Source organism: Plecotus auritus, assembly GCF_963455305.1.
Source record: "Plecotus auritus genome assembly, chromosome: 8".
Lineage (NCBI taxonomy): Eukaryota > Metazoa > Chordata > Mammalia > Chiroptera > Vespertilionidae > Plecotus > Plecotus auritus.
Window position 1 is genome coordinate 88,839,810 of NC_137782.1, and position 288,358 is coordinate 89,128,167.

The 288,358-nt window shown below is 47.2% G+C and overlaps 2 protein-coding genes and 2 pseudogenes across 7 annotated transcripts; all 4 read right to left on the bottom strand.

The window, feature by feature from the left end:
- Nucleotides 1–4,604: 4,604 nt before the first annotated feature.
- Nucleotides 4,605–5,244, bottom strand: LOC308256609 (peptidyl-prolyl cis-trans isomerase A-like; annotated as a pseudogene). Its single transcript has 2 exons — nucleotides 4,767–5,244; nucleotides 4,605–4,609 (listed from the first exon to the last, which is right to left on the bottom strand). The product of its transcript is annotated as a peptidyl-prolyl cis-trans isomerase A-like (transcript).
- A 24,780-nt stretch (nucleotides 5,245–30,024) lies between these two features.
- ATP9A (ATPase phospholipid transporting 9A (putative)) lies at nucleotides 30,025–180,873 on the bottom strand. 2 transcript variants are annotated; one of them, XM_080685178.1, is made up of 28 exons: nucleotides 180,792–180,873; nucleotides 147,868–148,012; nucleotides 145,459–145,572; nucleotides 125,505–125,613; nucleotides 111,577–111,635; nucleotides 110,093–110,144; nucleotides 108,292–108,386; nucleotides 106,605–106,685; nucleotides 104,770–104,845; nucleotides 94,987–95,063; nucleotides 93,331–93,491; nucleotides 89,917–90,059; nucleotides 88,856–88,968; nucleotides 80,155–80,367; nucleotides 61,086–61,247; nucleotides 53,716–53,808; nucleotides 52,575–52,658; nucleotides 51,085–51,255; nucleotides 49,582–49,680; nucleotides 47,501–47,590; nucleotides 47,280–47,424; nucleotides 45,801–45,865; nucleotides 43,293–43,448; nucleotides 40,146–40,210; nucleotides 38,726–38,834; nucleotides 37,961–38,018; nucleotides 35,848–36,051; nucleotides 30,025–34,510 (listed from the first exon to the last, which is right to left on the bottom strand). In XM_080685178.1, the coding sequence occupies exons 1-28, from the start codon at nucleotides 180,833–180,835 to the stop codon at nucleotides 34,374–34,376; spliced, it is 3,120 nt and encodes a 1,039-aa protein (XP_080541304.1). In that variant the 5' UTR covers nucleotides 180,836–180,873; the 3' UTR covers nucleotides 30,025–34,373. The 2 variants fall into 2 exon arrangements, with proteins under 2 accessions (XP_080541304.1, XP_080541303.1); XM_080685177.1 differs by lacking the exon at nucleotides 180,792–180,873 and adding an exon at nucleotides 180,161–180,522.
- A 14,437-nt stretch (nucleotides 180,874–195,310) lies between these two features.
- On the bottom strand, nucleotides 195,311–211,651 carry SALL4 (spalt like transcription factor 4; the record flags this gene model as incomplete). Of its 3 annotated transcripts, none has more annotated exons than XM_080685180.1 (4): nucleotides 195,311–197,296; nucleotides 198,911–199,188; nucleotides 201,297–202,307; nucleotides 211,522–211,651. In XM_080685180.1, 4 exons carry the CDS (start codon nucleotides 211,649–211,651, stop codon nucleotides 196,880–196,882), a joined length of 1,836 nt encoding a protein of 611 aa, XP_080541306.1. In that variant the 3' UTR covers nucleotides 195,311–196,879. The 3 variants fall into 3 exon arrangements, with proteins under 3 accessions (XP_080541306.1, XP_080541305.1, XP_080541307.1); XM_080685179.1 differs by having other exon boundaries at nucleotides 199,977–202,307; XM_080685181.1 differs by lacking the exon at nucleotides 201,297–202,307.
- A 35,651-nt stretch (nucleotides 211,652–247,302) lies between these two features.
- Nucleotides 247,303–247,830, bottom strand: LOC308256062 (ferritin heavy chain-like; annotated as a pseudogene). The gene has a single exon. The product of its transcript is annotated as a ferritin heavy chain-like (transcript).
- Between the last annotated feature and the right edge of the window lie 40,528 nt (nucleotides 247,831–288,358).

The following is a 288,358-nucleotide window of genomic DNA, read 5'->3' on the forward strand; positions in this document are numbered from 1 at the left end:
CGCCTCGCTAGCCCACTGCAGCTTTTAATAAATCATGCCTGGGCTCCCAAGCCCCCCAGCTTCCAAGTGGGCGCCTCCCAGTAAAAGCCGCCTAGGGCTCACACCAACACCCCAGGTGTCCTGAGCCCCTGGACATTGACCCAGGGGCCCTTCCCTGTCCCTCCGGGCCTCCAGCAGCCCAGATTTTTTGTATTTGGGGATGGTGAGGGGAGGAGGAGGAGGAGGGGGAGGAGGAGGAGGAGGAGGAGGAGGAGGAGGAGGAGGAGGAGGAGGAGGGGGAGGGGGAGGGGACGAGGGGAAAAAAATAAATAACCGTGCCTTGTGTCAACTCTGTCCAACTCCAAGATTTTTTTTTCAAAGAGTGTATTTTTAGATTCATTTAGAAAACCCAAGGTTTCCAGTGATGCTCAGAGGCTCCAGCAATAATGAAATGGCCAAAGAGACGCCGAAACCAGGCAACCCATGTGTTTACACATGCTCTGAATAAACAGGAAAATAAAGGGACAGGATGTCGTGAACTTTGCGCGGTCTCCAGAATTCGGGTGGGATGCCACACGGGGCTCCCATCAAGCTGCTCCCATCAAGGGGCCACAGTGCCAGGAAGGCCGGTGAGAAGAGGGCGAGAAACTGGGCTGTCAGGATGCTCTTTCTAAACTCAGCCTAGAGCTGCCTCTCGGTCTGCCTGCGGGGTGGGAAAGTCGGGGCCCAGAGATAAGGCCAGCTTTGAAGATATTCCTGCGAGCTCTGATGAAACTCTGGGTAGCACCAAAGCTGGTGACTCATCAGGACCCCACGCACCCACACACTTTCTTACCGAGAGACTTGAACTTTAGAGGCGCGGTTCCATCCGTGGGGCCACCCTGTATCCCACGCCTAGGCCCACAGTGGCCACGCTGGGCTCTCATGCATGACACCTCCGGCTGAAAATGCTGTCCCACAAAGAGCTACAGGGAAAAGCCCCACCCACCTCACCTTGAAGCCTGTCTCAACCAACAGGACAGCTTACCTACACTCCTCCCCCCAAGAGCAGCCCTATCTGCCCACCTACTGTACCATGAGCCTTGTACCTTGAATTCCTTGCAGCCACCTGCAAGCAGATAAACCTTCTCCCTAACTGTCTAAAAGGGAAACTGAGGCTCATAGAGGGCAGATGGCTTGCCTGTGGCAAATACTGGGATGCAGCCTGTGAGGCTGTGGAAGAGTTTTCTTTTAGGGAGCCTGTTGAGGGACCCCCATTTCCTGTGGACTCTGTACATCATCTGAGGCAAGGGGGCCAATTCTGGTTTGCCTGGGATTGAGGAGGTTCCCGGGCTGCGGGACTTCCAGTTTTAAAATGGGAAATTCTTGGGCACGCTGGGACATGTAGGCCACCCAAGGCATGAATGAAACTTCCTTGTATTGCTGCAAGTCTGCAGACCATCGTCTTCTGAAGACAATCTCTCTACTTAGCAATACTATGAAGAGCAGCCCCTAACTTAGCAGCTACTATATGCCAGGCTCTGAGCTAGGATCATCGATAAATTCCTGCTGTTGACCCTGAAGAGTAATACACTAACAGTAAGAGGGGTTAGCTCTGTGCTGCCTGATATGGTAGCCACTAGCTCAGCCGTGGGCAAACTACGGCCCGCGGGCCGGATCCGGCCCATTCAGCTGTTCTATCCGGCCCACGGAGCTGAAAGAGCAGAGGGTTCTCTTGCTCTCCCCTCCGCTCCTTCACCAGCAGCAGTATTAACATGGCAACGTCAGGAAACACAGCCGCAGCTCCTTCTTCTGAGTGGGCGGATATAAATTCAGTAGAAGGAACAACCTCTCAATCTTCCAGAGGGTCCTTGTAATGCCCGCGGACGCGTCCCCCGACATCACCCTGGGAATGTGTAGACACATTATCGTGGTGATGTAGGGAGACACACCCCTGGAGAGCACAGTATCAGAGCATTAGCTAAAAAGGAGACCAACAATACTGTTCCCACTGAAGTTGATGTTTTAAAGACCAAAAACCTTTCAACCCAGTCTACATTGCCATCTACATCTACATCCCGGGCATAATTTGGAAGTTGCACTAAAGGAAATGTTTAATTTACTGTTTACACATTTTGTTATTTTCTATTTGTTTTAGTTTTAAATTATTTTATTATATTTAAGTTTAATTTGAAAGGCTTTTGTACCTTTCCTTTGTTAGGCAATTTTATTTTGCCTTTGCCATCTTCAATATAAGGTATGTTATTGTGCTATGATTCCTCCATTTTTTGAAGTTTCAAATTATAATAATTAGTGTTTACATTCTTCTTGTTAAAATGTTTGAAATGAATAAAACTATTGAAATAAAAAAAAAGACCGTACCCTTTTATGTAATGATGTTTACTTTGAATTTATATTAGTTCACACAAACATTCCATCCATGCTTTTGTTCCGGCCCTCCGGTCCAGTTTAAGAACCCATTGTGGCCCTTGAGTCAAAAAGTTTGCCCACCCCTGCACTAGCCACATGTGGCTACTAAAATTTAAAGTCATTAACAATTAAGTAAAATATAAAAGTCAGTTCTTTGGTTGCACAAGCCTCATTTCACCTGTGGCTAGGGGCCACGGAGTTAGACGGCTCAGAATAGAACATTCCCATCACTGTAGGAAGTTCTATCAGCAGCACTGAGTTAGGGCACCTGCAAGGTAGGGTAAAAGTACAGGCTCTAGAATCAGATCTTTCGTTCTGCCCTAGAGTCATTTACCCACTCTGTAAAATGGGTACACCATCAATGCCTTCCATAGAGTTTGATGTAAGGATGTGATGCTAAGAACAGTCAGGCATATAATAAATGCTAAAATGTATATTAAAATTTAAAAAGCTTTCCACACACACTCAAGGAGTGAGTAGTGACTAAACCAGGATTAAGAGTGTTTGGCCCTGCAGTCCATGCCCTTTGCCTCCAAGCCTCCTTTTATTTAACAGTTGCTACATCCAGGGCATGAAGCAGGTTCTTTCCACCATCTAGTTCATTTCACATCCCGCCCCCCGCCCTACACACACACACACACACACACACACACACACACACACAGGGCTCCATGCTGTGAGCCCTGTTTACAGATGAGCAAACTGAGGCTCTGTAGGTTGATGTCCACACAACCATCCCAGCTTGAACCTAACTTTGTTGGGCAAAAAGGCCCATGTCTTTGGCACTGCGGCCCCTGCCTCCCAGAGGCCTCCCTGGGAGCCGAGGTCTTGGAGGCCAGAATGGAGGCAGGAAATGAGCATGCTGGGCCCTCCTCTGCCAGACTCATTATCAGGGATAATTTTAGACTTGGTCCCACCCAGGCTCAGGCCTAGGAGGCCAGTCGCGATCTCCGCAGGTGCCGGCTGCCTGGAGGGGGCTGCCTTTTGGAAGTCGGTAGAATCAGCATTAAGCCACATTTTTATAGAGCCCACTCTTTGTCACCGTTAAGCATTTTTCCCTTTTAAAGCGCATTAATGCTACAAGGACTGGATCCAGGGGAGTCACAGCTGAGTCACCTAATTTGCCCTTATGGACTGCAGCTTTCGGCTTCTTAGTTTAGCTGTTCTTCGGTGCCTCAGACAATTTCTTTCCTCTCCCAGTGCCAGGGCAAGAAATATTTTGTCCTTTTGAACTGAACCACCCACTGTTTTTCACTTCTCTAGAGCACTCTCCCTTTTCTTAAGGGATGCTCCAAGGGGGGTGGGTGGGGAGCTTTTGCCCACTCAATTATCCACGAAAAGTCCCAGAAATAGAGGCTCTTAGCTGGGTGGGAACGGGCCAGTATCAGAGGAAAAAGAGCAATAGGAGCTGAATCAAAGCAAATAGAAGGCGTCCAGGTGGCCCTGGGGAGAAAGGCCTGGGGAGACTGCACGCCATCTGGGCTGCAGGAGACCTTGAATCACTGGGGAAGCCTTTTATTAGAATCTCTCCCCTCTGACAGCCTCTTAAATAAGAAACACAGGTATTTCTGCTGAGGCACCACTTACTGCTCCTGCGCGTACAACTGATTCAACACCAGGAATATTCTAAAGGACTTGGGCAGCTCTGATGAGGCACCTTGCTGGTCCTCCCGCTGCATTTATAACCCAGGTGTCATCTCCACCTGTCAGTCACCTTGACCGTCAGCCCTTTCCTGGCTGAAAGGTAGACAGCAGCTGAAAACGTTCTGGACTTCCATGTGTCTAAAGGCAGAAAGTGAGACAGACGCAGGTGTGTAAGAAGCAGAAATGTGAGATTGACAGGTATGCCTCAGAGATTTGCAGGTTCAGATCCAGACCACCACAATTAAATGAGTATTGCAATGAAGTGAGTCATAATCTTTTTGCTGGTACAGGGTCTTGCCTTTAATTTTTTAAAAGTGCAACATCTGCCCAGCCTCTGTGGCTCAGTGGTTGAGCATCGACCCATGAACCAAGAGGTCACCGGTTAGAGTCCTGGTCAGGGCACATGCTCCAGTTGTGATCCCCAGTAGGGGGCGTGCAGGAGGCAATCAGTCAATGATGTTTCTTCCTTCCTTCTTTCCTTTCTTTCTTTTCTTTTCTTTTCTTTTTTTTTTTTTTGACAGACAACTGTTTAGTTTTTATTTCATAATCATACACTTAACTCTGCAATCCAGCTAGACTGGGAAGGGGCAAGGAAATTATGGAACCCAATGAACTGGCAAGAGCACTAAGATTATAGAACATTCCAAGCAAATTGGGGTGAAGGGGTGCTCTCCTGAGCTGCAGAAGGAATGGTCTGGTGGTGAAGATAAAACACAAGTCAAATTTATGTCCACAGTCAGCAGTGGTGATCTTCTTGCTGGTCTTGCCATTCCTGGACCCAAAGCGCTCCATGGCCGTCACGATATGCATGCCTTCTGTCACCTGCCGAAGGCCACATGCTTACCACCCACCCACTCAGGCTGTGCAGCACAGATGAGAAACTGGGGACCGTTTGTGCTGGTCCAGCATTTGCCATGGACAGACACCAGGACCTGTATGTTTCAGGATGAAGTTCTCATCCTCAAATTTCTCCCCATGGATGGACTTGCCGCTGGTGCCATTATAGCGTGTGAAGTGACCATCCTGGCACATAAATCCCGGGATAATTCTGTGAAAGCAGGAACCTTTGTAACCAAATCCTTTCTCCCCGGTGCTCAGAGCACGGAAGTTTTCTGCTGTCTTTGGAACTTTGTCTGCAAACAACTCGAAGGAGATGCAGCCCGAGAGCTCGCTGTCAACAGCGATGTCGAAGAACACAGTGGGGTTCACCATAGCTGGTCACAGGTGGCTCTGGGGCGGCGGCGTCTGCAAAGCCAATGAAGTTTCTTTCTTATGGATGTTTCTATCTCTCTATCCCTCCCCCTTCCTCTCTCTCTCTAAAAATCAATAAAAAATATATTTTTTAAAAATATATAAATAAATAAAGCAAGCAACAGCTGTGGAGCACAAAAAAGCAAAGTGCAATAGAAGGAGGTTTGCCTGTACTGATCCAACCATCACAGTGAGCACTTACCGAGCATGGGCGTGTGGCAGACATGAACGCACTGAATCCTCGCAACAACCCTATGATTATCACTTTGCAGAGAAGGAAACTGTAGCACAGACAGGTATGCAGCTTGCCCCAGGTTGCACAGCCAGTAAGTGGCAGAACTGGGAACTGAGCCCCAGCCACCTGGCTCTAGAGCCTTACCCACTAGGCTACACTGCCTTGCATGTGTCCTCTCAATTGCCCTGAGAAGCTCCCCCATCAAATATCTATTCATGTACTGGCTTATTTCATGCACCTGGCTCTGGCTGAGTGGCAAGAATGGGGTGGGGACACTAGAAGAGATGGAAGGGCCTTGCTTCTACTTGGTAGACAAGGCCACCATGCCGAGTGAGTGGCAGTGAATGACAGCAGCAGCAGGAACTGTCCCCCTGGACCACAATCCTGGGGGACACCACAGAGGGTGGTCAGGGGTCTGGTGAGCTTTGACTCTATTCTCCCAGCTCCCTCAGCCAGGAACCATTCTTGACTCTGTCCTCCCCTCCCACTGCCACATTTTCCCTCCTAAAAATCTCTTGACTCCATCCCTCTCTTCCTCCCTGTATGACCAGCCTCGCCAGGGCACCCCCACATTTCCCTCCTGGGGACTCCACACTTCCTCCTCGCTGCTCTCTCAGCTTCTCTCCTACGCACCCCAAATAAGTCCACTCTGTCCTTCATGGTCTTTCCTAAACTTTAAAATCTAACAGGGACATCCAATCATGTCATTCCCTCTGCTTAAAACCCTCCACTGGGATAAAGTCCACATTCCCATATGTGGCCTACAAAGACCTATCAAATCTAACCTGCCCCTCCCAGCCTCATCGCTCACCTCTTACACCCTTGAACTCCATGTTCCTGCCCTCTAGAAATACTCAGAGCCTCCAAATTCTGTGTCCTTCCTCAGTGCTGGGCCTTCCCCCAGGCTGCTTTCTCTCTCCTCCCATCCCCTCTCTTCTCCCTTGACTTGGCTGATTCCACTGGCTCTGTTGGATAATGCATCTCTGATGAAGTCTCAGCTTCCCCATCTGTAAAATGGACTTACGCCTATCTCTTGGGGAGACATGAGGATCAGATGACGTTGTGACCAATAAAACACTATGCAGTGCTTGGAATACAGTAAGCACTCAATAATGGTACCAAAAATGACGATCAGCTTGCCTCTACATACAGATATTATGCAAGTACCCAGATCAACAAAAGATACGACTTCAGAGGTTTCCCATCCCTCTTAGATAAAATGCAAACACCATGGTTGTGAGGGTCCCAGTGGTGCCTGCCCACTTGTGAAGTCCCCTCCCATTCCGTGCAACACCAGCATATTGTCTAAACGTGTGACTTCTGAGGCTGCTTCCTTGCTTTCTTGGATCACTCGCTTCGGGGGCAGCCAGCCGCCATGTTGTGAGGATGCTCAAGCAGCCCTTTGGAGGGGTCCACATGGGAAGGAACGGAGGCTTCCAGCCAAGTCTTCAGATAATGCAGCCACATCACCCAATTAAGGGGCTTCTGACCCACAGAAACGGTGATGAAGACACACTGTTCCTTTAGGACACTACGTTTGCAGGGACAACCGATAATACAGTGGCTCCAAGACCCAGCCTTGCCCACCTGTCCAACCTCATCTCCCTCCCTCTCCCGTTTGCTCTCCCACTCCAGCCTCACTACCCTTCCTCATCCTGGTCCCACCTCATGGCCTGTGAGCTTCTTTCCTTCCCTTTTGTACCACAATCTCTCATGATTGGCTTCTTTCATCCCCCTGACCTCAGTTTAAGTGCCATCTTCAGAAAGTGTTCTTGAATGACCCTCATCTCCCAAACATGCTTCTCTGCCCTAAACCTGGACCTCACCCTGCAAATCTCTGTGCATTTCTGTGTGACATGTAACACCACAAATAAATTATAGGTGCATTGAGTATTATATGTCTCCCCTGCCTCGCAGCTAAAATCTAAACGCTACGGGGGGGGGGGGGGTAACGTGGTTTTATTCACTCTGTGTCCTCAGCACCTAGAATGACACCTGGCATATGGTTGGACCTCAAAAAGGTTTATTGGGCGAATAACAGGCCATGAAATTGTCTCATCTGCTTATTTACTTGGTTCTGACTCATCTCCCCACTAGACTAGGAAAATGGGGCATGCCTGTCTTACCCGGGGTTTGGAATGAGGTCTGGAACTGGTGGGTTCTCCGTAAATAATCCTATCGAATGTCAACTGAGTGCTGACTGCGTGAGAGGCTCTCTCCCAAGCCCTCCGCATGTACTAACGCATTGTATCCTCACAGCAACTCTGTGGGGTGAAGATGACTATTACCCCCATTTTGCAGGTGAGGAAACTGAGGCACAGATTGGGACCTGAGTAAGTGGCAGACAGAGTGGGAACTGGGACAGTGGCGCCTGGCTCCAGAGCCAAGTCCTAGGTCCTCCCAGCGCTTGCTCCACACACGGCAGGCAGGCAGCGCCGTGCGGCCACCTCCTCAGCTGGCTGACCAGGACCCTCACCCCGTCACGCAGCCGAGGAGGCGGATGAGATGCCCAGCTGGGGTTGGCCGGAGAGAAGGAGCAGGCGGTGGCTGGGCAGCTGAAGAGGCTTTCCCCATTTCCAAGGGACGGAAAGGCTCACCTCATCGGGAAAGAACTCCCAGTTCCGTGGTCGTGGCAGGGAGCGAGGTGTCTCCCCAGCCTGGTTCATGTCGAAATACATTGTCTTGCTTTTAATAGCCTCCTCCATCAGCTCTTGGAGCTTCTCATGACTGTCTGTTCCCAAAATAATACCCGGCACTGCTTTTTCCAACTCAGAAGTGCTGAATCTCGCTACCTCCCAATCAGTGCTGGCGGCCACCAAGCCCTAGTAATCCCAGGGTCCCCCCAGCCGGAATGTGACCCAACAGGGAGGTTTCCAAGGCATTTGGAGAGAACCCCCGACCTTCCTTGCCAGCTGATCGGACTGCTGACAGCAAGTTTCCAGAGAGCCTTGCCTGTGCTGCCCCCGCCTGCGGAGCGGGGATGTGACCTAGGCCAGCGGCAGCCCTCGGAATGCCCCGGGCCCTCCGAGACTGGGAAGATTTTCCTAGAAGCTGGAGTGCTGACGTGGAGCGAGAGGGAATTGGCGTTTGGCTCTCAACGCTGCAATCGGCTGGGCTTGCCTTCCTCCTTCTGTGTGCAGAAGGAAAGGAAAGGGGGTGGGGGGGGGGGGCGGCGAGGAGAGGTTTATCTCCTTTGCATTCTTCTGAGAGCTAAGCTCAAAACATTCAGGCTTTCATTTGTTTAAAAAAAATATCTGGGTTGCATATAACTAGAATTTTTCTCCTCGTATTTTAAAAATCAATTGGGCTATCTTGTTGCTTTGTTTATTCATTCAACAAACACTGCCAAGTACTGCAATATTCTAGGCCTGGGATGCAGCCGTGAGTAATAAAGATGATACACTGCCCTTGCTGAAGTATGCGCCGAGAAAAACAACGTGGAGCAAGGAGATAGGAAGGACCGGGGGAAGAGCCGGGTTTAGCTGGTGGTCAGGGAAGGCTTCCCTGAAGAGGTGGCACTGAGCCGCACTGAATGAGGTCTGAGAACTGGCTATGCAGACAGCAGGGGGAACATATTGAAAACAGAGGGAACAGCATGTGCAAAGGCCCTGAGGAAGTATCCTCTATGGTAGTGAGCCCGCTGTCACTGGAAATATTCATTCCTTTATGCATTAGACAAGTTTTCTGGGCACCTGCCGTGCGGGCCTGAACTTGCTGCTGGGCGTCCAGTGGGGGAACAAGACAGACAGTGCATGTCTTCAGGGAGCTTTCCATCCAGGGGGGCAGGAGAGGTCAGCAAACATTACCAAGCAGGGTTCCTGGGCTGCAATGGGAGACGCTTAGGAGCCACGAAACACATGGGAAGGCAATGGAGCCTGGTCCTGGGGGTGGGATGGGCCTTTGGGCACAGTGTCATCTAAACAGCATCAATAATAATAGTTGCTAAAATGCCTTGAGTGTTTATGCATTGCCCTGTTACAAGTGTTGGACATGTATTCATTCAACAATCCTCGTCACCTTTCAAAGAAGTTCAAATATTCTCCCTTTACAGAGATAACAAAAGAGGTTCGTGACTTGTTCTAGGACACCTGATAGAAGAGCCTGGGATCCAACCCTTAAAGAGACAGGACATACTCCCTACTTTTCCCGTCTCTCCTTCCCTTCTGACGTGTTGGTTGGACCACAAGCAGCCACTTTGGGCCATGAGGTTAATGAAGACAAAGCTGCCGGATAAAAGGAGCTCAGGTCCCTAAGGATCATGGGGCCTCCATATCAACCCTTGACCTCCCGCCCAGGTCTTTGGTAAGAGAAGAATAAATAGCTAACCTGTTTAAGTTATTGTTATTTAGGAATCTTTAGTACAACAGCTAAACCTGTGTCCTAACCAATATGGATTTTATTTTAAAAGTATGAAGACCTCAGGTGCAGGGACATTGAGTAGCATGATCAGATATGTACTTGAGAAAGATGGCCAGCCATGGGTGGGGTTAAGGTTTCGGGCTGCAGAGCCAGCTGGCCTGGACACAACTCCCAGGTCCGCCTCTCCTAATTGCGTGATTGTAAGCCAGCTCCTTAACATCTCTGCGTCTCGGTTTCCTCACCTGCAAATGAGAGTAATATTGACCGATGGGAGAGCTGTTTTGAGGAGTTAGCACATGTCAGAGCTTAAAATAGCACCTGGCACATATTAGGGAGCTTCAGGCTCAAGGAAGAACTGCTGTGGGGGATACCTCACTGAGCATTTGTTCCTGATGGAGAGCACTTTGGAAGCTCCCTCTCCCAATAGTCTCTGGCAGGTACCTGGGAGCACAGAGAGAGGCCTTCATTTGCCATCAGAGGAAATGGCCCCTGAGGGGAAAGCTCACTGGGCCCCGGGGCTGTATCTAGAGTGGGGTGTAGACCAGGCCACGCTGCAGAAAGCCACCTCAGCACCATCCAGCCCAGGAAGCCGAGCCTGGGAGCCCCGTGTGGCAACAGGGCAGGCCCTGCTCCGCGGTCCTTTCCCCCAGCGGGCTCCCTGGAAGATAAGAAACTCAGCTTCCGGAGGATATGCTCTGAGCCTTCCTGCGGGCTCCTCTGGGCTTGTCAAAATATTTCTTTGTGGAGCCATCCCTGTTTTTCCATTAATAAAAGTATTTTTGGACTCCTGGCAACAATGAGTGAGTGTTACAAAAGAGGTCTGCCTTCCAAGGGAAACAGAGCTCCTCCCCGCCCTGGGCCCTGCGCAGGGAGCCTTCGTTCTCCTTCTGGGGCTCCCTGAGCTCTGAGTCCCAATTGGGGTCATGGGGAGCAGGCTCTGGGTGTCCACCTCTGCTAGGGGGACATGAGAGAGGGCAGTGCCACTGCTGTTTAGGATCCCTGGCCTTTCCTAGTACAAGACATGCCATATCCATCTCGCCCTCTAGTCGGTCAGTCGGTTGGTCAACACATATCTGGTGAGGACCTGCTTGGGCCCAGCACCACGCAGACAGAAAAGACCATCTTTGGCCTAGAGCCGTGGTCTGCAAACTGCGGCTCACGAGCCACATGCGGCTCTTTGGCCCCTTGAGTGTGGCTCTTCCACAAAATACCACGGCCTGGGCGAGTCTATTTTGAAGAAGGGGCGTTAGAAGAAGTTTAAGTTTAAAAAATTTGGCTCTCAAAAGAAATTTCAGTTGTTGTACTGTTGATATTTGGCTCTGCTGACTAATGAGTTTGCCGACCACTGGTCTAGAGGAGCTCAGGCTTCGCAGGGCGACAGACATGGAAGCAGGTAGTCCCACAGGGGCCATGGGAGATGTCTTCCTGGGGACAGGGAGGACAGACAGAGCGGAGAGGGGTGCACCTGGCACAGTGATGAAGGCTGTGGGCTCTGGGCCCTAGTTCAGCTCCACCACCTACTGCCCAAGGGACCTTGCAGCAAGTGACTCAACCCTTCAGGGAGTCAGTTTCCTCATCTGCAAAATGGGGACACAATGGAAGTCAACATGAGGAACAGGCTTGGAAGAGAACACAATACAGTGCAGAAGTGTTAACTATTAAAAGTTTTTAAAACAATAGATACTTGTTCCTCCCCACACGGGCCTCTCCTCGGGGCCACTTGAGCACCCTCGAGGCATGGCGCTGGCTTCCCTTGGAGTGAGTGAGTGAAGAGAAAGACCCAGGCAGAACCAGAGGCTGTGACTGGTCACGGAAGTCACTGCTATGACTTCTATCACTTCCTTTCAGAAGACTCCCCAAGTCCAGTCTACATTCAAGGGCAAAGGAATTTGGGTCCCACCTTTGCCTTTTGAAGGGCAGTGTGTCAGAGAACTCACAAATACAGTTTAAAATCACGAGTGACCAAATGGGCTCTCTGAGCAGACCAGAAGGGCCTCAGACCAGCTTCCCCAGACCAAAGGAGAGCAGGCAGGAGTCCACTTACACGAAATGCTGAACAGTCCAAACCCACCTGGCAGACAGCAATGAGACCAATCGGCTGTGTGAGGATGGGAGGTCAAGTGCAAAAGGCAGTGGAGAGGTTCTGTGTTTTGATTGGGCTGGTGGTCAAAACTGACTGAGCTGTGCACTTCAAATGTGCATTTCATTATATGTAAATTATAATGTAGCAAAGTTGACTTTAAAAAATTCCAGCTTGCTGACTCAGGGTACTCACTGTTCCTACAACTTTTTTGGTTTAGGTCAGGGGTTGACAAACTATTACCAAATCTGACCCATTACCTGTTTTTATGAATAAAGCTTTATTGGAACACAGCCATGCACATTTGTTTATGGAGTGTCTAAGGTTATTTTCATGATAAAATGACAGTGGTACAATTGAGTTGCAATAGAGGCCATACGGCCTGCAAAGCTGAGCAGATCTACTACATGGCCCTTTATAAAGTTTGTTGATCCCAGCTCTAGAGGAAAACTAAGAGCTTCATACTACTGTGACTCATTTTCAGGGCCAATGGGCCCAAATTCTCTCTCTCTTTTTTTTTTTACCCCAAAACTGCTGCAGCCCCCAATCACATGTACGCAAGGCAGTTTCTCCCAGCAGCAGGCCGATGCAGGAAGATCCCAGTCCTCTGGACGGTTCCTTGCTCTGCCCCATTTGGAATCATTTGACACTTTTTTAGAATGCCTTCTGCAGCCCACCCTTTAGTGCCTGGAAGCCTGAGCTGGTGAACAAGAAGAGGGCCCTCAATGGAACCCGGCCCCACGGAACAGGAGTTGGTGGAATTTCTGTCACTTGCAACATCTCCTATCCCACCCACGTGCTTCCTAAATCTGGAAATGCTGTCCCAGTTGCTGAGGGCAGCCACCTTGCTGCCATGAAGAAAGACAAGGGCAAACCAAGGGACATGCAGAGAAGTGGAGCCAGCGCTTTGATTATGCCATTCCTGAAACCCACCTTGCCCTCGAAGCATGTGATAATGAGATGATACCCTTCCTTAAGGTTTTAGCCAGTTTGAGTCCATTTTGCATGACATGCAGCCAAAAGTGTCCCAAGTGACACACTCTGTTTTCTTACGTGTAACACAGAGATGATGCCACTCCAACGGCAGCTGTGAGGACTAGAGACCAGCTATGCAGATTCCAGCCCAGAGCGAGCAGACCCAGCGGGGGCTGCGCAGATGGTTCCCTTCCTTTCTCTGACTTTTCTTCCCTCCCCCATGGCCCCATGGCTGGGGGCCATGTCATCTTCCGTCGTGCCAGGTCTGATGGAACCCTCCATGTGGGGTGGTCACGGGTCCCTCAGATGAAATCAAGAGCGACACTGGGAGGGCAGTCCAGGGGACAGCAGAGCTGGGACTTCCCCCAGCCCCAGGGTAGTGAGGAGGCCCACACACGCCTCCCCGACCCTGTCTAGCTGTTTGGAGGAGCTCCATCCCGGTTTACAGCTGGCTCACGTGCCGACGAGGTGGCGTGCTTGTGGTGAGTTGCTGTGAACGGATAGAAACTGTGGTGCCTAGAAGCAGATTCTGAAAGCAGTTTCGCTTCAGAATCTTCTTTCCTTGCCACCTGATAAGCATCTTGACGCGCCATGGCGGTAGAGCAGTAAAATGGGTGATCGCGAGAGAATGATCGCGAGACATTGATTCCCAGTCCCCAATGCAGCTTCACATCGTGTTTGTCATAAATCTGTGTGTCCGCTCTTCCAGACACTATCATCACATGGTAGCTCTGCTCCCTGCCCTCCCATGGACATGCCATGCAAACACGTGAAACCTGTTCCTCTACCGAATATAGGAATGAAGGAACACGTGGCCACACACTGAAAACCCGAGTAGACGAGCGAGGTGAGCATCTTGAGCAAGGACCCATGAGCATGACTCAGCTGAATGCTCTTTGCTACCAAGTACCACTGGTATTCCTGGGGCGGGACCACCGACGGCGCCAGAGACCAGGCTCTCCAAAGACCAGTGACCCTGAGGGTCTCAGGATTGAATGAGAAATGTTATCCTGCACTTCAGAAGCCATTGGGGAAAGTGCAACCTGCACTTCTTAATCCCTTCCCCATTTCCACAAAACAGTCACAGGGATGCAAAGTACCGCGTAGGAAAAATAGCCAATAATTGGCAATAACTGTGTGTGGTGCCAGGGGGTGCTGGAAATCCTATGATTATTTAACCACTGTGCTGTACACCTGAAACTCATCCTACCTAATAAAAGAGTAATATGCAAATTGACCATCACTCCAACACACAAGATGGCTGCCCCCATGTGGTCAAAGATGGCTGCCCCCATGTGGACACAAGATGGCCACCACAAGATGGCCAGCAGGGGAAGGCAGTTGGGAGGGACCAGGCCTGCAAGGGAGGGCAGTTGGGGGTGATCAAGCCTGTAGGGGAGGGCAGTTAGGGGTGACCAGGCCTGCAGGGGAGGGCAGTTAGGGGCAAACAGGCTGGCAGGGGAGCAGTTAGGCATCAATCAGGCTGGCAGGGGAGTGGTTAGGGGGTGATCAGGCTGGCAGGCAGAAGCAGTTAGGGGCAATCAGGAAGGCAGGCAGGCGAGCAGTTGGGAGCCAGCAGTCCTGGATTGTGAGAGGGATGTCCGACTGCCCGTTTAGACCTGATCCTACCGGGATCGGGCCTAAACGGGCAGTCGGACATCCCTCGAGGGGTCCCAGATTGGAGAGGGTGCAGGCTGGGCTGAGGGACACACCCCACCCCCGTGCACGAATTTCATGCACCGGGCCTCTAGTACAAAATAATACTGAATATAAACTGTAATTGAAGTAAAAATATTTTTAAATAAAAATAACATTTTAAAAATGCAATTGGTGTTGTCACAAATATGTTATACATTGAAATAATAAAATGTCTCTGGCCCTAGCTGGTTTGGCTCAGTGGATAGAGCATTGGCCTGTGGACTGAAAGGTCACGGGTTTGATTCAGGTCAAGGGCACGTGCCCGGTTGTGGGCTCGATCCCCCTGGCCTGCCTCCCTGCACAGACCAGCCCATGGCCGACAGTAGGAATTTGCAGTCACTCCATCGCCCTCCTCTGGACTGGGACTTCTCCCATTAGCAAGGACACCACCATGGTGGAGACCCACTGCCAACCCCCCATTTGGAAATTGCTCTATAGCAAAGGCATCATTCCAGCAGGCAGGAGACTAAGTCCTCCTTTTACAAATGAGTAAACTGAGGCTCAGAGGCCTGATCACTCACGCAGGGTCGCACAGCTAGTAAGCGCTGGAGTGTGTTTAAGACCAAGGCCAGGTTCTAGGAACCCCACTTCCAAGCAGGAGGGACGAGGGCAGTAGCTGCTCCCGGGGATCCTTCAGAGGAAGCCCTGTCCCACCCGGAGCCTGGGAGGTGGGAGTCGCTGCGGCTGGGAGCAGCAGAAAGCCCAGCAGGCCCTGTCCCTGCGGGGTTGCAAGGGCCTGGCATCGGGAAAGGGGAAGGACATGGGCCGAGTTGTCCCCAGCCAGTCGGGGACCAGAGGAAGCCAGTGGGGCGTGGGGGGCAAGGGCGCCTTCTCAGACACCAGCCTCCGTGGCCTTCCCAGGCTCCTCTCCTCCAGGGCTCCTCACTTTCAACTTCGGTTCTTTTTTTTCCCCTCCTCCTTCTCTCTCTGTTGTTACCACTTACAAAAATAAATAAATAAAACAAACCAACAAAGCAAACATCTGGAAAGCTTTGTGGAAAATGGACCCACCCTCCCCAGAGTCAGAGCGCAGACGCCCATGGGATTCGCAACTGGCCCCCAAATGCTCTCTGAGGAGAGACACCGGCCCCTCTGTTCTCCTCCCAAAGCCCTGTCTTCGCCTGGGGTCACGTCCTTCCACATTCACCACCACCTCTGGGGGTGGCTCCCGCTCACAGCCCTGACTGAGGGAGTGCCCGGCAGGCTCCTGGGCTCCCTGCCTTACACCCAGCATATTCCCATCCCACCCCATCAATTTCCCTGCTGCTGGATCTCCTTTCCACCCTGGCAGCCCCTGCCCCGTCTCAGACAGACGTCCCATTCCTCCTGACCCACCACAAGACTCTTCCCCCAACCCTACCCACCTCTTCTTCCACTCCAACCAGCCCTCTCCCTCTACCACTGCCAAAGGATCTTCCCAAAGCACAGCTCGGTGGTAGGATCACTGCCCTGCTCAACAGCCTGCGGTGGCCCCCACAGCCTCCTGAAACCAACGCCAGCCTGCCGTGGTGGTGAACCTCGCCTTGGATGTCTGCTGTTTGGGTTTCCAGCACCTTTTCTCTTCCTTTGCTAACTCCACTCTCGGTTTTCTTAGGGAGCGGGGAGGCTGCCCTCATCCCAGGGCCAGCAGGAGATTGTGTGGCCCAGACTGGGCAGATGCATGTGCTACCTTCTCCTGAACACAGGAGTCACAGGAGTTGGTCAGGGTTGGCCACATGAGCCAGGTCTGGCTGGATGTATATCTCCCTCTCTCTCTCTCAGATAGGAGCTGCTTATGGCTATGGCTCTCTTCCCACCACAAGGGAGAGCAAACTCGGGAAAGCAGAGCTGTGAGGTCAAGAAATCAGTGGTCTCTAAAGAATCTTTAAGCCGCTGGATACAGCTGTGCCTGAAGCCAATCACACCCACTCACTACATCCCTCTATGTTTTAGGTCTGAACTGGTTTGACGTGAGTTTCTGTCTCTGACAACGCAACAGTATGGTTCCGACTTCCTCTTCTGCTGTCCTCCACGTTTCCTGCACGTCTGTGCCTCTAGGAAGTGGCCTCTTGAACAGTTAGCAGAACACATTCCCAATCCAGCCCGTGCCTTTAGTCCTGCTGTTCCCTTGACCTAGAACGCCCCCTTCACCTCACTGCCTACCAAAATGCAGCTTCTCCAAGGTGCTTCTCCAGCAGGTCTCCTTCCGTGAGAATGCCATAATTGTCATTGCCTTGCTTCCTGTCCCTCAGGTTCATTTATGCATCTCCTATCCCTTCTCAGAGACAAGGATGCACTCAATAAGGAGGCATCCTTATTGGCTCCTTCTAAGCCAGTGGTTCTCAACCTTTCTAATGCCGTGACCCTTTAATACAGTTCCTCATGTTGTGGTGACCCCCAACCATAAAATTATTTTCGTTGCTACTTCATAACTGTAATTTTGCTACTGTTAATGAATCGTAATGTAAATATCTGTGTTTTCTGATGGTCTTAGGCTCTACAGCAGTGGTTCTCAACCCGTGGGTCGCGAGTATTAAGGAAGGTCTTTCTGGGAGTCACAGTGGAGATGAGACTGAAGGACGGGTGGGTCTTAGCTCGATGTCTCGACCCACGGGTTGAGTACCGCTAGCAGGGTTGCCTAAGACCATCGGAAAGCACAGATATTTACATTATGATTCATTAACAGTAGCACATTAGAAAGGTTGAGAACCACTGTTCTAAGCGCAGAGTGTGACACAGAACCAGAGCTCAGTAAAGTAGTTCTGCCTTGCTGTCCACCTGGACAAGCACCCCAGGACACACTCACCTGAAGCCTTGATGTTGTGACAGTTGAGCCTGCCAGGCATCCATTACTCCATCTTTCCATATCAGCACCCTGCTTTTTCTTTGGGGAATCACTCCATCTCCATTCTCATTCTTGTGGCTTACACAGAGTTCACCCCACCTCTCAATAGTACGGGACCCAGAGCCAGCCAATCAGGGCTTCCCACACTCCCACCACAGTGACTGCCTCCGCGCCGGACATGTGGTCCACCAGGAGATTCAACAAGAAGCAGACATAAAGCACAGCAGAGCCTGGAGGTAGGGGCAGGGGCCTGGTAGCGTTTCCTCCCTGATCCAGCCCTGCCGGCAGCCAGCACACTCTGCACTTTTTAGGTAGATGAGCCAGTAAATTCCCACCTCTTCGGGCTTCTGTCACTTACAATCATGAGTCTCGGCTGATACAACTCCAAGTCTTTTTCTGTCTTGTTAAGCCTAACCCAGAGCACAAGTGGTCCATAAGTATGTACTCGTCATTAGCTGAGTGCAGGGCATGCTCTCTGCCCTCTCCCTCATTCCACATTCCCAACTGTTCATCGAGCTAAGACCCACCCGTCCTTCAGTCTCATCTCCACTGTGACTCCCAGAAAGACCTTCCTTAATACTCCAGGAAAAAACTGGGCCTCCGCTGGGCTTCATAAAGCCCCAGACATTCCCTTCATGGCACTTCTCACAGTTGGCGATTGCCTAATTGTTGGTGAAACTAATTATTCTACATCCGTCTCCCCCCAAAACTACAAACTCCACCAAGTCAGACATTGTCTCATTTGCCACTGAATTCTCAGGGCTCAGCACGGAGCCTGGCACACGGTTGGGGCTCAGCAAATGGCCACTGGATTACTAAACGCTTCGGCACCACTCAGAGACCAATGAAAAGAGTATGGCCCCAAGGTTCCCAACGTGAGCAAAGTGGTGGAACCACATCTCCGATGAGCACCTTGTCCCTTGAGGCAGACTTCAGGGAGAGCCAGCCTGCGGAGGCTGGAGGAGCAATTGCCTTTTGTGTGTCCAAGTCCACGGGGGTCTCAGCATCAGCACTCCATCAGAAAGCCCAACACAATTTGCGATTCATTACTGGAGACCTAGCCACGCCCTGAAGCAAACGTCAAATTTCACACATTTAATGAACTCCATACTTGAAATATGTGGCCTGTAAAATCTGATTTACACTGCTGTTAAAATCCTTGGTGCCTAAAAAGGAATGTGAAAAGTATGTATTTGTGCTTAAAGAGGGGGCTTTTTTTTTTTTAGACGTTAATTCACTCCAAGGCTTATAAATGTTCCCTAAAGCATTATTTCAATTGCAATATTTCTTTCAGCACCTCAAATTTAGTTACCAGCTTTTGAGAAAAGTGGCTGTGTTCGGTCACACACCAGGGGAGGGTGCCGCCGTGGAACTGTCCGCTCTCGGGCAGGTAAGCGGAGCTGACAGCCGGGCTCGGACAGCCCCCCGCAGGCAGCGTGGAGGACCTGGCTCTAATGAAAACCTGCCTTAAGTCAACAACGTGCAGCCACGGTGCCTGGCAAGATGAATTTTTTTTTTCAGTTCAGCCACAACTCTCATTCATTGGATGCTCCCACCTGGTGCTTTTTTCCTCCCCGGGTTCACAGATGGCTTTCGTCTTAGGAAGGTTTGGTATCTGGGGAGACTGAGCTCCTAGGGGGGTGACAGACGTCCTCCCTCTGAGGTGCTCCCTGGACCTTCTAGAAAGGGCTGAGGCTTTTGGTAGCTGGATCAGCCCATGAGGAACTCTCTTAATTCCCGAGAGAATCTTGGGATTGAAAAGGTCACCTCGCCCTAACCGGTTTGGCTCAGTGGATAGAGTGTCAGCCTACGGACTCAAGGGTCCAGGTTCGATTCCGGTCAAGGGCATGTACCTTGGTTGCAGGCACATACCCAGTAAGGGGTGTGCAGGAGGCAGCTGATCGATGTTTCTCTCTCATCGATGTTTCTAACTCTCTAACCTTCTTTCTTCCTCACTGTAAAAAATCAATAAAATATACTTTAAAAAAAGAAAGAAAGAAAAGAAAAGGACACCTCGACCCCATGTTTAAGCCTTACTGGCTCCGAGAAGTCTGTCCGACAGAGTCTACGATTTTTGAGAGAAAGCCTGGCAGACCACTCTGGAGTCAGCCAACTGCCAGCCCCTCTCCCTGGCTTCAGGCAGAGCATGGGTCAGATCTGATTGGTCGTTATCTATTCCCCTCCTCAGTGATTGGTTTAGGAATGGGTGTGTGCCCCAGTACTGGCCAATGAGGTATCAGAGAGAGTTCCTGGAGAAGTTTTCAAAGCTGATGGAAAGAGATGGCCTGGAGAAGAGCCTGTCCGGGTTTTTCTGAAGCTCCACCGGAGATTCTGAGTCGCCCTGGTGTGGAGCTCAGAGCCTTCATCTGACAGAGTAGGACCTGAAGCTGGAGAGGTGGTGCCTGGAGCAAGGAGCCCAGCGGTGAAGCCAACATCACTACGGTAGTGGACAAGTGTTATTCTTTGACCACCAAGCATCCATTCAACCTTCCTTCTTGGGAACACAAACACCATCTCTTTAGAGATTTACCTCTAAAATATCCTGACGTGTGACCCCAACTGGGCTCATGCGATTCTTCCCCCAGGACACTGACTCTCCAGTGATGCAAGGTAGCGCGGAGGGGGAGAGTGGGGGATGATACAGCTGGAGGTGATAAAACAAACTACGGGGACCTCACTGGAGGTGGACTGGCTCCTGCTAAGTGCATCCCCAGCGGGTCCTGGTTCTTGTCGGGCCCAAGCTGAAGTTCTAGTCTGTGAGCCACTCCGATCCTGGCAATAAATTCCCTTTCCCTCTTCCTTGGCTGAACCTCGCCAAGAAAAGTTGTGTGCAGCCCCAGAGCTGTAACTGAGCAGAATAGCACCCTGCCAGGCACTTCCTATATGTCACCACATTTCTCTGTCTCCAAGATTTATCAATTAGGGTCTGGCGCTCGCACTCACACACACACACACAGCCATATTCCCACTTCACAGATGAGAAGCTTCAGGCTCAGAGGGTACTACTTGCCCGGCATGTCATGGTTACTGGGTTGCCAGGTCTAGAATGTAAGTGCATTTTTCTCTCCTTATCTGTTAGATGATTAATTCCACGTACCCCACATAGTGATAGTGAGGACACAGCCTGATAATTCAGGTGGAAGGGACTACAACCCAGTGTACACACCCCCATTTGGAGGCCACATGGCTCTCTGAAGTCTCTGTCCTTGAGAGTTACTTCCTGGGCTCGGGAGGGATTCTCTCAGGAATTAAGAGAATTCCTCATGGGCTGATCCAGCTACCAAAAGTCTCAGCCCTGGACTTGGAGAAGGAACTCGGTTATACTTAGGACAATGTGGTCTGGCTGCAGGAGCCCATGGCCTGGAATCTGCTGTCCCTCAATGTGACATACAGTGAGTCTCTAAGCTGACCTCCACCAGTCAGAAGGCAGCAATCTCTGGCTTGATGGAGACAGACCCAGGGGGTCAACAGATGACATCTTTGCACTTCCTGCCACTCATCAGCACTGGCCACCATTGCTCATCTTTCTGTTCTTCAATATATGGAACCTCTCCTGCCACAGGGCATTTGCACATGCCGGTTCCTCTTTCCTCACATCCATGAATGCTAGCTCCCTCATCTTTCAGACTTAGGCTCAAAATCCACCTACTCAAGGACACCATCCCTGACCACTAAATAGTCTAAAACAGGCACACACACTCTCCCTCCTTCCCCACATCATTCTCTGACCAGTTTCCCTAATAGCACTGTGCTTTAATTTCATCATCGTATTTATCACTGTGCAACACAGCTACCTCACTTGAGCCCTGACCTTGCAGAGCATACATTTTAGTGGACTAGACTGAAAATAATGCCCTAATAGTACTAAGTGCTGGAGAACAAGTACAGCAGAGTAAGGGGTGAGGGAATGACAGGGCTGTGATACTAGATGGGTGGTCGGGGAAGGCATTTCTAGAAGGGACATCTGAGCAAACACCTAAATGATGCTCTCTGTTTCTCTAGTCTAAAACAGAAGCTCCACTTGAGAGCAGGGGCCATGAATGGCATATCTGCTGTGCCTGGAGGCTCCTGGGCACTCAGTAGGTGCTCAATAAATATGCAAGCCATGGCTGTCAAATGAGTCCTCCAGACAGCCCTGGGTCTCTTCACTCTGGGTAACGACATTCCGGTGATGACTCACGGCTTGAGGCTTCTACCCCATCCCAAGGCTGGCTTTGCTCATGATTAGAAGGTGGGAATAGCCACAATGACAGCAGCTAGAGAATGTTGCAATTCCCGGGGAACTGCTGTGTCAGGGATGGAGCTGAGGAGGGTCCTAGGGAATGATGGGAGTCAGACAAATGGAGCATTCTCTTGTCATCTTTGCTGGCATTTCTCAGCCTCCCGTGACATGCCATAGAGGAATGCAGCTTGCTGGAGGGAAGTCAGGCTGCTGCTTTTACCAGGAGCCTTGACGGTGAGAGTTGGAACAGATTAGAGTCAAAAGAGGCAGCTGCCACCCTGGCCGGGTAGGTCAGTTGGTTGGAGCATCGTCCTGTGCACCAAAAGGTTGTGAGTTTGATTCCTGGTCAGAGCACATACCTAGGATGCAGGTTCAATCCCTGGTGGGGGCATGTATGGGAGGCAACTAATTGATACTTCTCTCTCACATCGATACTTCTCTCTCTCTCCTCCTTTCTCTGAAAATCAGTAAAAACAGCTCAAAGGGGGAAGGGAGAGGATTAAAAAAAAAAAAAAGAGGCAGCTGCCAATTTTGGCCCCACCTCTCACCTAGGAGCTGTGTGACCTTGAGCCAGTCCCTGAACCTCTTAAAGTCGTGCCTGAAAAAAGATGCCAGCAATCTCCCCTCTTCAAAAGGATCCTGTATGTAAAGCACTTTGCACACAGCCAGAGCCGCTATTGAACCAAGACCCCACAAACTAGACTAAGAAATGAGCTGATGCAAATGAAAACCACAATGAGATACCACAACACACCTACCAGAGTGACTGGAATTAGAAACATTACAATAAAGGGAAGGAAACAACAAGCTATGGGGCGGGGGGTGGAGGGGGACATAACAAATCACTCATTCAACAACATACTTATATCCAGAACATATAAAGAACTCTTGGAACACAACAATCTAATTTAAAAACTGGGCAAAAGATTTGAACAGCTCACTAAAGAAGATATGTGGATGGCTACCAAGCGTGTGAAAAAAATGTCTGATGCTATCAGCCATTAAGACAGCACAACTAGCCTGGCCGGTGTGGCTCAGTGGTTGAGTGTCGATCCATGAACCAGGAGGTCACAGTTCGATTCACATGCCTGGGCTGCGGGCTCGATCCCCAGTGTGGGGGAGGTGGGGTGTAGGAGGCAGCCAATCCATGATTCTCATCATTGATGTTTCTATCTCCCTCTCCCTTCCTCGCTCCGAAAACAATAAAAACATTAAAAATTATTAAAGAAAGTACAACTAAAACCATGAAGAGCTCCCACGGCACCGACGATGGAGCCACTGGAACTCCCGGGGGTCCTGACCCCAATGTAGACATTTCTGCAGGCCACTCTGGCAAATAGCTTGGCAGGTTTTTTGTAAACATTCTTACTGAGATATAAGTTACAGGCTATAAAATTCACCCATTTAAAGTTGTGTAACCGCCATCACAATCTAACTTGAGGACATTTTCATCACCCATAAAAGAAAGCCTGTACCCATCCCCAGTTGCCCTTCTTTCCCCGTCTTCCCAGCCCCTGGCAACCACTAATCTGCTTCTGTCTCTGTAGCTTCCCTACTCTGGACAGTTCATGTGCCATGGGGCACGGGCTGGGGGAGGAGCCAGACGCCCATTTGAAGACAGAGCTGCTGTAGTGGTTGTTGGGTTGTGGGGGGGAGGGGGGGGGAGATCCAAGCCGGGCTGCAACCTCTGTGCTAAATGCTGAGATCTCCTAAGAGCTCCGGCCAGGTGGGCGCCCTCGGTGTTGGGGTCACCTTTGAGCTTGGGAAGGACGCTGCCTCCTGCATCTGCTCCCACCCTCCACACAGTGACCGATGTCCCAACAGCTGCCATTCTGTCTCTGAGCCTCACAGCGGATCCTCATGCGTGGGGCTGCCACTCCTAACAGGTGAGGAGCAGGATCTCGGGGCATTTAAGGAGTCAGCCCCCTATCACCACTTATTAAGTGTGGGAATCAGTATCCAAACCGAGTCTGCTTCAATTCCAGCTGGGTTCATGGCACGGTGCCCATGCTGCCACCCCCCAAAGTCCAGCGCCTCCCCTAAAACGACGTTGTATTCTTTGCTTCTCCCGCGGCCCCACTCAGGGCCCAGAAGGAAGATGCTGCCTTTGGCTGGGCTTCCTCCAGCAGAGGCCATGGCAGAGCTGCCAGCCGCCCAGCCCGCGAGCACACTTCCTCTGATTCTGGCGGTGATGAGCGGCCTAATAAAATTATGCTAAGTTATGTGCATAGAGAATTGCATCTTACACTCTAATTACTGGCCACGTCTTTGAAGAATCCCTGTGCAATTTCCAGGGTAATCAATTCACCTCTTTTCTTTAGGTCTGATTAGTCATTTGGGGCAATGTAAGCCCCCCTCCCCCCCCTGCCGCGCCCCACTTGAATCAACACGATTCTGGATGTCATTAGCTACTCCAATTGCCTTTTTAAAAATCTGTTTCACATAAAAGGACAAATGAGAATGAATATTTGCCCATCTTTAAGACACTAACTACATTCTTTTCCACAGCCTGTTCTCGTTATTATTTTTCTCCAGGAGGAATTTGAACACAGCCTGGGCGCCCGCACGCAGCTCATGACTGCAAAAGGCTTCCTCTTCTAAATCTGGCCCAACTGGCACATTGGGAAATGTGGTCTCTCCAAGGGAGCAGGCCCCGCTGACTTTTCTCTACCTGTGCTCCCCCAGGCTCACCTCCCAGTGCTTAGGTGGCCTGCTCTCCAGGGCCCACAGCCGGGCCCTCCGCCACTGCACCCGGCGGGGCTGAGCAGAGACCCTCTGCAGTAATTGCTGGAAAGCAAGAAGAACCCCATCTAAGAACCGTTATTTCATAGTTAGCGTCACTTACGCCAATAAAGTCGGCCCCCGTGAAAGGCTGCGGTGGAAATGGGAAGAGGCAGGGATGGGTGAGTGAGGCCGAGGAGCAGGGGAGGAGTGACAGAGGGCCCCTTGGACCTAGTTGAAGTGCACTGGGCAAACTTTAATCATGCTTTTCCTCGGCTCTCATCCAAAGCTTCTTAGTCCAAATGCCATGGTCTGTGGGCCCTACTTACCTTCCCACCCTGATCTCCTCCAGCCGCCCCCTTGATCTTAGCACTCTCGCCATGTGCTCTTCTTTCTGCTCCTCCAACATGCCCAGCCTTTGCTACCCCAGGGCCTTTGCACATCCACTGCCTGCATGCCACTTCCTCCAGAGCTTTCTGTGGCTCCCTCCTTCTCATCTTCCAGGCCTCTGCTCCGCCAGCCCATCCCCAAAGGTGCCTTTTGTGGCCCCATCACTTTCTTCACTCTTCCCTACCACCGTCCGCCCACCCTTCACTCTGCCTGGCCTTATGTTGTCTCTCACGCACATACAGGAATAAAATCTCTATGAAGGCAAGGACGGTCTATCTTGTTCTGCACTATGCCTCCAGCCCAAAGAACAGTACCCAACACCTAGTAGGTGCTCGATAAATATTTCATGAATGAATGGCTGAAAATGTCAAAATATTCCAAACAACCCTATTCCCCTTTCTCTTTCTGGATTCCCTAATCTTTCTTGGAGAAAATTTCAAAAATACCCATTTCTGGGTTTACCTGGACCTGATAAAAGAAAAAATGTTTTGCCCGCACAGCTTGGCTCAGTGGTTGAGCACCGACCTATGAACAAGGAGGTCACAGTTTGATTCCTAGTCAGGGCACATGCTTGGGTTGCAGGCTCCAATCCCTAGTGTGGGACATGCAGGAGACAGCCAATGAATGATTCTCTCTCATCATGGATGTTTCCACCTCCCTCTCCCTCTCTGAAATCAATAAAAATATATTTTTTTTTAAATGTTTTTCTCTTAAATCTCTTGAAAATGGACAGCAGAGGCTTGGAACGCCAAGTTCTGAGGGTGAGCGAGAAGAACCTGCAGCTGAGTTCTAAGAGAAGAGACCTGTCTGGCCTTCGAGCATAGGTTGTGGGGCCGGTAACTTCACATATGATTCAGTCAGCCCAAATTTTAGGTGGAATCCATTTCGAAATCAAAACCTCAATATGGAAAGCTCAGGGAGTGGCTTTGTTTTGGCATTCCTACAAGGAGTCCGGCTTCTGAAAGACGCTACGTTGTAGATAGCTTGTCCACAAAAGAGGGGGGGCAGGGGGAACGGGCAAGAGGGAAGGAGAGAAGCCCAGGATCAGGCGGATTTGTCTGCTAAGGGTTCGGATGAAAACTGATCAGGGAATGCGTGATCCTCCAAAAATCCTCCAGCCCCAAACTGCTTAAGTTACCCCTCTGACCACAGCCACATGGAGGATGAAATTAAATCCCCTGGAAAGAGTTCTTTTTTGACATTATGCAATGTTTGGGTGAAAAAAAAGGGGGGGGGGAGATATCAAAAAAAAAACCAACTCATCTTTTTCCCAGAGGTTAGCAAAGCTATTTCTGGCTTTTAATGATACATCTCACCATCACTTCATGGGTAGTTTTGAGAGGTGCGAAGGCGGGACTGTTCTGTTATGTAACCCATTTAAAGTAGGAAATTAGCAAGTCCTGAATGAATTCTGTTACTGTGTTCTGACTTCTGGAAAGTTTGGAGCGACTACAGTTCTATTTTGAGGTGAGCAAATCCATCATTTATAGATCTCCTCACAAATACCGCAGGGCTTCATGTCACCCTGAAAAGCTTCATAATAAAAACAGTTCAAGTACTTGGGGTGTTGGAACATTTCGTCTCAAAACCTTATTAGCCTGAACAGTGAGGAGGGCAAGCCTCCCCAGTTGCCAATTATTCAAATGTACAAAATACCCAAGATCAAATAAATATTCATTTCCCAGCCCCCAGCCCCCAGTTTTTGTGTGTTGTTGTTTTTTTTTCAAGTTCAGCAAAATAGTCTGGTCAACAACATGAAAAGAAATGTCTGTTTTTAACGGAGCTGTTGGCCATGAAATAAATTCTGAAGCTATGAAAGCAGCATCTTGGGTCCGTGGGGCCTGTCTGGTTGTTGAAAACAGGAAACAGAAATGTCTTTCAGTCCTCGGGTGCCCCCTAGCGGCTGACTGGAGGAGCGCCCGCGCATTAATGGAATTTCACCGCCTACAAATGCCATCTCATCCTTTGCTGTCTAATTTTATGTGGCTCAGCCTTTTTTTTCTTTAAAAGAGAATAAAATCCTTCAATAAAACAATAAAAGTAAGATTTTCTGTAATTTTGCTTTTAAACCATCCCCCAATTGTCACATTAAAAGAAAATGCTTTTATTCTGAGATAACAATGATGAATAGGAAATAGTTGGTTTCATCCTTCCTTTTCCCAACCCACCAATAAACACAAAAGGGAACAGGAACAGCAGACAAGGAAAATAGGTCAAAATCAGAACATCTCCTGTGTCTCCAGGGTGTAGGCTATGGTCCTACACCTGGGAATTAGAATTTTTGAAAAGGTGCCACATGTTATAAAACCTCCATCATTCAAATCGTCTAGAAGCCAGAAATACCTCGTTTCCTAGCAATTGCCTTTATCTCCCTCATGCTTTCCTGAGATCTGAATTATGCTTGAGAAAAAGAAGAAAGGAAAACAAGAGAGTAAATAATACTTGCTTCCCTAAATATAACCAACTGAAGAAGAATTCCCAGAAAGGGCGTCATTCCCCGAGTCCCAGTGTATAGAGGGATCGCCAAACAAAGGCCTTTTGTGAAGGGATCAGTCCTGAGCCCACCATAACTTAGCATACAATGGGCCAGCTTAATAAAGGAGGTTTCCAAGGGCCCTGATGGCCATTGAGGAGCACCAGGAGGGGAAGAGAGAGAGGAAATAAACATCTGGAATGTTCCAAACTATCTTCCCAGTTAGCATTCGTGAACACATGAAAAGCTTCTCCTCAGCCTGAGTCCCACCCATTTTTCAAAATAAGAAGCTTCTGCTATTTTATTGTGTATCTGTTATCAGTTAAGAGAGGTCTTTGCCTTGGTCCAGAAGATCTGTAAAGTCACATAAATACTTTTTCAATGAATGTTTTATTATTTATGTTAATGACCAGGTACAATAAACAGCCCTTTGAATTTTGAGAATATATATATATATACCCTGAGAAAGAAAGACACCTACTAAGAAAGGATCCTGGTAGCTAACTGGGCTCAAATTAAAACAAAACAAAACAAAACAGAACTTAGCAGCCGTTTCTACACAGAGGCCTCTCATTCCCACTGCACTTCAGGGAGAAGCTTGCACTGAACTGCCTTCCTGCACTGTGTTCCTGACAGCTGAGCCAGCCCTTATAAAGGAGTTCCTGAAATCCTGTTTCAACCAATAGGACTGAGACTTTTCCCATCCCACAGGAGCTGCGCAGCTCTGACCAACCTGAGCAACTCTATTATGACCAATGAGGACAATGCCTTTTGGACCAATCAAACTGTGACGATTTGGAGTTCTCATTTGCATGAAGACAGACCACTCAGGGCAGGGGCAGGCACTTCTGTGTATGTAAGTCAGCTTCCCTCCAGCTCAGAGCATACCCTTTCCCTTTCCATGAAGACTGTCTCCCTGGCTAAGCTGAAACACCTACGCTATCTGGCAGGAGCAGAGCAAGCAGACCCGTACAGGCAGACAGGCAAGGAAAAGAGCAGATCTGTCTAGCCAGAGAGGGTCTCGCCTCACAGCCATGCTGTTTTCACAGTCATGCTGTGTCACAATTGAGCTGTTCTGCACTGAATAAAGTTTCCTTCTTCACACTCCAAACTGGCATTACATTGGCACCAACAATGATTGATTAATATATGTGACAAAAATATCCCCAAAAGTTTAGGCAAAGCCACCCTCAGCTTTCTTTGACCCCGCCTGCTGTCCATTTGCTAGTTATCTTAAAACACATTTCTGATTTCTCATTGTCATTCTGTCCTTTGTAGCTGAGGAGGTGAGGGTAAGGCTCAGAGGGGTGGGGGCTTGTGTCCAGGTGTGGCAATTAGTCTTCAAATATTTCTTAATCTTCCACTCTATATAAACACACTGTATGCAAATACTCTATGTGATAAAAATAAATATACAACAAAATCCCTTTAGGACATTGCAAATGAATATTGTAGATTAGGTTCACAAGCTGTATAAGAGAAGATTCTTGACCCCTAGGCATTATAAGAAAAATGCAAATATAAATCACTATGAGATATCCTTTTTTCCCCATTGATCAGATAACACTGTCTTTGCAAGGTGTGGGGCAGCAGAACCTCGCCTACCTGGCCTGGCCTCCTGGGTGGGAGTGAAAATTGGTTCTACCTCCTTGAGGGGGTATTTGGCAACATTTACTAAAGTAAAAGATGTACATGTCCTTTGGCCTAACAATTATTCTGCTGGAAATTCATCAGAAAGACCCGACTAAACATGGGACAAATGATGTATGTTCAAGGAAATACATTGCAGCCTCCTATATAAAAGCTAAATAATGGAAACAACCAAAATGTCCATTAGAGGAAGCTGTCAAAATAAGTGATGGCCATCCAGAATACACATTGTATTGCTGCAGCTGGAGGCAGCTGTGTTTATACTGATACTAGAGGCCCGGTGCACAAAATTCATGCACGGGGTGGGGGGGGGGCGGGGAGAGGTGTCCCTCAGCCCAGCCAGCACTCTGTCCAATCTGGGACCCCTCGAGGGATGTCTGACTGCCCGTTTAGGACGACGCCTACAAATGGTAAAATGGACAAGCGCAGAGTCTATTGGAGTGTCACAACCTCAGCACTTTTGACATTTGGGGCCGACTGCTTCTTTGTTGAGGGGGTTTGTGAATTGTAGGGTGTCCCACGGCATCCCGGGGGCTCTCCTCGCTAGAAGCAGAGCAACCACCCCCACACAGATACCAGTTGTGACTTCCCACATTCCGTATGTCCCCTGGGGGTCAAAATCACTCAGAGATGAGAATCATCAGATGAAACTGATAACACACGTCCTCTGCTTCCTACACAACAGCTTAGAAACCTCATTTGCCTAAAACATAAGTCACCGTGTTCCTAAATCTTCTATCACAAAGATTCAAACAATATAAAAGGATCCAAAGCAATCCAGGACCATGGGTTTGTAAATAAAATATGAACCTTGTCAAACGCTTTTCTCCCTTCTTTCTATGTATGTCGACCACTGTTTGAAATTCCGACATGTCTGGAATTCACAACAGCACAGGATAATAAATAATGCATGGGTTTGGGGTGGGTGGGTGGGTTTGTTGTGTTGTTTTTTGTTTTTTGTTTTTTTTGCTAAAATTAAGAAATTTAAATGGAGAAAAGGCTATTTACCATTTATGTACCATGAGATCTGCACAAAAGAGAAGCACGAGAATAAAAAGCCCTCATTTTGACACCAGGATTCACGTTTGCACACAAATTGAAACGACCCCCAAAGCATAAATAAGTACACAAGCTTTATTGGGCAACAGCAACAGGCCACGCTGGCAGACAATGAAAGCAGAACCGCTCGGAAACACGCGGGATCACATGCGTGTCATCACAGGATCGAGAATTTAAATCATCTGGGAGTTCCTGCTAAATTAAAGCGCACTGCAGCAGCTCCCTCTAATCAAAACCGCTGCCTGAGCACTGCAGGGAGGGTTACAGTGCACTAATGAGGAACTCGTGGGACCCTCCCTGAGGTGCCCGCTAGCCCCATCGCAAGAAAGTCAGAAATCAGCCACAAGTTTTTCTTCTGGCAAACACCGCACGCCCACCTGCCCCAACAATCACAATATTCAGGGACACTGTCTAGCGACACGAAAAATGCAAATCTAAATCACTATGAGATATCCTTTTTTCCCCATTGATCAGATAACACTGTCTTTGCAAGGTGTGGGGCAGCAGAACCTCGCCTACCTGGCCTGGCCTCCTGGGTGGGAGTGAAAATTGGTTCTACCTCCTTGCAAAGCAGGTATTCCCTTGGGACACTGCAGACCACACCTCCCACCACGCTGGGACGGAGACACAGTTTCACAGGTGGCGCTGCTTTGGCGTCAGGTGCTACGGACTCAGGAGCGCTGCTCGCTCTGCGCGTGCCTTCTGTCCCCTCCAAAAGCACAGCGAGCATCTCTCCAGGATGAAAGGGACACAATTAATGGAACCATTTCCTAAGAAGTATACAGACACAGCCAACGCTTTACATTAAAAGGGAAGAGACATAAAATCTGTTGTACTTACAAAGCTCATTGTGATTGTTTCTTTAATGACTACAAAGCTGGGCATGATGGGATGTTGACCCAAACCAAATACCTCTTCAAAAACCTTGAGATAACATCATCCATCCCCTCCCCCGCCCCCCACACACACATTTCACACACACACACAGGTTAAAAATAGCTGATAGGTGTTTGCCTTACATAGGATGGACTGGGAGAATGCATATGTTCCATTTGAAATTTTGGCAAAGGTTTAAAATGCCGCCCCATAAAAGGCGTGAGGGTATTGTCATCCCTACCCCAGTTTAAAAAAAAAAAAGTATGAAAACAAAAGTCTGGAGGAAGAAAAATAGGCATTATGATGTCCATTTCCAATGAGCACACAACGCAAAATACATCCCAAAGTTGTCAGAATAACCTGCATTTTCAGCAGAGAAGCTGGGGGACGGGTAAGCAGATATTGGCATTTAAGATTACGGCGACAAAAAAGGGTTGCGCTTCAGGGAAGCAAGTCTGGGATCTGGATATAATAATGCCAACAGCAGGTGAAACCCCAGCTCCTGGCCTCCCAGCTCCAGGTGGCCAAGTCCTTTCCCCCAGCAGCCCGAGTCAGTGCGGCCTGCCTCACCCAGAGCCTCACCTACCACCACCGGCTCCACACACACGTGCATGCAGGCTCCCAAAGGCAGTGACAACTGCCAGATAGGAGACATCACTCCAGTGGCTTGCCTGGTCATTTTCTTAGAGAAACGGAGGATGAGGGGGACAAATAGAAACCATTCTTACCGCCCTCCCCCCCCCCCCCCACACACACAGTCACCAAAAGATATAATAAGAATAATCGTAAATAACAAAAGTGCTTACCCTGGCACAAATTCCTAGTGTTGTCTGAGGGTGGAGGGAGTTGTCATTTTTACTAGAAGGAAGTGTTTAAACTGCTGATAGTGGCCATGGGGCCTCTGGCCTCAGATTCAATTGGCTGTTGGGGTCCTATTGACTTCCAAGGCAAAGAAGGGAAGATCTTTCCAGGTTGATGAGCCAAGAAAGCGGTCAACAGAAGCCTTATGGGCAAGGTTATGAACCTGGGAGTTTCCCTCAAAATAGCTTGGGTGTTTTGTTTCTTAATTCCCCCCAACAACTAAGATACCCCCGGAAGCACCCAGTGGGCACCAGTTCTCTGCGGGGAGTAGTCTGATGTGTGCAGGTAAGGATCCCCATTCCTAGGCGCCCCAGGACCCCAGCAGGGGCGTGAGCAGGCTGCCCACCGACAGGTGGCTTACACCGTGGTGGTCTCCATGGGTTTCATCCCTCTCGCCCGCTGCCTCCACCGGAGTGTGCCTGAGGGCAGTGGACAGGACATGTTTGGTGGCGCTGACGCGCACCCATTGCCTCCCGGGGATGGCTTCTCTAGCCCCTCTTAGAAGCGTTCTCCCTTCGAGATGCCAAGCAGTATCTTAGAGGTCAACTCACGCACCTTGCACAAAATGGGACCTCAGGAGACGACCGCAGAAACCATCTTCGTTCCCTGTGTCTGCTGGAAACACCCGAACGTTCCTAACAGGAATCCACACGCCCTACCTGCTGGAGCCCTCACCGGTCTGTGAGCAAGGCCAGGTCCCGGGCTTGCAATCGCAGAGTGGAATTACTTAAGACTCCCGTCTGACGCCCAACACAGCAGCCAGGTGCAGGCACTCGGAGCACAGCCTTCTCCTCCTCTACCTTCAAAACTGCTTAAAATAGCACAGTGGAGTCAGACCGGTTCGACCTTTCTGAGAGTTCTAGGCAAAAATCCTGTTCTAAAATAGCCATTCCTTCACTGCATTCCGGGGGGGGGGGGGGGGTAGGTTTACAGTTATGAGTATGCAAAACAGTTTATTCTTATTTATTAATTATTGCATTATTTCTCCATATGAACAACTGTAAGCCTACTTTTGTCCCACCCTATATATACTCTCTGTAGATCTTGGTGGGAGGCAGAAATGGCTGGAACAGAGGGGCAAATACTGTAAAATTGCAGAATCTTAATACAGAAGTGCTGTCAATAGCCCATTTCCCAGTGCCTACAACTTGCTGTCACTTTATAAAGATGTAAAAAGGCAACATAAACACATGAGCATAGGAAGGATGCTGCCAAGGCGAGGCACGCCGGCTCCTGTCCCCAGAGCAGCGGACCCCAGGGCAATGGGTGTCAGCACCCAGGCCGAGCCTACATCTCTGAAGCACACACAGAAGCACCATGCCCACGGGTTGAAGGGCATGTACTCATACAGGATTAACCACCAATCTAAGGCCTCCAACAGTCATCTCCTGAAGACCCACCAATGGGACCCTCGGGGCCTGCATAGGTGGCCGCTGCAAGAAGTGACCGACCCGAGTGCCTTGCCCTGCCACGTCCAGTGCTTGGAAACTCCCTTCCTGCCCCGAATCGAGCAGCCACGGCTTTGTAAGAAACACCACGCCCGCGCTGCAGCCCGGTGGGGAGGTGGCTCGGCCCCTGGCTGCCTTTCGGAAGCCCCCCACCCGTGAAGTCTGCAGGCCGTGGAGCAGAGCCCAGGCCCATACCACAGCCGGGCCTCCTCCCACGGGGCTCCCTGCTCAGAGCTGCCACCGTGCATGGCAAAGTGGTAAGAAGCCGCTGCCTCTGTCCTTTCGTCCTTAATCATCCTCCCAACAGGAAACAGGTCTCAGTGCAGGTCAAGCCCCAGTCCCGACCTTTCCATTCTGGACCAGGGTCCGAGCTGTGTGAGCTCCATTGTCTAAAAAATTAGTTGTCCCTCTTATCACCCTGTTGACATATTAAGGGGCTGTTTGGTGGCACATTTCCTGCGAAAACAACTCCCAGAGGATGTCGCGGATGTCCTAGATGGCCACAGGCTTTGAGGTCCGAACAAAGCAGAGTGACACCTTTGACATTCTTTTATGAGGTGGCAGGGACGGACTCGTGTGAGGATGCTGAATGAGAGGCGGGATAATTGGATTTATAGCACATTTTCCCTCGCCTCTCTTTTGCCTTTCTGTGATCCTAGGAAGCCTGTGGCTTCAATAGCAGGGCTGCCTTCAAGGGGACACCTGGCGTTTCCAAATTGAGATTGGTGTCTGGATAACTTTTTACCAAATGCACTGTCTTTTCTCCCCAACCTCCACCAAGAGCTTTACATTTCTCCAAAACCAGTTTTTAGGAGCAGGAAAGACATAAAGAGTGTACATATGTTAGGATTGTTGAAAAAAACAAATCAAAAATCCTCTCCAATCTTCAACTAGACAGAAACTTTATCACATGACAACAAAATTCAAGTCATTAGGAAGCTTGCACAGTGACCCACGTATACATCTCTTGGCTGAGCCACCCATTGGGACACATTCACATTCACTCCAGTCGGGACCACCGGGGTTCACACAGGCCGAGCGGGCTCCTTCGGGACCCCCCTCCTGTTTATTCGGGCTGGCCTCCAGGCAGAGCCTCTTCACGTCCACACCGCACGTGTCGCCACTTCTGCAGAGCCCTCGGGCGGCGGTTAGGATGAATGGGATTGAACTCTGTCCAGCAGGAGAGCAGCGACCAGCGTCCCGCCACCGTGCACACAGCCTAGGAGGTGAGCTTAGAGTAGCTGGGCGGCGAGAACCGTCTGCGCAGGTACTTGAGGATGTAGAGGGGGAGACAGCTGACCAGGGTGATAACAGAGACTTTCCACAGGAAGGACAGGGTGGCGATGAAGTACACATCTGCAAGCGAACGGGAAGACAGCGTGAGTGGGCGGGAATGTTCCAGACGGCATGAGCGGTCCAGAAACGGCCACCACAGCTATCCCCCGCCACACACACACACACACACGCGGCCTCCTGGCGTGGCTCCTTCCCTCCACTCTGTCTTTCAGGCTGTCGGCCTGACCTGCCTCACACTCCCCTCTGTCTGATCTGCTTCTGTATTCCTGGTCCTTGGTGAACTGTTCTTTTCAACAACTGGGAAACGAAAACTGCAGACGGAAACCAACTCCAACAGGTGTTTTTGATTTGGATTCTGACAGTTGGAGTTTTTCTTTTTAAACACGGGCCACCGGAGAGCAGAAAGTGGCCCTCAAACACACGAGTCTGCTTCCCCACCGACTTCCCCTTCGTCTGTATGATGGTCACAGGAAGCCAGGGGACAGGTCTGGGGGGGGGCGCAAGGCAGCTGGGCCCCCTGGTAGTAAGCTCAGGGCTTTGACCTAAGGACAGGCATGCCCCGTAGGTGCTAGGGGAGCGACAGCTGGTGGCTTCAACAGTACACGGAATGGAGGGCACAGTAAACATGCCCCCACTGCCTGAGCACAGGATGGGGAAAACACAGCTAGCGTTGATTAAGCACCTACTAAGTGCCAGCCCTAAGGCCCACTCTATGCTGCTCACCCAGTCCTATGGCAGATGCACATTTAAGGGGACTGACCACAGCTTTTCTAAGCCTCTGGGAGCACCTCCATCCATCAGCCTCAAGCCACTGAGCACAGAGTAGGTGCTTAAAAAACCCATTTGAACTTTTGGGGACAAGTGTGAAATTGTTCTAAGACTTTTCACACGGATGCTCCTTTATCTTTACCAAGACCTTTTTAAGGAGTGTTTGCTGATGCACAAGAGACGTGATCAGAGGTGCTTCCTGGTCAGGCAGTGTCCCAAGGGAATAATGCTAATTCCTGCCCACTGTGGTTCATTCACCAGCACGACCTGGGCGCTGGACACCTCCGTACGGCACAGAGCCCAGCACAACAGCTGCTCCCTGGGAAACCCACCGGGCCCTTGCTGAATTACACAGAATCCTCTCCGGAGCCAGTCAGCACATCCCAGTTCTCAAAGGAAGCACTCTCCACTGAGACACTGGCCAGGTGCCCGGCCCGGATGGCTGGCGCACACTGCCTCTCGTCCCACAGGGACAGCAGTCGGTGGGGCAGTCGAGGGCCAAGGCCTGCTGGACACGGAGCCCAGGACCCCAGTGCCGGGGGCTGCCTTCCTTCTCAAGCTGGCGAGACCTCGGAGGCCACGGACAGGCTTTCCATGCAGGGGAGGCGGAGGCAGGGGCGGGGTCTCACCGATGAATTCGTGTAGGAACACCAGGGAGGCAATGTAGCAGGCCAGGCTGAGCAGCTCGGCCACCGTCATTAGCCAGTGCCAGGTCTGGATGGTCAGGGCCACCATCAGCAGCTCCGTGAGGATCAGCGACGTGAAGGAAATCGCCACGATGTGCACGAATTCTGACTCGAAGAGCAGCAGCGCCCCGTACATGATGGTGCTCCCTGGAGAGAGGAGAGTGTGGGTAGGAAGGGCCGCTGCTCCCCTGGCAGCACTCTCACGGGGAGCACCAGCCCCCCATGCTCCCCCCTCCCCCGTGACCACCCCCCACGTTCCCCTAAAGGCTCACAGCTCACTCACATCAGACGCCTTTTTTTTCATTTGTTTTTCCATTAAGACATGAAAAGTACCACTTGCTGAATGAGTGGGTGCTTTATGCAAGCTTTAAAGAGGCATCACTTTCTAGTTTTGTCTAGTTTTCCCATTTCCCCTTCTGACCTTGTGTTCAAGAGTCTATAATTGTAGGGGTGTGGTGGGGTGGGGGAAGAGTGAGGGAGGAAGATGGGGAGAGGTTAACTATCTGAAGTGGATGGAACAAGAAATAGAAATTTAAATATATTATTTAAAATGACAGAGGCTGCCCTGGCTGGTTTGGCTCAGTGCATAGAGCATCGGCCTGCGGACTGAAGGGTCCCAGGTTCAATTCCGGTCAAGGGCACATGCCCAGGTTGCGGGCTCGATCCCCAGTGAGGGCGTGCAGGAGGCAGCCAATCAATGATTCTTATTGATGTTTCTCTCTCTCTCTCTCTCTCCCTCTTCCTTCCTCTCTGAAATCAATAAAAAAAATACATATATTTATAAAATGACAGAGGCAGGTAGTCATGAAAAGAAAATCTGTGTGATTCCCCTTACATGAAGGAGTTCTCTAAACGAGTCGTATTCACAGACACCGAAAGCCGGCTGGCGGCTCCCAAGGCTCCCAGGGGCTGCCAGTAGGTGCCAGAGGAGTTTGTGGTCAGATGGATACAAAGTTTCCGTTTTGCCAGATGAAAAGTTCTGGAGACCTGTCACAGCGTCAATATACTGGACACTGCCGAACGGTACCCTTCCCAGGAGTTAAGACCGTAAACTTTATACGAAATGATAGAGGTGACCGGGAAGGTCACTCAACCACTACTGAGGAGAGAGAGGGAAGAGGGGAGGGTGTAGATAAGGTTTTAGCCAGCAAGGCAGGGACTGGACGGATCTGTCTCACACCGATCAAAACTGCTAGCGGCACAAGAATAACACTCCGAGGCAGGGCCTGGGGGAAACCCTCGGACGGCCGAGTGGCGGCCCGTTATATGCGATTGAGTGGAGGGCGTGGAACACAGCCCACTGCTTCCCACCTGAACTCTCAAGCTAGGCTAGCTTTCTTTAACCAGATACGTATATTATGCCTTGATATACTCCTTAAAAATACCCCCTGCATTTTGTAATGACAATTTAAGCCCCTGCTAACAAATTCCATGGTCTCCACTCTCTTAGTGCACCCCATCAGTAGAAAGCATTAAAAACAAACCCCAATATATCTTGTATATTTGTAAATTCTATATGAGCTGATGGAGGGAGATATTAGGACCACTTTACATAATGTGCCTTATAAAACATACTTTAAATAGAAAGAGGAAAAATAAAAACAAATAGCGGCTTTGATGCTCCCTCCTCAGACTTCACTAAGGTCTCACAAAGCCTCTGCGGCCTCAGGGACCCTCCCCGGAGGCCACTGGAATGGATATGCTTTTCAAAACCTGCAACTTGACCTCAGGAAAAGCAGCAGAAAGTTCCAGAAAGTAATCACTTTTGGGTACAATGGCTCAAACACCACAGCAAGTTTTGATTAGTCTTAGTGATTTTTTTCTCTGATTTCATCGCATTGAGCTGACAGCACCGTCTCATATATGGGACTTCCGAGTGCTGCATATTCTAGTCCTTAGGACATGCTGAGTGGGTCTCCCAGGGGCATGCTGACACGCTCCCTACTGCTATTCTAGGGTTCCAGCTTCTTCGTCCTACGGACAACAGAACGTACAGTAAAGCTGACCTGGGGTCAAGGCCAGAGCAGAAGACAAGAGGTGGGTTCACCTTTCTTACCTTGATAGATGCTAATCAAAACCCATATTAAGAATGTCTTGTAGGACAACGGCCGTCCCTACAGGAGAGAGAGACAGAACAGGTTACCGTGCGTGGCTCGGCCAGGGTGCCCACTGCCTTCACGTGACTCCTCCCCAAATGAGACAAGGCCACCTGCCTGTCTTCATCAAAAGAAGTAGCTTCCACATATCTGAATACATTAAATAAATTATTTTTTTAAAGAGAATCAATATTAGATAGGAATAAGTCTGCCCTTTGGTAAAAACCCCTCAAGAACAAATGAAATTACACACACACACACACACACACACACACACTCTACACATGCGCACTTTTCAGATGTGTACATAGACATTTCTAGGAGCACACACAAAACTGTCCAGAGCTTTTAAAAAAGTTGTTGGCTTTTTTTCCATTTACATATTACTGTAGTGTTTAATATTCTTTACTGTGTATATGTTACTTTTTTAAGGGGGGTAAAACTCCCATGCCTTTCTCCTCAAAGCCACCAGTTCAAGTGTGTCCAAATCAGGTATCTGTTATATGAAATATAGAAAAAGGAGGGACGGAGGAAGGAAGTAAGAAGGGGAGGGAAAGGGAGGGAGGGAAGAAGGGAAGGAGGGAGAGAAGAGGGAGGAAGAGGGAGGGAGGGAGGGAGGGAGAGAGGGAGGGAAGGGAGGGAGGGAGGGAGGGAGGGAGGGAGGGAGGGAAGGGAGGGAGGGAGGGAGGGAGGGAGGGAGGGAAAGGGGAAGGAGCTCGGTGAACCTTGAGGAGATCCTTGTAGAGCTCAGGATACAGCATGGCAACTTCTGACTTGACATCTTTGTCCAGGACCAGAGAAAACACAGGGAACATGGTGTAGATGGTGGAGTACCTAGGAGAGAAAGCATTGCAGGTAAGACCTGGCCCGTTCTCACTCATCCATCGACAGCCATCTACAGAGTGCCTATTATGTGCCAGGGCCAGTTCTAACTAAGCACTGGTGATTCAAGATGAAAAACAGACAAAAATGTGAGTCAATAAACAACTCCAGGAAACTATACCATGTGTTGGAGGAAAGTGTAATAGAGAAGAGGGACTAAGACGCAGGGTGGGGTGCAGTTTTAGAAGTTGCAAGGGACGTGACATTTGTAAACATCCACAAGACGTGAGGGGGCAGCCCTGCCGATATCGGAGCGAAGAGCACCCCAGGCAGACAGCATAGTGAGTGCAAAGGCCCTGAGGCAGCACTGTGTCCGTTCTGTTTGAAGAACAGCGAGGCACCAGTGTGGCTGGAGCTGAGGGGTGGAGAGAGGAGGAGATGAGAACTGAGAGGGAATCGGGGACCAGTTCCTGGAAGGCCACATGGAACACGGAAGCCACCGCTATATTCAGGCATGTTTGCTTTACTCTTCCAGGACCTGACAAAGTACAGTCTATTTTTCCAATTAGAAGTCCAGCGCCTACTCTCAGGCTGAACTGGCAAAACCTAGAAGGATGGGAGGCCCACTCTGTCAGACTGCCCTTAGGGCCTGCGCCTTCCTGCATCTCTTCCGAGCCAGGAGTGCACCTGTGCGCCTCTATCTAGGGCAGGTGGTAACTAGACTCCACCGACCTGGGTAATTCCAAGACTGAGCGCCTCTCTGAAAAGGTCAGAAGGAACGTCATGAATTCGGGTCAGGAATGGGGTTGAGTTGGTGGCAGCAAACGTCTAAGTGACACCCTGTTTAATGGGTCAGTGGCACGCAGGGGTCCGCCAAGACTCGCCCGCCTTGCGCACCCAACAGCGGGCCATCCCACTGGGGTCAGCCACATAGGGAGGGTGCTGTGCAGACCCCACTTTTCTCTTTTCCTGAGACCTTCATGGAATCGCTGGTCTGCAAGCCTTCACTCTTACTTTGGTGGCCCATCAGCCAATAAGCTTGGGCCCTCGTGAGCCGGCGGTATTCCCTCACCAGGTACAAATGGCCAAGTGCCATGGACCCAAGCCTAACGGACTCAACTTCCCCAACCCAAACTGGTTACGGGCTTAGCAGTTCAAAAACTCAGTAATTCCAAAAAAACGTCTAACTTGCATTGCTGGACCTGGCTTGGCTGGCCACGTGGGGACTTTGTATAATGTTTCTTTATATAATGTTTCTTCTTTCTTTTGTGGCATTTCAGGGTGGTTTCATAAAAAATGAATACCTTGCCTGGCTTTCCTTACCCAATGATGAGGAATCCTTGGTACAGAGGAACGGAGGCAAAGTAGAACACAGAGGAGAAGACAGCCTGTGCAAGGAGAAAGAGGACATTAGCAAAGCCATCCCCAAAGCCAGATGTTCATGTTTGCAAACACAGCACCCACCTCTGACAAAGCACTTGTTTTACACCGACAGCCCTAAGTGCTTTAAGTTTATTAGCTCGTGCCCTAACCGGTTTGGCTCAGTGGATAGAGCATCGGCCTGCGGACTGAAAGGTCCCAGGTTCCATCCCGGTCAAGGGCATGTACCTTGATTGCAGGCACATCCCCAGTAGGAGCTGTGCAGGAGGCAGCTGATTGATGTTTCTCTCTCATTGATGTTTCTAAACTCTCTATCCCTCCCCGTTCCTCTCTGTAAAAAAATCAATAAAATATATATATTTTTAAATTATATTAGCTCGCTTAATGCTTAATCAACTTTATGAAGTAAATACTGTTATCATCATCCCCATATTACCAGTGAGAAAAGGCACAGAGAGGTTAAGTGACTTGCCCGAGATCACACAGCTCATAAATGACAGAGCCAGGAACCATACCCAAGGAGTTTATTAGCTCAGAGTCCACTCTCAGCCCTTCTGTAAACACTTTGTAAACGGGCTCAGTGACTCTCCAGAACCACTCATGAAATCGAGTCCTCATGTCACCTGAATATTACAGGAGGGGAACCTGGGCAGGTAAATGGCACTTCAGGACTCTAGCCCACCTGTCTCAGAGCCCACACTCCTAACAGCTCCGCATCACCGCCTCCCTGGATAGACAACCATCAACAAGTGGGCATATGCATGGGAACTGATATGGAAACACAGTCTCTGCCAGGAGGACACACACCAATTACCCTGGAGGCGGGGTTGAAGAGAAGGCTTTACCTCTTATACTATAGGTTTTAATATTTTTGAAAATTTTACAAATTGCAATTGGACGAGAGGAATAAAGATATTTACAAACCCTTCCTGAAACTTCTGCTTCCTCACTTGGAAACTATTAGCTATGGGCGGTGAAGAAATAAACCAGAACGTTCCAATCAGGCCCGATGCTGTGTCCTCCTTCTCTGGACTTCGACAGGTTCACAGAAGGAAAGTGGCCACAAAGCTCACTCCCCTGAGTATAAAACCCAAGGAAGCAGGGACAATGGCTCCCTGAGGCTTCCCAAGGACGGAACACGAGGGAAAGGCTGAGCCGGCCTCGTGATCAGGAAGAGGTCTAACCCGAGACAGCGCCCCACAGCCCCTGCCATGCGTGTCCACCTGGCCCAGCTCAGGACACAGGTGTCACCTAAGGCCACGGTCATTGGCAGGAAGCCCTGGTTGCACCCTGGTCGTGATTTCAGAATGGAAAGGTGAAAGCCACTTTTCAAGTAGCTTCTCACCCAGGCTGGGCTGCTGCACAGAAAGGATGGTTGTAAAAATGTCAAAAATCTGGTGTTTCGTCTTGCAAATCACCATAGGGAGCCTCTTTCTCCAAAAGCCCCGGGCTGACCACAAAGACTTTATCTTGAAAAGAGCACTTGGCGGGGGGGAGGGGGGGGGGCACAAACGCTACGCCTGTATCTATCAAAGAGACCAATGTCAAGGTCCAGTTCTAACAGGGACTTGCCCACTCTCAGCACGGCGGACAGGGTCAAGGGCACTCTCCTAGCACAGAGAACAATTTTCACCGACCAGGTTTTTGTGAAGCAATGTGCATGGTGGCATGCGAGCCTTACCGAAGTGAGCTCACCCAGGCCCGCTTTTGTGTGCCTGCCCAGGGACGGGCTGACTGATCTCCTGGTGATTAAAACCACCGTCCTATCCAGTTCAATTGAGGAGCGAACATAAGTTAAAAGTACAGATGTGGTCTGATGAACCGTACCAGCTGTTTGGGTTTAGAGCCTGTTGATGAAAATCACTTTAAGGCTCCTACACTCATAAGTGCATAGATATTAAAAACATACATTCACCCCAAAAGGCATGCACGGAGGAGGCCGGTGACGGGCGAATTCTCATTAACACAGAGCAGTACCACCCGGCTCGCTCGGAAAGGCAGGACGCCTGTGCCTTTCATGTGTGATTAAACACCTTTCCTACAAATTTAAATGTCCTTTTATTGTACACATTATCCTCTTCTGTTTTATTAATAATGGTAAGGATGCCTTTAGCACTTGGTCCCTTATAAAATACTCTACTTTTCAAAGGAGTCCTGAGAGACAAGGCAGATCTTATCATTCCCATTTTACAGGTGGAAAGACTGAGGCCCAGAGTGGTGAAGTGACTTGCTCAAGGTATCATAAAGTCCTCACTTAACACTGTGGCTAGGTTCTGTGACTTTAAGCAACACGACGTATAATGAAAACAATGTTTACCATAGGCTAATGGATTTTTAAGAGTTAAGTTCTTACAGCATGTCACCAATGTTATGATGAAATGGTCTTAAATCAACATTGAGGACCTGCTATACTTAGTGATTTGGTTAGAAAAAAACCATGGGTCCCGAGATATATTATCCCCATGTTCTCACCACTTAACTGGGAGCATTTTCACCTAAATGCCCATGGAGGAAAACCAGGAGATAGTTGTTCAACACCCAAAATGTGTTCTTTCCTTCCCTTTGGCCTCCTCCCTAGTACACAGTTAACTGCTGTAGCCCTTATGTGTGGAGGGCACCGAGGAGACCTTGATTAAGAGCGCACTAACCCTGAGGGACACGACACAAACTCCCCCCACCTCCTGCCCCCTGAGCCTCAGACTCCACATCTGTGAAATGGGCGCTACTGTGAGGATTGACTGAGACACTGCATTGTGAACACTTAGCCCGATGCCCAGTGTATACAGGTAGCACTCAAGAAAAGCAAGTTATTCTCGACTGGCCCTTATTTCTGCATGTGGAAAACTCAGTACCCATTTAGCATTTAACTTGGCATTTTTCCTTCCGACAAACCAGTTGTAACAACTCTGGTCATTTACACGACACCCCAAGAATGGCCTTCACCACCTAACAGGAAGGAACCAGGCAATCCGAGGTCTATCGGCTGCCATGTGGCCTGGAGGGGGTACCAGCTCCAAGACACAGCCTAATTCCCAGGCTCTCTCCAGGACAGCCACACGTGCCTGCGCAGAGGTGCAGCTGCCCACCCACCTGCATGGTGCTGATGCACAGGCTCCTGTGGATCACGAACTGGCTGAGGGCGGCCGAGCGCTTGTAGCTGTTCCGGCCGTGCACCATGAGCAACCGGCCGAGGTGCTTGAACTGCGTGATGGAGAAGTCAGCAGCCAGCGAAGCCTGCTTTCCTTCCTGAAATCCGATGAAAGGGGCACCGTCAGATGCACAAGAGGTCAAAGCGAACACATTTGTTTTAATTGGAAAAGCAAGACACTGTAAGGAGATCTTCGAAGAACTTCAATGAAGAGACTCTTTGGTTTCATGCTACACACAGTTGGTGGTCCAAGTCTAAATTTGATTTAAAAAGAGGAATTTATTTAAACAAAAAACATTCCAAATCACAGATAGTTATAATTTGGAGTTCAAATGGATATAGCATTAAGCCTTGGGGGTAAGGCCCACGCCGTAATGTGCATCAGAAGCAAAGAATCACCCAAAGACAGGCATTTTATAACGCTCGGTTCCCTTAAGAGTTAAAAATGGGGGTGGGGGATCAGACGCTACTAACAATATTAAATGGAACATTCCTGAACATACACGGCAGCTTTGCACATTTATAGAAGTGGAAATAATTTACAGTGCAGCCATATAGTGGAATTTTGTAATTTTAAAAGGTACATGATGGATGCCATTTGTGGGACAGACAAACTGATAGGATGCAACAGGAGATGCAAATTCCCCTTAGGTGCTACTTACACCAAAAACAGAGAATGTGAATCAAATCAACCTCACCCACAGGTATCGGGGGAGACTCCTCAACTGTCCCTTCATTGGTTCCTGGAGATACTTTTACTCAACATTTTGAGGACGACAGAGGAGAATGAACTATGAAAATTATATAATGTTATCTCAACGTGGCATTTGGGGGGGCATATAATGTTATTTTGAGTACGTAAAAGAATGTTCTATTTCTTAAGAGGTCCATACTAAAGTAGGGGTAACACATTATATCTGCAACTGACTTTCAACTGGTTTAGGGACTGGGGGAGGAGAAAGAGAATGAGGCAAATGTTAACAATTGGTCAACTGAAGTGAAGAATAGATAGGTGCTCCTTTCTCTATTTCAACTTTTCTGAAGGAGTGACATTTTCAAAATAAAAAGTTTGAGGGAAGGTAAAAAAGGACGGATCTACATGTTCTGATGTAGAAAGAAATCCATGATATAACAGATGTCATCAAAAAGGCATATGCATTAAAAAGGCATAATGTTGCTCAGCCAGCGTGGCTCAGTAGTTGAGCATCGACCTATGAACCAGGAGGTCACGGTTCGATTCCTGGTCAGGGCACATGCCCGAGTTATGGACTTGATCCCCAGAGCATTAAGTGGGGCATATACAGGAGGCAGCCGAACAATGAATCTCTCTTTTCATTGATGTTTCTCTCTCTCTCTCCCCTCTCCCTTCCTCCTGAATCAATAAAAATATCTTTTTTAAACGCATAATGTTTCTAATTTAAAACTATACCTGAAAATAATATACATGTGTAATATATGTGTATGCATGTACGTACCTATGTGTATACAATATATACATACACATTCATAACCAGCATTATACACATAGACAAAAATTTTGAAGAATAAACAATGTTACCACCTAGATGAGGCTATCTAAAAGACACTTCATCCATTTCTAAGGTGTTTTAATTTTTTACAGTGACCATTTCTTCCTTTCATACTCCAGAAACAATGGTATCAGAGTATAATTTTAAGGGGAAATGTTTTGGCTCCACATAGACACGTATAAAGAATTCTATCTATTAAACTCAAGTGTCTTCCTAAAACCTGCACAAAAGGAGTCCATACATAACATTTCATTCAAGGATTACTTAACCAGGAAGGGTGAAAAGGAAAAAAAAGATGAGCCAAATTCATGAGGATACAGACCAAAATGTAAGGGGAGCCGCCAGCCCTCACCCAGTGCCTCTGCACTCGTATTTTGCACCCAGTTCTGACAGTTGGTGGCCACTATTCTTGCGGATAGTCACTGAGCGGGCACAAATTAGAGAGGGCAGAGCAAACTATGGGAGGCCAGCACACAGCCGACAAGGAAAGAAACGGAAAAACTGTTGTAACAAACACTCGAAAGAACTGCAGCCCCCGGGCCTCTTAGCAACGCGCCATGCCCCACATTCTGCACACAGTGTGGCCACTCAGGCTCTAACTGACACCACCCCCCCAAGGAAAAGTCGGAAGTACATCCAGCGTACCCTAAGATTATGGCAAGAACCTTTGTTTTTAACTTAGGTTTTCACAAGCAAAAAATCAGCATTTGTCTGTACAATGCAATGATTCGAATTCTGGCCCCAGGTGGTAAGGGGCGGTCATCAGGATGCAGGGTTCCTTACAGCACATTCCTAAGTGCGACTCCCAGAAGCACCGACGCTGTGCCTCGGAGGAGAGAGGAACTCCAGCTCATGGACAGAGTCGCTCCAGCCAACGAGACCCCACCTGGCACTGCCACCCGGCACCCGGCACCTGCTCACCTTCCCCTCGACGCCCACGCCGCAGTCAGATTCCTGAATCATACTGACGTCATTGCCGCCGTCACCTATGGTCACAAGACCAGAGAAAAAAGCCCGGAAGTTGGGAGAGGCAAGAAATTTGGTAACTTCCCATAGTCTTACCTGTTCTGCCTTTTACTGAGTGCTTACTAACTGCCGTGTCTGCCCGGCTCCACAACCACGCCAACAACCTGTGGTATCGGGTTCCTGTTTTCCAGCGGGTGTCAGAGGGACCGGTGACTGGCCCAGAGTCCCTGCCGCTCAGCATTTACGGCCACCACCCGCCCTGCCTCTGACGGGTGCTGTCGTGGCAAGTACATTTAAAGTGACCCCATTTGATCTCGTCAGCACCACTGGGAAGAGCGCTGTAGTTCTCCCACCTGACCAACGAGCAGGCTGAGGCTCAGCGGCGAAGGGAGCCACCAGGCACCCAGCCAGTGAACGCCAGCAGAGGGCGAGGTCCAGATCCAGCCCCCTGGTGTGGTCTTCACCCCTCAGCAAAGCTGCGCCCCATGTCGCTGGCGAAGGAAGTGCCAGCTAAGAAGCGAAGCCCTCAGGCACACTTATCTACTCTTTCTCAAAGGGAAATAGTAAAAATCATAATTATAACAAAATAGAGCCAAGTCCGTGGAGGAAAATATCAAAACCCGAGCAAAGTGGCCGGGGGAGTGAGAAGAACAGGGCCTCATTATCCCGCCAGAAAATGGAGCCAGCGTACCAGCAGGACAGGCTCAAGCTGCAGCCTACCTACCGCCCAGGTAACTAGCCTACCTACCGCCCAGGTGAGCTATCCTACCTACCGCCCAGGTAACTAGCCTACCTACCGCCCAGGTAACTAGCCTACCTACCGCCCAGGTAACTAGCCTACCTACCGCACAAGTAACTAGCCTACCTACCGCCCAGGTGAGCTAGCCTACCTACCGCCCAGGTGAACTAGCCTACCTACCGCCCAGGTGAACTAGCCTACCTACCGCCCAGGTGAGCTATCCTACCTACCGCCCAGGTGAACTAGCCTACCTACCGCCCAGGTGAACTAGCCTACCTACTGCCCAGGTGAACTAGCCTACCTACTGCCCAGGTAACTAGCCGACCTACTGCCCAGGTAACTAGCCGACCTACTGCCCCAGGTAAACTAGCCGACCTACCGCCCAGGTAACTAGCCTACCTACCGCCCAGGTGAACTAGCCTACCTACCGCCCAGGTGAACTAGCCTACCTACTGCCCAGGTAACTAGCCGACCTACTGCCCAGGTAACTAGCCGACCTACTGCCCAGGTAACTAGCCGACCTACTGCCCCAGGTAAACTAGCCGACCTACTGCCCAGGTAACTAGCCAACCTACTGCCCCAGGTAAACTAGCCGACCTACTGCCCAGGTAAACTAGCCGACCTACTGCCCAGGTAACTAGCCTACCTACCGCCCAGGTAAACTAGCCGACCTACTGCCCAGGTAACTAGCCTACCTACTGCACAGGTGAGCTTCCCAGTGCGCTCCTGCAGCAGGCGCACGATCTGGGCCTTCTGCGTGGGGGCGCAGCGACAGCAGACCACGGCCGGGCACTGGCAGGCCAGCTCCATGAACTCGTACTCATAGTACTTGAGGCAGATCTGTTGGGGGAGGGAGAGGGGGGTCAGCAAGGTCACTTCCCTCACAGCAGCAGGAAGGGGCGCCATGCCGTCCTACCTCCAGGGAGTCTCCAGAGATGACCAGGGCGCAGTCGTGTTTCCTGCGGAAGGCGTTCAGCTCGAGGTGGGCCTCGCCACGGTTTGTCACCTGGAAGGGAATGAGGGGTGAGGCGGCTTCGCTCTTCAGAGACCGCAGAACAACAAACAGTAGCTTCCTGGAGCCACATATAGACAATGGCCATTTGGCCAAGGACCCCTGCCCCTTCCCTGCCACCGGACCCAGAGCCAAATTAAATCCTGTTCGTGATGATTCTGTGGGGACCGGAGAGCCTGTCCGTCACCTTGCATTTCCCCAGGACGGCTGTGACCACATTAAAAAAAAAAAAAAAAAAGAAACAAGAAGGACTGCAGGTTCCACCTGTGCCAGGCCCTGCCCCATACTCTCGGGTTTCCCCATTCATTTCTCACAGGACGCCACGAGGTGCGGGCAATGGCTCTCCCTTACATGTAAGGAAACTGAAGCAGGGCATGTGTGTTAGCCTGCCTAACACACAGTGAGAACGCCACGTGCGGGCACCCAGCAGGGGAGGCCGGCTTTCCATGAAGGACCAGATGTGAACTATTGTGGGATCCGTGGGCCACAAAGCAGCCTCCGACAGTTATGTAAACGATGGGTATATCTGCATTTAGATAAAACTGTTTACCAGAACAGGGAGCTAGCACGAGAGCCACGGTCTGCAGTCCCTGAATTCTAGGACAGACAGTGGATTCTCATGATCTGTGACAGTTATGCTCTGTACCGCCCCGCCCTGAACGCTGAATCAGCAACACGGACCAGGCCCCCAGGGAGGCACAGGCATGGTTCCTGCCAGCCTCCGCTCACAGTATCTCTTGCCACCTGATCAATACATAACCTCGTGTTATGTGTGTTTCTGCTTAAAGACATCTTTTAGAACACATATTTGTTGATTTGTTAACACTGAACTCATGGCCAACAGCACTGGACGCGGGCCTGGGAGAGGCTTAGCTGAGCCACGCATTTCCTCCGTGGGGCACATACAGCCCTCCTGTGCTTCAGAACAGTGGCCATCCCTCATCACTGTGCTGGGGCCATTTTACATGGTGAAATCGCTAACAAAAAGCACGAAAATGCAAAGAAGGTGGCCCTACATGGACCGTGAAAAGGACACTGTGTAGCGTGAGCGCAGAAACGAGGCGGCGGAGCCACCCTGTTTGTCCTCAGCGGGACGTGCAGGACTCAGACTGCGCCACGTGCACCTGACCCCGGTGACTCGGAAAGCACCTGAGCATTGCTATTCGGGTTACAGATCGATTTTAGTGAGTAGATGGGTTTATACGCAGATCCCATGGACAATGAGGACCCACCGCATCTGCCTCTAAGCAACACTGTGTGTGCTGTTCCCCAAACAGCTGGACTTCTTGAAGCTTCTACGTGCTATGGACCAAAGGCAGGGGTTGAGAGGGAGACCCCCAAACATCTAGATCCCTGCAGCTGTTGGTATGGTGGTTCCGATTTCAGATGAGTGGACACCCTGCCCCAGAGGGACCCTGCTCCTCACCTCCCACTCAGTAAGGCCAGGCACAGCCCCTGGCCTCCAGCCTTGGGGCTGCTCCTAATGCCTGCTTGTTTGGGGCCATTTCTCCCGTGCCCATCCAACACACCTCCTTCCGAAGGCTCCCAGGTGTTCCTTCAGGCCAATACCTGTGATCTGGACATTATTTCTTACCCAAGGACTGGCCCTTCAAGGATGTGGTGAAATACTGGATTCCTGGTTACAATTCCACATGGATGCACTTATATGCATCCTTCACGCCAATCCTGCCTCATTTCCAGCAGCCTCTCAAAGGGCCCACAACCCCATCAGGTTAAGACCACACGTTCACACAGGCCACGACGGGGTGCTCTGGACACCACCAGAAGGAACCTCGGGCTTCACTGGGTCGTCAGTGATTCCTCCCAAACCGGCCATGGAAGCCCCCACCCAGCAAGTTAACGTGCTCCCCTCTCGGGGCCCCCTCGAGGCTATGAAGTCACGAGGTTATGAGGTCACGAGGTTATGAGGTTACGGGCAAACTGCAGCCACACCCCCGTGAGGCCCCATGCAGAGAACGCTTTACCAGCCGAAACACGTGGATGTCTTGGTTTCTGGTCACCAGATGCGCGTTCTTCGCTGTGCATGTGGCTGTCTCCAGCTTGTCCCCCGTCAGCATCCAAACCTGGAATCACCGCATGAGAGAGGTCCCGTGGTTAGTGTTGCTAGAGGCGGCCTGTCGCCTGCGTCACCTGCATCGGCCGTGTTTTCAAGAACATCAAGCTGGACTTAGTGTGTCCGGTTTACCTCCTTGAGGCTCAGAGGGCCGCCCACTCATGCCAGGAAATGCCCCGTTCAAGGGCGTCAGGACGCTGCACGACCACCTCTGGTGGTCGGAGAACCGCTGGGCCACACGCTCCAGGAGACATCACGAAGCTCAGCCTCTGACCTCACAACCCCTCTTCGGGGAATTTTTCTTAACGTAATAACTAATCTCTAAAAAAGGGGGCCTGTATGGATGAGGGCTCACTTCCGTGTCCTACAGGAAACACTGACTTGTCACGGAACACATGGTCTTTCTACATGGTCGGATGCCGGTCAGGAATCTCGTGGGGTTAACCCTGACTATAAAGCGCTGGTGGTGGACATGCCAGGTTCCAAACTCGTCACAGATCCCTCATTGCTGTGGGGGCAGAGAGGTGACTTGCCCCAAAGCCGCACAGCTAGGTCCCAATAGGGAGGTCCTGGAGATGGCCCAGGGACAAAGTTTAAACACCACGACACAGCAGAAACGGGCCTCTGACATCAGGCCATTTTATTCAAAATTGGGATCTCGCTGTCAGTTTCCTGTGAGCCAAAGGTACATGACAGCGTTTGGTTTACAAAAATCCATGCTCGCACACATGGGAGCCCCCGATGCGCATGGACGTGCCCGGAGCGCCCTTGCAGCAGGTGTAATCCACAAGCTCGTGTGGCCCAGCTCACACGCACTTCTGCGGAATGCAGGCCCAAGAAGCAGCCCAGAGCTGCTTTCGGCAGAGGCAGGTGGCAAACACATACCTCAGAGGCTCTGAGCCAGGAAGTCCGAAGATCCTTTGCAGGCTCTCAGACGCCCTCTACTGGCCTCTCCCGATTACAATACTGGACATTCGGGGCCCCAAATGGTAGAGTACAAAACATAAACATGGCAGTTTGCTGGGGCAGGTGGTCACTCTGTTGGGTGGCCACCCAGACCCACAGACAGGTACCTGGCTGGCTGGCCACTCACAGGGATATAATGGACACACTTGGCACTGAGGGACGAGGAGCCGCATGTGGTCCTTCCTGCGTGGAGCCCGGCGTGGCCAGGAAGGCCAGCCAGGAAAGAAAACGCACAAGCCTTTCCAACACCAGGGCTGCCGGGGCGGGAGGTGACGAGAGGCCCACCTGAGACAGGGCTGAGGTCCTTGCACGCCTGGCTCCCTCTGTCCCACGTCCCCCTCTCTCCCATCTCCCACCTTCACACTCTGCTCAAGGAATAGCTGTATAATCCCGGAGACCATTTCCCCGGGGTGGTAATTCAGCAGCCAGGCTGCAGCAGGCCGCCTACCTTGATGCCGGCATTCCGCAGCGTCTCCAGCGTGGGCCTCACGTCTGCCTGCAGCTGGTCTTCCACCCCCGTCAGGCACAGCAGCTCCATCTCCATCTCCAGGCTCTCAATCACCGTGGCCACTTTGAGGGAGCGGTCGTGCACGCTCAGCTTGGCCTGCACGTAGCGAGCCTGGGACACAGCAGGGGATACGCTTAGGGTGGGGAGGTGCAAGGCTGTCCGACACCAAGTGGGACGGCGTGCTGATCCCACCGCAGCACCTGGTGTAGACCTCAGAGGGATGACACGGAGGCTTCCGGTCCCTTCCAAGTTCACAGTCCAGACACGGGAGTTGGACAGACCGGAGTTCCACCCTTGGCTCTACACTCACATGCTGTGCAACTTCCAGCAAGTTGCTTACCTTCTCTGAGCCTCTACTGTTTTCATCCAGAAGCAACAATAACAGCCCCAACCTCATTGGGTTTGTTGCAAGGATTGGCACAACTTAAGAGCTCAGAAAAATAGTAGGTTCTCCCACACAAAATGCACTTTGTAATCCTTGACAAAGTCCCACTCTCGAAGACCATCTGCCCAACCCTTCTGTTTACCCCCTCTTTACAGTGCTGCAAAGACCTAGAAGAAAATCAGAGGCCCCTCATGGGCCTACTCTAAACTGATGTCTTTAAAATGGAAAGGAAGGTGGACTTAATCAGGGCTAGGCCTCTTGTTGATTAAAACTTTACGAAGAACTCACACATAAAGAGACAGAGACAAGCACAGCTTCTCTGGGTGGAACAGGACAAGGGCCCAGAGCCTGTCCCCCAACCTCACCTCTCCCTTCCCGTCTTGCATGCGTGTGCGCGCTTGGCTTTATGCCAGGACTAGGGATCTAACAAAGACACTTCCCTTCAAGGGACACACAATCTACGGGACAAGATGACATATTTATGCTGGAACCCTTGGCTGTGAACGTCAATGATCTGGTTCAACGTTAATATTTTTTACAGCTTTGAAAAATTAGGGTCTCATTCCAAATTTTCCAGGAGGTGTGCTATGTGCCAATGACCAGCCTAAATGTTGGGGATATAAGAGCCAAACAGAGTGACAAAGTGCTCTCAAAAAGATTTTATTCCAGAAAAGAGATATTAATGTTTATATATATGGTCATTCCAGATGTTGCTAAGTACAAAGAAGAAAGTTAAATGGGGTGAAGGGTGGAGAGTATTGAGGTGGGGCTGCCTTAGATGGGAAGTCTGGGAGGACTTCTCAGAGGCGGCGGCATTTGAGCTGAGAGCCAAAGGAAGTGAGGGAGTAGGCCACGGAGCAACACGAGGAAAGAGAGTTCTGTGCACTCAGAGGCAAGTGCAAAGGCCCGGGGACAGGAGTGAACCTGACTGCTCAGAAGTGACAGGAGGATGGCAAGAGCAGGAGAAGCGAGGGGCCGCTGGGAGGAGACGTGACCAGGCAGGTGGGAAGGGCTGAGAATAAGCAACCATCACAGAACTACTCACCTCAAAGTCCTGATACTGCTCCTCGGCTAGAGACTTCTTCGCCACCACGAGCACCCGCAGCCCCTCTCGGGCCATGTTCCCACACTGTGAAGCAGAGGGCGGTCAGCGGGGCTGCGCTGGGGTTCTGCCCCAGGCCCTGACGCTCGCTGAGGAGGGCCAGACGCTGAAGGGACAGGCCCCTCCCGTGGGGACAGCACACCGCCACCAGACCCTGCCTTCCCCAAGCCGTTTCCCTGAATGAACCTTCTAAGGGGAAGTCGCGGCATGACCCACGGGCCACACGACCTACAGTGTTCTGTGATGGGCACCGTATTTTAAGTCAAGGGTGTAACACTGCACAGGAAAACCTGGATTTCCGGCTCGTTGGGAAAACTGAACCTCTGACAACACTGAGCACGTGTTCCCAAATAACTGCAGTAGCTGGTGGTGACATACGGCCACTTCCACGGGCTGCCGGCAAACAGGTGCCGACCTGGCAACATGCCCGTGCCGTTAACATACAAAACGTAACCCTGTCAAGAACACATGTCCCAGCCAGTTCCGTTTGAGTTACCTGCCTGGCCCTGTCGGCATTTGTGTTTGCAAACCACCTCATTTTAGATGTAATAGCCACGCCCTTGTATAATCACTTCCCGTGAGTATGTGCTGGACCCAGTGCCCTGTTCCCAACAAAGAGTGTGGCCAAGTGAGGGCAGGGGATGTCCACCTCTCCACCTGTCCTGCTCTCTCGCTTGCCCCTCTGACAAAGCCAGCTGCCGCATTGGGAGCTGTCCTGTGGAAAGGTTCACATGGCAAGGAACGTGGCAGCCTCCAGCCAATAGGCACCAAAGAGCTGACTCCTGCCCATGACCACAGAGTCTGGACAGGGTCCTGCCCCGGCTGAGGCTTCAGATGAGACCCCAGCCCCAGCCAACCCCTTGACTGCAGCCTGTGAGAGACCCGGTGGAGGACCCAGCCAAGCTGTGCCTGCATTCTTGACCCATAGAAACCGCGAGAATTGAATGTGTTATGTGAAGCTGCAGCATTTTGGGGTGATGTGCTACGTGGATAACGAATACAGAGACCCTCCTCCTGACCCCATGTAAGGGCAGGCCTCCAGAGGTGCCAGCAAAGCCGGTTCCCACGCCCACATCACGCTCACCTCTTCCTCCAGCCAGTCGTTGTACTGCACGATGCCAGCCATGACGACGTCGGCGCCCTTGATGTAGAAGGTAATTTCCCCCGTTGACTCATCCTAGAGGGGCCGGAAGGCAGGAGTGAGCGGGAGGAACGCTTCCAGTGCCCGCTTCCCGTGACAGCTGGTGCACCACGTGTGCTCAGCAGACGCCCATGTTTTCCACTTGGCCAGAGATAAAAAGCCAGAGGGGGCCTCGCTTTGGGACAAAGGCCACAGAAAATAGCAGAAAACTCAGAGCATTTGAAAAATTATTAAATGATGAAAGCAAGATGAAAATAATTTAAGAACTTTGTTTATGTTTTTTTAAAGTAACTACCATTCCAGCAGGAACAGTTCCCACGCTGTAAGATAACTACGTTTACACACTGGCCTGCCAGTGTCACCACGCCGGGGGTTGGGGGGGTGGGCGCGGGCCGCAGACCGGGAGACAATCCCCTGGACCAGGGCTTCTCAGCCCTGGCACTCAGACACTCGCCGGGAGAATTCTCGGCCATGCGGGCAGGGTGTCCGGCAGCATCCCTGGCCCTCTACCACCAGACACCAGCAGCACCCCAGGAGAAGTGGAACAAAACGTCTCCAGACATGAACACATGTGCCCTGGGAGGCAAAACCTCCGCTGCAACCACTGATCTAGATGATGCCCACCCCCCACACGGGTAGCTGAGCACTGGGCTAGGGAGTTTCAGTTCGCCTGGCCAGACTTTCTGGGGAGTGGGTAACCCACTGTACAGCCATCAAATGCTCGAACCTGGTACCAGCCCCAGCCGATCCCCCATGGCACAAGCTACTTCTTTTCTCTAAACCTCAGTTTCCTCACCTGTAAAATAGGGACCCTAACAACTCTTACTGCAGAGGTGTGTGTGGCTTAAACGAGACCATCTACGTAGAGCATGTAGCAAAGGGCCAGACAGGAAATGCCCACCTAGGGCATCCCTTTCCGTTTGAGTGGCAGTAACTCCATAACCCTGAGTTACACTGCATGTGGAGAAGGAGGCTTCTCAGCACAGAGGTCCTCAAAGGGGGCAATTCCCCCGCCCAGGAGACATGGGGCAATGTCTGGAGACATTTTTGGTTGTCACAGCGGGGGTGGTGCTACTGGAGTCTAGTGGGTACAGACCAGGGAGGCTGCTGAACATCCTACAGTGCACAGGACATACAACCAAGAACCACCCAGCCTCAAGTGCCCATAGCGCCCAGGCTGAGGAATGCTGGGGAAACCGCTGGTTCTTGCCCCTTCCACGACTCTTTCCTCGATGATGCCCATCACGGGGAGGCTGGAGGCAGGGAGATGGGCAAGGGAACTGAGCGTGGCCATCACCACCCTGGGCCTAAATTCTACTCCCCGGGGACGCCCAGACGCGTGCCTGTTAACGCTTCATACAAAATAAGAACACAACGCCGAATCAGTGGTACAGCTTCCTCTTTTAAAATAACTTTCAAAGCCCTCTAATCACTGACGATCTTTTTAGAACAACATGCTTACTCAGAAAAGCACCACCCGCCACGCAGCGCCACCTGCGTCTGAAAGCTCTGGGCAGCGCCTTATCGCTGACAGATCGCGCTCATGCTCGCTGGTGACTCAGGCCAAGGAGAGCTGTGGGGTCTGAACATGAAAGCCTCGGAGTTTTTTTTTCCTTCCCCTTCACCCAAATGGTGCTGAACAAGAGAGCCGTAGGAAATGAGGCCCCCTCCCCGGCTTCCTCTCCTCCAGCAGGGACTCGAGAGAACTCAGCCTCTCGTCCAACGTAAATACTGTGTTGACTGTCTCCTCCCATTAGTCATTTCCTCCCTCCAAGTTCATCACCAGGTTACTTCGTTCCCATATTATGGCAAGATGACGCTATAAATTTAGAGAGATCTGCCGGGTGTGTGGCATTGTTTGGGGGCCTCATCTTTTTCCACTGTGGTCTGGTGCTGGCACCTGTTCAAAGGCCTCTTCTATTCAAACAATGACAAGGGGTGATCTACGCCAATGGCCCGACTGCATCACTCCGCGTGGGGAGGCGGTGGAACATCTTGGGCACAAGAAGAGCAGAGCAGGCGACACAGCCTCCCTCCAGAAGCACAAGCACACGAGCCCCGAAGAAGCTGGTTCCTCTGAGCCGGACCCACCTTCTGAGAAGACAGATCCCACAGACCCGGCCTCGCTCTGTGAGCGCCAGGTGGTGCCACCACATCCCGCCCACGAGCCTACACATTTGAGAGGGCTGATGAAACAGGTGAGAGAAAACCCTAACTGTCAACAGTCACGAAACAAACCAAGAGCCTTTATCACTGGCTGAAACGTCGTCACATCAGGTAATGGACAGTTATTTTCAAATAACAGACAGGATATACGGACACGTCCACACTCAGTTCCTGGCCCCGCCACAGTGAACAGTGGCGCTGGATTCTCTGTGAGGAGGCTGTCCTGGCCTCCACCCACCAGATGCCACCCTAGGAGCTGTGATAACCAACACTGTCTCCAGGTAGTTGCAGATGTCCCCTGCGGGCAAGGTGGCCAGCATGAGAACCTGAGTGGGATTCATGCAACATGCAAAACTGGTCCAAAAGCAAAGAGAAAGAGAAAGATAGATCAGAAATCAAAAAAAAATTAGCAAAATAATACGCATTGCGTCAAAGACAGCCTACCGAAGACGGCTGCTCATAGATGTCCCTTCAGCAGTGAGAAATGAAAAACAACCTAAGCATCCAAAAATATATGTATTTAATTAAATAATGGTACATTTTTTTCCCAACAAAACACCATGCACACATTAAAAGTCATGTTAAAAATCATGTTTTAACAGTATGAGAAAATTTTCACCATGCATAGTTTACGGGAGAGGAGCAGTTTAGGAAGCCTTCTGTGGAGTTCAATGCCAACTTTATAAAAATGGTCACAGATATGCACACTCATGTGCTTGGAAAAAAAAAGACAGGAAATTCTCTGAGGAGGTCGCCACGGCCGCCTTTGGTGGGAAAATAAAGACAAGTAGTTTTGATCTTCTTCTTTATATAATTATTTGTTCCAAATGTCAACTGAATGCTGACTTTTTTATAACCTGGGTAGGAAGGAGTGCTGTTTTCAGATGATATATTTGCCCACCCAACAGTATCCCACTTCCAGGCATGAGTCCTGCTCTTGCTGTGGGAAGACGCGGGGACACATCTGACAAAGTGTCTGGGAATGAGAGTCCCTTCCCACTAGAGGAAGGGCGGGTGCACACTGCCCACTCGTTCTAGGATGGCCGATACGGGGACCAGTCCTGATGATTCAACCCTGAAATGACTTTAGCAGAGCCACGGCCCTCACACTTGGAAAAATAAAGGCTGGAATGAAGTTAAAGTGATTCCACAGGAGATAATGACTCTAATTCCCCAGGATTTACGCTGTGGCTCCGAGGCCACGGGTGCTCCTGACATCAGATATGTGCTGCAGATGTGGAGGCCCCGGGTCATAGAGGCTGAGACCAGCGAGAAAAGCAGCAGGTATGTGGGAGGGGAGTTCCCTCCTGCCCCGAGGTGCCAAGGACACACGCCCCATGGAGCGTAAAAGCACCTGCTGGGCCCAGCCAGCATGGCTCAGTGGTTGAGCATCAACCTATGAACCAGGAAGTCACGGTTCGATTCCCGGTCAGGGTGCATGCCCAGATTGCAGGCTATTACTACTATTACCAATTTCTAATACTACTATTACTAATGACTATAATAGAATCTACAACTTGGATCCCTAGGGCAAGAAAGACTTGTGTAGAGAGAGTGGTAGAGATCCTCATTAAATCCAAAAATAAAATGAGACTCTTATTCCAAAGATTCTCATGATCTGAGGCAGAGTTTTCTCCAGCCATGCCAGATAGTGCATGGAACCTTTAAACCAGGCGTCCTCAAACTACGGCCCGCGGGCCACATGCAGCCCGCCGAGGACATTTATCCGGCCCGCCGGGTGCTGCTGCCTGTCCTGCTTAAAAGCCGACTCGTCCCGGGCCCGCAGTGCGCATAGGAATTTGTTCATAGTTTTTTTTTAAACTATAGTCCGGCCCTCCAACGGTCTGAGGGACAGTGAACTGGCCCCTGTTTAAAAAGTTTGAGGACCCCTGCTTAAACATACCAGCAACCTCCCAATACCAAAACAGGCCTGGGATGGAACCAAGTAACCTGCACTCACTCAGCGCCCCCGTAATTCTGGTGACCAGCCAGGTTTAAGAAGAAAGTCGCCTATGAACCCAGGGTTCCCAGGCTCCCCTGGATGGAAAGTGTGGTCCCCATGAGTAAAAGCGCAAGTAGGAAGACAAGATGCTAATTCAGACTCTTCAGATAGGCAACATGGTAAAAGTCTGACACTACCCAATGTGGGGGAGCATGGGGGGTACTGATATTAGAGCAAGCCCTTTGGAGAAGGAGCCGAGGACGCCTGGCGGAGTTAAAGATCTGCATATTCTACAAGCCAGCAACTCTCCCTCTGGGAGAACTGAATAGAGACACTGACATCCGTACAATGGAGCCTCGAGCAGACAAGGCTGCACAGAGCTGTGCTCTTGCTAGTGGCAGCTAACTAGTGTCTGTCAAGAGAGAACCGCAAAAGGTGGAATGAAGAGGGATACAGTCACAAAATGCAGAACCAAAAATCAGCTCAGCTTCACGAAGTAGGTATAGGTGTAGCACTAAGTTTATTTAGTGTTAAACTAAAAACAGGAACTGCAAAAATGATACATAGACTACAGTGCCTCTTACAGAGAGAATAAAAACATGTAACTCCATGATACACGTTATTTATACTCAAACAAGTCTGGTAACAGTATTTTAAAATTCCTAAGAATGAGGAACTTGGTGTAAGAGACACTTCTAGGAGTGATAGATGGGGAGACTTCGATTGAATGCATGTTTTATTTCTTTAAGAAAATTTCTGAGCTACAATCCATGCAAAAATATGGGTGAATCTTAGAAATAAAAATTTGAGCAAATGAATTCAAATACAAAAGGGTATCTACTGTACAATTTCCTTTACATAAAGTTCAACAAGAGACAAAATTAATCAATGACAGAAATGGGACAGTGGTTACATCCTTATAGGAAAGGGGATGTAGTGAGCAGAAATGGGGCACGAGGGAGCTAAGGGTGGTGGTGGGGGGCTTCTGTTCCTTGCTCTGGAGGCTGCCTACATGAGTGTGTTAACGTTGTAAACACTTGAGGTGTACACACTTCGGATGTTTGTGCTTTTCTCTGTGTATGCTGTAGTTCAGTAAAAGTTTCAAAAGCATGAAAAGAAGTTCTGAAATAAATATGGCAAATGATTCTGAGTAAACATTTCTTCAATAATGTTGTGATTGCACAAATGAAAACCCATTGAAAATATTTAATTACAAGACCATTCAATGGGGAAACCATAGTGTCTTCAATAAATGGTGCTGGGGCAACTGGAGCTCCACATGCAAAAGAATGAAGTTGAACCCCTACCTCACACCATATACAAAAACTAACCCCAACGGGATCAATGGCCTAAAAAGCAAAACCTACAAAACTCTTAAAAGGAAATATAGAAGAAAATTCATGTCCTTGAATTTACCAATGAACTCTTAGATGTGATACCTAGTCAAGATCAACAAAAGAAAAAACTGACAAGCTGGACTTCATTGAAATTAGTAACTTCTGTGCGTCAAAGGAATTTTATCAATAAAGTAAAAAGACAACCTATAGAATGAGAGAAACCATTTGCATATCATAACTTGGATAAAGCTCTAGTAACCAGACTATATACAACTAAACAACAAAAAGACAAACAACCCAATTAAAAAGTGGGCAAAGGCCTTGAACAGACATTTCTCCATGGAAGATATACAAGTGGCCAATAAGCATATGAAGATGGTTAAAATGACTAGAAATGGGGCCCGAGGGACCATCATCAGTCATTAGGGAAATACAAATCAAAACTACAATGAAATGCCACTTCACAACCACTAGGATGGCTGTAATTTTTAAAATGGAAAATAACAGTGCTGATGAGGATGTGGAAAAACTGGAACCTTCATATACTGCTGGCTAAGTATAAAATTGTGGAGCATTGAAGAAAGAGTTTAGATATTCCTCATAAGTTTAAAAATATAATTACCCAGAAATTTAGTGACTGGCCAAGCATGACCCAACAATTCCACCCCGAAGAACTGAAAACAGGTATTATAATTCTTGTACATGCATGTCCTGGCAGCATTATCCACAATAGCCAAAAGGTGCAAACAACCCAACTGCCCATCAATGGATGAATGGATAACAACGTGGAATATTATCCTATCTAATAAAGAGGGAATAGGCTAATTGACCCTCACACTGTCACAAAGATGGTGGCACCCACAGCCAATAAGGAGGGAATATGCTAATTGCTGCCCATCTCAAAGATGGCAGCACCCACAGCCACAAGATGGTGGCGCCCAGTCCCTTCAGCCCCCCAGCCACCCAGGGCTGGCCCGAGGTGCAGGCAAGCCTCAGATGGTGGCTGCCCAGCCACTCAGGGCCGCCCAAGGCTCAGGTAACCAGGGCCGGCCGAGGCTTGTGCTGCCGGCAGTGGCAGTAGCAGAGGTATGATGGAGCATTGCCTTCCCCTGATCGCTGGGTCGCCTCCCGCCCCTGAGGGCTCCCGGACTGTGAGAGGGGGCAAGCCGGGCTGAGGGACCCCCCTCCAGTGCATGCATTTTCATGCACCGGGCCTCTAGTTCAGCCATAAAAAGAAATGGAGTACTGATACCTGTTACAACATGGATGAACCTCAAAAACATTATGCTAAGTGAATGGAACCAGACACAAAGGCCACATGTTGTCTGATTCCACTTATATGAAATGCCCAGAACAGGTAAATCCAGTGAGACAGAACGCAGGTTAGTGATTGGCAGGGACTAGGGGAAAGAAGAGACAGGCAGTGGCTGCTTAGTGGGTACAAGTTCCCTTTGGGGTGATAAAAACATTCTGAAACTTGACAAAAGGGTGCATAGCACTGTGAATATTCTAAATGCCACTGAATTATACATTTAAAATGGTTCATTCATGTTATATGAATTCACCTCAATAAAAGATACACATTTAATTCAACAAAAGAGCTGAAGTGTATTCTTACCAAGAAGTGCCCAGTCTATATCCCTTAGACCTTTCACTCGAGAACGGGTTAACAAGGAGCTGACCAGCTCTCAGAGGTTTTGTCTGATGAATGAACTAATTTTCTTCCTGCTTAGGGAATCGTGTTCCCTTGTTAGTTTGGGCAACGGAGGACATAATAAAAAGGGGTAGAAAGAAAGTCAAGCCCCTGGACGTGCACGGTGTACTTGGGGGTTCTGAACTGTTCCCAGTCATAAATAAAAGGGACTCACCCTCACGATGATGCCCATGCGCTTGCTCTCGTAGGTGAAAGGGAAGATCTGCAAGATGGTGAAGTTCAGGATCTGGTCGCCAGGGGTCCTCAGCTGCATGGAAGACTGGTCTCGGCCCACCAGGGTTAAGCCCACACTTTCCGTCCACTGTACCAGGGCCACCTGCATGTAACATGGGGTTGAAGGTCAGACACGGCTGAGGGTCCTGGTTCACAGGTCAACCACAGGAACACAAAGGTGGAAGGGGGCAGACAGGTGAAATGCAAGCAGCACTGTGTCCCCGGGAAGACTGTGCCAACCCAGTATTGGCATCCGCCCCCTGGGGCCCTGGGGCTCTGCACTCACAGCTGCCCCTAAAGGCAGGATTCGCCTTCTCTTCCTGGCCCCACGGCAGGCCGAATGCCAGAGCCCAGGCAGAGCACGCACAGGGTGAGAAGTGACTACAGATCACTTCTGGGAGAATTTGTACCAAGCCAATTAACTGGATGGACAAGGTGGCTTGACCATCAGGCTCCTGTTTAGGTCTTATGGATACTCACCCAAGTGGGTATTTACAGTTCTCAATTGGGCAATTCTGCCCCCCAAAGGCATTTCAATGTTTGGGGACATTTTTGGTGGTCACAACTGGGGGATGGGAGTATGCTACTGGCATCCACTGGGTGGAGGCCAGGGATGCTGCCAAACACAACAGAATATTATCCCCCAGATGTCAGTCCTGCCAAGGTTGACAACACTAGTCACACAGACGAGGAAAGGACAGAGGACCGGCCAGGCGGGCACATGCAAGGCGGGCACCTAGCAGTGGGCCTGGCACTCCTGGAGGCATGATTTGTCAGGCATCCACCCCAACACACAGTCACCATCAGAAAGTTGATGGGACTTTGCCCACATCCTGATCCCCAAAACCTGTGACTGTCACCTCACAAGGCAAATGGACTTTGCAGGTGTGATTACGACCGAGGGCCCTGAAATGGGAGAATCATTGATCTGTGACCAGAGAGAAATGTGAGGACAGGAGGAGGGTCAGACACAGGTGACTTTGAAGCCGGAGGAAGGGCCACAGACCTGGGAAGGTGGGCAGCTTCCAGAGCTGGGCACACAGGGACCAGGAGGATGCAGCCCTGAGGGCACCCTGGAGAGACCCGTGTCAGACCCCTGACCCACAGGACTGTCACAGTAAACCCGTGTTGTTTTGAACTCCAGATTTACAGCGATTTGCTACAGCAGCAATAGGAGACAAGTATAGGAGGTGTCGGGTTTAATGCCAAACAAGCTGCCATTTTATTCCATCCAAGTTCAAGGTCATGGTGTCTACAAAGGAAAACAGAAAAGGTACCCCCTTCCTTTTCTTCCTATAAAACCATCTTTAGGGAAAGAAAAGGGGGTGGATTTCAGGAGATTGTGACGTGAGGAGTGAGGGAAGCTGACAGAGTTGACATACGAGAGGCATCCATCACTTTATCTTTAAGCCTGGCGGTGAGTATATGGCGTGCACTACATTACCCTCTATAACTGTCTGCATGTCTGAGATGTTTCATAATGGTTATGTTTTTTCAACAAGGGGGTGGTAGATAAGTCGCTTTTCCAGGAAACCTAGTAGCAGCTGCCACCAACAGCACCTCTGTTTTATCGGGGTTCACCCTGAGTCCCCATTCCTTTCCCCAAGAGACTGCAAAAGCCACGAGGAAGCTGCCCCCAGCTTGGCACCCCAGGCATCAGTGCAGCTGAAGTGCGACACCTGAAGGTAGGGGGGTCAGACTGGAGCTCAAACCCAGGCTGCCAGCCCTGCCCCAGCCCCGCCCCACCCACTCCCAGGGCCTCTGAAATCTGGGCCACAGTAGACTGTTCCTCATTTCTGTTCCCATTGTACAGGTCATGTCTATACAACCGTGGTGAGTGCTGTGCTCAGATCTAATAGGCTTCTGCTGCTGATATTAACTGAATTCACATTAGAAAGTTCTTCAAGAGAAACCAAGATGGCGGCATAGGTAAACACCTAAACTGCTGCCTCGCACAACAATTTCAAAACTACAACTAAAAGACAAAATGGACATCATCCAGAACCATAGGAAGGCTGGCTGAGTGGAAATTCTACAACTAGAAGGAAAGGGAAAAGCCACACTGAGACTCAGAGGAGTTGCTGGAGGCAGAGGTACTGAGGCGCGTGCAGAGAGGGCGGGCAACTGAGTACGCAGCTGGCTTTCTCAAGGGGGAGGGAGACAAAAGCTCCCGACTGCACTGAACTCCAGTTCTGGGCGAGACTCTGGGGACCCAGACTCATGTGGGGAGAAACTGGACTGTCTGGCAGCAGGCGAAACTCGAGGGCGGCTTTCTCTCAGAGGTACTTGCAGTGATTACCACGGGACACTGAGACACAGGGGCCTATTAGGGGCTGATAGGAGACCAAAGCTGTCTGCTCTGCCCTGAGACTCCGCCCCATCCAAGCTGAGCACAGAGGCTTCTGCAAGTCTAGTCTCATAAGGGTGTCTCCAGCACAGAAGTTCTCACAGCGTAGACACAGCTGATCCTCACAGCCAATTGGCCTGGAGGTCAATTCCTCCCAGTGATACCAACAACAATCAAGGCTTAACTACAAGACTGTGCACACAGCCCACAAAGGGGTGCACCAAGAGTGTCCACCTCAAGTAACTGGGGAGGCTGAGCCACTGGGCCCTATAGGACACCTAGCACACAAAGCCACTCTATCAAATCAGGGAAGCAGCCAAAATGCAGAGACAAAGAAACAGATCACAAATGAAAGAAATGGAGGAAAGTAAATGACTGGATATAGAGTTCAATAACATGGTTATAAGGTTTTTCAAGAATTTTCTAGAAAAGGCCGATAAATTTAGCGAGACCCTCAAGGATATGAAAAAGGACCAATTAGAAATTAAGCATACACTGACTAAAATAAAAAATATACAGAGATACAACAGCAGACTAGAGGATCGCAAGAATCAAGTCAAAGATTTGAAATACAAAGAAGCAAAAAACACTCAACTGGAAAAGAAAAAAGAAAAAAGAATCCAAAAATATGAAGATAGTGTAAGGAGCCTCTGGGACAACCTCAAGCGTACCAACATCAGAATTATTGGGGTGCCAGAAGAAGAGAGAGAGCGAGATACCAAAAACCTATTTGAAGAAATAATGACAGAAAACTTCCCCCACCTGGTGAAAGAAATAGACTTACAAGTCCAGAAAGCGCAGAGAACCCCAAACAAAAGGAATCCAAAGAGGACCACACCAAGACACATCATAATTAAAATGCCAAGAGCAAAAGACAAACAGAATATTAAAAGCAACAAGAGAAAAACAGTTAGTTACCTACAAGGGAGCACCCATACAACTGTCAGCTGATTTCTCAACAGAAACTATGCAGGCCAGACAGGAGTGGCAAGAAATATTCAATGTGATGAATAGCAAGAACCTACAACCAAGATTACTCTACCCACCAAAGCTATCATTCAGAATTGAAGGGCAGATAAAGAGCTTCACAGATAAGAAAAAGCTAAAGGAGTTCATCACCACCAAACCAGTATTATATGAAATGCTGAAAGGTATTCTTTAAGAAGAGGAAGAAGAAGAAAAAGGTAAAGACAAAAATTATGAACAACAAATACATGTCTATCAACAAGTGACTCTAAAAATCAAGTGAATAAAAAATCTGATGAACAGAATAAACTGGTGAATATAATAGAATCAGGGGCATAGAAAGGGAGTGGACTGACAATTTTCGGGGGGAAAGGGGTGTGGGGGGTGCAGGAAGAGACTGGACAAAAATCGTACACCTATGGATGAGGACAGTGGGGGGGGGTAAGGGCAGAGGGTGGGGTGGGAACTAGGGGGAGGGGAGCTATGGGGGAAAAAAGAGGAACAATTGTAATAATCTGAACAATAAAGATTTATTAAATTTAAAAAAAAAAAGAAAGTTCTTTGAGAACAGGAAACGCCACCCTGTGGAATCAGGTCACAGCATGTCAGCCAGGGGGAAGGGAGCTAGCTTGCAATCTGCCCCGTGGGAGCCATGGTCACACTGGTCCCCCACAAGGCGAAGGCCAGTCCAGTAACTGTTTTATTTTGTTTTTGCTATTCGCCTGCTTAAGTCTCTGTAAATGTACCTGTTTCTGTAATTCAATGACCCCGACCTCCAATATCCCTATCCTACCTGCTAACAATCTTCCTTCAAAGTTTAAAATGAACAAACCAGCCTGGCCGGTGTTGCTCAGTGGTTGAGTGTCGACCTGTGAACCAGGAGGTCACGGTTCGATTCCTGGTCAGGGCACATGGCCGGGTTGCGGGCTCCATCCCCAGTGTGAAGTGTGCAGTAGGCAGCCGATCAATGATTCTCTCTCATCATTGATGTTTCTGTATGTCTCTCTCTCCCTCTCCCTTCCTCTCTGAAATCAATAAAAATTTAAAAATTTTTAAAAATTAATAAATCAGTAAAGACCCATATATATACAAAGTAGTCCCATCTGTGTACAAAATGTTTCTGGAGTGGCACATGAAGAGAAACACGTCTAGCTTTTACTTGCATCTTTCCACACTGCTGACGTAATTTAAGCATGTACATGCATTTCTTTTATTTTTAATTAAGTAAAATAAAAATATCCCAACAGAATACAAATACCTAGATACACACAAACCCAAAAAAGCTTAGCTAAATTTACACCCTCTACATACCAATTTTATGTGAAAAGAAAAATCCTTCTTCGAATTTCAAACATGATTGTTATTAAAAGAATTTTTTCACTCTTGTTTTCAAACAGCTGGTTGAAACCCAACTTTATTGTTCTGAAAAGATGGGAAAAGTCTGTGATATTGGGCTTCAGGGAGACTGCTAATTCCCCAAAGCCTGTTCCTAACTTCAATGGAGAAAGAATCTCTAACTCCAGGACCACAAAGGACTTTTGGCCCAGCCCAGCCCCCACGCCGGGGACCCCACAGGCCTTGTTAGAGAAAAAGCTGACTAAATTTGAAATGATCAACACTGGCAAATGCTCCCGATGAAGGGTGAATTGCAACTGGAGGGAAACATCATTTAACCGAGCTTTATTCTACAGTGAATCTCAACAGGGCTAAGGGACCTACATACGACTATGCCTGTCCTCCCTCCACTCCCCCACCCCCACCCCCGCCCCTTGGGTCCCTCATCCTAATCAAAACCTCACGGCTCCTCGGGGGCTGATTCCAACAGGATATGAGCCCTGCGGGGGGTCGTTCATTTTTACCTTCCACTCTCTCACTCCACCTTTGTCAGCCTTAATTTAAAGCTACTTCCTAATAGAACACAGATCTCCCTCCCCTCTCCCCTCCCCAGGTCCCACTGAGAAGAGATAGGCATAGAATCTTAGCATAGAATCGGGGTGCTCACTAACCCTCTCCACTGTGGCAGGGACAAACACTTCAGGGGTGAGGTGAGACGGCCACATTCCTTCACAAAACAAGGTGACATAAAAGCAGGCTACTTTCCACTCTGGCGGGTCCAAGCCTCCTTTCAAAAGAATCGTCAAAGTATAAAGTTTTCAGGGTCTTGTCTCTCACTGTCCTTAACAGCCAAAGTTGGGGCTCAGGGGGTCTTGGGTCAGAATACCAGGAGGTCAGAGCAGCAAGAGAAAAAGAAACTGTGTTAAGGTGAATGAATGGATGGATGGATGGATGAACCAGATCCAAACTTGATCGAATGATAGAAACCAAGGGGGCAGAGAGGGGAGGACTCTCATAAGTCGCTGTGTGTTGCGGATTCATCAGGAAACCCCTCTCTAAAATGCCCATCTGAGGAATTCATGCCAGACTGTCCATGAATGCCTTTTCAACATTGGTGGGTGAGCGACAGACCACCTGTGACAACTTCAATGATCTTCCCCGTGTGCCTGGGAATGTGTGCCTGGGAAATACGCCAGGCCGGGCTAAAAGAAAGAGCTTTGAATTCCTGTCAAAAGCAGATGCGTACTATCCTACGAGCAAGCATGGCTCTGACATCTGATGAAAGCGGTTCTTTGGTGGCACTCAACAAGATAAACACTTGCCCTGGCTGGTTTGGCTCAGTGGATGGAGTGTTGGCCTGTAGACTCAAGGGTCCCGGGTTCAATTCCAGTCAAGGGGCACATGTCCAGGTTGCGGGCTCGATCCCCACTGGGGGGCATGCAGGAGGCTGCCGATCAATGATTCTCATCACTGATGTTTCTCTCTCTCTCCCTCTCCCTCTCTGAAATCAATAAAATTATTTAAAACACACACACACAAGATAAATACTCCCACTCCCAAAGAATAGCTGGTCCACCCTCACCCAGCTTTTCAAGTTGTAAATCTCTCCACAGGCTAAGGTGCTCTTTACAGAATCAGAAAATATATCCCACAATGCTCCACAGGGTGGTTGCGGGTTCGAATGCGGGCAGGTCATGCAGGAGTCAGAGGTAAACTGAGGCAGCAGCCACCTCAGCTCAAAGATTGTTATTTTTTTTTCTTTTTTTTATTTTAATTTTTTTTAATAAATCTTTATTCAGATTATTACAATTATTTCTCCTTTTTCCCCCCATATCTCCCCTCCACCCATTTCCCACCCCACCTTCTGCCCTTACCTCCCCACCACTGTCCTCATCCATAGGTGTATGATTTTTGTCCAGTCTCTTCATGAACCCCCCATACCCCTTTCCCCCTGAGAATTATCAGTCCACTCCCTTTCTATGCCCCTGATTCTATTATATTCACCAGATTATTCTGTTCCTCAGGTTTTTAATTCACTTGATTTTTAGGTTCACTTGTTGATAGATATGTATTTGTTGTTCATAATTTTTCTCTTTACTTTTTTCTTCTTCCTCTTCTTTAAGAATACCTTTCAGCATTTCATATAATACTGGTTTGGTGGTGATGAACTCCTTCAGCTTTTTCTTATCTGTGAAGCTCTTTATCTGCCCTTCAATTCTGAATGATAGCTTTGCTGGGTAGAGTAATCTTGGTTGTAGGTTCTTGCTATTCATCACATTGAAAAATTTTTGCCACTCCCGTCTGGCCTGCATAGTTTCTGTTGAGAAGTCAGCTGACAGTCGTATGGGTGCTCCCTTGTAGGTAACTAACTGTTTTTCTCTTGCTGCTTTTAATATTCTCTGTTTGTTTTTTGCTCTTGGCATTTTAATTATGATGTGTCTTAGTGTGGTCCTCTTTGGATTCCTTTTGTTTGGGGTTCTGTGGGCTTCCTGGACTTGTAAGTCTATTTCTTTCACCAGGTGGGGGAAGTTTTCTGTCATTATTTCTTCAAATAGGTTTTCAGTATCTTGCTCTCTCTCTTCTTCTGGCACCCCCATAATTCTGATGTTGGTACGCTTGAAGTTGTCCCAGAGTCTTCTTACATTATCTTCAACTTTTTGGATTTTTTTTTTGCTTTTTGCTTTTTCGGTTGAGTGTTTTTTGCTTCTTTGTATTTCAATTCTTTGACTTGATTTTTGTGTTCCTCTTGTCTGTTTTTGGGTCTCTGTATAATATTTTTTATTTCAGTCAGTGTATGTTTAATTTCTAGTTGGTCCTTTTTCATATCTTCGAGGGTCTCGTTATATTTATCGGCCTTTTCTAGGATATTCTTAAAAAGCCTTATAACCGTGGTTTTGAATTCTATATCCAGTCGTTTGTTTTCCTCCATTTCTTTCGTTTGTGATCTGATTCTTTGACGCCGCATTTTCACTGCTTCCCTGAGTTGGTAAGGTAGATTTGTGTGCTAGGTTTCCAATATGGCCCAGTGGGTCTGCCTCCCCAGTTAACCTGAGGTGGACACTCTTGGTGCACCCCTTTGTGGACTGTGTGTACAGCCTTGTTGTAATTAAGTCTTGATTGTTGTTGGTATCACTGGGAAGAATTGACCTCCAGGCCAGTTGGCTGTAAGGATCAGCTGTGTCTATGCTGGGAGAAGTTCGGTGCTGGAGACAGCCTTATAGGATTAGACTTGCCAAATTGCAATAGCCTCTGTGCTCAGCTTGGATGGGGTGGAGTCTCAGTCTTGGCTTCCCGTCAGCCTTGCCCTTGCGTGCATGTGCGCGCCTTCAGACTGCCTTTCCCAGCTCGAGTCTCCGCCTGAGAGTCCAGACTCCCCCCACAAGAGCGTGGGTCCCCAGGGGCTCGCCTGGAACTGGGGTTTACTGCAGTCAGAACTAAGGCTCAGTGCAGTCAGGAGCCTCTGACTCCCTTCCACTAGGGAAAGCCTGTGGCAACCTCCGCAGCCTTTGTGCACACTGACATGCGCGTGCCTTCAGACTTCTGCCTTTCCCAGCTGGAGTCTCCGCCCGAGAGTCCAGACTCCCCCCGTAAGAGCGTGGGTCCCAGGGGCTCACTCGGAACTGGGGTTCAGTGCAGTCAGAACTGGGGTTCAGTGCGGTCGGGGGCTTCCTTCCCCCTCCCGCCAGAGAAAGTCAGCCAGGCTCTCAGCCGCCCTTCCTCTCTGCGCGCACAAAGACCCTTTGCCGTACCTCCAATTTTCTGTGAGCTTTTCTCTTTCCTTCTAGTTGTAGAATTTTCACTCAGCCAGCCTTCCTGTGGTTCTGGATGGTGTCCGTTCTTTTAGTTGTAGTTTTGAAATTGTTGTGTGAGGCAGCAGTTTAGGTGTTGGTTTCTCTCCTGTTATTTTTTTTTTAACACAGCGTGGAGTGAACAAAGCAGCTGCTGTGTTTGAGAATCAGAGGAGTACATGATGGACTAAAAGGCCTCCCATCCCAATTCCCTTGATCCCGTGTTTAAATTTCAGGCACCTATCACAGAGCGCTGTTAAAATTAATATTCAAGAAGGAAGAATGGCACCATCGACATGGAAATTTAGAAATGACTGTTCACGTCAGTCCTTTCTGGGCCAACACTAATATACGGGACAGAACCCTATGGCCCAAGGATGAGCCACGTCCAAGGCTGGATCGACAGCTGTCTAGTGTCCCTAACACACTGTCCTGCCGCACACGGCCCTGCTCTCTTCTGATCAGCCAAACCCTGTTTTAAGACTCCACCCCGTGGTGAATGACTAGCACCGATGGAGGAATTTTTCCTTAGGTTCCCACCTCTGCTCTGACCCCGCCCTCACGGCCGAGGGCCTAGCGGCCTAGTAGGCAGCCTCAGGCCTCCTGCACCTTTCTGAGTCAGCACTCTGGACTCCTTGTGCCCACGTCTGAATGCTGTCATTGCCCAAGGCACAGAGCGGCAACTCAGGGTACGAGGAGGCACTTAGGGGAACCGCACACACCTGAGAGGTGCACGTGGTCTCAGAGGGGAAAAACGCCGGCTGATTTGGGCCCATCTCAAAGCCACGTGCTCACCTGTCCCCACTGGCTTTCATCCTCGCTCTCTGCAACAGGCTTAAGAAAATGCAGTGCGCAGCTAGGACCTTCCACATACAGGCCCAGAGATGTGCAGCGGGACTGAATACGTAAGGCGACCTATCATGACATCTATACTAATAAAAGGGTAATATGCTAATTAGACCAGGAGACTGGACATCTTCCTACCATCCGACTTCCTTCCGGACAAAGCCACGGTGGTGGGGGCTGAGGCAGAGGCGGTTAGGGGCGATCAGGCCAGCAGGGGAGGGCAGATGGGGGCCATGAGGCCAACAGAGGAGGGCAGTTGGGGGCCATCAGGCCAGCAGGGGAGCAGTCAGGTGGTGATCAAGCCAGAAGGCAGGCAAGTGGTTAGGAGCCAGTGGTCCCGGATTGCAAGAGGCATGTCCGACTGCCGGTTTAGTCCCCATCCCGAGGGGTCCTGGGTTGGAGAGGGTGCAGGCTGGGCTGAGGAACACGCCCCCCCGCCCCCGTGCATGAATTTCGTGCACCGGGCCTCTAGTTATTCATAATGGCCAAAAGTGGGAGACCAGCGACGGGCATGCGTGGGAGGCAGTCTAAGTCATGTGTGGCGAAGCTAGGCAGCGAATATGGTGCCGCCCCCAAAAATCTCCCCATTGCAGGTGGTTACTGCAAAGGGGTAAGACAATCTATTACTACGTGAATTTGTGGAATGACACTGAACGTTTAAATTGCACATACAGAAGAGAGATGGGAAGGAAACACATCCAAATGTTTCTGTGGGTTTTCCCTAATTTTTTACTTTTTCTATAACAAGCTATGTTGTTCCAGAATCAGAGACAAGCAGAAACGAAGGCCTGCTTCCAGGTTGGCTGTACCTTCATGGTACGTTTCTGTCACCCTGTCTGCAGCACTCCCAGCACCTGGCCGTTTCCAGAGCATGCAGGGATGCTCTCCACGAGTAGACTCTGCCATCAGGAGAGCCTCCCCTCACCTCCCCCACCCCCGGCAGAAGCTCCATGCCCAGCTCACAAGGCCCCTGGCAAGGGGCTGTTTCAAGGTCACTGTGGACCAGAGGGTAAACACACCCACTGGGTTTTCCTTTCTGAGGGCAGGGTCCTAGAGCAGGGGTGGGCAAACTTTTTGACTCGAGGGCCACAATGGGTTCTTAAACTGGACCGGAGGGCCGGAACAAAAGCATGGATGGAGTGTTTGTGTGAAATAATATAAATTCAAAGTAAAGGAGCGGAGGGGAGAGCAAGAGAACCCTCCGCTCTTTTGGCTCCGCAGGCCGGATAGAACAGCCGAACGGGCCGGATCCGGCCCGCGGGCCGTAGTTTGCCCACGGCTGTCCTAGAGGGATGGATGGTAAAGGCAAGACACTCAGAAGGTAGTCTTCAGGCCCAGTAAAAGAAGGCTTATCAACAACCAACTTGGAAATTTCCCGAGGAGAAAAGAGGGGAGGGACCAAACACCAATGTTCCTCTGAGCTGAGAGAACCCAGACTCTGCACGCTGGCTCGGTGCGGGGCACAGAGGGACCGGAGGAGGTAAGAATAAGCAGACACTCCCAAACCTCACCCAGGATCAGCCCTAAGCTCCCAATGCAGGTGCTTAACTCTCTGCGGGCTCAATCCCCACTGGGGGGGGCATGCAGGAGGCTGCCAATCAATGATTCCCTCTCATCACTGATGTTTCTCTCTCTCCCCCTCCCTTCCTCTCTGAAATCAATAAAATTATTTAAAACACACACAAGATAACACTCACACTCCCAAAGAGTAGCCAGTCCACCCTTGCCTGAGCTCCCAATGCAGGTGCTTAACTCTCTGCAGCACTTCATCGTGCAGACGACACCTTCAAGCCACTGTCTAGGGGCAAAAACGCAGCATCGCGGGGTTAGGAGTCCAGCCGCTGATATGGGGCTGCTGGCTGTCATCCTGCCAGCCGCGTGGCCTTGCCAACCACGTCACTGGCAAAATGGCACAATCATAACTGGGTTGCAAGGGATGCTGAAGGCCTAGTGCTGGCACAGAGCAGGGGTTCAGCAGGTGTCATTTCTTGCTGCTGGGGGGACTACTGCTGTCCTTACTCTCTAAAGGCTGTGAGCTCAGTGGTAGCAGCCCTGACACCTTTAGGAGGCCGAGCTCAGCGAGGATTATTACAGTTTAAGAATTTGCCTAGAATCACACAGCTCATCCAGAGAGCTTGGAAGGTCGCTGCAGCCAGCACTGTGCTGGGAAGGTGAGGTGTCAATGCGATGCCCTCATCATTCGTGGAATTAGTGGGAAGGGGGGTCTGGAAATGCAGACGTTCGTTGATGCCCTCGACCGACTACAGGAACACAAAGCAACCCAATGTTTTCCTGAGACTCAGCCCTCTGCTGACATCACAAAGCAACAGTGTTCCATTGCCCCCACACTTTTTGTTGTTAATCCTCACCTGAGCACATTTTTTTCACTGACTTTTTTTTTTTTAGAGAGAGAAACATCAATTGGTTGCCTCCTGCATGCACACACCCTGACCGGGCTGTGAATCAAACCTGCAACTCAGGTACATGCCCTTGACCAGCAATCAAACCCAAGACCCTTTGGCCTGCAGGCTAAAACTCTAAGCATTGAGCAAAGCAGCCAAGGCCCAACACTCTTTAAAAGACGGACTACCGAAAGCAAAGTACAAAACTGTACCTATAATTTATAACTGTGCTTTCAAACTTTTTCACTATTAGTTAAAGGGTGAGGAAGATCTACAGATGATATCTGCAGGGCGTGGACAGTGATTATAGTGGGTGGCTCAGAGGAAGAGGCTGGGCGAGGAGGACCGACGCAGAGACTTGGAGAATTGAGGTCATCGGTGGGAGACAGACAGCCGTCTCACTGGGCACGAGCAGGGGGCAGCCACACAGAACATTCTACACATGACGGACAATTTGTAATTAGTGGCTTTGAAGTTACTGAGCTAGCCAGGGCATAGCCAAATGCATGAAGAAACTTTCACTGATGCTCTCACATATATGCACACCCATGTACAAACACCCATGCACGTCGCCACAAACACATGCTCACACAGCACACGTGCACACACACCATAAGCACATACGTATCCACACCCACAAGTGTGTGCATATATATAAAAACACATATACTCGGCACACAAACTCATGCACACACACTATGAAACCGTATGGCTTTCTAAAGGATGTTACTTCCCTTGCTTCACCTTCCTTCCTGTTTAGTGATGTGCACCGCAGTGCGATTCTATATTACAGAAACATAAAATTACACACACACACACACACACACACACACACACACACACACACTAGGAGCCCAGTGCGTGAAATTGCGCGGCCTGCCCTTCCACCCGCCACCCTGCCTTGACACCCGAACCTCTCTATGCAGGGCTCCAGCTCATCTAGCCCAGCCCCCAACCCCTCTGGCCTTCTCTGGCCACTTCAAGCCCCGCCCTCAGTCCCTCGAGTCACCTAGGGCTGGTCCCGCCTTCTCCGGGCGCCTCCCCACTTCTGCCCTCTCTCCAGAGCAATGCGGTGGCTCCGCCCCATCATGGCACCAGAGGAGAGTGTGGAAACCTCCCGCCTGCTGTACTATGCTCCTTCCCCAGGCAGGTGAGCAGCGGGGTGCTCTGAGTGCAAGCGGTGGGTGGCGAAGGACTGGTGAGGGGGGCGCTATGGGCTCTCACCCCCGCCCTCCCGGGCACGGGATGGTCCCACCTCCTCCGGGTGCCTCCCCACTTCCACCCTGTCTCCGGGAACAACGCCCCGCCGTGCAAGTGCAGGCAGCCTCCTCCTTAGCGGTCGTGACTGTTACGACATCCCGGCTAATTAGCGTATTACCTCTGTTTATGTATATACATACATATATATATATATATATATATATATACACACACACACACACATAGGTAGGTAGATAGATATGCACAAATTTAGGGAAACTCTGAGAAAATCTCTACCAGAACATAAACAGCAGATATCGCCAGGTGATAAGCATTACAGGTTATGTTTATCAATTTCGTTTTGAGTCTACAATGTCTGCTTTTTTCTAGAGAGAACATTAGTAATGGTGATTTTAAAAATTAAGTAACTTTTTGTTACTATGACAGGATTCATGGAAATACGAATTAAAGAATTTTTGTTAATACGACAGGATTTGTTGAAAAGACAAGTAAGTGAGTCATGGGGCTGCGTCTACCTGCTCATAGGAGAGCACCTCCTGACCGCTCACACCAAGAAACAGATGCATTGAAAGCTGCATCTGGGCCACGGTCTCTCCATTAACTCCTCTCTGCCAGGTTAGATCCTCTTCCTCTCCTCTCGGAGCTACTGTACGGAGCGCCGCTCGGGCTGTAATCAATAGCTGAATAAAGACCCTTCAAGGCTTCCCAAGCGGAATGTGCACAGGAAACAAATTTAGGAAATCCCGCTTCTGTTGCAGGAATTGAACACCACCCCAACTGGTAGGAAGTACGCCGGCAACTCCGAGGTAAAGAGAATGCTGGCTCCTGCATGAATTTCTAAGCTGACCTTGCCTTGATCAGCAATGTTTTATTGATATAGAATTTCAAAGGGAGGGTTCTAGATGCAGCCACGTCCACGTGGAGTCCCACGGGGACTTGGAAACGGCACAGCTTTCCGCAGATTTTGCTGTGCGGAGATTTCACCTGTATGGTGCGTCTTTGCACACAGATCTGTAATTTGCGGCACACAGCTTTTGAAATCATCTAGAAGGCTGGTCAGTAAACTACTCACAGTGGTTGTAGCTTTTGTTAGTAGGATTACGGTTTACTTTTTTTTCTTACCTATATTTTCACATATTCCACCAGAAACACAAGACAGCGGTGCAATACAAAATAATAACATTGTGTGTGTGTGGCGGGGGCAGGGGAGGGAGAGGTGGGTGGGGATGTACCAATAAGACCTCTGTGAAGATACCAAAAGGCCCAAAGAAAACACCTGCTTTTTAATCATTACTCAGAATCTTAGAAAAGCAAGACAAATCTGAATCCCAGTGCAATTAGTGGACAAAAGAGATGAAGTATTCACTTCAACAAAAAGGAGCTAAGAAGCACAGAGCAGTCCATGAAAGATTTACCCTCGTGGGAAAACCCTTGCACAGCCCTAAAACAAATACCTCAGAGTTCAGTGGGAACAGAGGGGCGTGGGACAGGCATGAAAGTTCCCCATAAAGACCCCCCCTACCTATCTCTAACCAATTGGAGTGTTTGAGCTCTGAGGCAGAGTGCAGACTGATCAGATCCCCAACATCTGGAACGTGTTCCAATTCCACAAGTACCATACACTGCTGTTCCCAGTCCAAACCACCAAGAAGCTGGTCCCTCCTCACGTCCACCATTGAGTGGATCGTCGTCACGCCCAAAACGGGAAATGGAGATCAAACCAACTAAACATGGTGAAGCAACGAGGACAACCTGCAGTTTTGGTTATGAGGGCCCAAGTCCAAGAAGGTCAGTAGCATCGGCCATCCCTCTTCTCCCTCCTCTTCTCTCGTTCAGCACGCAATCCCATCTCGGAATTTGGCCAAGGGTGACATTTTCCACCCTTAGCAAGCCTGGTTCAAATGTCATTTGTTGGCCTCACAGCTGTTCTGCAAACACCACTGGAAGGAGGAGTCTCCTGGGGACACACTCCATTGCCCAAAGAAAGAGAAAGCAGTAACGTAAGGGAAAGGCCCATCGAGGGGCCTTTCACGTCCGAGCTTTGGGAAGGGCTCTCGCTGCGCTGTTCCCCAGCTGCCAGCCACCAGGGTTCACTGACATCCTGAGGCCAGTGCGCACCTTTAAACACTTCCTCTACCAGAGAAGCCTGCTCCTTACCATGAACGAAATAATCATTGGGTGTCCTGGTAGCCTTGGTGGAAGACAAAAACGGTTTAAATGTCTTTTCCTGGTCATTTAAATCACGGGCCTGAAAAATGTGCTTTCAACTTGACCCACAGGACTTACTGACAGCTTGCCGAGGGCCTCACCACCCCCTCGCGGGCCCCATGACACAGACACGCGGAGGCAGGATGAGCTACGTGGCTGGTCTGAGTCTCAAGACGCGGTGCTCAGCTGCCTCACTCCTGCTGCCTCCCTGGGCCTGGGCTGCAGTGCTGTCCAACGCCGACATCACCTAGCCCCGTGGTCGGCAAACTGTGGCTCGCGAGCCACATGCAGCTCTTTGGCCCCTTGAGTGTGGCTCTTCCACAAAATACCACGTGCGGGTGCACACATACAGTGCGATTGAAACTTCGAGGCCCAAGCGCAGAAGTCAGTTTTTGGCTCTCAAAAGAAATTTCAATCGTTGTACCGTTGATATTTGGCTCTGTTGACTAATGAGTTTGCCAACCACTGACCTAGCCCATCGCAGGCACTCAAATACGAACCCAACCTCACCATTTCCAGAAACACTAGGTGTAACAATGCTCACTGCAATGTTTATACATATGATTGCCAAAAATTAGAAATAACCTGAATTCCAGCCATCTGAGAACATAGGCAATAATGCTGAAAAACTGTTTTTTTAATAATATTCAAGAGAACTGAAAACAGGCATGATAAAATATTAAGTGAAAAAGGAGGATACAAAACCATAGCTTATTAAAATTCCCAGTGTTTTAAGAAAATATATATATATATATATATATATATATATATATATATATAAGCCACTGGGAGATCAGAGAAAGATAAGTATCACATGCTCTCCCTCACACGTGAAATCTAATGAACAAAATAAACTGAAGAACAAAATAGATCCAGAGACATAGAACCATGGAACTGACGAATTTCAGAGGGAAGGCGGGGGGGTGGGGAATTAACTGGGGAACTTATATACATATATGCATAGCCCATGGACAATAGTGTAGTGATAGCTTGGGAGGGGTGGGTGCCAGGTGGGGGGAGTCAATGGGGGGGGGGAAGAGACATCTATAATACTTTCAACAATAAAGATAAGTATATCTTTTTTAAAAAGAAAAAAATATATAAGATACTGGAAGGCTAGCTATCAAAATGTTCTTAGTGGCTTCTGAAAAAAAAAAAATGGTTGAGCCCTGGCTGGTGTGGGTAGGTGGTTTGAGCATCCGCCCTCAGACCGAAGGGTTGTAGGTTCGATTCCTGGTCAAGAACACATGCCTGGGTTGTGGGTTTGCTCCCCACCCCTGGTCAGGGAGCTTGCGGGAGGCAACCAATCGATGTGTCTCTCTCACATTGATGTTTCTCTCTCTATCTCTCTCCCACTCCCTCCCTCCCTCCCACTCTCTCTGAAAAGCAATAGAAAAAATATCTTCAGCTGAGGATTAACAAAAAGAAACAAAAAAATGAGATAATACATGGAACGTACTTCAAACGGGACTGATGCCAACCAAATGCTCCAGGCAAGTTGCCTCTTGTTCTCCTATATGGCTGGGATTGCAATGGACCCACTTTCTTCTTTATAGTCTTCTGAAATTTCCAAATTTTCTACACTAAAGAAAAATTGCTTTAATAACCAGAACGGAAGTTTTCTTTAAGAAAAGAAGTAAAAAAAAAAAAACTGGAAGGAGAAAAGACCAAAATGCTAACAGATTGGGAAAACACGGGCCTGTGTGTGAATTACTCTCAGGGAAGGGGGACAAAGGATATGATGCTACTGTTTTATGCTGGGCAAGTCCTCTGCCTAAACATACACAGAGGGGGTTCCTACCATATGACACCCTAAAAGGGAAAGCAATTGGGTACTGTTACAGAAAACATTAAAGGGTAATGCTCTTGAACATGGAATCAAATGAATCCCTTTTGGGTTCAGCAAAAGAATATGCTTAGATAGGAACAGCAACTTTAAACTGTGTGGCTTACTGGACTTCATCAAATTAGAAACTTCTGGCTGGTGTGGCTCAGTGTTTGAGCATGGTCCTATGAACCAGGAAGGAGGTCACGGTTCAATTCCAGTCAGGGCACGTGCCCAGGTTGTGGGCTTGAGCCCCAGTAATGGGCATGCAGGAGGCAGCTGATCAATGATTCTCTCTCACTGTTGATGCTTCTATCTCTCTCTTCCTCTTCCTCTCTGAAATCAATAAAATATTTTTTTTAATTAGAAACTTCTGTGTTTCAAAAGATACCATCAAGAAAAAGCCTTCAGCCCTAGCTGGTTTGGTTCAGTAGATAGAGCATCGGCCTGCAGACTGAGGGGTCCCAGATTCAATTCTGGTTAAGGGAACATGCCTGGGTTGCAGGCTCAACCCCCAGCAGGGGGTGTGCAGGAGGCAGCCGATTAATGATTCTCTCTCATCATTGATGTTTCTATCTCTCTATCCTTCTCCCTTCCTCTCTGAAATCAATACATGAAAATATATATATATATATATATATATATATATATATATATATATATGTTTGTTTTTAAAAAGCCTTCAGAATGGAAGAAAATATTTACAAATCTGATAGGAGACTTAGATGAGATGTATAAAGAATTTTTACAGCTCAACAGTAAAAAGACACATAATACAATTAATAGTGGGCAAAGGATATGGACAGACATTTCTCCAAAGAAGATGCACAAATAACCAGAAAGCACATGGAAAGATGCCCAATATTATTAGCCATCAGGGATATGCAAATCAAGGCCACAATGAGATCCCACTTCACACTCACCAGGATGGCCAGACTCAAAAGGACCAACAACGATAAGTGATGGCTAAGATGTGGAGAAATGGGAACCCTCACACCCTGCTGATGGGAATGTAAAATGGTGCAGCCACTTTAGAAAGCAGTCTGACAGTTCCTCAGAAGGCTAAACAGAGCTACCATGTGCCCCAGCAATTCCCTTCCTAGATCTACACCAAGAGAAACATACTGTATATCCACTCAAAAACTTGTACACAGCCCTGGCCCGAGCGGTTCAGTTGGTGGGGTGTCATCCCGTGTACCTAGGGGTGGCCAGTTCGATTCCCAGTCAGTGTACATGCTCAGGTTGCAGGCTCAATCTCTAGGAGGGAGCGTGTAGGAGGCATGCCAATCGATGCTACGCTCTCACATCAATGTTTCTCTCTCCCTCTCCTTGCCTCTCCCTCTAAAAATCAATTTAAAAATCTTTTTTAAAAAAACAACTTGTACGCAAATGTTCATAGCAGCATTATCCATAATAGTAAACAAACAAAATACCATCTAAATGTCCCTCAACCAATGAATGGATAAACAAAATGTAGTGTTATCCATACAATGGGATATTATTCATCCATAAAAGTCATGAAGTTCTGACAGGCTACAACACGAATGGATCTTGAAAACATACGCTAAGGGAAAGAAGCCCAGAAAAGGCAATTCTGCACAGATAGGAAGAAGGTTAGTGGTTGCCAGGGCTGGGGGTCAGGGGAGTCTACAGGGACAATGGGCATGGAGTACTTCCTTTGGGGTGATGAAAATGTTCCAAAATTTATTATGGTCATGGTTGTATAACTCTGTGAATATACTAAAAAAACCACTGGCCTCTACATGTTAAATGGGTGGCTGTATGGTATGCGAATTTTATCTTAATAAAGCTGTTTTTTGGTTGCTGTTGTTTTCAAGGGGATGCAGTTTCAATGGGACCTTGTCTCCCTTTTTTGGGCTAGCCACCTGAATTACAAATAAGACCCCCTGCTCCTTCCTGACTCAGGACAGAGCTCAAGTCCATGACCACTCCCAGGAAAGATCAAGTCCTGCATGCATCTGAAAGGTACCTGCCTCGCTGCCCTGCCCCTCCCTGGCTCTCGTCTGCCCTGACAGGTGAATCCGTGGGAGCGACTCCTGCCCCGGGTTTACCTCGTCTGGGCTGGACGCCTGGTACACACGGCACGAGTCTTCATACTGCTTCTCGGCCTCGGCCTGGTCGGTCACGCCGTTGGACTCGTACACGGGAGTCACGTTGTGGCAGAGCGCGATGGCCTTCACGGCCTCGTGCACGCGGCTGCTCATTGTCCGCCGGACTTTGGTGGTGATCGTGGGGCCCTTCTGAGCAGGCGGGTCCTGGGACTGCTGTGAGGAGGGAACGACAAGGAAGGTGACCACAGGCACAGAAGGTCTCCCACGTGTGGGAGAACAGCCACGCGGAGTCGGCTCTCCTTACTGCAGGCTAACGGTAACTTCCAGGCTAGCTACGGTGACGCCGCAATAAATGGCATGTGGTTTTCAGGGATCCAATCTTCATGCACAACAACAACAAAAACCATACAAAATAAATAGGGAAGATTATAATTTAGTGAATGTGGGTGGTTCTGCCTGCTAACATGTGAACCTGTCTTCCTTTGGGGGGGTCAGGGAGCCTCCAACAGAGTGAGGCCCCACCATGCTACAAGGGGTGCTGGTGTTCAGACCAGGGCTTTTCCACCTCGGCACTGCTGGCATTCAGGGCAAACCCTGTCTGTGGTTGGGACAACCCTGTGCCTTGTAGGATGTTCAGCTGCACCTCTGGCCCCACCTCCTAGATCCCAGAAGCACCTCTCTCCCCTAGTGGTCTCAACAGATGCTACCAAATGTCCCGGGAGACCGAGCCCGTCCCTGGTTCAGAACCCCTGTTTTAAATGTTCACTCTTTGGTTTTGCATAAAAAACAGCAACTGCGACTGGCACTCTACAGGATTAACGACCATCAGTGACATGTAACTCAGCGCAGGGCCTGGGACAGTAACAGGAATGACACTCCTAGATGCGCGTACCGCACACGTGGTACCCAGCACTGCACTTAAGGTAGGTTTCCAAGAGCAATTTAAAGATAAATAAGTAAGTTTTTTAAAAGAGACTAATTGTATATGTGCTCAATTTTTGCTGACTTCAGTCCCTTAACTTGTGGAAGCAGCTACTCCACCCCCTTGTTCAGACCTTTCGACACATGGCTGAGCCTCCTGAACGGGTTAAGTCTTGGGGAAAGTGGCTTCAAGCAACATGGTAAAAACAGTATTAAAGGTTAACAAATTTGAGCTTTATTCTTGGATGGGTTGTGAAAAGCTGTGCGACCTTAAGCCAGCCACATCTGCCCTCTGGGCCTCAGTTTCCTGCAAATGAGAGGAGTGGGGTCCACACCCGAGTAGCAAGAATCCCAAGCCACCCGCTCAGCATCCCCAAAGTGGAAGGCACGCAGCCCAATCCTATCTGTGTTAAATATCAGGTGCCATGAAGACCTTCCTTTGAAAAGGGTTTCTATTGCCTTGAAATATAATTTTAAAAATTAAGACCACCAGGAAATGATCACTTGTTAACAGCTTATGTCTCAGATGCCTTCCCATGGCCCACGGGGTCCATCTGATTAGCCCCTGCCCATCTCTACAACCTCCTTATTCATTCTGCTCAAGCCACGCTGGCCTCTTCAGTTCTCTGAACACTGCCATGCTGCTTCCTGCCACAGGGCTTTGCACTTGCTGTACCCGCTGCCTAGAATACCATTTCCTGGATCTCTGCAGGACCGGCTTACTCTATCTCATCTTGGAGGTCTAAGTTCAAATGTTACCTCCTCAAAGAGGGCTTCTCTAAGCCCCTAAATCAGCAGTCACCAACCTTTTGGACCTCACGAACCACCAGTGGTCCACAGACCACCGGTTGGCGACTGCTACCCTAAATCTTATTACCCCACTTGCCCTCCCACTGTAAGTCATATTTCCCAGGGGGCTGTCATCCTCACTGTCTACAGCTGGCTTGTTGACCTGATGATTCTCCTGACAGACCCTGAGGACAGTTGTCTGCTGCATCCCTAGTATCTAAAGCAGGAACTACTTGCTGAACAAATGAACGATTTACTGTTCCTAAGGTGATGGTGGGGGTCCTGGCTTTACATGAATTTTTTTTTCCATCTCCAAGAAGAAATAAATGTCAAATGGACCCCCATCAGTTCCAGATTTTAAACCACAGTTTTGGACAAAGGACCTATAGTAGTCTTCCTGCCTCCACGGCTGCGTCCGGGAGCCTGAGATGTTGGTGGACATACTGGATGCTACATGCCATTAAAAACATATTTTGCCCAACAGAGGAGAAGCAAGCTAGTCTTTGAGAGTGAAATGTGTTTTATGCCGGTGAACACATGCCCAAAATAGAGAACAGATGGGTTACAAGAAACAAGAAAATGACTTTCGTTTAATTTTTTAATACTATTTTTAGCAGCGGCTTTGGACTCCTCGGGTAATTAGACAATTACTAAATTATTCTTGTCATGCAGGCACACACACCGCCCCGGCTTCCTGCTCTGTTAACCTCTGGTGTCAAGAGGACACGAGTTTCACTTCCAGGCCAAAGGGCACTGCATGGTAACAATAATTAGAGTAATGAATCAGAACTACAGTTTAAATGAATCACTATTTGCCAAGTGCTTTGGACGAGAAAGACTTTAACTCCAACATTACACCGAGGACCGCGGGTTTACAGAAAGGCTCTCCGTAGGACAGACGCCGACAGAAATGCGGTTTCCTAAGTTCTATGGTGTCTGTTCCAGGTACAGACGCATGTCCTCACTGTTGCCCACGTTCCTCAGCACCTGGACCAAATTATGATTTAGCAGGAGGGGCAATAGCAAGACCTTTGACAGAGCAATTGCTTTGGCTGGCAAGTTTTAGCAACAGTGGGTTGGAAGGAAAGGCCGAGTGAAGGACCCGCCACAAACCTTTGGATTCTGTAAGCAACCTGATTTCATGTCTACTACAGAAGACCAATTCTCCCACTGACATTCCAATGGGGGACAACCCAGGCAGCCCAGGTCTCTGCAAGGACCCCACTTTCAAGTAAGGGGACCATTTGACAACAAATCAGAAGATGAGGGTGCCTGGCCCCCACCAACAGGCGGCTGGTTTAACGCCTCCACGCTCATTTATTTCTCTCTTACATTAGCACGTATCCCCTTTCGTACTAAGGTGCTTCAGGGAGGAGGGGTCAAAACCACTGGTTCTGAAATTCTCTTAATTTTCAAGTAAAAGGCTCACTCGCACACCAAATGGTAATCCACGTGTATCCTTAGACCCTGGTAATTACCAAGGGCTCTGCCAGTGTTAGTATTGGGCCCGTCTTCAAACATCCTCACATTCCCCATATGGAAGAGTTTCAAATTGTACAGTGTTTACCTCTAGCCTCCTGCCCATGGGCCCTTTAACCTACACCCATTTCTTCTTACTTAAAAAATACCAGGGGAAAATCAAAACAGATGTGGACAGAGGCAGGTTACCAGTCTCGCTGCGCCGGGGGAAACCACCGGTCCTCTTACGGAGGGGGGAGAGAGGCCAACATCACTCCCACGAGGGCAGGAGTTGGGAGAGGAATCAAGACCTCCATGTGCAAAGGCCCCAGACTTGGGCCCTTGGGTGGGGTACTCGCACCAGCCAATGCTTCCGAGTCACTCTACGGCAATCAATGAGACACAGAGGATCAATGAGATAGATACAGGCCCCTGCTTCTCATTACTGACCCAAGGCAGGGGCATTTCCCAATGAGAACTCCAGTCTATGTAACAGGAAACAGTAGTACAAAAATTAAATACTGAGCCACCATGAATAGAAACGTTCTTTCTAAATGCAATTAAAATTTCACCACATAATGGACGTTCATAATATTAACCGACAGTATGGATGGATTGCAATTGGTGAAAACACACTGTTGAGGAGAAGGAATTCCTGTTTGGATAGTCCTACTTCACTCCCTAAGCAAAGCCCAAAGCTGGTAACGCACCAACCTCTAAGGGGCACCCTCACAGAGACAGGCTTGGAGCTGCTACTTCCAAATGAACCCACTGAGTTACAGGCTGAGAGTGAATGAAGAAATACAACGTTCACTACTGAACTGCAGACATCTTGGAGCATGACAAAGGCAGCACATTTCCATTCCTTGACATCGAACCCTAGAGAGCACAGAGTTTATCAACTGGGGTGATCTGGGCTACCATTTGGCAATATCGAGAGAGATTCGGGGTTGTCACCACTGGGGGCAGAGGAGGGAATGTGTACTACAGACAACCTGATGGCAGAGGGCAAAGACGCCGCTAAAATCCTAGAATTATACACAGGACACCCCCACAACACAGCCTTATCCAGCGCAATGTCATTCCCGAGGCTGAAAACCACCCTAAGCCATCGACACTATGAAGCCAGAGCCAGGCCCTAGCTGGTCTGGCTCAGTGGATAGAGCGTTGGCCTGGGGACTGAAGGGTCCCAGGTTTGATTCTGGTCAAGGGCATGTACCTTGGTTGCAGGCACATCTCCAGTGGGGGGTGTGCAGGAGGCAGCTGATCGATGCTTCTCTCTCATCAATGTTTCTAACTCTCTATCCTTCTCCCTTCCTCTCTGTAAAAAATAAATAAAATATATTTTAAAAAATAAAAATAAAGAAACCAGGGCCAGGAAGTGGCAGAGACCTAACTGCACAGGCTGGGTCCTGTCCATTTAAAATTTCAGTATTGTGTTCATCATGGATTTTCACATAAATTTTTATTACTGCGGCTTAGAGGAGGGAAGTCATCCTATTACATTTTGCTCCCAAGGTGCATACTCCACTCTTCTTACCCTAGTTAGTCCTGGACCTATTGTAAAACCACTAAAATTATGAGAATCACTGACAGGAGTGAAAACAGGAAGTTGGGTAGTGTTATTCTATCAGTGGTTCTTAACCAGAAATGCTTCTCAAAATAACCAGTAAATACTTTAATAATTTTAAGAAATATAGATGCTTGGGCCCCCCACACCTAAAGAATGCAAGAGGTTCCAGGTGTGTGTGTGTGTGTGTGTGTGTGTGTGTGTGTGTGTGTATATATATATATATATATATATATATATACACACATGTATGTATTTTTTTTTAACTTTACACAAAAGTCTGAAGTTCAACTCTAGTTAAAAAGAATTACAAGCCCAGCCAGTGTGGCTCAGTGATTGAGCATCGACCTATGAACCAGGAAGTCACGGTTCAATTTTCCGGTCAAGGCACATGCCTGGGTTGCGCGCTTGATCCTCAGTAGGGGCATGCAGAAGGCAGTCAATCAATGATTCTCTTTCATCATTGATGTTTCTATCTCTCTCTCTCCCCTTCTCCATTCCTCTCTGAAATCAATAAAAATACATTTTTTAAAAACAATAAAAAGATGAAATTCTAGAAAGATATGATAAAAACAAAAATCAGCATTTTTCATAGTGTTAGCTAATATCCCAAAATAACAACATATAGTCAGGAAAGGGACACTGGGAATTATAAAATTATACTTCAAATTGGCATATCTGTTATTCAATCAGAAAGGGGAATAAAGTTCTGACACTTGCTGCCACCTGGAAGAACTCTGAAGATATTACGTGGAGTGAAATAAGCCAGGTACTAAAGGTACTGTGTGATCTCATTTATACAAAACGTTCAAAGAAGGCACATCCATGGAGACAGAGCAGACTAGTGGTTGCCAGGGGCTGAGGGAATAAGGAGTGGGGGTGAGGTTTCTTTTGGGGGTGATGAAAATGTATGGAAATTACATAGCAGCAATCATTGTACAATGTTGAGAGCATACTAAAAAACACTGAGAACTGTATAATATTTTTTAAAGATACTTAACCATTTTTTAAACACATTTTTATTGATATCAGAGAGGAAGGGAGAGGGAGAAAGAGAAATATCAATGATGAGAGAGAATCATTGATCAACTGCCTCCTGCACGCCCCCTACTGGGGATCGAGCCCGCAACCCGGGCATGTGCCCTTGATTGGAATCAAATCTGGGACCCTTCAGTCTGTAGGCCGACACTCTAACCACTGAGCAACCAGCTAGGACAAGAATTGTATACTTTAAAAGTAAATATTTTAAGAATTTGACCAAGAATCGAATCCAGGACCCTTTAGTCAGCGGGCTGAAAACTGGCCAGGACTCATAATTCTTTTTTTTTTTTTTTTTTAATATATTTTTATTGATTTCAGAGAGGAAGGGAGAGGGAGAAAGAGATAGAAACATCAATGATGAGAGAATCATTGATCAGATGCATCCTGCATGCTGCCTACTGGGGATCCAACCCACAACCCAGGCATGTGCCCTGACTGGGATTCCAATTGTGACCTTCTGGTTCATAGGTCAATGCTCAACCTCTGAGCCACACTGGCAGGGTTCGCAATTCTTTTTAACTAGAGTTGAACTTTAGACTTTTGTGTAAAGTTAAAAACGATATATATATGCCTAGAATCTCTTGCATTCTTTAGGTGTGGGGGGCCCAAGCATCTATATTTCTTGAAATTTTATGGTTTGCAAATTTTATCTCAATTGTGTTGTAAAGGTACCAATAAATAAATGAACCAGAGGAAAAAATCATCACTTCGCCTTAGCCTGTCATGGTTTTATCACATAAGGTGTTGGCCATTTTTCTGTGGTTTACCTGTGCCTGTATTAATAATCTGGACCACCCTAGCCAGTTTGGTTCATAGAGCATTGGCATGTGGACTGAAGGGTCCCAGGTTCGATTCTGGCCAAGGGCAATGCTTGGGTTGCAGGCTCAATCCCCAGTAGGGGGCATGCAGGAGGCAGTTGATCAATGATTCTCTCTCATCATTGATGTTTCAATCTCTCTCTCCTACTTCCTTCCTCTCTGAAATCAATAACAATATATTAGAATAAAATAAAAAGCACATTTAAAAAATAATAATAATCTGCAGGACTTTTCCTGCAGGAATCTTTTATTTTTTTATTTTTTTAAATATATTTCATTGATTTTTTACAGAGAGGAAGGGAGAGGGATAGAGAGTTAGAAACATCGATGAGAGAGAAACATCAATCAGCTGCCTCCTGCACACTCCCTACTGGGGATGTGCCTGCAACCAAGGTACATGCCCTTGACTGGAATCGAACCTGGGACCCTGCAGTCCACAGGCTGACGCTCTATCCACTGAGCCAAACCAGATACAGCTGCAGGAATCTTTTAAAACCACCTGCCTTCTTTACAAAGTTACTTCAGTTAAATAACATCCCTCCAACCAGTCCCTGGACACTCCTAACACTGGCAGTCTACATTTCAATGTTCTGGAAAAACAACCGTGGAACTCCGACTCCTTTCGCAGGGCACCTCCAGGACCGCACCTGACAAATGCCGGTCTGATCTATGGAGTGAGGATCCCTGGGTCAATCTCAATACGATTAGTAAGATTTAAACTTTGCTTTAATTTTGAAGAGGAAAATAAAATGTACATGGGCACTCTAACCTTTCCTTCCTGCACCCCAAGGGGTCATCTTGCAAATTCTGTTTTGGAGTCCACAGATTTAGACACTGATGATCTGGAAAACAAGGGCGAAGCTCGGGTTCATGGCACAGGTTCTCAAACTGCTGCCCTTTGGAACCACCTGGTCCACCTGCTGAGACTGGGTCTAGGGATTCTGACCGCCCCTCCGCCACCTCCCCCACCACCCCGTGATCTGACCCCGGCATTCCAAATACTGGACTTTACAAAACACTGTTATAAAATCCTAGTCATAAACTCAAAAGGTCAGGTGAATGATGGAATGGGCTCCAGGGAATCTTTCTCGGGTGCTCATGGGTCCATAACTCAGTAATTGACTAAAAAAGAATCGTTGAATTGTACAATTAACATAGAGCTGAATTTTATGGCATGCAAGGTATGCCTCAATAAAGCTGTGAAAAAGAAAACACAGGAAAGCCTTCACACCTCTCATCACAAAAGAGTTCATGCATTTACTGCAGGATTTTTCGATGTCATGGGAGAAGGATGCACATTGGTGGAGGGGGAGGGGTACTATAATTCGGAGCTCACACAACCTCGAGATGACCTAACCCCTCAACACTAAGCTATTTTAAACCCAAGGGCAGGATATGGACAAATCCATTTTTGAGCTTCTAAGGAAGGGTTAGGAGTTAAAGTGCAAGGTCAGAAAAGTTGTTTTCTGACTTTTAACACTTAAAAAGCAAGGAAATTACAAAGAGTGTTACCCATACTAAACCAAAAATGGACCATAAAAGCTGAACTGCACAAATATCCTGAGAAGGCATGGCTTCTGTAAATTCCACGGGCTCTTCAAGTACACAAAACGGGCCGGGGGGACACACCACGACCGTGAGGCTGGCTCACAGTCATCGGCAGGCCCGCATGGCTGAGAAGGGGCCGAGGGGTGCTCAGCCTGGCACCGGAAAGCATGACAATCCACACAGTGAACCTCTGGACGGAAGTCTCAGTCCCCAAGAGGGAGCTGGACAGCACAGGGTGTGTCACTCAGCATTATGAGTTATATCTCAATATAGGTGTCCATCCACGTAAAGAACTGATTGGGGTATTGGAAGGTAAAGCAACACTGGTTTGGCTCAATGGGTAGACTGTCAGTCTGTGGACTGAAGGGTCCTGGGTTTGATTCCGGTCAAGGGCATATTCCTGGGTTACTGCTCAATCCCCAGGAGGGGGCCTGCAGGAGGCAGCAGACTAATGATATTCTCTCATCAGTGATGTTTCTCTCTTTCTCCCTCTCCCTTCCTCTCTGAAATCAATAAAAATACATTTTTTAAAAAAGAAAGAAAGGGAAAGCATTACCTGGGTGTAGATGCTGAAGATGTGGCTCTGCACTTCATCCATTGAGTCGAGGCCGTAGGCCACTGTGCCCAGATGGAGCCGCTTGAAAACCATCTCATTCTGGGTAAGAGTTCCTGAAACACAAGGCGAACGAGTAGCTGTGCTGACATCCTGGAGCCTTTATCCATACGAGCAGTAATGACAGCTGTTGCTTCTGCGTGTTTACTACACGTCAGACACTGGTCTCAGCACTGGCCCTGCTTGTGCTGTGCTGTTCTGCTGGCCTGGAATCCAACTCCCTTTCTTTTGAAAATGGCATCCAAGGTTTCCGTGGGGAAACGACCATCCTCGTTTCCTGGGATGGTCCTCAGGGAGTGTCAATCAGGATGCCTGTCTTGTTTCACTGGCCAGGAGGGTGGCACGTGACTTACACTAGTCCAATTAGATTCTATTTTGAAGGAGCCTCAATCGTGAGCAGGCAGAGGCATGGACGGAAGATGAGTGGAGTCCAGCCACCCCAGTGACAGACCCTACAGAGACCACCCAGGGGTCCTGATGCTGACACATCCGGGACTTCCCTGGCTCCTCTCCTTCCCAAAACCCAGTTTCTCTGATGTAGTGAACCACTCCGATCTCTGCAATAGATTCTCTTTGATCCTGCAGGCACTAAGAGGTAGACAGGAAGCTTAAACCCACATCTCCCCTCTCCCAGCCCTTGCTCTTCACCACTAGGATATTAAACTGCGGAGCAGGAATTTGGGGCGTGGTTATGAGATCAGGACTCCAAGTCAGACTGCCTGGGTTCAGAGCCTACTTCTGCCCCCAGGTGCTCTGATAAGTCAGTTAACTTGGGTTTCATTTGTTTACCTGCAAAAATACAAGGTTAGGATGAGGAATAACTTACATATAAACATACAAACACCCAAAACATAAGAAGTGTTATGTAAAGCGTAAAGCTCTGTTGCTATTATCACCATCACCATCACAAACACTACTCAGTCTTCATCAAAAGATGAAGGAAATAAAAAGCAGCAGGAGGATACGAGCACCTCTCGCGCCTGGACCCTGGGCAGGAAGCTCACCTGTCTTGTCTGTGAGCAGGTAAGAGATCCTCCCCAGCTGCTCAGGGATCGTGCTGGAGCGAACCACAGTCCCTGGGATTTTTGAATCCCTTCGAATCACCCAGCTGTACACGATCTTGCCCATGTCCAGGTTCACACGCAAACTGGCCAGAAAAACAGAGCCAACTTTAACAGGATACATGCAAGGCCCCTGTGTCTCTTTTGCAAACAGCAAGGACTCGAACTACTCATCATTTGTGCCACAACATCTGGAGTCACTCCCTACAGAAGCCACTGCTGGGGCTCAATCTCCAGATACAACAGGAGTCAACACCACTATCAAATTACATGAGGTTATTCTATCATGGGCCAAGGTCACTTAAACTACCGAAAAGGTAGTTGTTCTAGTCTTACTTTTATTTTTTAATTACTGGTCCTCTGAACTAATATACTTTTGATGCTCTGGCCTTTTTTTTAATTGTGGTAAAATATACACAACGTTTAAACCATTTTAAGTGGACAGTTCTGTGGCATTGAGCACTTCCACACTATTGTGCATTCACCAACACCATCTATGCCCACAATTTTTTCATCTTCCCAAATTGAAATTCCATGCCCATTAAACAATAATCCCCCACTTCTCCCCACCCTGGAAATCACCCTTCTACTGCTGTTTCTAGGACTTTCTTTCTAGGTACCTCACATAGGGGAACCATACAGTATTTTTCCTTCTGGGACTAGCTTATTTCACTCAGCACATCTTCGGGGTTCATCTATGTTGTAGCTGGTCAGAATTTCCTTGCTTTTTAGGAAAAATAAATAATATTCCATTGCGTGTATTCTACTCACTTTAAAATATTTTATTGCAAAAAAAAGTAAAATCTTCAAATTCACTCAGAATCCTTTAAACTAACCAAACTGCTTACTATTTTACTGGCTACCTGGGCCATATGAAGATTCAATTCAGTAATTTTCAATCATGTTGTAGACAGAATTTTAAAGGCCACCATTTTACTTAACATTACACCACACTTTTTCGCTGGCAACAAGGTAGACTTGTTTATTCTTGGAAACTATTACCCCGAGCACCTTGGTGAGGGGTTCGATCCCCCTGTACTGGTCACGCTGTTGTACCACAACGACAGTCTTGCCCTCAGAAAAAGACAAATTCTAGCTAGGATGATATAATTATGCAAAAGAAAAGACAACATATCAAGTGTAAAATAGAGATGATAAGCACTAAGTTTCAGGGGAAAGACATGGCTTACTTTAATAATTATCTACTGATCGCCCTGGCAGGGTAGCTCAGTTGGTTAGAGCGTCATCCCAATAGGCCAAGGTTGCGGGTTTGATCCTCAGTCAAGGCACATACAAGAATCAACCACTGTGGTACATCTACACAATGGAATACTACACTGCTGTAAAAAAGAAAGAACTCTTACCATTCTCAACAGCACGGATGGACATGGAGAGCATTATGCTAAGCCAGTGGTCGGCAAACTGCGGCTCACGAGCCACATGCGGCTCGTTGGCCCCTTGAGTGTGGCTCTTCCACAAAATACCACGTGCGGGCGCGCACATACAGTGCTATTGAAACTTTGTGGCCCATGTGCAGAAGTCGGTTTTTGGCTCTCAAAAGAAATTTCAATCGTTGTACTGTTGATATTTGGCTCTGTTGACTAATGAGTTTGCCGACCACTGTGCTAAGCGAAATAAGCCAGTCAGAAAAAGATAAATATCACATGCTCTCACTCATTTGTGGAATATAATGAACAACATAAACTGATGAGCAAAAATAGAGCCAGACATAGAAGCATTGAACAAACTTCAGAGGGATGGCAGGGAGGGGCAAGGGAGGGAAGAGATCAACCAAAGGACTTGTATGCATGCATATAAGCATAACCAATGGACACACACAGTAGGGGGCTGAGGGCATGTGCTGGGGGATGGGGTGGCCGGGGAGAGGTCAAAGGGGAAAAAGGAGACATATGTAATACTATATGTAATATTTTAAACAATAAATAATTTTTTCTAAAAAATCAACCGATAAGCCCTGGTTGGTGTGCTCAGTGGTTAGAGCGTCAGCCCATGCACCAAAGGGTCTCGGGTTTGATTCCCGGTTAAGGGCACAGGCACCTACTTGGGTTGCAGGTTCCATCCCCAGCCCTGGTCAGGGAGTATGTGGGAGACAACTAATCAGTGTGTCTCTCTCACATTGATGTTTCTTTCTTTCTCTCTCTTCCTCCCTCCTTCATTCCCTTCCACTCTCTAAAAATCATTGGAAAAAATATCCAAATATCCTGAGGATTAATAAAATGACAAAAAAAATCAACCAATTAATGTATAAACAAGCGGGAAAACAAATCAGTGTTTCTCTCTCTCTTCCTTTCTCTCTTTCCCTTTCTCTCTCTCTCTCAAATCAATCAATAAAAAATTATTATTTACTGATCACTTGCCATGGATAAAGTAGAAAAAAATATCCAATAATAGGGAACAGAATAAATTGTTAAACCTAGAATATATACTAGGGCAGTTCTAAAAAATGATAGGTTTCCAAGTATATTTGATGTGAGACGCTATTTGCAACACACTGCTGTTAAAAAAAAGAGAGACTTTATGTAGAGCAGAGTCTCTTTTTTCTAAAATAGAAAACAGTCTATAAAAAGATACATCCCAAAATATTAATAGCAATTATCACTAAGTTGTGAGATTAGAAGTGATTTTTATTTTAATCTTTTGCTACTATGAATCTTTGTTTTTTTCTACTATGATAACTTATTACTGATATCATTTTTAAATCATTTATTCAGACTCCAAATGAGGAAAGCAGACAATTGGCATGTACCATCCAGCTTCCACTGCTAATCAATCTTAATATTATCTCCTGTTGAGCCCAGACTCAGGCTCAGAATCCTTCTCAACACAGCCACTACCAACATCTTGGAGCTGGCAGACGAGATGAACTCTAATTGGCATCCCTATGATAGACTGGGCAAGGCAATATCTTTTGAGCAACGAGTCCCTTAAGAAAGGATGGGTCAGCCCTGGCTGGTGTCGCTCAGTTGGTTGAGCATCGGCCCCTCCACCAAGAGGTCACCTGTTCGATTCCCGATTACAGCGCATGCCCAGGTTGTGGGTTCGTTCCCCAGTAGGGGGTGTTCAAGAGGCAGCCAAGTGATGTTTCTCTTTCATCAATGTTTCTCTCTCCCCCCGTCCTTTCCCCTCTCTCTCTCAAATCAATAAAAACATATTTTTTTAAAAAGAAAAAGAAAGGATGGGTCATGGAGGCATGAACCCTTCCAATGCTACCGCCACAAACCATGGCTCACACTCCGGAGGATCCTGACTATTCTCAGTCATCACTCAGCAAAGGGTCCAGCTGGTAAAGAGAAGAAATTATCACGACACCCAAATGCAAGCTCATTCTCTGCATACCTGATGGGAATGATGTTGGAAAACAAGAGGAGGAAGCGGATGATCTGCAGGTACCAGCGTCCAGCAAAGTGCTGAAGGGCCACCATGACCAGTGACACCACCACCAGAGCACCAAAGAGGATCTTTGTGAGGCAGTTCACTTCCAGGTCAAACAGGCCAATCTGGGGGACAAGGCACAAAGGATTAGCTGGTGCAACCCACAGCTACGAACACCTGCACCCAGGTGGGACACTGGGACCATCAGCACCCACAGCTTTGGTTGAGAACACTGGGCGCCCTGGGCTGCAGTCCATAACAGGCATCTCCGGGACCTCAAGGAATTCTGCTTTCAGGGTTTTTCAGACTTAAGATTTAGACCTGGAAACACATACGCAGGTCATTGCTGCGCTTGGTGGGGCTGTACACTGCATGGTCTCCACCATCCTACACAGTGATCTGTAAAATGAGTCTACACTCCCAGCACCGTCCCACACACTAAGTCAGGTGTGCCTGAAAGTTTGGGGCACACACCTCTGGTGGCACCTGATTTTCAGGTGCTGCATTAATAAACATTGTTTGTTTAATAATTACATATTTATTTCAGTGTATTCTTTCAATGTACCTAGCACAACAGACCCATAACTTCACTGAAATATGGCCTAAGATGTGACAAAAATATCAAATAAATGCCATTTAGAGTTGTAATGGTGGGGTGGAAATGACTGGAGTTTGGGAAACAGCAATTGTTCATGGAATTGACAAAGGAAATCATTCTGCAATATTCTAACTTAAAAATTGGAGGAGGGGAGTGGCTGGGAGGGAGGGTCATGGTGTAAAATGAGCACTAACAGAGCAGAGAGCAGATCTGACCCTGTCGGCCATCAGCAGAGTTTGACTGGGCCTGCCCCTTGGGCACAGCACACACCGGGCACAGCGTGGCAGGGGCGAGGCCACTTCTCCTCCAGGAGGTGAGGCCAGGGAAGCACCTGCTCAGAGGCTGGCGTAAGGATGATATGAGATGAGATGCATGTGAAGGACACGACATAACACAGCAAACAACAATTTGCTTTACCTTAAAACCTTTTAAAATGCGATGTATTAAAAAATGGGAATACACCCTGACCAGTGTGGCTCAGTGGTAGAGCGTCAGCTCACATATTGAAGCATCTCCGGTTTGATTCCCAGTCAAGGGCATGTACCTGGGTTGCAGGTTCGTTCCCCAGCCCTAGGTAAGGGTCATGCGGGAGGCAATCAATCAATGTGTCTCTCTCACATTGATGTTTCTCTCTCTCTCACCCTCCCTCCCTTCCACTCTCTAAAAATGAATGGAAACAAATATCCTCAGGTGAGGATTAACAACAACAAAAAGAAGGGGAATTTAAAAATGTTCTGGTCATAAAAAATTTTTTTATTTAAAAAATAAAAAAGTAAGTGTTTTAATTTTATGTATTTGTATATATATAAATAGCTACTTATGTATTATATGTGTGCATATCTACATATATGTATATATACCTACAGATATATATGTGAAAAGATAGTAGGTTTGTATAAATGAGATAATACTGTTAGGAGTTCCAGCTTTTAACTCTAGCTCCTCACTCCCAACACCAATCATCAAAGTACATCAGGTCGAAAGGTCTGACAAGGAGACACTTCTTGTGACCCTGTACGCACCTTACTTCGGGGATTTGAGGTATTCATGACACTCCGGAGTTCTCTGCCCGTGTAAAGAACAACACCCACAACAGTTCCTAGAACAGAAAAACACGACACAAAGAACTGTTAGTGTGGACAGACGGGCTTACGAACACCAGATCCTGAGCTGCCTGCAGGAACGTCTTCTAAGTCCCACAGCCACACAGGGCGAGTGTCAGCGTGTTCACATCGGGGCCAGCCAATGACCCATGGCCACACTGACCAGCATGGAAGCTGCTAGCCAGTGCAGCCCTTTAAATTCAATTAAAATGAAATCAAATAGGCAGGAGAACCAAAATGGTGGCGTAGGTAAATGCCGGTACTCGCCGCCTCCCACAACCACATCAAAATTACAACTAAAATACAAAACCACCATCATTCAGAATCGCCTGAAAGATGGCTGAATGGAAGTCCTACAACTAGAGAAGAAGAAAGTATGTTGAGACTGGTAGGAGGGGTGAAGGCACAGAACAGGCTGGGCCGGCACATACATGGGCCGTTTTTTTTTTTTAATCCAGAGGGAGAGCGTGCCTGCTGAGGTCCCCATGAGGACAAGCCCCACACCAGACTCCCCACTCAGGGCCCCAGAGCTGGGGAGAGAAGTCCCCATAACTTCGGGCTGTAAAAACCAGCAGGGATTGTGGCTGCGGGACACACACGGAGGCTGCTGGAGACCCAGGTGTATCTCTTAAAGGGCCGGGCATGAACTTAGTCGGACTCGCTTCCTCTGAGCTCTAGCACTAGGATGCACTGGGGAAACCAGACACATACGAGGAGAAACTGAATTGTCTGGCTTCGGGGCAGGAACTTGGGGGCAGATTTCTACCAGATGGAGGTGCTCCCAGGAGTCATTGTTCCTGTGCTGGGACCTCCCCAGTCACAGAGCTGACTGGCAGCCATATCTGAGTCCCCATCAGCCTGGAGCACACTGTTTGCTCCACCCTGGTGATTCCCTGAGACTCCACCCCACCCAATTTGCAGCCCCACCCAAGCTGTTTGCAGCAGCTCTTCCATATGAATGGCCCGTCAGGCTTCCGACTTTGCTAAAGTCTCTCAACATGCCCCAAACCTATCAATAAAAGGCCCGAGACCTGGCACTAGCACCAGCCTGCCTTGCTTCTTAGCTGGGCCTCACCTGAGGCCCAAACCCAATATAAACAGGCACTTCCAAACCCAACACAAATAGGAGGAAGCTGCAGATCTCTCTGTAGCTCCTGCCAGGTGGCCCCAGGCAGTGGCTGACTTTGCACCTCCCTGGAGACCCAAGAGCCAGTGCACCCGGTGGACAGCTTCAGACCATACCAGATTACAACACTACACATCCACAAGCAACACACTCAAGAGGCAGACTCAGCGAGCACCAAAGTCCCACTGAAGCAAGTCCTGCTCCACAGGGGTGTTCCCGCACAGCAGCTCTCCCACTATAGTCGCAGCTGTTCCTCACAGCCAATTGGCCTGGAGGTCAATTCCTCCCAGTGACACCAACAGCAATCAAGACTCAACTACAACAAGGCTGTGCACACAGCCCACAAAGGGACACACCTAGACTGCCCAGCTCAGGTGACTGGGGAGGCTGAGCCACTGGGCCCTATAGGACACCTATTACATAAGGCCACCCTACCCACTCCAGGAGGCATAGCAGCTCTACCCAATACATGGAAACAAACACAGAGAAGCAGCCAAATTGTGGAGACAAAAAAACATGTCACAAATAAAAAAATGGAAAAAAGTGAACTACTGGATACAGAGTTCAAAACCATAGTTACACGGTTACTCAAGGATCTTCAAGGGACTTAGTGAGACTGTCAAGGATCTTAGTAAGAATGTCAAAGACATGAAAAAGAACCAGTCAGAAATTAAGCATACACTAACTGAAATAAAGAATAACTTACAGGGATTCAACAGTAGAGTAGAGGATTCTGAGAATCAAAACAACGATTTGAAATATGAGGAAGCAAAAAAACAACAATCAGAAGAGCAAAAAGAAAAAAAGAATTCTAAAATATGAGATAGTATAAGGAGCCTCTGGGACAACTTCAAGCGTACCAACATTTGCATTATGAGGGTGACAAAAGAGAGAGAGCAAGATATCAAAAACCTGTTTGAAGAAATAATGACAGAAAACTTCCCCTACCTGGTGAAAGAAATAGACTTACAAGTCTAGGAAGCATAGAGAGTCCCAAACAAGAAGAACCCAAAGAGGACCACACCAAGACACATCATAATTAAAATGCCACAGGCTAAAGACAAAGACAGAATCTTAAAAGCAGCAAGAGAAAAGCCATTAGTTACCTACAAGGGAGCACCCATACAACTGTCAGCTGATTTCTCAACAGAAACTATGCAGGCCAGAAGAGAGTAGCAGGAAATATTCAAAGTGATGGATAGCAAGGACCTATAACCAAGATTACTCTACCCAGCAAAGCTATCATTCAGAATTGAAGGTCAGATAAAGAGCTTCACAGACAAGAAAAAGCTAAAGGAATTCATCACCATCAAACTAGTATTACATGAAATATTGAAGGGTATTCTTTAAGAAGAGGAAGGAGAAGAAGCAAAAGAACAAAAATATGAACAATAAAGTGGCAATAAATACATATCTATCAAAAATTGAGTTTAAAAATCAAAATAAACAAATAAGAAATCTAATGAACAGAATAAACTGGTGAATAAAATAGAATCAGAGGCATGGAAATGGAACAGTTTGAAGATTCTCTGAGGGAAGGGGTTCAGGGGCTGGAAAGAGATTAAACAAAGATCTTATATTTATACTAGGAGCCCAGCGAGTGAAATCGCACGGCCCTGCCACCCACCCGCCGCCCACCCTGCCTTGACACCCAAACTTCTCCACGCAGAGCTCCAGCACGCCTGGCCCAGCCCCCGACCCCTCTGGCCTTCTCTAGCTCCTTCAAGCCCTGCCCTCAGTCCCTTGAGTCACCTCAGGCTGGTCCCACCCTGTCATGGTGCCGGAGGAGAGCGTGATAGCCTCCCGCCTGCTGTGCTCCTTCCCCTGGCAGGTGGGTGGCAGGGTGCTCTGAGTGCGAGCGGTGGGTGGCAAAGGACTGGTGAGGGGGGTGCTACGGGCTCTCCCCCGCCACCCTCCCCGGCACGGGATGGTCCCGCCTCCTCTAGGTGCCTCTCCGCTTCCACCCCATCTCCAGAGCAACGCCCCGCCGTGCATGCACAGGCAGCCTCCTGCAATCAGTCGTTACGTGTTACGGCATCCCAACCATTAGCATATTAACTATTTATTATTATGATGTGCATTACCTATGGGCACAGACAATATGGTGGTGAAGACCCTGGCCTGAGTGGCTCAGTGGCTGAGTGCACACCTATGAACCAGGAGGTCTTGGTTCGATTCCCAGTCAGGGCATATGCCTGGCTTGCGGGCTCAATCCCCAGTAGGGGGTGTGCACGAGGCAGCCAGTTGATGATTCTCTTTCATCAATGATGTTTCTATCTCTCTCTCTCCCTCTCTTTTCCTCTCTGAAATAAATAAAAATATGTAAAAAAAAAAAAAAAAAGACCTAGGGTGGGGCAGGAACCAGGTAGAGGGGAGCAATGGGGGGAAAAAAAATAGGGACATCTGTAATACTCTCAGCAATAAAGAGATAAAAAACACCTACCAATTGTTAAAATTTTAAAAACTAAAAAGAAAGATGTAAGGCAGAGGAGGAATAAAGGTTAAAGAGCAGTAAAAAAAGAAACCAAATACAGTTCTCCATTTTCACTGGCCACATTTCAAGTGTTCAGTAGTCACATGGGGCTAGTTAATGCCTACAACATTCATTCCTACCTCCATAAACTACTATGGAAACTCAGGAACACACCCATCTTCTTAGAGCACATTCTTGCCACTGAATCTGATTCTGTTTGAATTCTGTGTCTGACTGGCATGTTTGTGGGGTGTCTGTCCAGGTGACAATCCATTCCTGAGAACTCCCACCCATCCACCTCCTGGCACAATAATGAAAGGCATCAATCGTTCTAAAAGTAAATGACTTAAAGAAATACAAATGGCCAGTTAACAGGAGAAAAGGTACTCAACCTAGTGAATAATCAAAGAAATGTAAGACAAACCATTTTTATCCCTATCATAGCAACAAAAATTCCAAAGACTGATGTCCAGTGTTAGCCAAGAGGTGGGGAAATGGACAACATCTATCAAAAAATTTACTTTTGTTTCCCTTTTCAGTGTGTGCCAAGAAAAAGTTCAACACAGTGGGGAAGACAGACAATCGTGGAGGGAAGCAAGAGACATGGTAACAATGAGAGTGCTAGGTCCTATGATGAAAACAGCTGAAGAAGAGACGGGAGAGGAAGCCCTGGAGGAGGAGGCCAGGGAGGAGGAGGTCCCAGGAGGAGGAGGCCAGGGAGGAGGAGGCCCAGGGAGGAGGAGACTGAGGAGGAGGAGGCCAGGAAGAAGGAGGTCCAAGGAAGAGGAGGCCAGGGAGGAGGAGGCCCAGGGAGGAGGAGACCACGGAGGAGGAGGTCCTGGAAGAGGAGGCCCAGGGAGGAGGAGGCCCAGGGATGAGGAGGAGGCCCGGGAGGAGGAGGTCCAGGAAGGAGGAGGCCCAAGGAGGAGGAGGCCCAGGGAGGAGGAGGCCAGGGAGGAAGAAGCTGAGGAGGAGGAGGCCAGGAAAGAGGAGGAAGAGAAGGACAGGGAGGAGGAGGCCAGGAAGGAAGAGGTCCAAGGAGGAGGAGGCCAGGAAGGAGGAGGTCCAAGGAGGAGGAGGCCCAGGGAGGAGGAGGCCAGGGAGGAGGAGGAGGCCCAGGGAGGAGGAGGAGGCCCAGGGAGGAGGAGGTCAGGGAGGAAGAGGCCCAAGGAGGAGGAGGCCCAGGGAGGAGGAGGCCAGGGAGGAGGAGGGGGGCTGGGAGGAGGAGGCCAGGGAGGAGGAGGCCCAGGGAGAAGGAGGAGGGCCTGAAGGAGGAGGCCAGGGAGGAGGAGGCCCAGGGAGGAGGAGGAGGCCCGGGAGGAGGAGGCCCAGGGAGAAGGAGGCCCAGGGAGGAGGAGGCCCAGGGAGGAGGAGGCCCCGGAGGAGGAGGCCAGGGAGAAGGAGGAGGGCCTGAAGGAGGAGGCCAGGGAGGAGGAGGCCCAGGGAGGAGGAGGAGGCCCAGGGAGGAGGAGGAGGCCCGGGAGGAGGAGGCCCAGGGAGGAGGAGGCCCCGGAGGAAGAGGCCCAGGGAGAAGGAGGCCCAGGGAGAAGGAGGCCCAGGGAGGAGGAGGCCCAGGGCGAAGGACAGGGAGGAGGCGGCCCAGGGAGGAGGTGGAGGTCAGAGAGGAGGAGGCCAGGAAAGAGGAGAAAGAGAAGGCAGGGAGGAGGCAGCCCAGGGAGGAGGAGGCCAGGGAGGAAGAAGCTGAGGAGGAGGAGGCCAGGAAAGAAGAGGAAGAGAAGGCAGGGAAGAGGAAGAGACGGCAGGGAGGAGGAAGCCCAGGGAGGAAGAGACTAGGGAGGAGGTGGAGAAGGGGAGGCTGCACTTGCTACTGGATGTCAGAGAAGCTATTGCTGGGTTGAGCACATCTGAACTAAAATTTGAAACATGAGGAGGGGCCATCCCTGCCAAACTCTCAGGGAAGACCCCAGGAACACAAACAATCGGGTGTGTGCTGGAAAAAGCAAACACCTAACCTTCTCTCCCCTGAAGAATACTGGTGGAGGATGTACAAAAACTCAGAGACTCAGGCACAGCCTCAGGAAAGAGCTGGCCCAGATGAAGTGCGGGGCCCGTGGCTCCTGGACAAAGAGCCCCAGGAGGAGGCACTGAAGTCCCTCCAGTTTAGCGCACAGAGTTCTGCACGAGGCGGTTCCGGGCAGGGAGGCTGCCAGCAGATGGCAGGCTGGGGAGTCGCTGGCCGCTCCCAGAAGGTGGCAGGCTCCTGTGCACGCAGGTGCGGCCACAGCAGATGGTGGGCAGTGGGAGCCGAGCCTGGACTGAGCTCACTCGCTCCACGCTGGCCTCGAGGTCCAAAGTCCAGGTGCATGAGGTTTCACAGGAAATGCACAGAACTCTCCTGTTTCCTCCACCTCTCCTGTAACCCGTGTTAATAATATCAAGGGCTCCCCAAGGGAGGGTCCCCCACTGGCACTAGCCAACCTCAGTGCCTGATGCTGCTGAAATGGCCTTCCCCCCAACATCTCCCTGTGCTCAAGACCAAAATGGTCACCACCAGATCCAAAGCGGCCTCACCGCCCAGACAGAACGCACACGCCGGCCCGTAGCGGAGCGCTGGTTTGGTTTGCACAGTGCTTTAAGGGGTTGAAGTCGCTGGTAACTTTTAATGACGGGAGCTTTCATTTAAACAATGGAGATTTCTGGCTTCTCCTGGAAAATTGGAAGATCTGGTGACGCTGGGTCCACGTTCCTCATGCGACCCCAGCCTCTCCAGCCCAGGCCTCGGACCCCGCCTCCCACGCTGTCCGTTCTGCTGTCCCTCGCCCTCTGCAGCCCGCTGACCATGAATCCTCTCCATCCTGCCAGCTGGCCCCCAGCCACTTGCTCGAAGGAGCCAGGCTGCCATGGTCGGCATTTCATGAAGTTCTTCCTAACTCTGCACAGCAGTGTGGTCCCAGGTCAGACCTCACTGCGACCCCTTTGTTCCCTGTCAGCAACAAGATAAATGCTGAGCCCACGAGAGCCAGCGTTCAGAAATGTTTATGGCAATTAGGCACTCTGTGATGCCGAGTGTGCGGTCACAGGACAAGCCCCGCTGAACACGGGACATTATCACACTCGTGTAGCAAGGTGCACATGGCGTGACCTGCCTGCTGGTCACACACAGCAGGACACTGATCCATCTGCTACAGATTTGGAGGGGGGCGTGCGTGGTTGGGGAGACCAATAAAATGGTCCCTCACCACTGAGAGTCTTGGAAAAACTGGACTAGAACACATGGGTTCCGTCACATCCGGCCACCTTCTCTGCCAAGCCTCCCCCTACCCTTCCCTCTTACCGCCCTGGTGACTCCTCACCCAGCAGCACTGTGTTGAGTTACCATGGCAATTGCATCCTCTACAGATTGATGCTGGACCCCCAGCACCTACCCTAGCACACCTTTTTTTTTTTTTAAGAGAAAGGGGAAGCTCAGACAGTGTGGCTCAGTGGTTGAGTGTCAACCAGGAGGTCATGATTTATTACTGGTTAGGGCACATACTGGGATGGTGGGCTCGATCCCCAGTTGAGGGAATGCATGAGGCAGCTGATTAATGATTTTTTTCTCTCATCATTGATGTTTCTATTTCTCTCTCTCCCTCTCCCTTTATCTCTCTGACATCAATAAAAACATATTTTATAGAAAAGAGAGAGACAGAGAAACCTCAGTATGAGAGTAGAACATTGATCAGCAGCCTCCTGCACGCCTCCTACTGGGGATCGAGCCACAGCCCAGGCACGTGCCCTGATGGTGAGTTGAATCAGCAACCTTTCCCTGCACAGGATGCCCAGCCAACTGAGCCACACCAACCAGGGGAAACTTTATTATTTTTAAACTTCCAACTAATAAGAGCAGAGTGACCAAGACACAGGAGTTAGATTCTAAAGGGAACACAGAGGCAACATGTCATACAGGTAAGATTACTCTTGGTGGCCATTTCTTGAGTTGAACACTTAAAGGAAATGGCTTGCGTTTAACTCCATGTTTGCATTAGAATCAGACTGCAGTGAGAAGTCAGGGAAACTGAGGCCAGCTACAGACATGCTGGATGCCCAGCTCCTGACTCACTCCAAAGCATACACCTGCTGAAGGGGATGCAGGCAATGCCACTGGAGCACTGGAACCCTGCTCTCTCTCTCTTCCCACATCACCAAGCACAGAGATTAATTCAAACAACTGAAAAAAAAAATGCCAACTCCCACAATGCATTTCCCGTGAACTGTTGCAAAATCTTTTCCCCATCTTCAAGATCCCAATTCGCCTTCCACTCTCCTCCTCCCAAGAGTTGACCACTCCAAGGCTGTGTGACCTTAGGCACGTTACTTAACCTCTCTGAGTCTCCATTCTACATTCCATTAAATGTCCTCATTTTATGACATGAAACCAAAACAAGAGAATGGCAGCAAAGCACTTTGTAAATAAAAAGTGCCTGATAAATAGGAATATTGTTAATCTCTGAGATTAAAGTTGACAACCAGACTTTTACACCCTCACTCCCTCCACATCAGAATTCGATGCATCTTCACCTAAACCATTTGCCTTTTTAGTGGTTTCAGAGGAAATTTATAGAAGTCTCTCTCCGGTTTCCTCCCCTCTCCTCTTTAACTTACATTAAACATATAGCAAACTGTAAATCCCAGGAGAGTGGAGACCAGGCTTTCCTGGCACGCCAAGCAGCACCAGGACCTGGCAATGAAGCATGGCATGATTAAATACAGATGTTCAATCAAGGTTTGCTTCACAGGAAGAAGGAAAGCAGGAAGGAAGGAGAGAAAATCACCAGAATGAAAACCAAACAGACATAGGCATAGGTACTTATCACTGAAATGTTGATGTTATCAAAACAAGGGCAGAATTAAACACATCGAGGTTCTTAGAAGCCAAGGTGTGGCCAGGCAGTGGCTGTGCCGAATCTTAAGGACCAATTTCTCACTCCTTTAGTCATCAGGGGAACTGAGAGACAGCCAGATGGCGCTGCCAATCCACACAGCCAGGAGAGAAGACACCTGGCGAGAACCACAGGGACAGCTCATCTCCGTGGGCAGAGATGCCAGGCGGCCTGGGCTCTCACTTGTGCCAGTCCCTCCCTCCCCTTGTCATAGAGCAAGCACGTCAAACTCGTGGCCACGGGCCGCATGCCTCGTTTATTTGGCCCGTGTTAGCCTTTGAGTTTGACATGCCTGTCATAGAGTATCTGGACTGAGTGTCTGCTCTCCTATGAGCCACAAAGAACCAACAAGCAGAGGAAAACAGGTTGAAAGGAGGGAGATTTCACTCCTGACGAGGGAAAGAAATGGATTCCTCCGATAAGAAAGACAGAAAGTTGCCAGCAGCAGAATTACATGTTATTAGTATAAGTCATTATATACTACATACTAATAGCGGCCCATACAATGAGTTCTGCTTCTGGAGCAAAGTGCCTGGGTTCAAGTCCCAACTCACCTTTTCCCTGCTGTGTGACCTTGGGCAAGTTACTTAACCTCACAGAGCCTCAGTTTCCTCATCTGCAGAATGGAGACAACACTAGCACCGACCTTCATGGCAACTTTGGGAGGGTTGAGTGAAATGTGTGAAGGGCTCGTCACACGGCATGACAGACAGGCGGGACCCCACAGATATCAACAGGGCTGCTGCAGGTCATGCTCAACCCCTGGAACCCCTTCTGTTCAGTTTCACGCCATGCTCAAAACTGAAAGGCACGGATTTCCATGTCACCTTGGCGTTTTCAATGTCGAGGCTCTGCCCTTTCCCGTGCACGGAGCCCCGTACCCCCAGGACCAGCAGCCTCACAGACACGTGCAGGCTGAGCCAACCTCTGGGACAGATTAGGACGTCAATCTGCAGCGGCAATTAAGGGCTATTCCCGGAGTGGGCGCTGCAGAGAGTGCACAGGCCAGAGCGGCTTCTCTGCTAGGCGTCTCTAAGTGTCTGAGGGGCAATTAGGTGCCAGCAGAATCCCCTGGAGGTGCTGGAACAAGTGGAAAACACCATTTGACCGAGGACTAATTTTCCCAACTGACAGATGATTATTCTAATTACTCGGGAGGATTTTCTTCCCTCTTCAAATTGCTACCACATTCCTCAGCGAGGGCAGGGCGCCTCACTCACCTGAGGCGATGACAGTGCCCGCCCAGAGCGCGTTCTCGATGCTCAGGCTCTCGCTGACCGAAGGGTCGCTGTCCTCCTGCAAGAGGCCAGACAGACACACTTATCAGCAAGGCGTTTTGTTGTTGGTTTTTATGGGGTTTTTGTTAATCCTCACCCAAGGATATTTCTTTGCATTGATTTTTAGAGGGAAGAAGAGGGAGAGGGAGAGAAAAACATCTATATGAGAGAGACACGTTGATGGGTTGTCTCCAGCACGTGCCCCGACAGGGGGTGGGGATCAAATCTGGAACCCAGATACATGCCCTTGACCGTGAATCGAACCCACAACTCTTCAGAGTGCAGGCCAATGCTCTAACCACTAAGCAACACCAGCCAGGGTGATGGAGCAAGGTTTTGAAAAAACCCACAAAACAGGTAGAGAAGGGCGACCCCTGGTGAGAAGCCCACAGCTCAGCCAGGAGAGAGGGGCCACGCTCATCGACGACTGTCCGTGGGGCGTCCACCCCCATGGGAACACCTGGAAAGGCTGGCTCCTGATTTGAGGACAAGCCTGGAACATGGACGGAGTGTTTTTAAGGTGATAGCTAACGATCAAATAGGGCAGTCTCGTGGCTCATAGAAAGACAACACGAATAGTCTAATTTGGGTTCTATAACCCTCCTGTCCCAGAATTCTAAAGTAACTTGAATCCAATTTTAATTTCTATTCCAAAGAGTTGAGAAGTGGCTTAAAAAGCATAGCTGCCCAGCCCGGCCAGTGTGTCATCAACCTATGATTCCCGGTCAGGGCACATGCCCAGGTTTCGGCTTGATCCCCAGTGGGGGGGCATGCAGGAGGCAGCCAATCAGTGATTCTCTCGAATCATTGATATTTCTCTCTCTCCCTCTCCCTTCCTTCTCTGAAATCAATAAAAACTTTTTTTTTTAAGTATAACTGCCCTGGCCAGTTTGGCTCAGTAGATAGAGCGTCGGCCCTCAGACTGAAGGGTTCCGGGTTCAAATCCAGTCAAAGGCACATACCTCGGTTGCAGGCTTGATCCCCAGCCCCAGTCAGGGTGCCTACTGTGGTGGAGGGGGGGGAGAGGGGGATGCATGCAACCAATCAATGTGTCTCTCTCACATCGATGTTTCTATCTCTCTGTCTCTCCCCCTCCCTTCCACTCTCTCTAAAAATCAATAGAAAATATTTTTGGGGGAGGAGTAACCAAATATATATAAACAACGATGGTCCTGGCCAGGTGGCTCAGTCAGTTGGAGCAACACCCCATACACCACAAGGCGGTGCGGGTTCAATTCCCAGTCTGGGTGCCTATGGGAGGCAACCAATCGATGTTTCTCTCTCACACTGAGATCTGTCTCTACCTTCCTCTCTCTCTAAAATTAAAAAAATAAACATATCTTTGGATGAGGATTAAAAAAAGAAGTATACCAATGGCAGGCAGGGCTTGTCTAAACAATAGAGGATGTAGGCCCATCTGAGGGAGACAGAGTAATGTTGAGACATCAGCGTTAACAAGAATTAGAACAACGCGTGGCTAAATTGTCAGGTAGTCCCAGCTGTTCAGAGGCTGAAGAACCTGCAGTTGTGTGGCCCCTACTGAGAGACAATGTGTCAGGGGTTAGGCGGTGCCTCCCTAAGGAAATTCCCCGCCCCCAGCCCAACCCCCGCCCCTCCTCCCCCTTCCATCCCATTCCCCTTCCTTCTTCCCCTCCCCCCCGCCCCCCCGCCCGCCCCCATAGAGATACTTCCTAACAAAGACCCCGGACCGTGTCTGCGGGCTTTCATCATGAATGCACACTCTGAGACAGGAGTCCGTGGCAAGCTGAGCTACGTACCCTGGTAAATGTTCCCACAAAATTGTGGATGTCGATGCTTGGCTCTTCCGCGTAGATGTACGATCGAATCTGAAGAAGATCCTGCGCGACAGAGGTGACATTCGGGAGTTAGAACGAAGTCGGCTTATGGTCAGAGTTCAGGAGGCAGCCGCTCTTTTCCTAGAGCAAACAGGCCCTTACAGGATGGACAGGTGGGGAAAAGGGAAAACCTTCCACACGTTCAGGTGCCTTCACGACTCCCAGCTCTCGACTTGCTCTTAAGGAAAGCCTTCAATCATTCTGAGGGTCAGAAGCCTTTCTTGGCAGAAACGTCACCAGAAAGTAGAACACGCCACCCAGATAAAGTCAGAGCCCCCATTAGACCAGCCCCTCTCAGGGGCGCAATGGCGCCTTCTACAGATTCCCAGGGCTCCTGACCAGTTAGAGACTCGCTGCTCTAGAATTCCTGCTTTAAAAAGCAGTAATAATAACAGCACCATTTCACTTGGGATTGGCAATGAACAATCATATGGACCATGGGCACGCTTATTGTTACGCTAACTCCACGAAGACACAGAACTTCCTCCTTCCTCACAGGACCAGGAAAGGCATGGCATCACCAATGTGAGCGCCAGCCCAGGAAAAGCTGGCGTGTTCTGCTTAACCCTTTCAGACCACGCATGGGGCATATGTTGGTCTCCAGACATTTGAATTACATTCTGTGATTCTGTAACCTAATCCACAGGCCACTTCAACCTGTGTGACTTCTGTTTAAACTTACACTTTCACTACCTTCTCCCTCCATCACTCCACAAATCGTGGTGTGATATAGGGAACTATAGGGCCCTGGGGAGCTGTGAGCACCTGTCGGTTCCAACTACTTAGACCACACCTTCTTAGAGAGAGTCCATGTGCTATTCCACACTCTTCTAAACGCTGTTCCACACACTGGGCATACACTGTTCTATGCGCTGTTTTATGTCATTTCATGCACTGTTCTACAGCTCCTCCACGCACTGTCTATATGCTGTTCCACACACTGTTCTAAATGCTGTTCCGTGCACCAGGAATTCAGCAGTGCATATACCGGGCAGAACCCTACTCTCAAAGATACTGCCTGGACGTGAGTGGAGTGGGAATGCAGGGAGAAGGTGGCCAGAAAATGCCTCTTCAGGACACGGGTGTACAAGACGAAAGGATATGATGGAAGTGCCCAGCCAGCAGACAATAGGATCTGACTGCTCCCAGTGGAATACACGGCAAGAACAGATGCTAGGAGGCAGAAGCATGCCTGACGGAGAGGCCAGTGTGGCCGCAGTGTGGGGAGAGGGGAAGGCCTGAAGCGGAGGTCAGGGCCTCTGCAGAGAGAGCATACGGATGACACGGGTTTAAGGGTGCCAGTAAGGCCTGTGGGATGGGTTCTCAGAGCTGAGAAGCCTCCGGAGTTCTGAGCAGAGGAAGGACATGCTCTGGCCTACCTTTACTTTTACACTAGGTCCCGGTCAAGGTTTCTTATGATCCTGAGCTTCCCTCGGAGAGCTCCGTCACGCATGCGGGGTCTGCATTTCGCGTGGCCACAGTATGTGGAACCAACCGGCACTCAAGGCTCCCAGGACCCCAAAACACCCCACCGGCCCACTTCACCTCCGAGTTGGCGATCCCTGCCGGGACAGTCGCCATTTGTGCCTCTGCAGGGAGAGCTACTCACGGCGGCCGTGGGGAGCCTCTGCGTGCAGGCCACCGGGAGCCGCAGCTTCCAGTCCGTCTCCCCGTCCAGCTGATCCGTCCGCAGGAAGCAAGACCCTGTGGAAGGAAGTTGGTGCCTTCTGTTCACCAGCAGCTCAAGAAGCCTTTCGGTGGCAGCTCTGGGCAGCCCTGCCCTGGTCCTTGTAAAAACAGCCAACAAATGGCCAACCACCCAAAGGGAAAGAAAATAGCCGATTTCCCATTCCCCCCTTAAGCACTAGGGCCAGAAAGATCTGGGTTCAAATCCTCCCTCCCCCACTCACTCACAGTGGAGCCTGGGCTGGCCTCTCCACCTTGCTAACCCTCAGTGTGTCCCCTCCATAAATGGGAAGGAACACACACCTCCCAAGCTTGCTGTCGGGACTCAGTGGTGACAGAAGCCCCAGCGTGGAGGCGGCCTGAGATCACCAGCATTCGAGTCTGTTCTGGGCAGGGGTTACAAGCACCTTCTCAGGAACCAGACCTCCTGGGTTCAAGTCCGGCTCCAACACTCACTAGCTGCAGGTCCTGTCTGACCCTCAGTTTCCTCGAGTGTGAGAATAGAGATTAACAGCACCGACCTCCGACTGGGAAAGCTAACGATGGTCCATGCAAAGCGGAGAGCACTGGGTAGGTTGGCTGTCATCACCCACTCGCACTCCGTGTGGGCGCGTATGTGGGTCTGACGCGCAAGCCCAAGCCACAGGTCGGCTGTGTATCTCACCAGACAGAGAATGCACAGAACTCACCGGCGCTGCAGTAAAGGCTTCTAGGAAGCTCTTATCTTTTGGGGGGGCTTGGGGATTTTTTAGAAAGGGAGAACCCTTCAGGGAACCTAATCCCCAGCACTCCGTTTTCATGGACCAGGACACAGAACCGACTTGAGGACAAAGCCGCAGTTTTTAAAAGAAGGCTGCTTTCATCTATGCTTTCCATCCCCCTCTGCATTACTTCATATATTATTAGTGTAAGATTTCATCCGTGCTTTTATTCAATTTGTAATAAAATAGGCTGCAGTAACCTCAAAGGAATATAAATGCAAATCTTTCGGGGGTTCAAAGATCTCTGATTGTGCCTGATAGGCGAGAGAAAAACAGCCTTGTTTCCTCAGAGCAGCTTAAATATCAAAAATAAAGAGAAAGGAGACGTGAGCCAACGGACGGGGTGGGCAGGCGGTGGCAGCCACGTGGGGAGACTGCAGTGAGAGGGAATGGTAAAGGTGGGAGCGGTACTCAAGCCAATGGGCTGGAACAACAAACAAACTGATGGGCAAGGGTGGCCCTGCCCCGCCACTCATGACTCAGGGCCCAAAGGGACACCTACCTCTCTCCCTGATGCCCTACTGCCCACCTCATCACACACCTCCCGGTATTTCCTCAGAAGAGAGAGAATTTCTGGTTCGTTAGACACTCTTCCTCCTCCCGCCAACTCCTGAAGCTGAGCCTCATGAAGACCAGGGAGGGAAAGCAGCACGTGCGAGCATGCCTACATCTATGTGCGTGTGTGTGCATGTGTGTGCGCGTGTGCATATGTGTGTGTGTGTGACTTCACCAGCTGGGACTCAGCAGGGGTCCAACCAACTGTATCTTTGTAATGATCACAATCTATTGACCTTCGAGCACCGAAAACATTTTTTTAGGACTGCTCTATTAAAAGGGCTGTTTGGATTCGCCTCTGTGGCTCCAAAATGATCATCTACTTCAGTTACATTTTCGAATGATTATTTTGCCAAATTGCCACTGAAAGGTTAATGGTTATTTTCAAAATTGATCCCAGATGTTCACCGTTCTTTTCTGATGTCCTCAGGAAGATCATGTCAGCAGGCACCCGCTGGTTCTGTGACGAAAAGAAGGGCTGTTACTACGGACCATCCTGGGTGGGTTTCCACCCCCGCCCCCTCGGTGGGGAGGGAGTCATCGAAACCCCCGGCGTCTTTTCAGTGTCTGCCTTTGTCCAAGACGGACTGGCGGATTTATTTTGTTCTGAATCTGAACACTCTTGCACGCTGCTGTTACGTTTCTAATCCCCTGCTGAAATCCTATCTCAGAAAGAGAGCTTCTTGTTTCCTGGCGAATCCAACCATTACCTCCCGAAATTCCAGCCAGGGACCCCGGGCCTCACGCCCGCGACCCTCGCTGGCTTTGGTCCAGGCTGTCTGCTGAAAGCAAAGATTCGCGCTCCCTGCTCACGCTCTCTGCTTCTACCTATTTCCCGGCTGGAGGTTTGGCTTCCAGGGGGATTTTAATAAGGAAGTCAAGTCACAGGAAGGAACAAAAGCCATTCTCAAAAAGAGAGCGAGAAGCCGACAGCAGCCTCCTTTAATTATGGACAGAGAGGGCTGTGCAGAGCACAGGGGGTGTGGTTCCTCCGCGGCCGCCCAGAAGGGCTTCCCTTTCCCACAAGTCAACTCTGAGTTCTTGGGTTTAATCCTTTTAAAAGAGCACAGTTCACTTCCTACGGAACCCAGTCCAGACACACTCCTTTCCTAATCAAATATCACCCCGAGACTTTCCAGAACCACCCTCAAAATCCAGTACCTTCCAAACAACACAGTAAAAAGAGATGCGAGTATCCGCTGAAGTCAGGCGCAAATTAGCAGTGCTATTTTTAAAAATGTATTTTTTGACTTTTTACTGTTCTCATAGTAACCTCTACTCCCCATAAAATGATTGAAAAGCATGATGTTTAAGTCAAAAAATGCAAGCTACGTCCTGGCCGATGTGGCTCAGTTGGTTGGGCTATGTCCCGTGAACCAAAAAGTTACAGGTTCGATTCCCGGTCAGGCCATATGGCCAGTTTGTGGGCTCAATCCCCAGTAGGGGCTTGCAGGAAGCAGTGGATCGATGATTCTCTCTCTCTTTCCCTATTCCTTCCTCTCTAAAAATCAATAAAATATAGACATATATTTAATTATTTTAAATGCAAGCTAAAATTGCTCAAAAGGTAAATGACAAACACGTTTATGTAGTTAACAGACTTCTAAGAAAGTCTTCATGATAAGTAAAAAAAAAAAAAAAAAAAAAAAAGAACAGCAAACACATCAAACAGGAAATCAAAACTTGTGTAGGATTTCTAGCTAACCAACACATCTAAACGTGAAAAAATATTCTGTGCCCCTCATAGGAAAGAGAGAGACTGTTCTCCCCAGCAGAACTGTTGAATGGAACTGCAGACAGCATGCATCCGATCAGAGCCACAGACTGCACGTTAGCATCGTGATGTGAGAGCAGGGACTTCCCTTTTACACACACAGCAGAGACCCCCTCACCTTTTCAACGATGATAAGGTCTCCCACTTGGATGTTGGCACTCTTCACCTTCACGGTCCCTGCAGAGAAACAGGCCCAAGACTCATCTGTCTGAACTCATTCCAATTCCATGTCTTTATAGAGGGCCCAGCGGCCTTCAAAGCCAATGCAGACAGCAGAAGAATGACACCCCCCCTGCCCCCCGCATCACCTCCTGCCCCTCTGAGAAAGGTGTGCCTGCGGCAGAAATGGCTCCAGAAACTACCCCCCCACACACACAGAGCTCTGGGAAGTGCCCACACCCCTCAAGTGAGATCTTCTGTCTTAATGGTGCCTTAGAAACTTCCTAAGTCCGCACCTTAAGAAACTCATTCAGCCTCAAAAGAAAAAGAAAAAAGAAAACCTACACAGATATGGGGAAGAGAGAGAAAAGGGCAGAAGGCAGCTCTTAATTTTCAAAAAGAAGCTAACCCAAAAGGACTAATTACTTTTTTTTTTAATTTGCAACTGCTATATAGTTTGGTTTATATGGTTATGATCGGATTACTTTTGCTGGATGTTTATCTGAACAAAAATGGAACAGCTAACATTAAATGCTGGTTCTGTGCTGCCCTGGCCAGGTGGCTCAGTAGGTTGGAGCGTCATCCCATAGACCAAAAGGTTTCAGGTTCGATCCCCAGTCCAGGTGTGTATGGGAGGCAACCAATCGATACTTCTTTCTCACATGGATGTTTCTCTCTCTCTCCCTTCTTCACTCTCTAAAAATCAATTTAAAAAAAAACATATCCTTTGGTGAGGATTAAACTAAAAAATAAAATAAATTTTAAATGCTAATTCTGTGCTAAACACTGAATCGATATTGGCATGTGGATGGCTTCGTTTACTCCTCGGGGTGGCCACCAGGAGAAGGCATGATTATCTCGTCTTCAAATGAGGACAAAGGCTCAGAGATGCCCTTAGTCTCACAGGTATTCACATACACATCCGACTCCAGAGGAAGGAATAAGAAACAGTGAGTTCAGTTCAACTCTAAAAACGCCTATCGAGTGCTGCACCTAGGAATTCAGGGACTGAAGTGGGTCCCCGTATCCTAAAACCGTGCCTCAGGCAGGAGTCAGCAAACGTTTGCCATACAGGGCCAGACAGTAAACAGTGTGGCGTATCCTGGCCAAGAGACAATGTTTGCAATTCTCCCAACCACGGTCTCCCTGCCAAAGGCTATATAGTCTTTGTTCTGTATTTCATATTTTAAAATGCAAAAACCATCCTCAGCTCCCAGGCCATACAAAAAAAACCCTATATAATAAAAGCCTAATGTGCTAAGTGTCCAGTTGTCCAGTCATCCGTTCAACCAATCAAAGCATAATATGCTAATGATATGCTAAGGCCGCTCAACTGCTCACTATGACGTGCACTGACCACCAGGGGGCAGATGCTCTGACCCGTAGGTTAGCTTGCTGCTGAGGTCTGGCCAATTGGGACTGAGCAAGATGGGCCGGACATGCCATGGAGCCTTCCTGCGGTCCCTCCCCAGCCCCAATCGTGCACCAGTGGGGTCCCTCGGCCTGACCTGTGCCCTCTCACAATCTGAGACCCCTCTGGGGATGTCAGAGAGCCGGTTTCAGCCCGATAGCGGAACGACCAATCACTATGACGTGCACTGACCACCAGGGGGCAGACGCTCAGCACAGCAGCTGTCCCCTGGTGGTCAGTGCGCTCCCACAGGGGGAGCACAGCGGCGGTGGTGGGAGCCTCTCCCGCCTCCACAGCAGCACTAAGGATGTCCAACTGCCAAGGACATCCCCCAAGGGCTCCCGGACTGCACGAGGGCGCAGACCAGGCTGAGGGCCCCCCCCGCCCGGCCATGTGCATGAATTTCATGCACCAGGCCTCTAGTAATAAAATAAAGGGTAGTGGGCTGACCTTGCCCACCAGCTATAGTTCACTAACCCATGTGCTAGTGAGAAAGACAGCCAGACAGAGGCTGCTGGTGCAAATAGTGTGTGAAATGATGGGAGTGAGTCAGTGAGCTGAGGGGCCAGGAAGGAGGGCAAGTTCCCCTTTGAAGAAGGATCTAGAACAGTGCTCAGCACACAGAAGGCACTGACTATCCAATCAACATTCCAGCACCATGCATTGGTCGCCTGCTGTATGCCAGGCACAGTCTAAGGGCGGGGATCCATGGGACTCATCTTCGGGTGGAGGTGAGAGTCAAATAATGAGTGAAGGGGTTAGGGGCAGAGAGGAGTGGACAAATGCTTCACAGGACAGGTGAGGCCAGAATTAACCAGACGAAGGGTCCTGGTTGCCAGTGGTAGAAGGAAGGCACAGAGGTGGGAGAGCACATGAGTGGGACACATGTGTGCTCCTTTAGCAAGTACAAAATCATGGCATGAAGGCAGGGAACAGAGAGACGAAGGTGGAACTAGCCTGTCAGGGCCTGTGTCCAGCACCACATCGTGGCGACGGGTCCAATTCTCACACAAGGGAGCAACACCATAAAATCTTTATGTTATTGGCATCTTGTAATAAGCCCATTTAACTGACAAGAGAGGAAAGAAATAGTAATACTGACTCCAGCATTCATTCAACACCAATGAGGATTTCTAGCTTTTGTTCCTTCAGCATTGAAAATAACTTAAAGACACTAATGGGAATAATCTGAGTGCACAACTCAAGATTTTTACGATTTTTCACAATATTTCACATAACTTAACCCCCGGTGTCTTTTTAGTAAGTCAGCACCATGGAGACTTTTTAAAGCATTCCAATTATTTCTACTGAAACAACTGTAGTAGGTTCCATTGGGTTGGGTTTTCGCTAATTTTTATATTTAAATTTTGTCATAATAAGTAGAACTGGCACTAAAAGAACTGTCTACGAACACTAATGACTTCTAGAAAGCACGTCGCAGATGGTGATGGGCTAACCAACCTTAGTTCCTCTCCAGGAATGAGTATCTCACCCAACGAAGTGAGCATTTAATAGTGTCCTATTGTCATAAAACACGGTGCTAAAATTCCGTCCAATGACCTGAGCCCTGACGTGCCGGAGACCTACTAGGCTCATCCTGTCTTGGGCTCTGGTAAATATATTGACAGAGGGAATAAAGAAGAGCCATTGATCCAAACAGATCATTAGAAATGGGCCGAGAGGAGGGTCCAATGCGCAGAATTCTTTTCCTGCCCAAATAGTTCTCCTCGAACCACTAGAGGGCGACAGGACAACCACACACAGACCGCAGCTCTTCCTGGGAAGCTTCCCGGGCATTCCTGGAAGATCGTAAATTCAGCCAGCCCTCTGCGCCAATGCACTTTTCCTTGGAGCTTGCCCCAACTTTCCCAAACATAAATTTACACGTTGTCTTTGGTTTTATTACTCAAATTGATGCTGGTGGTTTGACCCAAACTATCACGCTGGTGTTCTGGTCTTCGAGGCCTGGATACAACCTTCTGTCAATATCTAGGTGAAAGAGTATGTTTATTCCTATTAAATAATAATGGCATGCATGTGTGTGTGTGTGTGTGTGTGTGTGTTAGAAGGAGACAGGGCAAAATCAGAAGGATTCGACTGAAAGGGGTGACAGCAATTCTTTCTGGGCACGTGGGGTTTATCTGTCTGGCACACACACTTTTTTAATTCTTCACATTGGTTTTTAAAATAGGCACGAGGTGCTTTTCTAATAAGAAAAATAAATAAATTAAATTCGCTCAAACGTCTAAGTGACCAGGCTCAGATTTCTTTTTATTTTTAACCTTTATAGTTGAAAGTATTACAGATGTCCCTTTTTATCCCCATTGACCCCCTGCCATATTTTTCCCTTCTTACAGGGAGTCCTGATTTATGACGGGTTAATTTGAACTCTGCTGCTCTCTGTCCATCTGCTCTGCCTCAACAAAAACCCCTTTAATCCGCCGTGCTGCAGGGCAATCTGTGCTACCCCAGCGGGCTGACCCGCACATGGGCACTCCTACTGGGGGACGGGCAGCCAACGGCCTGCTCCCTCTCAGGAGGAGAACCATGGGGGCCATAGTGGGGCACAGGAGCCACAGGGGGGGCCACACCGACAAGAGGTCACTTGTGCTTCTTCACCAAGGTTCCCTCAGTAACATGCTGATATTTGGGGGTGGGAGAGGGGGTGAACCTCAACTTTGCAGCCTCAACAAAGGGAGACCCTCAGCCCTCCCACTCTACTGAGCTCACATGTGTTCCTGACCATAAATGCGACTTCCTTCCCCCTTGCTGTCACATTTGGCGATCAGAAAATGGGCAGTTCAAGCCTGTATAGGGGCTGGTGTTTAGCATGTGTCTGAGTGAGAAAAAAACACACAAATAAAACCAAAAGAACGAAAAGGAGAAAACCCAGCAGGAAGAGGAGGAGGGAAGCAGGCACTGGTATGGATGTTCCAACATCTATGGTTTCCCAGCGCGGCCGAGTGAAATGTCCCCGTCCAGGGGCTTGGAGTCGAGGGACAGGCCGAGCGAGGTGGGAGGAGGGAGGGGGGAGGGCCCCGAGTTTGGGGAAGAGCTGAGCACCCAGAGGCTGGGACTAACTCAGGACGGAAAACTCTTCAGTGGTGGGAAGGACCCAGAACACGATTCCCAAACTTAATGTAACCACCGTCCTGAGTTTCCTACCATCGTTCCCACAGAAACTAGGAAATACAGATGCCCTGGGCAAAGCTCTGTCTTCCTGACACAGAAACATGGGAAATAAAAACAGCACAGTGGTTTTACCTAGCTCTCCCTCCCATCCCCCCACCCCCGTTTCTGCCCCCGGAGCAACTAGCAGTCATACCTCCCAAGTATCCTTTTCCCTCCCCTACCCAGATATCCCTGAAACAGAAGTGCAACCTGCTTACCCACAGCCCCCCAGCCCCCAAACCTTGGGTGGACGACCAATTGCGACATATTACAACTCTTAATAACCTTTTTTTTTTTTTCCAATTCTTAATCACTTCTGAACAAGGGCTCCCACAGTTTCATTTGCACTGGGCCCCAAGGATGACGTAGCTGGTGCTGAAGAGACATAAAAACACCCAGTAACCTCATCTTTGCAAAGTGCACAGGGAAACCTGCCTGGTTCTGAGAGCAGAAGCCAAAGGACCCTCACTTCCCCCTCAGAGCTCTCTCCCGTGTGGACCCTCCAACACCCATCTCTGGCCTCTGGGCGCTGGGCGTTTTAAATGCATCGGCAGAAACTCGACAGAAGCTGGCTGAGGGATTTTCACAAAGGTTAAGTGGAACATGCTCCACCGGCCACATCCGCCATCAGTAAATGCTTTCCATAAAGTAAACGTAATCCTTTCAGCTTTCGCCACTTCGCCCAAGCCGCCTGAGTCGGGGTTTATAACAGGGAGCGAACTTCCAATTACTACCGCTGTTTATTTCTGTAGACACGGACCCCAAGCCTTTCCTAAGCAAACCCATCGAGCCCAAACCATGCTTTTCACGGATGACAGCTTCGGAATAAGAGCAGTTTGTCTACACTGGGGGCAGAAACCAGATGTTTCCCTGGAGTGGAAACAAGCAAATGACAATTCAGTCAAAATGCAGAACAGCCTGAAAAAAAATTTTTTTAAATAAATTCTGGGCACTAGTATGTGTGGGCCTATTTTTTTGACCCCGAGCCTCGCCAGCTACTAGTATACTCCATTTTTCACTGGCACGCAGGGTACAGACTGCTTTTGTAGAGCTCCAACAGCGAACCCCGTGCGCTGACCCTGGCTAATGTTTTACTCTTCAGCTCACACTCTAATCTGCCTGTGACAGTGACGAGTTGTAAATTCTGTGGCTTGTGTACATTTCCTGGGGCAGACACTAAAACACCTCTGCAGACCCAGCAGAGTGCACACGGAGGGTTTCAAGGTGAGATTTTCATATTCTCATCCAGCCGTCCGCGCTCCCCAAAGCCTAAGAAAAGACTGTTATTTGAAGACAGGCAAAGGGTTAAACGGTATTATTGGAAATTCCACGGCCACTTCCTGGGGCTTTTGTTTAAAATAGTGGAACTTAAAAACGAAAGGCTGAAGTTTCTACGTGACAAGTTTATACCCAACAGAGGCTTTTAAAATAAATATATAAATGGTTCTCGTTGCTTCTGGTGCCCAATAATGATGAAACAGACCAATACCCCGCAAGGGGAGGGAGGTACCCTTCTGGGAAAGATAACAGTATAATTTGCATGTAATTTTTTTTTAATTAAACAATAGATCAGTTCACCAATATTTGTAATAAAGTGAAATTGAGTACTTTGGAAGAGAAAAAAAAAGAACCTTAGGGCTCTGAAATAACAACTTGCAAGTGTCAGAGAATGAGAGTGGCCAGATCTGTTCTGAATAAGACTCGTAAAAGCAGATGCTCTGAATCCTAATCAGGGGAGCTCAGGAGGAGGAGTTCTTTGCTTACCCAACTGTATCGGCAATCCTCAGGGAAGGACTTTTGTCGCATTGCTATAAAGAAGACCATCACTGTGGCTCTCTTCTCTAAAAAACGTAGGAAGCATATCTTAGTGTTCTCGCATGTCTGAACAGAGTTTATACTTTGAAAACATAAGTGGTACTTCTGTTTAGGAATACAGAGTTTCGTTAGTTAACTAGCAGCTAAACTACTCCCCATTAATAAACGCATCTTCCCGACACTATCCGACCTTCTGATGAACTCCAGCAAAACAGAATTCCCCAAAAGAAACACATGTATGATCTTGGACCTCAGCAGTTAGTCGCATTAACTGCAATACTAAGTAATGGTTTGATGTGGATTTTGAACTGAATTGGAAAAAAAGATATCACTCTCAAACTGAGATGAGATCCTTGAGGTTATTCTGTAACTGCAGAGCTATCTGGGAAGAACTGGGGAAGGGGAGAGATCTGTTTTTTCACACCACATATGTACTAAAAAGCTCAAGATGGGAGCGACTCGCTGCCTTTTGCGTAGACCTTTGGTTTATGACTTACGGTTCCCGGGGTGCCCAGATGTCCCCAGCAGGAGAGACACATCAGCGAGTGTGTTAATTGTGCTCTCTTTGCAGTTTCTTTCAAGGCTAATTATCCGCTTGCTTCCTTTAGCCCCTGATCACAGGTCAGTCTGGGAAAACATTCCTGGTATGAAGACCTGGGATTCATCCTGTGGAAATGCAAATCCCATTGCCCCGCCTCCTGTGATAATCAAGGCGGAGGGACCCCTCTCCAGAATTAAACTTTTCGTTTGGGGAAGATAAGCATAATGAGAAATTACTCATTTACTCATTCTTTCTTTCTGACCCAACCCAAATCTTTCAAGTAACTAAGTGTTGCTGAGTCTGTTCCAACTTCAAGATCCTCTCCTCATGGCCTTTGGGGTTTCCAGGGTCGCTGAATGGTGTGACTTTGGGGAGACAGCTCCATGATTAGAGCCATAAAACCCATAAAAGTCTAGGAATCTCTCTTAAGTTTCTGATCCTGAGGAAATGTGTACTTCAAGTAGGAGGAAAGAGGAGGCTTTCCTTTATCTGAAAGCATTATCCTGGCGTGGCTTTCAACAGTCTGCCCACCTTAGAATGAGAAAGCTGGATTGAGAAGTTTCTTTGGACTGAGAAATGGGCCCTGGCCGGGTGGCTCAGTTGTTTAAAGCGTCATCCTGATACAGCCCCACTGCCCCCTTCTCCCTGTAGCATACCTTGTACAGATTCCTGGATCACAGTCAACTTCAACCTTCCCAGAGTCTCAGTCCTCACTGGCCTACGTGGTCTTTTCTTCTGTTCTCCCAGGAGGGAGAGGCTCAGGGAAGGCAGCGCATTGGGAAGAGCAAGATGGAGCCAGGACCTAGGGCTCTATGCACCGCCCTCCTAGCAATAATGACGGGGCCTTTGGGGAACTCTTATCAGGGCAATGTCATGGGCATGTGATCCCAGTACTGATCATAAGGGCCTCTTACTTGGTTTAGTGATCTACTGTCACCATTTTGAAAATCTTAATAATTTTTGAACAAGGGCCTCATCACATGTTCATTTTTTAATGTAGCCAGTCCTGCTCTCTTCCATCCTGTGAGACTCAGGATGAAGGTTATCTCTTTTGGAAGACATCATCAACTGCTCTCTGGTGGGCTCCCACAACCTTGCATCACCCTTGGCTAATACCTCCATTGATTCATCCACCAACACTTAACGAACCCTGGCTGCAATACCACCAGCACTACCTTTCTTGAGCACACATCCAATCGCAGGCACAGTCCTACGTTCTTCCCATGTAGGAGTAACATTTAAACAACTCTTAGGCAGTAGGTACTACTATCACCTCCAATTACTGACAAGTTAAGGGATCTGCCCACACAGCAGGGAGGAGGTGGACGCCGAGTTCTGAATCCAGTACAAGCTCAGAACCAGGAGTGCAGTGGTCAAGAAAGGAGACCTTCCTCATGAGGGCCCCACACTCATGCCCATAAAGTATAATTATTAGTTAGCTTTTTATTTTATTTTTTTATCTTTATTGTTGAGGGTATTACAAATGTCTCTCCCTTTTTTGCCTCCTTGCCCCCCACCACCCACCACCTGGTACCCACCCAGCCCCAGGCCTTCACCACCCTACTGTCTGTATTCATGGGCAATGCATATAAGCATATAAGTTCTTTTTAGTTAGCTTCTTAAAAGTATCTACTGCCCTAGCTGGTTTGGCTTAATGGATAGAGCGTCTGCCTGTGGACTGAAGGGTCCCAGGTTCGATTCCAGTCAAGGGCACATGCCTGGGTTGCGGGCTCGATCCCCACTAGGGGGTGTGCAGGAGGCAGCCATCAATGATTCTCTCTCATCATTGATGTTTCTATCTCTCTTTCTCCCTCTCCCTTCCTCTCTAAAATCAATAAAATATTTAAAAAAAAAAAAAGTAACTACTTACATGCCTGGATACCTCACTGGACCATGAATTCCCTAAGCCCACCCCCTTATGTTTATGTTTGTAAAACAGAAATCTATTGTAGATTATCGTATATTAAAATTAAGGAACATATATTAAAATCCCAATAGTTAATCTTTAGAGATACTTTATACATCAGAGAGAAAATTCCATCGTCTCACTATTTTTTCCCCAAAAAAGTAATGGCATTCATAAGTGAATAAACAACCAAAACCACTGCAGTAACTAATAAAAGCTCTCCAATTTTCATAATAAAACAGAAGTCTATTGTAGATTTTGGACAAAATGGAGTCTCAAATATTCTTAAAAGAATGAATAAAAGGTCACTCCCTTTTATATGGCTAATTATATTAACAAAATACTTCAAATACTCATTAGACAATGACAATTACATTAAAAATGAATCCAATTGGTCTGTTGTTTTAGATACACATTGAATGAAATAAGAGGATCTAAAATGTTGGAAGCAGCCTGAGATCTTTTCATATGTATATTCACCATTTGTATATTTTTTCTGTCATTTTTCATATACTTCAGGTATTTTTATTACCCTTTTATTTTTTTACTAGAGGCCTGGTGCATGAAATTCGTGCCCGGTGGGATATCCCTCACCCCAGCCTGCACCCTCTCCAATCTGGGACCCCGCTCACAATCCAGGACTGCTGGCTCCCAACTGCTCGTCTGCCTACCTGCCTGCCTGATTGCCCCTAACCGCTTCTGCCTGCCAGCCTGATGACCCCGTAACCACTCCCCTGCCAGCCTGATCGACGCCTAACTGCTCCCCTGCCAGCCTGATTGCCCCTAACTGCCCTCCCCTGCAGGCCTGGTCACCCCTAACTGCCCTCCCCTGCAGGCCTGGTCGCCCCTAACTGTCCTCCCCTGCAGGCCTGGTTTCTCCCAAATGCCCTCCCCTGCTGGCCCGGTCACACCTAATTGGCCTTCCTTGCCAGCCTGGTCGCCCCTAACTGCCCTCCCCTGCAGGCCTGGTCTCCCCCAACTACCCTCCCCTGCAGGCCTGGTTCCCCCCAACTGCTCTCCCCTGCTGGCCTGGTCGCCCCCAACTTTCCTCCCCTACAGGCCTGGTTGCCCCCAACTGCCCTCCTCTGCTGGCCCGGTCCCTCCTAACTGCCCTCCCCTGCAGGCCTGATCACCCCCAACTGGCCTCCCCTGCTGGCCTGGTCACCCTAACTGCCCTCCCCTGCTGGCCTGATTGCCCCCAACTGCCCTCCCCTGCAGGCCTGATTGCCCCCAACTGCCCTCCCTTGCAGGCCTGGTCCCTCTCAACTGCCATCCCCTGCTGGCCATCTTGTGGCGGCCATCTTGTGTCCACATGGGGGTGGCCATCTTTGACCACACGGGGGCAGCCATCTTTGTGAGTTGGAGTGATGGTCAATTTGCATATTACCTCTTTGTTATACAGGACAGGAATACTAGAAGCCCGGTGCACGAAATTCATGCACAGGTAGGGTCCCTAGGCCTGGCCGTGAACAGGGCCAATCAGGGCCTTCCGGCTGCCGGCTGGGGCCTTCCTTCGTTCCACGCCACCCCCTGGTGGTCAGCATATGTCACAGCGAGCGATAGAACTCCCGGTCTCCCAAACTCCTGTGGGAACACTTTGCATATTAGCCATATACAGTCTGGAAAAAAATAAAGTGTTGGAAGCAGCTATTAAAAAAAAATTAACTTCCACCCTTGCTGGTTTGGCTCAGTAGATAGAGCATTGACCTATGGACTGAAGGGTCCCAGGTTCAATTCTGGTCAAGGGCACATGCCCGGGTTTCGGGCTTGATTTCCAGTGTGGGGCATGCAGGAGGCAGCCAATCAATGATTCTCTCTCATCATTGATGTTTCTATCTCTCTCTTCCCCTCCCTTCCTCTCTGAAATCAATAAAAAATTTTTTAAAAAAAGTAACTTCCCTCCGATGGAGAATTCCTTATTATTAACTGGGGCTTTTAGTTCAGCTGTTCAAAATAGAACTCTTTTTCCTCAAAGTTTTAAAGTTTTTCAGTTTGATTAACATAATGCCTCTAAAACTTTGGCAACATCCTGACTTAGAGTCTGTGCCACTGACATTCTTAAAACTATATTAATTCCTGCCAAAATGCACGCTGTGAATCTAATTTTAAGACATCAGGCAAACGCAAATTGAGGGACAAGCTGCGAAGTAACTGGCCTGTCCTTTTAAAAAACGCCAACGCCATAGAGCTACGCCAGGCTGGAGGGGTGAAGGAGAGAGAGAGGGCCACTAAAGGCAACTGGCAACCCGGATCGGTTCCTGGACCAAGAAAAAAAACGCTGCAGCCCTGGCCGGGTAGCTCAGCTGATTAGTGTCACCCCAATATGCCAAGGTTATGGGTTTGATCCCCAGTCAGGGCACATACAAGAATCAACCAATGAGTATATAAACAACAAATCGATGTCTCTCTCTCTCTCTCTCCCTTCCTCTCTAAAATCAATTCTTTTTCAATGCTACTAAAAGACATTTCAGGGACAAATGGCCAATTTTGAGTAAGGATTCTAGATCTGATTAATAGTAATGCCTCAATGTTAAATTTCCTGATTTGGCTCATTGTACTGTGTTATGTAAGAGAAGTGTCCTCTTAGGAATTAAACACTGAAGTGTTTAGGGGTAAAAGGCATGATATCCTCACCTTAAATCTCTAATGGCTAAGACAGAGAGAGACTAGCAAAACCAAAATGGGAACACACTGACAACTGGGGAACTGGGGTGGCAGGCTTGTAAGAGTTCTCTGCAGGAGGTTTGCAGCTTTTTGCTAGTTAGAAATTATTACCCCCCAAAAATTTTAACTTAATCCAAGCACTGTTTTCTTAACCAGGAAATGATGTTGAGCGCAGGGAATCTCATGGGCTACCATCTAGTGGTCGAAGACTTGATTCTTGTTTCTAAGCATTTCTGAACTCCAGAAGTAGTGTTGAAAAGTCCCTTTTAAGATGTCGTGTGATCAAAAAAAGAAAACAGTCCTGCGTGGACATACATGTCCCTATGTGTTTCATCTCGCTTTTGAACTTCATTGAATTCTTGGTGAAATGTCTCACTCAAGAAAATATTATTGAGTCATTATATAATACGGTAAGGCCAAAAAAAGGCTTCTTTCTCTTCCTCTCTCTGAAACCTTCTGTTTGGGCTTTTCTCTCTGGCCCTTCCCCCCAAAGTGGATCAAATAACTAAACTCACCTCCATCACGTCCCTGGCTGACAGTTTTCTCGGCGCCCTTTTTGGGGCTTTCAAAACAAACTGCAGGGCCAGGGCCTGGGTTAATATTCAGAGCTCAGCTCCCTCGGCCTCTCCGGTCGAATTGGCATGACAATGGGAACCTTGGGTCCCAAAAGGAGGCCAACAAAGGAAGACATGTTTTTACTGCTGGAGCCATCTGCCAATTCTCTTTAGGGCCTTTGCAAGGACAGAGGGGTTCAGGCAGCAGCTGAGAGGGGTCTGCGGGGGAGGGCACGAAAACCACGCGGGGTGGGGGGGGGGGAGCAATTGCAATATGAAAAGAACCGAAGGGCGGGCAGGCGCTGGACAGATGAATGGAAGGCCTCCCAAAGCCCCTCCTCTAAACAGACCCAGCGGCCCTCTCGGCCAGGGCTTTTGTTGGTTGCCAAGCATTGCAAATGTCATCGTCAGAATATGTTATTAAGGGGGGGTTTAATATACACAAACCACACAAAATGCCTTCCCAGAGGGGTCTTCTGATTACCCACGTGGAACCCCCAAGCCACCTGCCTTTGCAAAGATTATACTGGGTTTTTATTCTTTAGTTTGCAGAATGTCCTAAATACAGTGGTTTAGCAATAACAAAACACGTATTTCTATACCCGCTCTGAAGTCCCCCTTCTCCCAGAGACTTGCAAATTTTTAAGACCACCAACTATGAAAATCTATTCAATGCACTAAAACGAAAACACGTCCATGCCCTCAAGGAATTTTGTCAAAATTTCAATTTGGGGGGATGGGGAGAGGAAGAGGAGGCCAAAATACATTCCTCTGACATTTTTCCCAAAAGGGAAAATTCTACTGAAAATCCGGGAACATGGATGGCCAGCTTCTCCGGAAGACTAAAGCGCTGAACAACAGCAGTTTATGCCAGGCTCAGGGACCAGCTCCTCCTGCACCTGGCTCGTCTCTTTCAGAATCCTCCCTTTCCTGCAGGCGAGGCACAACTCCGACTCCCTCCAGCCTCTCCTAAAACATTATGAGTCCCTGAATGGGATCAGTCATCTTAGGGGACTGCAGACAGTAACTTTCTCTCCTTTCTGAACACAACCTCACAGGAAATCTACTCTAGGACTGGGACTGGGAAACAGAAGTCAACCTTGGCCGGGTATTTCTGTGGGGTTTGGGGTAAGTTTTAAATCCCACCATTTAACATGCTCCTGTCTTGCCCAGGGTTAACAACTAAAGGCTAGCTCCCATTCTCTTTGGCTCAGACTATGGGCTCTTCCCCCTTCAGTTCTGAGGACTGAGAAGATGCCAGCAAAGAAGTCTTCACAGATGCAGTATTTACGTAACTCTGGTGCCTTTTAAGAAAATTGATGTGGCTCATCTTGTATGTCGACAAACATTCAATGTAAAAGTATACAAATAAATAGATTAATAGAAACCAATGCTGCAGAGTGATAGCATTAGTGCTGTAGTGTTCAAAGAGCATCTTTTAAAGCAGTGCTCCTTTGGAAAGGGATGGAGGGCAAAGTTCCCCGCTCCCCTCTGCAGCCAGACCCCGTAGGGTAAGGCACTAGCGGGCAGAGGATGCCAAACGCACAGAATTCAATTCCAGGTTGATGATGCAAGTTAGCCCACAGGACCAGCTCTAAGAGAGCCTGGCCACCTGGGGATGCAGCCCACACTCCCCGAGCCCCGGGGAACAGGTTGGCCTCCTTGGTACCAGCAACGGAACGGCTGTCCTGCCACGCGGCGCCCACACCCCCGCCAGCCCCAGGCTTTGAACTCTGCTCCCTGACTGTCAGCGGCCTATGATTGAGCTGCAGCCCTGCAGCCCAGGCCGGCGGCAGGAGGCGGCCCCAGTGGAGCCCCGGCTGACCTCTCACTGTGAGCCTGCTGTAGACCTGGGAGTTGACTTCCTTGTCCCGCAGGTAGCATCGGATTTCCTCCACCGCCTCTCGGATGATGGTGACAGCCAGCACGAAGCCCTGCAGAGAGAGGGGACAGAGTGAGCCCGGCTGAAACCCACCTCCCTCTCCTGGGGCAGGGGACAGAAAAGGCCAGAGGGCAGCAGGGCAGGAACTGCTAAGGATCCCAAATGCACATGCCCAGCAAACCCGCTTCTCCGAGGGCCTCCTACACACACGCTGAGGAACACTTGTCGACACGCCTGCACAAGCACAGCCCTGTTCACCACCTCCGCAGGGTTTCTGAGAGTAAACGATGTCGAAACACCCACACTGTCCATCCAGACAATGGCTGAAGGAGGGTGACACTGACATCCGTATCTCGCTCGCCATGTGCTGGGCTCCCTTTAAGTGCTTTCCTTCCATTAGTGTATTCCACCCTCACAACAAACCTATGGACAGATCCACCATACGAGATCGCTGTGCTGCAGATAAGGAAACTAAGCACTAAGAGGTTGGATAATCAAGCTCCTAGGAATTTATTTATATACTAGTGGCCCAGTGCACAAAATTCATGCACTCAGGGAGGTGGGGTCCCCCAGCCTGGCCTGTGCTGTCACAGTGCGGGAGCCCCGCAATCTGTCACCCTGAAGAGGTAGGCCCCACCCACCCATCTGGGGCTCCTCGATGGATTGCCTCAAAGAGGTAGGCTGAAGCTGGGGGTCCTGCCTCCATGTCACACGGAGCCGCGGGACCCCCAGGCCTCACCGCACGGAGCTGAGGGACCCCCTCCCCCAGGCCTCACTGCGTGGAGGCCTCCGATGGATTGTGTCAGCGCGACACAAGTCCCCAACATTGCAAGTCCCCGCCCACCTGCGCCTGCTGCACACATAGCCTCCTGCTGATCGGCTGTTATGCGTGAGGATGTCCCGACCATTTGCATATTACCCTTTTATTAGTATAGATATAAAAGCAGGAATTTTGAACACAGGAAATCTGGCTTGAGATCTTAACAGCCACCTTGTTCTGAATCTAGAGAAACTCCAGTGGGCGGAGCCAAGGAGATGGACCACCAGCAGGAGCTAAAAGGAATGAGATACCTCTGCTTGCACGGACAGGGCCAGTGAGGAAATCAACCTTTTAGAACATAAAATGGAACACCATTCACAGAAGTAACAAAGATTCCACACACTGGTAAACACTTTCTGCCCTGGCCGGTGTGGCTCAGTTGGTTGAGCGTCATTCCATGTACTGAAAAGTTGCTGGTTCAAATCCTGGTCAGGGCACATACCCAGGTTGCAAGTTCAACCCTCAGTCGAGGTATGTATGGGAGGCAACTGAATGATGTTTCTCTCTCTCTCCCCCTCTCCCTTCCTCTCTCTCTAAAAAATCAATAAAAACTTTTTTTTTAAAGAAAGACTTTCCCATTTCCTTAACTACTGGTTAGATTCCTCTCCTAAGAGGGACAAGGAAGGAGTGGGATGGACTGCAGGATGTCTGTAATGTCCTACATTTTTATAAAGAAATATTATAAAGCATTCACTGTGTAAGTACTAACTAATAAAAAGAAAATTTAAAACTGTCTGATCTTCCTGAGCCAGGCACCCCAACTCATATACTCAGGGAGGCTGTGTGTGTTATCCACAGCATGGACCTATTTCCATCCAGTTTTTCCTCTTGTATCCACAAAGGCAAGAACCTTCATCCATTTTTCTTTTTTCTTTTTAAGATAATTTTTTTAATTATTGATTTTTTAGAGAGAGGCAGAGAGAAAAGAGCGGAAAAGAGACAAGGATTTGCTGTTCCGCTTATTGATGCATTCACTGGTTGCTTCTGGTATGTGCCCTGACCCGGGATCAAACCCCAAACCTTGGAGAATCAGGACGACCCTCTAACCAACCGAGCTACCCGGCCAAGGCCTCATTCATTTTTCTTACAAGATGCCCTCATCATCCCTCCTTTTCAAATCACTTTTTAAAAACACAGAGAGCAAAAGTCCCAAGGAGGGTAGCAGTAGGGATTCTTTGCTGACTTCATGTTCATGCTGCTGACCCTGTGAAATACATTAACTTTGATTCAGATCCTTATGTAAATCTAGCCAGAGAGACGCTGCTTTGTGAGCCTCCTCCAAAGCCCCAGACATCTTTACAGTCACAGGACTCCTCCTGCCCCCTGCCGCCAATCAAATGTGAAAAACAGGCCCACTTCAGAACAAAAGTATACGCAGGCCTCATATGGAGGAGAGGAAGCTTGTCTGGCAGCACAGACCCGGTCTGCAGAGCCCGGTCGACCCCACCTCGTCCGGCATGCTGCAGTTTTGCTGCTCTGGGCCAGAGGCCAGGTTTTTGTTGTTGTTTGTTTTTATCAAATGTTCTGGTTTCTCTTCCCCCTGCATGGCCTGGCTGAGTCCCACGGACGACAGTGGAAGTATGTGCTCTGCAGAGACAGAAGCTTCACCCTAGCCAGTTTGGCTCAGTAGATAGAAGCATCAGCCTGCGGACTGAAGGGTCCCGGGTCCCAATTCCAGGCAAGGGCATGTACGGGTTGCAGCTTGATCCCCAGCCCTGGTCGGAGCACATGCAGGAGGCAATCAATCGATATGTCTCTCTCACGTCGATGTATCTATCTCTCTGTCTCTTTCCACTCTCTCTAAAAATCAATGGAAAAATATCCTCAGGTGAGGATTAAATAAATAAATAAATAAATAAATAAATAAATAAATAAATAACGGCAGAAGCTGTAACCTCCCTGCTGCCAAAGAACACGGCCTCCCAAGTTCATCCGAACTATCCTTCCCCGCCCCCAAACACACAGTTCTCATTAATTCTGGAGGAAATGCCACACCCTGGGCTAGACACTTATTTAGGAGATGCAAATGTGGTCCAGAAATAAGTTCCAGCCGTCCACCTTCGGAGGCCCTTCACATCCACAGACATCTAGAAAGAGGTTTGAAAGTGGGCCTGGGCTGTCGAGCCCAAGCTGAGCTTGTAGAGAAACCACAGGCGATGGCAACGCACAGACAAGCAACTGTAAAGGTGTCAGTAAGGCTCTTTGGTGATGTTGAACATCAGAAGTCAGTTTATGAAAACAAAACTACCTGTAAGAGATAGAATTCAGAAAAGCAGCTGCCTCTGGCTGGGGAGGGGCTGGCAGGAGAGGGGCACTGGGAACTTTACAGAGTGATGGAAGTGTTCTTGTCTTATTGAGGTAGTGTTTACACGGATGTTGATGAAGGTCAACACTCACTGAGTCAGAAACTCCATGTCTGTGCACTTTTTTTAATATCTCTATCTACCGTGTTTCCCCGAAAATAAAACATCCTCCGAAAATAAGACCTACTTACAGGTTTCCTTCTGAGTGAAATACAAGGCATCCCCGGAAAATAAGGCCCCAGGCTCTGTCTCAGAATGAAAATTAATTTACCGTAAACTGGTCGCTAGGGCCGCCCCAACTGGCATCTAGCAACCAGTGATGTTACGCGGAGTCCTGACGTCACTGCTGTGTGGAGGCGGAGCGGAAGTCGGAGTGAGCGGTGAGCGCGGGGCGGGAGAGAGGAGGAGACTTTGGCAGATGCATGTAGAACAGGAGGATTAGAGCGGACAGGACACGGCGAAGGTGGTGAGTGCTGGTCTGTCTCTGGTGACACTACCTGATGCTCGCGGCCGCCTTCATGATGACTGAAGGTTCTCAGTCAGTGGCAGACCCTGCTCCAGCCCAGATCCAGGCCCCAGCAAGCCCAGTGACAGTCCCCAGGCAGGCCCCAGGGGGTAAATGTCTGATAAAGGGGTAGGGGGGATGTCTGGTGAAGGTGTTCAGTGGCACAGGGGTGGGGGGAGGGGGATCACTTAAAATGACACAGGAGGATCAGAGGGGGCAATCAAAATGACACAGGAGGATCAGAGGGGACAATCAAAATGACACAGGAGGATCAGAGGGGACAATCAAAATGACACAGGAGGATCAAAAGGGGTTACTAAAAATGGTAATCCCCCCTCTGATTCTCCTGTGCCATTTTGATTCCCCCCTCTGATCCCCCCTGTGTCATTTTGAGTGATCCCCCTCCCCCCACCTTGTACCCCAATTCCTTTTTTTTTACCCCTAGAAATGAGCGCAAAAAGAAAAAGCTACTCCGTGGAGTACAAGAAAGGAATCGTGGAAGACTCTTGGGACCAAAATCTTACTGCTTTCTGCAAAGAGAAGATGTTGAGCATCCGATTGGTCCGAAAATGGCGAGCAGAGTATGGTAACCTCATTGAACAAGTAGACAAGGGAAATGCTAAAAAGCGCAAGTGTGGATCAGGTCGGCAACCATTATTTTCCGAGCTGGAAGACCTGATCTGTGAATGGGTTGTTGACAGGAGAGCAAAGGCTTTGGTTGTGAATAGGGCTCAGATTCAAGAATTTGCCCTTGCAATGGCACCACAGTTTGACATAGCCCCCGAAGACTTCAAAGCATCACAACACTGGCTGGATAATTTCCTTCAGCGAAGTGAACTGTCTTTAAGAAGATCTACAACATTGTTTAGGTTGGAAGATACTCAAGTTATTAAGCAAGCACTTGCATTCAAGTCCTTTATTGATGATGCTGACTTCTCTAAATACAATCTTTCCAACATGATTGCTATGGATGAAACTGCAGTGTTTATGGGCCAATCATCTCAAACAACAACTGAACAGCGGGGTGCCTCCTTGGCGTACATTCCCTCCACTGCTTACGAAAGTGCACGTGTTTTCCAGAAAACCAAGATGGCGGCATAGGTAAACACCTAAACTGCTGCCTCGCACAACAATTTCAAAACTACAACTAAAAGACAGAACGGACACCATCCAGAACCACAGGAAAGCAGGCTGAGTGAAAATTCTACAACTAGAAGGAAGGAGAAAAGCTCACAGAGAATTGGAGGTACGGCAAAGGGGCTTTGTGCGCGCAGAGAGGAAGGGCGGCTGAGAGCTTGGCTGACTTCCTCTGGCGGAAGGGGGAAGGAAGCCTTGGACCGCGAGCTGGGAAAGGCAGAAGTCTGAAGGCGCACACGGGCCAGTGCGCACAAAGGCTGCGGAGGTAGCCATAGGCTTTCCCTAGTGAAAGGGAGTCAGAGGATCCTGACTGAGCCCCAGTTCTGACTGCAGTGAACCCCGGTTCCAGGCGAGCCCCTGGGGACCCACGCTCTTGTAGGGGGAGTCTGGACTCTCGGGCGGAGACTCAGGAGCCGGGGAAGGCGGAGGACTGAAAGTGCGCACACGCACCGCGCCGGTGCGCACAAAGGCTGCGGGGGTTGCCACAGGCTTTCCCTAGTGGAGGGGAGTCAGAGGATTCTGACTACACCGAGCCCCAGTTCTGACTGCAGTGAACCCCAGTTCCAGGCGAGCCCCTGGGGACCCACGCTCTTGTGGGGGGAGTCTGGACTCTCAGGCGGAGACTCGAGCTGGGGAAGGCGGAGGACTGAAAGCGCACATGCGCGCAGGGGCAGGGCTGACAGGAAGCCAAGACTGAGACTCCACCCCATCCAAGCTGAGCACAGAGGCTATTGCAATTTGGCAAGTCTAATCCTATAAGGCTGTCTCCAGCACCGGGCTTCTCCCAGCATAGACACAGCTGATCCTTACAGCCAACTGGCCCGGAGGTCAATTCTTCCCAGTGATACCAACAACAATAAAGACTTAATTACAACAAGGCTGTACACACAGTCCACAAAGGGGTGCACCAAGAGTGTCCACCTCAGGTTAACTGGGGAAGCAGACCCACTGGGCCATATTGGAAACCTAGCACAAATATCTACCTTACCAACTCAGGGATTCAGTGAAAATGCGGGGTCAAAGAATCAGACCACAAACGAAAGAAATGGAGGAAAACAAACGACTGGATATAGAATTCAAAACCACCGTTATAAGACTTTTTAAGAATATCCTAGAAAAGGCCGATAAATATAACGAGACCCTCGAAGATATGAAAAAGGACCAACTAGAAATTAAACATACACTGACTGAAATAAAAAATATTATACAGAGACCCAGAAACAGAATAGAGGAACACAAGAATCAAGTCAAAGAATTGAAATACAAAGAAGCAAAAAACACTCAACCGAAAAAGCAAAAAGCAAAAAAAAAAATCCAAAAAGTTGAAGATAATGTAAGAAGACTCTGGGACAACTTCAAGCGTACCAACATCAGAATTATGGGAGTGCCAGAAGAAGAGAGAGAGCAAGATACTGAAAACCTATTTGAAGAAATAATGACCGAAAACTTCCCCCACCTGGTGAAAGAAATAGACTTACAAGTCCAGGAAGCCCACAGAACCCCAAACAAAAGGAATCCAAAGAGGACCACACCAAGACACATCATAATTAAAATGCCAAGAGCAAAAGACAAAGAGAGAATATTAAAAGCAGCAAGAGAAAAACAGTTAATTACCTACAAGGGAGCACCCATACGACTGTCAGCTGACTTCTCAACAGAAACTATGCAGGCCAGACGGGAGTGGCAAGAAATTTTCAATGTGATGAATAGCAAGAACCTACAACCAAGATTACTCTACCCAGCAAAGCTATCATTCAGAGTTGAAGGGCAGATAAAGAGCTTCACAGATAAGAAAAAGCTGAAGGAGTTCATCACCACCAAACCAGTACTATATGAAATGCTGAAAGGTATTCTTAAAGAAGAGGAAGAAGAAAAAAGTAAAGAGAAAAAATTATGAACAACAAATACATATCTATCAACAAGCCAACCTAAAAATCAAGTGAATTAAAAACCTGAGGAGCAGAATAATCTGGTGAATATAATAGAATCAGGGGCATAGAAAGGGAGTGGGCTGATAATTCTCAGGGGGAAAGGGGTATGGGGGGGTTCATGAAGAGAATGGACAAAAATCATACACCTATGGATGAGGACAGTGGGGGGGAGGTAAGGGCAGAAGGTGGGGTGGGAAAGGGGTGGAGGGGAGCTATGGGGGGAAAAAGGAGAAATAATTGTAATAATCTGAATAAAGATTTATTTTAAAAAAATAAATAAATAAAAAAATAAAAATCTAGTACCAAAAAAAAAATAATAAAAAAAATAAATAAATAAATAAATATTAATGAGAAAAAAAAAAAAGAAAGTGCACGTGTTTCCTGTATTTTGGCAATTCGTCTGGATGGCACTAAAATCCCACCTTTAATCATTTCTAAGGGCAAGAAGGAAAAGATTGAACGTGTTTTGGGCGTTTTTATTCCTGAAACTGAAAAAGCCTGGGCCACACAAGCAGTTATAAGGAAGTGGGTCGATTTAATGCTGCCGCTTGTTATGCGAGGGAGCCAAAGAGGTCTGCTAGTCTGGGATGCAGCCAGCACTCACCGCGCTAAAGACATGAAGACATTTCTTCACGAAAGAAAAATAGATCAGATAATGATTCCCGCAGGAATGACGGCCTATCTCCAGACTCTTGATATTGCAATAAATGAGCCATTCAAAGACAATTTGCGCATGGAAATTAATGACTACATTGAAAATAGAATGGAGAGAAATCAGCTTGGAAACTTTGTGAAACCTAAACTGCAAGAAGTTGTGACTTGGGTGAAGAATTCATGGGAGAAAATCACGACAGTTGCATTGCAAATGCACTGCGAGCAGGCTACCTTGACAAGAAGTACTCATTTAAAGACAGTGCTATTGCTAAACATGAGAGATTTGGTCCACTGATTCTGAAAGAAATGGAGTCACAAGAAATTCACCAGGAAATTCAGGAATTGGGTTGTTATGATGATGTTCCAGAAGATGATGACATGATTGTCATTGAATAAATGAGTAAACTCTTGATACTGTAGGATTCACAGTTTGTCTGGTTTGTGTTGACAACTACCGTACTACCGTACCGTATACAGGTAATAAATATCCTTTATTTTCACTTAACAATAAATGTGTATCGTATTCTTCTTCATGGAAAAATAAGACATCCCTAAAAATAAGACCTAGCGTGTCTTTGGGGGCAAAAATTAATATAAGACACTGTCTTATTTTCGGGGAACACGGTATCTATCTATCTATCTATATTATTGATTTCAGAGAGGAAAGGAGAAGGAGAGAGAGAGAGAAACATCAATGGTGAGAGAGAATCGTGGATCAGCTGCCTCCTGCACACCCCACACTGGGGATCGAGCCCACAACCCGGGCATGTGCCCTCACCGGGAATTGAACCGTGACCTCCTGGTTCACAGGTCAACACTCAACTACTAAGCTACACTGGCTGGGCCATGTCTGTGCATTTTATGGTGTATAGATTATATCTTAATAACAAAAAAAATCTATATTTATTACTTGGACTTCATACAATGTTATGGGTTATTTCTGTTATCTCCTGAAGAAATTCTGCCTCTACTATATTAGTACCAAGAAAAAAAGTATTGAAAGCTAGAACTTAATCCAGACAGTGAACAAGTGTCACTAGCGCAGGTTTTAAAAACTGAAATGAGACTATGTTCTATATGCCAGGAGCTATCGGAAGTACTTTACGTGTTGTTATCTCATGTAATCCTTCCAACGAGCCAAGGAAATGGACATGATCACCCGTTTCACAGATGTGGAAACTGAGGCTCAGCAGTTTGTTCAGATGACACAACTTCTCATCAAAGTGCAGCCAAGGCCTGCACTCAACCACGCGCTCCACAGCCCTCACATTGAGCCACTGCACTCATACCTGGGTGTAAAATGTCAGGACTTTCAGGATGGTCAGAGACATTTCAAAACGTGTTCTGGCCAAGAACTGCACACTGATTCCCTACACAAGCATCTAGGACCTTTAGGGGAAGTCAGCTACAGTCAGCTAGAAATAGGTGGTGTCCAATTCATCTTCGACCATAAACTCCCTGCTCTGCGGGCCCCGGAAAGAAAGCCAGGACTTCTACAAGACAAACATCCCCGAAGAGAGGGAATAATGGCGGCAGAATAGACAGATGTGTTCCGAGCCTTGTCCCGGAGCAGAAAGAAAGAACAGCTGAGGGTCGCACGAGGAGTGTTTGTTGGCAAGTTGGGGGACAGCTGAACTCCAGAAGAAGGTGGGGGACTGCTAGATGGGTTCCCCTGACCGGGCAGCCCCCACTGCGGCTGGGTCCCCTCCCAGAGCTGCGAGCTTGGACGCGGAGTCTGTGTCATCTTGAACCGGAAAGTGGAGCTTATCGGAAGCCTGAGAACCCACAACTGCGCACCCACGGAACAGCTGCGAGCCCCAGAACAACACTCCCCAATTGGTGCAAACACACGGGTTCAGAGAAGCTCTACACTCCACCACAGAAAGGTCAGATTTCGCCTGGGATAAGGTGAGGTCTCTGGTCCCGGCGGGAGAGAGGAACGCGCGTTTTGTGGGAGCTGGAGGACAAGGGAAGTCTGTGCCTAGAAAAATCCGTGGCTGTTGGGGCTGGCGTGATCTGTGAATGTGGAAAGGGGTCCTCAGAGCTGCTAACAGAAGGGCTCTCTAAAAAGCAATCCATTTTGATCTGAAGTGCAGGGACACCCTAAGAATTTCAGGCTGCCCAGACTTACATGCAGCCCCGGAGTTCCCCGGACGCCTAGGCTTATGCGCAGCCCCGGAGTTGGCACACTTGGGCTTTTTCCTCTTGAAATTCTTGCTTCTGATTACTAAGCCCAATACATAGGATCACCCAGTTGGGGACACCCTGGGAGACTGCAGGGGAAAGTTGTTTTTCTGGAACCTGGGGATCGGAGCGGGGAGTGACCATCAGAGAGCCAGCTCTGAGGCAGCCCACTCCCACAAACCGGTAGTGAGTGCCACAAGGAAAGAAGGCTCTAACATTGCCTAGAGAGGCCATAGATAGACCCGGAAGTCAATCCAGAAACAATGCCACCCAGGGGCTGAATCACAAATTGACTCTTGTGTAATCAAAAATAAAGGAATACGAGAAATTAAGACACACCGCCTGCTTAAAATCAGGACTGGCTTACAACACTGAAGAACAGTGGAACACAGGGAACTGCAATACTGTCCGGACTGAGAAACAGGCATGCCAAACAGAACAACAGAGGAAGTGAATGACCTTCACTACTCCACATTTTATTTATTTATTTATTTTTTTATTCTCATTTTTTGCATCTTTTACTCAAGAAACTAACCTTTTTTTCTTTTTTCATCACTTGATTTTACCTTTTTAATTATTACATTTTTATTTTCAATCCGTATTATTACTACTGCTATTTTATCTTTTTTTTTTTTAAAGTGTCATTTTATTTTCTCTTCATTTTATTTTGGGATTAGTGTTCTACATTCTATTTTTATCTTTCCTTTAGCATCATTTTACTCTATCTCAGCTCTACCTTAATGCCATCACTCTCTTCCTAACCTTCCCCTATTCGGTGTCCTGTTTATCTTACCCCTTTCCTGCTTTAGATTTTCCCTATTCTTTCTGTTTACCCCCTGTTAAAATTTCACCCTACTTACATATCTAATCTCCAATCCCCTGCTCCAAGTCCATACACACCTCTCTCTTCGCTGTCTTAACTATCCAAAAAATTGTTTTTCTCTCTGTCCTTTTGTTGTTGTTCGCTTGAATGTAGATTATATAGAATTTTTATGCTTTTTTGTGAGACTGTTTTGCTTATTCTTCTTTTGTTTATTTTTTTGTTTGTTTTGTGCTACAGCTTTCCCTTGCCTCACTCAATATTAGTTGGTGTTGTAGTTTGTATTAATCCCCAGGCACTTGTTGCTGGCATTTGCTGGGATTAGTGCTTGTTCTATTGGAGCTTTATCCCCATATATATAGTCTGTTCCCCTTTCTCTCTTAGTCTCTTTCTTGTCTCTCTTACTTTTTTTTTTTCTTTTTCTTTTTTTTCTTTCCCTTTTCCCAATTTCATTTTGACACTCCTTTTTTTTTCTTCTTTCTTTCTTTTTCCTCTTCTTCTTTCTCTCCTATCACCTAATTTGCCTTTCTCTGGTGATCACCTTTATTGGAGGTTATTAATATCATGAATACATTTCTCTTCAGTGCCTTGTGAGTTGTACCTGGTAGTGCTGTAGTTTGTGCCTTTAAATCAACGCAAGAGAGAGAGAACTACATAACCAGACACCCAAAGAGAGACCATGGGGAGACAAAGAAACAGCCTGCATATGAAAGAAAAGCAGGCATCACCAGAGAAGGAAGTAAACGAAATGGAGGCAAGCAACCTTCCAGAAAAAGAATTCAGAGAAATGGTCATAAGGTGGCTGAAAAGAATGGAAGACAAATTCGACAATATGAGCAAGAACCAAGAGGAAATGAAGAAGAACCAATGAAAAATGACATCGCTGCTGTGAAGAACTCAATAGAAAGCATCAAGAGTAGACTAGAAGAAGTAGAGGACCGCATCAGTGAGCTAGAAGACAAGATGGGAAAAAATACCCAAGTAGAGCAACTTCTAGAAAAAAAAATTAAAAGGCAGGAGGAGAGCCTAAGGGAACTTTGGGACAACATGAAACAAAACAACATCGGCATAATAGGGGTTCCAGAAGGAAAGGAAGCTGAGCAAGGAATAGAAAACCTCTTTGAATAAATAATGACAGAAAATTTCCCTGATATAGGGAAGAAAAAACCCACACAAATCCAAGAAGCTCACAGAGTCCCAAGAAAAATGAACCCCAAAAGACCAACGCCAAGGCACATTATAATTAAATTGGCAAACACCAACGACAAAGTAAGAATCTTAAAAGCGACAAGAGAGAGACAGAAAGTTACATACAAAGGAACCCCCATCAGACTAGCAACTGATTTCTCAACAGAAACTCATCAGGCCAGAAGGGAATGGAATGAAATATACAAAGTCATGCAAAGGAAGGGTCTGAATCCAAGAATACTGTACCCAGCAAGGCTGTCAATCAAAATTGAAGGTGAAATCAGGAGCTTCACAGACAAAAAAGGACTAAGGGAATTTATTACCACCAAACCAGCAATGCAAGAAATGCTAAAGGGTCTGCTGTAAAAAAAAAAAAAAGAAAGAAATAGGAAGCGAAGAAGGAACACAGGGGTAAAGAATAGGAATGGTGACAAATAAGCACCTATCAATAATAACTTTAAATGTAAATGGGTTAAATGCCCCAATCAAAAGACATAGGGTAACAGATTGAATAAGAAAACACAACCCATATATCTGCTGTCTACAAGAAACCCACCTCAGAAAAAAGGACGCACACAGACTAAGGGTGAAGGGATGGAAAAGGTTTTCCAGGCAAATGGAACTGAAAAAAAAGCTGCGGTAGCAATACTTATGTCTAACAAATTAGATCTCAAAGTGAAGGACATAACAAGAGATAAGGAAGGCCACTTCATAATACTAAAGGGAGCAATCCAACAAGAAGAAATAACTCTGGTAAACATATATGCACCCAATACAGGAGCACCCAAATACATAAAAAAAACTCCTGGAACATATCAAGGGTGAGATTGACAGCAATACAATCATAGTAGGAGACTTTAACACCCCACTATCACCATTGGACAAATCCTATAAACAAAAAATCAGCAAAGAAACATCAATCCTAAATGACTCACTAGACCAGATGGAATTAATTGACATCTTCAGAACATTTCACCCCAAAGCCACAGAATATACATTCTTCTCAAGTGCACATGGGTCATTTTCAAAGATAGACCATATGTTGGGACATAGGCAAAGTCTCTTCAAATTCAAGAAGATAGAAATCATATCAAGCATCTTCTCAGATCACAGTGGCATAAAACTGGAAATCAACTACAATAAAAACAACCCAAAGAAATCAAACACATAGAGACTAAACAGCATGCTATTAAACCATGACTGGGTTACCAGAGAGATCAAAGAAGGAAAAAAAAAACATCATGGCAACAAATGACAATGAAAACACTACAATCCAAAATCTATGGGACACAGCAAAAGCAGTCTTGATAGGGAAGTTCATAGCTCTACAAGCCTACTGCAAAAAACAAGAAACAATGGTAATAAATTACCTAACCCAACAACTCAAAGAGTTAGAAAAGGAGCAACAAGAAAAGCCCAGTGTAAGCAGAAGGAAGGAAATAATAAAGATCAGGGCAGAGATAAATGACATTGAGACCAAAGAAACAATAGAAAAGATCAACAAAACCAAGAGCTGGTTCTTTGAAAGGATAAACAAGATTGATGAACCTCTAGCCAGGCTCACCAAGAAGCAAAGAGAGAGGACCCAAATAAACAAAATCAGAAATGAAAGAGGTGAAATAACAACAGATCCCGCCGAAATACAAAGGATTGTTAAAAAATACTACGAACAACTCTATTCCAACAAACTGGACAACCTGGAGGAAATGGACATATTCCTAGAAAAATATAACCTTCCAAAACTTAATCAGAAAGAATCTAAACAGCTCAACATGCCAGTAACTATGGAAGAAATTGAAGCAGTCATCAAAGAGCTTCTGGCAAACAAAAGCCCGGGGCCAGACAGCTTCACAGGAGAGTTTTACCAAACATTCAAGGAAGAACTAAAACCTATCCTCCTCAGACTATTCCAAAAAATTCAAGAGGAAGGAACACTTCCAAGATCCTTCTATGAAGTCAGCATCACCCTAATACCAAAACCAGATAAAGACAACACAATGAAGGAGAATTACAGGCCAATATCCCTCATGAATGTAGATGCCAAAATCCTGAACAAAATTCTAGCAAATCAGATCCAGCAGTACATCAGAAAGATCATACACCATGACCAAGTAGGGTTTATCCCAGGAATGCAAGGATGGTACAATATCCGCAAATCAATAAACGTGATACATCACATAAACAAATTGAGAGATAAAAATCACATAGTCATATCAATTGATGCAGAAAAAGCATTTGACAAAATCCAACACCCTTTCTTGATAAAAACTCACAACAAGGTGGGAATAGAAGGATCATACCTCAACATAATAAAAGCCATAAATGATAAACCCACAGCTAACATCATACTCAATGGGCAAAAACTAAAACCATTTCCCCTAAGAACAGGAACAAGACAGGGATGCCCACTCTCACCACTCCTGTTTGACATAGTATTGGAAGTATTAGCCACTGCAATTAGACAAGAAGAAGAAATAAAAGGCATCCAAATTGGAAAAGAAGAAGTAAAGCTGTCCTTATTTGCAGATGACATGATATTGTATATAAAAAACCCGAAAGACTCCATCAAAAAACTAACAGACTTAATAAATGAATTCGGCAATGTAGCAGGATACAAAATTAACGCCAAGAAATCTATGGCATTTCTATACACCAACAGTGAACTTACAGAAAGAGAGACTAAAAAAGCAATCCCATTTTTCATCGCACCAAAAAAATTAAGATACTTAGGAATAAACCTAACCAAGGAGGTAAAAGACCTATATGCGGAAAACTACAGGACACTGAAAAAAGAGATAGAGGAAGATGTAAACAGATGGAAGAACATACCATGTTCATGGATTGGTAGAATCAACATCATTAAAATGTCCATACTACCCAAAGCAATCTATAGATTCAATGCACTCCTCATTAAAATACCAACGGCATATTTCACAGACCTAGAAGGAACTCTCCAAAAATTCATCTGGAATAAAAAAAGACCCTGAATAGCCACAGCAATCCTGAGAAAGAAGAATAAAGTAGGAGGGATCTCAATACCAGATTTCAAGCTGTATTACAAAGCCACTGTCCTCAAAACAGCCTGGTACTGGCACAAGAACAGACATATAGATCAATGGAATAGAATAGAGAATCCAGATATCGACCCAAACCAATATGCGCAATTAATATTTGACAAATGAGGCATGAGCATACAATGGAATCAAGACAGTCTCTTCAATAAATGGTGTTGGGAAAATTGGACAGATACATGCAAAAAAATGAAACTAGACCACCAACTTACACCATACACAAAAATAAACTCAAAATGGTTACAGGACTTAAATATAAGACGGGAAACCATAAAAATACTAGAGGAATCCACAGGCAGCAAAATCTCAGACATATGCTAAAAGAACTTTTTCACTGATACTGCCCCTAGGGCAATGGAAGCCAAAGAGAAAATAAACAAATGGGACTACATCAAAATAAAAAGCTTTTGCACAGCAAAAGAAACCATCAACAAAACAACAAGAAACCCCACTGTATGGGAGAACATATTTGCAAATGTTATCACTGATAAAGGTTTAATCTCCAACATCTACAGGCAGCTTATACAACTTAATAAAAGGAAGATAAATTATCCAATAAAAAAATGGGCAACGGACCTAAATAGAATCTTTTTGAAAGAAGACAGAAGGAAGGCCAAGAGACACATGAAAACATGCTCAAAGTCACTAATTATCCGAGAGATGCAAATCAAAACGACAATGCGATACCATCTCACACCTGTCAGAATGGCTATCCATCAACAAATCAACAAACGGTAATTGTTGGCGAGGATGCGGAGAAAAAGGAACCCTCATGCACTGCTGGTGGGAATGCAGACTGGTGCAGCCACTGTGGAGAAGAGTATGGAGTTTCCTCAAAAAACTGAAAATGTAACTCCCATTTGACCCAGTAATCCCACTCCTAGGAATATATCCTAAGAAACTAGAAACACCAATCAGAAAGGATATATGCACCCCTATGTTCATTGCAGCACAATTTACAATAGCTAAGATTTGGAAACAGCCTAAGTGCCCTTCAGCAGATGACTGGATCAGAAAACTATGGTACATCTACACAGTGGAATACTATGCTGCCATAAAAAAGAAGGAATTACTACCATTTGTAGGCACCTGGATGGAATTAGAGAACATTATGCTAAGTGAAATAAGCCAGTCAATGAAAGAAAAATACCACATGATCTCACTCATTTGGGGATAATGAAAAACATTATAAACTGATGAACAAAAATATAGATACAGAGGCAGTAAAGCATCAAACAGACTGTCAAATTACAGCGGTAAGGTTAGGGAGAGGTGGGGGAATTAAGAGATCAACTGAAGGACTTATATGCATGCATATAAGAGTAACCAACGGATGCAAAACATTGGGGGGTGAGGGCATGTATGGGAGTGGGGTGGGGGTGGGCAATGGCAAGATATGTACACATATAATACCTTAATAAAAAAAATTAAAAAAAAAAAAAGACAAACATCCCCTCTGGGTCCTGAACTATCCCGGGCACAGCTGGTGATACCAGGGGCCCTGATGCAGTCAGAAACCTTAGGATGGCCCGAGGCTGCCATTAGCCTGCCGGCTTCTAGCTATGGCCAGGTCCCAGGAAAACCAGGGAATCAGTAGCTTTCATTGAAAACCAGGTCTTCCGGCTTCTCCTGGAAAATCCCAGTGACATTTCAGCGAAGAGACAGGACTGGAAAGGGTGGGAGCCCGCCAGGTCACCCCATCCCCAACCACTCCCCCAGCCCTCTTGCCTCACCCCAGGTGTAATACAGATAAATATACACTAATCTTATCTAATAAAAGAGAAACATGAAAATTGACCATACCTTCGCTACACCTACAAGCCACACCCACCAGCCAATCAGGAATGAGTATGCAAATTAACCCAACAAATATGGCAGCGGCCACAGAGCTGGAGAGAGCAGGAGGCTTGGGTTGCCCCCAGCGATGGAGGAAGCCAAGCTTTCCGCCCACCCTGGCCTGCCCTGGCCTCCGCTCAAGGCTACAAAGTTTCCATTATAGAAGATAAATAAATCCTAGATACTTACTTCCAGCCGGCCCTGGCCTCCGCTCAAGGAGGCGCTGAAAAAAAAAAAAAGAAAAAGAAAAAAAGGATGGGCTGGGACCTTGGGTCACCAGGGGGTGATCAGGCCAGGATGGAATGGCAGGGGCCATTGGGGGTAGGCAGACCAGCAGGGGGGCCAGTTGGGGGTGAGCAGGCCATCAGTGGGGGTCAGTTGGAGGTGATCAGGAAAGCGGGGTGAGCAGGCCAGCAAGGGGGAAGTTGGGTGTGAGCAGGCCAGTGGGGAGGGAGGGTGGAGGTGAGCAGGCCAGCAGTGGGGGCAGTTGGGGGTGAGCAGGCTGGCATGGGGGGCAGTTGGGGGTGATCTGGCTGGTGGGGGGGGCATTTGGGGGCGAGCAGGCCGGCAGGCAGAGTGGTTAGGGGTAATCAGGCAGGCAGGCAGGCAGGCAGGTGAGCGGCTGGAGCCAGCAGTCCCAGATTGTGAGAGGGATGTCCGACTGCTGGTTTAGGCCACACAACATGCTGCAAAGACTCTCCCTATACACACAGCCTCACATGCAGCCCAAAGCCCTTCTGACATCCCAAGATCGTTCCTCGGAAAAAGGGAGGGAGCTCTGTCTCTCTGAGACTGAAACCCTTCACATCCTAGACAGCCGTGGGCAAACTACGGCCCGCGGGCCAGATCCGGCTGTTCTATCCGGTTCTCTTGCTCTCCCCTCCACTCCTTTACTTTGAATTTATATTAGTTCACACAAACACTCCATCCATGCTTTTGTTCCGGCCCTCTGGTCCAGTTTAAGAACCCATTGTGGCCCTCGAGTCAAAAAGTTTGCCCACCCCTGTGGACCTAGCACGACCTCAAGCGACTTCCCGAGTCTCCTTAGCCCCTCGAATTCACCCTTATCAAGCGAGGAATCCTTTTCCCTAGTAGCACGCTTTGCCTCCAGTCCACAGGATCCTCAATGACTGCCTTTGGAAGAATTCAACAGAGCTGATCTTATTTCCCACCAACTTTCTCAGGCATGTGAATTCCTGTATAAATCCATCCCCCACCCTTAGTCGTATCTACATGAATCTGGTTAAGAGAATGAAAAGCTCATTCCCAATGTGGCTGAAGTCCCCTCCCCACCATAGATGCCAAGATAAGGTAAACAAGGTAGTAGGGGTGTGAACAGATCTGTACCCCAAGAACCTTTCGGATGATGGGCTTATACCACAGGCTGGGCAGACGGATACCGTGAGGAACGAGGACACATGCCAGGTCAGATATCACGCTTGAGATGCAAGAGGCAGGGCAGAGGGGGAGACACACAGCTACCTATCTTCGTGCGCACTTGGGATCCCAATTTACAAGACATATGCATTTACATAATATATAGAATTTACTACACTGTATGTTAGAGCGTGTATAAAACACAGGCACATGTGAGAGACGAAAAGAAAATTGACCAGAAACATAAATGGGGTTATCTTGGGGGTGGCCGCACAGGGGCATTTGTGTGGGGTTTTTTTCCCCCCAGTTGTTCTTCAAATTTTTTTCCAATAATAAAGAGTCTCTTTGTCATTGAAAAAGGGAAAAGAAAAATGAACAGAAGCCCCTTGGGAGGCAGTAGAGAGCAGCACATCTGGGTTTGCAAAGAAACCAATACACAGACTTGAGAGGTAGGGTCTGGAGCATTCCACAGCCCAGTGGGGTGCTCTGAGCACAAAGCCACCCACTGGAGGTCCTAAGGAACTCCTACAACGTTTAGCAGAGCACCGGGCGGAGTGTGTCCAATTCACACAGTGCTTTAACGTTTTTTTAAAGAGTTGTCAATGTTCAAAAAACAAGAGATGCTGAAGTTTAGAAAGAAACATTACTCAGAACTGTGTATCTCTTTCTTAAATTTTCTTTATTTATTAATTTTTAGAGAGAGAAAGAGGAAGGGAGAGAGAAAGAAACATACATTTGTGGTTCCACTTATTTATGCATTCATTGGTTGTTTCTTTTATGTGGAACAACAAATCCAAGTTCCTCTCTCTCTCTCCTTTCCACTCTCTCTCTATCAATTTTAAAACAAATCTTCTTCCAATTAAAAATGTAGCCCTAGCTGGTTTGGCTCAATTTGGATAGAGCATCAGCCTGTAGACTGAAGCGTCCTGAGTTTGATTCCAGTCAAGGGCACATGCCCAGGTTGTGGGCTTGATCACCAGTAGGGGGCGTGCAGGAAGCAGCCAATCAATGATTCTCTCTCATCATTGATGTTTCTATCTCTCTCTCTCCCTCTCCCTTCCTGTCTGAAATCAATAAAAATATATTTTTAAAAAATGTAACCATGTTTGTGAAAAGAAGATCTAAGTGTTCCCCCCCAAGTCCAGCTGAGAGAAAAACAGGCAGCAATCACACTTCATAATGTCTCTGGAGAAAAAGACGTCAGCTCTGCCGGCTCCAATGCCCATCATGCTGAGCTCCTTTCTGTTCTCCAAGTCCTCTGAGCGCCTGTCTACCACAGGGCCTTTGCATGGCTGCCATCTCCCTGGAGTCCTCTCACCCTCCTATTCTCCTTCCCATCACCTCCTCAAGAGGCCTTTCATGGCCACCCTGGCTAGGCTGCCCCTCCACAACCCCCACCTTCATCCATTCAACAAGTACTCTAGGAGCCTGGGATACCCCGCCTGTCCTATGACCTTATTCTGTTACCCTCACAGAACTTCCCACAATTTGAAACGACTTTATTAATCTGTTTATTGTCTATCCTCTGAAAATCAACTCCATGAAGGCAAGAATTTATATGTTCTGTTCATCACTGCACCCCCAGCATCCAGCACAGTGCCTGGCACATAGTAGGTGCTCAATTACCATTTGCCAAAGGAAAGAAAGAACGAAAAGCAGGCAAGGGAAGGAATGGAGGGGCATTCTGGTCAGTTCTCTCACATTCGTACACACGAAAGCACAGAATCTGTTACTTTTTTAAACCTTCCCACTAAATAGTATACACAGAGGATACACACAAAGACGGGAAAGTGGTCTCCCTCATTTGCCCCTCTGTTTGCTGAGACAGTGAATGACGGATGAACAGAGTGACAGAAGAAAGGAATGGTACAGAACTTACTATCATGTGACCCTGCTGATGTAGGAAATGGAGCTGCAACCTTAAAATCTTGGGGGTGCCCAATGTGTTAGCCTGAGGGTGCCCTCTCCCTTAAAGGGCTACTCTCCCATTCCACAAGCTAGAGTGAGAGAGACACGGAGCTGTCTGTCCCCAACCTCTGCGGTCACTGAGCAAACTGAGTATGGTACTCACCAGGGGGACCCAGTAGGTGTAGAGCGCACCCAGTCTCATTTCAGGCACAAACTGGGAGCAGGCAAGGAGTAAGAAATAGAGGTTGAAAAAGTACTTGAACTGGTTAAACAGCACCTGGAATGTGGAGAGAAGAGAGAGGAGACATTCAAGGCTTATCTGATAGGATTGGGCAGGGTGAGTGGGAGGTGAATAATGTTTTAAAACTTTCCTACAGCCCTGGCGGTGGCTCAGTTGGTTGAAGCGTCATCCCGTACAACAAAAGGTTTCAGGTTCGAGCCCCAGTCAGGACACATACCTGGGTTGCAAGTTCAATCCCCAGTTAGGGCAGACAGATCAATGTTTCTCTCTCACATCAATGATTCTCTTTCTCTTTCTCTCTCTCTCTCTCTCTCTCTCTCTCTCTCTCTCTCTCTCTCTCTCCCCCTTCCTCCCCGCTCCTCTCTGTCTAAATCAATTTTTAAAAAAACATGTCCTTAGGTAAAGATTAAGAAAGAAAACTTACAACAAAAGAACACAACATGATACCTTTCCCATAAAGTTTAAATAGTTCTCTGTGTAATAATAAAAAAAATAAGTAAAAATGAAAATAGCAATACATGTGGAAATTGTAAACACCAAATTCAAGACCATGGTTACCTCTGGGGCGGGGAGGGCACGCTGAGGGCTTCAACTGTGTCTGCTCTGTTTTATTTCTTAAACCATCTATGTTGTAAGTATAGCTAAGCTCCTCAACATGTTGTTTTTAAGAGTAAGTATTAGTGGGAAATGCTTATGCTGTAAACTTGATCAAAAAAGAAGGATATTTAAAAAGATTTTTTTTTAAGTTTAAAGTAAGATAAATTGTCATTTCCATGATTTGATCGCAATGCCATAAAATACATCCAGAAGAACCCCATCCCGGGTGGCGGTGGGTTCTGGCGGCTTTGACTGCTCCCAGGTACCCTGGCAGAAAGACTGATACCACACGACTCGGCCGATGGGCAATAAATGAAAATGAGGAGTCTCTCGCAGCTGGCGTAGCTCAGTGGATGAGTGTTGACCTATGAACCAAGAGGTCACAGTTCGATTCCCGGGCAGGGTATATACCCAGGTTGCGGGCTCGATCCCCAGTGTCAGGCATGCAGGAGGCAGCCAGCCAATGATTCTCTCTCATCTTTGATGTTTCTATCTCTCTCTCCCTCTCCCTTCCTCTCTGAAATCAATAAAAATATATTTAAAAAAAAAAAAAAAAGAAAATGATGAGTCTCTCCGAGGCTAAGGCGGTTAAGAGCCATTGCTCCGCCACCACTCAGGGACACCAGTGGCCAGAATTCCAGAAGGCGTAGCTCCCAGAGGGAAGAGAGTGGCCACATCTGTATCATCATAATTCCCAGGAACAAGAAATAAACTTTTTCTTGACTTAACTTACTGAGATTTGAGGGAAGGGGTGAGGAGGGCTGAGACAGTGAGCAATGAATGTAGTCAAAATCACCCTTAAAAAATCATTCAAGGCGCGTGCAGGGTGGAAGGGGTCAATGGGGGAGGAAGGGGACATCTGTAATACTTTCAACAATACAGATAATTTTTAAAAAGAAAAATTGAAACTATACAATTAAAAAATTAAGAAGGTAGCAACTGTAGACTACCAAGAAAAGGTAACGGGATTCCATCGTTAGCCTATTCAGAGGTAAAACAGCCTTGTGAATAAAGGTATAAACTCTGGTTAAAAGAAAAAAAGCATTCGAAGGGGCCTTAAGCTACAGTATAATGTATGTGTGTTTCCCTATTATCTCGCAATAAATCGAAGTTAGTAACGTTTTTTCCTTTCCGGCATTGGAACTGGTTGCCGCTGTGGCTTCTAAAGTCCATCAGTGCCTGGAGGCCACGGTGGATGAAAATTGGCGCTTAATTTATGTGCGTTGGGGGAAGGTTGGAGGAGTCCATGTCCATATTTGTATAAGTTAATGGGAAGTGCTATGACTGCAGAGTCACACACCAAGCAAACCAGAAAGTCATTAGCAAAAATGTTAGCAGAGCAAAAGATGTTAAGAGAAATTCTTTGGGTGAAAGGATTAAAATGCACCTTTTTTAATATATATATATACTCTTATCCCCCAACTTTCCTACAGCTAAATATGTGTTTCGTGATGATGGGGGGAAATTTAAGCACTGCGGTTTTCCAGTGTTCTGGTTATAATGCTAGGTCCCCGTAATATCTTTTTCTCTCTTCGCACAACACACTCAATAGATGTGAAGCTGATCTAACTGATCAGGTGGTCTCACAGCCGTACAGACAGAGAGCAGCCACGCCAGTGGTTAAGGGGGTGTGTTCACAAAATCTGCCACGGGGCCCTCAGTCTTCTAAGACTGCACCACTGCATACATTTGGTGTGGGAAGAACAAACGGGTGTGGTCCTTGCCCATACGTACCCCAGGAAGAAAGGTGAAGAAGTTGTACTTCTGATTGTTGATGACATTTCGGGGGTACCTCTGATCCCTCTTCTCGGGGTGCCCCAGCCAGACCGTGCGGGGCCTGGGCTCTCCCCCACCGCAGCATCTCAGCCACTCACAGCACCTGCGGGAAAGACATGCCCACAGCATCAAGGCCACGCCCTTCTCAGCATGTTTTTCTCAAAAGCTTCGGCACTGGGGCACACGTGGGGCTGCATCCTTGGGGGAGATGGGAAACAGAACTGGGGCTCCTAGAAGCTGGGGTCGCAGTCAAAGATGCTTTGCCCCCCAGCCCAAATTATTTATTTCAAAAAATAGAATTCATCTGTCCACTGGCCAGACTGTTAGTACTTTTACATTTTACAGATGAGAGAAGAAAGCCCAGGAGAGTGAGTGCAGCCCCCAGGTTTGAGGAGATGTGCGAAACAGCCGGGTCTGGCTCTGAACTATGTCCATCTCGTCCAACAGCCCTGCTATTCAGGGTGCTGCTTGCACCACGATCACTATGGAAAGGGGAAGGGGAAGAGTTTACCTTCCCCAGCGCTCCCTTCAGCGATACAGAAAGACGGAGACTCACCCAGCGTGACCTGGACATGGGCCAGCGGACAGGCTGGAGGCGGACTGGCCTGGAGAGCCACCCCACCTGGCCATCCAGATCACCCACGCACAAGCTAAGGGAACGCCTGGGAACATGGCCAGCTCTGGCAAAACAAAGCCACTCTGAGACACCCCCCAAAAGGCAGTTTGTCTTTCAGGAGAGCTACAAGCCCTCGTGAGCACTGCAACAGAAACACCCCACGGCCACCTTGCAGCCCCCAACACACAGGCTGGCGGGAGGAACCCAGCCCTGCCAGCCCCAGGAGACATCCAGCAGAAGTGAAACCAGACAGACAAGACTCACATCATTACTTGTCATGGAGGAACTCCTTCTCCACTCGTCCTGCCGGCCAAGCAGGCCCAGGTCAGATGCTGGAGTCCAAGGCTAAGCAAATACAGTCCCTGGCATCAGGACCCCAAAGGTTAGCAAGCCAGCAAGTTGCCTGCTCGGATGTTCAAAATTTCCACGCTGAAACACGATGCTGCTTCTTAAAAATAGCATCCTCGTTCCAGTAAACTGCTGCCCGGGGGCAGTGTGGCTCTGATGAGGACGCTTCACTCCTAGCAACTCATCCGTGTTGGCGCCCCTCTAAGTTGTCCAACGGCCAGACACACACAGAAGCCTCAAGGAGTCCAACCCATTCCTGCTCTTGGGTGTGACTTACCCATGTTGGCCATCTGTGGGCACTCTAAGTGTTGAATGAATGAGGGAGGGGCGGAGGGATGGAGGGTTGGTTCATTTGATAGGAAGCACACCTTACCATTTGCAGAACCGGAAATTCTCTCCCCATCCTACAATAACCCTATAATGATAGATCCCACCACTGTCTGTTTGTACTGAAAGCTAAAGAATGAATTTGCTAGTAAGGGACTCACATACAGTCGGGCTGGCTGTTTACAGAAGTTTTGTCTGTTATGTTTTAGCAGAAGATTCGGCACAGCAAGCTGCCGGGTTCAACTGCTCGTTACTTCACTGGCAAGTGCGTGCACGTGCCCAAAGCAGCAGGAGACTGAGTGTGGCCTGCACTGAGGAGGCAAAAGCCTGGAAATGAACCTGACCGGTCATCAAACCTGGCTGTTTAAATGAACAGGGAACGTCCACAAAACGGAATCCCCAACAATCTTTGAAGACTGAGAGAGAGCGGCATGGGCCGGGTGGCCCTACTGAGAGATATGCTAAATTGAAAAGCCAGGAGCCCCGGCCTGTGTGACTCAGTTGGTTGAATGTTGTCTCATGCACCGAAAGGTTGCTGGTTCGATTCCGGTCAGGGCACAAGCCTGGGTTTCGGACTCCATCCCCTTTAGGGGGCAGGCAGGAGGCAGCTCTCCCTTCCTCTCTCTAAAATAAAAGAAAACAACACATGTTTAAAAAAAAAAAAAAAAGGAAGGAGCTGAGAGGTATGTAGATACAGACTTTGGCAGAAAATCTCCTTGATAGCCTGTCCTGGGCTCTCTGTCTTAGGAACCAATGAATTCATTTTGTTTTATTTTACTTTGCTCAAGCCAAATTTGGTTGGGCATCTGTTAACCACTACACCAAACCTCCCATCTGACGGTCCTGTCTGCCACATGGCCAGGCCCTCCTTAAAGATGTATCCCCATTGGATTTCCATGTCTGAGATCCTAAGCTTCTAAAGAGTTCCCGCTAGGCGACCATGTGGAGAAAAGGGAACCCTAGTACACTGCTGGTGGGAATGCAGACTGGTGCATCCATTATGGAGTTTCACTAAAGGAGTATGGAGTTTCCTCAAATAATTAAATATGGAACTGCCATTTGATCCAGTGATCCCACTTTTAGGAATATATCTTAAGAAACCTGACGCACTGCCAAAACTGGTTTGGCTCAGTGGATAGAGCGTCAGCCTGTGGACTGAAGGGTCCTAGGTTCGATTCCGGTCAAGGGCACGTAACTTGGTTGCAGGCACATCCCCAGTGGGGGGTGTGCAAGAGGCAGCTGATCGATGTTTCTAACTCTATATCCCTCTTCCTTCCTCTCTGTAAAAAATCAATAAAATATATTTAAAAAAAAAAAAAAAAGAAACCTGATGCACCAATCAGAAAGAATATATGCATCCCTATGTTCATAGCAGCACAATTTACAATAGCTAAGATCTGGAAACAGCCCAAGTGCCCATCGGTAGATAAAAAAGTAAATGGTACATTTATGAATAAAAAAGGTGTGGTACATTTATACCATGAAATACTATGCAGCAGTGAAAAAGAAGAATCTCTTACCCTTTGAGACAGCATGGAGGGACCTGGAGAGTATCATGCTGAGTGAAATAAGTCAGTCAGAGAAAGACAAGTATCACATGATCGTACCCATATGTGGAATCTAAGTAACAAGATAAAACTGATGAACGGAGTGGATCCAGAGACATGGAAGCATGGAATCTCAGAGGGAAGGTCTGGGTGGGTGGGAAGTGATCAACCAAAGAACTTGTATACATATATGCATAACCCATGGACACAGACCATCAGGTGGTGAAGGCCTGGGGCAGGGGGCAGGGTGTAGGGGGCAGAGGGTGGGGACGGGCTAGAAGGGGTCAATGGGGGGGAAAGGGGACATATGTCATACTTTCAACAATAAAGATTTTTTTAAAAAAGGAGAGTTCCAGCTATGCCTTAAAGCCTGGGTCCTGCCATCCTGACCTCTCCATTCTCCTGACCTCTTCGGAGCTGTGCTGTCCAACACGGGGGCTGCTAGCACACGTGGCTGCTTATCCTTTACATTAACTGAAGTAAGAGAACTAAGAGGACTCAGTTCCCCATTCTCCACAGCCACATTTCAGGCTCCAGAGCCTGCTGGCCAGTGCTGTGGCCTGGACTGTGCAGACACAGAGCATTCTAGCAGGACAGGAAGTTCTCCTGGACAGCGATGCTTTCTCTCTCCCCTTCCAAGACACCGCCCCACCTGACTTTTTTATTTTTTATTTTTACAAAGGGAGGAAAGTGGGGAGAGAAAAACATAGATGTGAGAGAGAAACATCGATCGGCTGCCTCTCAAACGCGCCCCAGCCAGAGATCAAACCCACAACCTAGGTATGTGTTCTGACTGAGAATCAAACCTGCGGTCCGTGGGACGATGCTCCAACCAACTGAGCCACACCGGCCAGGGCGTCCGCCTGACTACTGAACCGATGTCAATGCCAAAGAAGACAGACGAGGGCACTGAAGGAAATTTCCTACGCAGTTTCCCAAACTTTAGCCATTTTCATACAAGGGATTTCTGCGACATCCAGCTACCTCTACTTTCTAAACTCAAGCTTTGGCCTAAACCTGCACACCTTACATCAGTGATTCTCAACCAGGGGTGGAGGTTAGCCACTGGTAGGTAGTAGGCAGAGGAGGCCAGGATGCTGCTCAACGTCCTCCAATGTACAGGACGCCAGGGCAGGAACTCCATTTACATAAATGTATTTTAAAAGGTAACTTCACACCACTATCATAAATGGAAAACCAGCATCACGCTTTGTCAGACCAAGAAGGCAAATACCAAAATCAATGCAATGATCAACGCAGTAAGAAGCTAACAAGTCCCGCTGGGTTCCCCCTGGCCACAGTGGCTATGCCTGAAGCGGCGGACCAGCCTGCTGGCTGCTTCTCCTCCCTGTAGCGCGGAGACACGAGCAAGGGTCTGCTGTGAAAAAGGGGGCCCTGCCAGGGTGAGCAATATTGACGGATAACTGAAAAGGAAGTGGGTGTCTTGCTGCATGTCTCAATGTGATTTAGCTCCTGTCCCTGAATTACTCTGACTTATCACTGCAGCGTCTAGAAACGTATCTTGGGAACTAATGTCCTGCAGTAGAAGCCTTGGGCGTGGTGGCAAATTTACAAGTGACCAAGTTTCCCTCGACCTGTCCAAACAGAAGAGGTGGTAGCAAGGCTCCTTCTCAACTTCTGGATTTATCACCTGCAAGTCTCTTCCCCTCCTGGCCCCTGCCAGACCCCGGCTATCTAGTGGGTGGATGTCAGGGCCCTCCCGCTCCAAGGTCTGGGAGGAAGGCGCCCAGAGCTATGTTGTGACAGCTGTCACCTGGTGTCGTGGACTGCTACTGCTATTTCCTAATACCAAACGGAGCTGTCTGTCACATGCCAGGGCAAAGCAACTCCCACCCCACATCCCAGGCAGGCTGGGGAGACGGGCTGCACGTAGAATCCCTAAGAGGGAGAAATTAATGGAGAGGCTGAAAAAGCAGTGACAGGTGAGAGCCACTGTTTCAACACAGCAGGACCACGGGGACAGCGTTAGGAACACGCTTTGCAGCCAGAGGGACTGGGTGTACATCCCAGCCCTGCTCTACACCGGCTGTGTGCCTTCCAGCTACTCATCTGTGACCCCACTTTTCCTCCCTGTAAAAAGATAAGACCTGCCTTGCTGAATTACTAGGCGGATAAAGATTTTATACAGAAAAGGGATAGGACAGGACCTAGCACATAACAGGCATTCAATTAATAGTAGATATTGAGCCCTGGCCAGGTAGCTCAGTTGGTTGGAGCATCGGCCCAATATTGCCAAGGTTGCAGGTTGGATCCCTGGTCAGGGCACATACAAGAATCAACCAATGAATGCATCAGTAAGTGGAACAACAAATCAATGTGTTTCTCTCTCTCTCTCTCTCTTTTCCTTTCTCTAAAATCAATCAATAAATAATATATTTTTAAAACAGTAGATATTACTTCTTGAGTTATTTTTCTAGATTTTAAAAAAAACATGAAACAATTTTCTCACCTGTTGATATCAACAGATATTCAACTAGGTTAACATGTAAGGCTTGGCCCGGCTAGCATGGCTCAGTGGTTGAGCACTGACCTATGAACCAGGAGGTCACCGTTCAATTCCCGGTCAGGGCTCATGCCCAGGTTGCGGACTCAATCCCCAGTGTGGGGCATGCAGGAGGTAGCCGATCAATGATTCTCTCTCATCATTGATGTTTCTATCTCTCTCTTCCCTTCCCTTCCTCTGAAATCAATAAAAATATAATAAAGTTAAATTTAAAAGACGCAAGGCTAGAGATAACTTGGTCTGCAATGCTTTCTAGCTTAGACCATTTAAACAAAGAAAAGCCAAAGTAGATTTTTCTTATAAAATGACTCTAGAACAAACACAGGTTATGACTGCTGGTGTGCAGTGGTTTCATACGGCTGGGCAAAGCAAGGGAAAGGCCAATATTACAGGGCGAAGTGCCAAGCCAACTGTGTTTCTGGAAAGGTGACTACTGCAACGAGGAGTTGGCCTCGGAAGCAAGGACCACGCCTGCTCTCGGTGCCGGCAATCGGCACCCACTCAGTAAATATTTGCTGAGCTGCTGCATGACGCACCAACCTTGCCGGAAGCCAGGGTCCAGGAAGTGATCATTTCAATGTTGACACTGGGAAGACCCAGGAAGAAAAACTGAGCGCAATGTGGAAAAAATAGTCTACAGCATTGGGGGGGGGGTGGTTAATATTCCTCCCCTCCCCCTCCCTCCCTGCCCCGCCCGAGGATAAATTCTGACCCCCAGGGACAGTTGGCAACGTCTAGAGGGCTGTTTGGTTGTCCCAAATGCAGGTGCAGGAAAGGGAGGTACTACTGGCATCTAGTGGATGGAGGCCAGGGATGCTGCGAAACATCCTCCAACGCATAGGACAGCCCACACAGAGGATGATCCAAACCCAAATGTCAATCACCCTGATTTGAGAACCTGGTCCAGAGTAGCATCCTCCACACATGTCTGCAATAATGGAAATGTTCTATATCTGCCTTGTCAGAGAGCAGCCACTTAGCAACATGTGACTACTGAGTACTCAAAATGTACAATTTAAATGTTATTCCATCAATTTAAATAGCCACATAAACTAGTGCTTACCACATTGGACTGCAGTTCTAGAAGGATGTAACCCAAATTGCTAAGCACCAGTGCCTGGAAGGGAGAAGAGAAGGATGCTGGAAAAAGAGGAAGGGAGATACAAAGCCAAACTTACTTCTTTGTTCTATAATCATCTAAGCCAGTGGTTCTCAACCTTTCTAATGCCGCGACCCTTTAATACAGTTCCTCATGTTGTGGTGACCCCCAACCATAAAATTATTTTCGATGCTACTTCATAACTGTAATTTTGCTACTGTTATGAATCGTAATGTAAATATCTGTGCTTTCCGATGGTCTTAGGCGACCCTGCTAGTGGTTCTCAACCTGTGGGTCGTGACCTCTGCTGTAGAGCCTAATACCATCGGAAAACACAGATATTTATATTACGATTCTAACAGTAGCAAAATTACAGTTATGAAGTAGCATCGAAAATAATTTTATGGTTGGGGGTCACCACAACATGAGGAACTGTATTAAAGGGTCGCGGCATTAGAAAGGTTGAGAACCACTGATCTAAGTGCTAGGTGTGGGTTATTTAAGCAGGAGAATGCAAAATCTCAAGTTAGAAAGAATGCAAAGGAGGAAGCTAGTTCACTGATGTCTAACCATATCTCTGGCCACAGGATGCTACTGGCTAGAGGAGAAATGGGACTATATCAATGAAAAAAAGTCAAGGTGGCGATTTCTCTTTATTTTTTTAAATATATTTTATTGATTTTTTAGAGAGGAAGGGAGAGGGATAGAGAGTTAGAAACATCAATGAGAGAGAAACATCAATCAGGTGCCTCCTGCACACCTCCTACTGGGGATGTGCCCGCAACCAAGGTACATGCCCTTGACTGGAATCGAACCTGACCTTTCAGTCGCAGGCCGACGCCCTATCCACTGAGCCAAACAGGTTAGGGCAGCCGTGGGCAAACTACGGCCCGCGGGCCGGATCCGGCCCGTTCGGCTGTTCTATCCGGCCCGCGGAGCCGAAAGAGCGGAGGGTTCTCTTGCTCTCCCCTCCGCTCCTTTACTTTGAATTTATATTAGTTCACACAAACACTCCATCCATGCTTTTGTTCCGGCCCTCCGGTCCAGTTTAAGAACCCATTGTGGCCCTCGAGTCAAAAAGTTTGCCCACCCCTGGGTTAGGGCATCTTTAAATGGAGAGCTCAGATCTTCTGACCTAGCACGTCCACCTGGAGGGATGTATCCTACGCAACTACAGGGACTGGTAAACAACAGGAAATGCACAAGGATGCTTACAGCAGCACTGCGAGAGAGCAAAACCTGGAAAGGCCCAGATGCCCATTATGGAGGGATGCCCTGCACACTGAACCTGTGGCAATAAAAGAATGAGGTCACACACTGACAGGTCCAGATCCAAGTGATGAAGTGGCGGGGAGAAAACATAAAGCTAAAGATACACAATTTATTATGCTACTAGTGGCCCAGTGCACGAATTCATGTACATTGAAAGGAAATTAATTAGAAGAAATATTTTAATATCGCTATTCGCCCTTTCTCTATAATAGAAGTGTCAACCAAATTCACGATCAACAATGACAGATGGAAACACACACATGCGACTGGCACCAGCAAGAGCTTTATAGGTATCGCGCATGTGTGAGTCAACTTAGCCATATACATGTGTGTGTGTGTGTGTGTGTGTGTGTGTGTGTATATGTATATGTGTGTGTGTGTGTGTATATATATATATATATATATATATATATATATAGAATAAACTTGCTTAATTAGACTGCTTTCTGATTTACCTAAACTTTTTCCAGCCCTGTGAAGCACCCCAACTTCTCTTTCAGGTAATTGTCAGCAACACAGCAGTAAATATCAACACAAAGCAGATTATCATTGTAGATCACACAGGGAGAACAAAGGGTACAATATTTAACTGCAGCAGTGTTTGACTATATTCTGTGCAGTGAGAAAACCTGAAGTCATTTTCAAGGTCCACCATTTCTTACTTCTTTTCAATCAGGTCAAGTTTCTAAGGTTTCTAAATCTCCGTTTTCCAGCTAATGAAAAGAAAATAGGATTCCACCTAGTCTCCTATCTACCTACTCCAGGACTTCTGTGAGGATCAAATGAGATGAGGCACGGGAAAATGCTTCATAGACATTTGGTTAAAGGGTGAAATGCTTCCACCTGGCTATAAAGCAAGTCGTGTTCCTGGGCTGAAGAAACTGCAAGGAGGCTAGTCATTGCTAAGGAGAGGAAGCCGGGCATTGCTACATGATGTCATCACCCGGACGGAGGGAAGGACACTTAGCATATTAGCCTTTTATATAGAGAGATATTTTAATTAAAAGTACACGCTAATATACCTATGCCTGGGGAAAATACTGGGAAGCAAATACACACACCTAGGTGGTTATCTCTGGTTCTCCTGGGAGAAGGGGGCAGGCATGGATGGTGGGAACTGTCCCCCTTCCCTACTTCTCCTGCCTTATGTCTCTCCCTATTGATCTCTTTCTGCCCAGCAGTGCACCAAGACTCACAGGGCACCCCACCCCACTATGACTCAATAATTACGGGCTAAAGTCCAAGCCTTTGACCTTTGCATCCCAGGTCCTCCATAAGCAAGCCACCAACTGAGCTAAGGCAGGTGAGCTCCGAATGCTGGTGCCCAGTCCTTCCCTCTCTAGTCCCAACCCCTCTGCAAGGCTCATTCACAACGGACTTCCTGCGGCAAGCCCCCATCTACTTACCCTTCAAAACCCAACTCTGAGTTCTTCACAAAGAGAAGAGGAAGCAGCTCTGAGCACCCCTACACTGTACTTGGTTTCTCTCTAGACAAGGACTGGCAAGCTGACAGGTACAGAAGCCTAGCAAGCAACATGAAAGAATAAATGAAAATCCACACTGGGCCTGGTGGGATGGGGCACACTGTGGGAAGGACGTGGCCGCCCCCAGCTCCTGCCAGGATATGTTCCTACACAAGCCCAGCACGACAGACCATCTGATTCTTCAAGACAGAGACGAAACACAAACTTGGATGTGCAAACACTCATTTTTTGGCAACTGGTGCAATTTTTAAATTTAATGCAAAGCAAAACCCATACTGAGATATCATTTTTTATTTAGCACGATGACCAAGATCAAAAAGCATACCCTGTGCTGGTCAGGCCGGCCAAGCAGATACTTTCATAGCTGGGAGGGGTCTAATAGGATTGCCTTGAGGAAGGGCAACCTGGTGATAACATCAGAATCACAAATGCACATTCACTCTGACTTGGTAAGTCCTATTCAAGATATTCCCATATGAGGGTGTGGGGTGAAGGGGGTCAAGGGGAAAAAAGTGGGGGGGAAATCTGTAATACTTTTAACAATAAAGATAAATTTTTTAAAAATACATGGGCTTTTCTTTTTTATTTCAGAGAGGGAGAGAGAGATAGAAACATCAATGATGATAGAGAATCACTGATCGCTGCCTCCTGCATGCCCCCCACTGGGGATAGAGCCCACAGCCCGGGCATGTACCCCCGACTGGAATTGAACCTGGGACCTTCAGTCCACAGGCTGGCGCTCTATCCACTGAGCCAAACCAGCGAGGCCACATGGGCTTTTTTATAAATGCTTTCAGTCTTTAGAATGACCTTCTCAAATGGATGCGTGGTTGCCTCAGGAGGGGCACGGGTAGCTAAATGGAGGGGGAGGGATGGCAACTGAGTCTGCAATGTGCACACTTCTGTACCTTTTAAACACTGAACTATGTGACTCTGTGCTGATCAGCTTTTAAATTTAGAAACAAAACCCCCTACCCTGCGGCCCAAACAGCACACAGCACTCAGTGCGCAGCCTCACTCCAGCCGTGAGCTCGCAGGTCAGGCCTGCTTTACAGAAGGTGCTCCTTCACGCTGGGAGGGCTGATGACTCTCTCCCAGGCCCCAGGCACCCAGCACTCGTGGACCTTCTGCCTTACCTCATGCATTTACAGTTGACCTAGGTCACTGGCTCATGGTTCTGAGACAGGTCTGGTGCCACAGCACCCAGCCAGCACCAGCAGCCCCCAAACTGCCAGAGAATGGAATTAAATGATTCCTCAGACACCAAACCAATAAGCAAGAACATTTCTAAAGCACTCAGTGTGGTCCTGGTGCTGTGGTGAAATTCTCAGTGTGAGTGACTTCCCTTAATGCCCACAGTAGTCCTACATGCGCCCTGGCCGATTTTGCTCAATGGTTAGAGCATGGACCGAAGGGTCTCAGGTTCAATTCCCAGGCAAAGGCACATACCTCAGTTGCAACCTCGATCCCTGGCCTGGGTCATGTGGGAAGCAACCAATTGATGTTTCTCTCTCTCTCCCTTCCTTCCTCCCTTCCACCCTCTAAATATCAATGGAAAAATATCCTCAGGTGAGGATTTTTAAAAAAATGGTCTGCTCAGCTTGTGTGGCTCAGTGGTTGAGCATCGACCTATGAACCAGGAGGTCAGGGTTTGATTCCCGGTCAGGACACATGCCTGGCTTGCAGGCTCAATCCCCAGTGTGGGGCATGCAGGAGGCAGCCGGTCAATGATTCTCTCTCATCATTTCATCATTCATTAAAATATATATATATATATATATATATATATATATATATATATATATATTTTTTTTTTTTTTTTTTTTTTTTAAGGAATGCTTTGTTTTAAAAAAAAAAAAATGGTCCTACAGGCGGTGCTCACAGATGGGTAAATCGCCTCAGACTGTCCTACAGCTGGTCCAGCGGTCTTAACCACAGCCTTTGGAGACCTCAGCCCACGGTAGACTATGAAAGCCGCCTCTGGGTCATCTAGACAGCACCTAGAGAAAATCTAATGACAGGGACACAGCAAGGGTCCCAGTGACACCTGGCTCCTCCCTCCACCCCACCGGTAGCCTTAGCAATGGCTAACTGCAATTGTGCTTTCCACGGGCCACATGGGCCATGGGCTTAGGGATCTACGCACTCTCCACACACTAACTCATCGAGTCCTCGGAACTGCTCAGCACTATAACCACGCCCACATCAGAGAAGTGAACTCACATGCCCAGGGTCATCCAGCTGGTAGTACTCCAACAGAGGCAGTCCTGCTTAAATCCACGTTCTCAACCCCTCGGGGCTGCAGCAGCCAACCCTGGCCTTGGGGAGCCACCACCGTGTTAGTAACCTTTTTCCTTCCCAGATCCGGCTCCTCCCCGTTCCCATGGAGACAGGGGCAGTGCCACGGCCACACGTGCCCCACCTCGGGTGTGGCTTTGGTGCTGAGACAGCCCTGGAACGGCCATGGGAGGTGTTTCCCAGGAAGGTGCTGGGTGTCTGGGACAATGACAGCTCACAGGCAGGCAGGCACTCACCAGGTAGCACGGTCCCACTTTTTCTGATGCTGCTGCCCCAGGGGATGCCACCCTGGGCTCCAAACACCGTGCTGCCCACCTCCACCCTTGGCAGGGAAGCTGGACATTCTGCTCGTGGCCCTGCAGTATGCACACAGCTTTATCATGAGAAACTACATGCAGACGTTCTTCTATTCGTTCAACTAAGAAGGCTTAGCCTCTCCAACACATCTTACGTAACTACCAAACACACCATCACGAGGGGCTAAGGCAGGGGTGGGCAAACTTTTTGACTCGAGGGCCACAATGGGTTCTTAAACTGGACCGGAGGGCCGGAACAAAAGCATGGATGGAGTGTTTGTGTGAACTAATATAAATTCAAAGTAAAGGAGCAGAGGGGAGAGCAAGAGAACCGGATAGAACAGCCGGATCCGGCCCGCGGGCCGTAGTTTGCCCAAGGCTGGGCTAAGGTCACCCGGCCCATCCACAGAGCATTTATTGTGTCCTCAGTCGACCACAGGCCCCTGTCCTCCACCCCCACCACCTCGCTCATTAATGAGCAGGAAGCCCAGTGGCAGACAGAGGAAGGAAAGCACATGTTTTTACTTCTTTCTCTCTCTCAGACGTTCCCAATGTGTGGGCGTGCACTGAGCATAAGCAAAACTAAAATGGCAGGTGGGGGCATCGCCCATATCCTAACCCTGGACGTGGGGCAATTCTGGGTCTCACAGGGAGTAAAACGAGGGAGGTCTTGCAGAAAGCCCCGGAGTGCCCCATGGTCCATTTAACCCAGTGGCCTTAGAGCCTAGCCTATGAAAATCCTCAAAAGGAATAAAGTTCATGCATCAAGATATACTCTCTAGCCCGGCCTGCATGGCTCAGCGGTTGAGTGTCAACCTACGAACCAGGAGGTCACGGTTTGATTCCGGGTCAGGGCGCATACCCAGGTTGCAGGCTCCATCTGCAGTGTGGGGTATGCAGAAAGCTGCCAATCAGTGATTCTTTCTTATCACTGATGTTTCTACCTCTCTCTCTCCCTCTCCTTTCCTCTCTGAAATCAACAAAAATAAAAAATAAAAAAAGATATCTCCTCTAGACTAAGTTCTAACTTATAATGGCAATAATGAACTGAAATCATGTCATTCATAGGCATTCGATAAAAATATAGATATAAGGTAACATACCCCAATGTTAACAAGAGGAAGGAGGGCTTTCGATAATTCTAGCTACTGCGTCTTTACGTTTTCTATAACAGGAGCCACTACTTTTTTAAAAAGAAATTATTATTTTCATCATGGAAAAATAAAACTCTACAGCTTGAAAGTCGAGTGCAGGGCCCCAGAGCTGGGGAGAGTGCTCAGGCACGGCTCCAAGTGGGGTGGGTCCCTCCGGGGCCACGCCGGGCCACTCTGCTTGGCAGGGCTTCGTCTGGCTTGCCCTGGTCCCCCAAGCTGCTAGTGCCATCATCTGGCACCAAACAGCCCACTGCTACTGAGGGGGATGTTCCTGACTACCTGACAAAGGCTCAGCCCCAGTCTTCACTGCCTGAAGATGTTAGAAATCTTGGTGATGCAGCAGAAGTTGTTGGGAGCCCCGAGGACTGAAACAGGGGCAGATACAGCCAAGCAGCAAATCTGGGATCAATTTGAGATCTGTGACCCAGGCCTGGGACAAGCTGCTTCTGTGGCTAATTCCTTAAAGCAACAGGCTAATCAGTGGTCGGCAAACTGCAGCTCGTGAGCCACGGTTTTGCCCCTCTGTTGACTAATGAGTTTGCCGACCACTGGGCTAAGTGAATGAGAAAGGGGGAGGGAGGGGAAGGAGAGATGAGAGGGAGGGAGGGAGGGGGAGAGGCCTCCCTTTTCTTTCTGTGCAGAAGGTTGTTCCATTGCTTCTCCACCTTCTGGCTCCAACACTCTGCACACACCTGCACTGAGAGCCCGCCGTGTGCCCTGCACACCATCGACACCCCACGTGAATTAGGAACCCGGAGTCCCTTGGGGATTTTAATGTTTTCAAATAAAACTAAGGGCACTGGGAGCAGGCAGACCTGACGGGAACTGTGGCTCCTATTCTTCATCATTCACTCAACAAATATTTATTGAGCACCTACTATGTACTAGAATCCGTGCCGAGCTCTGGAACATGTAAACAAGACAGAGGAAGGCGCTACTTTTATGTGCTGTTCTGCGAGGCAATGAGCAGAGCTGGTTGGTGAGAGTCCCACTGCAGATGATGTTCTTCCCACCCCAAATAGGTGCCTGCTGGGGTCTTGGGGTCTGCGTTCCGTGTATCTTTGGGGTGACTCTGCTTTGGAGGGCCACCAAAGCAGAGTTCAGAATGAACACATTATTTAAAAAGTGAAAATAGGAATCAATTTGTGAAAATATAGGGCCCGGGTTAAGTAAATTAGTGAAGTCTTTTCAAAGAAATATTCTGTTGCCATTTGAAGTGTCATTTACAAAGGGCCTCATGATATAGAAAAGGCCTTGCATTACAATGCTAAGTAGAAAAGGTGGGAAATAAAAACACACACGCTACATGGTTATAATTCACAAAACAATGTAGGCACAGAAACAGCATAAGCTAAAGGTTTGTGTTATTGTGGTTGTCTTTTTCTTTTTTAATATCCTTTTATTGACTTCAAAGAGGAAAGGAGAGGGAGAGAGAGAAACATCGATGACAAGAGAGAATTATTATCAGCTGCCTCCTGCACGCCCCCAGTGGGATCGAGCCCGCAACCTGGGCATGGGCCCTTGGCCAGAATTGAAACCTGGACCCTTCAGTCCACAGGCCAACACTCTATCCACTGAGCCAAACCAGCCACGACTTTTTATTATTGATGAGAGAGAGAGAAAGAGAGAGAGAGGGAGGGGAGAGGGGGGGAGGGGGAGACATCAATTTGTTATTCCACTTATTTATGTGCCCTGACCAGGAATCAAACCACAACCTTTGTATATTGGGACGATACTCCAAGCCAGGGCAGTTGTGATTTCTTTGAAGAGAAAGTTAACTCCAGGATTATATTCAGCACTTTTCTCTGTTCTACAGTTTTTCTTTAATACACATGCACACATGTAACTTTTATATTTTATACTTATAAAGTACAAATAAACATAAAAATATATAATGTATTACATTAAAATTTGATACATAAAATTGTATATAATTAAGAAATACAAACACATATAAATATTGAGAGTATAAGTAAACTTCACCAATTTTTACTGTTTCTCTATAATTAAAGTCCTCAAGGACAGGGTGCCAGCTGCCGTGGTGGGACTACTTTGCCCAGCTTACCTTCAGATTTCACATGACTTGGCTAACCCAGTGGTCGGCAAACTGTGGCTCGCAAGCCACATGCAGCTCGCGAGCCGCGGTTTGCTGCTCTGTTGACTAATGAGTTTGCCGACCACTGGGATAGGGGCTTAATCACAAGGAACAACAGCCTGTAATTATTGGAATCGAGAGTCTAGGTCAGTGGTCGGCAAACTCATTAGTCAACAGAGCGGCAAACCGTGGCTCGCGAGCCACAGTTTGCCGACCACTGGGCTAACCTATATCTCAAAACTTAACCTCAGGTCAAGAAAAGGGAAGCCTCTCTCCAATAAATCATAAGGAAAAGAATGCATTCTTGTGACACTACTTTCTTCCCATGAGGATGGCTGAAATGAAAGGGGACAGACGATACAAGTGTCCGTGAGGATATGGAGCGACAGGAACTGTCCCCGATAAAAGACACACCACTGAGTACCAACATGTTGGAACATTATCAATTTCTACCCCAGCTAAAACAAACACACCACAGGGCCCAGCAAAACCACACAGTACATGGACTCTAAGATATGTTCACAGGAGCACTAATCCCACAGCCAAACCTGGAAACAGCCCCACGGCCCAGCAAGAGGAGAAGGGACCAGAGATGACATGTCATACAATGTCTACATGTGGCCACAGGGACGAGCCAACTACAGGGTGGGGTAAAAGCAGGTTTACAGCTGTGGATACATGAGATACAGAGTTCATGCATGTCTTACTATGTATTTATTATTTTCCATATGAACGGTAAACTGACTTTTGCCCCACCCTGTGTAATACACATGCAACGTGATCTAATCTTTTTTTTTTTAATATATTTTTATTGCTTTCTGAGAGGAAGGGAGAGGGAGAGAGAGGTAGAAACATCAATGATGAGAGAGAATCATTGATTGGCTGCCTCCTGCATGTCCCCTACTGGGGATCGAGCCTGCAACCTGGGTATGTGCCCTTGACTGGAATCGAACCTGGGACCCTTCAGTTCGCAGGCCAACGCTGTATCCACTGAGCCAAACCAGCTAGGGCATAACGTGGGCTAATCTTACAAACAGAACATGGAGCCGGTAAAGCCAGGCACCAGGGAACATCTGCTGTTTGATGCATCTGTTCAAAATCAGGCCAAAGGAATCTCTGCTGTTAGCAGTCAGGTCTAGGTTAGGGAGGGGTAGCAGGGGGCGGGTTCTGAATAGCAGCCTATCTCTTTAGCTGCAGCTGTTACAGGAGTGTGTTCATGTTATGAAAATTCACTCAGCTGTGCATGTATGAGTTGTGCTCTTTAGTGAGTGCGAATGTATATGTATATTATGTATATGTGAGTACATGTGCATAATCTTTTTTTTTATTATTGATTTCAGAGAGGAAGAGAGAGGGTGAGAGAGATAGAAACATCAATGATGAGAGAGAATCATTGATCGGCTGCCTCCTGCAAGCCCCCTAACTGGGGATCAACCCCGCAACCCGGGCAAGTGCCCTTGACCGGAATCGAACCTGGGACACTTCAGTCCGCAGGCCAACACTCTACCCACTGAGCCAAACCAGCTAGGGCGATGTGCATAATCTTTTAAAATCAGCTTATTTAGGGAACGAAATCCACCAGGTGGGACAAGTGGTCTTTCCTGTTTACTACCTGGTCCTTTGATTTACCTGGACAGGGTTGTCATCCTTGTAAGAGAGCTTCTAATTGCCTTTCATTTGGGGAGTAGGAAAATGAGGAGAGAAGATGGGGGGGGGGGGGGCATGAAGGTCTCCAGTTTTACATTTTATTTGAATTTTTATGGAGACTGACTGTATAAATGCTAAAAGGTATTCAGATTCAAATGACTTCCTTTTACAGGGTGAGGACAAACATTTTAGAAACAGATGTTCTGTACTTACCCCCTTCCCCCCATCCGCTTAGCATGAACGGGTCTCATACAAAGAGGGTGAGAAAGAAAATACTGATCAATAAGTAACTCTGAAAACAGTTACCATGTTTCTGAAGAATGTATACTTAGTAGGATAATTTGAAGTTTCCAGAACTTTCCTGTCATATCATCATGTCTGCTAATTATCAGCTTTCACTGGGAATCACAGAATATACACATACTTACCTCCAAAGCACAGAAGCCTCCAAAAACCCCAACCCCTTTGCCCTGGACAAAAACCGCCTGCTCTGAACGGACAGCACAGAAAAACTCGCATAGGAAAGGGCGTTGAGACCAGTGGCAAAAAGCAATTTGCTGCCCACATTCATGTTAAGGGAAAATGAGTTTTTTTAAATACTGAGTCTTTGTCATTCTAAAGCAAAACCATTTTTTTTAAATATATTTTATTGATTTTTACAGAGAGGAAGGGAGAGGGAGAGAGAGTTAGAAACATCGATGAGAGAGTAACATCGATCAGCTGCCTCCTGCACACCTCCTACCGGGGATGTGCCCACAACCAAGGCACATGCCCTTGACTGGAATCGAACCTGGGACCCTTCAGTCCACAGGCCGATGCTCTATCCACTGAGCCAAACCGGTTAGGGCAGCAAAACCATTCTTAAGGAGAAAGAACCCTCTGTCCCTCAGTGCTGTCATCTGTAAGAGGGTTGCCAGGAGGACTAAATGGGACGATCCACACGAAACTTCCAGAACAGTGCTGGCCACCTAATGCATGCTGAGCGGCGATTGCAGTGCTCATCAAATTCATCTACACCAAGCAGGTCACACTCACAGGCGTGGCCCACCAGGCCGCAAGTTTGACATACTTGATCTACACAGTCCAAGTGTCCAGAGCTAACAACCAACACACAACGTGCAGCTGGAAATGGGACAACTGTAAACTCGTGAAGCAAAGGGAAACACCTGGGGGCTGTGCCTGGGGCTGCGTCCACCCTGCAGCACGTGGGAAGCGCTTCAGGTTAAGGTGGGGGGGGGGGCGTCAGCTCCAGTCCCCATGACTTTGCAAGATGCTTATACCAGTAGGGCTCTCGAGACTGGACTGTCTAGAAAAAACTGCTGAAGGACTCATTATTATTTATTAGCAATACCAAGCGATACCACACCTGCCACCAGCGATACCAACGTGGCCACGCACGAGGTGCTTTCTGCATTATCTTCCTGTGGCTGCCAGGATAAAAGAGCACCGACTGGGTGGCTTACACAACAGAAAGGTACTTTATCTAAGTTCTGGCAGTCCAAGATCAAGGTGTCGGCAAGTTTGGTTTTTCTGACGCCTCTCCCCTTGGCTTGAAGATGGCTGCCCTCCCACTGTGTCCTCAGATGGTCTTTCCTCTCGTCCTAGGTATCTCCCTGTGTGTCTTAATCTCTCTTCTCATAAGGCAACCAGTGAGACTGAATGAGGGCTCACCCTAACAGCCTCATTTTAAGGTAACCTTTTCTTCAAAGGCTCAACCTCCAAATAGTCACATTCTGAGGTGCTGCTGGGAGTCAGGACTTCAACATTTGAATTGGGGGAGTCTGGGAGGAAAGGGGTTACAAGTCAGCTCATAACATTTCCCAAATGGTCTCTTCCAACAGCTCAAGGCTTCCATAGTTATTAAATCAGAAAGCTGACCTCATAGATAAGAACAATAGTCCAAACATGAATTTCTTGCCCAACCGGTTTTCTTTCTTTCTTTTTTTTTTTTTTTTTCCTTTTTTAAGACTGGATGAGTCACCTTAAAAAGACAATAAGGAAGAGAACACCAAGAAAAGCCCAGAGTAAGTAGAAGGAAGGAAATACTAAAGATTAGAGCAGAAATAAATGACATAGAGGATAAAAACCAGTACAAAAGATCAATGAAACCAAGAGCTGGTTCTTTGAAAAGATAAACAAGATTGATGAACCATTAGCCAGACTCATCAAGAAACAAAGAGACAGGACCCAAATGAATAAAATCAGAAAGAAAGTGGTGAAGTAACAACCAACACCACAGAAATACAAAGGATTGTAAGAAAATACTATGAACAACTATACGCCAACAAGCTGGACAATGTGGAGGAAATGGACAAATTCCTAAAAATAAAATACAATCTTCCAAAACTGAATCAGGAAGAATCAGAAAACCTGAATAGGCCAAAAACAACTGATGAAATAGAAGCAGTAATCAAAAAACTCCCAGCAAACAAAAGCCCTGATTCAAATGGCTTCAGAGGGGAGTTTTACCAAACCTTCAAAGAACAACTAACACCTATCCTCCTCAAACTATTCCAAAACATCCAAGAGGAAGGAACACCTCCAAGCTCTTTTTATGGGGCCAGCATTACCCTAATTCCAAAACCAGATGAAGACACTAAAAAGAAAGAGAACTAAAGGCCAATATCCCTGATGAACATAGATGCTAAAATCCTCAACAAAATATTAGCAAATCAGATCCAGCAATATATTAAAAAGATCATACACCATGAACAAGTGGGATTTATTCTAGGGATGCAAGGCTGATACAATATTTCAAATCAATAAACGTGATACATCACATAAACAAATTGAAAGATAAAAATCACATGATCGTGTCAAAAGGTGCAGAAAAAGCATTCGACAAACTCCAACACCCATTTTTTATAAAAACTCTCAGCAAAGTGGGAATAGAGGGAGTATATCTCAACATGATAAAGGCCAAATATGACAAACCTACAGCCAACATCATACTCAATGGCCAAAATCTAAAAGCATTTCCCCTAAGAACAGGAACAAGACAAGGATGTCCGTTTTCACCACACTTATTCAAAATAGTACTAGAAGTCCTAGCCACAGTGATCAGACAAGAAGAAGAAAGAAGAAATAAAAGGCATCCAAATTGAAAAGGAGGAAGTAAAACTCATTATTTGCAGATGACATGATATTGTACATAGAAAATCCTAAAGACTCCACCAAAAAACTACTAGAGTTAATAAAGGAATTTGGCAATGAAGCAGGATAATCAACACCCAAAAATCTATGGCTTTTTTTATACACCAATAATGAATTCTCAGAAATAGAAACTAAACAAATAATCTCATTTATCATTGCAACAAAAAAATGTAAGACACTTAGGAAAAAACTTAACCAAGGAGGTAAAAGACTAGTACTTGGAAAATTATAGGACACTGAAAAAAAAGATAGAGGAAGAAATAAACAAGTGGAAGAACATACTGTGTTCATGGATTGGTAGAATTAACATCATTAAAATATCCACACTACCCAAAGCAATCTACAGATTCAATGCAATCCCTATTAAAATACCAACGAAATATTTCACAGATCTAGAACAAATACTCCAAAAATGTATATGGAACCAAAAAAAGACCCCAAATAGCCACAGCAATCTTGAGAAAGAAGAACAAAGTTGGAGGAATCACAATACCAGATATCAAGTTATACTACAAAGCCACCGTAATCAAAACAGCCTGGTACTGGCACAAGAACAGGTATATACAGTAGATCAATGGAACAACAGAGACCCCAGAAATCGACCCAAGCCATTACGCTCAATTAACATCTGAAAAAAGAGGCAAGAACATACAGTGGAATCAGGACAATTTCTTCAATAAGTGCTGTTGGGAAAATTGGACAGATACATGTAAAAAAAAAAAAATTGAACTAGACCACCAACTTACACCATACACAAGAATAAACTCAAAATGGATAAAAAAACTTAAATGTAAGTCGTGAAAACATAAAAATCCTAGAAGAAACCATAGGCAGCAAAATCTCAGACATCTCTCGCAGCAATATGTTTACCAATACATCTAGGGCAAAGGAAGTTAAGGAGAAAATAAGCAAATGGGACTACATCAAAATAAAAAGCTTCTGCACAGCAAAAGAAACCATCAACAAAAGGAAAAGGGTGCATATTACATGGGAGAACATATTTGGCAATGATACATCTGATAAAGGGTTAATATCCAAAAGATATAAGGAACTCCTATAACTTAAAAGACAAAAGAGTGGTGAAGGCCTGGGGGGGGGGGGGGTTGGGGGGGTCAGGCTGGAGAGGGTCAATGGGGAAAAAGGAGGACATATGTAATACTTTCAACAATAAAGATTTATTTTTTTTAAAAAAAAGGAAGATAAACAATCCAATTTAAAAATGGACAAAGAAACTAAATAGACGCTTCTCCAAAGCGGTCACACAGATGGCCAAGAGACATGAAAAAGTGCTCAAAGTCACTGATCATCAGAGACATGCAAATTAAAATGACAATGAGGTATCACCTCACACCTGTCAGAATGGCTATCATCAACAAATCAACAAATGACAAGTGTTGGTGAGGATGTGGAGAAAAGAGAACCTTCGTGCACTGCTGGTGGGAATGCAGACTGGTGCAGCCACTGTGGAGAAGAGTATGAAGTTTCCTCAAAAAACTAAATATGGGCCCTAGCTGGTTTGGCTCAGAGGATAGGGCATCGGCCTGCGGACCAAAGGGTCCCAGGTTCGATTCCAGTCAAGGGCACATACCTTGGTTGCAGGTTCCTCCCCGGCCTGGCCCTGGCCGGGGCATGTGCAGGAGGCAACCAACCAATGTTTCTCTCGAATCAATGTTTCTCTCTTTCTCTCTTACACTCTCCTTAAAAATCAATGAAAAAATATCCTCAGATGAGGATTAACTAAAAAAAAAATTGTAAATGGAACTGCCATTTGACCCAGTGATCCCATTTCTAGGAATATATCCTAAGAGACTCAACAAAACAATCAGAAAGAATGTATGCACCCCTATGTTCATAGCAGCACAATTTACAATCACTAAGATCTGCAAACAGCCCAAGTGCCCATCAGTAGATCAGTGGATAAAAAAGTTGTGGTACATTTATACCATGGAATACTATGCAGCAGTAAAAAAAGAAGGATCCCAGCCTTTGAGGCAGCATGGAGGGATCTGGAGAATATTATGCTAAGCAAAATAAGTCAGACAGAGAAAGATAAGTATTACATGATCTCACTCATATGTGGAATCTAATGAACAAAAATAAACTGATGAACAAAATAGATCCAGAGACATAGAAGCATGGAACAGACTTCGGAATCTCAGAGGGAAAATGGGGGTGGGTGGGAAGAGATCAACCAAAGAATATACATGCATACTAGTATATGCATAATCCATGGACACAGACAATAGGGTGGTAAAGGCCTCAGGTGGGGGATGGGGGCAAACTAGAAGCAGTCAATGGGGGGGAAAGGGGACATATGCAATACTTTCAACAATAAAGATTTAATTTTTTTAAAAAAAGACAATAAGAGACATGGCCACTCAGTGCATATTCATTCCATCAGTCCAGTAGTTCCTAACAGGTACGAGTTGACCGACTCCCACTTCCCACTCTTCACCCCCCATGTCTCTCTCCCAACCCAGGGGACACTTGACAATGTCTGGAGACATCTGTGGTTGTCTCAGCTGGAGGGAGGTGCTGCTGCATCCAGAGGGTGGAGGCCAGGGATGTTGCTGAACATCGTACAATGGGCAGGACAGCCCCACAACCGAGAATGATCAAACCCAAAACAACAATAGTGCCGAGGCTACGAATCCCCAATGTCTAACCAGGCCAAGTCTGACTTCACCCCATAACAGCAGCCTGCCCAGTGCAGGTGGGAGACCCTGCCAGGCCCAGCTCCCTGAGGAGGACACTCTCCACACTTCACCCTGCTTCTTCCTCAGGGAGGGCAGCCAACAGAGATCTCACTGGGAGGGGACACCAGCGCCTGCCCCGCTCCTCTCAATTCCCACAGAAGCCTTCCTTTCCGTGGGACTCCTCCAACTGGACTCTCCCATAATCCCCTCAAACTCTTTAGCCGATGATAGATACAACATTAAGATCCCCAACCAACCTGGTAAACTGTAAACTATTAACTACTGGGGGTTTTTTAGAGTGTGTATTTTTTTTAATTTTTACTTAATGATTTGAGAGAAAGAGAGAGAGAGAGAGAGAGAGAGAGAGAGAGAGAGAGACATCAATTTGTTATTCCACTTATTTATGCATTCATTGATTGATTCTTGTATGTGCCCTGATCAGGGATCAAACTGCAACCTTAGTGAATTGGGATGATGCTCTAACCAGTGGTCGGCAAACTGCGGCTTGTGAGCCACATGCGGCTCTTTAGCCCCTTGAGTATGGCTCTTGCACAAAATACCACAGCCTGGGAGAGTCTATTTTGAAGAAGTGGCATTAGAAGAAGTTTAAGTTTAAAAAATTTGGCTCTCAAAGAAATGTAATGAGAGAAACCAAGATGGCGGCATAGGTAAACACCTAAACTGCTGCCTCGCACAACAATATCAAAACTACAACTAAAAGACAAAATGGACACCATCCAGAACCACAGGAAAGCTGGCTGAGTGGAAATTCTACAACTAGAAGGTAAGGAAAGCACATTGAGACTCAGAGGAGCTGCAAAAGACTGAGGTACGGAGACGCGCACGCGCACAGAGAGGACAGCCAGCTGAGTGCACGGGTGGCTGAGTGCGTGGCTGGCTTTCTAAAGCGGGAGGGAGATGGAAACTCCCAACTGCACTGAACTCCAGTTCTGGGCGAGTTTCTGGGAACCCAGACTCATTCGGGGAGACTGGACTGTCAGGAAAAGAGAAAGCACACTGAGACTCAGGGGAGCTGCAGAAGGCAGAGGTCCGGAGGTGTGTGCGCGCAGAGAGGACTGACTGCTGAATGCACGGGCGGCTGAGTGCGCTGCTGGCTTTCTAAAGCAGGAGGGAGACGGAAGCTCCCGGCTGCGCTGAACTCCAGTTCCGGGCAAGTTTCTGGGAACCCAAACTCATTCGGGGAGAAACTGGACTGTCTAACAGCGGGCGAAACTCGAGGGCAGCTCTCAGAGGTGCTTGCAGCGATTACCGAGGGACACTGAGACCCAGGGGCCTCATAGGGCAGGGCTGATGGGAAGCCAAGGCTGTCTGCTCCGCCCTGAGACTCCGCCCCATCCAAGCTGAGCACAGAGGCTTTTGCAATTTTGCAAGTCTTGTCTCATAAGGGTGTCTCCAGCACAGAAGTTCTCACAGTGTATACACAGCTGATCCTCACAGCCAATTGGCCTGGAGGTCAATTCTTCCCTGTGATACCAACAACAATCAAGACTTAACTACAACAAGGCTGTGCACACAGTCCACAAAGGGGTGCACCAAAAGTGTCCACCTCAAGTAACTGGGGGAGGCTGAACCACTGGGCCCTAGAGGATACCTACCACACAAAGCTACTCTACCAACTCAGGGAAGCAGCGAAAATGCAGAGACAAAGAAACAGATCACAAATGAAAGAAATGGAGGAAAGCAAACGACTGGATATAGAGTTCAAAACCACAGTTATAAGGTTTTTCAAGAATTTCCTAGAAAAGGCCGATAAATTCAACGAGACCCTCAAGGATATGAAAAAGGACCAACTAGAAATTAAACATACACTGACTGAAAGAAAAAATATTATACAGAGACCTAACAGCAGACTAGAGGACCGCAAGAATCAAATCAAAGATCTGATATACAAAGAAGCAAAAAACACTCAACCGGAAAAGCAAAAAGAAATAAGAACCCAAAAATATGAAGATAGTGTAAGGAGCCTCTGGGACAACCTCAAGCGTACCAACATCAGAATTATGGGGGTGCCAGAAGAAGAGAGAGAGCAAGATACCGAAAACCTATTTGAAGAAATAATGACAGAAAACTTCCCCCACCTGGTAAAAGAAATAGACTTACAAGTCCAGGAAGCGCACAGAACCCCAAACAAAAGGAATCCAAAGAGGACCACACCAAGACACATCATAATTAAAATGCCAATAGCAAAAGACAAAGAGAGAATATTAAAAGCAGCAAGAGAAAAACAGTTAATTACCTACAAGGGAGCACCCATACGATTGTCAGCTGATTTCTCAACAGAAACTATGCAGGCCAGATGGGAGTGGCAAGAAATATTAAAAGTGATGAATTGCAAGAACCTACAACCAAGATTACTCTACCCAGCAAAGCTATCATTCAGAATTGAAGGGCAGATAAAGAGCTTCACAGATAAGAAAAAGCTAAAGGAGTTCATCACCACCAAACCAGTATTATATGAAATGCTAAACGGTATTCTTTAAGAAGAGGAAGAAGAAGAAAAAGGTAAAGATAAAAATTATGAACAACAAATATATGTCTATCAACAAGTGAATCTAAAAATCAAGTGAATAAGAAATCGGATGAACAGAATAAACTGGTGAATATAATAGAATCAGGGGCATAGAAAGGGAGTGGACTGACAATTCTCAGGGAGGGGGGGATAAGGTGATGGGGTTGCGGGAAGAGACTGGACAAAAATCGTACACCTATGGATGAAGACAGTGGCGGGGAGGTAAGGGCAGAAGGTGGGGTGGGAACCGGGTGGAGGGGAGCTATGGGGGGAAAAAAGAGGAGCAATTGTAATAATCTGAACAATAAAGATTTATTAAATTTAAAAAAAAAGAAATGTAAAACATTTGGCTCTCAAAAGAAATTTCAATCATTGTACTGTTGATATTTGGCTCTGTTGACTAATGAGTTTGCCGACCACTGCTCAACCGACTGAACTACCCGGCCAGGGCCTAATCATTGTTTAAAAATCATGTTTTCTGATAACATGGCAAAATAAAATTGTTTAAATATATTAGCACCCCCAGATTCTCCCCTGTAGCAATGATATTATATTTTTAGGCAGACAGCACCATTGTAGCCTAGGCCACTGCTTCCTAAATGGCAGGCGTGACTTGGAGCCTGTCTACAAACCTCAGGAGCTACTCCTGACTTCCTACTTTTCTCTAAGCTGCTAATCCTTTTTAGTTAAACAAGAGGAAACTTCCTACCTGAACTACAAAGAGAAAACAAGTATCACTTGGGACAAACAGAAGGAACCATAAAAGTAATTGCTAACCTTTCCATGTTTGGCCCTGAGCCTCCTTCAGAGATCTTTGGGGAATTTCCTCGCAGGCCAATCTTTGAATCCCTGTCTCAGTTCCTCAAAGGATCACAAAAGGAAGAAAACGCCAAAACTGGTTTGGCTCAGTGGATAGAGCGTCAGCCTGCGGACTGAAAGGTCCCAGGTTCGATTCCGGTCAAGGGCATGTAACTTGGTTGCGGGCACATCCCCAGTAGGAGGTGTGCAAGAGGCAACTGATCGATGTTTCTCTCTCATCGATGTTTCTGACTATCTACCCCTCTTCCTTCCTCTCTGTAAAAAATCAATAAAATATATTAAAAAAAAAAAAAAAACAAAAGGAAGAAAACCAAGCCCGTTTAAGAAATCAACATCCCCCTAACTCTTCAGGGGAAAGACACCGACAAAATCCTCACCTCAAGCCTTTTTCTTCCTAAATTAACCCCAAGTCCACTCACTGTCACGAGTGAGGCCAGAGTGACTTGGTTGCCCATTTCCAAAGGTGGCCATGGAAAGCGGCCAGTCCGAATGAATGACTTTCGTCATTGGCATCTGGGTAAAGACAGTGAAAGAAGGTCCTGAAAAGGAACACACAAAAGCCCAAAGATGGATTGTTCGACACCTTGCCTCCTCCTTCTGACTTGTGTGCCTGGCTGAGGTCATGGTCAAATGGCCTCCCTCTTGCCTTGGGGACTGGCATGTAGGCCACCCCTCAATGACCTTTGTCAGGAAGCCCTGGCAAAGCCTGGCTCCTATACACACACTTCCGCATCAATGCCTAGGTTTGTAATTCCACCGCCTGTGGTGTCACTCGCTGCCTGTGGCAGGGGTTCTGTACCGGGCATGATGGCACAAATACATACAGCTGGGCTGGCAGGGGACGCAGAGAGCACTTCCAGATGGGCCACTGCCAAGGCTTGTCCTGGCTGTTCCCATCCAAGGCAGCAAGGAGCTGTTTATGCAATGTGCGTCCACCTCGGTAAGGGGAAGAGCTGGGTCTCTGCATTTCATCCACAAGCAGGCTCCCCCGTGGGCCCCCCAAGCACACCCCTATCCGCTGTATACCGAACCCCACCTCCACTATGTCAATGGGAAGACACTGAAAAACCGCACACGCCTGTATACAGTCACTCCTCATCGATCGTGGTTTTGGTATTTGCGAATTCCCCTTCTGCCTCGAAGGGCCAACTCCAAATCAGCACCCACAGCACCCTTGTGGCCACTCACAGGCATGCAGGGTGCAAAACTTTCTAATCGCCCCACCCACATTCCCAGCGGGACCCGGCAAGGTGACGCCCTGCCTTCTACCTGGGCTCTCCGGCAGCACAGGTGTCCTTTTCACTGTCTACTTACAGGCACCTACCTCCGCACCTGCCCTGGGAGCAAGAATTCGCTGCTCGCTAATTCACGGCTGGCAAGGGCCTTACAGGACGTAACCACTGTGACTGATGAGGGTCAACGATGCTATATGCCTGATACGGCCTCCACCGACTCCGAAAAGAAAAGGCACTTTAATCCCACAAATTAGAAGTGGCAGCTTCAATGAAAAGCTCAGACTTTTATGTTCAATTATGTATATCTGCATGAAGAACTCCCTACAGTGGCATTATTTTCTTAGTTCCCATAAACGGTGCAATCCGGATCACGGACCCCGCCCCTGGCCTGTGGCCGAGGACGACCACCGAGGAGCACACGGCCTGCTGCCTCCGTCACTAGACACTTAATCCGAGGTATCTGACAGCTTCCACCCTAGTCAAGTATCCTGTGAGCATTTTCCAGCCAAGTTCTTACTCAACGACACCTTCTACAAAATCTAGAAAGAAGAGATGTCATCCAGCTGGGGCCCAGCCCAAGCCTCCAGATGAGAGGACAATTTCTGATATTCTCCAATGACTCATATGCTACTTGGTGTGGATGATGCCCAACCACACAGGCACTCTTACAGAAGAGGAAACGGAGCACAGAGGGGAAGACAGTGGCCTGGAGTTATAACAGCAGTGAAATGAGGATGCTGGTACAGGAACCTAAGTCTGTGTGGCCTTGGAATCCAAACCCTTAGCCACAAAGCAAGGCAGCCAGCACCGCATGCTGGGTGTGTAAAAGGAAGGCCTATGCCCTGGCCAGTGTATCCGCTGGTTGGAGGAATGTCCCTTACACCAGAAGGTGGTGGGTTCCATTCCTAGTCAATGAACATCCCAGGTTGCAGGTTTGATCCCCGGTCTGGGCACATGCGGGAGGCAACAGATCGATGTCCCTGCCTCTCTCTAAAAATCAGTAAATAAAATATGTAAATAAATAAAATGATAGCCTACAATATTCTTATCTTTACTCTCACAGCAGTTTCAAAATGTGATATATACCTTGACAGCCACTCCTACATTCTCTATCCTGCAGTCACTTTGCAAAATTATAACGCACTGTTACTGGAGGGAAAATGAAACAAACACACTGAGAAATGCGGCATTCAGGACACAGCTGACCAAATGCCTTCCAGCTGCCAGCCCCGGCTGCTCCAAGAAACCCTCCCCACTTCTCTTCATCTGGAGTCAGGTACACCTGAGTTCTTACCAGTTTCAGCCATGCATTCTTGGCCCTAAATAATTGCTTAATCTTTCTGGGCCTCAGTTTCCTTATCAGTGAAACACGGATAAAAATTAAACCCACGTCCAAGGGCCACTCTGCAGCAGGAGTGAGGAAACACTAGCTCGGAGCGAAGCACTGCAGATCCTAAAGACCCGTGCTCCTCCTCAGTGGTCAGGGTACAAGGCACGCAGCACACCAGTTTAAATTCTGCACCCTCGAGCCATGAGATGCCCCTGCTGCACCCACAGGCTGGTGGCCCCTATCACCCCAGCGGGACGGGAAGCCCAGTGGGAGAATCCGTTCCCCAGGCCTCCAGGACACACCCTCTGCATTGGCTTCCCCTTCCTGCTGTAACAAATCACCACAAGTATATTCTCTTACAGTTCTGGAGGTCAGGAGTCCAGAGTGGTCTTGGGGGGCTAAAGTCAAGGTGTTGGCAGGACCAGTTCCTTCTGAGGCTCCAGGGGATAATCTGCTGGACTTTTCTGACGCCCCCTGTGCTCCTTTACTCGCCCCGCCTCCACCTCCAGGCCTGGCATCCTCCAGTCTCCCTCCAGCTCTGAGACTCACTCTCCTGCCTCTTTCTAGGACGCTGGTGATTGCACTGGGCCCACCCGAGTCATCCAGGATAGCCTCCCATCTCACAGTCAACTTCATCACATCTGGAAAGGCCCTCTGCCGTGTGGACATCTGGGAGGGCCTTATTCTGCCCACCACACCAGTCAATACTAAGGTGTATTGGGTGCTTCGTTTTCTAAACTTTACGTGGACGGAGCCTCAAAACAACCCTACAAGGTGTGTGTAATTGTCATTGCCACTCTACAGATGAGAAACCTGAGAGACCCAGAGAAATCAAGTAATTTTCCCAAGTCACACAGCTAGTAAGGCGAGGCGGCTGGGCTCCAACCCAGCTCCTCAACACCCAAACCCACGCTTGTCACAACCAATCATTGGTGTTTCACCAAGAAGAAAGGAAAGGAACTCCATTCAGCCAGAAGCAAAGCACATGACGTCAGAAATGGGCTCCCCGCAATACAGGGCAAATGCCTCGTTTCCTAAAACCTCAGCGACAGTGTTTTCAGCATCAGGATGTGGAACTTCCTCACGAGAACAGGAGCACGGGGGCCATGCATTCTTGGCCCTAAATAATTGCTTCCGCCAATCACCTTCACCTCTTGGCAATGTGACATCAACAACGCTGAGGGACACTCTGTCTCCCTGGACTCCTGGCTCCTATGGTTTTGGTTTTTTAACTACAAAACCCTCCAACCATCCCAAGAGCTGAGAGCCAGTTGGAGAAATGAGCTGACTGGATTCAAATTTAGCCCCTCACAAGGACTAGCTCTATTGTCTCCAGCAAATTATTTAACATTGATGAATCTTAGTTTTCTGGCCTATAAAATGGGGACATTAATTCCCAAAACTCACAGTCATTATGAGGATTAAAACAGGACCAATGAATCCCCGCCAGAGCCTGACCTGTCACATATTCGTTTCTTCTTCCTTTAACCCCCACCTCCACCCCTACTATATTTCAGGAAGCCTCGCCATCCCGCTGTTCCAAAGTACTTCTATACAACAAGGTTCCCACCTCCACGTGCTGCTTCTGAAACTGTAGATTGAATACAAGACCATATTTGCAAGTGCCTGGCTCCCTAATACATGATTTGAACCTGAATCCGTGTCACTATTTAGGAAATAAATTAGTTCCAAAGTGACAAATTCTAAAGGAGGTGTGATACTCCACTCTAATATCACACAGAAATCTTTTTTTTTTTCTTTTTTAACTGTCTGCACCACTCCCTCTAGATCCCCACATTAACAATGCATATTTCTTTCTTGGTAACTACCACTTTTATCTTTATTTTATTTATTACTTGAGAGAGAGAGAAAGGAGGAGAGAGAAAGACAGAGGAGACAGAGACAGAGTGAGAGATCGAGAGAAAAATTGATTTGTTGTTTCACTCATTTATGCATTCACTAGTTGACCAGGTTACGGGTACCGAACCCCCAACCGTGGCTTCTCCAGACTACCACTTTTAAATAATTATTTGCATGTTCTCTCATGCACTGAATCAGAGGTTCCCAACTACGACTGCTACTGAAATCATCTGGGAGCTTTGAAAAATTAAATACTTTCCTGGGTCCCACTGCCGATTCTTATTTCAAAAGTCTGAAGTGGGGCAGGGGCTGGAGCTGTTGAAGCTCCCCAGATGGTTGCAATGCACAGGCAGGGCCAGGACACCTGCACCTGTTGGGCACGTCTTGTTTAATTCATCTTTGCATCCCAGTCACCTGGCAGGGACTGGGCACACCGTAGGCAAAATTTCATAATTGTTTGCAGCATGAATTAACTAAACTTTAGAGTCCACTGATGTAAAATTTCAGTAAAATATTTACTAAGGGTGTATAGGCCAGGCATAGAGCTCGCGTTGACATCACTCTTTAGCCTTGATTGGTCAGGAATAAAACACAGAACAGTGAAGGAAGGGGTGGAGGGCTGTCTGTCTCTGGGTCAGGCCATCCTAATCCAATCTCCCTTTGCATCTTCCCAGCAGTCCTCAACCTCGCTGAGCTGTTTCCTCTGTGTTACAATGGGGCCTCCTCACCGGAAGATTCAAGGAAGGCAGGGACAAAGACCCCACAAAATGGCAGCTGGCATCAGTCCTTCCCTCACCTCCCCTCTCCCTCCCCCCGCATGTACACCTGATGAAGCCACCCTAGGCGTTTACCCTCCCCACCCCCTGCACCCAGCAACTGACGCTGCGTAAACCACAGCCACAGGGAAGTGCCCAGAACGCACAGGACAGAACACCAGGGGGAGGGCTGGTCCCTGGCGCAGCCCCGCCCAGCTGCCGGACTCAGCCTTCAGGGGCCCGGGCCTCACCAGGGCGGCCCGGGGAAATGCACATTTCCAGGTCCCACCGCACCCCCAAGAACTAATTGACGGGTCTGGGCTGAAAACCTGCATTTTAACCAGCTCCCCTCAACCTTCACCCCTAGGTAAATCTGTCGCAGTTGGTGTTACAGTCCCACAAAACCTCAACAGGTCATTGCCAGCCTCCCAATAGGAAGACAGAAGGGCGCAAAACATCAACCCGTCCCCTCTCCAAGGGAGGGAAGCCCACGCCCAAGCGGCCCCGGCTCGGTCACTGCCGCAAAGCCGCCGCAGGTGGCCGCCCTGCCTGCCAGAGGGCTCCTTTCTCAATTGTGGGGAGCGGAGGGAGGGAGCTCCGAAATCGGCCGATTAGAGTCCCTCCCACCCTCCTGCGGCTGCCGGTTCGGGTCCACCTAGGGCCGGGAACTGAAGGGGGCCGTTTTGGAGCTGGAACCCGGGGCGCTGCTGCGAGGGGGAGACAAGGAGGAGCCGTGCCCCCACCCCAGTAAGCCGAACACATCCCGAGGTCCGAGGACTGCTCCGCGCGCAGAACACGGTTTCATATCAATCACAGCGACGAGGAGAAACCAGAAAACAATAAAACAGTCCAAGGCATGGCTGATCCTAATTGCAGGCGACTGTAAACAGCGCCGGGCGGGCCCAGCTTCTCGGGGTTTCTAAAGGAAGGTGGACGGGGCGCGAGAGAGGCTGGCGCTCGGGCCCAAGAGGACGGGATCGCGCGGGGGACCCGACCCGGGCTGGAGCGGAGAGGAGCCTCGCCCCGGCCCGCCCTCCGCCCGCCCGCCAGCCGCCCGCCTCCCCGGCTGCCTCCCCGGCCGCGGGCTCATGGCGCCGCGCGCGGCCAAGCTGTCAGGCCCGGCCAGGCTCCGCCGCGCGCCCACAAAGGCGGCCCGGCCCGCTCACCCGGTGCGGGGCCTGCTGTCCATCCGCTTCTTCTGGCGCACTGGCTGCAGTGGAATGTTGTCCGTCATGTCGCCCGCGCCGCCCGCCTTGCCTGCCGCGCCCCCCGCGCCGCCTGGGCCGCCGCCCGGTCCGGCCTCCGCGCCGCCGCCCGCCGGCGCCGCGCCGCCCCGGGGGAGGAGGCGGCGGCAGCGGGCGGGCCGGGCCCGCTGCGAGGGGGCGAGCTCGCGAGCGCCGGGCCACGCGCGGAGCCGGCCGCGCGGCCCGACCGACGGACACGGGCGCACCATGGGCCCGAGCTCCGCGCTGCGCCCACTCGCCCCGCGCCGTGCCTGCCACGGAGGGCGGCCAGCTGTATCCGCGCCGCCGCCGCAGTGTCCCCGGCCCGCGCCGCGCACCCCCCACGCGCGCCCACCCGGCCACGCGCCCCTCGCCCACGCCCGGCCGCGCGCGCGCGCGCCCGCCCACCACCCGCCCACCAGCATCCGACAGTCACCAGCACACACGCAGCCCCCCGCCAAGCTCACCCATCACATCATATACATTGTTTCACATGCTTACTCTTTTTTTCACATGCTCACTCTTGCACCAACATGCATTCACACGCTAGCCCTACACACACTCTCATTCTCACCTGCTCATTCCCCACCATGTGACATTCACAAGCGCACAATCCATCTTCCCACCTCACTCCCAACACTGACGTTTCCAATCACACATGCACACACCCCAATATTCACCCTCATGTACCCATCCTGGATCTCAGGCCTCACTCACACTCACGTGTGCCCCTAGGAATCACAATCCACACAGAGGCACACCCTATCTCACTTCCCCACCATCCTTCACTCACTGTCACTCTCCCACCTGGATCACTGGGTGTCACAATCACACACGTGGCACACACACAAACCTGCACACTCTCGTTCTCACACTTCCGCCACGAACTCTGGGGCTTACACATGTGCCCTCTCACTCATTCAGACATTCAACCACACCAATTCACATCTCACACCCCCAACTCCTTCACCGAGACCCTCAGCACACTCACGGGCTCACACACTCTCTCACAGTGTCTTAAGACCTACCAACTTTCCAAGGGCCTGATAAAATTTTGAGAACAGAAAGAAAATGAATAGTGGTGGCCCTGGACCATGTGCTCAGTGGTTGGAGCATTCACTGTGCATGAAGGGCTCTCTGATTTGATTCCTGGTCAAGGGCATGTACCTGGGTTGAAGGTTTGATCCTGGCCCCCCATTGGGGTGTGTGCAGGAGGCAACCAATGGATGTGTCTCTATCACATCAATGTTTCTCTCCCACCCAGCCTCTCTCTCTCTCTCTCTCTCTCTCTCTCTCTCTCTCTCTCTCTCTCTCTCTCTGAAAATCTAAGGGGAAAAAATATCCTCTGGTGAGGATTAACAAGAAAAGAAAGAAAATGAATAGTGGTGAAGGGAGAGAGGGCAATTAAAAATCCTATGTAACTGAAGAGTCCCTAAATGTAATACCTTACAAACTAACCTACTGCAACTAAAGTAAACTTTTAGGTGGTTACACCTGTATATCTCCTGTGGCGTGCGTGCCTTTCAATTCCTTTGCTACCAATAATGGGGGAGCCACCAAAAATATGAGTCTGGGGCCCTGGGTGACAGAAGGAGGTGCTGGGTGGATCCCAAACCAAAGTGTAACTTATCTCATGTCCCGATAAAGTTCCTCAAGAAAGAAGCATGTCCTTAGAAGTTGCTGCACTGCACCTCTGAAGGGAAAAGAGCATTCTTGGGCTAACCTTTGATGAAGATTTACCACGAAGCATGCATTATACTAAGAGCTTTATCTATTCCCAGTACTGCTCTTAAGAGCATTCTGGTCTGCTCTGCTTTCTGATTTCTCTCTACACCTGGGGCGGTGATCGATACATCTCACGGCACACAGTGGGCACTCAGTATTTGTTGTGTGAAGGAAGTGCTAACACCCTGACACCCAACTGGGGCAACAGAGTAGGCCCCACGCTCTACCACCAGTCCCCTCTCAAACGCCACCCACCTCAGAGCAGTTGCAGACCCTCTTCTTCACGCCACTACCACATGTGGTAACAAGAGCAAGGAGATGGTGACCCTTTAACCCAGTGTCCCCCACACAGCTGGGGTTTAGTAACTGTTGTTAGAGAGTAGAAATTTTTGAGCATGCTTCCTCCTAGTCGACTTAGCCTTGAATGCCAGCTGCACCTCACAAAATAGCCTTGCAAGATAGAACACTGTCAGCTTTCTGAAGAACAGGATGACCCTGTAAATAACATGGTCATCAATAATATGACCCTGATATTACTTAAGAAAAACTGTTTTGTCTTAAATTGCTTGCTCTGCAAAAACAAGATATGGTAAATATGCTTAAAAGTCGTCCTGCACAAAGGGTTGGGGTTGCTCTCTGGACTCACTGCGTGGAGAAAGGCAGAGCAGTCGCCGGCCGGCTAATAAAGGCTCCCTAAATTTTAATTTGGTCTGGATTCCAGCGGTCGTTCACTCGTGTTCGCTCCACAACACTGTGAGCTCTGTTTTTACCAAGCACCTAAAACATACATTAGTTCCACACTTAACCCTCCTAATGGGCTTGGCAGCTAAATCTAAGTAATCACACCCATTTCACAGGTGAGGAATGAGTAGCTCAGAGTGTCCTGCACAAAGCCACATACATGGTTAGGAACAGGCTGGGCTCCAGACCTGGTCTTTTGGGCTCCAGAAGGCAGGAAAAAATGGCCTCCTGTGAACAATGGAATCAGTGATCATGACTCGCCAGGCACCTACTAATCCAGATCCCAAATACCTTCAAGCTCCCTATGGATCTTGTGGAGCCCACCTGTGGCCACCCTCATCTGACTGGGCCCTCATTTTCTAAAATATGGAGTAATAACCGTGGCTTCCTCATCACATACAAGCTATCGGGCCTCAGTTTCCTCATCTGTAAAATGGACTCATTGGATTCTTGGAAGGATTACATGAGTTAATCATATACATAAAGCAATTGGAAGAGAGCCTACTCAAAGGAAGCAGTGTGCAAGGTCATTATTACAGGGTTGTTAGAAGAATTCAGAGCAGTAATGGGAACAGATAAAGCTCTTAGTACAATGCATGCTTCGTGATAAATATTCATCTACTTTTTTTCTAGTGAGCATGTATCACTTTTACGATGTTTTTCTTTAAATTAATATATTTTTAAAAACCAAAGAGCCCCCTCTTAATCTCCAAAGGTAATAACATTTTCATATAAAGAGAAGGGTGATTTTTATTGCCTTTGCATTTTCGTTTTTTCTTCAGTGCACTTTTATAATCATTGTTTTAAAAATATATTTTTATTGATTTCAGAGAGGAAAGGAGAGGGAGAACAAAGGAGAAACAGCAATGATGAGAGACAATCATCAGTTAGCTGCCTCCTGCACGCCCCCCACTGGAGATTGAGCTTGCAACCCGGGCATGTGCCCTGATTAGGAATCAAACCATGACCTCCTGGTTCATAGGCCGATGCTCAACCACCAAGCCACACCCGCCAGGCTGGAGAAGGCACTATTTTTTTTAATATATATATTTATTGATTTCAGAGAGGAAGGGTGAGGGAGAGAGAGATAGAAACATCAATGATGAGAGATTGAGAGATAATCATTGACCGGCTGCCTCCTGCACGCCCCCTACTGGGGATCGAGCCTGCAACCCAGGCATGTGCCCTTGACCAGAATCGAACCTGGGACCTTTCAGTCCGCAGGCAGACACTCTATACATTGAGCAAAACCACCCAGGGCGAGAAGGCACTTTTTAAGACTGCCTTTCAGCAAAACAATCCCTCAGGACAAGAGGCACTTAAAAAAGCTTTTATCTCATCTTTTATTTTTAATTGATTTGAGAGAGAGAGAAGGAGAGAGTAACATTGCTTTGTTGTTATTTATGCATTCATTAGTTGATCCTTGTATATGCCCTGACCAGGGATCGAACCCACAACCTTGGTGTATCAGAACGATGCTCTAACCCACTGAGCTACCTGGCCAGGGCATTATCTCACCTTGAGAGAGATCTAGATGCTTGCCTGAGGTAGGCAAGAAGCCCACGGGACCCTCAGAAACAGTGCCAGTTTTCAGGAGAGGAATAGAGTAGGAGCAGTGATGGCATGGGGGGGTAATACTGGGTCCTACTCAGGGGGCTGCAGCACCTGGCCCAGCCCTGCCTTCTGCTCATGGTGCTAGGAATGATCACCTCAGAGTTCTGAGCAACCCCTTTCCATGGCCTTGACAGCCCTCAGGCCCTGGGTGCAGTAAGCCACCAACTCCTAGATACCCAGGGTGGAAAGGGCTTTAGTGGGTAAACCAACATAGCCCACAAAGCAGAGAAACTGAGGCCCACAGACGTTGCCCACCCTCGCCAATATATGGCAGACTCACCATCAGCCTTATTTTCATAGACGGCCAAGCCGAGGGCTTTTGCCTATCAAATGTGGGAGGACAAGAAGTCGAGGGCACTAGCTGGGGAAAGTAGGAACTCAATCAGTAGCAATGCTTTGGGAAAACTCAGGCCGGGCAGAGAAGTAATGAAGTCCTTTTGGTGTCTAGAACCTTCTCTCTGAATGAATGCTCTGGGTAGTCCCGAGAGCAGTTTCTCAACCTTGACTCTACTGACATTTGGGCTGAATATTTCATTGTGGGGCCATCCCGTGTTAGCAGCATCCCTGGCCTCCACCCACTGGATGCCAGTAGCAGCCCCACCCCTCCCAGTTGTGACAAGCACAGATGTCTTCAGACATTGCAAAATGATTCCTGGATGGCAAAATTGTCTCTGGCTGAGACCTGCTGGGCTAGCATGTGATGTAAAATAATTTTTAAGCCCCTAGTAAGGCTATGACTCTAACAGGAATCTCATCTCCCCACCCCTTTTTTGGAAAAAGAACTCTGTATATATCCGACCAGTGTGGCGCAGTGGTTGAGCCACACTGGCCGGGTGAACCATGAGGTCAAGGTTTGATCTGATTCCCCGTCAGTGCACATAAAGAAGCAACCAATGAATGCATAAATAATTGCAAATCTCTCTCTCCCACCCCCCTCCCCACTGAAGCTGATCGGTGATTCTTTCTCATCACTGATGTTTCTTTCACTTTTTTTAAAAGATATTTTTATTGATTTCAGAGAGGAAGGGAGAGGAAGAGAGATAGAAACCAATAATGAGTTATTGATCGGCTGCCTCCTGCACGCCCCAGTGAGCCAGCAACCCAGGCATGTACCCTGACTGGAATCTAACCGTGACCTCCTGGTTCATAGGTCAACGCTCAACTTCCAAGCTATGCCGGCCCGGCTCATCATTGAAGTTTCTATCTCTCTTTCTCTCTCCCTCTCCCTTCCTCTCTGAAATCAATAAAGATATATTAAAAAAAAAAAAAAGAGAGAGAGCGTTCCACAGCAATGATATCCTCCAAAAAGAATAGGGAGTTTAGGGAAATTCCACAGAACATTCACTCATTCACTGAAAACCTACAATATCCCAGGCCCTGGGGATACAGTTAACAAGACAGACACAACCCGCTTCCTGGTGTCTAGGACTCTGCTGATTCCTAGAGAAGGTTATAAAAGACTTTGAAAAGGGCAAGGTTACCTGTGCCTGTCATTGTCTTTGAGCTATTTTACAACTCTACAAGGTGGAGAAAACTGATAGTAGTACAAAGTATTCTTGTCCATAGGAATGCCGATGAATTCTGTCCCATGGAATGCGGTGTATTATTGTCCTATGGATATTGACCGGGATTTGTAAATTCACTTCAACATTCCTGATTGCCTATCATTGGGGAGTTCTTGCAATTCTTTGACTCCGTTGTAAATCTGTTAATAAAATCTTATCCATTTTATATTTGTAGGAGTCATGATTTTTCCTTTTTAAAATATGATATGTTAACAAGGCAGACAGAAAATAAACAAGTAAACATTTTAAAGTGCAGAATGCCTGTGGATAATAAAACAGAATGTGAATGAGATGCTTGTTAATCACCATAACTTGCTAGAAATAAAAAGTTGGCAACCCTAAACAGTTCCCTGTTTCACATCCCCTATTTTTTTTAATGTTTTAAAATATATTTTTATTGATTTCTGAGAGGAAGGGAAAGGGAGAGATAGAAATATCAATGATGAGAGAGAATCATTGATTGGCTGTGTCCTGCACGCCCCCTACAGGTGATTGAGCCCGAAACCCGAGATGTGCCCTGACCAGGAATCAAAAGGTGACCTCCTGTTGCATAGGTCTATGCTCAACCACTGAGCCACACTGGCTAGGTTAAATTTTTATTTATTGATTTGAGAGAGAGAGAGAAACACCAATTTTTGTCATTCCACGTATTTATGCATTCATTGGTTGATTCTTGTATGTGCCCTAACCAGGGATCAAACCAACTGAGCTACATGCCGGGCCACCACCCACCCCCCATTTTTTTAAAAACAATTTCATTGGCCTGTGGAATCCCAAAGATTAGCAATCTTAAATTCCATTAGTAAAAAGAAAAAAAAATCCATTAGTTTCTTCTTCTCCCTCCTCTGTGGTCTTCGCCATATGAGAAAATGAAGATGAAGATAGAATCGTCTCTGACACAATTTACTCAGGACATCTACGGAGGTCAGTGAAAATAATTTCTCCCTTCAGGATGGCCTGAAAGCCATTAGAGTCGTCAGCAAGCATTGGGAAAAACAAACGAAAAGTGCTTTAGGTGAACAGGATGGGAAAGTTTCTCTAACAGCAGGTAGACCCAATGCCAGGCAGACCCACAGCTTTACCGCCAGCTGGTATGGAAGGTCATTTGTTTCACTGCTTTTAATTTTAAGGCAGATCCCCAGTAATCCCACCAGGATAAAACAACCCTTCATATCCTTTGTTTTTCATGCCATAATCTTCAGAACACGATTCCTTTCTATTTACTTCTGCTTTGCTTAAAACAATAGGTGGTTTACAAAGGTTTGAGGGTGGAAAGAAAGCAACACCGGAAGAAATGCAAGTCATTTGGGAAGTTCATGCTTCTCTCAGGAGGGTCACTGTCAAATCTCCTTTGGACTTGAAAATAGAGCTTGGAGCTTTTTTGGAACACATTTGTAAAGTATTACCTATTATGTCAATTGGGAAGTACACTTCTGAGAGGTGAATTTATTTCCTATCTCATTTCAGCCTCGTTTAACTAATGCTCCATTTTTCTTTTGACATTTACAAATAGTTGGAATTGGTTACAGCAAAGTGATAAGGACCTAAGGGTTTGTTTGTTTGAAGGCAAAAGTCTGAATTTTCATGAACATATATCCCTACACAACAGCCATACTTCACCAAATATAATTCAGATTTGGGTTCGTGCCACTTTAACAGTTACATTTTATGGCAAAATGTACTTTACTTTTATACTCGAACATTTACCAGCTTTTCTCAGAGAATTTTTAATTTATAATACTCTCTTGCTCAGTTCAAGCTTCATTCACTTTTAGATACTTTGGAAAAAATAAATAATGGACATACGCTGCCATTCATAATTAACATACCTGTGTTTCCCCGAAAATAAGACCTACTTACAGGTTTCCTTCTGAGTAAAATATAAGGCATCCCCCGAAAATAAGGGCCCCAGGCTCTGTCTCAGGATGAAAATTAATTTACCGTAAACTGGTCGCTAGGGCCGCCCCGACTGGCATCTAGCAACCAGTGACATTACGCGGAGTCCTGACGTCACTGCTGTGTGGAGGTGGAGCGGAGGTCGGAGTGAGTGGTGAGCGCGGGGCGGGAGAGAGGAGGAGACTTTCACAGATGCGTGTAGAAGAACAGGAGGATTAGAGCGGACGTGACGCGGCGAAGGTGGTCAGTGCTGGTCTGTCTCTGGTGACACTACCTGATGCTCGCGGCCGCCTTCATGATGACTGAAGGTTCTCAGTCAGTGGCAGACCCTGCTCCAGCCCAGATCCAGGCCCCAGCAAGCCCAGTGACAGTCCCCAGGCAGGCCCCAGGGGGTAAATGTCTGATAAAGGGGTAGGGGGGATGTCTGGTGAAGGTGTTCAGTGGCACAGGGGTGGGGGGAGGGGGATCACTTAAAATGACACAGGAGGATCAGAGGGGGCAATCAAAATGACACAGGAGGATCAGAGGGGACAATCAAAATGACACAGGAGGATCAGAGGGGACAATCAAAATGACACAGGAGGATCAAAAGGGGTTACTAAAAATGGTAATCCCCCCTCTGATTCTCCTGTGCCATTTTGATTCCCCCCTCTGATCCCCCCTGTGTCATTTTGAGTGATCCCCCTCCCCCCACCTTGTACCCCAATTCCTTTTTTTTTACCCCTAGAAATGAGCGCAAAAAGAAAAAGCTACTCCGTGGAGTACAAGAAAGGAATCGTGGAAGACTCTTGGGGCCAAAATCTTACTGCTTTCTGCAAAGAGAAAATGTTGAGTATCCGATTGGTCTGAAAATGGTGAGCAGAGTATGGTAACTTCATTGAACAAGTGGACAAGGGAAATGCTAAAAAGCGCAAGTGTGGATCAGGTCGGCAACCATTATTTTTCGAGCTGGAAGACCTGATCTGTGAATGGGTTGTTGACAGGAGAGCAAAGGCTTTGGTTGTGAATAGGGCTCAGATTCAAGAATTTGCCCTTGCAATGGCACCACAGTTTGACATAGCCCCCGAAGACTTCAAAGCATCACAACACTGGCTGGATAATTTCCTTCAGCGAAGTGAACTGTCTTTAAGAAGATCTACAACATTGTTTAGGTTGGAAGATACTCAAGTTATTAAGCGAGCACTTGCATTCGAGTCCTTTATTGATGATGCTGACTTCTCTAAATACAATCTTTCCAACATGATTGCTATGGATGAAACTGCAGTGTTTATGGGCCAATCATCTCAAACAACAATTGAACAGCAGGGTGCCTCCTTAGCATACATTCCCTCCACTGCTTACGAAAGTGCACGTGTTTCCTGTATTTTGGCAATTCGTCTGGATGGCACTAAAATCCCACCTTTAATCATTTCTAAGGGCAAGAAGGAAAAGATTGAACGTGTTTTGGGCGTTTTTATTCCTGAAACTGAAAAAGCCTGGGCCACACAAGCAGTTATAAGGAAGTGGGTCGATTTAATGCTGCCGCTTGTTATGCGAGGGAGCCAAAGAGGTCTGCTAGTCTGGGATGCAGCCAGCACTCACCACGCTAAAGACATGAAGACATTTCTTCACGAAAGAAAAATAGATCAGATAATGATTCCCGCAGGAATGATGGCCTATCTCCAGACTCTTGATATTGCAATAAACAAGCCATTCAAAGACAATTTGCACATGGAAATTAATGACTACATTGAAAATAGAATGGAGAGAAATCAGCGTGGAAACTTTGTGAAACCTAAACTGCAAGAAGTTGTGACTTGGGTGAAGAATTCATGGGAGAAAATCACTGACAGTTGCATTGCAAATGCACTGCGAGCAGGCTACCTTGACAAGAAGTACTCATTTAAAGACAGTGCTATTGCTAAACATGAGAGATTTGGTCCACTGATTCTGAAAGAAATGGAGTCACAAGAAATTCACCAGGAAATTCAGGAATTGGATTGTTATGATGATGTTCCAGAAGATGATGACATGATTGTCATTGAATAAATGAGTAAATTCTTGATACTGTAGGATTCACAGTTTGTCTGGTTTGTGTTGACAACTACCATACTACTGTACCGTATACAGGTAATAAATTTCCTTTATTTTCATTTAACAATAAATGTGTACCGTATTCTTCTTCATGGAAAAATAAGACATCCCCTGAAAATAAGACCTAGCGTGTCTTTGGGGGCAAAAATTAATATAAGACACTGTCTTATTTTCAGGGAAACACGGTATTATCTGTAACTTAAGACAGTGGTCGGCAAACTCATTAGTCAATAGAGCGGCAAACCGCAGCTCGCGAGCCGCAGTTTGCTGACCACTGACTTAAGAAAATAAGTGGCCAAAGAGATGCATTTGTTATAAATAAGTAATAAAGTAACAGTAAATTTTTTGAAAAGAAAAAAAATAGGCATTTCTTATTTAAGTGCTTAATGTTTTTACTTGGAAACGAGAGAACAGAACTGGCTGGGGGAACCGATAGGACGAAGGATAACTACTCCACAGGAAGCATCTGTCCCCTTTAAATGAATACATAGTGGGTGCAGAAGCCATAAAACACATGAATGATGCCGATGAGAGAAGAAAGCAAAGGTGTGAATTAGCGGCTGTAGTATTTAGATCTGAACTTAATCAATACAGGATCAGAAACACAGGTTTAGCTCTAGCCAGTTTGGCTCAGTGGATAGAGGATCAGCCTGTAGACTGAAGTGTCCCCAGTTCAATTCCAGCCAAGGGCACATGTCTGGGTTGTGGGTTCCATCCCCAGTAGGGGGTGTGCAGGAGGCAGCTGATCAAGGATTCTCTTTCATTGATTATCAATCTCAATGATTACCTCTCCCTCTCCCTTCCTCTCTGAAATCAATAAAAATATATTTTAAAAAAGAAAAAGAAAAAGAAACACAGGTTTAGCCAAAATTGAGCTTCGGGATAGACTCAAAATGGGTTTCCCCCAAGCCAAGGAAGAGCCTAGAATCATGGGGTTCTGCCATTCTGTAACCTCCAACCACCTGCATTTCAATGTTCTGGGTGTTTGTCGATGGCAGCAGTGAAAAATGTGCATGAAGGAATCAGTGAAATGTGGTAACCCCTGCTGACATAAACGACCTTATGTGAAGGCACATGGAAAACCCACTTTAAAAATGACCTCTACTAGCTTACTTTGTGTTTCTTTTTCTTTTTAATTTTATTACATAACTAGAGGCCCAGTGCACGAATTCATGCATAGGTGATGGTTGGGATCCAGCTGGCCCAGCCCCATTCGGGGTGGATTGGGGCCGGGCCTGTTGGGAGGAGGAGACAGTGGGAGGTTGGCCGGCTGGCCGCCCCTGATGGGCCAGCTAGGGGGAGGGGCCAAGGGCGATTGGCCAGTGGGCTCACCCATGATTGGGGTGGGGGGGGCCGATTAGGGATGGGGCTGGCTTTGGGGAGGGGCTGTGAGTGGTGGGCCAGCCGCCCCGCCCCCTATAGGGGTAGGGGGGGCGATCAGGGGCAGGGCAGCCTGGAGGAAGTGGGGGGGTTGGCCGGCCAGCCCCACCCCATGATCAGGCCGGTTTGCTGGCCGCAGTGGGCATCACAGCAACCGGTTGTTATTTTCAGTAGGGCATTCCTGTCGCTGGCTTTTTATATATATAGATTCTAAAGCGATCAGGGAATGATGAAACACACTATGGCATGCATGCCCCCAAGTTTCTGAGATGCAAAATGGACATTATCTTCAAGATAAAGGAGCTGCTGACATGGGCACCTCCTGACCCATGTGACCTACTCCCTCAATCTCAAGAAATTGAACCAAGAGAATCTACCTAATCCAGAGTTGGAACAAAATTAACTAAATAGGACTGTGTAGATTTTCTGAGCCAAATAGGTGAAACAGTGACAGCTACCATATTTGAATGCTTCCCGTGCCCTAGACCAGCGGTCAGCAAACTGCGGCTCGTGAGCCGCGGTTTGCCTCTCTGTTGTCTAATGAGTTTGCCGACCACTGACCTAGACTCTCGATTCCAATTATAGGCTGTTGTTGTTCCTTGTGATTAAGCCCCTATCCCAGTGGTCGGCAAACTTATTAGTCAACAGAGTAGCAGTTTGCCGACCACTGCCCTAGACCAAGTGCTTTCATACTCTCATGTAATCTCACCATGCTATGATCCATATAGTATCCCCATTCTGCAGGTGAATTATTTGAGGTTCCACAATTAAATTGCCCTAGGGCGCCCAGCCACTGTGCTGACCTGGGACTTTCCCAAAGGAGGGGCCAGTTATCTCATCATGAACCCATCCTTTCCTGGTTTTAAATGTACCTTTATCATTTAACTCCTTCCCAACCTCCTGTTTCTGGACTTCCTACATATCTGACATGTGTTACCTTCCCTGTCTGGGCTCAAGCCCTCTGCTGAAGGTCGTCTTGTTATGGGAGTTGCCATTGAAGAGCTTCCTGTGAAGGTGCAGATATTTCAATACCTTCCTTGTGGTTTTAGCTACACTGCCACTGGGTCATCCTGGTGCAGTCAGATTTAACTGAACCTCCACCTTCCCCATTCTTTCTTTAAAAAAAAAAAAAAATCCTTACCCCAGAACACACTTTTTAAAAATATATATTTTTATTGATTTCAGAGAGGAATGGAGAGGGAGAGATAGAAACATCAATGATGAGAGAGAATCATTGCACGCCCCCTACTGGGGATCAAACCCACAGCCCGGGCATGTGCCCTGGATCAGAACTGAACCCAGGACCCTTCTGTCTGCAGGCTGACACTCTATCCACTGAGCCAAACCAGCTAGGGCCTTCCCGATTCTTAATGGCTCTTAGTCAAGTTCTGCTGCCAAAAAGTACTTCACCTGGAGGGCCCCCTCCCCACAAGCTTCCGCCAGGCCCCCTCTCCAAATGCATCCACATCATGCAAACAATTCCTTTCCCAGAACACTTATGTTTAAACATGTTCTGGGGGTACCAACTAAAGCCAACGGGCCAGGGGAAAAAGTGGAAGTTTGTCCCCCCTCCCAAGTTTTATTGAGGTATAACTGGCCACTTATACAAGATGTTGAGAACCCCTTAAATCATCTATCAAATATCAAAACGGAGTTGTGAATATGTGGAACCCACAGAGGAAGGCACGAGAAAACGGGCAGGTCTCAGGTCTAAAGAGCAAGTTCTACAGCAGCTGTATTGCTTACCTCCTGTGCCCCATAAACTTGGAGGACTCACTGTGCTCACATCACAGCCTACTCTTCAACAATGGGCTTCAAAACCCGAAGTACGGATTCGAAAGAATATATACACCCCTATGTTCACTGCAGCATTATTTACAATAGCCAAGATTTGGAAACAACCCAAGTGCCCATCAGTAGATGAGTGGATAAAAAAAGCTGTGGTACATTTATGCAATGGAATACTACTCAGCCATAAGTAAGGAAATCATACCCTTTGCAATAGCAAGGATGGACCTGGAGAGCATTATGCTAAGTGAAATAAGCCAATCAGAGGAAGACAGATACCATATCATTTCACTCACATGTAAAATCTAATGAACAAAATGAACTAACAATCAAAATGTGACACTCATGGAGAACAGAGGGATAGTTGGGGGAGGGGGGAAACCAGATGGGGGTGTGTGGAGGGAAATGAGTAAAAAATAAAAATATACTCATGGACAGGAACAACAATGTGATGATTGCCTGGAGGTGGAGGGAGGGGAAGAAGGTATAGGGGGCATAAATGGTGATGGACAGAGACTTGACTTGGGGTGGTGAACACACAATACATTGTACAGATGATGTGTAGAATTGTGCACCTGAAACCTGTTTTATTTACTAGTGTCCCCCAATAAAGTCAATAAAAAGGAAAAAAAAAAAGAGCTGAAAGCTTTTAAAAAATGGGCTTCAAAGATTAGGGCTGAGAAAATAGACACACACACCACACACTTTGGAAAAATCACGATTTTTGTGCTAGCAATCCCTCAAGTACAAATTTACCGAGTTAATTCAAGTGCAAAAAAATAAAACTATGCCACAAAGATGATCAAATTCTTTTTAAATTTTTATTAAATTTAGAGAGGAAAGGGGGAGGGAGGGAGGAGGAAAGAGAGAGAGAGAAATACCCACTTCCTGTTCCACTTATTTATGCATTCATTGGCTGCTTCTTGTATGTTCCCTGAGGATTGAACCTGCAATCTTGGCATATTGGGATGATGCTCTAACCAAATGAGCTACCCAGCCAGGGCAATGATCAAAATTCTTTAACAAAATAGGCGTACTGTCTAAAATAGCTAATTAAACATTTCTCTATTATTGTAGATATTTTAAAACGATTAGCCAAAATTGGGCTTTGCCTGGGAAAGAAGTGTAAAATATGCTGGAGGGGGAAAAGATATATACTGTTTTTCTTAAGTAAAATAATTACCATACATTTGAATCTAGAAAGACATAACTTACCTGTGGGTTACTATCAAGAGGGAGAAAGTGTGAAAATTGTACTTGGGACCAAGGCATATTATTAGCTTAAATTAGGTACTTTCCATTTCAGTTATCTTAAGGACCAGCTTAATCTGGCTCTGAGTCATAATGTGGCTACTTCTTCCTAAATTTAGAGCTGAGGACAAAGGACAGACCTTGAGGGGCAGAAAACATCCACTTGCAAAGGAAGTTGACATGCAGGTCAAAGGTCACCAGAACACAACTCCCAGCTCTTTGCTGAATGTCAAGGGAAGATACCTCAGGATAATGTGGGGTCCACATCCACAAAGGTTCGCCTGGGGCCTCATGCTGCTTCTTGCCATTGGGTTTGCAGACAAACAGCAAAAGATAGGCAACAAGAGGGTACTTTACCAGTAGGTCATTAACCTGGCCTTGCCCTGTGTCTCCCTCCAATAAGCACTTTTTTCACTACCTTGGATTCAAGGGCTGCCTCCTATTTGACTCTCAGCCCATTCCATTCTAAGCAACTTATAAGTATGAGATGGTTAAATATATTGTCTCTGCCCAGTGATTTGGTTAGGATGGACTGAGATGTGGGGTAGTCTAGGACATAGTCCTCTATAGTCATAAGCAAACACAAGCAAAAGTTCTCTAGTGAAGTTAACTCTAATAAAACTTTTATGCCTTAAAAAAGATACAGCCCAGCCAGCGTGGCTCAGTGGTTGAGTGTCCACCTATGAACCAGGAGGTCAGGGTTCGATTCCCAGTCAGAGCACAAGCCTGGGTTTCGGGCTTGATCCCCAGTGTGGGGCTTGCAGGAGGCCTGTCCATGAGTATTTTATTCTCTGTCATCATTGATGTTTCTATCTCTCTCTCCCTCTCTGAAATCAATAAAAAAAAAAAAAAAATTTTTTATTAAAAAAGGAAAGATGAACCAGCAAGTAGTTGGTTATGTGCTTGAGAAGTGGGTCAAGCACAGATGTAACTGGATAAACATCTTCATTCTATCTAGGACCTTAAGGTCAGGAGTCACCTGGAAATGTTTGTCCAGGAAGGCTTCTCAGGTTTAGAGCAGAAAGGACCAGAAAAACTTACAGACACATCTGGTGAGGGGAAAAATACCAAAATTTATTTTCCAACAGTCAGCATCAGCAGGTAAAACTACAAGGTTTTCTCCGTAGATCGTACATTCACAAGGCATAACAGTGAGAAAGCCTCTGGCATGTCCTCTGTAACAATATCCACTTCACAGTGTAAACAGGTTCTAGTATTGTGTTCATTTACAATTTCAGAAGGAAATCCTGAAGTCAGGTGCAATAACTCAGAGACCAGCTTTTGATACTTTTTGATGTACATTTCCGCATCGAGGGCAAAGACCCCTTCACCCAGAAACCAGGGTCTTTCCTTCTTCTTCCTCATTAAACCATCAGAGCAAAGTTTCAGCATTTGCTTATTATATATGCAAGAAAAGGATTAAAAAAATCACAAAACATCTTGAAGGTCCAGCCGCTCCCACCAATACATCAACTCTTAGGTTTAAGACAGGGACTGGGAACACTTTCAGCGGTCATAAAGTAGGAAAAGAGGGACTAACACTACAGAAATAAAAAATAAATGAGGTGTAGATAAATTAAAGCTTTCATACCCAGGACTCGCCTGTTCCAACTTCGTAACCTTCATGCAATCAATACTCACGGGGGAAAGGAATCTTCACAATTACTTGGCATAAGTCACATCAAAGTTTTTGTAAAAATTAAGTATGTGAACCTCTTATCAGAAACATGCCCCTTCCATGAGTTTCTTCAGAATGAAAGACTCATTTCTTCGCTAGAGTAGGCACTGGTGAGCTAAATTAAGTCACCTGAGGTCCCCTGCTCAGGTGCCCACCTGTCCTGGGTTCAGGAAGGTGGCATCTGGAAACAGGGAATACATTGGCACTCTTAGGGGTCCCACTGAACTGTATTTCAACAAGCAGCAATACACACATTGACTCCCAAGGGACTAAGATCGTCCATTGGAGGGCATCCTACTTACGGTCCCAAGGTTGAAGGAATTTTGTAATTCCACATCTTAGTTTAAAAAAAAAAAAAAAAAGGAAAGTACATTCAAAAAGAAGACAAAAGGAAAGATGGGTGCAGGGTTGGGGGACATACAAAGCAGGTCACCAAGGACAACAGACCTAGTCCATTTAGGTCACCAAGGACAACAGACCTAGTCCATTTACCTGCACACAGTCACCGGAAGTATGCAGCTCCCCCTCCCCAGTTAGGCTAAGCAGTTTCTTTCCCATCGTGGTTTAGTAAGTTCCAACTTGAAACAGGGACAATCTTTGGAAATACTTCCTCTAGCTTGTACAAAGTCTTCATATTTACAGTTTGTCTCAAGTAACAAAGCTACTTTGCAAGACCCGCTTCTTCCAAAATTAAAAAAAAAAAATACTAGTCTGTATTTGTTTTAATATGTGTTTTTGGTTTGTTTTTTTAGCAAAGCAGCATAGCAACATCGTGATTGTTGGACGTGCCTGAGGTTGTGGTCACAACTGTAAACATTTGCACATCAGTAAAAAAACAAACAGGAGGAGATGGGTTCTTAAACGACAACAACAACGACAACAACGACAAAAACAAAAGATCAGTTCAAGCGGTCACTCTGCATTTCTCCTTCACATGGGCCCTCCTGTCGCTTAGCTGACCGCAATCTTGTTTTCCTCCAGGAAGTGAGGGAACTGGTGTTTGGGGACACTGTCAGCAGCACCCGGCTTTTCCACGTCGCTGCTGACGGACTGGGAGCCATCGATCTTGGAGACGGTGGTGTTGTTGACAACGGAGCTGGCACCCAGGGATACCGGGAGAGTTGGAATGCCTCCGCTCTGGATCACCGAGATCTCGTTGGTCTTCATGGCCAGACCACCATTGAGCATGGTGGTGTACTGGTTCCACACAACAGGGTCCACATTCACTGAAGGGGCCATGATTTCCTTGGGAAACACCTCTGGGACCCTCTTTGTGTCTGTTCCTAGAAGGGCCATGGTGTTCTCGATGGCCAGCTTCCTCCCACGGCGCGCGGAGCTGTTGTTGGCGCCGTGCGTCATATAGTGAACCTAGGGGAAGAGGGACAGAAAGGTTCCCACCGAAACAGACATGTGAATGCATGCTGGTAAGCCACAGTTAGCCTGTGTGGGGGTTTGGCTCTACTCAAACAGTATTAACATAATTTATATTTAAAATTAGATTTCACATATAAAAAATCCAGGTATCTGTTCTCTTGAGAGGCAAAAAAAAAAAAAAAAAAAAAAATTAGATGCTTGTACTACCTACTGCTTCTTCAACTTGGCCTCCTTTCTGCAATTACTTTCCTGGTTCTGCTCGAGTTCTCAACCCCCTTTCAGCTTCTTTAAAAAATTGAATGGTACCAGGCTTTCTCATTTCCTCTTCACCGACATCCTTAGTAGTCAGTAGTTACCTCATAGAGCTCCGAAGTGACTTGCTCTTTATCACTCTAAGAAGCTGTTAAGATGTTGCAGGCATAATCTGAAACACTTTACTATATAATTCATTTCATCTCCAGGATAAGCCTGAGGCCATCATTACCAGTATCCCCATGTCTGGGAAACCCAGGTACAAGGAGCACCCGCCTCAAGCCCCCTGTGCAGCGAGAGCAGCTCCAGACCTCCCCTGGTTGATGGCAAGGCCTGTGAACAAATGTAAGCTTTATATTCCTGGGAGTCGCATTAAAAGCTGAAGTTACTTCATGTTCCTCCTCCCGCAGTTTTGCCAACTAGACTGAAAAGAATAGGTTTTTTTGTAATAAGTATTTTCAATTTTTAAAATGACATATACAGTGGTCTCCTAGGTCATCTTTAAGATGAAGTTCCGATCTTTATTCTAACTACAAAGAATTAAACTAGTGTTCTACTCTGGAGAGGGAGAGAAAGAGAACCAGAAAAACATGCCTTCTGTAAAACTAGAGGCCAGGCCAAGAGGAAAACTCAGGTTCCCAATTTCCATCCTGTGTCCTTATGCAGGCTACTTGCAATCCTTATGTGGGAGAGTCTCCTCTCCATCTCCTGTGTGAAATCTTAGGTGGAACCAACTTATCATGTAACAACAGGTCATAGAACCCAACTGTTCTATTTTAAAGGGGTGCTCCTGGACGACACCCCTTGTAAAATGTGTCATTATTTTAGCTGCCACTGAGCTCAGAAAAGAATCACTGATCACAGACACTGATAGCAAGAAGCAGCCAATATCAGAGATGTCGTGAAAGAGGAAACATAATTATTTTGTTTTTTATTTTTTGTTAATCCTCAGCTGAGGACATTTTTCCATTGATTTTCAGAGAGAGAGGAAGGGAGGGAGAGAGATTGAGAAACACGGATCTTGGAGACACATCAATTGGTTGCCTCCCACACGTGCCCTAGTTGGGCCAGGGAGCCAGAGCCAAGGAGGAGGGTCGAGCCTGTAACTGAGGTATATGCCCTTGACCAGAACTGAACCTGGGACCCTTGAGTCCACAGGCCAACGCTCTATCCACTAAGCCAAACCAGCTAGGACAAGAAAATTTACTTCTTTTTAAAGAATATTTCTTTGAAGAGCCAGTTTTGAAGTCTAATATCCCATTTGCTCCTAGTAGAAGGTTTACTATGAATGGAGAACACCAAGAGATGCTGCTCCACACCTGAGTCTTATCCCTGCTGAAACCCTAAGGAACTCACCTTCAAGTTGCCTTTGGTGGTGAAAGCTCGCCCACATATGTTACACACGAAAGGCTTCTCCCCAGTGTGAGTCCGCTCATGAATCTGGAGGGCGCTGGCCGACGAGAAGTTCTTCCCGCACCGCGTGCAGGCGTGCTGCTTGCCCTGGCGGCGTGGCTGGGCCGCTAGCAAAGGTGCCATGCCTGGGGACATGGTTGCGGGTCCAAATGCACCAGGAACTTCGACTTTGACATAGGTTGGCTGGGCTCGGACAAATGTTGACGGGAGACTGCTCCGACCTAGTGTACAGAGAAAAAAATCCCAAAACTTTATCATCTCAAACTCATTCATACTTCAAACCAAAAAAGAACTTGAAAACTACTGCCCACCACTCAACTTCCTGGAAAGGGCTTTCAGGAAGTTCACACCCCGGAACCAGCTCTCCTTTGACTTGACCTGTGCGGAGAATGATCATGACTCAAACACTTAGGAAATTTTACCATTTTGCTGTAAAGGTATGTAACATATAACATGCATTCAAGTTCAAATCCCTACATACATAAAGAGTTACCTTGAAGTATGACCAGGTGCCCATCCTTCTCTATGATGCAGCTGTTACCCCATTCTGCCATTAATGACATCAATAGGCACCCCACCATTTATATGTGCATTTCAAATGGGTTAGATTCTTTTTTACCCCAAGTTATTCATTTGTGAACCTCACACTAGGGAGTGGGACCTCAGAATCAAGAAATTATGGTTTGTCTCAGTGGCCAAATAACAGTGCCCACTTCCTCAAAATTCTTCTACTCTTTAAGATTACCCTTATGTCCCCATGGGGCTCAAACACAAAAATAAAAACAAAAAAATCCACTGTCCATAGCCAAGGTGCACTAAATCAAAGCATGTCCTTACTGGGATCAAGGAAGTTACTCTTTCCCTCCACCCAGAAGTGCAGAACGGCTACCTGCCCTAGAGAGGAGCTGCTTCACATTTATCACTCTCCGTTTGTCAAGTTCAACCCAGGTTCCTTTTGGATGGCCTTGTGCCTGAAATGGACATTAAGTTAAATCCAAAGCTCTATCACCTTCCATCTCAGTGCGGCTGCTGTCCGAGCTGTCTGCTTTGCCACCAGCATCAGGAGACTTGGACTTGATGCTTTCTGCTTGGCTATTGGCCGGGGAGAGGGCCTGAAAGGAGGTTGTCTCCAGGATGTCTGGACTTCGGCTCTGATACTCCTGGTCTCCCATCACTGAGGACGAGGAGTCGTTGGTCAAGCCATCGCTCTCCACCGAACCATTCTCTCTGCTGCTCTGCCGCTGCAGGACCACAGGAGCAGGACCCACCTTCCCCGAGGCCTCCAGGGGGGCCATCAAGGTGAACCCTGTTGTGGGCGATGTCAAGTTGATGCCGGAAAGAGGCATGGGGACCTTTGAGGAGCTGCTGGGAGCATCCTGGGAGCCGACTTCATCAACATCAATACTTTCGACAATGTCGTCGTGACAGACAGCACCTGTGCTGCCATTCTCACCCACCATCATCAGCTCGGGACCCATCAAGTCACAGGGACTCTCCGGCAGGGGTGTGTTGGGAATCTGACCACCCATGTGCATCCGAATATGCTGTTGCAACATGACTGCATTGGTAAACTTCTTCTGGCAGATGGGGCATGAATGCTGTGTCTTTATGGATGTGTTGGTTCGGTGAACCCCGAAGTGTGTCTTCAGGTTGCCTTTGGTGGAGAAAGCTCGGTCACAGATCTTACAGCGGAAGGGCCTCTCCCCGGTGTGGGTTCGGTAATGCATTTTGAGGGAGCTTTGGCAGCTTAAGACCCGGTGGCAAATGAGACATTCGTTGGGGTCAGTGGTGGCCTTGTCAATGTTCTCAACCAGCTGCTGCAACTTCATGGTCTCTGACCCTGGCTCGGGTGTCCCTCTCCCTTGGAAGCCACCAACCCTTGGGGAATTATGGTTTGGCCCCACCCCAGAGAGTAGGGATCCATCCTCACTTTCTGGAGAAGGCCCAGGCTGCAGGTCGGGGACCAGTGGGCCACCCATTAGGTCCTTGGGGTTAGTCCCCGAAGAGAGGTTCTGAGGTAGACCTACATTGGGGGTCCCTGTGACCAGGACAGGTTTGCTGTCTAGAGCGAGACTCGATTCATCTATGGGGACAGGTACAGAGAGTGCATAGGGAACGCCATTGCCTGCTGCCATTTTGTCGTGGAACTCGGTAAACAGCTGGGGGTTCGCCTTCACCTGGGGGTGTCGATGAAAGTGTACCTTGAGGTTGCCCTTGGTGGTGAACCGGTGGCCACAGACAGAGCACACGAAGGGTCTCTCTCCAGTATGGGAGCGGAGGTGGATCTGCAAGGAGCTATCAGTCCCAAAAACCTTGCTACAGTACTTACACTTGTGCCTGTAGAGGGTGGCCTCGTCTTTGGGTTTGACATCCACCGGGGACACGTTGGGTGGCTTCCCTTTCCCTTTCTTAGACGGGTCTAACGCCACCGTGGAGAAAGGGCTCTGGAAGAGCACAGAGCTTGGGGTCGGGGGTAGCAAAGCACCTGGGATGCGGTTCGGGAGCACCCTCGTCCCATCCGGCCTCAGGGCGAAGGACAGCAGCCCCGGGGACACAGAACTGGTTGTGGAAGGGATGCTTGTGTGAGGTAGCTTGGCTTGTTTCAAGGTGTCCAGGGACAGACCTTGGCTTCCAGCTTTCTGGCTGAGCAAAGCCACAGCTGCAGAAACCTGCTGGGACACGTGGCTGCCTAAGGTCTTCAGGGTGTCAGCTCCCGCTGCGCCGGAGTGGAGGGCGTGGGCGGCCCACATGTTCACCTGGACACGGATCTGCTCGGTGAGCTGGATCTGCTGTAGCTGCTGCTGCTGCAGACACAGGATCTGCTCCAGGACCCACGGGATGCTGTTGGCACCGGGCAGGGGGGCGGGCAGTGCATCCGCGCTCCGCTGATTCACTGCCACCTTGGTGCCCCGTAGTGCTTGAAGAGTGACGTTAGTGTTGGCCACTTTGCCTTTGGGTAAATAGCTTAAGTCCTGGGCTGTGGGTGGCAGGGTGGTCTCCGTCTTTAAGTACAAGACAGACTCCGCCCCTGGCTTCTCCTTCATGTCCCCTGAGCTGCTGCCATCCTCCCTGTGACTGTCCTTAATGTTTGGACTGCGTGGCTGGTGGCTCAGCCCGGCCCCGGAGAAGTCTTCGGAAGGCATCGGCCCCTCGCTGTCATTCATGATGAGGACAGGTGGGTGTTTAGTGCAATTTTTCTTATGTTCTAAGAACTCAGAAACGCTGAAAAACTCTCCACAGCATTTCTCACAGATGTGAGTCTCCTCCTGACGAGGCCTCTTTACTGCCGCTCGGTCCCCATTCGTGTCATCGCCAGTCCCCAGGTAGTTCATTGAAGCACCTGTGAAAAGAGAGAAAAAGCTAAGAACTCTGTTCAAGGAAGGAGGAGAGACAATTTCTTGAGAAGAACCATGGCCACACACAATGCAACAGTCTGTGTAAGGAAATCAAATATATATAGTCTGAAAAACCAACTGCTTGTGTAGTGGATCAATGAATATCCTTCCAAATATGTCTATTACTTTTTTATTGATTTTTTTTAGAGGAAACATTGTTTTGTTATTCCACTTATCTATGCATTCGTTAGTTGCATTTTGTATTAGCCCTGACCAGGGATCAATCCGCAACCATAGCGTATTGGGATGACACTAACCAACTGAGCTACCTGGACAGGGTCCAAATATGTCTAAGCACTAACTCCAGCACATGTGTGTTTGACCTTACTTATTTGGAAGAGGAACTTTGCAACTTTCCCATCCCCAATGCCTAGTGTCTTTATAAAGGAAAGGGAGATTAGAGACAGGGGAAAAGGCTGGGTGAGGGAGTTATGTGCTATAAACCAAGGTTGCTGGCTTATAGAAGGTAGGGAGGTAGGAACCAATAGAAAGCAGGACAAAGGCAAGGGACAGATTCTCCCTCAGAGCTTCCAAAAGGAATCGAACCTGCCAACACCCTGAGAGAATACATTTCAGTTGTTTTAAGTCTCCCACTTTGTGGCAATTGATTCCAACAGCCCTAGGAAACTCATACAATTTATCTAAATATGTAAAAGGCTAATATGCAAAGTGTCACTTGCTATGACATGCACTGACCACCAGGGGGCAGCACGGAACGAAAGAAGGCCCCGCCCTGATCACCGGCCAGGCTTAGGGACCCTACCTGTGCATGAATTTTATGCACTGGGCCTCTAGTTATTATCGCCTTCAGAGATTTGCACCCCCACTCAAAGCAGGCCTTCCGATGGCAAATGGATTTCATGTGGTCAATGAAAATTATGTTAGAAATGTGAAAAAAAAGTCACTAACAAGGGATCCTGGTGGCTAACTGGGTTCAAATTAAAACAAACAGAGCTTAGCAGCCTTATCTGTACAGGGACCTCTCACACATACTACACAGAGAGGGTGGAGTTGGACTGCCTGCCTGTGGACTAAAGTGCATGTCCCTATAAAGCAGTTCCTAGAATCCCATTTCAATCAATAAGATGGAACCTTACCCCTCCAATTGGAGCTGTGCAACTCCTGCCAATCAGCTCTATTCTGACCAATCAGGACAGTGCCTTTGGACAAATCAAACTGTGAGGATTTGGAGTCATCATTTGCATGAGGATGTACCAATCAGGGACCAAGGGCAGGGACTTCTGTCCATATAAGTCAGCTCCCCTCAAAGCCAATCCAGCACTGGCCTGTCAATAACAGGTTTGATATGGAGCCCTGGCCAGGTAGGCTCAGTTGGTTAGAGTATTGTCCCAATAAGCCAAGCTTGTGGATTCTATGCCAATCACAGCGCATACATGAAGCAACCAATGATATGTAAATAAGTGGAATGACAAATCAACGTCTCTATCTGAAATCAATAAATAAAATTTTAAAAGCCATGTGTAATTACAACTTCATAAGGTAGATGTCTGGGTTAAGTGATTCATTCAACAAATGCTTGAGCACCTACTTGTGCTTGGCACCAACCATCCTAGATCTGTGAAAAGTACAGATACTATTCAGGGGTCCTCAAACTACGGCCCGTGGGCCACATGCGGCCCGCTGAGGACATTTATCCAGCCCGCCGGGTACCGCTGCCTGTCCTGCTTAGCAGCCGACTCGTCCAGGGCCCACAGTGCGCATAGGAATTTGTTCATAGTTTTTTTTTAAACTATAGTCCGGCCCTCCAACGGTCTGAGGGACAGTGAACTGGCCCCTGTTTAAAAAGTTTGAGGACCCCTGGAGTGAACATTAGTTTCTCCACCTCTTCTATTTATTTTTAATTCTCACCCAAGGATATTTTTATTGATTTTAGAGAGAGAGAAACATCAATCAGCTGGCTCCCATAGCCACTTTGACTGGGGATGGAACCTGCAATCCAGGTATACGCCCTGACCAGGAATCAAACCCACAACCTTTTTGGTGTATGGGAAGGCACTCCAAACAAACAAGCCACCTACTAGGGCTCTTTGAAAAGAATTCTTTTCTATCCTCTCCCTCCCTCACCTATTTCTAAAGGTGGGCAACTAGGGCTGCTGACAACAGTCTTGACTAGCTCATCTAATACTTCTCACCTTGTATGATGAAAAGGTAAGCCTCCAGGATTCTGACTAGGCACCTCTAGGTGCCCCATAAACACTACCCTTACCCACACCTCCATTTGAACTCTTCCTTTGTTCTTTTACTTCCTGTCATGTTTCTTCTGTTGAGAATGCAACTATCTTTCCTCTCACAGAAACTCCAGGGGGAACAGGAATGCCTGAGGAGTCAGGTTGGCTGGGGGAGGAAGGGGTGGCTAGAGCATAGGTTACCACCTTTCTGGGACACCCAGAGTTGACTTTAAAGTTAGGACACACCCTAGCTGGTTTTGCTCAGTGGATAGAGCGTTAGCCTGCGGACCAAAGGGTCCTGGGTTTGATTCCGGTCAAGGGCACGTAACTCAGTTGCAGGCTCCTCCCAGGCCTAGGCCAGGTAGAGGCTTGTGCAGGAGGCAACCAATCGGTGTGTTTCTCTCACACCAATATTTCTGTCTCTCCCTCCCTTCCACTCTCTCTTAAAAAAATCAATGGAAAAATATCCTCGGATGAGTATTATAAAAAATAATAAAATAATATAGTTAGGACGCAATGCAGCTCTGAACTTCCAGGTGGTGCCAGCAAGGAGGTACCTACCGCCTTCCTTCTTGTCCCAATACTGTTCCACAACAGTCATTACTTCAAGAATCAAGTTAAAAATGCTTGTCAACTCCTAGAACACAGATAGACAGCATCTATGGCACACTTCCCCAAGATGTGAAATGCTCAGTGCTGGTGTTGCTCAGTGGTTGGAGCACTGGGCCTCACACCAATTAGTTCCGGGTTCAATTCCCAGCCCTCTGATCTATGTGTCCCTTTCACAGCTATGTTTATGTTTCTCTCTCTTAACTCCCTCCCCTCCCTTCCTTCTATTCTCTCTAAAAATAAATGGGAAAAATATCCTCAGGTGAGGATTAATAAACTGTATACACTTTTGTACTATGGTTTCTTTTTAGTTAGCATGTTTACACCCTTTGTCTCAACCATTCTATTTCTGGAAATCTCCAGGAAAGCCTACCCCACAATACCCATTCCACTTTGTAAGGGTATGAACAACAAACTATACACTTCATACTCTGATACCCAAACCCACTTATCTTTGCAGCCACATGATCAAACAAGTCTTTGCTCCCAATTCGAAGATATGGAAACTGAGACTCAGAAACAATTAAGTAGCTCAATGGGACAAACTGATAACCAGAAAATGGAAGAGCAGGGATTGTCTTCTTAAATACTGTAAGGGCAGTTCTGTGGCCTCATTTATCATTGTTTCTTCTAGAGCAGAGCTTCTCCAACTTTTTCTTCATTTCACCTCTCTATAGAGGCTTTTAAAGCATTTTTTTCCTAATCACCCCCTTGCCATGAAATGTTAATGCCACAAATATATTGTATATCTGGTCGAACACTGTGATCCTTTGGAAGGCCACAAACCACTAATATCCATCAATGTTTTTGACTCCCCCCCCCCCCAAAAAAACACCTTCTACCCCCTAGGGGATAATATTCCCTCATTGAAGCTAGGCTGGCGTGGCTCAGTGGTTGAGTGTCAACCTACGAACCAGGAGGTCACGGTTCGAGCACATGCCTGGATTGCGGGCTCCATCCCAGTGGTGGGCATGCAGGAGGCAACTGATCATTGATTCTTCTCATCATTGATGTTTCTCTCTCTCTCCCTCTCCCTTCCTCTCTGAACTAAAAATATATTTTAAAAAATATTCCCTCATTGAAAATGCAGGTTTTCTAAGACAGACATTCTTAAACTGGGGTCCATGGAATTAGATAGGAAAAAAATTAACTTTCTTTTCACTAACCTGAACTAAAATTTAACAATTCTTTTAATTCTGATTGTAGAGAACATACCACAGTGTGTGTGTGTGTGTGTGGTAGGGGGTAGTACAAGGTATTTATTTTCAGTAATCGAAACCAAAATTTAATGTTTATTTTAATTATGAATGTAAGGAACACGCCACAGTTGGGGGGTGGTGGTGGCGGGGGCAGCGAAAGGTATTTATTTTCAGTAACCTGCACTAAAATTCAGTGTTTCTGTTCATTATGAATGTAGGGAACACATACCACAGTGCTATCACAGAACCTGTGAGTTTGTCTCAACAGAAAACAGATTATTGTCGTGTGGTGTTAAGGCTGTTGCATTACTGGAAATTCTAGAAATTACCTGACCAGCTGCTACAGCTTACTGTGTTCATAAAGAAGCACGTGTCACTTTATTGCTAATGTTTTTGCTTTTGATAACTATCTCAATGCAATTTATTTCCCGGTATTTCTATGCATTTCCTTTTACGTATTTAAACAAGTTTTGGTTGAGCAGGGCTCTATGGCACAAAAAAGGTTAAGCTCCCCTGCTCTAGAAGGATCTAACAGTTCCAGGAGTGATTTACGACCCGAATACCAGCTTGCCTTCACTGTATACACAGACTCGCCTCTTCTGTAGCCATACCAGCCACATCCCACTTGAATCTTAAAACAGCAGGAGCTCTGTTTGCTTGCGCAGTAAAAAGTACTTCTACATCCAGACCACCATTGGCAAATACTGAAACCGTATTTGCCAAAGAGTGAGAGGACTGTTATGAACAATTGCTGGGCATGCTTAAGTGAACCCTTCCCAAAAGGAAAAAAGCAAAGTTCAGAGGATTACAGAGCAAGTAAAGCTTACATCCTTCCACCCCACCCCCACGCCGAATTTTAGGAATGTTATCTCCCAGCATCTAGTTATCCAATAAGTTGGAAGAATGCAGTAAACCCAGCAGGGGTCTTAGATTCAATCACTGCCAAATGGATAGAAAATACTCTTTCCATTGTATAGGAAGAAAAGCTCATCTACCAAAGGCCAATCAAATGCTGGAGATGAGAAAATGCTTCAAAAAAACAAGTTTATCTTGAGAAGCATTGGGACTCAAGCTTATCTCCCTCATCCCTATATTAAAGAACTACAATGAGTAGATTAAAGTACACAATATCTACTACCCTCCCCCACACGCAGGATAATTACCAAAAACAAAAGGAAATTGAGAAGTCCTCTAGGACTGAGCCAGTTGAAAGTGCCTTTTTACCTTCTTATCTGAATTCCACAATCTGAGAAACACTTAATAAGCCTTTAACTTCATTCATAGATGGCAAATTAGAGCTGTAATTAAGCTTCTACTTAATGGAGAGCTAAAAAAATTGTTCCAAACAGTCTAGGATCAAAATTCAGGAACTCTGCTGAAAAGAGGGGGGAAGGGGGCAAAAGAATTAAAGGAGGTTGCAGAGCTGCTAGCAAGTGTGAGCACTGCTATCCGCGCTCTTGACATCATAGAGATGTGATCCATTTTGCCCCAACTGGAGCTCATCTTTGAAGCAAATTTGTAACATTCATGCAGACAGGAAACTTTTGTTGCCTCCTTCTCCAGGGCCCCCTTGAACAAAGCCTGACACAGGAACAAAATTATGGGGGGTGGGGGGTTGTCAAAAAAAGAGATGGTGGTGACTGAGAGGCAGTTCTTGTCTGGATATAGAGGCTTTTAAAAATGTTCAGGTACTTTTTAAAAACAATCAAAAGTACAATAGATGATGAAAAGGGGAACTTCTTGAACTCTTCCCCCATCATTTTTCCAGGGCAATAAAGGCCAGAGCATCAAACCCAAAGCCTCCAGACCCACATCTCAGAAATTGAAAGGGAGGAGAGATGATCAAACTCAACCAGCCAAACACTGGACATGGCCCCCTCATCAAAGGAACTGACAGAAAATTCCATCCCATAGCCCAGTGGTCGGCAAACACATTAGTCAACAGAGCGGCAAACCGCAGTTTGCCGACCACTGCCATAGCCAGTTCCTCTTAAGACCAGGACAAACAGCCCTTGTAGCGAGGCTGCAATCCAACAAGACAAGGCAGCCACCGTCAAGCCATTTCAACTGGGAGCTGCAACTTACTCTCAAATGAGTAAAAATGAGAACTAAAGATAACGTGCTTAAGGTCCCAGGCTAGTGTCTGGCATACAGTAAGCTGCAGATAAAAATGCAGAATTATCTCAATTGGAAGTTCAGCACCATCTTGACAAAATAAGTAAAACAAAGATCCTGATCAATAGAATTATGGATCACATTCCCAGTACCGTGAGCTTTCCACAGTTGAAATGATCTAAACAGGACACTTAACACCACTGTAGACTAGAACCCGAAAGCTCAGAGAAACCAGGTGGGCCTCAAAGGTTGCATCACTGAAAGGCACACTACCAGACTGGAGCACACATCTCTAAAACCTTACAATAAACCCAAATTCACTTAAAGAGAGGAAGGGCCAACTCTGTCCTGCCTCCAAGGTGGTCCCCAACTCCCCACAGGTGAGGAAGCCAGCAGAGGCTTGAATGACCAACTACTTGTGCAATAACCTCTTTAATGAACCAAAAGGGATTGTGCCTCTTCCCACTCAGAATCACAGAAAGTCGGCTTCCAACATTAATGCTACTAACCCACACATTTCCCTCTCCCTCAATAAAAGGGGAGCTCCCAAATGCCCTATTTTCAAAATCCTTACTGGCCAATGTAGATTATTTCAGTTTAGAAACTGGGGCCAGGCAGTTATTTGAAACTTGGGAATCTTAATCATGTAAGGTTGTAATCCAGTTTAGCACAAAGGGCACTGGAAACTCTTTTGAGAAAATGCTAATTTTCCTGTGTGTAGCTGGAGTCCCCCTGACCACCTGCAGATGTTTTGATCTGCTAATTGATCGCCAGACTTCATTTTCCTCCCTCAAAAAACGGTATTCTTCACAAGTGGTTCTCACATTGGCGCTGCAAAGTAAGATCGGCCCCATGTTAATTTAAAATTACACATATCTATATATCTGCCTTTCTAATATAGCTATATCTGTATGTACTCAGATACAGACAGGCTGCCCAAATGCAAAGTGCAGCCACTAAAATGTACTGCTTGGGAAAACTGCCTTCTGTCCCACGGTGGTAACTGGGACTCTGCAAACACAACCTAGGATCGAGGAATTCTTTCCAAGAACCCCAAAGACTTGGCAAATATCCAGCACAGCCAGGGATCCCGCCGGCAACTGCCTGGAGTCCCCAGGGACACCCATCCTTGGCCCTGCCCAACGTTCCCCATTCCCCCCCACACCCTGTCCCATCAGGTGAGAGCTGGTACCTGCGAGGGGACCGCCTCTCAGCGAAGCACGCGGCTCCGGACTAGGCCTCCAGGGGGCGCCCGCGCGCAGCTCGGCAGCCGCTCGACCCCGCGCTGCCCGCTCCGACCCCGCTGATCAAGAGCGACCTCCCCCTCCCCCCACCTCCCAATAGTGAGGGAGCGCACCGCCGGGCCCGAGACAGAACAGTCCGGTTAACTGACTGCAAATTCCAGCCAGCCCCCTCCCCGCAACAAGTTCCCCTGAAGGTGCAAACGCCACCGGAGTCCCACCAGTGCGCGCTCACCCAAAATGAAGGGGGAAGGGAGGTCGGAGCAGGACGGGAGGGTCAGGGGCAGGAGCGCCCTCTTCCTGGAGGCGGCGGGCGGGCGCGGGGTTAACCCTTTTGTTCCAGGTGGGCCAGCGGCTTCCCCCACCCCCCAGGCACAGAGCGGCCACCCTCCTGGGACCTGGGGTGCTAGCGACACGACCCTCAGGCACCCCAAAACGCACAGCCTGCCCCCTCAGTGAAGCCAATCTCTCTCATTTGCCCTGGAAAAAAAATGTTATTTTGCAGGTAGTTGGGCTTTATATGAACCCACGCTGTAGTTGGGAAATGTACGCATTCCCTCCCCAAAAAGAAAAGCGGGCAGGAGTCTTAGAGTAGCGACCGTCTTCCCATCCGAGTTCTACCTCCGAGTGTCTGGGGGGCCGCACCCCCACTAACAGCTTAGAATTGGGAAGCAGGGGGCGGCACGGCCGCGCGGAGTTAAAGCCCACCCTCCCCCATGTGAGCGCTGAAACTTATCAGGCGACAATTTGGCGGGCCGGGCGGAGAGAGATAGTGGGAATCAACTCGCTCCCCAACCTCCCGTCTAAGTGACCGGGAGAAGGGGGCCGGCCGGCCGCCCGGTCGGGGCCAGGGTCTGAGCTCCCCCGACCCGGGGAAACCCGGGCGCGGCAGCGTGGCCGCCCGGTCCCAGGAGCTCGCCGGCTGCGGCCGCGGCCGCCCAGCCCCAGCCCCGCCGACCTCTCCCGCTGGCCCCTGGGGCGCTGGGGGAGCCGGGCGCCCGAAGAAGCCGTGCGAGGCGCGGGGCGGCGCACCCCGCGGGGCTGTGGCCCCCGCCCCGGCCCTGGGTGCAGCACCTCGGCGCCGGCTATTTTGGGAATCGGAAATCAAGATGGCTGAGGTCAGGCCCCGAAGGTGAGGGCGAGCGGTGTCGCCCGCGGGGAAAAGCGAAAACCGAAAAAGAGACTTTCTTTAAAAGGAACTATTGGGCCCTTCTCCACCCCTCCGGGCCCTCCAGTCCCCTCCGCAGCGCGGGTGGCCCGCACCCCGCTCCCCGGGGGGGGGGGGCAGAGGTCGCGCCCCCTCCCCCCGCGGGCCCGGGAGGGGCGCGAGCGCAGATCGCCTCCCCGGGGGGCCTCCCGCGGGGCGCCGCCCCCCAGCTCCCAGAGAGGCCCGAGGGGTGAGGGAAGGTGGGGGACCCCCGGGGTCTTTCTTTGAAAAGCGGCGCCAGGAGGGAGGAGGGGAGCCTAAGTTACAAGTGGGGGGGGGGTGGTGGTAAGGGGAGTGGAACCAATTAAGAGGGGCAGCGGACAAGGAGAGGAACCTCTCGGGAGGGAGACGGTGGGGGTCCATCTTACAATAAGAAGGGAGACCTCGGGGTGAAATTCACACAAGTGAGGGGAAGCGGTAAAAAGGTAAAATTAACCAGGGCGCCGCGGGGCGGGGGCTGCTCGCGTCGCTGGACCTGCGCCCCGGCAGTACTCGGCTCCAGGACCCGCACAGGAGCTGCCTGCTCCCCGCTGCCCGCGCCCTCGAGGGCCCTCGAACCTTCGGGAAAGCCGCCCCGGGCAGCGTCCGGCCCCACTCACCCGGCTCCCCCATCGCCGGCGCCGCTGCGGCCGCGGCCGCGAACTCCGGGGCCGGCTGGAGCGGCTGCTGCTCGCCGCGGTCCTCCTCGGAGTTGATGTGCTGGGGTTTCGCCTGCTTGCGCCTCGACATGGTGCGAGCATGGGGGCGCCGGGAGAGCCGCGGCGACTCGCCCACTCCGCCACAAATTCCTGGAGTTGGGAAATTTACCCCCCTTCGGCCGGAACGCGCATGTCCCAGTAATTATTATTATCAATAATGCATTGCGATTTATCATGAGCCCTGACAGCTGATTGGCCTGGGTCCAAGACCTCAGAGATCATTTAAATAAGCCCTCATTGATCAGGGAGGGGCGAGGCATGCTGGGCTTTGTAGTCCGGCCCTACAGGCGACAAAGGCGTGTTCGTCCCGGGAGCGCAACTAATTAGCATCCGGGCTCAGATTGGCTGGGTCGCGGACGAAATCTTCGGGGAGGGGGGGGTCGACCCATCCTTCCCTCCAGCGACCTAAATCCTTGGAGATTAAATGAAAAAGAACTGTGTACTTATTAAAAAGTCGGGGGCTTACGTGCAAGTTTCGGAACGAGCGTCTTGGATAGTGTGCTCCAAAAATGACTTTTGTAAGGTTGATACCCGCGCAAGTCGTGGAGGAAGGTCTTTTCAGTGGTTCAATATTTACATCTACCAAAAATTCAAAAAGCAAACATAAAACCGAGATCTGACCCGTGTCACCTTCCATCTTCTTTTTGATTTAAATGTTTAAATGGAGTTTCGTGATGCCCGAAGGATAATAAAAATGGTGGTTTATTCAACCTTCCCGCTCCATCTCAACTCAAAAAATGACCTTCGAATTTCCAAATTTTCCGATAATTCCCTCACCATGATTTATTTGCTTTAAATGATAAATAGCCCCCAGAATTCATAGTCACAAGGATTAGTTTGTTGTTATAATGCGACCTTGATTTTGGTTTGATTTTTTTTTTTTACTTTAAAATAACAGGATACTAAATATAGAAAGAGCAGATTAAAAAGGAGTACAGCCAGATAATATCAAAAGAGCAAGCAATTGCATTTTTCCCCCACAGCTATAAATGTCTGATAACATCATACTTACATACTACTTTACATACTTTATTACATCACCCATGGAAGCATAGTGCTCTGGGTGTTACCAAACTAATCATTATTGAATTTTTTTGCAATGTACAAGTTATGGAAAAGATATATATATAGTTCAAAGTGATTGTATCGTCCCAATATGGGGATATTTGGCATTTTCTAAAATTGTGTGTGTGAGTACAATATTATATTATATTATATTATATTATATTATATTATATTATATTATATTATATTGGGTGCATATACGGCTATACAGTAAATCTCTGTATTTAATTCCATTAACTGCCTTGCACAATGTAAATACTTAATAGATGCTGAATAAATGCAAAATCTTCCACCTTCTAAGTCTTTGATGGGTGTTTCCATGGTGCCTCTGGGCATTTGTCTTTATTTGGCATTTACTTCATTAAGGGGCTGCAGCTATAAACCCTCCCTTCACATTTGTGCATTGCATTTTGTTGATTAGTTATTCATCAGGTTCCCAGCTTGTAAGAGTTTCTTGTAAGCTCATCAGGAATGCAAGCAAAATAGAATGTTGGGCTCAGAAGTATGTTCACCTGGGTGTTTGGACAACCCAAGGCAAAAAATAAATCAGCTTGATCATCTTTTTTATATTCATGGCCATCAATAAAAACTTACTGAAGAAAGTTAACCTCCAATTTTTGGTCTCTCAAAATGTTTTGTGTTGTTTTATGTAAGCCCCTAAAGCAAAAAAGATAGAACTACAGTCAACAGCCGAAGTTGGAAAGGCAAGAATTTGGTTTAATAATACACGGAAGCCTTTAGAATTCTCATACTGAGTAATAAGGCCAATTAACGCCTGTCTTGCAGACTAATCTGCTTATATTCCCAACACCTTTCCTGTGTAAGATAGTGTGGCAGGAGATGTAATTTACCAGTCTACATGAGTGCACAGTAAATTTGCAGCTCGAGAAATAGTAGTGGGTTTAAGGAAAACTTCATGGAAGAGATAATTGTACTTATTTATTTTAGTTGGTGATAGTTAAAACATGCTCACCATTTCTACTTAGAACAAGGTAACACAATTGTGCCATTGGAGCCTCCAAGTGATAATAATAATAATAATTGAAAATGCAGTGCACAAATGTGGAGGAAGGGTTTATAGCTGCAGCTCCTTACAATGAAGTTAACTCCAAATAAAGACAGAAACACCCACCAAAGACTTACAAGGCTGAAGATTTCACATTTACTCAACATCTATTGAGTATTTATATTGTGCAAGGCAGTTAGTGGAATTAAATACGTAGAGATGTACTGCATATGTATCCAATATAATATAATACTGTACTCACACACAATTTTAGAGAATTTAAAATATCTCCATATTGGGATGATACAATCTCTTTTAACTATACACCTTTCCCATAATAGTCTGTGTTGCAAAAAATTCCAATAATGACAATAATAAAAAAAAACCCTGGAGAGACTCACTAAATGCACACTTTCTCATTCGACCTTCCTGGGGAGATAGGCATTGGTTTGTCCATTTTGAAAAATGATGAAACTGAGGTTCAAAGATGTGAAGTGACTTAATTAGGAAGAGGCTGAGCCTGACTCCAAAATTCTTCCTGTCACCCCCCAATCCCTGTCATCCTGCTGTAGCTCAATATAGATGAGAAAGCTAAATAAGAAAATATTGTGGTAAAAGAAAACATGTGAAATGAAGCCTGCCCTAAGTTCTTCCTATAAACCCAGGGTCTGTAGGAACGAATTCTACAGATAAAGTTGAGGAGAGGTTTCCCTCAGGTGGAACCCTCCCATGAATATCAGACCCAGAGAAGAGAGGGAGCATCTGAGATTGTGTTTCCCGCCTGCCATTAGTTTGGCTCAAATAAACTCATAAAAAAAAAAAATACAGTACACATTTTGAACCTACCTCCAACGTATAATCAAAGGTCACTTTAAATTTATCATTTAATATTCCTTAAACCAGAGACAGAAAATGAAAAGATCAGAATAAAGGATTTTATTAAACTTTTTCATGTTTTTTGCTCACTGCCTGCGTTTCTATAATCTGATCATTCTCACTGTTTGCCCCAGGCGGAAATTCACTTGTTATGCCTTTTAACAAGCAGTCTCTAAACACCGAAGTTTTTTCTTTTTGAGGCTACTTGGGATACATAATAGTTTTTCATCCTTATTAAAACTCACTTTTATTCCCATTTCACAGATGGGAAAACCAGCTCAGATCTGTCAGGACCTTGCTGAATGTATGGATTCAGTAACTGTCCAGTTAAGGGATACAGTCTCATTGGAACTCAGATAAAAAAATTCCACAAAGTCCCTCCCCTGCTCTATCCTGCAGGGAATGTTCTTCCTATAAAATGGGCATTTCCTCATCCAAATGAGGCCCTGCCTATTAGTGTTTATAGCACAGCTCAAAATTTATCATTATAGATTTAATTGTATATTCGTTTATCGCTAGTTTTTCACACTGTGGGCTCCACGGGGGCAGATGCCTTCACCACTGTGTCCCTAGCACTTGGTCGCAGTAACGGAACACAGAAATCACAATAAATAATGATGAATGAATCAATCAATGGTGAATGACTTTGGGGCCCCGAATACAAAATAAAGTAGTACAAGGCAATAACCATTGGTGGGATTGTAAACTGGTACAGCCACTATGGAAAGCAATATGTCAGTTCCTCCAAAAATTAAACATATGATCCAGTAATTCCACTTCTGAATATATAGACCCAAAAGGATTGGAAGCAGGACATGAAGAGATACCTGAACACCCATGTTCATAGCAGCATTATTTACAGTAGCCAAAAGGTGGAAGTAACCCAAGAGTCCACCCACAAGTGAATAAACAAAATGTGCTTTATACACATAATGGAATATTATTCAGCTTTAACAATGAAAGAAATTCTAACACACGCTACAACAAGGATGGACCTGAGGATACTATGCTAATTGAAATAAGCCAGACACAGAAGGCAAACACTGTATGATTCCACTTACACGAGGGTCCCAGATTACTCATAGAGATGGAAAGTAGATGGTGGTCACCAAGGACTGCGTGGAGGAGGGAGTCACTGCTTAATGCAAGCATGTCAAACTCAAAGGCTAACACGGGCCAAATAAACAAGGTTTAAGTTTATGTGGGCCGCAAAAAAACAAAAGCTTCAATTGTCATAGAAACATAGGTTTATTTCGATAGAGACATGCTGAATATAAAGGGCTGAAATAAATGAGTAATCGTTAACATAAAATAATAGAACATTGTAATAAAAATATTTTTTTCTTGAACATTAACTTATCAGACACTGAATAACTGCACAAATTAATGAGCCTAACGCAAGTAAACCTATTTTTCTTGTTCTCTGAAAGTGAAATATTTCCTGTTGCGCACACCAGACAAGTCAGTTCAAAACTAATAACTTGGCAATCGGCTGCTAAAATATTCTCTACTGGTATTAGTGGAGAGAAGTGGTGCGCCTGTGGGTAAGGCGCGTAAGGGAAATGAATGCAACACGATTATAGTGATCAGACATTAGCGAATGTTGTAGTTTGTTATTATTAATGATGTATAACAGGATATTATAAAAATTAAGTTACGAAATTTTAATTAAAACGTTTTTTACATACCGTTGTATTGGCTGAGCCACAAAAATATTTGTTGTGGGTCGAGGGTTTGACATGCTTGGTTTATTGGGAATGGGTTTCAGTTATGCAAGATGAAAAGTTCTGGAGATTGAACCACAATTTGAATGTACTTAATACCACTGAGCAGTACAATTAAAGACGATTAAGATTTACCACAATTAGGGAGAAAAAGGAATGACAAACTGATGGTTGCCCAACTGTTTAAATTTATTGAAGATCATCAAACTGAACGCTTACAGTGGGTGAATTTTATGATATGTGAAGCCGTTTTTCATAAGGCAATTAGCTATCTGCTCTCCATTGAAAGGGCCATAATTAGGTGGGTGGTTTTCCTACGTGGGCTTCCCAGCATCTCAAGCTTGAAAAGACCTAAGTGGCCAGGCTGGCATCCATAAGTCATAATCTGCCCCTGCAGAAGCACTGCCCCTTTGGGTCTCTAAGTTTTCATGCCAGGAAGTGGCCAAGTGGCCCAACGAGGTAACCACCGATGCTTTAATTTGGGAAATGTATAAAGCGTCGGCTTTTTCTCATGGAGCAACTCTTGGAGGCTATGGACTTTCATCGATTGGATATCTGCCTGCCTCCCATGGAAGGCTTTATGTCTGGAAGGAACTCTTAAAATTCTAGAGATTTAGAAGTTGAGCTAAAATTGCTTGAAATCTTGCTTGTAATTCACTGGGAGTGCTTTATTATGGGGCCAAATGTCCACTTTTCCGAGTGTCCTGGCCCAGAGCCCTTCTGTTGGGGTGATTTATGGCTGCAAAGTCTGGCTAATTGCAACAGTCACCACTTAACTGACGATATCTACCCCCCTCCACTTTGATATCTCTCTGCCCACAGCCATTTGATCAACCCCAAATTGGTATCGAACAATGTCTAGCTCCAATTCATCTTCTGAGTTGCCACTAATATATAGGAGCCCACAAGTGTGTATTTAAAAAAATAGAATAAATATTCCAGCAAGTTCCTTCAAGTAGGAATGAATTGTCAGAAAATGAGAATTTTTCGGGCAGGTTCTTTAGTTGAAGACTAGATGGATTAGGAATGAGAAAGTTGATGGGCCTGGCTTTTTTGTCCCTAAGTCACTTGATCAGCTTACTCTCATCCACGCATATGGGTCTTTAGGTCACTCTGGGCTCTCACACACTGTAGTGGAGGCTGGTTCCCTAAGTCCACAGCAGTGGTTCTCAGTGGGAGGCGATTTTGCCCCCTCCCACACAGGGGACATTTGGCAATGTCTGGAGCCAGTTTTGGGTTGTCACAACTCAAGAGTGTTAATGGTACTTGGTAGGTAGAGGCCAGGGATCATGCTAACATCCTACACAGCCCCACAGCAAAGAATTATCTGACCCAAAATATGTCAATAGTGCTGAAGCTCAGAAACCAGGTCTGTAGGCAATATGATTTCAAGGCCATATGAGCGTCTACCTAGTGTTTTTTAATAGTAAGATACTTTCTAATAAAATGCTAAGTACCAAATCACAATCTAATCCCCTTATCTTGTCCCTGGGAGCCTTGTTAACCACCCCCAACTGAGTCAGACCCCTGCATTCTGGCCTTTCCTTCAAAGATTGAACAATTTTATTCACGCCTTAGGTTGATTTGAGTAATTTATTTGCTTCCTCTGAGGATTGGAGAGAGACAACACTTTAGTGAATTTTCTTCTACTCTTTCTTCCATGAACATCATAACTTGTACATAATTGAGGTCAATTTGAAAATACATTTTGGAGTTGTTTATTTCACTGAACAGGATTTCAGAAGCCCTTCCATTGCTTTGAAACACACACACACACCCCCCCACACACACACATTGTAAATGTGTCTTATGTAATTTTTCACTGTGTGAATGAGCCTTTCATTTACTTAACCCAATCCTGTTATATATTTGAGTTGTTTTAGTATTGAAAATATGTCAATGAATTTGAAGGAAGGAATTTCTTTCCTTCAAGCCTCATGTCCTCAGCCTTTCTGAAATGAATGTCACTAACTCCCAAATTCACAGCCCTTCAAAAGCTTTTTTCAAATACTGTCTTATTCCTTCTGTAGGCTCTTGTGCAAGACACGAACCTCAGTAATGTGAGTGATCAAGCTGAATCGGTAACCTCATAAACACGCTTATCAGGATGCTCACCTATTTCGTAACTGGGCAGGAGAAATGTATAGATTTTCAAAAGCAAGTCAAAGGTTCAATTGATTGAACAAATTTTTTTCTGCTAAAACTGCTTCCATTTCTTTCCCTTTTGTGAGCAGTTCTGATGCCTCCTGTACTCAGGCATTTCTGGAGTAGCTCCCACAACCTTTCCTAAAAGTTTTCTCTTGCTTTTTAAATTTTTTAAACGTTTTCTTGGGTTATCTACCACACACACATCCTGCATCCCCCTCTCAAAAAAAAGTGCCTATTCTGAACTTTATCTTAAAAAAAATATATATATATCCCTGAGAGGGCTCTTCTGTAAATTTGTCTCAGCGTTCTTTATTATAACAAACCCTGGGGAGCTAAAAGCCCAATGCGCAGGAGAGTTTACTGTCATAAATATCTATCTGTCTTGGCAATGTAAATTACAATAGAAAATAAACTTATCAGAGAACTCGACCCAGCACACCAAACGTGAGACAGTTAGAGCGAGGCAATTAAGAACGTTAATTGGCACAGAGAGAAAAGCCACGGACCGTCATTGTTAAGATAACTGGTCTATAAACACCTAAATGGATTTTGTGAAGGGGAAGAAAGGATCATCTTTTGACCATGAAAGGGAATAGAAAACGTCCTTTTCTTTGTTTGAACGTGTGGAGAGATTTTAACTTCGTTTCTCAGCTCAGACTCCCAAGTAAACAAATGACTTGGCCCCAGTCTGGTGCGCTTACAAAGAGAATGGGACGAGGCCCCAGCATGGAGGGCAGGAGGGACCTCAAGAGGGCAGACAGGAAAGGGCAGGAAACAGCAGAAGCTGAGGACGAAAAACAAGGGGGACGCTAACTGTAGGAGGTGAATAAAGACACCAGAAGAGAAGGGATGGGACGCCTAGGAAACAGAACGAAAACTAGGCCCAGGGAGTAATAGGAAAGTTTTCAATCATTTCCCCTCCAGGTGATGAGAGAGTTAATTCCTTACATCGGTGGCGTGGACAGCACATGGAGGCAGAGTGGGTGTAGCTCTCAGTCCCTCTGCCTCGTTTCTTCCCCAGGAAATGGGAGAACCAATCTCTATTTGTGGCATTGCTGTGAAAATTAGAAGTGATTTACCTTAAGTCTCTGGCATTAAACTGGTGTTCAGGAAACATCTATTATTATCATACAAATTAACACACGCTAGAGCAGGAATATTTATCGAAAGTTTCTCGTAATATTAAGTAGACTCAAGCACACATGATAGTTTTGGGTTCTCTCATTTTGCTTATCTGGTCATTCATTTGTTCATTCATCTATTCAACTAGTAATTATTTTGTCCACCATGTGCCAAGCCTTGAGCTAGGTGCTGAGAATTTCAGGATGAAAACCTTCAGTGCTTACAATCCAAATAAAAGCTGTCATTACCTCTTCCTTCTTTCCTTCCACTTGTGTTAAATGTCATATCACAGTGGCTCCTTACCAGATAGGCACCCAAATTATCTATTAGGACATGACGAAGATATAAAGAATAACTCAAAAGGAGCAACTAGTAGAATGCTTAAGAAAGTCTTCATTGTCCTGCACCAAAAAGTCTAAGAATGGAAATATTTAGATAGGCTTCATCATTTTTTTTCAAATATGTTTTCATTGATTTTAGGGCGAGGGAGAGATAATTGTATATCTTACCGCTTGTTTTTCACACTGTGGGCTCCTCGAGGGCAGACGCCTTCACCATTGTGTCCCTAGCCCTTGGTGACATCACCCTATGATGGTATTTGAAGCCTCGGGACTGGTTGGGACCATCTAAGTAGAGAAGGGAGATAAGGAAGAATCAAGTGCAAGGATGAGGCCTGGGGAACTCCCAAGTTTAAAGGAGAAAGTTGGGGAACTTACAAAGGTGACTGAGAAGGAGCAGTCAGCCAGTCAGAAGGATTAAGAGAGAGCTACCCAAGAAGCTGAGACAGGAAAGTGCTTCTTAGGGAGGAGTCCACTGTCTGAACCGGCTGCTGCTGATTCAGGGAAGATAAGCACCGGGATGTCACTGTTGGGATGGGTAACACAGGGGTGGCTGGTCATCAGGAGAGACTTCAGTGGAGCCTAGGGCACATGCTGACTGGAGAGGGTTAAGAAAAATTGGAGGGAAGTGGTGATTAAGGTCAACTCCTTTGAAGATGCTTCTTGGTGATTGGGGCAGAAAGGGGTAGAGCGGGACAGGAAGGAGAACTTCAGGCGAAATATGAGTTTAAGGAGAGATATTATAGCAGGTGTTGGATGATGCTAGAAAGGATCTGAGGGAAGAGGCATTGCTGATAATGGAGGAGAGAAAAGGAAGAATCCGAGCAAAGATCTTAAGAAGGTGGGAAGGGATAGGGTGCTGATAACATACCATTCATCTATAACAGCAGGGAAGGAGAATGTTTGGGTGCAGGTCAAGACCAGTAAGTTGATTTAGCTTGATTGCATCTATTATGTCACTGAATTTCAAAGAGGAGTAAGGAAGGGGTGGACTGTCTTCCAGGAGAGAGGGAGAATGGATGGAGGAAAATGCTGTGTGTGGAGCTGGGCCCATGTGGGTGCTCGCGCATTTAAAGAGAAGCCAGTTCGCATGGTGTGAGTTTTTCCCAGCCTCTTTCAGCTTAGGATGGGCTAAGAGTTGGATTTAACCTGGAATGGGGTTTAGCCAGGCAGGTCGACAGAGGAAGAAAAGAGCCAGGGCATTCAGGGTGAACGTGAGGGAGTATGGTGCAACAGGAACCCACTTCTGGTCAGGGGTGGTTGGATGGGAAGGGGGTAAGAAGAGTGAAACAATGATATAGTCAGTAAGTGTGGAAGGTCAAGGAACCGGTGGACTTGGGGTCCCAAAAAGACTGAGCGGAAAAATACTGGTCAGTGGTTGCAGGGAGTGCTTGAAGCTGAGGTGTGGAGGTAGTATCGTCACTGGAAGTGAAGAGTCTGAGTTTGGGAGGCCTGTGCTGAGTGTGGACAAGGTCTCTAAAGGGGAGGCCGTCCAGGGACTGAGCAGCCAGGAATCAAAAGGATCATCTTCAAAGACATGCAAATTGTCATGAGTCCTTATAGGCTAACGAGAGACTGAATCAGGGCACAAAATCTCTAAGAACTGAGGGGCGAGATCTCAGGGACCCACAGAGGATGCAGTGAGGAGAGGGTGTGGATGGGAAACCCTGAATTCTGGATCTCCAAAAGGCTGAACATTGGAGGAAAAGAAACAAGGATCTCACAGAGCCCTACTCCAGGCTGGCGGGCTGGGCAGCAGAAGGAAACAGCCACTGCTTGAGAAGCTTGGGGAGAAGCAGCGGCCTCAGGGGAGAACAGGGTCAGTTAGAGCTCACAGATGCAGGGACCTTCAGAGGAAAGGGGGAGGGTAGAGGAGATTTTGCTACAAGGGGCCAGAAGGCACTGGGGAAACATTGGGGGATTGGTGTGTGTGTGTGTGTGTGTGTGTGTGTGTAAACTGGGTCAGATAACTAACTGGGTTTATGGAATTGCTTATGTAGGACCAGGCACTGTTCTAATCATATTGCATGCATTTAGTCATTTACCCTATGGTGTAATTACTATTATTATCTTACACATTTTCCAGTTGAGGAGATTGTGGTGCAGAAAGGTAAGTGGCGTGCCCAAGGCCTCATAGGGTTAAGGCCAACATTCAGAACTAAGCAGCTTTCTCAGGACGGTACTGGCCTCAGCCAACCCTAGCCTGAAGGCCCACTCCAGCCTGCCATTTCTTTTTGTATGACCTGCAGGCTAAGAAAGGGCTTTACAGATGAACATTCACCATCTACTTGATAAGAAACACTGACTTTGAACCCCAATCAAATAAAATGTTATCTACAAAAGAATTCCATTTTTCTCATCAGTAGATGTGATTTAGAAAAAAAATTGTAATCAATTATTATCATATTTTGTACTTCATCAATTGAAATTTTTTCCCCCTCTTGTATAAGGATCTACATAATAGCCTCAGTTTTTCTTCTTAGCCCTCAAACTCTAAAATATACCTATCTGGTCCTTTACAGAAAAAAATTTGGTGATCTCTGGACTACATTCAAATATATCTCTCAGTGCAGGAAATGCTCAATAAATGTCAGTTGTTGGTGCTGATGTTATTATTATCACGGGCACCGCATTCATAGGACTTAAAAATGGCCTGGCTGTAAGTCCAGCCTGGAGGTGTCACCCAAAAGATATTAGGTAAAATTAGCCATTGAGTGAATGAGTGAATGAATGAAAGAGTGGGTGGGAAAAGGGGAGGAAGATAGGTGTGGGTGTAGTTGAAATTGATAGTATCTTTTATCGAGAGCCTATCAGGAAGGGTGAGTCAGAAGCAGTGAGTTTAGTTTCAGAAATGTGGCAGAAGAGAGAGTTGATTGGGTCAACATAAAGCCAGGGAATGCCAGCTGAATCTGAGCGAATCCAGCCTTGTCCTCTGTGTCTGACCCCTGACAGAGATCCCATGGCTATGCAGAAAGCCCTGTATACCTCTGGGATATTTGTATAGGAATCTAGAAGTGAGTGTGATTGGGGGTGATGGAGAAGGTTCTGGAGGGATAGTCCCCTGAGAAGAGTTTATCAGGAAAGACCAGTATTGACTGTGTTCCAATTAAATTTGAGACAATGTATGGGGCCCTTATGTAATTATCCTCACAATTTTGAGAAACAGACGTTATTACTCCCATTTTACAGATGTGGAAACTGAGAACGGGAAAAGTTGTGTCCTGTCCCAGGGCACACACCTCCAAGCAGCAACTGCAGACTCTGTAGCAGCTTGTCTGACTGCGGGATACTCATTTGCTTCTTCATACCAACCCCGCCCTCCTCCCCACGGGGCAGGCAAGGTTGCCCAGGACTTGGCAATGAAGTCCAAGCTACCTCTTGGAGCTCCCAGCCCAGTGAGTAAACAAGACACAAATAAAACAAATGCAGACTGTTTATGAGTCACGAAGGGAATAAACAGGGTACAATATTTAGAGACTGACTGGAGGTGGATGTACATGGCTGGCCACTAGGAGATGAAGAATGTTCTGGAAAACAGCAAGGACCTTAAGGCAGGAATGAGCTGGGAAAGTCTGAGGATCAGAAATATGGAAGGTCTAGGAGGTCCAACCAAGAAGAGGGCGGCTTCCTACACACTTGGGAGACCCTGGCTCAGCCTTGGAGAAAGTTGGGCTCAGAGGTTAGGTGGTTTGGGGTCAGAGGTTCCACCTTTTACCAGCTGGGCAATGGTCAGCACTCCCCACACCTCCGCTTGTACAGCCATGAAGTGGGAGGGACGGGATGTTGCTGTTGCAAGGATTAAATGAGATTGTGCATTACATTGGAGAGATGACGTGCCAACACTCACACGGGCTGAGGGAGAGAACCCCCGTCCAGGCAACGGAAGTGCCCCAGGCGAAGGACCTCCTTGTCCTTAAATAATCTTGATCAGAGTTTTGAAAAAGGCTGAGGGCTGGCTCAGACTGGTCTCCTTTGGGATCGGTCCTCCTTTTGTTATTTATAATAATTCTTTCAATACCGTTTTTCTTTTTCCTCTCTCTCTTTTTTTTTGTTTGTTTTGTTTTGTTTTGTTTTGTTTTTGGTCCCGAGGTCTCGCTGGTTAAGGAGAAAAGGAGAATAACCCATGTTGAAATGAATTGCTCAATTGTTGGGAAAACATAATACCTGCCTTTTTTTATTGCAACATAGTGGCCAAGACTTTGAACATGTTACCTGTGGACAGGGGGCCCTTCCTGAACTCAAGGGCTCATAATCTTAGTTTTGTAACCCATGAGTAGGTTCCCGGGACTATTGAGCATCCGACACTATAAGCCAAATTTGTTGTGTTTCTCTGGGAGAAGGTTCGTAGCTTTCCTTGGATTCTCAAAGCGGCTTTGTGCCCACATCCCACCATCCTAAATCTAAACCCCATCTCAGGGTTTCTTAACCTCTGCACTGTTGACATTTGGGAGCAGGTAATTCTTTGCTGTGGGTCTGCCCTGTACTTTATGGGATGTTTAGCAGCATCCCTGGCCTCTACCCACTAGATGCCAGTAGCACCCTCATCCCAGTATGAAAACCAAAAATGTCTCCAGACATTGGAACATGTCCCTTAAGATGGGGGCAGAATTGTTCCTGGTTGAGAATTGCTTTAAAATATATATACAGCCCTAACTGGTTTGGCTCAGTGGATAGAGCGTCCAGCCTGCAGACTGAAAGGTCCCAGGTTCGATTCTGGTCAAGGGCAGGTACCTTGGTTGCGGGCACATCCCCAGTAGGAGGTGTGCAGGAGGCAGCTGATCGATGTATCTCTCTAATTGATGTTTCTAACTATCCTTCTCCCTTCCTCTCTGTAAAAAATCAATAAAATATATTTAAAAAGTATATATATATATATATATATATATATTTAATTTAATTGATTTCATAGAAGAAGGGAGAGGGAGACAGAAACATCAATAATGAGAGAATCATTGATTGGCTGCCTCCTGCATGGCCCCCACTGGGGATCGAGCCCTCAACTCGTGCATATGCCCTGACTGGGAATCAAACCGTGACCTCCTGGTTCACTGAGCCACACCGGCCAGGCAAGAGAACCTCTGCTCTTGATTTCAGGCCCACTGCTCATGAAAGATGTCAGCGGTGGCCAGTCCCCTTCCTGTGGGGCCCCCTTCTTGTGTGACAAAGGGAATGGGATGGAGACTTGGGATGTCAGGGTGGGGTGGAGAAGAGCAGCAAGTCAGATTTCTGAGGACATGTGAGACAAGGTAGGGAGAAGGGAAGTGGGTTTAATTTGAAATGTGCATCTGAGGTTTGGGCAAGGAAATGCCTGAGGTTCTTAACAAGAGTACTGTTCAAAGGAAAGACTTTACAAGCCAAACAAGGAAGCATGAGAACAGCAGTGGCTGATTTGGCAGAAATATCAGAAAATTCTACCCCTGGTTGGGTAACTCAGTTGGTTAGAGGGCTATCCCAATATGCCAAGGTTGCAGGTTTGATCCCTGGTCAAACCTGCAACCTGTGGATACAAGATAAGGTAAAGTAGATGTGGTCCCTCCTCAGGGGGCACCTGCAGTCTGGAGGAGACAGGCCTTGGTCAAATAACCTCACAAATCAAGCAAAATTATAACTGTGATAAATGCTAGGGGAGAGGCAGCCAGAGGGCACATACAAGAATCAACTAGTGAGTGCATAACAAATTGATGTTTCTCTCTCAAATCAATAGATAAAATGGTTTTTAAAATCCCAGAGTAAGCAAGGAAGGAGGAAGAAGAGGGTGGGTGGTACCTCCTCGTCTACCATTTTACAGATGAGAAACAAAGGCACTGACAGTTGAAGTGACCTTCCAGGTTCCCACAGCTGGGAAGTGGCAGTCTGCATCTGAACCTGACCCCGCCACCTTATATTTCCAGACTCACCAACAGGTGGCAAGTCCCCACGTCTCCCCTTGACTTTAGGCACCATTGTCAGCCAGTCACCTAAAATGATTCTGGTTTCTGAGCCAGAAAATCAAGGGAAGCATCCCAAGTGGAGTTTCAGGTGTGTCCCCAGGTGGGAAAAAAATCTCTTTCTAGGGTTTCAGGACTCTGAGATCCTTTTGTTATGCTTATATTTCAGTGTTCTCCGGGTTATTTCTGTCTCCTCCCCTCTTCCTCTATTATTTTATTCCTTTAGTGTTTCCGCTGGAGGTATGCTGGGTGTGGCTGAAAAAAAAATCTCAACTGGAGACCTGTTGCTCAGTGTATCAGGTGACTTAATATTGTGATACTCATTTCTTGGTAAAAAGTTTTTGAGTGTTTTTCATGTGTAAATGAAGCTCTTCTGTTCGGTTAATCCACACCTGAGGATATTTTTTTCTCATTGCTTTTTCAGGGGGAGAGAGGGTGGAGAGAGAGAGAGAGAGAGAGAGAGAGAGAGAGAGAGAGAGAGATATTGGTTGCTTCCCACACATGCCCCACCCGGGTGAACCTGCAATCCAGGTATGTGCCCTTGACCTGGAATCGAACCTGTGACCGTTGGGTGTCAGGCCGACACTCTACCACTGAGCCACACCGACCAGGGCTGAAGCTAGTGATTTTTAACCTGAGGTCCAAGGTCTGGGATGGGCCCTGAACCCTTTGCCACTGTATGACGCACTTTGTGCAGACCTACACGTTCTTTCATGATCTCCCCACTTTCAGTCCCACGTCTCCAGCAGCCTCTTTTCAGACCTTCTCCCAGATCACAGGGGCTTCGCACCTTCCTGACCAAACACTCCGCTTCCCAAATCTAGGGAGTGACTCCAATCTGATCCCTCGCTCAGGCATCTTGTCTTCGGTCAGTCTCCCCTTCCTCCCTGTCCAGGTCGGGCTCCCTCACACATGCCCGTGAAGCTGGCTGCCTCTCCCCTAGCATTTATCACAGTTATAATTTTGCTTGATTTGTGAGGTTATTTGACCAAGGCCTGTCTCCTCCCGACTGCAGGTGCCCCCTGAGGAGGGACCGCATCTACTTTACCTGATTTTGTATCCCCAGTACCCGGTAAAATGCCAGGCACCTAGCAAGTCCCCTGACTATGGCTGTTGGGCATACTAATGTATCAGAACCATGTCTCAGGCTGAGCTCCAGATCTGAAGACTGAGGTTCAAGACACACCATCAGTACCTATTATTGGACCCAAACTCAGGCCGTCCACATATGCCGCTGCATAAACCATTTTTCTAAGAATGCCTTTCATTTCTTTATGTGGTATTACAGAGAGGTTAAGAATACCTGGAGGACTCTGTCTGCCAGCTGTGTGACCCCAGTCAAGTTGGTTTACCTCCCTCTGAACCTCATGTTACCCATCTATAGAATGGGGATAATAACATATGCATTAAACACTTATTAGAAAAATGAGTGTGATTATTACATGCAAAAGGCTAGAAGTATGCTTGACATATGGCTTGTACTCTTTTCATATGCTAGGTTTTGTGTTAAGCTCTTGGTTTAGTGATTTTTACCCTGAGCCCCTACTGATGATCAATTCAGATTTCAGGTACACACATTTTTTTTTTAAAATATATTTTATTGACTTTTTACAGAGAGGAAGGGAGAGGGATAGAGAGTTAGAAACATCGATGAGAGAGAAACATCGATCAGCTGCCTTCTGCACACTTCCCACTGGGGATGTGCCCGCAACCAAGGTACATGCCCTTGACCGGAATCGAACCTGGGACCCTTCAGTCCGCAAGCCGACGCTCTATCCACTGAGCCAAACCGGTTAGGGCAGGTACACACATTTTTATTAAGGTCTCTCAAAGCTCAGATCTGAGGCTCCATGCAGAATGCCTGAACAAAATATAGGAATCTCTCTTCACCAATGCATTTCCAGCTGGACAAATTCAGGTTTTATTATTATTATTATTTTAATTGAGTTTAGAGAGAAAGGAAGGGAGAGGGAGGAAGAACATCAATGTGAGAAAGAAACATTGATCTGTTGCCTCCCACACGTGCCCAACTGGGGATTGAACTGGCAACCAGGGTATGTGCCCTGCCTGGGAATCGAACTGGCAACCCTTAGGTGCCGGGGATGATGCTCAACCAACGGAGCTACACTGGCCAGGGCCAAATTCCATTTTAAAAGAGCAGTAAATACTTGCAAGAGATGACGGCGGGAAGTGCATGAAGGAATAGATACATTCTCAAGTTGCAATGACAGCTTGGACGTCTTGGGAGCCACGTGGGTCAGGGGACGGATTTATTGGCTTCCCAGTCAGATGCTCTGCAGGTCAAGAGATGTGCCTGTGTCCTGACATCAGCTAAGAGCGGATCTTGGGCAGGATTTGTCTGCCAAGCACATTTGCTGAAACATCTTGCCTTCATTACATTTATGAGTTTTAAAAGCATGTAAAATATTTTACATGGTTCTTGCAAAAACGCAGCAACATAAATAACTGGTAGGGGTAGGATGATTTTCAAGAAATGGGGCCTGTCGCCTCGCCAGTGTTAGCTCTGTGGACAGCAGAGTGTGCCGAGTATTCCACTTGCCCTTCAGGAAACGCTCTCCATCTTCTCTTCCCTGCTCTTGCCAAGGAGGCTGACCTGCGGGGACTGTGTTCACTTGCTCCTGTGCCATCTGGGTTTCTGTTGGCTTAGGCCACTAGGGAGCAAGGGCTGGAGATGGAAGTCAGGGGAGAGTGAGGTTGGGATACCAACTCCTTGGTGTGGCATTGGCTGTGTCCCTCTGCGGAAGGTCACAGCCCCTGTGGGCTGGCCTCTCTTACGGTTCTTGCCAGGCTCTGATCACCATAACCCCCGCTGCCTTTTCAGGACTAGAGGAGGTCAGGGAGCCCTGAGGGTGGGGGCCCCAGAGTGCTCCGCCACTCCTATGGTTTCCTTGGTAAATACTCCTTTATTCAACTCTCCTTAGTTACCCTGTTGGACTGAACCTTGTCATTCTTGCCAGGACTCTGGATGGATCCACTTACTAATGTCATCTTATGGTTAGAAATAAAATCTTATAGCAGCTTGAGCCTCTATATTGTGGTGGCTTCCTGTCCCAGGGGTAAGGTAATTCTTACAAGCTGGAAGTTGTAACCAAAAAAAATAAAAAAATAAAAATCTAAGAGCTGCGTTTTACATATAAGGCACTAGAGATGCAATTTCTGCATGATTTTGATTGTCCAGCAAAACATCTATTTCAGCACAGAAGACAGACAATTCAGTAAGAAATCCTAATACAGGAGGAACATGGCTACCAGTTAAAGGCATTGGTATGGCCCAGCCAGTGTGCTCAGTGGTTGAGCATGGACCTGTGAACCAAGAGGTCACTGGTTCGATTCCCAGTCTGGGCACATGCTCGATTCGGGGGTTCAATCCCCAGTGGAGGGTGTGCAGGAAGCAACTGATCAATGATGTTTCTCTTTCATCATTGATGTTTCTCTCTCTCCCTCTCCCTTCCTCTCTCTAAAAATCAATTTAAAAATTGTTTCTTTGAAATAGAAAAGTATTGGCATGAAAGTTTTCTAGGGCTACTCTAACAAACCAGGGGCTTAAAAAATAAAGCATCATCTCACAGTTCTGGAGGCTAGAAGCCCAAAAGCAAGGTGTTGGCAGGGTTGGTTCCTTCTGAGGGTTGTGAGGGAAGGATCCGGTCCAGGGCTCTCTCGTTGGCTTGTAGACGTCCGTCTTCTCCCTGTGTCTCCTCACATTGTCTCCCATCTATCCTGTCGGTATCTAAATTTCCCTCATATGACATTGGTCATATTGGGCTAGGGCCCACCTAATGACCTCAGTTTACCTTCACTACCCCAGGAAAGACTCTATTTCCAAACAGGGCCCCATTCTGTGGTACTAGATGGAGGACTATAACATATCTTTACTGGGGGACATAATTTAACCCATTACTGACTCCAATATCCATGAGTCACCCTGGACAGATTATTTAAACTGTTCAGTGTTTCTGTGTCATCATCTGAAAATGGAGATAACATTGCCACAATCACTTTGCAGGGTGATGGTGAGGATGCTGTGAAACAATGCATGGGAGAATGCTGAGTGAGTGTAGGCTTTTACTATGACAAATGCTGAAGTGGTAGACTCCTGGGTGCTATCCCATTTGGATGTCCATAGGCATCTCAAATTCCCCCCACTTAATTGGCTCCTTTTCCAGTCTTATCCATCATGGAAAATGGTACCCCTAACAACCCAGTTGCTCAAACATCAGGATTCCTCTTGGGTCACCTTCCCCATTTCACTCCATCAATGAGTCTGATCGATCGGTATTCATCCAGGGTCACTTGATATTCTCAATCTATTTGCTTCTTTCCATCTGTACCAGGTAGATCTCAGAACAAGCCACCACCATGCTCTCTTGGACAATCTCTTAAACAAAGCAGTGACCTCCTAACTGGTCTTCCTCTCTCCTCTGTGAACTATCCTCTCTATAGGACCCAAAGGGATTATTTATTTAAATTTTAAATTTAAGGTGTTACTTTGATACACTTATATATTGTAATATGATTGCAGTTGACATGACATGATATTTTTCACATTGCATCAGTTAGTACAATATTATTGTCTATATTCATTATACTATGCATTAGATTTCTATGGCTTATTCACTACTTATTACAAGTTTGTATCCTTAAACACCATCAATCTTGTCTACTCTGCCACTTCCTGGTTATCACCCTTTTACTAGTTTTTTTTTGTTGTTGTTAATCCTCACCGGAGGATATTTTTCCATTGATTTTTAGAGAGAGTGGAAGGAATGGGGAGAGACAGAGTGAAAGATTGATGCGAGGGAGACACATCGATTGGTTGCCTCCACATGCACCCAGACTGGGGCTGGGGCTTGACCCTGCAACCGAGGTATGTGCCCTTGACCTGATGAATCAAACCGGAGACCCTTCAGTCTGAAAGCCAACACTCTAACCACTGAGCAAAGTAGGGCTGTTTTGGTGTTTTTTACAGGTTTGATTTTTTTTTAGATTCCACCTGTAAGTGATATCACGCAGTCCTTGTTCTTCTCTGACTTATCTTGCTTAGCACACATAATGTGTTTAAGGGCCATCTGTGTTCTCGCAAGTGGCAGGCTATCCTCCTTTCTCATGGCTGAATGATAGTCCATTGTGTATATGTGCCACATCATTCATCCGTTCATTCGTTGATGAGCATTTGGTATTGTTTCCATTCTTGGCTATTGTGAATAATGCTTTGATAACCATGGGAGTGTATATATCTCATCAAAATCCTGTTTTCATAGCCTTTGGGTAAATAGCCAGATGCCGAAATGCTGGAGGGTATAGACATCGAGTTTTCATGTTTTGAGGAAACTCCATATGGTTTTCCATAGTAGCTGGACCAGTTTACATTTCTATCAACATTATATAGGGGATCTGTTAAAAACATAGATCTCATCATGTCTTTCCCTGCTTAGAGCTCCTGATGATTTTCTATTGAAATTAGAACAAAATCTGTAAGTCCTTGTTCTGGCTTCCCAGACCACCATGAGCTGGTCTCTGCCTGCCTCTCCAACATTACTTCCTACCACTCATGCCCTCGATCACGACATTCCAGCCAGGTGGGTCTTCTGCCTCTTCCTCCAATGTAACAAGCAGAACCAGCCTCAGGGCCTTCGCACTTGCTGTTCCCTCTTCTGGAATGCCCTTCCCAGAACTTTGGCTTTCTCCCCACATCATTGGGGTTTCTGCTCAAACATGACCTCATCCTAGATTATGCTGGTTCTCCTACTCCCTCAACACTTTATTTTTATTTTTTTTAATATATATTTTTTATTAAGGTATTATATATGTACATATCTTACCATTGCCCCCCCTCCCTCAACACTTTAATTGCATTATGTTATATGATTGTCCTCATAGCGCTTACCAGCCTCAGGAGTGTTCATATTTTTTTTTTTAAATATATTTTATTGATTTTTTTACAGAGAGGAAGGGAGAGGGATAGAGAGTTAGAAACATCAGTGAGAGAAACATTGATTCACTGTCTCCTGCACACTCCCTACTGGGGATGTGCCCGCAACCAAGGTACATGCCCTTGACTGGAATCGAACCTGGGACCCTTCGGTCCACAGACCGACGCTCTATCCACTGAGCCAAACCAGTTAGGGCAGGAGTGTTCATATTTATGTGCTTGTTTGTTCGCCTATGGTCTGCCTGTGTCATCAGAATGCAATTTCTCCATCTGATAGAGAAAAGTGCCTGGCACTTCATAGGCATCGAGTAACTCTGGGGAGACGGAGGGGAACAAATACAAAATCATATGCCTTTCTCTTCCCTCCCCGCTTCCCTCACCTGAACAAAAACACCAGCAGAGGAAAGAACCAGCTGAGGAGATACCTGCTTTGGGAAGAGGTTCAGGGGCTGGGAATCCTGGCCCATCCCAGAATGGGCAAGCTCCGGCTCCCACTGCAGCATCCATGGGGCCTGGAAGCGTGGGTGGGCTGGTAACAGATCTGCTCAGGGTGGAGGTCAGGGCACTGCGGGGTGTTTAAGCCCGTCAAAAAAAAAGTGACCCGTGCTCTGTCTCTGCAGCTACTCAAGGGAAATAAAGCCGTTTGCTTATAAAGAATTTCCATAAACATTTCTGAGGATGTGTATTAGGGGTAATCTTGGGATGTGCATTAAACTAAACAGGGTAGTATAAACACAGGAACAGGCTGAGAGGGAGAATAAATGGCCCGGCCAGCTCTGGCCCGGTGGCCTTAGGCAACTTGTGTAGCCTGCAGACACCCAGGGTCTCCAGTTCTTTATTTAAAGAAGGTGGAGAGCCGTAGGGGAAGCCCAGGCGCAGCCCAGCTCGGGCAGAGTCTCTGGAAGTAAACCTACCTTTTTCTTTCTCCTAACCTCCAGGCTTAGGATTCCTGGAGTCATCTATGCGAAATGCACAGAGGTGGTAGAAAGGACAAGAGGTGGCATCCTCTGTGCCAGGATGACCTTGGTTCACCCTCCCAGACACAGCGGCTGGGAAGGTAGCCCATTGTCTCCATCGCACAGATGAGGAGACCTGGCTCTGAGAAGCAAGCGGCGCTGGGGAGGCCCCAGAGCTAGTGGGAGCAGAGGCTCGGACCCCAGAACCTGAGCACTTGGGGGGTTCTCTGCGGAAGGGTGGAAGATGCTCCCTGATATCAGCATTTGCCTTTTGTCACCGAGCCTCCAGACGTGTTTGGAGGAGCCTCCAGGTCCACCATGGAATTGATCATATGCCCCCACTCATGCTTTCCTGTTGGTTTGGGCAAGAAGACTCTTTTCTAAAATTAACTATTTATTTTTGTCCTCAATACATGAATGTGTTGTTGAATTTAAAAGGTTCCAAGGGTTGTGACAGGGAGAGAGATCTCCCTCGCTCTCTGCCCTAGCCCCCAACCGCCCCTCCCCCAGGTCCTGCTGGGATCAGTTTCTTTATGACTCCTTTGAGAGTGATGGTCTACCCCAGGCAATGGACATGGACATGCTACACACACACATACCTGTCTTTTTAAAAAATATATTTTTATGATTTCAGAGAGAGGAAAGGAGAGGGAGAGAGGTAGAAACATCAATGATGAAAGAGAATCATCAATCGGCTGCCTCCTGCACACCTCCCCCTGAGGATGGAGCCCACAACCCTGACTGGGAATCAAACCCTGACCTTCTGGATCATAGGTCAACGCTTAACCACTGAGCTACACCGGCCCGGCCACCTTTCTGGTTATGGATAGTCTTGCTTCTTGCTTTTTTACTTAACAATGTATTTGGTAGTCTATTCCGCAGCTTCACCTATTAAACACCATTCTTTTTTTAAAATATATTTTATTGATTTTAAAGAGGAAGGGAGAGAGAGATAGAAACATCAATGATGAGAGAGAATCACTGATTGGCTGCCTTCTGCATGTCCCCTACTGGGGATTGAGTTCCCAACCTAAGCATGTGCCCTTGAGTGGAATTGAACCCAGGACCCTTCAGTCTGCAGGCTGACACTCTATCCACTGAGCCAAACCAGCTAGGGCCAAACACGATTTTTTTTTTTCAATTTTTTAAAAGTTGATTTCAGAGAAGAAGGGAGAAGGAGAGAGAGATAGAAACATTAATGATGAGAGAGAATCACTGATCAGCTGCCTCTCGCACACCCCCCACTGGGGTTCAAAACTGAAACCCGGGCATATGCCCTTGACCAGAGTCTAACCCAGGACCCTTTAGTCCGCAGGCCGACGCTCTACCCACTGAGCCAAACCAGCTAGGGCCAAACACTATTCTTTTTTTTTTTTTTTAACACCATTCTTTTTAATGGCTGCATAGTATTTCACCATATGGATGGACCAAGATTAATGTGGTCAGAACTGTTAACCTACTTAAGTATTTAGCCTGTTCCTGGTTTTTGTGATTATATTATATTTTATTTTTTAAAATATATTTTGATTTTTTTACAGAGAGGAAGGGAGAGGGATAGAGAGTTAGAAACGCCGATGAGAGAGAAACATCAATCAGCTGCCTCCTGCACACCACCTACTGGGGATGTGCCCACAACCAAGGTACATGCCCTTGACTGGAATTGAACCTGGGACCTTTCAGTCCGCAGGCCGACGCTCTATCCACTGAGCCAAACCGGTTAGGATGGTTTTTGTGATTATTAACAATGCTTGGGTGGGTGGGTAGGGGAGTATTGTATAATTTTGTACATATGTATTTGTGCATATAATTGTGGACATGTATATGTATACCTATAGGATCAATATACAGAAATAGAATATTGGGGCCTTTAAAGATTATTTTACACTTTTCCCCTTCATCTTCATCTGCAATCCGAATTCCTTCTCTGTCATATACAGCTACCATTGTGTATTTAAAATGACTCCTTCCAATCTACTTTCTATATACTTACCTTTATTTGTGTTATGCAGCTTTAAATATACATATATATGTATGTACATATATACAGTATTATTTTGTGTATATTTAACTTATACAAGTAATATTTAAAAATATGACAGATATTTCTTTATAGCTTTCATCAAACTCTTCTTATGTTAACTATCTTACATATAACCACACTGTCATTATTTTTTTTAAATTATTGAATTTATTGGGGTGACATCCTATATAATAAAAGCCTAATATGCAAATTAACTGAATGGTGGAATGACCAGCAGAACAACTGGTTGCTATGTAGAACACTGACCACCAGGGGGCTGCCCCCAGTCCGCAGGCCCCAGGCCAGCCAAGGTGGGTGCCAGTGGGGGCCCCTGATCACCCTGCCAGCTGCCCCACAGAGGGAGGCGACAGGCGGTGGCGGTGGGAGATGGGGCTGGTGAGCAGGTAGTGCCTGGCTGGCCAAGGCAGGTGCCAGCGGGGGCCCCCCCAATCGCCCTGGCAGTCATCCCACAGATAGGCCCTGATTGCCAGCCAGGCCTAGGGACCCTACCCGTGCACAAATTTCATGCACGGGGCCTTTAGTTGGTTAATAAAATTATATAGGTTTTAAGTGTACAATTTTATAATACATCATCTGTATATTGTATTGTGTGCTCACCACCCAAAGTCAAGTCTCCTTCTGACACCATTTATCCCCTCTTTATCCTCTTCTATCTGCCCCCACCCCTTTTCCCTCTGGTAATCACCATACTGATTGCTTATTTTGTTCATTAGATTAAGGAATTCTATGTGTTGTCAAGCTGGCTAAACTTGGAAAATATTTCTTTCTGTTCCAGGGTCCAGTGCAGGACCCCATATTGCACCTATGACAGTTCTGCCATCTTTCCTTGTCTTTCATGACTTTGACACTTAAAGACTACATGTCTGTTATTTTGTAAAATTCCCCATAATTTGAGATCATCTGATGTTTTCTCGTGGTTGGAAAGAGGGTATGCATTTTTGGCAAAAATACTACAGGAGTGACGTGTGCTTCTCCATGTGTCTTACCAAGGCCTTCATATTGTTGATGTGGCATCTTATTGGTGACGTTAACCTTTTTTAAAAATAATTTTTATTTATTGATTTTTAGAGAGAAAGAGGAAGAAAAAGAGAGAGAGAGAGAGATCTATTTGTTGTTCCACTTACTTATGCATTCATTGGTTGATTCTTGTATGTGCCCACAACCTTGGCATATCGGGATGATGCTCTAACCCACTAAGCTCCCTGGTAGGGCCAATTTTAAAAATCATCTGTGGAGCTGTAAATTTAAAAGTTTTTTAAAAATGCAATGCAAAAAAAAAAAAAGTTAAATAAACAATGGGACATGGAGAAAAGCTTCAGAAATGCAGAGGCAACATGTCCCTAAGTTTTAAAACAGTAAAACCTTGCTTTTGATAGAAAGGTCAGTTGTAGAACTAAATTGGCTGCTAAGCAGGTCAGAGCAGGACTAAAACATTGAGGAAGTTGGCTCTTGTATTGCCTTTTCTACATGGAAATTACCTTCATCAACATTAGTCAATCAGCTGTTTTTTTTTCTTTCTTTCTCTCTCCTCTTATTTGCTTGCATAACCTATTTCACAGTCTTGGAGCATTAAAAACAAATAGCTCCTTCAAATGTCTGGCAAGAACTACAGAGGGCAGAGACACAGGGCTCCAGAAAGGCTAAATGGCAATATTATCACCAACGTTTTGGTGATTGTAACGTCTGTTTCCTGGGAGGCAAGGGTCAGAGAAACTGTCACCAAGATAGCCTGAGGCTGCTCAAGCCAGAAGTCGAAACATCTGGGAGAAAGTTTAACTCAAAGATCTGGTTGTTTCCACATATCTGGATTCATTCATCTGAAAACTATTTATTGAGCACCTGCCGTATGTCAGGCCATGGACCAGAGTGAGGCAGGGAGGGTGCCTGGGGCACAAAATGTAGGCGCCTCCTTTGTCCCATCCTCCTCCCCACACCATGCCAGGCACTGAGGAGGGTAGAGGAGTGAACAAAAATCTCTCTCTCTCTCTCTCTCTCTCTCTCTCTATATATATATATATATATATATATATATATATATATCCTATCTAATAAAGAGGGAATATGCTAATTGACCCTCACGCCATCGCAAAGATGGCGGCACCCACAGCCAATAAGGAGGGAATATGCAAATTGACTACCATGCCCTCAAATATGGCAGCGCCCACAGTCACAAGATGCCAGCGCCCAGTCCCCTCAGCCCTGCTGCGGTGGCAGGCACACACAGGCCTGGCCTTGCTGCATGCCTGCTTCTGGAGTCCCCCAGTTCCCTCAGCTCCCCAACCGCCCAGGGCCAGCCCAAGGCTCAGGCAAGCCTCGGATGGTGGCTGCCTAGCTGCCCAGGGCCACCCGAGGCTCAGGTAAGCAGGGCTGGCCAAGGCTTGTGCTGCCAGCAGTGGCAGCAGCAGAGGTGTCATGGGGGCGTAGCCTTCCCCCTGATCACTGGGTCACCTCCCACTCCTGAGGGCTTCCAGACTGTGAGAGGGGGAAGTTCGGGCTGAGGGACCCCCACCTCCAGTGCATGAATTTTCATGCACCGGGCCTCTAGAGTGTGTGTGTGTGTGTGTGTGTATCCTATCTAATAAAGAGGGAATATGCTAATTGACCATCACTCCGTCACAAAGATGGCTGCACCCACAGTTGAGGCCAAGTTCCCATAAGGAGCCTTAATGAACAATCAGCAGGGACCTGAGGCTACGCCCTCCCCCGCCCCTGTGGGACTCAAGGTGCACTTCCTGTTCTGGTGCTGGACTAGGGGACCTCAGGCTGCTCCCTCTGCCACAGCACCAGGCCGGGGGACCTCAGGCTGCACCCCCCACCAGGTAGGTCTTGACAGGGGACCTCAGGCTGCACCCCCCCACCCGGCAGGGCTTGACAGGGGACCTCAAGGTGCGCTTCCTGTCCTGGTGCTGGGCTAGGGGACCTCAGGCTGCTCCCCCTGTCCTGGCACCGGGCCAGGGGACCTGAGGCTACGCCCTCTGCCTGGCAGGGCTTAACAAGGGTGGGACTGGCCGGGTCTGGATCTGACCCAATGTAGGGGGGGGCAGGTCTGGGTCTCAGGCGATTTTGAGTTGCATGTGGGTGGGAGAGGACTTGACTCTGGGTCCCATGGTGCACCCCAGAATCTGACAGGAGGAAGGTTTTCATATACATTTTACTAACTTTCTTTCATCTCTGACACTTCTATTATAGAGAAAGGGCAAATAGCAATATTAAATTATTTCCTCTAATTAATCCACTTTTAATGTGCACGAATTTCATGCACTGGGCCACTAGTGTGTGTGTGTGTGTGTGTGTGTGTGTGTGTATATATATATATATATATATATATATATATATATATATATATATATACAAATGATCAAGTCTTCACTCACAGTTTAGGGCTGCATATTTGGTGCTCAACTGGTTCTGTTAGAAACAGAAGGTTTGCTCACCCTTCACCTTGGCGTTACTAAATGGCCACCCCAAGTCTTGCTTTGGTTTATTTCTCACTCTGCATCCCCAGGTTGTCCTTTGGGGCTCAGGGCTGGCTTGGACAATGGAACATCCTGGCCCCTGAGCGTTTAGTGATGCCTGGTGCTGCTACAGACGCAATGACCACTCTAACCTACAGAATACCGCCTGATTATTGCTATCTGCACACTGAGGTCACAGCTGGTCTGTAGCTTGGGAGGAGTCACCCACAGAGAAGACTGGCTAAGACTAGATTCAAACCTGGGGTAGATCTGATTGACACAAGTGGGTGCTCTTCAACAGTCCATCTGGTCAACTCTTACTTCCTTGCCAGTGCGCTGGGCTCAAGATATTGCCTTGAAATGCAGGCAGGGCTGCTGTTTCTCCCTGTCAAGTACCAGCCTTGGCAAGATGCAGTCACCCTAGGTGACCCCCAGGGTGTCATCATTACCTGCCATCCTACCTTCTGGCCCAGCTGCAAAGAAAGGTTCTAGCTGAGCTTTCTGGCCCCTCCACCATCCGACCCAATCTACCCCAATCTGTCCCCTTGTCTTTCAACATCTTCCTCCAACCGTTTTAGCCACCCTGTCAACAACAATATTCATAGCTGGCATGCTGTGAGTCCTCACTCTTCCCTTCCTTCAGACAACCACATTATTACTTGCCTGCCTATTACATGCCAAGCCCTATTGTTAGCACTGGGATGCAACAATGAACAAGAGCAGACCTGGTACCCGTCCGCATGGAACCTGTGGTCTAGTGGAGGGGGACGGACATCAATCACAGACTTACTCCAGATATGTAGACAGCCACCATTCCACTCTGGGGTAATTGGTATGAAGAGGAGGTTCAGGGTGCTGGTGAGAGAGTTGGTTAGTCCGAGGGGGCTCCTCTGAGGAAGGGACCTTTGAGCTGAAACCTGTAGGATGAGGTAATGGGTCAAATGGGCAGGAAGACCATTCCAGGCAGAGGGAACAGCGTATGCTTATAGGGAGTTGGATGAGTAAAAGGAACTGAAGTCCTTGATGCTGAGCAAGGAGTTGGGACCAGCTATGAGGCTGCAGAGAAAGATGAGGCCATCTTGGAAAAGGCCTGACATCCCGCCTGCGAGTGTTGATGGGGAGCAAGGGAGCTGCAGATGGGGGAGTTTCTGGTATGGTCTGGAGATTTGGTGGTGGAGAGCGCGATGGAGGAGCAGGGGAGTGAGGGGTGTCTGCTGTCCAGCACAACTGACTAGAGCAGCCGTGGGCAAACAACGGCCCGCGGGCTGGATCTGGCCCATTCGGCTGTTCTATCTGGCCCGCGGAGCCAAAAGAGCGGAGGGTTCTCTGGCTCTCCCCTCCGCTCCTTCACCAGCAGCAGTGTTAACATGGCAACGTCGGGAAACACGGCCGCAGCTCCTTCTTCTGAGTGGGCGGATTTATACCCGCCATTCAGTAGAAGGAACAACCTCTCAATCTTCCAGAGGCTCCTTGTAATGCCCCCGGACGCGTCCCCCGACATCACCCTGGGAATGCGTAGACACGTTATCGTGGTGATGTAGGGAGACACGCCCCTGGAGAGCACAGTATCAGAGCCTTTCTGAGGTAAGATTAAGAGCTCTACTCAAACACAATTTTTTCCTGTTCCCACATTCTGTACATCACAATGACTTGTTAATAAAACAACAAAGACTTTCAGCTTTTAGGGCTTGTATCCACTGCAGTTTTTTCCCACTGCGGACGCACGCAGCAGGGAAAAAGACACACAGAGGACATGTCACACTAGCCATGCTGCGGCTGCATTTTTTTGCTGATACGGATGCGGTATCAGTAACGCTACCGTGGCTACTAACCGCATTTACTGTTTACACATTTTGTTCTTTTCTATTTGTTTTAGTTTTAAATTATTTTATTATATTTAAGTTTAATTTGAAGGGCTTTTGTACCTTTCCTTTGTTAGGCAATTTTATTTTGCCTTTGCCATCTTCAATATAAGGTATGTTATTGTGCTATGATTCCTCCATTTTTTGAAGTTTCAAATTATAATAATTAGTGTTTACATTCTTCTTGTTAAAATCTTTGAAATGAATAAAACTATTGAAATAAAAAAAAAAAGGCCGTACCCTTTTATGTAATGATATTTACTTTGAATTTATATTAGTTCACACAAACACTCCATCCATGCTTTTGTTCCGGCCCTCCGGTCCAGTTTAAGAACCCATTGTGGCCCTCGAGTCAAAAAGTTTGCCCACCCTGGACTAGAGCAACTGCTGATCCTGCTGTGACCTTCAGTGACCTTTTTGGATTTAGACCATCCACCCCTCCCTTGCATAGGTGAGAAATGACATAGAAGTCTGTACGTGAAAGAAAAGACTTTCTGGTCTGTTTTTCTCTCTGTTGCTTGAACGCCCAATGGAAAACTTTTTGGCCAGCGAAGTGAATTATGTAAAGAAAGTAGAATCTCCTCTCTTCTCCTGTCTCCATGTCTGTCCCATTCTCCAAGAGCACCATCGCTGAGCGCCAGAGGATAATGAGCTGAACAGAAACAATTCTCATGTCACTTGAGGCTTAATTTCATCAGCAAGTAAAACTGCTTCTAATACCACCACAGGTCCCTCTCATTTAATCAACGTGGCAATGTCTCAGAGGCTCCCCAGGTTGGAATAACTAAAGCTATGGTTTCCTTCATAAAGGGTTATAGTATCAACAGGTGCACACCACATATTTGGCCCTATGCCTATCTCTTTCCAGATGACCTGGCCTGGAAAACAGTGAGTTGTGAAACAAGAAGTAGGTATGATCTCATTTATGTAAAAAACAAAACAAAACAAAAACACACCCTCACACAGCTGCGTTGGTATCATCTAGGAGCTTGTAAGAAATGGGGGAATCTCAGATCTACCCCAGACACACTGAATTGGGACTTGCATTTAACAAAGTCCGCAGGGGCGGCTCTGGTACAGGAAAGTCTGACAAACACTACTGTAAAAGTTTACATTTACACACACACACATAAACACCTCTGAGTGTATTCTATCTATCTACATATCTATGTATCTATCTACACCTACACAGAAATAGGTTAAAGAAGGAGAAGGAGGAGGAGGAGGAGGAGGAGGAGGAGGAGGAGGAGGAGGAGGAGGAGGAGAAGAAAAAGAAGAAGAAGAAGAAGAAGAAGAAGAAGAAGAAGAAGAAGAAGGAGAAGAAAAGAAAGAAAGAAAGAAAGAAAGAAAGAAAGAAAGAAAGAAAGAAGTACAGTTAGCCCTTCTTATCCTTAGACAGAAAATACTTTTAAAAAATCAACTTGTTGCCCTGCCCAGAGTAGCTCAGTTGCTTGAAGCATCGTCCCATAGTCCTGGGTTTGATTCCAGTCAAGGGCACATACCAAGGTTGCAGGTCTGACCCCCAGACTCCCTGTCTCTCTGTCTCTCTCTCCCTTACTCCCTCTTTAAAATTATTATTACCTATTCAAAACATTGCCGAACCAAGAACAAAACAAATCAAATCAATATTTTATTGATTTTTTACAGAGGAAGGGAGAGGGATAGAGAGTTAGAAACATCGATGAGAGAGAAACATCGATCAGCTGCCTCCTGCACACTCCCTACTGGGTATGTGCCCGCAACCAAGGTACATGCCCTTGACCGGAATCGAACCTGGGACCCTTGAGTCTGCAGGCCCACGCTCTATCCACAGAGCCAAACCGGTTAGGGCTAAAATTATTTTTTTTTTAAAGCATTAACAATAAGATCACTTTGTTGCTGCCGTATACTATGTAGTTAGGCCTATGACAGTTATGTCTGTACTGAACATGTACAGACTTCCTTTGGTTGTCTTAATTCCCTAAACATTACGGTATAAAAACTATTTACATAGCATTACATTGTATTATGTATTACAAGTAATCTAGAGATGATTTAATGTATACAGTAGAATGTGTATAGGTTATATGCAAATACTATGCGGCTTTAATGAAGGAACTTGAGCCTGTATAGATTTTGGTATCTGTAGGCGGTCCTGGAACCAGCCCCCCACAGGTAGGAAGAGACGGCTATGTATGAATGGAAACATAAACGCTCAGAAAGGTCTGGAATCATACGCGTTAATTGCTCACTGTTACTTTTGAGGAGGACGTGGTGTTGAGGTCTCGGGGGTAGGGCATTTAGGGGGCACTTTCACACGTTACCCTCTATCTTTCTGGATTATTTATTTATTAGTTTAATCAACAGGGGGAACCTGTTAATGTATTACTTGGATATCTTAAATTTAAATATGGAGGCTGTGAAACTGAAGGCATGAAAAGCTAGCCTTGTAAATAACAGGGGCACCTCGGGTCCTTCCTCTCCACAAATGGGCTAATAAACCCTTTGATCTACCAATTCCACTCGGAGAGATGCACCCTTCAGAATTACTCACACATGTGTGAAATGACGTCCGACTAAGATTAGTCAAGGGCGCGCTGTTTGTAATAGCAGAAGATCAAAGAGAGCCCACAGGCCCATCAGTTGGGACCGGTTAAATAGATTAAGGTACATTTACAGTGGAACACTATGTAGCCATAGAAAAGATTGATGAGCTCTGTAGTATTGAGACGGAACAATGGCCAAAATCAAGGGGCCATGCAAGGAAGGCGAGCCAAACAACCTATACGGCATGTTCACATTGTGTAGAGAGGGAGGGAATTGGAGGATGTGTTTATGTTGGCTTCTACGCTCACAGCCCATCTCTGAGTATTAGACAGAATGAGCTGGTGCTCACTAGGAGCAGGAAAACGGGCTGCAGGACAGTCCTTAAGGGACTTTTCATTGTTTGTTAGACTTTGTGATTTCAAACCACTTGGCAGCATTACCTATTCAAAACTTTGCTGAACCAAGAACAAAACAAAACAAACAGCAGCCTCTAGGGTTCTCTTTATTCCTCTGAGAATCCTCACTCATGAGAACTACATCTGGGGAACTCATTGTGAGCCTAATAACCCAGGGGCCGGCCTGGTTTCCCATGAAAAGAAGGCTGCCTTTCATGGAAGGACAGGGGCATTCTCCATCATAGGGGGACACCACACATCCCCCCATGCTCCCTTTATTGCCCTTTCGTCCTTTGCTGTCTCATTTTATGTGGCTCAGCCTTTTTTTCCCTAGAGGTCCCACCAGTTTTCTTTACAGAGAATATCCAAAATAAAACACTTCTGTAATTTTGGCCCTGGCCAGGTAGCTCAGTGGGTTAGAGCGTCGTCCTGATACTCCAAGTTTTCGGGTTCGATCCCCAAGCAGGGCACATGCAAGACTCAACCAATGAATGCATAAATAAGTGGAACCACAGAGCAATGCTTCTCTCTCCAAAATCAACACATTTTAAAATTTTTCTGTAATTTTGCTTTTAACCCATCTACTGTCACATTTAAAACATTTTTTATTTTAAGATGGAAATAATGAATAGGAAAATCCTTCCTACTCCCTCCCCCCTCCCCCAACTACTGAACAGGAAGAGCAGACAAGGAAAATAGGTCAAAATCAGAACATTTCATGTGTCTTCAGGGCTGTAGGCCAGTCCCAACACCTGGGAAACAGAATTTTTGAAAAGGTGCCGTGTACTTGTAAAAACCTAAATTGTTTACATAGTCTAGAAGCCAGAAATACCTTGTTTCCTAGCAATTGCCTTTATCTCCCTCATGCTTTCCTGAGATCTGAATTATGCTTGAGAAAAAGAAGAAAGGAAAACAAGAGAGAAAATAATACTTGCTTCCGTAAATATAACCAACTGAGGAAGACTTCCCAGAAGGGGCGTCATTCCCCAGTCCCAGTTTATAGAGGGAATCGCCAAACAAAGCCCTTTTGTGAAGGGATCAGTCCTGAGTCTACCATAACTTAGCATACAATGGGCCAGCTTAATAAAGGAGGTTTCCAAGGGCCCTGATGGCTATCCAGGAGCACCGAGGAGGGGGAGAAGGGAGGAGAAGGGGGAGAGGGAGAAAGGGAGAGAGAGGGAGGGGGAGAGAGAAGAGGGAAACATCTGGAATATTCCAAACTATCTTCTCAGTTAGCATTCATGAATGCATGAAAGGCTTATCAGCCTGAGTCCCATCCATTTTTCAAATAAGAAGCTTCTGTCATTTTCTTGTGTATCTGTTATTGGTCAAGAGTCCAATGAATGTTTCAATTAATGTTTCAGTGAATGTCTCACTGTTATGTTAAATGATCAGGTATAATAAACAGCCCTTTAAATTTTGCTATATGTGTTACTATATATATTATTATGATACTACATATATTAACTATGCTATACTATATATATTAACTATATTAATATAAATATATTACTATATATAAAATATTTTTTACTATATAATATTATATACTATATTATATGGGAACATATTTTATATATAATGTATACATGCAATTTTTGAAACTTTGAAAATTAAATGTGCGATTACTGATTTGTTAAGAATAGAATATTTTGCTCTTGGGATTGAAAAAGTCCTAAAAACTAAGTTAGGTCAGTGGCAGGTGACAACATGATACATTTTGTAGCCATTTATGAATTCCATATTTTTCTTTGGATCGAGCAGAGCTCATAGGCCCTTGAGTCTAGTGCCCCAGAAGCCTATAAAAATATCCTTGAAGGTTTAGGCAAAGCTACTCTCAGCTTTCTTTGACCCCGCCTGCTATCCAATTCCATTTGCTAGTTATCTTAAATCACATTTCTGATTTCCCTTGTAGCCCGAGGAGGTAAGGGTGAGGCTCAGAGGGGTTGGGGCTTGTGTCCAGGTGTGGCAATTAATCTTCAAATATTTCTTAATCTTCCACTCTATGCAAACACACTGTATGCAAATACTCTATGTGATAAAAAGCAATATACAACAAAATCCCTTTAGGGCATTGCAAATGAATATTGTAGATTAGGTTCACAAGCTGTATAAGAGAAGATTCTTGAACCCTAGGCATTATAAAAAAAATGCAAATATAAATAACTATGAGATATCCTTTTTTCCCCATTGATCAGATTAGCAGATATCGAAGTTTGATAACACTGTCTTTGCAAGGTGTGGGGCAGCAGAACCTCGCCTACCTGGCCTGGCCTCTTGGGTGGGAGTGAAAATTGGTTCTACCTTCTTGGGGGATATTTGGCAACATTTACTAAAGTAAAAGATGTACATGTCCTTTGGCCTAACAATTTTTCTGCTGGAAATTCACAGAAAGACCCGACTGAACACAGGACAAATGATGTATGTTCAAGGAAATACATCGCAGCCTCCTATGTAAAAGCTAAATAATGGAAACAACCAAAATGTCCATTAGAGGAAGCTGTCAAAATAAGTGATGGCCATCCAGAATACGCATTGTATTGCTGCAGCTGGAGGCAGCTGTGTTTATACTGATATGGAATATTGTGCGTGTGGTAGAGTGAAATGAAAAAGCAAGCTGCCAAACCGTGATCTGGATGCTACCCATTCAGCTGAGTGGAAAAAGAATACTAGGCTGAATTGTGCGAAAGTACCAATCAATATTAGTCCATTTTTGACATGTAGACATAACAATTTTATAATAATTCAATATTATATATATACTAGAGGCCCGGTGCACGAAATTCTTGCATGGGGGTGGGGGTGTCCCTCAGCCCAGCCTGCACCCTCTCCAATCTGGGATCCCTCTCACAATCCAGGACTGCTGGCTCCCAACTGCTCGCCTGCCTGCCTTCCTGATTGCCCCTAACCACTTCTGCCTGCCAGCCTGATCACCCCCTAACCACTTCCCTGCCAGCCTGTTTGCCCCCAACTTCCCTCCTCTGCTGGCCTGGTCACCCCTAACTGCCCTCCCCTGCAGGCTTGATCGCCCCCAACTGCCCTCCCTTGCAGGTCTGGTCCCTTCCAGCTGCCTTCCCCTGCTGGCCATCTTGTGGTGGCTATCTTGTGTCCACATGAGGGCAGGATCTTTGACTACATGGGGGCAGCCATCTTGTGTGTTGGAGTGATGGCCAATCTGCATATTACTCTTTTATTAGATAGCATAGAGGCCTGGTGCATGGGTGGGGGCCAGCTGGTTTGCCCTGAAGGGTGTCCCAGATCAGGGTGGGGGTTCCCTTGGGGCGTGGGGCAGCCTGGGCGAGGGGCCTGTGGTGGTTTGCAGGCTGGCCATGCCCCCTGGCAACCCAAGCAGAGGCCCTGGTATCTGGGATTTATTTATCTTCTACAATTGAAACTTTGTAGCCTGGAGCGGAGCCAAGACTTCTGCTCCCTCCATGGCGGCAGCCATTTCTGTTGTGATTTATTTATCTTCTATAATTGAAACTTTGTAGCCTTAAGTGGAGGCCTGGGCCAGCCAGGGTGTGCAGAAAGCTTGGCTTCCTCCATTGCCAGGGAAACCCAAGCCTCCCTCCTGCTCACTCCGTGGCCGCAGCCATCTTGGTTGGGGTTAATTTGCATACTCTCTCCTGATTGGCTAGTGGGCATGGCTAGCGGGCGTGGTTTGTGGGTATAGTGGAGTGATGGTTAATTTGCATATCACTCTTTTATTAGATAGTATGTATATACACATACACACATTTACTTAAACTTTTTTTGGGGTAGGAGGTACAAATTACTTTATTTGAAGGAGTGGTATAAATGAAGGACATGAGTAGATGATTTGGTACAAGTCATCCTATATAATAAAAGCCTGATATGCAAATTGACCGAACGGCGGAATGACTGGTGGAACGACTGGCCACTATGATGCGCACTGACCACCAGGGGGCAGATGCTCAATGCAGGAGCTGCCCCCAGCCCACAGGCCCCAGGCCAGCCAAGGCAGGTGCCAGTGGGGACCCCCCCCCAATCGCCCCGCAGAGGGAGGCAACCAGTGGTGACAGCAGGGCGTGGGGCCAGTGAGCAGGCAGCATCAGGCCGGCCAAGGCAAGTGTCAGTGGGGGACCCCCGATTGCCCCACTGGTTGCCCCACAGATTGGCCCTGATCGCTGGTCAGGCCTAGGGACCCTACCCATGTACAAATCTCATGCACCGGGCCTCTAGTAGAAAAGATAAAAGTAACTGCAACATGCACGTACTACTCTGGTGATCAGGATGTCACCCACGTGGATACAGGAAGCCAGCCTGAGGCTTAGCTCTCCTCACTGTCTCCCAAGGTGTGCTTGCCATGCCGGATTCAGGTGCCCCCAACCTGTGCCTATTGGTTACGTGATCACCCGATTCTCTGATGGATTTCACCTGCTCATTCAGGTAGTGAGTCTCAGTGAAGTCACACAAATGAGGGTCATTTTTGTCAGTGGCCAGTGTATGCAAGTCCAGTAACGACTGATTCACACTTTTTCCCAAGTGTAACGCACACTCCACGGCATTCAGCCCATTCTCCCAACTCTCAGATCTGGTTTCTTGCCACCCTGAAGGAAGATTCGGCCACCTCGGTGGTCCTGCAGCTTCATCGGTTTCTCAGCATGTTCCCTCTCCTCGTGAGGTTGGTGAAGAAAATATTTGGCAAAGTTCTTCAAAGCCACATCGTCAAGGTCAAAGTACTAAGACATGGACAGGTAGACGTAGGAAGTGTAGAGCTCCGGGTTGGTCTGGCAGCTGATGGTGGCCTCCAGTCCTGGTAGCAGTTCCCACACACCTGGGAGGTGGACAGGGTCATCACGGTCATCACCGTCATCTTGATGGGTGGCGGAGGAGAGGCCTGGCTTCAGAGGAGAGGCGGCTGTGGGTGCTAGAGCCATGGTGGGGGCCTTGGGCACTGTGAAGAGATGGCTCCCAGGGCACTGTGAAGAGATGGCAGAGGCTGGATCTCAGCTGCTGGCTGGGATGGGGGTTGAGTGCCCAGTTCCGTCCAAACACTGTAGAAGCAGGAATCCCCTGGGACTTTGGTGAGGACTCTAAACTTTTAACTTTGAGAGACCTGTAGATTCACATGCAGTTGCAAGAAATAGTGCAGCCTTGGCCCGTGTTTTCAGTGGTTAGACCGAAGTGTCAAGGCACATGCCTGGGTTGTAGGTTCAACCAATCCCAGCCCACTCCCACGCCCCCTCCCCCACACTCCATGGAGGCAACCAATCAATGTCTCTTTCACATTGGTGTTTTTCTCTCTCTCTCTCCCCCCCTCTATCTCTCTCTCCCCTCCCTCCCTCCCACTCTCTTTAGAAATCAATAGAAAAAAATATCCTTGGGTGAGGATTAACAAACAAACAGAAAAAGAAATAATACAGAGAGAGCCCACATACTCCTTACCTAGTTCCCATAATGGTAGCAGGTCACAAAGGTTTAGTACAATGTCACAGCCAGGATGCCGACACTGATACAGCCAAGACACAGGCCATTTCCATCACCACCAGGGTCCCTCCTGTTGCCCTTTCAGAGCCAAATCCCTTTCCCACCCCTCACTCTGTCCCTGACCCCTGGCAACCAACCAACTGTTCTCCATTTCTAGACTTTGGTCATCTCAAGGCCGGTACATTAATGGAATCATGTGGTACGTAACATTTTGGGATTGGCTTGTTTTCATGCGTATCATTCTCCAGAGGTCCATCCAGGTTGTTGAGTGTATCAACAGCTTGTTCCTCTTGGTTGCTGAGTCCCACCCCAAATGTGCATGTGCCCAGTTTAACCAGCCACCTGTTGAGGAGCATCTGTGTGGTTTCCAGTTCGAGCCCATAGTGAATAGAGCTGCTGTCAAGTTTCATGCATTTTAAAAAATGTATTGATTTTTAGAAAGAGAGAGGAAAATAGAGAAACATTGTTGTTTTTAAAATATATTTTTATTGATTTCAGAGAGGGAGAGAGAGAAACATCAATGATGAGAGAGAATCATTGATCGGCTGCCTCCTGCACCCCCCTACTAGGAGTCAAGCCCGAAACCCAGGCATATGCCTTTGACCGGAATAGAACCCAGGACCCTTCAGTCCGCAGGCTGACGCTCTATCCACTGAGCCAACCAGCTAGGGCAACATTGGTTTGTTGTTCCACTTATTTATGCATTCATTGGCTGACTCTATTTTTTAAAAGGAAGGTAATTTTACATATATATATATACATATATACATATGTATATAAATTTTTATTGATTTTAGAGAGAGGAAAGGAGGGAGAGAGAGAGAGAGAGAGGAAGAGAAACATAGATGAGAGAGAAGCATTGATTGGCTACCTGGTACTGGGGATCTAGCCCACAATCCAGGCATGTTCCCTGACCAGGAATTGAACCAGTGACCTCTTGGTGCATGGGTTGAAGCTCAACCACTGAGCCACACTGGCCGGGTGATTGGTTGACTCTCGTATGTGCCCTGATTAGGGATCGAACCTGCAACTTTGGTGTATTGGGAAGATACTCCTATCAACTGAACTTCTTGGCCACGGCTCATGCACACAATGTGCATTTCATTTCTCCAGGATAAATGACCAGGAATGCAATTGCTGGGTTATATGGTAGATTCATGTATAGCTTTTTAAGTAACTGCCAAACTTTCTCAGCTGGCATGGCTCCGTAGTTGAGCGTCAACCTATGAACCAGAAAGTCATGGGTTCGATTCCCATTCAAGGCACATGCCCAGGTTGCGGGCTCAGTCCCCAGTGTGGGGTGTGCGGGAGGCATCTGATTAATAATTCTCTATTATCATTGATGTTCCTATCTCTCTCTCCCTCTCCCTTCATCTCTGAAATCAATAAAAATATATTTAAAAAATTAAAAATCTGCCCTAGCTGGTTTGGCTCAGTGGATAGAGTGTCAGCCTGCAGACTGAAGGGTCCCAGGTTTGATTCTAGTCAAGGGCATGTACCTTGGTTGTGGGCACATACGCAGTAGGGAGTGTGCAGGAGGCAGCTGATCAATGTTTCTCTCTCGTCGATGTTTCTGACTCTCTATCCCTCTCCCTTCCACTCTGTAAAATATCAGTAAAATATATTTTAAAAAATTAAAAATCTTACCTAATAATAGAGAAACATGTAAATTGACGGTACCTCCGCTATGCCCACAGCCAATCAGAGTGAGTATGCAAATTAACCCAACAAAGATGGTGGTTAATTTGCATACATACCTGGGTCCCAGGAACCTCCTTGGCATCCAGGTCACTCCCAGCTGGCCATTGGAGGGGCGGGGTTCCCCCTTCCCAAGCCTAAAGCCTGGGGCGGAGGCTTTAGTCTTGGGCAGGGGCCGAGCCTTGGATCAGAGGGAAGGGGAAAAAATCAATGGAAACATATCCTCAGGTGAGGATAAAAAGAAAAATAAAGAAAGAAATGTCATATCCTATGCAAGACACATCTTGAAAATGCCTAAAGAAAGTTGTCATTTTTTCATGGTGAAGGGACTGGAGTCCGTGTTGATGAAAATACCTTGGCAGCTACAGCAGCGGGGTGATAGGGCTGGCGCCTTCCCCTGATCAGCCCGGTCGCCTCCCGCAAAGGGAGGCCAGACTGCTGCTTAGGTCCTCTCCCAACGGGGAGCGGGCCTAAGCCATCAGTAGGACATCCCCTGAGGGCTCCCAGTATGTGAGAGGGGGCAGGCTGGACTGAGGGACCCCTCCCCAGTGCACAAATTTCATGCACCAGGCCCCTAGTACATCAATAAAAAGGAAATAAAAGAAACTGCCAAACTTGTTTTCCTGAGTGGCTGTAACATTTGACATTCCTACCAACATTGTACGGCAAACTAGCTTTCCCATATCCTCACTGGCATTTGGTGGTGTCACTATCTTATTTATTTATTCTTGGTTCTTCTGATGGGTGTGTGCTAGGTCATTGTGATGCTATTTTGCATCCCTGATAGTAATGATGTTGTATACCTTTTCATGAGCGTATCTGTGTACCCTCTTTGGTGAAACCTGTGTCTTTTGCCCATTTTCTAATTGGGATGTTCACTTTCCTGTTGAGTTTTAAGAGTTCTTTATATATCCACCCCCCAAGGACCCTTCATGTTGAATACTACTCCTTGGTTGGGTATGCAATTTGCAATATTTCCTAGAGGATGTCCTTTCACCCCCTTGATAGGGTCTTTCACGGCCCAAACGCCGTTAGCTTTAGTGATGTAACTGATCACCTTTTCCTTCTTTGGGCTGTGCCTTTGCTGTCAAGGCTGAGAACTCGATGCCGAGCCCTAGACCCCGGGGATTTTCCTACCTTTGTTTCTAGAAGTTTGATCACTTATATTACTTCCCAACATGCTCTCCAGAGCATCCAAAGACAGTGGCAGAGTCGGCAACAGGAGATACTGAGGGGACCAGGTTGGGCCAAGTCTGGTCACTGGTGAAGGTAGAAATCATGTCCATTTACATCATAGGGGTGAGGCAGCACATGCGAGGTGGAGAACAAATGATTCCTGAAGGTGTCCACACCTCAGTTCTTCTTCCTCTTTGACCTTGTACAGCCAGTGACTTCCCTTCAGGAAAATAATTCAGACTTCCTCTCCAAGTCCCTTCAATGCATCATCTCAATAACAGTGGTAGGAACTGAATAATAATTATAATTATTATTAATAATGTAATTGTGCTATATAATAGAAGGCTAATATGCAAATCAACCGAACGGTGGAACAACTGGTTGCTATGATGTGCACTAACCACCAGGAGCAGACGCTCAACACAGAAGCTGTCCCCTAGTGGTCAGTGCATTCCCACAGGGGGAGCGCAGCTCAGCCAGAAGCCCAGCTCACAGCTGACGAGTACAGCTGCAGTGGCAGGAGCCTCTCCCACCTCCATGGCAGCACTAAGGATGTTCAACTGCTGGCTTAGGCCCGCTCCTCACGGGGGAACGGGCCTAAGCCGTCAGTCAGACATCTCCCGAGGGCTCCTGGATTGCAAGAGAGTGCAGGCTGGGCTGAGGGACCCCCCAAGTGCACGAATTTCATGCACTAGGCTGCTAGTTGGTAATAAATAATTACTGACCTTTGTCCAATATGTCCCAGTTATTGCACCTAGCACTTTACATTCATTCTCACCGGGGCTCAAACAAATCCTATAAGACTATGCTGTTAGTAGTCCAGCCGGTGTGGCTCAGTGGTTGAGTATGGACCTATGAACCAGGAGGTCATGGTTTGATTCCCAGTCAGGGAACATGCCCAGGTTGTGGGCTCAATCCCCAGAGGGGGCATGCAAGAGGCAGCCAATCAATGATTCTCATCATTTATATTTCTATCTCTCCCTCTCCATTCCTCTCTAAAATCAATAAAAATATATTTTAAAAAAGAATATGCTGTTAGTATGTTCACCTTTTATAACTTAAAAAAAAAAAAGATTTGGGGGAGAAACCAAGATGGCGGCATAGGTAAGCACCTAAACTGCTGCCTAGCACAACAATTTCAAAACTACAACTAAAAGACAGAACGGACACCATCCAGAACCACGGGAAAGCTGGCTGAGTGGAAATTCTACAACTAGAAGGAAAGAGAAAAGCTCACAGAGAATTGGAGGTACGGCAAAGGGTCTTTGTGCGCACAGAGAGGAAGGGCGGCTGAGAGCCTGGCTGACTTTCTCTGGCGGAAGGGGGAAGGAAGCCCCCGACCGCACTGAACCCCAGTTCTGACTGCACTGAACCCCAGTTCCGGGAGAGCCCCTGGGGACCCACGCTCTTACGGGGGGAGTCTGGACTCTCGGGCAGAGACTCGGGAGCCAGGGAAGGCGGAGGACTGAAAGCGCGCGCGTGCCAGTGCGCACAAAGGCTGCGGAGGTTGCCACAGGCTTTCCCTAGTGGAAGGGAGTCGGAGGTTCCTGACTGCACTGGGCCCCAGTTCTGACTGCACTGAACCCCGGTTCCAGGCAAGCCCCTGGGGACCCACGCTCTTGTGGGGGGAGTCTGGACTCTCGGGCGGAGACTCGGGAGCCGGGGAAGGCAGAGGACTGAAAGCGAGCGCGTGTCAGTGCGCACAAAGGCTGCGGAGGTTGCCACAGGCTTTCCCTAGTGGAAGGGAGTCAGAGGTTCCTGACTGCACTGGGCCCCAGTTCTGACTGCACTGAACCCGGGTTCCAGGCGAGCCCCTGGGGACCCACACTCTTGTGGGGGGAGTCTGGACTCTCGGGCGGAGACTCAGGAGCCAGGGAAGATGGAGGTCTGAAGGCGTGCACGTGCGCGCAAGGGCAAGGCTGACAGGAAGCCAAGACTGAGACTCCACCCCACCCAAGCTGAGCACAGAGGCTATTGCAATTTGGCAAGTCTAATCCTATAAGGCTGTCTCCAGCACCGAACTTCTGCCAGCATAGACACAGCTGATCCTTACAGCCAACTGGCCTGGAGGTCAATTCTTCCCAGTGATACCAACAACAATCAAGACTTAATTACAACAAGGCTGTACACACAGTCCACAAAGGGGTGCACCAAGAGTGTCCACCTCAGGTTAACTGGGGAGGCAGACCCACTGGACCATATTGGAAACCTAGCACACAAATCTACCTTACCAACTCAGGGAAGCAGTGAAAATGCGGCATCAAAGAATCAGATCACAAACGAAAGAAATGGAGGAAAACAAACGACTGGATATAGAATTCAAAACCACGGTTATAAGGCTTTTTAAGAATATCCTAGAAAAGGCTGATAAATATAACGAGACCCTCGAAGATATGAAAAAGGACCAACTAGAAATTAAACATACACTGACTGAAATAAAAAATATTATACAGAGACCCCAAAACAGACAAGAGGAACACAAAAATCAAGTCAAAGAATTGAAATACAAAGAAGCAAAAAACACTCAACCGAAAAAGCAAAAAGCAAAAAAAAAAATCCAAAAAGTTGAAGATAGTGTAAGAAGACTCTGGGACAACTTCAAGCATACCAACATCAGAATTATGGGGGTGCCAGAAGAAGAGAGAGAGCAAGATACTGAAAACCTATTTGAAGAAATAATCACCGAAAACTTACCCCACCTGGTGAAAGAAATAGACTTACAAGTCCAGGAAGCGCACAGAACCCCAAACAAAAGGAATCCAAAGAGGACCACACCAAGACACATCATAATTAAAATGCCAAGAGCAAAAGACAAAGAGAGAATATTAAAAGCAGCAAGAGAAAAACAGTTAATTACCTACAAGGGAGCACCCATACGACTATCAGCTGATTTCTCAACAGAAACTATGCAGGCCAGACGGGAGTGGCAAGAAATTTTCAATGTGATGAATAGCAAGAACCTACAACCAAGATTACTCTACCCAGCAAAGCTATCATTCAGAATTGAAGGGCAGATAAAGAGCTTCACAGATAAGAAAAAGCTGAAGGAGTTCATCACCACCAAACCAGTATTATATGAAATGCTGAAAGGTATTCTTAAAGAAGAGGAAGAAGAAAAAAGTAAAGAGAAAAATTATGAACAACAAATACATATCTATCAACAAGTGAACCTAAAAATCAAGTGAATTAAAAACCTGAGGAACAGAATAATCTGGTGAATATAATAGAATCAGGGGCATAGAAAGGGAGTGGACTGATAATTCTCAGGGGGAAAGGGATATGGGGGGGTTCATGAAGTGACTGGACAAAAATCATACACCTATGGATGAGGACAGTGTGGGGGAGGTAAGGGCAGAAGGTGGGGTGGGAACTGGTTGGAGGGGAGATATGGGGGGAAAAAGGAGAAATAATTGTAATAATCTGAATAAAGATTTATTTTAAAAAAATAAAAAAAAATAACTACCATCACTAAAAAAAAAAAAAAAAAAAAAAAAAAAGAGAGGAAGGGGGAGGGAGAGAGGGTTAGAAACATCAGTGCTAAGAGAGAATCATCAATCAGCTGCCTTCCACAACCTGGGCATGTGCCCTGACCGGGAATGGAACTGTGACCTCCTACTTCATAGGTTGATACTCATTGAACCACACTGGCCGGGCCCCTTTTAGAACTTAAGGCTATGAAGGCTCCGAGTGGTGCCCTGAAAGATCACGGAGCCGTAGGAAGAAGAATGGGATTCTGAATCCTAGAGCACTAGAGGAGCTGTCCTTAAACGTGGTCAGGCTTCAGAGAAGCCCTTGAAAATGAGACCTGAGGGTGTCCACAAAACTGAGTATTTGTGCTGGGGCAACTGGCTGTCCATAGGCAAACGAGTGGACCTTTTCTTCACACCATATACAAAAGTTAACTCAAAATGTATTCGTGAGCTAAACATAAGCGCCAACACCATAAGAATCTCAGGAGCAGACATAGGGGTCAATCTTCAAGGCCAAGCAGGGAGCAGTCAGCCCTAGGGCCTCAGAGGCACCACAGAACTGGCCGGCTCTGTCCATTTCATCCAGGACCCGGTTCTGAAGGGGAAGCCGGCCCATTGGCCTTTGCCAACAAACAAGACAGAAGGCTGTGGGGCCCAGGAACTGCCCAGGCACCCAGGCGTGGGCAGAGCAGCTGTGACAGCAGGGCCTTGAAGGCCGCCCCAGCCAGCAGCCTGCTCTCACCAGGGCCCTGCCAGGATGGAGCAAACACTGGCCCTGGATGACAACCAGACATCCGATCAGAGACTGTTTAGATGGGACAGAGAACACAGTTTAACAGCCCAGAGTGGTGGAATTATCACAGAGCGGCATAAAAGAGGCAAAATTATTCCCGTGAAACCATGAAGGAATTTTATTGCCCAGTGACGTTATAAATCAACTTCTCTGTAAATGCAATAAAACAATTGTTTAGTCTGCATGATTCATACCACAAACCTTAGCATTCTGGGTTTTGATCTTATTGCCGCAATAAACTGTCTAGACAGCAATTAACAAACTGTTTTGCCTTCAGAAGTTTGGAGGCCGGTACCTCGGGAATCGGCAATCACGAATCTGGGGCTTCTTCCTGGCTCCTATTAATGATCAGGTTGGGGTGATGGGAAAAGCCCGAAATCTTGTCAGAATTAGCCTCCTAGACACGTCCTCCTCTCCCCAGCTCCATGCTTCACCAGCTCATGCTGGCTTATAACTGGCAGGAAATCCAAATGTAAAGCTTTTTCATAAGCCTTGACTCGGGATTGTATGTCCCTTTAGATCAGAAAGAGGTTGCCAGAAGTAACCTTAAAAGCTAGCAGCATGGAGAGTCTAAGCTGGACACCTAGGGTCCTATGAGGACATAGGAGGAGAGACTATATTTACAGTGACCATCTGTACCTTCCGAGGGCTCCGTAGGGGCAGTGCCCCACCCACAGGCTACCTAAGTCAATCTTCACATGGTCCCACGAGGGTGCAGCTGAGGCTGCCCAACCTCTGAAAGAGAAGCCACTAGCCCGAGGGGCCAGAGCTGGTGGAAAAAGGCTGGGAATGAGTTCTACTGGCTTCTGAGCCCTCCTCTTCCCACCAGGTCGCATCTAAACCCATGGAGAAGGAACACAACAGGTTCTAAAGACGCTGTATTTAAAATTCCCGAGCACAGGGCTCTCATTTAGTTGGCTGCTCCATCACATGCATGGCTTCCAAGCTGAGGGAGGAAGGTCCCTGTGCACATGGAGAGGGATGAGGCTGTAGCGTTACTGGTGAGAGAGAAAGACTGGAAACCAACTACATGTCAATCAACAGGGAACTAAACAGTGAAGCTAGGGGATAAACACAAACTACAGAGATATTCTGCTGTAGTTAAGGAGAAAGGGACAGGTCTATATGAACTGACATCTATTACAGGCCGACTAGAACAAGTTGTAAGACAAAATACAGAAAACATAAACCAATGACATGTATTCTTTACAGATGCATTTCTACACATGGACGTGCATGGAAAAAGCCCTGGAGACCTGGTTTCCATTGGGAAGGGGCCAAAAAGAAATTGGGAGGTAGATCATCAAAGAAGGCTTTAGCCTTATCTGTAATGTTTTAGCTTTTTGCAAAGGATATGTTCCTTCTTCCTTCCTACCTAACTCCCATATACTTATCCAATCATCTATGCATCCTTCCGTGCATCCATTCACCCACTCATCCATCCATCCATCCATCCATCCATCCATCATCCCTTCATCTACCTACTCACTCATTCAGGCCGCCCTTGCCCAGTACTCTATGCCAGATTGTTGAGATTACAGAAACAAATAGAACATAACTTCTGGCTCCATGGAGATCCCAGTTTAGTTGGAAAGAAAATCAGGCCCCAGGCGACAGGAAGTATTTGACCCTGAAGCGAACAGAGAGAGAAAACCTGGGAAAATGTTTGGCTTCTGTCCCAGCCCTGGAGGTTGTTTAGGAAGTTATGTGATACCCACTCACCTCCTGGGCTCAGGGCTCGGGGAAGGAACACAGCTTGATCAACATCAGTAACAGTGTGAGGCTGCCCCTTTGGACAAATGCCCCCACCACGCAGAGAACAAAAGTGGGGCTCACGGGTGGCAGTCTGTCACACTCTTCTAAACAAAAAGGGCTCCTCTGGCTTCTTCCCCATCTTTTCCACCCTTCCTTCTGCCACCCCCTCACCTCCATTTTTTTTTTTTTTTTTTTACCAAATACCATCTGCCCGGGAGGAGACTGCTCAGGCCACGCTGGGGATGGCTGCCTTGTTTACAGAGAAAACAGACTCCGCAAAGTCCCAGGGTTTGTAAAGGAAGCTCTCCCAGGAAGGAATTCCAGGTTTCCCTTCTGCGGGGAGAGCAGCGGGGTGGGGGCTATCCTGTCCAGAAAAACCTACTCTTAAATGTCTCTCCTGGCGACAACTCAATTGCAGAGGAGGAGTTCATCCACAATCTTTGGCCTTGGCTCCAGGAGCTGCCATTTTTCAACTTAGCCCGTAACTGGGCCTGGACATTGGTCGCCAATCCTGACTCTGTGAGGCTTCCCTCGCTGATCTGACTCAGGCCTCATACAGTCTCCATGGTGAAGGCGCATCTCATCTTTGAGAGTAACCATTGAGCCTTCTCAGCTTTACTCCAGTGACCCCAGGGTTGTCTAATTGTCAGCTTCATTCTCAGTGGACAGAGCATGAAAGGTTGATTCTAGTTTGAGGGAGGTGAGGATGGAATGTGAAAGCCAGACAGTAATGGGGACTGTAAATGGGGAGGGCCCTTCTTCCTTTCTGATCTCAGCTTGAGGTTGAGATGGTCAAGAGCAGGGCGTCTGGAGTTGGACCCTTGTGTTTCTAACTGATCTTGGACAACCTGCGCCCTGGTTTCCTCATCGCTAAACTGGGGGAAAGACGTGCCTAATGACAAGCATTCCTCCAGAGTCGCGTTCACAAATCCAGGCAGTCACTGCCCACTTATCGCCTACCCTTCGGGCTGCATGCTGGGGCTCAAGGTCTCCCCCAGGAGCTGCAGGCTGCTGTCCTGTTGGAGGTGACATGTGGGAACAGATGACAGATCCATACACAAATATAAAGGAGATGATGTTGGCCAGCAATAAGTGCATCGAAGAAATTGTGCTAGACAGTGACTCAGGGGAAGAGTAGCACTTTCACCAAGGTGGTCAGGGAAAGCTTCCTGGAGGAGGTTGCAGTTGAGCTACACTGAATAATGAAGAACAGGCCATGGGAACATCTTGGGGAACACCAGCTGTGGGAACAGGCACCTCTTGCCCTGAAGAGGGAATTAGCGGGGGTTGGAGCTCTGCAGAGAAGCTCACACGATTAGAGCCATGTGATTGGTGCCAACAGAGGGAAGGGAAAAGAGTAGGTGGTTTTGTTGTTCAGATGTGTGTGTGTGTGTGTGTGTGTGTGTGTGTGTGTGTGTGTTGGGGAGGAGTTCTACTTCTTAATAACACAATTAAAATTTATCAGACTAAATATTGAGTTGCTTTTACAAAATTTCAGAACGCATAGCATATGGCAAGTAATCTCTATTGTTTTAAAGTCTTTATCCATGTCAAACTTCAATGATGGTTTTAGAAAAAGTGGACCTTTTATTGAAGTAAAATACAATACTTATACTATTTAAATTTAAAGGGTCCAATGACATGAAAATAATGCAATATAAGAATTATATTAAATGAGTCTATATTTAAAAACTACTTCCGAAGCATTAGAATCCTATTCAACTTAAATATGATCCATTTGAGCATCAACTAAATTACAGGAGTTAGATTGGAAAGAAACCAGAATTACTTGCGTAGAGAAACCCAGCCATACGCCGTGCCATGGTGGTGGGTGCTCATGCCCAGTAGCTCTGGAAGATGAATTAAACCCGCATGGACCCTTGAGCCTTGAGCCTTCCCACATGACCTCCCTCCTTCTGGGGGACCTGGTGCCCCAGGGGACCCCTGGTACTTTGGACCTTCGTGGCTGTGCAGGGAACATCGTAGCAAAATGTCACTTGGCAAAGGCTTGTACGTGAACTGGAAATAGGCAGCATTTGTCTGATGTGATCACACTTTCTTAGCCTGTGAGTCCTCTCCTGGCCCAGAGCTGCCATCACCTTTCTTGAGCTTTTTCTCCTGGAAGAGCACCTGCTCAGAGCACTTTGCCAGGAGCAGGTGGCTCCCTCCAATGCCTTCTCCGCGTCCTCCTCCACCTTCCGGGAGGCTGCGCTTCTGATGGTGCAGCCCTGTGGCTGCTCACCTGGGATCCCCTGGCCCTCCCGCCTGTCTCAGCGGCGGCTGCATTGCTCCTGATGCGGGTCGCCAGCATCGAAGGGGCCGCCGGGCTCACAGCCTCACTGTGGGCTGCGCGCTCAGGCAGTGAAGACGCCTGGTCTGTCCGGAGGCGGCACTTTGTCCTGAGAGCACATCGCTCAGTTCATTTTCTTCTCTCAGTTTTCTGGGTACTTTCCCTTTTTCTCTTTCGTACACTTTGAAGTTGGGAGCCAAAATGAGACTCCAGATCGGCTTCCAAAGGAGTGGCTGGGTGATGCCCACTACCTGTGTCTCTCCCTCTGCCTCCAAGGTGGGGCCTCCCCGGGACCTTCTGTCAGGAGTTGGGCACCTGCCCGGCTTCCACCAGAAAGAGCGAGCGGCTCTTTCTCGTCCAGGTGCTGTTGCGTCCAGGCCTGTAGCGCTGCGGCCGCATCGGCTCTGAGATCCCCGCTTCCCTCCCCCAATCTCTGGGAGAGCGGGGCCTGACTCTGCTGGAGATGAGCGTCCCCTCCAACCACCGCGACTTTCCTCGACTTTCCTCGAGGTGCTGGGCCCTGTTCCCAGGGGTTCCAACATGGGTTCTGCGTGGGTCACCCGGGGTCGGTGGGACCCTCACGTCTCTGCGAGTGACCGTGTCCCTTGTTGAAGGCGGCTGCCTCTGTGCGTGGAAGGAGTCAGGCTCCCTGTCCCGCCCTCTCCAGGAGCCTCCAGGTCAGTGCCCGCGTGTGCAGGTGGCATCAGGGCCCCACGCACAGGGCGGGTGAGGGGAGCGCTGGCCGCAGGGCTCAAGGGCTCCCTCGCAGGTGTGTGTCAGTCCAGCCTCTCCCGACTTTTCCAGGGATGTCGTGCAGGTCAGAACACCTGGCAGCTCTCCTCTTCTGCAGCGTCAGCTCTTTACTATGGAAACCACCCAGCACAGAGCGGGATCCCCAGGGAAGCCCGAGACCTGGGCCTCGGCTCACAGTTCAGGCCCCTTCAGGCAGGCCATCCCCAGCTGCCCTGGCCCAGCGGGAGGCCCTGGGGGCAGGCAGCAGCCCTCCCGGCTCCAAGGCAGCACAGCGGTGGCCCTGGTGGCCAGTGTCCTCTGGGCCACAGCCGGCCCACGGAAGCTGCAGAATGCCCTGTGTCTGTCACAGGCGGGTGCCAGGCGCCCGGACAGCCTGCACTGGGGCGGGGGAGGGGAGAAAGGATGGGCTAGACCCAGTGCTCTCTCCTGCTCCGCTCCGGGCACACGGGGAGCCTTTCACCTGGGCGGCACCTTCGGGAGGGCACAGGGCTCATTGCCGCAGGAGCTGTCCCTCCAGGTCAGAGTGGCCAGGCCACCCCCATCCCTGCAGGGGAGGGTGTTGGAGCAGAGGGGCGAGGCCCTGCCCTGGGTGAGACTTGTTCTCCTGATTCCAAGGCTCCTCCTGCCACTGGGAAAGCTGACCTGTCTACAAAGGTCCCAGGGGCCACCCTAGCTCTCTACAACGCCCCTCTGTCTTGGTGTCAGTCAATGTTTGGGCTGGAACAGAGGACCGAAGGGCCTCCCAGATAAACTAAGATACCTGCATTCAGCTGGGAGAACTCAGGAGAGACCAGTCGCACCTGGCAGGTCTTAGAGGCTCATGTCTTTTGTGTGACCCAGTTTGTCCCAGTAAAACCAAGTGTTGCTGATGTGGTGACACAGGGACCAGGCTCCTTCCCCTGGGTGGTTTCCATCCTCAGCTCATGGCCTCCCCACCGAGTAGTCTTCAGCGTATGCTTCTGCCACCTTTTGCTCCTTCAAATCCCTTCTCCTCTCCTAGTGCCTCTCACCGAGGGGGACTGAGCCTCCTGTCCGTCCCGGGACTCTGCTGGGAGTGGTGGCTGGAGGCTTAAATGGACGAGTGACATGATCTGACTGATGTTCAGAAATGGTGAGGAAGAGGGTTGGGGAAGGGGGTTGGAGATCATTGTGGTTAGTGGTCCAGGCCCAAGTCAATGGGGGTGGCAAGCCTGAGGAGGTGGACACAGAGCTTGAGTGGGGCTGAGTTGTGGAGGACAGGAGGTCAGTGTGGCACTTGGTGGCACTCAGTTAACATGTTGTGACCGTTCAGTTTCAGGATAATGTTTCCTGACCCTGTGATGTCTAGTATAACAGAACTTTCCATGCTCTGTACAACAGGAGGGCTCCCCAAACCACACCAGGTCATCCCTGAAGCACCTAGTTCAGATAATCAGGGAGACTGGGACCAATGAGTCCCACAGGACACCTACCAGTATGGCCACCCCACCAAGACTGGGAGACCTGGGAGATCTACCTAACACTCAAAAACAAATATAGAGGCAGCCAAAATGAGATACAAAGAAACACACTCTAAATGAATAAACAGGAGAAATCCCAAGAAAACAAACTAAATGAAATGGAGGCAAGCAATCTACCTGACACAGAGTTAAAAGCAATGGTTACAAGGATGCTTAAGAAACTAGTAGAAGAATGGATGAACTCAGTGAGAACTTAAAGAGCAAATAAGTGTAAAAAAGGACATAGAAATCATAAAAAAGAACCAGTCATAAATGAAGAATACAATATCTGAAATGAAGAATACACTAGAAGTAATCAATTTCAAATTAGATGAAGCAGAGGCTCAAATCAATGATTTGGTAGACAAGTTAGCAGAAAACACCCAATCAGAGCAGGAAAAAGGAAAAACAAATAAGAAAACGAGGACTCTTTAAGGGACCCCTGTGACAACATCAAGTTGCCAAGAGACATATGAAAAGATGCTTGATGTCACTAATCATCAGAGAAATGCAAATTAAAACCACAATGAGATATCACCTCACACCTGTCAGAATGGCTGTCATTAGTAAATCAACAAACAACAAGTGTTGGCAAGGATGCAGAAAAAAGGGAACCCTGGTGCACTGTTGGTGGGAATGCAGATTGATGCAGCCACTGTGGAAAACAGTATGAAGGTTCCTAAAGAAATTAAAAATGGAACTGCCTTATGACCCAGCGATTCCACTTCTGGCATATATCCAAAGAAACCCAAAACACTAATTCAAAAGAATATATTCACCCCTAGGTTCATGGCTGCGTTATTTATAATAGCCAAGATATGGAAACAACCCAAGTGCCCATCTTCAGATGAGTGGACAAGAAAGCGGTAGTACATAAATACAATGGAATATTACTTGACCATAAAAAATCATGAAATCTTACCTCTTGCAACAGCATGGATGGACCCAGAGGATTTTATGCTAAGTGAAATTATTCAGACAGAGAAAAACAAGTACCATATGATTTCACTTATATGTGGGATCTAAAGAACAAAACAAACAAATAAAATAGAAACAGACTCATAGATACAGAAAATGGATTGATCATAGCCAAATGGGAAGGGGGTTGGGGACTGAGTGAAGAAAGTGAAGGGATTAAGAAGTAAAAATTGCCCTAGCTGGTTTGGCTCCGTGGACAGAGCATCAGCCTTCGGACTGAAGGGTCCTAGGTTGGATTCCAGTCAAGGGCACATACCAGATTGTGGGCTTGATCCCCAGTAGGGGTGTGCAAGAGGCAGCTGATCAATGATTCTCTCTCATCATTGATGTTTCTAACTCTCTCTCCTTCTCCCTTCCTCTCTGAAATCAATAAAAATATGTTAAAAAAAGAAGTAAAAATTCATAGTATAAGTTAGGCCATATCACCCTGAAGGCGCCTGAATATTCAATTTGTGGTTTTAATTTGCATTTCTTTTTAAAAAACATATTTTTATTGATTTTGAGAGAAAGTGGAAGGGAGATAGAGAGAGAGAAAGAAACATCCATTGGCTGCCTCCTGCACATCCTGGGACTAAGCCTGAAACCCAGGCATGTGCCCTGACCGGGAATTGAACCAGAAACCTTTTGGTGCATGGGACAATGCCCAATCAACTGAGCCACACCAGCCAGGGCTAATTTGCATTTCTTGATTATGAATGAGATTAGTCATCACTTAATACATTTACTAGAGGCCCAGTGCATGAAATTCATGCTCTGGGGGAGGGGCATGGGGGGCGGTGTCCCTCAGTCCCCCTTTCATAGTCCAGGACCCCTTGCTCCTTACTGCCCGCCTGCTCACTGATCCTTACCACTCGGCTCACTGCTCCTTAGCACTGCTGCAGAGGCAGGAGAGGCTCCTGCCACCACCGCTGCGCTCACCAGCCATGAGCCTGGCATCTGGCTGACCAGTGCTTCCCCTGTGGGAGCATACTGACCATCAGGGGGTAGCTCCTGCATTGAGTGTCTGCCCCCTGGTGGTCAGTGCGCATCATAGCAACTGGTTGTTCTGGTCATTCCGCCGTAATGGTCGTTTAGGCTTTTATTATATAGACTAGAGGCCTGGTGCACGAAATTCATGCACGGGGGAGGGTGTCCCTCAGCCCAGCCTGCACCCTCTCCAATCTGGGACATCCCTCTCACAATCCAGGACTGCTGGCTCCCAACTGCTCGCCTGCCTGCCTTCCTTATTGCCCCTAACCACTTCTGCCTGCCAGCTTGATCACCCCCTAACCACTCCCCTGCCAGCCTGATTGATGCCTAACTGCTCCCCTGTCAGCCTGTTTGCCCCTAACTGCCCTCCCCTGTAGGCCTGGTCACCCCTAACTGCCCTCCCCTGTAGGCTTGGTCCCCCCAACTGCTCTCCCCTGCAGGCCTGGGTCCCCCTCAACAGCCTTTCCCTGCAGGCCCAGTTGCCCCCAACTTCCCTCCTCTGCCGGTCTAGTCACCCCTAACTGCCCTCCCCTGCAGGCTTGATCGCCCTCAACTGCCCTCCCTTGCAGGCCTGGTCCCTCCCAACTGCCCTCCCCTGCTGGCCATCTTGTGGTGGCCATCTTGTGTCCACATGGGGGCAGCCATCTTGTGTGTTGGAGTGATGGTCAATTTGCATATTACTCTTTTATTAGATAGGATAGAGGCCTCGTGCATGGGTGGGGGCCAGCTGATTTGCCCTGAAGGGTATCCCGGATCAGGGTAGGGGTTCCCTTGGGGCATGGGGCAGCCTGGGCGAGGGGCCTGTGGTGGTTTGCAGGCTGGCCACACCCCCCGGCGACCCAAGCAGAGGCCCTGGTATCTGGCGTTTATTTATCTTCTACAATTGAAACTTTGTAGCCTGGAGTGGAGTCTAGGGCCAGCCAGGGTGTGCGGAAAGCTTGGCTTCCTCAATTGCCAGGGAAACCCAACCCTCCTGCTGGCTCCGTGGCTGCAGCCATCTAGGTTGGGTTAATTTGCATACTCACTCCTGATTGGCTGCTGGGCATGGCTTGTGGGTGTAGCGGAGGTATGGTCAATTTGCATATTACTCTTTTATTAGATAGGATTGGGCATTCATGCTTCCTCTTTTGTGAAATGTCCACTAAAGTATTTTGCCCATTTTTCTAATACATTATTTGTGTGTGTGTTTTTTTTTTCTTATTGACTTGTAGAAGTTCTTTATTTATTCTGGACAATCTTCTAATAACTATAAATATTGTAATTTTCTCTCAGATACTAGCTCATCTTTTCAATTTCTTTGTAATGTCCCTTGATGTAGCTGTATTTATCAATTAGTTGTATTTTAATATAGTTAACTTTTTTCCTTTATGGAATCTGTCTTTTGTGTCTAATATATTATGTCTTATTATTATTATTATTTCAGAGAGAAAGAAAGAAGGAAAGAGAGATAGAAACATCAATGATGAGAAAGAATCATTAATTGGCTGCCTCCTGCATGCCCCCTACAGGGATTGAGCCCAAAATCCGAAATCCAGGCATGTGCCCTAGCTAGAAATTCTCAACCACTGAGCCACACCAGCTGGGCTAATATATTATTTCATAACTCAAGTTTATAAAAATATTTTCCTATATTTTATCCTAAACATTTGCCTTTCACTTTTAAGTCTTTAATTACCTGGAATAGATTTTGTTTTGAGATATAATTCACACACCAGAAAATTCACCCTTTAGGAGAGATGTTTATATATCACATGAGGGTAAGATCGAAGTATGTTTTTCCTTCTGGGTAACTAATTATCTTGTACCATTTAATGACTATTTCATATTTTCCACAGACCTGTGCTATTTTATTATAATAACTAGTGGCCCTGTGCAAGAAATTTGTGCACATTAAAAGGGAATTAGAGGAAATATTTTAATATTGCTATTTGCTTTCTCTATAATGGAAGTGTCAGAGATGAAAGAAAATTAGTAAAATGTATATGAAAATCTCCCTCCTTTCAGAATCTGGGGTGCACTGCAGGACCCAGAGTCAAGTCCCTGCCCACCTGCACACACCTCAAAATAGCACGAGACCCAGAGCCGCCCAGCCCCACCCCCGTCAAGCCCTGCAGGGCAGGGGGCACAGCCTCAGATCCCCCAGCATAGCCTCAGGTCCCCCGGCCCAGCGCCAGGTTGAGAGCACAGCCTCAGTTCCTCCGTCAAGCCCTGCTGGGCATGGGGCACAGCCTCAGGTCCCCCGACGTAGCCTCAGGTCCCCCAGCCTGGCACCGGGGTGGGGGACATGGCCTCAGGTCCCCCAAGCCCCGCCAGCCGGGGGGGTGTGGCCTCAGGACCCCCGGCCCCAGCGCGAGGGCAAGAGGGCGCGAGGGTGAGAGGGCATGATGACCATTTGCATATTAGCTCTTTATTATATAGGATAATTTTTCATATCATCTTGGCTAGATTTCTGGGCTCTTTACTCTGTTCTACTGGTCTTGTTTTCTCTCCCTACACCAATATTACATTGTTTTAATAACTACAGATTTATAAAACAATCTTTAATATTTGGCAGGGCACATTTCTCCCAACCTATTTATTTTCATTTTTAATTAATTTTTAGAGACAGAGAGGAAAATATCAATTTGTTGTTCCAATTATTTATGCATTCATTGGTTGATTATTACTTTCTTTATTGATTTTGAGAGAGAGAGGTAGGGAAAGAAGCATAGATGTGAGAGCACATCAATTGATTAATTGGCTACTTCCTACTCGCCTTCCACCAGGGAGCAAGCCTGCCACCTGGGCATGTGCCCTGAGCAGGAATCGAACCAGCAGCCCTTTGGTATATGGGACGATGACCAACCCACTGAGCACACCTGGCGGGGCCATTGGTTGATTCTTGCATGTGCCCTGACCAGGGACTGAACCCACAACCTTGGTGGGTCAGGGCGATGCTCTAACCCATTGAGCTACCTGGCTAGGACTCTCCCAACCTGTTCTTCCATGGGAGTTTCCTTGGCTCTTGGCCATTTGCTCAGCCATAAAAACTTCAGAGTCAGCTTGTTAAATTCTTGAAAAACCTGACTCTGCAGGTTGAGTCCATTTTGGCAAGTTATATTTTTCTAAGACTTAATTCATTTATTTATCTAAGTTTTCAAATTTATTGGCATATCGTGGGATCTGGGGCAGCCCTTCTAATCAAACACATTGATATATTTGCAAAAATGTCCTTGTATTTAAAAAGTTTGCTGCATTTGTACAGTCTCATAACATTTATTTGTGCTGTTCTGTTTTTTCCTTGATATTTTAGGTGAATGTTTGTCAATTTTATTAGACTTTCAATTCTTGCCTGTGTTGATTCTTTGTTTTGTATCCCTGTTTTCTATCTTGTTAACTTTTGCTTTTGTTTTTTTATTATTTCCTTCCTCTGCTTTTAAGGATGTTATTCTACTGCTACTTTTCTGATATCTTAGGTTGGATGACTGGCTAATTATTTTCATCCTTATTCTTTTCAAATGTAAGCATTTAAGTTCCTAGGTACTGCCTAACTGCATACCATAAGTTTTGTGTAGCACATTAATTATTGCTGTTATGATACTTTCAAAATTCAATAAGAATTTATCCTTTAGCCATGACTTTTTAAAAATGTGTCTTAAACTTTCCAAATGTGTGGGTTTCTCAAGTCACCTTTTTGTTATGGATTTCTCACATTTTAGTCAGAGGACATGGTGTAAATGTTACTCAAACTTGAAAATGGATGAGGTGAGCTAATTTCTTGGGGCAAAGAATATAAAATAACATCATTTCTTTTCATGATCTACTTGTTAATAAAATCATTAAACACCAGGGGCCCTAGCCAGGTGGCTCAGTTGGTTGAAGTGCCATCCCATGCACCATAGGTTGTGGGTTAGATTCCCAGTCAGGGCACATACCTGGGCTTTGTGTTCATCCCTGGTTGGGGTGTATGTGGAAGGTGGCTGGCTGAGGGATGTTTCTCAGATCAGTGTTTCTCCCTCTCTCTGTCTCTCTTTCTCCCTTCCTCTCTCTAAAAATCAATAAACATATCCTCGGGTGAGGATAAAAACCATGCAGGAAAATGATAAAGTCCAACTTCAGGCTGGGGGTTCTCTGGGGAGGCAGCAGGGAATGAGGTCAGAGGGTGGGAGGGATGCTTGCTCTATCTGTAATAATTTTTTTTCCTCTTAAACACTATAGTAAAAGATTTGCAAGTAATTTAATGAATTACACAAGGCCTTCTCTGAAACTCCTGGGGCTGGATGTGTTTCAGAATTTAGAATTTTCTAGATCTTAGGGAGACCATATGGAGCACATTCCTATACTACATAATCCCAGTGGGAACTGGGGCAGCACTTCTAATCAAACACATTGATATATTTGCAATAAGATGTCTGAGCTGTATTACAAAGTAGGTGAAATATTAGGGCTGCACACAGCTCCCATCAGCGTTTGGTTTCCAGAGTGTTAATGTTTTGCGAATACAGAAAAGGAAGCGTGGACTTGTAGATATTACCATGTATTAAATCTGGATGGTGTGAAACAGGTCTGTTACTTTATTAGTTTGTTCTTCTTTGAATGTTTGAAATACTTCCAAATGTAAGGTTATTAAAACTTCTCTTAAGTCTGGCCAGTGTGGCTCAATAGTTGAGCGTGAACCAAGAAGTCACCAGTTCAATTCCCAGTCAGGGCATATGCCCGGGTTGCAGGTTCAATCCCCGGTAGGGGGCATGCAGGAGGCGGCCCATTGATGTTTCTTTTTTATTGATGTTTCTATCTCTATATCCCTCTATACTCCTTTCTCTTCCTCTCTCTAAAAATCAATAAAGATATATTTATTTAAAAATAAAACTTCTTTTAAGACAGTGGTTCTCAACCTTTCTAATGCCGCGACCCTTTAATACAGTTCCTCATGTTGTGGTGACCCCCAACCATAAAATTATTTTCGTTGCTACTTCATAACTGATTTTGCTACTGTTATGAATTGTAATGTAAATATCTGTGTTTTCCGATGGTCTTAGGCGACCCTGCTAGCGGTTCTCAACCTGTGGGCGGAGGCTTTAAGCAATGTGGGTTTTCAAATGAAAAACAATAATGATGGAAAAAGGGGTGACATCCAAACGCAGCCTGTAAAGTGGTGAGTAGAATTTTACCAACATGAATTTCTTCATTTTGACAAATGCACCCGGGTAATGTTAACATTAGGGAAGCTAGTTGAAGGCATAGGGGAACTTGGTACTATCTTTGCAACTTTTCTACAATTTATTGCAAAACAACAACAAAATTTTTTTAAAAGAGAGATACCATTTAGTGTTGGCGAGGGTATAGACGTAAGGGCTCCCAGGTCTCACATGTTGGATGGTGAGAGGGCCAAGTGATTGAAGCTTTTGAGGGCATATTAGTTTCCTAGGGCAACTGTGACCAGTGACCACAAACTGGGTGGTTTAGAACAGCAGAGATTTATCCCCACCTTCTGGAGGCTGGTCGTCCAAAATCATGGTGTCAGCAGGCCAGGCACTGAGGGGTCTAGGGAGGACCCCTCCTGTCTCTTCCAGATTCTGGGGCTCTTGGTAGTTCTGCTGCCCCGTGGCTTCCAGCGACATCACTCCGATCTCTGCCTCTGTCTTCATGTGGTCGTCTCTTCTTCCGTCTGTGTTTCTTCTCTTCTTACAGGACACTGGCTGCTGGGTTCCAAATGCGCACCTCCTGAGGTCTGGGGAGGAGAAGCTGGTCACCCCAGCACCATTTCAGGCACCCAGAGGTCCCTGGGGGCTGGCTGCCACCATACTGGACAGTCAGATTACGGAAAACTTCCCTCAGTGTGGAAAGTTCTAATGGACATTATGACTGTCCACCTCGTTTTACAGGATTTCCGCCAGGGGAAGGAAGACATTCTTGTGTTTTAAGCACACAGAGATGTCCAGGGGAAGGTAATTGAGTGGATAACTGTGATTCCAAGCTTATCATTCCACAGACCCCCCTCATCTACCTTCCTCCTTCCCTCCACCCCGCATCCTTTCACCCATGCAAACATCCCCTCCTATTAAGTGTCCCACGTTCTGGTCAAACTGGTTTATGAAACCATGATTTGGGGAGTCCAGTCTTGCAGGCGGGGGCCCTGCCTTTGTGTGGCCGTAATGAGGTTATTTATGGGGGATGGAGACGACTCGGGGAAGATGAAAGGTTTGATGGTAAAGGAAAGCAGAAGCTGGGAGAAGCAGGTTTCTCCTTAGCGATGACTGCGCAGATAGGATAAATCACCGGACCATTAAACCTTCACGGAGAGTGCTCGTAAACCTGCCGGGCCCACAGAGCATACTCTCCCGAGCGGCCCATGTGGCTGGGCCCCCTCCCGTTTTCCTCAAACCACCAGCCAGTCCCATTTACCCTCCTGGACTCTCCACCAGGACACCGAACCGGAAAATCATGTCCAACGTCATTCCTTGGGTGGCCAAGCATCCCTGCTTGCAGGATTTCCTGAGACTCAAGTCGTTCAGGGCTAAGTCCCAGGCACACCCAGACGAGTGGTCATCCTATGCCCTTGGACCTTGGGGATAAGCAGAGCCTGTGGCTCAGAAGGACAAGCTTTTTTTTCATATTGAGCTATCTCTCCTGACGCTCGGGCAAGATCCTCTTCACTCGCTTTTCCTCCTTTAATCTTCACAACCAAATGGGGGCTGTGTCATGATTGTTCCTGATGGACAAGTGACAGACAGGTGACAAAACAGGCTCAGGAAGGTGAAGTGACTTGCTTAGGGTCATCCACTCTGCTGGTGGCTGCGTCTCTACAGCCCATGCTCTGAACTGCTCTACTTCTCCTTCTTCTTTCTTACTCTGCCTCCTGAACAAATGGGAATTTCTGGGGTTTCTAGAAGCTTCCCACAAGAAACAAGCCTACTTTCCTTATTCCCCAGAGGGGTAGGTTCCCATCCCAAGAGGGGTTGGACTTCCGGCTGAATTGTGTGTTAAAAAGTCAAGTCCCATTGTCTATAACTGTCTGGACCTTTTCATTGGCAAAGGCCGAGTTGGAAGGACGGTCAATAAATCACTCATAGATGCTCATTGGCTGTGACTACCCGAACCCATCACCACCGGGGAGCCCTCAAGACAGGATGAGGTGAGATTTCCCCGCCAAATCCAGGACCTATCAGAGCAGAGCACCTGTGGCCAACGGGAAACCCTGGCTTCACCCACGTTCTCTCCAGAGGAGGAGGGAAAGCATCGACCGGCTCATCGATCACTTTTATGGAGGCTTACTGCGTGCCAGGCAGGGCCTTATTTCACTCACGTCTCACGTCTAACTATCTGTGAAACAGATAAAGTTGTTATTCCAGCTCAGAGAGGAAACTGAGGTGTGGGGAACTTCCATGCATCCAGAGCAGTGGCTGTCAATCCGGGGCAGGGTCTGGGACATTTTTTGTTGTCACAACTTGGGGGTGCTACTGGCATCTAGTGGGTGGAGAATGCTGCTAAACAGCCTCCAATGCACCAAGCAGCCCCCTCTCCACCAACAAAGAATTATCAGGACGCAGATGTCTATAGTGCTGAGGCTGAGAGATTCAGCTCTAAACCAAGAAGAGGCCTGAAGGACCCTCTCACCCCAGAGCCTGAGGGATTCACCTATAGTCCCACACCTTGCAAGAAGCAGAGTAGCGATTCTGCATTCTGCCCTTACCTTCCTGCACCTGGGAGAACCTTTACTGAAAGGTCAGCCTGGAGGGTGCAGACTCCGTGTCTGTTTGATGCTGGACAGTGCTGGGCACAAAACAGGTGCCCAGGAAATATTTGTTGAATGAATGTGTGAATGAATGGATGGATGGGTGAATGAATGAATACTAAGTGCCATTCACTGAGGGTTTTCTGTCTGCCTGGTCCTATGCAAAACATTAATTACTACATCCTCTCATTCAATCTTCAGAACCACCCCAGAGGTAGCTACTGCCACTCCCAGTCTTAGTTTACAGACTAGGAGGCCGGTCGGTGGGCACCGAGAGGGGAGGTCCCATGCCAGGCTTACCCGCTCGACAGTGACTGAGTGGGTCTCTAGGGGGGTAATCCAAGATTAACCTCTAACTGCATAGTCGCACACCAGAATCTCTGGAATAAAAAGCAACTTCCAGGCTCATGCACAGCACCCTTTCTCACTGTCTTAGGGTTTATGAGTATCGTCCTCTTTCTCACACTGACCCCTCTTTTGAAAAAAAAAAAAAAAAAGTTTTGGTCCTAATAGATACCAGAGATTTTCAACCTTTTTCATCTCATGGCCCACATAAACTAATCACTAAAATTCTTCGGCACACCAAAAAAATATTTTTGCCGATCTGAACCCACCCCTCCCAAAAAAGGTATAATTTTGATTCATTCACACCGGACAGCTATTGTTGTGTTGGCTGCTGTCATTTTTTTTTTTAATTTGACAATCTAAGGGAAAAGAGGTCAGTGCCTCTGACTAAATAATCCAGTACCGCATGTTTTAAAAATCTCGCAGCACACCGGCAAATCACTGCCACAGACCGCGCGGAGGGCTGCGGAGACAGGCGGGGAAAGGCCCCTGTGCCAAAGCGGTGTTGTGATTAGAAAGAGAAAGTTGAAAACAACATTTGGTACTTGGCGATGTGGGGATTGCAGGCCCAGCCAGGAGGGGAAGCCGGCTTCCCTCCCCTGGGCCCAGCCTTGACTTCCCCAACTCCTTGTCCACTTGAACATTTTAACGAGCCTCCCCAAGAAGTGGGCTCTCTATTGCATTTCCCTTTTATGACATTTTTTTTTTTTTTTTTTTTTTAATATATATGCCAGAGGAGAGGATTCAGAATGAAAATGAGCCGGCTCCTAGGGCTCCTTTTTGTCATTAGCATTGGGTAAAAACAACCTTAATGAGGTGTTAAGAGTCATCCTGCAGCCTATTGTGGGGGAGGCCTGGGAGCTCTTAAACTCCTGAAAAGCTGCAGGGCCATTTATGATCTCGGACACCACCCCTTCCTGACAAAGCTTTGGAGGGAGCATCTTTAATTCTGGGGCCGCTTCCTGCAATTTACACGCCCAAGCGGCCCCAGCCACAAACTGAATTCAACTTCACTCAGTGTCCTCGGGCTGGGAAACAGGAGGGTCCCCTGCATGAAAGGGTCTCCCTGGGTTGGGTAGAAAGCTTCCAGAGATGACCTGTATGAATTGCCCTCCTGATGGGTGAGGAATTTATCAATGATGCTGCTAGAAAAAAAAAAAAAAAAAAAAGTAACAACTTTTGCTGCTCAGCAGAGAGAAGAGTTTCTTGACAAATAAATGCAATAATATTTTACTAATCAGTCAACATTCTTCCTAAAATAGGCCTCACTTAAGGCTGAGGGATTTTTTTCTATTAGTGATGGAAAGCATACCAGCCTCTGCTATAAGGACAGACATCTCAGATTTCATGGAATCTATAATTTGAAGAAAAAAGGAAATAATTGTATCCTTCATGTCTTCCTCATTTGGGAATCGTTTCTTTTAAAGGAAAACTCGCCCTGGCCGGTTTGGCTCAATGGATAGAGCATTGGCCTGCGGACTGAAGGGTCCCAGGTTCGATCCCAGTCAAGGGCACGTACCTGGGTTGCGGGCTCGATCCCCAGTAGGGGGCATGCAGGAGACAGCCAATCAATGATTCTCTCTCATCATCATTGATGTTTCTATCTCTCTCTCCCTCTCCCTTCCTCTTTGAAACCCATAAAAATATATTAACAAAAACAAAAAAAGGAAAACCCATATGTCACAATTTATAGGGACCCTTCCTGATTTTATTTGATAAATCTCACAACTGGTCAACAACTCTACATTATGTACTTCTAAATTCCTAAGGGATTAGATCTTCAATGTTCTCACCACAAAAAAGGAATTTTAACTATGTGGTGTGATTGAGGTGTTAGCTAAAGCTATGGCAGTAACCATATTGCAATATATAAATGTATAAAACCGGCAGGCTGCACACCTGAAACTTACACATTATTGTATGTCATTTCTAGCTCAATAAAAAATCTTATAATTAAAAAATCTTAGCTTGTCATTTTTTCACTGCTATTAAGTTGTAATATCAGCATTTTACACGATCCCTATTTGATTTTCATAGTTCCTTTTAATGGCATGCAATTTATACTTAACTTGCACATTTATATTTCCATTGAATGAAATATAAAGAAAAAGAAAAGTGTATGAATTATATATTCTGCCACGCAAGATTTTATGGTTTATCCACAATCCGTTTGGATAAATAATTCATACGTGAAATCTGTTTGGTTCCTAGGTCCTCTGGGAAGATATGGGAGAAACAACCACAAGACTTAGTGCTACAAGGCCAGAGTGAAAGTCCCGGCCTGACGCTTAGCAAACACGTGGTCCTGAGCCCATCCTGTCACTCACTGTCACTGACCTCAGAATTCCTAATGTGATACCTATGTGGCTGACTGTTAAATTATTATTTATTTTTATGGTGACTGACAGTTATTTAATTGGGTGTAAACTATGAGCAAGGTGCTGTGAATGCATTATGTCAGTTCACTTAAGAAATAACCTAAAACGTGGGGATAGTTACCAACGCACTCATGTAATGGGTGAGGATCCCGGGCGTAAGAGGGGTTAAGTGATTTACCCACAGTCACACAGGCTCCAAATGGCAGAGCTGGGATTGGAACGCAGGAACGAGTGACTGCATAATCTGTCCCCCAAATCACTCAAAGTAAAGCTGCCTCCCTGGGAGAATTTAAATGAGACGGTGAGTTGGAAAGCCATTTCTAAATGCCTGGTTAAGAGAGATGTGGCCAAAACATCACAGATTTTTTAGAAGGAAAGGGAATCGTCTAATTAAACAACCGGATTTTAGAATGATGAAGCTGAGAGTCTACCTTGGGTCACAAACTAGGGAAGAGATTTCAGATAGGAAGAAAGATCCCCAGCTGCCCCCGAGACGCACTGCAGTGCTGTGGTTAAATACTCAGACTGGAGAACAAGAAGCCCGGGTTCAAACCTGAGCTCCATTAATTACTAGCTGTGTGATATTGGGCAAGGTACATAAATTCTCTATACCTTAGCTTCTGCATTTATAAAATTGGATGGATGGTAGTAATTACAGAAGGACTAAATGAGTTTAAAGCACATAAAATGCTTAAGACAGTGTCTAACATATGGTGACATATACCTTTAAATGTATCATTATTCTAGCCATTACTAATATTCTTAAAAATCATAGCATTCCTAGTTGATGAATTGACATAAAAAGAAATCCATAGGTACCATCAACTCTATCCTTCTGTAAACAACAAAGGATGAATGAACCGGTACAAATCATCTTTGTAAACCACCAATCTGATCATTTCACTGCCTGCTGAACATCTAGCCATAAAATATTTGCAAATCATCAATATATATAAAAAGCCAGCAACCAGAATGCTGCAACAACCGGAACAACAGGTGGCTATGACGCCCACTGTGGCCAGCGAACCGGCCCAATCAGGGGGTGGGGCCAGCCAGCCAACCTCTTGTGACCCCTCCCCCTGGCTGGTCCCATCCCTGATTTCCCCCCAACCCAATAGGGGGCGGGGCCGGCCCCACCCCAGTTGGCTCCCTCACCCCAATCAGGGACAGGGCTGGCCAGCCAACTGCCTGTGGCCCTGCCCCCGATGGGTCCTCACCACCCCCATTGGCCCGTGGTCCCTCCCCACAGCCAGCTCTGCCCCTGATAAGCCCCCCCACACCAATCGGTGGTGAGGGTGGCTGGCCCACTGCCCACAGCCCCTCCCCACAGCCAACCCTGCCCCGAATCAGCCCTCCCACCCCAGTTGGCCCCCCCACCCACTGGCCAATCGCCTGCAGCCCCTCCCCCCAGCTAGCCCAGCCCTAATCAGGCCCTGATTGGGGTGGGCAGGCTGGCCAACCTCCCACTGTCTCCTCCTCCTGATTGGGGCCGGGCTGACCAGACCCCACCTGTGCACGAATTCATGCACTGGGCCTCTTGTATACTGGATAACAGCTTAATATCCAGAATATATAATGAATAAGCTGGTTAAAAAGTGGGCAAAGGACTTGAGTAGACATTTCTCCACGGAAGACCTATAAAGGTCAACAAGCCTATGAAAAGATGTTCCACATCACTAATTATCAGAAAAATGCAGGTCAAAACCACAGAAATATATTTCATACTCATTATATTGGCCACTATCACCCCAACCCCAACAGAAAATAACAATTGTTGGTGAGAATGTTGAGAAATTAAAATCCTTATACACTACTGGTGAGATTGCAAAATGGTGTAGCCACTATGGGAAACAGTATAGCAGCTCCTCAAAAAATTAAAAATAAACTATCATATGATTCAGCGATCTCACTTCTGGGTACTTATCCTAAAGAATTAAAAATAGCATCTCGAAGAGATACTCACACACCCATGTTCATTGCCACATTATTCACAGTAGCCAATAGGTAGAAGCAACCTAAATGTCTCTCAAGGGATGAATGGATAAAGAACATGTAAATACATACACTGGAATATTATTCAGCCTTTAAAAAGAAAGAAATTTTGTCATATGCTACAATATGGATAAACTTAGAGGGCATTATGCTAAGTGAAATAAGCCAATCACAGAAAAACAAATATTGAATAATTCCATTTATATGAGGCTTCTAAAGTAATAAGACTCAAGGTCCTGGCCCAGTAGCTCAGTTGGTTAGAGCTTCGTCCCGATATGCCAAGGTTTCAGGTTCATTCCCCCATCAGGACTCATATAAGAAGCAGCCAATGAATGCATGAATAAATGGAATAAAAATGTCTTTTTTTTCCAAATACATTTTTATTGATTCAGAGAAGAAGGGAGAGAAGTGAGAGATAGAAACATCAATGATGAGAGAGAATCACTGATCAGCTACCTCCTGCATGCCCCACACTGGTGATCAAGCCGGCAACCTGGGCATGTGCCCTGACAGGGAATTGAAGCGTGACCTCCTGGTTCATAGGTCGATGCTCAACCACTGAGCCACACTGGCTGGGCATGTCTCTCTCTCTCTCTCTTCCTCTCTCTCTCTCTGTCTTCCTCTCTCTCTCAAATCAATAAAAAAATAATAATAATTTAAAGCAGCACCATTCAGTATGGTAACCACCAGCTACATGTGGCTACTTTAACTTTCAAGCAATTAAAGTTAAATAAAATTTAAAATTCAGCTCCTCAGGCACACTAGCACATTTCAAGTACTTAGTACTCATGAATGGCTAATAATTTGTAGACAGTCCTGATATAAAACATTTCCATTATCACCGAAAGTTCTATTGACAGAGCTCATTCGGTCAGTGGTCCTCAACTGGAGATGATTTTGTCCCCCACGGGGCCAATGTGTGCACATGTGTTGGGTTGTCACAACTTGGGGGATGCAACTAGCATCTAGTGGGTGGAGGCCAGGGATGCTGCTAAACAAACCCTACAGTGCCCAAGGCAGCGCCACAACAGACAATTACCTGGCCCCAAATGTCAGGAAGGCCGAGGCTGAGAAACATGTATAAGGAAGGCGCTTGGATGAGTTTTCTCTGTCTGACCAGAATGCTAAATTTCTTAGGATGTGAATGGGTTCATCTGCAATCACAAGCCTGATGAGGATTTTTCAGAATATGTGGCATGAAGTCCAGTTTCTGCCTCAGAGTCCTGGGATTCCTCGTTGTATCTGGAGTAGGATATTACAATCCAGAAAGCATTATCAGTTGTGTTTTCAAGCCTCCATACTTCCCTGTGAGTATGGCAAGACCTATCGGATATGATCCACACGCTTCAGACCAAGAAGGGTTTCCAAGGCCGGCTACAGTTCCCAGGCTAACTCTGCCCTGAGAGAAGAATAGTTTTTACATACTATCTAATAAAAGAGTAATATGCAAATTAACATCACTCCACTACACCCACAAGCCAAGCCCACTAGCCAATCAGGAGTGAGTATGCAAATTAACCCCAACCAAGATGGCTGTGGCCACAGAGAGAGCAGGAGGGAGGCTTGGGTTTCCCCCAGGGTGGAGGAAGCCTAGCTTTCCGCACACCCTGGCCAGCCCAGGCCTCTGCTTAAGGCTATAAAGTTTCAATTAGAAAAGATAAATAAATCCCAGCAGAAATGGCTGCCACCATGGAGGGAACAGAAGGCTTGGCTCCGCTTAAGGCTACAAAGTTTCAATTGTAGAAGATAAATAAATCCCAGATACCAGGGCCTCCGCTTGGGTCGCCAGGGGGCATGGCTGGCCTGCAAACCACCACAGGCCCCTCGCCCAGGCCGCCCCACACCCCAAGGGAACCCCCACCCTGATCCGGGACACCCTTCAGGGCAAACCAGTTGGACCCCACCCGTGCACCAGGCCTCTATCCTATCTAATAAAAGAGTAAAATGCAGATTGACCATCACTCCAACACACAAGATGGCTGCCCCCATGTGGTCAAAGATCCTGTCCCCATGTGGACACAAGATGGCCACCACAAGATGGCCAGCAGGGGAGGGCAGTTGGGACGGACCAGGCCTGCAAAGGAGGGCAGTTGTGGGCAATCAGGCCAGCAGGGGAGGGCAGTTGGGAGGGACCAAGCCTGCAAGGGAGGGCAGTTGGGGGCAATTAAGCCTGCAGGGGAGGGCAGTTAGGGGTGACCAGGCTGGCAGAGGAGGGAAGTTGGGGGCAAACAGGCTGGCAGGGGAGCAGTTAGGCATCAATCAGGCTGGCAGGGGAGTGGTTAGGGGGTCATCAGGCTGGCAGGCAGAAGTGGTTAGGAGCAATCAGGAAGGCAGGCAGGCAAGCAGTTGGGAGCCAGCAGTCCTGGATTGTGAGAGGGATGTCCGACTGCCCGTTTAGGCCCGATCCTGGTGGGATCAGCCCTAAACGGGCAGTCTGACATCCCTCGAGGGGTCCCAGATTGGAGAGGGTGCAGGCTGGGCTGAGGGACAACCCCTCCCCTGTGCACGAATTTCGTGCACCGGGCCTCTAGTTTTTAAATAGTTGAGAAACAGTTGAAAGAATATTATTTTTACGACATGTGCAAGTTATATACATTTACGTCTTGGTGTCCATCAAGAGAGGTGTATTGGAACCCAGCTGTCACTATCACTGACTAGTAATGCCCTTGGCTGCTCTCATTCCGCAGCACAGAGCTGAGCAGTCCATTACGTGTGACCCACCAAGCTGAAAATATTCACTCCTTGCCCCTTTTCAGGAAAAGTTTGCTAATTCCTGCTCTGGATACTAAAGATCTTGGTGGAGTTTTCTTTATATTTTTCCTTTCATTTTTTTTTAAAAGATCGTAATTATCCTGATAATTTGCAGGTGTAGACTCAGACCAGCTGACCAAATGGACTTCCCTTGGGAAGCCGCGCGAGGCGGGGATTAGCGGCGATGCAGGGGCGTTCAAGTGAAAGATTCCTCTTAGGTGACTTTAGGGAACAAAGGCCCCGTGGTCAATGATTTCTGTGGGTATAAAGTAAAAGGGGGGCTGAGTTCTTTTGTCAGTTTTGCAGCACAAATCATACAGTTACTGAATACCCTCAGTCGCAGTAGTTTTCTTTTAATGCTTAACTCCGTGACCTCACAAAAATAATTGCTGGGAAGCAAATTTACTTAGCCCTGTGCCTTTATTTGCTGACCGAGGGGCTCAGCCCATAGTCATATTGTTTATGGAAATGTGAGAGGTTGAGGGGAGGAGAAAGAACACAATTTGGCCGCAGAAGATGGGTGAATTGAAAGGATTCGAGGGATTTTGTCTTTGCTTTTATAATTGGAGTCAGGATTTCCCTTCAAGTTACCCTTCCTTTGCAGACGTGAAATCTCCCCGGCTCCTCCTCAGGCCCAAAGTCCTAGTAAGTTCTTTCTCACTGGGCTGGCATCTGGCTTTTAAAAACCTGTCATTTTTACAATCATGATGAATATTACGACTTGTCCAGTGAATAGGCTTTTTCAAATTCTGAGAATGTCTTTCTCTGGAAAGGAAAAAAAAAAGTTGATTAAAAATGATTAGTATGCCTTTGGGGCAGTTGTGACTTGTTTTATTTAAGTCCACAAGAATTTTCACTTTGGAGGCACCCGTCACTCGTGGCTCGCAATCTGCCTTGGAATTTTACTTTCAGAAATGGCAGATTGTATCTTGGAAGAAACCTCTGCAAATAACCTTACTTTGTCCCAAACCCTCATTCTAGAAAACAGATGACCCCGTGTTTACAGTAGGGATCACACTCAGCGATTTAGGGATTGCCTTGGTGGGCAACAATTAGGGACACCTCCCAGCCCTTTAATTTTGTAAAGTTAAAACCTGCCTTGGCTGCGGCTGATAGAAGGAAAATGAGTATAAAAAAAAGAAAGCAGAAGTTAGCAGGCCACACCCGGTTAAGCTGGTGTAGCCCCTCTGAAGGCACTATGGAGCGTGGCTTCCTTAGGAAAATACTTAACCAGCAATCAGTCCAACCATCTGATAACTGCTTATCTGTTCTAATGCGACTGAGATTCCTTTTGATGGCTCTTTGCATTCCACTCACAAAGTTCATCTTAGGTTAGCACCTTGAGGAGAAACAAAAATTCATGTGTCTCAGCTTCTGCATTCATGGAATTTTCTTTTCACAATGGAAGGAAACAAGTTAAGCTGGGGGGCGGGGGTCAAGTGGGGGTGCTCAGAGGTTGAAAACCTTTAAAAGGGAGGGGCACAGCGTTCAATTCGTATGGAGTGCACACACAAAAAAGGTGAAGCACTTGTTTCTGGCTAATGGTTGAGAAACCACCAAAAAAAAGATTATTTCATGAGGCCAGAAAACTGAATTCACACGTCAGTGTCCATAAAGAGACCTCATTGGAATGCACTTTCCAGCCTCTGGAGCTAAATAGCAGAGATCTTACAGGAGAGGGAAACACAGAAGATGAATTGGCTACTCTAGTCTCCCTTTTTATTTCTTTTTAATTTATTGAGTTTAGAGAAACATCGATCTGTTGTTCTCCTTATTTATGCATCCATTGGTTGACTCTTGTATGTGCCCTGACTGGAGATGGAACCTGAAACCTTGGCATATCAGGACGACATTCTAACCAACTGAGCTACCGGGCCAGGGCCTCTCGTCTGCTTTTTTTTTTTTAAATACGTTTTTATTGATTTCAGAGAGGAAATGAAAAGGAGAGAGATAGAAACATCAATAATGAGAATCATCGATGGGCTGCTTCCTGTATACTTCCTCCTGGGGATTGAGCCCGAAACCTGGGCATGTGCCCTTGACCGGAATCGAACCTGGGACCCTTTCGTTCACAGGCCGATGCTCTAGCCACTGAGCCAAACCAGCTAGGGCACCATCTCCATTTTAAGCTACCCAATGACGCAGGAAAAATTAAAATGTGTGTAAGTGAGGATTTTCAGGATTTGGAAGAATCATAACTTGGAATGTGCCCTCCCTGCATCCACAGTTCCTTTTATAATCATCTACTCCAACAGTCTTCTATAAAATGGAAGAGAAACAGAGTGCCTCTCTGATGAAAGTAAAATTAATAAACAGGAAGAGCCTGGCACACAGTAGGTGCTCAAAGACATCTTAGCTATTATTCTTATTCTTACTAGGTTATTTGTTAACAACAATTGTTCCTTTTCTGTCTTCTTTTTTTTAAATCCTCACCCTAGGATTTTTTTCCTCATTGATTTTCAGAGAGTGGAAGGGAGGCAGGAGGGAAGAGAGAGAGAAACATCTGTATGAGAGAGACACATCAATTGGTTGCCTCTCGCATGAGCCCCCACTGGGGCAAGGGATTGAACCTGCAACAAAGGTATGAGTCATGTGCTCTTGACTAGGAATCAAACACGAGACCCTGTGGTCCTCAGGCTGATGCTCTAACTACTGAGCTAACCAGCCAGAGCTGTTCCTTTTCTTGACTTTCATTGAGAGCAATTTGATAGTATTCATTAAATTTTAAATCAGCCCTAGCCTGTTTGGCTCAGTGGATAGAGCGTCAGCCTGTGGATTGAAGGGTCCTTGGTTCGATCCAGGTCAAGAGCACATGCCTGGGTTGCAGGCTAGATCCCCAATAGGGGACTTGCAGGAGGCAGCCAATCAATGATTATCTCTCATCACTGATGTTTCTATCTCTCTCTCCCTCTCCCTTCCTCTCTGAAATCAATAAAATTATATTAAAATATATATTTTTAAATCAGTGTGTACTTTGACCCAGTATTCAATTTATAGGCATTTATCCCATGGGTTAACTCCCAGTCCATGTGTCAAACAATTCACATATTTGTTTGTTTTTATTTCCATACCATGTCACGTATAATTCTCTCAGCTCTGTAATGAAGAACATACACACTTAGGATTATATCATTTGGTGAACTGACCCCATTTTCATTTAGAAATGCCCCATTTTATCCCTGATAGTATAGCCACTCCATTGTATTATGCTTAGTATTTGCATGTTGCATCTCTTTCTATTCTTTGCTTCTAATATGTCTTTATACTTAAAGTGGGTTTCTTGGAGACAGCTATAGTTGGCTCTTGCCTTTTTATGCAGCCTGATAATCTCTGACTTTTTAATTGGAATGTTTAGGTCATTTACACTTGTATAACTTTTGATACAGTCAAAGTTAAATCTACCATCTTGCTCTTTGTTTTCTATTACCTCATCTGTTCTTTATTTCTTTTTCCTGCCTTCTTTGGGTTAATTGAATTATTTTTAGGATTTCATTTTACATCTACTCTTGAATTATTAAGCTATATCCTCCCTCCCTCCTTCCCTCCTTCCCTCCCTCCTTTCCTTCCTTCCTTCCTTCCTTCCTTCCTTCCTTCCTTCCTTCCTTCCTTCCTTCCTTCCTTCCTTCCTTAATTTCTTCCTCATCCGAGGACACTTTCCCATTGATTTTTAGAGAGAGTGGAGTGGAGGGGGACAAACACAGAGAGAGAAACATCAATGTGAGAGACACATCGATTGGTTGCCTCCAGCATGTGTCCTAACGGGGGCTGGGGATGGAGCCTGCAACTAAGGTACATGCCCTTGACTGGAATCAAACCCATGACCCTTCGGGTCCACGGGTCAACACTCTATCCACTGAGCCACACCGGCTAGGGCTACCCTTTTATGTTTTAGTAGTTGTTCTAGGGCCTGTTATGTGCACCTTTAACATCACAGTCTACCATCAAATGACAGTAGAGCACTTCACATATGATCTAAAAACCTTGTAGTGGTATACTTCCATTTCCCCTTCATGTCTTCTGTGCTGTTTGTCATGACTTTTTGCTGCTACTTAGGTTATAAATCCTACAATACTTTCCTTTTGCTTTAAATAGTCAATTGTCTTTTTTTAAAAAAATGAACTTCATTTTAGAACAGTTTTAGGTTTAAAGAAAAAAATTGTGAAGATGGCACTGAGCATTCCCATATTGTGTTTTCCCTGTTACTGACATTTTACAGTAGGATGGTACATTGATTTCAATTAACGAACCAACATTGATACACTATTAGTAATTAAAGTGCATACTTTTATTAGATTTCCTTAAAAAATTTTTTTTTAAGAATATGTATTGACTTCAGAGAGGAAGGGAGAGGGAGAGAGAGAAACATCACTGATGAGAGAGAATCATTGATTGGCTGTCTCCTGCACACCCCCTATTGGGAATTGAGCCCACAACCAGGGCATATGCTGGGAATAGAACTGTGACCTCTGGGTTCGATGCTCAACCACTGAACTACACTGGCCAGGCTGGCTGTGTTTTTTGAAATTGACAGTTTTGAGGAGTACTGATCAAGTATTTTGTAGAATGTACTCAGTTGGGATTTGTCTGATGTTATATGTTTGTGGAAGAAAGACCACAGAGGTAAAGCCATTCTATCATATCATCTCAAGGGTACATACTATCAACATGACTTATCACTGTTGATGTTAACTTAGAGTACCTGGTCAAGGTTGTATTTGTGAGATTTCTCCACTGAAAATTTCTTTCCCCCCTCCTTCCATGCTGTATTTCAATGATCTTCTAAAGACATTAAAAACAGAGTGGGAGCCCTGGCTGGTGTGGCTGAGATGGTCCTGTGTCGTTCCCGTGCACCGAAGGGTTGCTGGTTCGATTCCTGATCAGGGCACATGCAAGCACAGACCATTTTCCTTTCTTCCACCCTATACTGACATATAACCCAACAGATTAAGCAATCAAAACATCTACTCTTGGTCTCAGCTCCTAGAGAATAAAGGTTTTATTTTAAAAACAAAAGTTTGAATAAAGTTTTATAGCTTTTTTTTTAAATAAATCTTTATTGTTCAGATTATTACAGGTGTTCCTCTTTTTTCCCCCCCATAGCTCCCCTCCACCTGATTCCCCACCCCACCCCACCCCATGCCCTTACCTCCCGCCACTGTCTTCATCCATAGGTGTAAGCTTTTTGTCCAAACTCTTCCCGCACCCCTCGCACCCCCTACCCCCTGAGAATTGTCAGTCCACTCCCTTTCTATGTCCCTGATTCTATTATATTCACCAGTCCATTCTGTTCTTCAGATTTTTTATTCACTTGATTTTTAGATTCACTTGTTGGTAGGTATGTATTTGTTGTCATTTTGTTGTTCATAATTTTTATCTTTACCTTTTTCTTCTTCTTCCTCTTCTTAAAGAATACCCTTCAGCATTTCATGTAATCCTGGTTTGGTGGTGATGAACTCCTTTAGCTTTTTCTTGTCTGTGAAGCTCTTTATCTGACCTTCAACTCTGAATGATAGCTTTGCTGGGTAGAGTAATCTTAGTTGTAGGTTCTTGCTGTTCATCACTTTGAATATTTTTTGCCACTCCCTTCTGGCCTGCATAGTTTCTGTTGAGAAATCAGCTGACAGTCGTATGGGTGCTCCCTTGTAGGTAACTAACCGTTTTTCTCTTGCTGCTTTTAATATTCTCTCTTTGTCTTTTGCTCTTGGAATTTTAATTATGATGTGTCTTGGTGTGGTCCTCTTTGGATTCCTCTTGTATGGGGTTCTGTGCGCTTCTTGGACTTGTAAGTCTATTTCTTTCACCAGGTAGGGAAAGTTTTCTGTCATTATTTCTTCTAATAGGTTTTCAATATTTTGCTCTCTCTCTTCTTCTGGCACCCCAAAAATTCGGATGTTGGTACGCTTAAAGTTGTCCCAGAGGCTCCTTACACTATCTTCATATTTTTGGATTTTTTCTTTTTGTTTTTCTGGTTGGGTGTTTTTTGTTTTCTCATATTTCAGATCTTTGGTTTGATTCTTGGGGTACGTTGATCTACAGTTGAGTTTCTGTATATTCTTTATTTCAGACAGTGTATGCTTAATTTCTGACTGATCCTTTTCCATTTTTTTGGTATTCTCATTAAGATCCTTAAAGGTCTCACTAAGTTCCTCAGCGGTTTTTAGAAGATTCTTGAGTAACCTTATAAATGTGGTTCTGAACTCTATGTCATCCAGTAGTTTGCTTTCTTCCATTTCTCTCATTCGTGACATGTTTCTTTGTCTCCGCATTTTGGCTGCTTCCCTGTGTTGATGGAGTGGCTTTGTGTGGTAGGTGACCTATAGGGGCCAGTAGCTCAGCCTCCCCAATCACTTGAGGTGGACGCCTTTGGTACACCCCTTTGTGGGCTGAGTGCAAAGTCTTGGTGTAGTTAAACCTTGATTGCTGTTGGTACACTGGGAGGAATTGACCTCCAGGCCAATTGGCTGTGAGGACCCGCTGTGTCTATAATGGAAGAACTGCTGTGCTGGAGACACGCTTATGGTGCAGGACTTGTTTCAGTGGGGCTTTGGTGCTCACTGAGTCTGCCTCTTGAATGTGTCACTTATGGATGTGAGGAGTTGAAATCTGGTGTCTCACACTGACCACTAGGTACACTGGCTTCTGGATCTCCAATGGGGTGCAGGTCAGCTACTGTCTGAGGCCACCCAGCAGGAGCTACAGCGAGACCTACAGTTTTCTCCTCTTTGCTTGGGGTTTGGAGGTTTTGGAGCTGTCTGATCTGGGCTGCAAGTTTGCTAGGTTAAGCTGCGATAGGGCAGACCATTCATATGCTAAAGCCGCTGCTTGGAGCTTGGGTGGGTTTGTAGGTTGTGCGGGGCGTGGTCTCAGGGCATCACTAGGCTAGGGCGTGGCAAACAGCGATGGCTGCCAGTAAGCCGGCTCTGAGTCTCCGACCACGTCCCGTGCCCCAGCACAGTAAACAATTATTCCTGCGCGCAGCCCTGCAAGCAAGCCTCCCTGGCTTTCCGACCCCACGGCAGACAGTCCAGCTTCTCCCCGTAGGAGTTTGGGTCCCCCACGTCTCCCCAGAAACTGGAGTTCGGAGTAATCGGGAGCTTATCTCCCTTCGGGTTGTAAACAGCAGTGCTCCCGATTCGCGCGTCTCTGTACCTCAGCTTTTCTGCTCTTGTGCACCCCTCAATGCTGTTTGCTCTTTCCTTCTAGTTGTAGAACTTCCACTCAGCCAGCTTTCCCGTGGTTCTGGGTGATAGACGTTTTGTCTTTTAGTTGTAGTTTTGAAATTGTTGTGCGAGGCAGCAGTTTAGGTGTTTACCTACGCCGCCATCTTGGATCCTCAAGTTTTACAGCTTTTGGATGAACATTTTCACTTCTGCAACTTTATTCTGCAGAGCCATTGCACAAGTGAGCCAGTTTTATATGTGAAAATGTGCTTTGCAGCACTGTGTGCAAGTGTGAAAAATTGGAAAAACCTCAATGGTTATCAGAAGAAATGATTAAGTATATTGTTATACATCCATATGAAGGAAACTGATGCATGGTCAAAAAAATGAAGTAGAGCCCTGGCCGGTGTGGCTCAGTTGGCTGAGCATCGTCCCATGCACTGACAGGCCACCAGTTAGATTCTGGGTCAGGGTCCATGCCCAGGTTGCAGGCTCAATCCCCAGTAGGGGCCATGCAGGAGGCAGCGAATCAATGGTTCTCTTTAATTAATGTTTCTGTCTCTCTTTCCCTCTTCTTTCCTCTCTCTCTCTAAAATCAATAAAAACATATTTTTTAAATGAAGTAGAAAATTCATATATAGACAGAAAGTTATCTACAACAGTATTGTCTGAGAGAACTTTCTGTGATGGTGGAAATGTCCTAAGTCCACCCACTATGGTAGCCATTAGCCACATGTAGCACTTGAAATGTGGACAGTGCAACGGAAGAACTGAAGGTTGATTTTTTACAGAGAGGAAGGGAGAGGGATAGAGAGAGCTAGAAACATCGATGAGAGAGAAATATCGATCAGCCGCCTCCTGCACACCCCCCATTGGGGATGTGCCCACAACCAAGGTACATGCCCTTGACTGGAATCCAACCTGGGACCCCCCCCCCCCCCCCCCCCAGTCTGCAGGCCGATGCTCCATCCACTGAGCCAAACCAGCTAGAGCTTTACTTACATTTTTATTTATTTAAATTTAAATACTCAAGGCCCATGGCAGTGTACACATTTAGAATGTATTCTAGAGCACACATCTAGAATGTATTCTTTAAAGAGTAGTAAAAAATAGAGTGAAATGGGTTATTCCCTTAAAAGATAATAAACATGTTAATTTATAAATTTTAAAAAGTCTGATGGCAAATTAGTAATAGTGGCTTTCTCTGGAACATGTTATAGACTTTTACTTTTAATACCATATATTCATAAAATTTTTGAATTTTTAAATAGTGAACAGAACTTATTTTGAATTAAAAAAGCAAATAAACGCCATGAAATAAAATCCAATTCCGAAATTTCAAATTACTTCAAGCTGAATCACATGGTGGGAGGACACATCCAAGAGATCCTGCTGGAGGATCTGTCGGAATTCCATACACCCCGAGGAAGAGAACGGAGCTGCCAGGTTTGAAGCAACTCAGCTGGGGCTCACAGGCTACCTGGGGGCTCTAGGTAGATGAGTTTAGAGAATAATCTTTATGGCTAATGACAAGGGAGAGCTGACCTCTATGTTCTGCTGTTCTGATGGGTTGAAAGCCCTGAGACAGTGTCTACCCACGGTCATATCCCCAGTGCTTATCACAATGACTCACATAGAATCGCTGTGCAATTGACACAAATGAAAGCGTGAGAAGATGACTTAAATCCTTCATTACCAGGAATTCAGCATCCGAATTTCAGCATGGTCTTTGTTGGTACCAATACACAGCCAAGATTTTTTTTTTAATGTGCATATTGGTTTTAGAGAGAGAGAAGAAGGGAGAGGGATAGAGAGATAGAAACATTGATAACAGAAAAACATTGATTGGCCGTCTCTCACGCCCCTCTCCCCGCCTACTGGGGGGGGGGGGGCCCACAGTTTGGGCATGTGCCCCGACTGGGAATCAAACTGGGGGCCTCTTGGTTCATGGGTCATCACTCAATCACTGAGCCACACTGTCTGGGCAACCAAGATTTTTTTTTTTAAAGAACACTCTAAGTACAAAGGAAGGAGGCCAATACTTTCTTTTCCCTTACAATGATCAGTTCCTCTCCATCCCAATGTTTAATATCTGCTATATCCATATCAATGTTGTGAGGATGGCCATTAGGGAAGGAACAGAAATCTCTATGCCTTCAGGATGATGCAAATAAGTAGACTGACTCTATCTGGGAC

Coding starts and splice junctions, on each gene's coding strand:
- ATP9A (XM_080685177.1), bottom strand. CDS start 180,447: ATGGTGCGCCCGTGTCCGTCGGTCGGGCCGCGCGGCCGGCTCCGCGCG. Junction 90,060..93,330: donor TCCAACATCATTCCCATCAG/GTATGCAGAGAA, acceptor TTTTCTGGCCAG/TTTGCGTGTGAACCTGGACA. Junction 34,511..35,847: donor GTTCCTACACGAATTCATCG/GTGAGACCCCGC, acceptor GTTCGCTTGCAG/ATGTGTACTTCATCGCCACC.